General features: G+C 46.7%; 4 protein-coding genes across 7 annotated transcripts in view; 2 read left to right on the top strand and 2 right to left on the bottom strand.

Moving 5' to 3' along the window:
- Positions 1–125,983: 125,983 nt before the first annotated feature.
- Positions 125,984–142,023, bottom strand: UBIAD1 (UbiA prenyltransferase domain containing 1). The gene is made up of 2 exons (XM_007169990.2): positions 141,174–142,023; positions 125,984–128,464 (listed from the first exon to the last, which is right to left on the bottom strand). The coding sequence occupies exons 1-2, from the start codon at positions 141,700–141,702 to the stop codon at positions 127,977–127,979; spliced, it is 1,017 nt and encodes a 338-aa protein (XP_007170052.1). The 5' UTR covers positions 141,703–142,023; the 3' UTR covers positions 125,984–127,976.
- A 6,075-nt stretch (positions 142,024–148,098) lies between these two features.
- MTOR (mechanistic target of rapamycin kinase) lies at positions 148,099–276,452 on the top strand. Of its 4 annotated transcripts, none has more exons than XM_057545658.1 (59): positions 148,099–148,224; positions 150,075–150,364; positions 151,315–151,423; positions 152,124–152,356; positions 153,798–153,998; positions 154,729–154,863; positions 158,210–158,485; positions 158,570–158,678; positions 161,453–161,639; positions 162,604–162,732; positions 163,602–163,846; positions 165,499–165,714; positions 166,418–166,623; positions 169,547–169,669; positions 170,310–170,399; positions 170,521–170,613; positions 171,321–171,455; positions 171,688–171,817; positions 173,279–173,529; positions 188,015–188,101; positions 191,369–191,536; positions 192,038–192,150; positions 192,468–192,630; positions 193,736–193,828; positions 194,517–194,663; positions 199,104–199,246; positions 201,926–202,088; positions 202,226–202,371; positions 206,144–206,221; positions 229,737–229,812; positions 232,826–232,965; positions 243,213–243,313; positions 245,006–245,121; positions 246,358–246,435; positions 246,623–246,730; positions 249,932–250,057; positions 250,148–250,279; positions 253,872–253,987; positions 254,847–254,964; positions 257,597–257,842; positions 258,507–258,607; positions 259,302–259,398; positions 260,042–260,140; positions 260,439–260,561; positions 260,757–260,939; positions 261,363–261,497; positions 261,717–261,891; positions 263,237–263,372; positions 263,993–264,140; positions 264,773–264,895; positions 266,131–266,213; positions 267,422–267,494; positions 268,430–268,504; positions 268,914–269,049; positions 269,714–269,779; positions 272,049–272,129; positions 272,400–272,480; positions 274,691–274,796; positions 275,487–276,452. In XM_057545658.1, exons 2-59 carry the CDS (start codon positions 150,203–150,205, stop codon positions 275,500–275,502), a joined length of 7,725 nt encoding a protein of 2,574 aa, XP_057401641.1. In that variant the 5' UTR covers positions 148,099–148,224; positions 150,075–150,202; the 3' UTR covers positions 275,503–276,452. The 4 variants fall into 4 exon arrangements, with proteins under 4 accessions (XP_057401641.1, XP_057401651.1, XP_057401648.1 ...); XM_057545665.1 differs by having other exon boundaries at positions 148,118–148,224; positions 150,162–150,364; XM_057545660.1 differs by having other exon boundaries at positions 148,119–148,224; positions 150,189–150,364.
- ANGPTL7 (angiopoietin like 7) lies at positions 206,166–211,637 on the bottom strand. Its single transcript, XM_007169991.2, has 5 exons — positions 211,209–211,637; positions 208,470–208,570; positions 207,690–207,884; positions 206,836–207,034; positions 206,166–206,613 (listed from the first exon to the last, which is right to left on the bottom strand). Exons 1-5 carry the CDS (start codon positions 211,576–211,578, stop codon positions 206,444–206,446), a joined length of 1,035 nt encoding a protein of 344 aa, XP_007170053.1. The 5' UTR covers positions 211,579–211,637; the 3' UTR covers positions 206,166–206,443.
- A 3,592-nt stretch (positions 276,453–280,044) lies between the features above and the next one.
- The window catches only part of EXOSC10 (exosome component 10), a 20,920-nt gene continuing 12,606 nt past the window's right edge, over positions 280,045–288,358 (top strand). Inside the window, exons 1-10 of the mRNA XM_057550346.1 lie at positions 280,045–280,203; positions 282,381–282,517; positions 283,288–283,411; positions 284,459–284,563; positions 284,854–285,019; positions 285,169–285,283; positions 286,353–286,428; positions 286,946–287,056; positions 287,263–287,406; positions 287,915–288,105. Coding sequence (XP_057406329.1) covers positions 280,093–280,203; positions 282,381–282,517; positions 283,288–283,411; positions 284,459–284,563; positions 284,854–285,019; positions 285,169–285,283; positions 286,353–286,428; positions 286,946–287,056; positions 287,263–287,406; positions 287,915–288,105 — 1,280 coding nt within the window. The 5' untranslated portion in view covers positions 280,045–280,092. The remainder of the gene's footprint in view (positions 280,204–282,380; positions 282,518–283,287; positions 283,412–284,458; positions 284,564–284,853; positions 285,020–285,168; positions 285,284–286,352; positions 286,429–286,945; positions 287,057–287,262; positions 287,407–287,914; positions 288,106–288,358) is intronic.

Raw genomic sequence — 288,358 nt, 5'->3', positions numbered from 1 at the left:
GGAGACAGAACCTGAGCCTGGGGGTGTTTGGGAGGAAAGCGTTACGGGGACCCACTGCCCAGCTGGTCCCCAGAGGGGCACTGTGGTCCGGCTCTGGACCTCCGAGCCCAGTGCTTCAGGTGGCTGGGCCTGCCTCGGTCTTCCCCGGCGTCAGTGCTGGATGGGGGCCTGGGCGGGGATGGAGGAAGTGCCCTCGATGGGCAGCCGCAGGGAGCACCATTGTGCCGTCCCAGCCACTTGCTCTCTGCTCACTGGGGGCTGAAATAGGCTCTTCACACCTGCCTCCGTGAGCTGTAGGAGAAGATCCCCGGGGAGCAGATGCAGCCAGCAGTTGCAGGTGGCAGAGTGGGTGACAGATGACGTGGTCACGTGTGTGTCCCTGAGTGAGAGGTTGGACCCTTGGTGGGTGACACGCCCTTCAGTCTGCTGCTTCCGGCCCAGCAGTCATTAGCGGGGCATCCTCCCCCATACAGACAAGCTCCAAAGCTGCCAGGTGGGCCTCCCGGCAGGGGCAGTACTCACCAGCCAGCCAATGCAATGTGGACGGCAACCTCCGCGGTGGCGTGGGCAACTGGCCCTGGGGTCAGCCAAGCCTGAGGGTCTGGGCTGCTCGTGGGCCAGTTCCACCCCCAATGGGGGCATCAGCCAGTTCTCAGCGGGATTTGCTGCTGAGACACATTGACAGAGTCGCTGTCGGCGTCCCACTGCCCATCCTATACCTAGGGCAGACGGCTTGCTGTGGACCCCAGACCCCTCGCCCCGGGCACACTGGTTTTACAGGCCGAGGACTTGCATTCTGGGCCAATACTCCACCCTCCTGTTGATCGGCCCGCCCCATCGTGTAGTCTCAGGTCAGGGCAGAGATAAGCCATTCATTCACTTAGCAAGTCTCTGCCGAGAGCCTGAAGGGGCTGAGCACGAGGACACAGCAGAGCAAGACAAGGCAGCTGCCCCCTTGGGTCACATCTCGGTACCCGTGAGGACCCGGCTGCAGCTTCAGGGCCGGGCGATAGGAGGTGCCCCTGACTCCACAGCTAAAGAAGATGAAAATCCTTCTCTGCACCCTCAGCCCATGTATCTTCTTCACAGTTGACCCCCTTCTCCCGGGGAGAGGGGAGCAGAGCAAACATCGGTGGAGACACCGCCCCTCCCCGGATGGTGAGCTCCGAGGGCACGGGGCAGGGTGGGGGGCACGGGGCAGGGTGGGGGGCACGCTCGTTCTGTCCCCCTGGCGTCCCCAGCCCAGCCCAGTGCTTTGACCTTTCATTCATTTATCCCACAAACGGCTTTTGAGCGCCTACTGTGTGTTAGGGGCTATTTTAGACACTGGGGATAGATCAACACACATAACAGACGAAGTCCCTGTCCTCATGGGGGCCCATTCTCCCGGGGGGAGAGAAACAATCATTGAATAAATAAGTAAAATGATACATGTTTAAAGGCAACAAGTGCCCTGGAGAGAAATAAAACAGGAAAGAGTGCAGGAGTTGCAATAGGGCTTAAATACAGTGGCCAGGGAAGTCCTCCCTGAAAGGGTGACATCGAGCAGAGACTGGAAAGACATCCGAGCAGAGACTGGAAAGAAGTGAGGTAACCTCTGCCTTCCTACCTCCTGGGAGGTGGGAAGGCAGAGGTTACCTGAGGCAGGAATGTTTCGGGAACAGCATGCAGGCTCATGTGGCCAGAGAGAGCAAGTGAGCGAGGGGGAGATGGGGGAGGAGAGGGAAAGAATCTCTATCAGGGTGGGGTGGGTTCAATGGTCGCCCCCTGAAAACATATGTCCGCATCCCAACCCCCAGAACGTGTGACTGTTACCTTATTTGGACAAAGGGCCTTTGCATGTAGCTACATTAAGGATCCTGAGATGAGGAGATCCTCCTGGATTATCTGGGTGGGCCCTAAATCCAATGACAAATGTCCTTGCACGAGACAGGCAGAGAGACAGAACAGGACAGGACACAGACACAGAGGAGAAGGCGACGGGAAGCTGGGGAGAGGGATGCAGCCGCAAGCCAAGGAGTGCCGGCAGCCACCGGGAGCTGGAAGAGGCAAGTAAGGACTCGCCCCTATGGAGAGTGTAGCCTTGCCAACACCTTGATTTTGGATGTCTGGGGTTCAGAATTCTGAGAGAATAAATTTCTGTTGTTTAAAGCCACCACATTTGTGATAATATATCACTGTAGCCACAGGAAACAAGAATGGAAGCCACAGTAAGGACTCCAGCATTCACTGTGAAACGGGAACCAATGTGAAGGCTCTGAACATCAGGGAGATGTGAGCTGGTGTCTGCTTTACCAAACACAGATGATGGGAGGAAGGTTGGAAGGAGAGAGAAGGTTACGAGACCACAGCAATAATCCAGGAGGGCGGGACTTCCCTGGTGGTCCAGTGGCTACGACTCTGTGCTCCCAATGCAGGGGGCCGAGGTTCAATATCTGGTCAGGGAACTAGATCTCACATGCATGCCGCAACTAAGAAGTCTGTGTGCCACAACTAAAGATCCCATGTGTGCAACTAAGACCTGGCGCAGCCAAATAAATTAAATAAATAAATATTAAAAAAAAAAGTCCAGGAGGGCACTTGGTAAATATGCATTGAGTGTTGAGGGTGGGGCATGGGGGGGGGACACAAAATGCACCCAGGACCTGGTCCCTGCCCTCTCAGAGCTCACTGCCCAGGACACAGCAGGGAGAGTGAACTACAGCGACAAGTCTCTTTGTGTGGAGGACTCACAAGTGGCCAAACTCCGACCAGAGGGGCGAACGAACAGCGTAATGATAGCATCTGACATTTACTGAACACTCACCACGAGCCAGGCTCTTCGCTAAGCACTTTTCATGGGTGGTCTCGTTTCATCCTCATATGACCTATAGAAGGTAGGTGCTGTTATCCCCATTTTGCAGATGAAGAAACTGAGGCTTGCTCAAAATCATAGCGCTGGGGAGGCGCAGAGCTAGATTTTGAACCAGCTCTGTCTGGGGTCAAAGCTGAGATCCTCTTGTGTCTGGAGCAGCAGAGGGAGAGTGATGGGAACAGAAGGACAGGAATTCAGCCAAGGCCACCCAGGAAATTGGAGGCAGAGGCAAGACTCAAACTCAGGACCTCCATGGTTCACAAAGCACAAGGTGAATAAAAGCATCATGTGTATACAATGTCTTGGAACAACAGACACCTGTCAGAGCAGCAGAGCCCTGGGGAATTCAGAAGCAGGGGAACTGGCCAAGGGCGAGTGGAGGGTGTCCACGGGACTCAGCTCTTGAGGAGCCACATGGGAGAGGCTAGTCCTCCAGTCCAGCACGCCCTGCCAACTGCCCACCAGGGTCCTTGGCTGGTGGCCTGAGCCATCTCTGCCTCCACCAGGCCCGGGACCCAGGCCAGGGAGTAGCCGGGGGCTCTTGGATCAAGACCAGCAGCCAAGCCAGGAGCCAGCTGGTTCCTGATGATTTACATGGGCTCCGCCTCCCACCTTCCCTCCTTCCTCCGGATTAATATTATCCTCGCGGCCTGAGCAAAATTAGCCACATGCTGGCAGCTTATTTTTAATTGTTTCCAAATACGCATCCTAATCATTATGCAGTTCTAAATAGGAAGTGATGGCAGGAGGGGAGAATTTGCGTCGGAGACACGAGGAATGAGGGATTTACACGTTCTCAGCAGCTGCTCCAGGACCCTGGGCCCCACCTTCTCGCCTGGTGTTTTGTCTCTTCTTGTGGCTGTTCCTAATAACTACATTAGGCCAGAGAGTAGAGCGGGGTGCTGACACCTTCCATAAAACAACCGTGGAGATTGGGCCCTGGGGAGGTCCGGCTGATGGGCGGAAGAGAAATGAAACATGGCGTGGAAACGGGCACTGAGTGCAGCCCCTACATGTGGGAGCACACGCGGGTACCCAGCCCGGCCCTGCGGTGTCCACGGGCTGCCGGCATGGGAGGCCCGTCGATTGGGAACGTCGCGGGGGGGGGGGGGCAGGACAGGAAAATGGAGCGAGCAGACACCTGTCCCTCACCTCTATCCCAACTCACACACACACACACACACACACACACACACACACACGCACACAACCTCTCACACCTCCTAAGCCCATCTCCACCACCAGCCTTGTGAGTAACCATCCAATTAATGTCACATCGAACAGTGAACCTTAGTTTGGGGGGGTTAGACTCTTTTGAGAATCTGATAAAAAAAAAACATAGATTCTCTCCCCCCCAGAATGTACACACACACAATTTCAGGGGGTCACAGCCCCCCGAAGCCTATCCAGCTCCCCCTGATGAACTTTGAATCCATGATATGATGCAGTGGTAAAGAGCATGGGTTTGAGGGCAGTTCCTCTGGGTTGGAATGTTGATCCGTCACTGACTGACTACGAAGGATCTGAAGGCCAGTTCTGGAGCTTCTCCAGGCCTCAAGTAACGTGTTTGTAAGTGGGGAGGGGGATGATAATATTAATACTTTTCTTGAAGATCTTGTTGATAGGCTAGGTGAGCCCATGTGCCTTAGTGCTTAGACAGGTCCAGACAATTAAAAATGCACAATAAAGGTTGGGTATTACCAAAATGAGCGGGAAGGACTCTAGAGAGAAGTATTTTAGTCCTAGTTCTGCCACTAACCTGTTGTGTGTGACCTCAGGCAAGTTACCGCCCCTCTCTGACCTTCAGTTTTTCCCTCCATCTAGGACCTTCTTTGATTCTCCAATTTGTTGAAATCAGAGACCTAGGGCTATTCCTTCTGGGGATAAAGGGAGCAAGTGACCTGGTCCCCACCCTCCAGGAGCCCCTGCTGTCTCTGGCTCATTGCCCAACCATGTGGTAGGGACACCAGGAAGAAGAGTTGTGAGCTGCGTCAGTCAGGGAGGGCTTCCTGAGGAGGTGGGATTTAAAATGCAGGAAGACATCTTTGTCTGGTTTTGGTATCAGGGATATGGTGGCCTCGTAGAATGAGTTGGGGAGTGTTCCTCCCTCTGCAATATTTTGGAAGAGTTTGAGAAGGATAGGTGTTAGCTCTTCTCTAAATGTTTGATAGAATTCGCCTGTGAAGCCATCTGGTCCTGGGCTTTTGTTTGTTGGAAGATTTTTAATCACAGTTTCAAGTTCAGTGCTTGTGATTGGTCTGTTCATATTTTCTATTTCTTCCTGGTTCAGTCTCAGCAGGTTGTGCATTTCTAAGAATTTGTCCATTTCTTCCAGGTTGTCCATTTTATTGGAATAGAGTTGCTTGTAGTAATCTCTCATGATCGTTTGTATTTCTGCAGTGTCAGTGGTTACTTCTCCTTTTTCATTTCTAATCCTACTGATTTGAGTCTTCTCCCTTTTTCTCTTGATGAGTCTGGCTAATGGTTTATCAATTTTGTTTATCTTCTCAAAGAACCAGCTCTTAGTTTTATTGATCTTTGCTATTGTTTCCTTCATTTCTTTTTCATTTATTTCTGATCTGATCTTTATGATTTCTTTCCTTCTGCTATCTTTGGGGTTTTTTTGTTCTTCTTTCTCTAATTGCTTTAGGTGCAAGGTTAGGTTGTTTATTTGAGATGTTTCCTGTTTCTTGATGTAGGCTTGTATTGCTATAAACTTCCCTCTTAGAACTGCTTTTGCTGCATCCCATAGGTTTTGGGTCATCGTGTCTCCATTGTCATTTGTTTCTAGGTATTTTTTGATTTCCCCTTTGATTTCTTCAGTGATCACTTCGTTATTAAGTAGTGTATTGTGTAGCCTCCAGGCCAATATCACTGATGAACATAGATGCAAAAATCCTCAACAAAATACTAGCAAACAGAATCCAACAGCACATTAAAAGGATCATACACCATGATCAAGTGGGGTTTATTCCAGGAATGCAAGGATTCTTCAACATACGCAAATCAATCAATGTGATACACCATATTAACAAATTGAAGGAGAAAAACCATATGATCATCTCAATAGATGCAGAGAAAGCTTTCGACAAAATTCAACACCCATTTATGATAAAAGTCCTGCAGAAAGTAGGCATAGAGGGAACTTTCCTCAACATAATAAAGGCCATATATGACAAACCCACAGCCAACATCGTCCTCAATGGTGAAAAACTGAAACCATTTCCACTAAGATCAGGAACAAGACAAGGTTACCCACTCTCACCACTATTATTCAACATAGTTTTGGAAGTGTTAGCCACAGCAATCAGAGAAGAAAAAGAAATAAAAGGAATCCAAATCGGAAAAGAAGAAGTAAAGCTGTCACTGTTTGCAGGTGACATGATACTATACATAGAGAATCCTAAAGATGCTACCAGAAAACTACTAGAGCTAATCAATGAATTTGGTAAAGTAGCAGGATACAAAATTAATGCACAGAAATCTCTTGCATTCCTATACACTAATGATGAAAAATCTGAAAGTGAAATTAAGAAAACACTCCCGTTTACCATTACAACAAAAAGAATAAAATATCTAGGAATAAACCTACCTAAAGAGACAAAAGACCTGTATGCAGAAAATTATAAGACACTAATGAAAGAAATTAAAGATGATACAAATAGATGGAGAGATATACCATGTTCTTGGATTGGAAGAATCAACATTGTGAAAACGACTCTACTACCCAAAGCAATCTACAGATTCAATGCAATCCCTATCAAACTACCACTCGCATTTTTCACAGAACTAGAACAAAAAATTTCACAATTTGTATGGAAACACAAAAGACCCCGAATAGCCAAAGCAATCTTGAGAACAAAAAATGGAGCTGGAGGAATCAGGCTCCTGGACTTCAGACTATACTACAAAGCTACAGTAATCAAGACAGTTTGGTACTGGCACAAAAACAGAAACACAGATCAATGGAACAGGATAGAAAGCCCAAAGATAAACCCATGCACATATGGTCACCTTATCTTTGATAAAGGAGCCAAGCATATACAGTGGAGAAAAGACAGCCTCTTCAGTAAGTGGTGCTGGGAAAACTGGACAGGTACATGTAAAAGTATGAAATTAGAACACTCCTTAACACCATACACAAAAATAAACTCAAAATGGATTAAAGACCTAAATGTAAGACCAGACACTATCAAACTCTTAGAGGAAAACATAGGCAGAACACTCTATGACATAAATCACAGCAAGATCCTTTTTGACCCAGCTCCTAGAGAAATGGAAATAAAAACACAAATAAACAAATGGGACCTAATGAAACTTCAAAGCTTTTGCACAGCAAAGGAAACCATAAACAAGACCAAAAGACAAGCCTCAGAATGGGAGAAAATATTTGCCAATGAAGCAACTGACAAAGGATTAATCTCCAAGATTTACAAGCAGCTCATGCAGCTCAATAACAAAAAAACAAACAACCCAATCCAAAAATGGGCAGAAGACCTAAATAGACATTTCTCCAAAGAAGATATACAGATTGCCAACAAACACATGAAAGAATACTCAACATCATTAATCATTAGAGAAATGCAAATCAAAACTACAATGAGGTATCATCTCACACCGGTCAGAATGGCCATCATCAAAAAATCTAGAAACAATAAATGTTGGAGAGGGTGTGGAGAAAAGGGAACACTCTTGCACTGTTGGTGGGAATGTAAATTGATACAGCCACTATGGAGAACAGTATGGAGGTTCCTCAAAAAACTAAAAATAGAATTACCATATGACCCAGCAATCCCACCACTGGGCATATACCCTGAGAAAACCATAATTCAAAAAGAGTCATGGGGCTTCCCTGGTGGCGCAGTGGTTGAGAATCTGCCTGCTAATGCAGGGGACACGGGTTCGCGCCCTGGTCTGGGAAGATCCCACATGCCACGGAGCAACTAGGCCCGTGAGCCACAACTACTGAGCCTGCACGTCTGGAGCCTGTGTTCCGCAACAAGAGAGGCCACGATAGTGAGAGGCCCGTGCACCGCGATGAAGAGTGGCCCCCGCTTGCCGCAACTACAGAAAGCCCTAGCACAGAAACGAAGACCCAACATAGCAATCAATCAATAAATCTTTAAAAAAAAAAAAAAAAAAAAAAAAAGAGTCATGTACCAAAATGTTCATTGCAGCTCTATTTACAATAGCCAGGACATGGAAGCAACCTAAGTGTCCACTGACAGATGAATGGATAAAGAAGATGTGGCACATGTATACAATGGAATATTACTCAGCCATAAAAAGAAACGAAATTGAGTTATTTGTAGTGAGGTGGATGGACCTAGAGTCTGTCATACAGAGTGAAGTAAGTCAGAAAGAGAAAAACAAATACAGTATGCTAATACATATATATGGAATCTAAGAAAAAAAAAAGGTCATGAAGAACCTAGTGGCAAGACGGGAATAAAGACACAGACCTACTAGGGAATGGACTTGAGGCTATAGGGAGGGGGAAGGGTAAGATGTGACAGGGTGAGAGAGTGGCACAGACATATATACACTACCAAATGTAAAATAGATAGCTAGTGGGAAGCAGCCACATAGCACAGGGAGATCAGCTCTGTGCTTTGTGATCACCTAGAGGTGTGGGATAGGGAGGGTGGGAGGGAGGGGGACGCAAGAGGGAAGAGATATGGGAACATATGTGTATGTATAACTGATACACTTTGTTATAAAGCAGAAACTAACACACCATTGTAAAGCAATTATACTCCAATAAAGATGTTAAAAAAAAATAAAATGCAGGAAGACGGAATAAAGACACAGACCTACTAGAGAATGGACTTGAGGATATGGGGAGGGGAAAGGGTAAGATGTGACAAAGAGAGAGAGTGGCATGGACATATATACACTACCAAACGTATAATAGATAGCTAGTGGGAAGCAACCGCATAGCACAGGGAGATCAGCGCTGTGCTTTGTGATCACCTAGAAGTGTGGGATAGGGAGGGTGGGAGGGAGGGAGATGCAAGAGGGAAGAGATATGGGAACATATGTATATGTATAACTGATTCACTTTATTATAAAGCAGAAACTAACACACCATTGTAAAGCAATTATACTCCAATAAAGATGTTAAAATAAATAAATAAATAAAAATAAAATATAACAGCAAAAATAAATACATAAATAAATAAATAAATAAATAAAATGCAGGAAGAGTTTAAGTCAAGAGAGGCAGGGAGAGAACATGGAAACAGGATCAGGCCTGTGGGAGACCGGGATGGCGGGTGAGGGCAGGGGCAGGGAGGTCCTAACGCCCCTCCCAGTTCGCATAGCCCTGCTTTCTGCCTGGGGTGAGTGTGGGAGAAGGGGGGGGGCACGTCTTGCCGGGCACACAACAGGAGCTCAAAAAAATGCTTGCAGACACACCTGTGTTCCCAAGCCCCCAGCCCTGCCTCCCCCTGGCTCCCAGGCCAGGCTCTCCCCTCTCAGTCCCTCCCAAGCCGGAGGGAGCCAGTCAGCTGTGGGTGTGAAGGGCTGAGCTGAGAGTTATGACTTAAAAGCCAGTTAAGAAAACTGGGGCTAATTTACTTAATTCTGTGTAGACTCAGCATGAATGCTGTGGGTCGTGTGGGGCCAGGGGCCTGGGAGCCGAATGAAAAACCATTTATTCCACCCTATCCCCAGCTGGGGCTTCTGGAAGCTGGGGCCTCGGGGACTGGATCCCCAAAGGCAAAAGGTCTGAAGTTGGGTCACAGCCCGCACACCAGGAATGGGGGCCAAATGCCGGGAAAAACCTTACCTTTGTTCCAGCTGGAGGGTAAATCTAGACGAGCCTCGAGTCACCCACACAGTGGCTGGGTGGGTGGGGAGAGTCTCTTATGTGAGTTCCACGCCGGAGGTGCAGAGCAGGGACGGTAGTAGATACGGGGCCTCGACCAAGTCTCAGAGTCTCAGTCTTCCCATCTCTGAAATGGAGATAAGTCACCATAAGGACCAGAAATCATGTTCGGAACCTGGCATGTAGTAGCTGTTATTCCTGCCTCTCGGGCAGTGAGTCTGGGGCAGTGAGCGATTTACTCTAAATCCCATTGGATGAGTGGCGGCGGGGAGGGTGATGGGAGATGGGGAGATTCCCGCTATTGAAGCCTCACAACAACCCGAAGAAGGCCTGGCCATTCGGGTTATATTAGGGTCCTAACAGCCTCCTTTTGGAGTCCTCTCTCAATTCTTTATCTCAGCCCACGCAGTACTGTTTAGGAAAAACACATTAGTCTCAATCAAAGTGAGCTTGGGATACTTACAGAGTCTCCTGGCGGATCAACTTATAAAAAGCAGGAAGGTAAACTGACCCAAATGTATTCCCTGTTCCTGGGTGTGTGACCTCTGAACTGCGAGGACGAGGCTGTGAACTAGACCTTTATTAGTAGTGACCAACTTGGGTTGCTTTTCCTGGGACTGAAAGACCAAGGCAAGCCAGGACAGTCAGTCAACTTCCTACAGACCACTGACTGTGGTCACCCAGTGGATGAATGACAAAAATACCTTTCTTATTCTGAAGGGAACAGGCACCTGTAACTTTGGCTGAAATTTCAGTGACAGCGACACACAAGGCCTCAAAAGGTGCCAGGCCTCAGACACCCCAGAGGGACGAAGCAAAGTCTGCCTTCTGAAGGCCCCTGGGATCAGGGCTCTGACAACTCCCCAGTCCTGACGGGGGGCCCTGGAGAGGAGCTGAAGACCACTAATTTCATGAAATGCACTGAGTGGAAAAATCCACATTTCTGAATTAGCACACCTTATTTTAGATACGTGCTTTTAAATAGATGTATGGCACTAAACTAGTCAATTAAATATTATAAGTAGATCTTTAATCCCTTTTTCCAATGGCATAAGAAAATATAAATTCAATTTGGCCCAACAAAATTTTTTAATGTTCTCCTCGAGAAAGTGGAGAATCCCCTTATATTCAGGGCCCATGTGCTGTCTAGGGATACTCTTCTGCAACCTCACCCCACACCTGGGTGGCATGGATGCTGTGGTTAATTGGATCTATTCATGTTGGATGGGAGAGGAGATTCATTCACTCGTTCATTAAACAAATATATATCAAACACTGGGTACCAGAGACTTGGGGTGCAGCAGTTTTTTTAAAAAAGCACCGAAGTCCCTGCTCTCGTGAAGCTGATATTCCAGTGAGAGATACAATCAACACACAAATCAACAAAATGCCTGTTGGGTTAGTGATGAGTGCAAAGGAGAAAAAGTGAAGTGTGCAAAAGGGATAGGAGTAATGGTGGGGGTGGACATTTAGGAGGCCAGGGAAGGCTTCACTGAAGAGGATCATTTAGTAAAATACCGAAGGAAGGGAGGGAATGAGACCTGTGGATTTCTGGGAATGAGAACAGCAGGCATTGGGAGCAGCAAGTGCAAAGGTCCTGGGGCAGGAACATGCCTAGGCTGTTTGAGGAAAAGCAAGGAAGCAGGTCTGGAGCCATCAAGGGTCAAATGGGAGGAGATGAGGTCAGAGAGGAAAGGGGGGGTCCAGATCATGTGAAACCTCACAGGTCATAACAAAACTTTGGCTTTTATTCTGGGTGAGATGAGAAGCCATGGGAGGGGTTTTTAGAAGTTACATGATTTGATTTATGTTTCCACAGGACCCCCTCTGGTTGTTGGGTGGAGAATACAGTGAAGGGGGCAAGAGCAGAAGCAGAGAGACCAGTCAGGAAGCCACTGCAACAAACTAGGAGAAAGATGATGGGTGCTTGGAAGGTTGTAACCGTGAAGGTGGTAAGAAGGGACAGGATCCTGGACATATTTTGGAAGCAGGGCAGACAAGATTTGCTGATGGGCTGGATATGGAGGGTGAGGGAAAGAGAGGAGTCAAGAGTGACTCCAAGACTTTTGGCCTGGGCAACTGGAAAGATGCAGTTTACATCACCCGGGAGGGAGAGGAAGGAGATGGAGTAGGTTTGAGGGGAAGATCAGAAGCTCAGTTTTGTGTGTGTTACACGTTTGAGTGTCTTTGAGCATCTGAGCGAACATGTCGTGTGGGCAGTTGGATATGTGAGTCTGGAGTTCAGGGAGCATATTGGGGCTGGAAATAGACATTTGGGGGAGGGGAGTCTGGGGGGGAGTGGATACATGTATATGTATGGTTGAGTTGCTTTGCTGTGCACCTGAAACTATCACAACATTGTTAATAGGCTATACTCCAATATAAAAGAAAAAGTTTAAAAAAATAGACATTTGGGAATCATCAGCCTTTACATGGCATTTGATACTAGGAACTTGGATGAGAACATTTAGGGAGTGTGTGTAAATAGAGAGAAGTCTGAAGACCGAGTGCTGGGGCACTCAGGTCAGGCTGATGAGGAAGGACCAGCAAAAGGGGCAGAGAGGGAGCAACCAGGGTTAAATAGGAGGGGAGCTGGGAGAGGAGGTATCCTGGAAGCCAAGAGAACAGGTTCAAGGAGGAGGGAACTGCTGGGGTCAAAGGCAGCAAATAGGACAGGTACAAAGAGGATTAAGAATTGACCATTGACTTTAGCAACGAGGAGGTCACTGGTGACCGTAATGAGAGCAGTTTTGATGGAGTGATGGGGATGAGAGCCTGATGGGGTGGATTCAAGAGGCACTGGAGGAAAGGAAGTGAATACAGCAAGATAACTCTTTCAAGGGGTTTTACTATAAAGGGAAAGAGAAATAGGGAGGCAGGAAAGAGAAAGGTGTGGTGCAGAGAAGATTCTTCTCTTAAGATGGGAAAAATCATGGCATGCTTTATGGTGTCGGGAATGACCCAGTAGAGAGGGGAAATAGATGATGCAGGAGAGGGCGGGAGGGGAGAATCACTGGAGCACTGTCACTGAGTGGGGAGAGAGGATGGGTCACCAGGGCATTGGGTGGGTAGCAACTTTTCCCCAGGGACGTGGGGAACCCTGGGGCCGCTAGGCTTGGCCCCCTCAGCCTGTCTCCTGTTGTTCCCGAGCACCCAGCACGATGCCCAGCTTTCACTTGGTGGGTGAATGAATGGATACAAGGGGGCTCAATGGACAAACATTTTGCAAGAATTTTTAAAAAGCAAGCTCTGGACTCAGATAAACCTAGGTTCAAATCCTTGCTCCACCACCCAGCTGGGTGACCTTGAGCAAGTTTCTCAACTTCTCCAAGCTTCAGTTTTCCTTTCTAAAATGAGAAGAATAATAGAACTTGCTTTATAGGCTTGTGGGAGGATTAAGAAGATAATCGTGCACGCAGAGTTCTGAACGCAGTATCTGGGATGTGGGAAAGTGCTCCAGAGGGGTTAACTATACTCATTATAAGCAGTCCAATAATTCCCCCATCCGAGCTCATCCAGAGTTTAATAAAATCCAGCATGTAAAAGAAAATGGATGTAGCTATGAAATCTCAGTGCACACGCCCGACAATCACTCACAATTGCCCTGACGGTTTATGACCGTCAGGCTGCCACAGTGATGAGCAGCCCTGGGGGCCATGCTGTTCCCAGATATAATGCCTCTGCTCTCCTCCCCTCAAGGAAGCACATGGGATGAGTGACAGCGACCTCATTAGAGAGATAACATTAAATCTACTCCGTTTGATTTTTTTTTTAAAGCAAATTACTCACAGGGGTTGGTACTTCAATGGTTGTTAGTGACACATTGCTTGCGCGTACGCACAACCAAACTGCATACTGAGGTGGCAAACAGACTGTGGTGCTAGTTAGGGAAAACAAAAGAAATCAAAAACCTGAGATGAGCTTGGGCAGCCAAGGAGGGCTTCCTGTAAGAGGCAGCCCCTCAGGTGACCCTTGAAGACAGGAAGGCTTTGGACAGCTAGAGAGGAAGGACCATGTGGTTCTGTTTATTTCTTAGCAAATAGCTGAGCAGATGGATTTGATTGAATTTGCCCTGTTTTACCACCTGCTAAGCCAGCCAGAACCACCTTCCTCCTCCCCAGGGACCTAGCTGCTTCAGGGACCCACACTGCCAGCAGTTCCAGAGTTCTGACCTTCACCCTCCCCCAAACCATCACAGACTCTGTCACTGTCCCCTGCCCTATAGAGCCACCCAGAGGAAGGGGCTTGGGGCAGAGAGAGAATTCAATCAATCCACAGCTACCACTTTGGAAACATTTAATAATTCAGCTCCAGCAACGGCTCAAGCTCTCTCCACTTAACCTATGGAGTAACAACCAGAGGGAGGAAAAGGCACATGTGCAAGCTCTGGGCTGGCTCTGATGGGGGCACTTTGCATTACATTATCTCATTTAACGCTCACAAGAACATCTTCCAGGAGGGTACTATTATTGCCATTTCACAGATAAGAATAATGAGGTCAGAGAGGTTAGGTGACTTGTTCAACGTCACACAGATAAAAAGAGGCAGAGCCAGCCAGAACTGAACTCTGGCTGTGCCACACTTAACATCAAAGTCTAAGAGCTGGGGGAGGGAAGAGGCAGAGAGAGCCAAGAAGCCAATGACGCTGGAGGGAGCAGAGATTCTTTGTTGCTTTGCATAAGATGAACCAAAAACAAGGTTCCACCTCCTTCTAGTGTGGGTTTCTGAACTATAGAAGCCGTACAACCTAAACTGTATTTTCCAGACTCCCTTGCAGCTAGGGTTCTGGGGACAAATTAAGTTCTGCCAATCAAATGACTGATATTCAGACCATGTGACCCACCAACAAACTACCTTTGTGGGGTCAGCTCACCAGACTCCAGAAGCAGGGAGGGTCACACTTGTTTCCCAGGGGGCAGTTAACAGACCTGAGAAGACAGTTTCAGCCTGGCAGGTCTTGGGGAGTAAGGGGGAAAGCAAGGACATTTAGGGAGGACCAAGGGGAGGATGCGTGGTCAGAGACAGTGTGGTCTAATGAAGATGACAAGCACAGACTGTGTAGACAGACAACCTGGGCTTCAATCCTGACTCCCCCACCTGCTACAGTGTGACCTTGGGTAAACTAATCGCTCCATGCTTCAGTATCCTCATCTGTAAAATGGGGATAGTAGCACCTACTTTACAGTATCCTTAAAAGGATGGAATGAAATAATGGATGCAAAACAGAACACGACCTGGCACGGGTAAGCACTTAACAAATTTGAGAAATTATCGTCATCACATCACAACATCTGTTTGTTAAGCTCCAACTCTGAACAGGGCATTGCAGGCACGTCGTATGTCATCCATATAACCTCCCTGCAAGGTAGGTGATGTCACTCACATCCCTTGTACAAAGTGAGGCTCCGAGCGGTACATCTGGCAAGTGGTGTGGGGACGGGAGAGGATCCCAGACTCCATGGGCCCACGTTGCCTCTCTATGGGGCACGTGGTGGTCTCAGCAAGCCTTGTGGTGGAGGGAAGGGCTCCTCAGGCACCAGAGGTCCCCTGGCCCCATCTCTGCCCAAGCCAGCAGCAAATGGGGACCCCTGTCCTCTCTGCCTCCCCACCCCACAAATCCCCAGCTTGGAGTCAGGGTCTTGCCCCCAACCACTGGGTGAGTGTGGGTGGGTTATTTCACTTCTCCCAAACCCGGTCCAGCCTCTCGCCAGTGCACTGAGCAGGCCCTGCAGTCTGGAGCCTCCTCCAGTCTGGGACAGGGGGCCTGGCCCCCTCCTGAGAGGGAAGGCTGCACATGGCAAGGCCCTGCCCAGCAGGCCTAAGGAAACCAATTACATTTGCATTTCATCTGGACTTGAGACCGCTGCCGTGGGCTAATGACACGCCAACTGATTACCAGAAACATATGTGTGGAAAAGGAATCATTCATTAGGCAGGAACTGCAGTTCCTGTTCATCTAACTCAGATATCCAAGCAGCTGTGGGCAGTTCCACCCTCATCCTCAGCCTGTTGGAGTTTGGGAAGCTGCCAGGACATCTTTTCTTGGGAAAATGAGTCTCCAGGATGAGGCTGTGTCCCGGGTCTCACTCCCTTCTCAACCTCACTTTCTTCCTCTGTAAATGGGGATAATAGAACACACCTCATGGGACCAGCAAAGGTCACAAACAGTCAGTTAACAAACACTCAGTGAGCACCCACTCTGGGCAAGACGCTGTGTCTGAAGATATAGAAAGGAATAAGACACAGAACTGTAAGAAATTTGTGCTGTTTAATGCCACTTAATTTTTGGTGTTTTGTTACAGCAGCAATAGGAACCTAATACAGGGCCAAATCGGAGATGTTTAACACAAAGTCTAGGGGCAGCTTGTGATATTTGCTGGGGTGCTATCCTGCATGAGGACCCTAGCCCTGCCTTGTCCTCTAGAACTTTCTGCAATGATGGAAACGTTCTATATCTGTGTTGTCCATCATGCCCGCCATGGAGCATAATGGGGCTTGAAATGGGGCTGATGCAGCTGAGGAATGGAATTGTTCATTTTCTCTTATTTTAATTAATTTAGAGTTAAACAGCCACATATGGCTGGTGGCTACTGTCTTGGACAGTGTGAGACATTTCCATCACTACAGAAAGTTCTGTTAACAGCGCTGCCTAGAGACTTCAAACTACAGCTCAGGGGAGGAAAGTGGACCAGCAGGGGAGGGTCATGGGTCCCCATCCTTTGTTTACTTTGAAGAGCCCAGATCTCTGCAGAAAGGCTTCCCTTGGCTCCCTCCATTGGTCTGGCTGACTTCATGCAGACTGCCCTGTGTCCTTGTGGCCCCTGAAGACCCAGACAGGGCCCCGCTCCCCTCTGCTGTGTATCTTTCAGTTGGTATCGGTGGCTTTCATCAGATTTTCACCTTTTTATGACCCCCTCCCAAAAGAAAGGTTAAGAAACACTCTGCTTTCTGGTGAACTTGAAGAGACCTCGTCTCTCGCTTCCCCTCCCTTCTCCCAGCCTCTTATAAATAGCTACGTTGTGCCCCACTAGGACCATCCTTCTCTTCCTCCCCTCTCCTCCTCCCTCCTCCTCCCCCTGGGCCTCACCCTCCACACCCACACCCCCAGGAATCATCAATTCTAAAGGAAAAAGCCAGGCATCTGATGTACTTCTTGGGGGAGACAAAGCGGGATGAGAAGGCGGAGCGTGTACAAACAGACTGATCTCCAGAAGAGAGGAATTACGCGAATTACAATTGATTTTCCACCGTTAATGAAGCATGAACCCATGTGATTGCATCTTGAAAAGATTTATAATTATTCATTGAATCTTGGAAGATAATTAAACTTCATTAAACACAGACATGACAAGCCTGAAGAGCAAGCCGAGACCTCCGTGCAGGGTTCCAGATCAGAGCAGGCGATGCGAGGCTGGGACCCTGTAGGGGTGAAGGGCGGGAGGGCTGATGGGAAGGAGGAGGAGGGAGAAGGGAGAGGAGTGGAGACCTCCGGGAAGAAGTTTCCACTGAAAACGGGGACACTCTGGGGTCTTCTGATTTTTCTCCCTCCCCTTTTGGGATCCCCTCCTGGGGACCCCTCCCACACTCCCCAGCCTCCCCGGCCCCATCCCCTTCCTTCTGGCAGAGGAGGAGTGCTGAGAATGGGGGCAGCACCTGCGACCCTGTTCAGAGTCCCTGCCGAGCCCAGGACCTTGGAGGGGTTTGGAGAAAGCATGACCTAGCAACAGGAGGAGGCGGGAATGGGGGGAGGTGTCCTTCAAGATCTATGGGTGCCTCAGCAAAGGTGGGGTGGAGAGAACACACACGTGATGTGTGTGCATACGTGTGTGTGTGTGTGTGTGTGTGTGTGAGAGAGAGAGAACAAATTCATGCATTCTGGAAAACCATCTGGCAGGAGACACACCAAATTGCTATCAGTGGTTACCTTTGTGAGGGGAAGAAAAGGGGGTGGGATTTTACTTTTTCCCCATATTATGTTTCTTTAGTGCTTAAATCACACAATGAGCATTTATTCATATATAATATATGTAATTTTTTTTTTTAATTTAAATGCCTATCATCATGATCCATTCATCAGATATTTACAGTTGGGAACCAGGCTCTTAGCTAAGTGTGCTGGTGACAACGACATGACTCAGGAAGCTGGGTCCTTCCTTAGGGTGCACACAGTTGTGTGTGTGTGTGTGTGACATGCACACACATAGCACAGGACGGGTCAGGCTGGCCATAAAGAATATGCCCCTCCCCTAGAAGCCCAAAGAAGTCAGCCCCAGCTGGGAGGTGGCCCTGTTTCTGACCTCCTGGGGTGAGTACCCAGTCCCCCCAACCTTCATCTATTCCAGGCCATCACTCCCCATCCTTTGGGGACCCCCTCCTGAGGACATCCCCCATCCCTCCACCCAGCCTGACCCCTCTGCTGCGCTAAATGAGCTACCAGACCCTTCCTCTTGCCCAGTGCACAGCACTCCTCCCCCAGTATCACACTTCTTCCTGCCAAAATGACAGAAGGAAAGAATATTAATGAGACTGCCCTCACCATATCCTTTTTATAGAGCTGCTTCTTGGCAGGAAGGATGTCTTTCTAAGGACTGCCTGGGAGGGAGTCATGCCCTATCACATACCTGGCCCAGATTTCATGGCAGGACCAGGAAGTCACTGATGAGCCAGGTGGTTGAGGGGGGAGGCAAGGGGATGTCTTCAAGGCAGGAGGGTAGAAAGGTGGGGAACCATCCCTTAGCACAAAGGTTAAGATCCAGTTCCTAATCCAGACAGCCTGATTTCCAAGTATGGCTCTACTCTCTTGCAATGATGTGACCTCAGGAGAGTTAATTAACCTCTCTGAGCCTCAGTTTTCCCCATCACTGGGTTAACAATACTGCCTCCCCTAGGGGGTTGTCGAGAGCAGTCAATGAAACGATACACGTAGAGTACTTGGCACAGTGCCTGGACAGCCAAGGAGCTCCATAAATGGCAAAAGTTTTTGTATAATTTGAATTATTTCTCCAAACACGGCCCAATTACCTTTTCAAGGGCCTTTGCGTCACGGTGAGCTCCCAAGAGCAGGAAACATGCCTTATTGATCTCCATGTCCCCTTTGTCTAACCCAGGACTTGGCTGGGTGTTCAAGGAAATGTTTGTTGCATAAGTGAATGAATGAAGAATAAATAAAACTGGGCTGTATGGCTGACTTCTAATCTCAAGGTATCTTCCCAAAACAGGAAACTTAAAATTACTGGATGAAATATTTAAAATATTTTTAATGCATGGATGGATTTGTGGGAAAGTAAAGAAAACCTTCAGAGTTCAGAGAGGACAAGAAATGCAATTCCAGAGAAGCAAGTGAACGTTTCCGTGGGGGCATCTGGTCAACCCAAAGCCTGGACATTGACACACTGTGTTAGGGGGACAGGAGAGAAAGTGTGAGCCTGGGCAAGGCAAGCTGGGAATTCAATCTTCCCACCCCTGCATAAAGTGAGGTCTTCCCAACATGAACCAAGTAAAGCTTGCCTTGGCTCTGGTGGGAAGGGGAAAACACAGAGGAACAAATCTCTCTCTGTGAGAATTCTTACCCACAAGCTCACCCTAATTTGGGCTTGGGCCAGAATTCATTCTACTCACGTGGTCTAAAAAAAAACACAAGCAGAAAATTAACCCACCATTGGTAGTGGCACCTGGCAGCAGCATACACAAATCTTCTCTGAACAAACACCTCTAAACCCAGGCCTCAGAGAATTCCTATAGAAAACAAATTCTAAGAAATATGGGTGGACAATTTTTTAAAAAGTCAAAACACGCAAGGAAGTAGGCCACTATTAGCAAGGGTCAGCAAAAACAGCTACAAATCAGACCTGCAAAGACTGCAGATGTTGGAATAATCAGATATAGAATATAAAATAAATACATAAGTATGTTTAAAATGTAGAAGGGGACTTCCCTGGTGGCTTAGTGGTTAAGAATCTGCCTGCCAATGCAGGGGACACGGGTTCGAGCCCTGGTCCGGAAAGATCCCACATGCCGCACAGCAACTAAGCCTGCACAACTTACAACTACAACTACTGAGCCTGCACTCTAGAGCCTGCTAGCCACAACTACCGAAGCCTGCATTCCTAGAGCCCGTGCTCCGCAACAAGAGAAGCCACCGCAATGAGAAGCCCGCGCACCGCAACGAGGAGTAGCCTCTGCTCTCCGCAACTAGAAAAAGCCTGTGCGCAGCAACGAAGACCCAACACAGGCAAAAATAAATAAATTAATTTTTTAAAATGTAGAAGGAAATATCAAAAGTATGAAAACGGAAAATGAGATCATGAAAAACTACCAGGCTGATTTGAAAAAGAATCAAATAAAATCTCTAGAAATGAGAAGCATAATAATTGAAATTAGGAACTTGATTAATGGGTAAAACAGAAGATAAGACACAGCTGAAAAGAGAATTGGTAAACTGGAAAAAAGATAAGACTAACTTTCCCAGAAGGCAGCAGAGAGACAAAGAACTGGAAATCATTTTTAAAGAGATTAAGAAACATGAGGGGATAAAATGAGAAGATATAACATGTGTCTAATTAAAGTTCCAGAAGGAGATGTTAGAGAGAGTAGTGGAAAGTCAAATTCAGGGAGAAAATAGCTAAGAGTTTTCCAGAACTGTGAAAGACGCAAATCCTCAGATTCAGACAGCTCAGTGAACCCCAAGCAGCATAAATAGAGATCTCCACCTAACACACCTCAGGGAAACTATAGAATATCATAGACTAAGAGAAAACTTTAAAAGCAGCCTGAGATAAAAGAGATTACCCAAAAAGGAACATCAAATAGACTGATGACAGTGTTCTCAAAGAAACCCTGGAAGCCAGAAGACAGTAGAGTAACACCTTCCAAAAGGAGAGAAGGTAACTGTCATCTGAGAATTCTATAACCTCTGAAACTATTTTTCAAGAATGAGAACAAAATAAGGACATTTTCAGTCAAGAACCGTCAGAGTTTACAACCAAGGCCCTCACTAAGGGAAGTTCTAAAGAACAAACTTCAGGAACAAAGGAAAAGGAGCCCAGCAGGAAGGTCTGAGATGCAAGAAATAGTGGGCAAAAAAAAAAAAAAAAAAGAAATAGTGGGCAAAAAAGAAATGGCAAACATCTGGGTAAATTTAAATAAACATTGACGACTTAAGATGTTTAATTCGTGGGGTTAAAAGAAACAAAAAAGAGAGACTCAAAATACAGGGCAACCAGAGTTAAAGCTTTTTAAGGTCTTGGAATTGTGTGGGAAGAGAGTGAAGATAGGAATTATAGATGACAATTATAACCTAAACACACATGTTAAATTTTCTAGGGTAATTACAAGAGAATAGAAATAGCAATGTATTATAACTTCCAAATGAATAGGGAAAAAATGGAATGAGGGGGGGAAATATCTTCAATCAATTAAACTGAAAGAAAGAAGGAAGAAAGAAGAAGTAAGGGAGGGAAGGAAGCGGGGGGACATAAGCACAGCGACTTACCATATCGGCCCCCTCTGTGTGTAATTTATTTGATACTTACAATAACCCTATGAGGTAGATGATAGTAACATTCTTTTTTTTTTTTTTTAAATTTATTAATTTATTTATTTATTTTTGGCTGTGTTGGGTCTTCGTTTCTGTGCGAGGGCTTTCTCTAGTTGTGGCGAGCGGGGGCCACTCTTCATCGCGGTGCGCAGGCCTCTCACTATCGCGGCCTCTCTTGTTGCGGAGCACAGGCTCCAGACGCGCAGGCTCAGTAGTTGTGGCTCACGGGCCTAGTTGCTCCGCGGCATGTGGGATCTTCCCAGACCAGGGCTCGAACCCGTGACCCCTGCATTAGCAGGCAGATTCTCAACCACTGCGCCACCAGGGAAGCCCCCTAGATGATATTATTGTAACAATATCAAGTGCCTTGGTGTGATCGTGGATGGATGGTTATGCAGGAGGGTGGCCTTGTTCTTAGGAGACAGATGTAAAGTAGGTAGAGTGAAAGTGTCATGAGGTCGGCAACTTTCAAATATTTCCTGAAAAGAAGTATTAAAAAAACAATAGCGCAAATATGGCAAAATGTTAATAATAGGTAAATCCAGGTAAAGGATAAATGTTTGTTGTTATATCTGTTGTTGGTGTTAACAAACCATCCCCAAACTTAAAGCAATAGCTACTTATGATTTCTTGTAAGCCCACGGGTCATTGACCAGTCAATGCCACAGACCCAGCTGGGGGTGCTCAGGAGCCTGTCACCAGCTGGTGAGTGGGCTGGGGCCTGGCTGGTCGAGGGTTTGCACAGCTCAGCTCTCCCCCACAAGTCTCTGGTGTACTGCAGGCAGGCTGACCCACGAGTGTCCTCATGGCAGTGGCAGGAGTCCAAGAGAGGAAGGGAAAAAGGAACACACGCTTCCAAGCTGCTGCTCACATCAGTGGTACTGCTGGCCCATTGATCAAAGAAAGACACGTGGCCAAGCCCAGAGTCAGCACCGGAAGACAATTCCAAAAAGGGTGAAGTGGGGAGGTAAGCGTCATTAATGCAATCAATTCACCACAACTGTATTACCATCTTAACTTCTTAATAAATTTAAAATCTTTCCAAATAAAAAGTTAGAGGGATGTATTAGGGTACTCTAGAGAAGCAGAATCTATAGGAGATACACATATATCGAGAGAGACAGACAGACAGAGATAGAGAGAGAGGGAGATTATAAGGAATTGGCTCTCATAAAAAAGAAAGAAAGAATACCATTTGCAGCAACATGGATGGACCTAGAGATTATCATACTAAGTGAAGTAAGTCAAAGACAAATATCATATGCTACCGCTTATATGTGGAATCTAAAAAAAATGATACAAATGAACTTATTTACGAAACAGAAACAGACTCACAGACATAGAAAACAAACTTGTGGTTACCAAAGGGGAAAGGCAGGGGAGGGATAAACTAGGAGCTTGGGATTAACAGGTACACACTACTATGCATAAAATAGATAAACAACAAGGACCTACTGTATAGCACAGGGAACTATATTCAATATCTTGAAATAACCTATAATGGAAAAGAATCTGAAAAAGAATATGTATATATAACTGAATCACATTTCTGTACACCTGAAACTAACACAACATTGTAAATCAACTGCACCTCAATTTTTAAAAAAAACAGTTTTGAGGAAATAGCAAAGAAAAAAATAAGGAATTGACTCTCATGGTTAGAGAGGCTTGAAAGTCCCACGATCTGCAGTCAGGAAGCTGGAGACCCAGGAGAGATAATAGTGTAGCTCCAGTCCAAAAGCCAGCAGCCTCAAGACCCAGGAAAAGCCAATGCTTCAGTTCGAATCCAAAGGCAGGAAAGAACCAATGTCCCAACTCAAGGCAGTCAGGCAGAAGGGGTCCCCCTTACTTGCAGGGGGGTCAGTGGGTTTTGTTCTAGTCAGGCCTTCACCTGATTGGATGAGGTCCACCACCCTGGGGAGAGCAATCTGCTTTACTCAGTCTTCCAATTCAAATGTTAATTTCATCCAAAACACCCTCACAGGCACACCCAGAATCATGTTTAACCAAATATCTGGGCACCTCATGACCCAGTCAAGGTGACACATAAAATTAACCATCACAAGGGACAAAAGGAAAAACAGCCAATCCAATCATGTCACTCCTTTGCTCAGAATTTCCCTACATCCACTGAAACGCATGTACAAGAATGTTCACTGCTGCTTTACATAATCATTAGGAATAAATTGTGTTATATTCCTAATATGGAATAATAAACAGTGATAAAAAAGAATGAACTGCCACATACAATAACATGGATGAATCTTATTGATGAGTGAAAGAAGGGAAAACTCAAAAGCAGGGATGCTGTATGTCTCCAATTAAATGACATTCAAGAAGAGAGGAAATGCATCTACAGTGGTTCTCTTGGGAAACATTTATACAGAAGGGGCATGAGGAAACTTCCTGGGGTCTATAAACGTTCTCCATCTTGATCTGGGTGGTAATCACATGGATATGTCCATATGAAAAAATTTATTAAATTATACACTTAAGACTTGAGTGCTTTATAAGTTATATCTCAAAAAATGTAAACACACACACACAAACTCTTAAAACTTGGTTTCTTGGTGCCCTCTGCATAAGATCCAAACTCCTTAACACTCAGCTGACTTGAATTTATTTTTTATAAATAAATTTTATTGTTTATAAAATTTCATGTTTATTTTTCTCTCCAAAGTGCTGGGTACAGCAAGCAGGGCGGCTTTCTTAGCTCTTCCTGCCCAGTGAAGACACTTGATAAATGTTCATTGAATCCACATGGGGCCTCAAGGGATGAGGGCCTCGAGCATACCCAGGCATCAAGTGGGCTATGGGTGGCTTCCCTGGTCCCTGGCGTCCTTCCAGGCCACTTTGGTGACTGCATAATTGCTCCGTCTTGCAGGGGTGACACCCATCCCCCTCCTCCACCCAGGCCCCTGGCTGCCGACCCCACCCCTCACTGATGCACACTTTGCAGCCATTGTCAAACATAATGATTCTCACCCTGGAGAGAAATTGGGTTCCATTTTCTATTTTATTGCCTCAAAAAGGACATTTTTTACCTTCCCACAGCCTGTAGCCAGCAGGAACAGGATGATAAATTTCAGCAAATGTTTCCACTGAGATAGATGGTCCAGCAAGGAGACCACAGCGTTCCAGGCAGGGGAATAAACAAGCAGCTGTACCCGTTCCACCACCCCACCCTGGCGCCCTGTGCCCAGCACCACCTGGCAGCCTCGGGGCTGAACATGGAATGGGGGAGGGGCTGCAGCTTCAGACCCCAAAGGGAAAGCCAGTTGGCAGGAGGAGAACTCTTCTCGCCGCAAGAGAACACGGATCGTTTGTCAGGTGCTTCCCGTGTGCCGGCCATGTGCTTTATCGCATTTAGTCCTCAACAGCCCTATGCTGCAGATGTGTGTGTTATCCCATTTCGCAGAGGAGGGGTCTGAGGTTCATGGAGGTTAGGCACCCAGCTGGTAAGGAACGAGCTGGAATTTGGACATGGGTCTTTTGGGAACCCAATCAATGAGCTGTCCCAGGAAACCAGAGAGATTTGGGGGCAGATGGCAGCAGGAGGCCTGGGGTACTGCTGGGACAGCCTTTGCTCCAGCCTCTGTGGCTGAGGCCCCAGGAGCTCGCTCCGCCTGCATGGTGACTGCAGTCACTTCTCCTCCATAGCTGTGTGACTCAGACAGACCTCTCTGCATCCCCAGAGAGGCCGCTGTCTTGCACAGGGTCACACACTTAGTTAAAGACAAAATCAGGACCATAACTCAAGCCCCATGACTCCTGTCCTGGTCCAGGGTCTTTCTCCTATCCCCTGGCCCCCAATTTTTTTTTATTATGGTAAAATGCACGTAACATAAAATTTATCATCTTAACCTTTTTTTTTTTTAAAGAGAGTATATCATCTTTCCTTCTTTTTTTTTTTTAAATTTATTTATTATTTATTTTTGGCTGTGTTGGTTCTTCGTTGCTGCACGCAGGCTTTCTCTATCTGTGGTGAGTGGGGGCTACTGTTCGTTTTGTTGCGCGGGCCTCTCACTGTGGTGGCTTATCCTGCTGCGGAGCACAGGCTCCAGGCATATGGGCTTCAGTAGTTGTGGCTCGCGAGCTCTAGAGCGCAGGCTCAGTACCTGTGGCGCACGGGCTTAGTTGCTCTGCAGCATGCGGGATCCTCCCAGACCAGGGCTCGAACCTATGTACCCTGCATTGGCAGGTGGATTCTCAACCACTGCACCACCAGGGAAGCCCTTAACCATTTTTAAGTGTGCAGTTCAGTGGTGTTAAATACCTTCATGATGTTGTGCAACCGTCACCACCATTCACCTCCAGAACTCTTTCATCTTGTAAAACTGAAACCCTGCACCCATAAGGCAATAACTCCCCATGTCCCTCTCCCTCGGTACCTGGCAACCACCATTCTCCTTCCTGTCTCTATGAGTCTGACTACTCGAGGTGCCTCAGGTAACTGGGATCACACAGTATTTGTCTTTTTGTGACTGGCTTCTTTCACTCAGCATAATGTCCTCAAGGTTTATCCACATTATAGCGTATGTCAGAATGTCCTTCCTTTGTAACGCCAAATAATACTCCATTACATGGATTAACCACATTTTGCTTAACCATTCATCCATCAAAGGATGGGATGCTTCCATGTTTTAGCTATAGTGAATAATGCTGCTGTGAATATGGTGTACAAATATCTCTTCCAGACCCCGGGTCTCTCTTTTTACCTACCATTCTGCCTCACTGATTGTCTTCCAAATACTTACTATCATTCCTTTCTAATACATTTGAAAATGTGTAGTTCATCCATTCAACCAGTAATCTCACAAGATCATGGAGTAGTAAAAGCTAGCACGCACAAAATAAACCAGTCACAATACAATGTATGATATGATTCCGTTTATAGGAAACCTCCAGAATAGGCAAATCCATAGAGACAGAAAGCAGATTAATGGTTATGTGGGGAGGGATGGCTAGAGGGTGCTTTTTGCGGGGTGATGAAAATATTCTAAAAACGATCGGGGTGAGGATTACACAACTCTCTGAATATACTAAAAAAAAAATTGATGCGATCACTTTAATTCGGAGGATTTTATGGTATGTGAATTATATATCAATAAAGCTGTTAAAAAAGTGTCAGTCTCTCTCAGTTCTTTTCCTCACCTGTAAACTAGTGACTGTGAGGGGAGGAAACAGGCTGAGAGGAAAGCTTGGCACTTTCCTTCCGCCTTTCTGGAGGTCTTACAGGATTCTGACTCATCAGGAAACCTCGCAGCCACGGGCCAACACCCCTGGCCAGGTTTCACCCGGTGGCCGTCATTAACACATCTGGGCAGGGGCAGAGCCCCTCAGGCGCTCCGAAGCCCCCAAGCCTCCCTGAAGCTCTCTGTCAAGGGTAAAGGTCTGTTTTGTTGTGGTTGCTGCCCTGGGGTGTCCAGAGGCCCCACTGCCCTTATCAGGACCCCCAAGTCCACACCCCACACACACACCCCAGCGCTTGCCCAGACAGAAAGCAGGGAGCTGACAGAGAGGGGCTGGGGACTGGGGGCAATTTCAACTAGTCGGACACCTTAATGCACCGGGGCGGCCCTGTGGACAGGTCCCTCTGGCCTGGAGAGAGGCCAGGGAGCAGGCCTGGAGGCCCAGGAAGAGAGGATGCTGAGAAAGCAGCCCGGGCTGCTGGCTTCTGTGACGTGTCCACCACCTACAGAAGCCGAGCAGCAGCTTGGAGGACTTGGAGTGGGCGCTGTGCAGGGAAACAGAGGCCAGGGAGCCTGTGGGGTCCTGGTAGGTGGGCTGTGTCCTTGGGGAGCTGCGGACAAAGGGGATCGTGGCAACTGCCTTCTTTCTGTTGGAGAGAGGCCTGGATGGATGAGGCACGGTTGTCACAATGCCGTGTCCTGAGCAAGAGGCCCAGGGGCTGGAGGGAGAAGGAGGGGCGGCAGGCAGGTCATCTGCAGCAGGGGACACACAAGAGAGATAGGACATTGCCCTCCCCCGGAGCACGACAGCTATTAAATTGGGTTAATAGTACCCCAGAGCGCGACAGCTATTAAATTGGGTTAATAGTACACGCTTCCCAGAGTTGCTATAAGGATTGATCTAGTTTATGTGTGTGAAGTTCTTAGAACAGTGCTTGGCATTGTAAGTGCCCAGTTAACATTAGCTATTAGCATGATTAATATTATAAAGTTCTGGACATATTGCAATGGACGCATGGCGTGCCGTGACGCTGTCTATGGGGTGTGTGTGTGCGTGTGTGCGTGCGTGGTATTTGTGTTGCGTCTGTGCGTAGGGCAGAGAGGACGCGGCATAGCTGTGGCGTGCCTGGCTTTGGTGGGTGTATAGTATGGAGTGTGTGCAGATTGTGTGTTGCCTGTGCTGTGGTTTGTGTGTTGTGTGAGTTGTGTGGCATGTGGGTGGTGTAGGGAGCACGCTCTGCCCTTGAATTAGTTCAGCTTTCAGGAAAACCAGCCTCCAGGGCCCCCTCTGTTCAGGGTTCGGGTCAGACCCAGGATGTGGATGAGTCCTGAGCTGTCCACCTTTTTCTGCACGAGCCCTTTGGCAGCCAAAATGGCCAACTCAGTGGGCCAACCCAGGGGACCCAAGGACTTCTGATGACCGTGTCCCAGGGGAATGGCCCTGCCCTGGGGAAAGGGTCAGGGAAGGGAGGGGAGGGAGCTGAGGAGCTCTGGCTGTGCACAGCCCACCTGGCAGAGTTGCCCCGCAGGCCCCCCTCCTCCTACCAGCCCTTCGGACCTCCTGATCCAAGTCAGGCCACTCCCAGGCCTTCAGGACTGGAGCAGGCCCCAGAGACCCAATGGAAAATATGACCAGCTCCACTGGAGGGTTAACAAACAGGGAGAGAGACTGACCGTGATGGCTGGAAAGAGCTGAGCAGCCCTGAGGGGAGGGGTGAGCTGAGCTGAGTTATGCAGGGGGGGCGGCGCTCTCCGACCTCTGGGTCGTTTGGGGGTGAGCTAGACCTGGAGCCAAGGTTGGGCTGGAGGTCAGAGACCTGCTGGAGAAGGGCTGTGGTCAGGCCTCTCGCCTCCTCCCAACCTCCCTGGGCAAACCCGAACCACGTGAAACTGGGCAGAGGGAAGACGCCATTAGCATCTCAGCTAGTTCAGGCCTGCAGATCCTGGCCCCCTCTGCCTCGTGGCTTCCTGCACCCTCCTGCATCTTCTCCATGGCAGCCAGACCCAACCCCCCTGTGAACACTCTGTGCTCTGGCCTCGGGCCCTTGTACTGCGTCCCTCCCCTCCTCCTACCCCCACCATTATCTCCTGCTCATCCTTCAGGTCTCAGCTGAAAAACTGCCTGAGTTGGAACTTTTCCAAGACCCCTCTCACCCCCAGCTGGGGGAGATGCCCCTCCTGTGCTCCCACGGACCCCTGTCTTCTCCCCTCTCCTAGCACATATAACCACGTGTTGTAATTGCCCGTGTACCCGTGGGCTCCTTGAGAAAAGGAACCCTTTCTTATTGATTTCTTTATCTCCAATGCCTGGCAGAGTGCCTGGGACTTGGAGCCCTCAGTAAATGTTGGCTCAGTGAATGGATGGGTTTTGGGTGGACGGATGGATGGCTGAATAGGTAAAAAGTCCCAAGAGGTTGCAATGTGGAAAATACACTTTCAACTCACGCTGATGGCCTCCCCTCTGGTGCTTATATAATTCCCGAGGTTACATTACCAAAGTATGACATTGAACTTCTCTTCCCCACGTGCACCAGAGAAAGCAAGAGTCAAAAAGGCAGAGGGAAGGACTGGCACTCTGAAGCTAGGCAATTTGCAAGTCACAACTCGATGCCTTGAGCTTCAGGCAGGAGCAGCCAGAGCAGGAAAGGGAGCCGGGCAACGCAGCCTAAACTAGCCAGTCCACCGTGATGGGTGGGAGATTCTAGAAAGGAGCCGCCCACCCTGCCCACCACCATCCATAGACCTGGGACCTAAGACCAGGACCCTTCAAAGTCAGCAGGACTAACGTCTAACAACTCAGAACTTCAGAGATGGTAGGTCGGTGATGCAGGAAAGAAAGGAGGCCAGGCATCCCGTGCATCTAATCGGAGTTCAGAGTGGCTCTCAGGCAGAGGGACACATCTGAAACTTCCTCCGTGAGGTTGGAGGGTAAAGTCTAATCAACCATGCTATGACCTGCCTGTCATATGCAAAGAGTGTCCATCTGTGCTGTCCAGGAGAGAAGGAGGGACGCTGCCTGACAGCACGAGCATCCTGGTTCCTTAGGAGAGAGGTGGGCCCTGCTGTGGGCAGGAAGCGAGCCCCAGGTTCATCCTTGTCCACAATCAGACACCTCCCAGGGCATGACTCTGCCAGTTCTACACTCAGCTGAAACTTCTGGGGAATACTCAGTCCAGGTGTCCTAGATGGTGGGTGGGCAGGAGTCAGGGAGTCATTGGAAGGCCTTTTATTCGCTATAAACTGATCACTTGGTGCATCAGGTAGAAATAACATTCAGCCACAAGTATCAGATCACCGTGAACTAGTGGCTCAAAGACACAAAGATTTAAACTCTCATGCACGAAAGTTCAGATTTAAGCAGTACAAGACTGGTAGGGTCTTTCCCTGAAGTTGTCTGGGACCCAGGATCTTTCTCTGTTTCTTCAAGGCCACCTTGAAGTTCAAGATGGCTGCTGGTGCTCCATCCACCACAACTACATTCTAGGCAGCAGGAAGGAGGAAGGGAGAAAAGAGACCAAAGGGACAGCCCTGTCTTTTAAAGAGACTTCCTAGAAGTCCAATATATCACTTATGCTTACTTTTCATTGGCCAGAACTTAGTCATATGAACACATCTATCTCTGGGGACTTTGGTTGGTATAAGTTCCCTTGAGAGCCTTAGGTGAACTAAGAAAATGAAGCCCCTGAACCCGTAGATCTGAGAGCAGATCTGAGGCCCCAGGAGTCCCGGCCTTAGCCATCAGTGGGCCTCCATCTTTGCCACAATCACCCAGTTAATGAGTGAAAGAGTCAAGATTTAAAACCAGCACTGCCTATCTTTGCAACTCACGCTCTTAGTCGTTAGGCCACACTGTTTCCTTGAGTTCCAATGCTGCTTCACCTCCTTACTAGCTACGTGGCCCTCAGCAAGTTCTCAGAGCCTCCATTCCTATACCTATAAAATAGGAATAATAAAAGCACCCACCTCAAATGGCTGACTTATGGAGCAAGACAGCTAGTGTATGTATATAAAATATCAAGATCATGTATTATAGCAGATCAAGAAGTCAAGGATCTGAATCTGTTTATTTATTTATTTTTAAAAATATTTATTTATTTGGCTGCACCAGGTCTTAGCTGCAGCACGCAGGCTCTTAGCTGCAACATGCAGGATCTACTTCCCTGACCAGGGATCAAACCCAGGCCCCCTGCATTGGGAGCATGGAGTCTTACCCCCTGGACTGCCAGGGAAGTCCCTGAATCTGTTTAATGCTTGAGTTGAATTCACAAGAAAGGTGCTCGACCCTTTCTGGTGGAATAGTCCATTCTGCAGCAAGTGGGGAGAGAGAGCCAGGAGCCTCTGGAAAAGTCCATTCTGTATACAGGGAGGGGAGGTGTTGTCCAAAGTTCTCATCTCCAAGATATCCATGGAGGGTCTGGTGCTTCTCTTCTCCAAGATACTCATAGAGGGTCTGATGGAGCCCCCTCCCCATCCTCTGTCTTTAACCAAAGCCCTCGACCCTATGACGGTCAGCTGGTCCAGAGAGGGACAGACTGTAGAAGAAGGTTGCCCATTGCCATGGAAACCAAGGCCAGAGACCAGCACTCTGCAGCTCCCAGGCACATGGAGGATGTGATGCTTCTGGGTTCCAAGTCCCGAGACACCCCTCCCACCCAGTGCACAGGCACGCACGTGCACACACACACACACACATGCGTGCACTCGTGCACGCATATACACATTCCCAGCAACCGGCTGGCTGACCCAGTGGACCAGCAGCCATTCAACTGGCCCATCCCAGGAGACCAAGTTTCTCTAGCTGATGGAAGAGCAGATGTCTGGTCAGAAAAGCCAGTCCCTGTGGTCAAGGACAGCAAAGGGCAAGGCTCATAAAAAGGGGCTGAGACAGGCCACTGAGGCCAATCGTTGCCCGTCACATTCGTGAAGCCATCCACCCGGGCCAGTGCATGGACATAGCTCACGTGGCTCTGCATATAAGCCATGTGCCAGCAGAAGCTCTGGCCCTTCAAGAGGGAAATGAATTTTGCAACTCCAGCATCTGATCCAGGCAAGGATCGTCAGTGGATGCAGCAGTATATTCACACAGTCCCCCAATAAATCCACAGATTACTTATTCATCGCTAAGGGGAAAAGATACCTTTCCAATAGAGAAATCTGGCAGATAGCACTTTAACCAAGTGATCAAACGTTGGGTCACTGAAAATAGGACAAAGTGATATTAAGTGCCTTTTCGGGGCAGTGCAATAAAAAGTACATCTCCTATGTGGTATTCTCACCAAAAAATGTTTGAACTGAATCAAATCAGAAGGAAAAAAAGCAGACGTATTCAGATTGTGGGGCATTTTTACAAGACATCCGATAAAGACTGTTCAAAAATGTCAATTGCAAGAAAGACCAAAAGACTAGATTAAAGGAGATGAAAGAGACATGACAATTAAATGCAACGCATGATCTTTTGTGGATCCTGAATGAGGGGGAAACAGTTATAACTGACATTTTTAGAACAGTTGGGGAATCTGAATATGAACAGCATACGAGATAACATTATTGAGTCAGTGTTAAAGTCCTTGGGTGTGATAACTGTATCATTACGGTTATGCAGGAGAAGGTCTTTGTTCAAAGATATGTGCTGATGTATTTAGAGATGAAGAGTTGTAATGGCTGTAATTTACTCTCAAGTGATCAGAGGGAAAAAGAGAAAGTAAAGGCAGCCAATGTCAAGAGTTGGTGAATCCATGTGAAGGATATACAGACGTTCGAGGGACTGCTCTTTCAAGTTTTCTGTAGGTTTGAAAATTTCAAAATCTAAAAATAAACACGTAAGAGGAAAAGACTTTTAAAAAGGAGTCAAATGATTCCATATCCTTCCCAATTTTTCTGGGCATTTCTGTAACAGGGGATGGGGACCTCTTCTGTTTTGTTCTGGTCAACTTGGCTTGGAAGCTTCGTCTTCACCCAAATTAGTTCAGTTTGTAGCCCATCTTTCCATCCCATGTGGCTTTTCCTGTTTTGCACTTAGTCCCCCTCCTGGATTTCAACAGGGGAAAGTGAAACACTCCCACGGCACTTTACGGTGAGTAACAACTTTGTTGAGGGCTTGGGGGGCAGAGCAATTAGACATGGCAGGAAATTTAGTATTTGGCATACTCTTCTTAAAAACCTACCTAGGGAATTCCCTGGCAGTCAGTGGTTAGGACTTGGAGCTTTCACCACCATGGCCCAGGTTCAATCCCTGGTTGGGGAACTAAGATCCCACAAGCCACATGGCATGGCCCACCCTCTCCCCACCAAAAAAAAACCTATTTAACTCTCGTACACACTCACTTGCAGCCCTCCACCATGCAGCTTGACTATCTACTTGATTCCCTCCCCATTTCCTCTCGTCTCTTCTCTTCTGTCTCTTTCTTCTGTCCTGTGATTTCACTATCTCTTTGAAGTCTCCTTCTGGCCCAAACAAGGTAAACAAAGAAGTCTACTCCATAACTTTGGTACCAGAATTCCTCTTGGTGAAGCCAAGTTTAGTCTTCCAAACTTAAGGAAGGGTCAAGTCCCCCACTCCAATGTTAGTAATAACAATAGCTACCACTCAGCACAGACCATGATGTGAGCTGGACCCTGAACCAGGCACTTTGCATGCATCATCTCTAACCTTCCCAATAGCCCCATGAGGGGGGCACTAAGGAATGTAAGATTCGGGAAGATTGATGAACCAGCTACCAAGTGGAGATGCTGTCCAATCTGGGCCTTTCATGATGCTCTCCAACTCAAAGGGTGTTTCATAAGCAGAGGCTGCATGACTTGCCGAAGGTCGCACACCTGCTCAGGTAAACAGAGTGGGGCCTGGGACTCAGATGCTTATTCCCAGGCCTAGGTTCTCATTTACTGGCCCAAACTAGGCAGCATCCCTCCTGCAGAAGGAGGAAGTCCCGCCCTTGCAGATGATAGCTGGAGAGAAGGTCATGTGGAAGAGAAATCAAAGCAGACCCAAGTCTGGGGAGTCAGGAGTGGGGACTGGCATATGGCCACCCATTCACTCCAGTGATCTCAGGGTGCGGTGAGGGAGACTGTAGGCTGGGCTGGGCTGGCCAAGCCTTAGGCTGCAGGAAGTGTTTTAGGAACAAGGACTTGGGTAGAACCAGCAGATGAAGTTGGGAAAGGAACTAACAGGGATAGCTGTGGGTGGGCAGAGGTTGGAGAAAGAAGGTCCACAATGATGTCAGCACAGTGACCCCACCCTAGGACATGGATACAGGTCATCAGGAAGGAACTGGGTGCTGCCCCACAAAGTGGGAATGGCTGCTCTCCCCCGCCTCCCCATCAACTCCTGACTCTCCAGCCATCCCCAGAGATTCAGCCACCTCTGCTCCCTCCTGGTTCCAGGCAAGCCAGGAGACCCAGGGGAAATAACCTTGAAAAGAGACTGGAAATGTAATCAAAAATAGCAGCAATGAACTGTGCACTGGAAACCAGGGGGCAATTGATTTGCCGGCAACTGGTGAATAGCAGCAGAGGTTCTGAGGCCTGCGAACGGATGGAGAGCAGGAGAGGGCAGAGGTGAGGCGAGGGAGAGGAGAGGGGCTGGGTGAGGCCAGCTTAGCCCCGCAGCCGCCATAGGGGATGAGGCGGGTAGACCCAGAGACAGGGCAGCAGGGGAGGCAGAGGGAGGCAGGGGGACCAAGACCTCACCTGGAGCTCTGTTTAGTGGTCCTTTCACCAGCCCCACAAACTAGACTTTGGGCAGGGCCAGTACATGCCCAGAAGATGATGTGAGATGGATGCATCAGTAAAGGGAACACAGAAAGGCCACAACTTCCTGTGTGAGGTCCCCAAACAGCAGGACTCCCTCATTACTGCCATCCCTTCTGTTGGTGGCAACAGACTTGAGTTTGACACCCAATTTTGCTGCTTAGCGTGTGAACGTGACCCATCACTTAACCTCTCTGAGCTTCAGTTTCCCCTTGTTTAAGGTAGAGATGATGATAGTTCCATCTTCATAGGGTTCCCATGAGCCTTCATCAAGAGCATGGTGCCTGGAAACCATACCATCCATAAACCCACAACTATCATTTTATCATTCAAATATAGGGACTTCCCTGGTGACGCAATGGATAAGACTCCAAGCTCCCAATGCAGGGGGCCCAGGTTCGATCCCTGGTCAGGGAGCTAGATCCCACATGCACACCACAACTAAGAGTTCATATGCCACAACTAAGGAGCACATGTGTTGCAACTAAAGAGCCTGCCTGCTGCAACTAAGACCTGACACAACCAAATAAATAAATATTAAAAACAAAAACAAAAAAACCAACACCCCCCAAAAAATATATATATATAATATATATTATATATATATATATTAAATGCACAAGAAGCATCTTCTGTAAGTTAGTTCTAGGTGATTCTTTTTATAAACAAAATGAGCTTCCCTGAGTACCTGCTTTGTGAGCCTGAGTGCTCATATTTGGGGTGTAAATTTATGTGCTATCTAGTCATCCCTAACTTTCCCACCTGCCCATTTATGCTGTATTTTTCATCTTTGGCTCTTATACCTCCTCCCCTTCATGCCACAGAATTTCTGACCATTTCTGAATCCACAGAGGGAATGCAGGCAGTGGGAAACCCCAGAGCTGCCTGTTGACCTCTCGGGGCCTGGTATGGAAAGGGGGCAGCATCATGGCTTAACTCAGCCCTGTGTGGCTTCCCTGATGCTAAACCAATGGGTCGGGAACAAAAACAACCCCGGGCTTCATCATTGCAGTGGCTTAGGTCAGCTTCCCCAGGAAGCAAACTCTGAGGCAGAGATTTGCATGCAGGAGCTTTGTTGGAGAGAACCCTCCTTAACGGTGACTTTGAGAGGGTGAGGGAAGCAGGATTTGTCAGAGGGAGACCTTGAAGTGTGATGCAGCTGCAACAGAGGCCTCAGCTGAGCCCAGAGGGAGATCTGGAGCTAGGCTGGCCTTTAGAAGCTGTCTCAAATCAAAGCAAGGGGGTCAAAATTTGCACCCCTGAATTGACCTGTCATGGAATCAGGCTGCCCTTGGAGAAGGCGCATAATTTGGGTAAGACAACTCCCTTTGGCAGAGGGCAATTCTGAGGAAGGGACCATCGACAGCCAACATTCCCAGCAACTGGAGGATGAGTGCCTTGGTCCTCAAAGGGAGATCTGTGTGGGTCACTACAGCATCCACTACAGTTCGCTCCTTGTTCTGCTGGGACCCACTCACTCCATGTCGTAAGTCTGCCCATCTAGAGACAGTTCTTCTAGGATTACCCATCAAAACTTAAAGGAAGGGGAGACCTTCAAGTTGGCAGAGATCAAGTAAGATGTGGAGATCACCTTACTCCCCACAAATACATCAGAAATACATTTCCATGTGGAACAACTCCTACAGAACACCTACTGAACACTGGCAGAAGACCTCAGACTTCCCAAAAGATGCCCTCAGGAGACCTACACGCAGAGGTGGGGCCAAACCCAAAGCTGAACCCCAAGAGCTGTGCAGACAAAGAAGAGAAAGGGAAATTTCTCCCAGGGGCCTCAGGAGCAGCGGATTAAATCTCCACAATCAACTTGATGTACCTGCATCCCTGGAATACCTGAATAGACAATGAATCATCCCAAAATTGAGGCGGTGGACTTTGGGAGCAACCGTAGACTTGGGGTTTGCTTTCTGCATCTAATTTGTTTCTGGTTTTATGTTATCTTAGTTTAGTAATTAGAGTTTACTATCATTGGTAGATTTGTTTATTAATTTGGTTGCTCTCTTCCTTTTTTTTTTAATATATATATATATAGTTTTTTTTCCTTTTTCTCTTTTTGTGAGTGTGTATGTGTATGCTTCTTTGTGTGATTTTGTCTGTATAGCTTTGCTTTTACCATTTGTCCTTGGGTTCTGTCTGTCTGGGTTGTTTTTGTTTTGGTTTTGGGGTTTTTTTAGTATAGTTTTTAGTGCTTGTTATCATTGGTGGATTTGTTTTTTGGTTTTGTTGCTCTCTTCTTTCTTTCTTTCTTTCTTTTTTATTACTTTTTAATTTTTTTATGTTTAAAAATGTTTTTATTTTTTATTTTAATAACTTTATTTTATTTTATTTTTCTTTCTTTTTATCTCCCTTTTTTTCTGAGCTGTGTGGCTGACAGGGTCTTTGTGCTCCAGCCAGGTGTCAGGGCTGTGCCTCTGAGGTGGGAGAGCCTGGTTCAGGACATTGGTCCACCAGAGACCTCCCACCTCCACGAAATATCAAACAGCAAAAGCTCTCCCAAAGATCTCCATCTCAATGCTAAGACCCAGCTCCACTCAACGACCAGCAAGCTACAGTGCTGGACACCCTATGCCAAACAACTAGCAAGACAGAAACACAACCCCACCCATTACCAGAGAGACTGCCTAAAATCATAATAAGGTCACAGACACCCCAAAACACACCATTGGATGTGGCCCTGCCCACCAGAAAGACAAGACCCAGCCTCATCCACCAGAACACAGGCACCAGTCCCCTCCACCAGGAAGCCTACACAACCCACTGAACCAACCTTAGCCACTGGGGGAAGACACCAAAAACAACAGGGACCATGAACCTGCAGCCTGCGAAAAGGAGACCCCAAACACAGTAAGATAAGCAAAATGAGAAGACAAAAAACACACAGCAGATGAAGGAGCGAGGTAAAAACCCACCAGACCAAACAAATGAAGAGGAAATAGGCAGTCTACCTGAAAAAGAATTCAGAGTAATGATAGTAAAGATGATCCAAAGTATTGGAAATAGAATGGAGAAAATACAAGAAACGTTTAACAAGGACCTAGAAGAACTAAAGAGCAAACAAACAATGATGAACAATACAATAAATGAAGTTAAAAATTCTCTAGAAAGAATCAATAGCAGAATAACTGAGTCAGAAGAATGGATAAGTGATCTGGAAGATAAAATAGTGGAAATAACAACTGCAGAGCAGAATAAAGAAAAAAGAATGAAAAGAATTGAGGACAGTCTCAGAGACCTCTGGGACAACATTAAATGCAACAACATTTGAATTATAGGGGTCCCAGAAGAAGAAGAGAAAAAGTAATGGACTGAGAAAATATTTGAAGAGATTATAGTTGAAAACTTCCCTAATATGGGAAAGGAAATAGTCAATCAAGTCCAGGAAGTGCAGAGAGTCCCATACAGGATAAATCCAAGGAGAAACACGCCAAGACACATATTAATCAAACTATCAAAAGTTAAATACAAAGAAAAAATATTAAAAGCACCAAGGGAAAAACAACAAATAACATACAAGGGAATCCCCATAAGGTTAACAGCTGATCTTTCAGCAGAAACTCTACAAGCCAGATGGGAGTGGCAGAATATATTTAAAGTGATGAAAGGGAAAAACCTACAACAAAGATTACTCTACCCAGCAAGGATCTTGTTCATATTCGACGGAGAAATTAAAACCTTTACAGACAAGCAAAACCTAAGAGAATTCAGCACCACCAGACCAGCTTTACAACAAATGCTAAAGGAACTTCTCTAGGCAGGAAACACAAGAGAAGGAAAAGACCTACAATAACAAACCCAAAACATTTAAGAAAATGGTAATAGGAACATACAAATCAATAACTACCTTAAATGTAAATGGATTAAATTCTCCAACCAAAAGACATAGACTGGCTGAATGGATACAAAAACAAGACCCGTATATATGCTGTCTACAAGAGACCCACTTCAGACCTAGGGACACTTACAGACTGAAAGTGAGGGGATGGAAAAAGATATTCCATGCAAATGGAAATCAGAAGAAAGCTGGAGTAGCAATTCTCATATCAGACAAAATAGACTTTAAAATAAAGACTATTACAAGAGACAAAGAAGGACACTACATAATGATCAAGGGATCAATCCAAGAAGAACATATAACAATTGTAAATATTTATGCACCCAACATAGGAGCACCTCAATACATAAGGCAAATGCTAACAGCCATAAAAGGGGAAATCGACAGTAACACAATCATAGTATGGGACTTTAACACTCCACTTTCACCAATGGACAGATCACTCAAAATGTAAGTAAATAAGGAAACACAAGCTTTAAATGATACATTAAACAAGATGGACTTAATTGATATTTATAGGACATTCCATCCAAAAACAACAGAATACAGTTTCTTCTCAAGTGCTCATGGAACATTCTCCAGGATAGATCATATCTTGGGTCACAAATCAAGCCTTGGTAAATTTAAGAAAATTGAAATTGTATCAAGTATCTTTTCCAACCACAACGCTATGAGACTAGATATCAATTACAGGAAAAAAATCTGTAAAAAATACAAACACATGGAGGCTAAACAATACACTACTAAATAACAAAGAGATCACTGAGGAAATCAAAAAATACCTAGAAACAAGTGACAATGAAAACACAATGACCCAAAACCTATGGGATTCAGCAAAAGCAGTTCTAAGAGGGAAGTTTATAGCAATACAATCCTACCTCAAGAAACAAGAAACATCTCAAATAAACAACCAAACCTTACACCTAAAGCAATTAGAGAAAGAAGAACAAAAAAACCCCAAAGTTAGCAGAAGGAAAGAAATCATAAAGATCAGATCAGAAATAAATGAAAAAGAAATGAAGGAAACAATAGCAAAGATCAATAAAACTAAAAGCTGGTTCTTTGAGAAGATAAACAAAATTGATAAACCATTAGCCAGACTCATAAAGAAAAAAAGGGAGAAGACTCAAATCAATAGACATAGAAATGAAAAAGGAGAAGTGACAACTGACACAAGCTACAAGCAACTATATGCCAATAAAATGGATAACCTGGAAGAAATGGACAGATTCTTAGAAAAGCACAACCTTCCAAGACTGAACCAGGAAGAAATAGAAAATATAAACAGACCAATCACAAGCACTGAAATTGAGACTGTGATTAAAAATCTTCCAACAAACAAAAGCCCAGGACCAGATGGCTTCACAGGCAAATTGTATCAAACATTTAAAGAAGAGCTAACACCTATCCTTTTCAAACTCTTCCAAAATATAGCAGAGGGAGAAACACTCCCAAACTCATTCTATGAGGCCACCATCACCCTGATACCAAAACCAGACAAAGATGTCACAAAGAAAGAAAACTACAGGCCAACATCACTGATGAACATAGATGCAAAAATCCTCAACAAAATACTAGCAAACAGAATCCAATAGCACATTAAAAGGATCATACACCATGATCAATTGGGGTTTATCCCAAGAATTCAAGGATTCTTCATTATATGCAAATCAATCAATGTGATAAACCATATTAACAAACTGAAGAAGGAAAACCATATGATCATCTCAATAGATGCAGAAAAAGCTTTAGACAAAATTCAACACCCATTTATGATAAAAGTCCTGCAGAAAGTAGGCATAGAGAGAACTTATCTCAACATAATAAAGGCCATATATGAGAAACCCACAGCCAACATCGTTCTCAATGGTGAAAAACTGAAACCATTTCCACTAAGATCAGGAGCAAGACAAGGTTGTCCACTCTCACCACTATTATTCAACATAGTTTTGGAAGTCTTAACCATGGCAATCAGAGAAGAAAAAGAAATAAAAGGAATACAAAGTGGAAAAGAAGAAGTAAAACTGTCACTGTTTGCAGATGACATGATACTATACATAGAGAATCCTAAAGATGCCACCAGAAAACTACTAGAGCTAATCAATGAATTTGGTAAAGTTGCAGGATACAAAATTAATGCACAGAAATCTCCTGCATTCCTATACACTAATGATAAAAAATCTGAAAGAGAAATTAAGGAAACACTCCCATTTACCATTGCAACAAAAAGAATAAAATACCTAGGAATAAACCTACCTAGGGAGAGAAAAGACCTGTATGCAGAAAACTATAAGACACTGATGAAAGAAATTAAAGATGATACAGACACATGGAGAGAACATCTGTCTCTCATGTTCTTGGATTGGAAGAATCAACACTGTGAAAATGACTATACCACCCAAAGCAATCTACAGATTCAATGCAATCCCTATCAAACTACCAATGGCATTTTTCACAGAACTACAACAAAAAAAGTTCACAATTTGTGTGGAAACACAAAAGACCCTGAATAGCCAAAACAATCTTGAGAAAGAAAAACGGAGCTGGAGGAATCAGGCTCCTGGACTTCAGACTATTCTACAAAGCTACAGTAATCAAGACAGTATGGTACTGGCACAAAAACAGAAATATAGATCAATGGAACAGGATACAAAGCCCAGAGATAAACCCACGCACCTATGGTCACCTTATGTTTGATAAAGGAGGCAAAAATATACAATGGAGAAAAGACAGCCTCTTCAATAAGTGGTGCTGGGAAAACTGGACAGCTACATGTAAAAGAATGAAATTAGAACTCTCCCTAACACCATACACAAAAATAAACTCAAAATGGATTGAAGACTTAAATATAAGGCCAGACACTATAAAACTCTTAGAGGAAAACAGAAGCAGAACACTCTATGACATAAATCACAGCAAGATCCTTTTTGACCCACCTCCTAGAGAAATGGAAATAAAAACAAAAATAAACAAATGGGACCTAATGAAACTTAAAAGCTTTCGCACAGCAAAGGAAACCATAAACAAGACCAAAAGACAACCCTCAGAATGCGAGAAAATATTTTCAAATGAAGCAACTGACAAAGGATTAATCTCCAAAATTTACAAGCAGCTCATGCAGCTCAATATCAAAAAAAAACCAAACAACCCAATCCAAAAATTGGCAGAAAACCTAAATAGACATTTCTCCAAAGAAGATATACAGATTGCCAACAAACACATGAAAGAATGCTCAACATCCTTAATCATTAGAGAAATGCAAATCAAAACTACAATGAGGTATCACCTCACACCAGTCAGAATGGTCATCATCAAAAATCTACAAACAATAAATGCTGGAAAGGGTGTGGAGAAAAGGGAACCCTCGGGGCTTCCCTGGTGGCTCAGTGGTTAAGAATCTGCCTGCCAATGCAGGGGACATGGGTTCAAACCCTGGTCCAGGAAGATCCCACATGCCACAGAGCAGCTAAGCCCGTGTGCCACAACTACTGAGCCTGTGCTCTAGAGCCCACGAGCCACAACTACTGAGCCCGAGTGCCACAACTACTGAAGCCCGCACGCCTAGAGCCTGTGCTCTGCAACAAGAAAAGCCACCACAATGAGAAGCCCACGCACCGCAACAAAGAGTAGCCCCTGCTTGCCACAAGTAGAGAAAAGCCCACGCGCAGCAACGAAGACCCAACGCAGCCAAAAATAAAATAAATTAAAAAGAAAAAAAAAAAAAAGAAAAGGGAACCCTCTTGCACTGTTGGTGGGAATGTAAATTGATACAGGCACTATGGAGAACAGTATGGAGGTTCCTTAAAAAACTAAAAATAGAACTACCATATGACCCAGCAATCCCACTACTAGGCATATACCCTGAGAAAACCATAATTCAAAAAGAGTCATGTACCACAATGTTCATTGCAGCTCTATTTGCAATAGCCAGGACATGGAAGCAACCGAAGTGTCCACCGACAGATGAATGGATAAAGAAGATGTGGCACATATATACAATGGAATATTACTCAGCCATAAAAAGAAACGAAATGGAGGTATTTGTAGTGAAGTGGATGGACCTAGAGTCTCTCATACAGAGTGAAGTAAGTTAGAAAGAGAAAAACAAATACCGTACGCTAACACATATGTATGGAATCTTAAAAAAAAAAAAAAGGTTCTGAAGAACCTAGGGGCGGGACAGGAATAAAGACACAGACGTAGAGAATGGACTTGAGGACACGGGAAGAGGGAAGGGTAAGATCAGACGAAGTGAGAGAGTGGCATGGACATATATACACTACCAAATGTAAAATAGATAGCTAGTGGGAAGCAGCCGCATAGCACAGGGAGATCAGCTCGGTGCTTTGTGACCACCTAGAGGGGTGGGATAGGGAGGGTGGGAGGGAGGGAGACGCAAGAGAGAGGAGATATGGGGACATATGTATATGTATAACTGATTCACTTTGTTATACAGCAGAAACTAACACACCATTGTAAAGCAATTATACTCCAATAAAGATGTTTAAAAAATAAAAAGCACCTAAATTTGAAAGAAAAAAAACAACTTAAAGGAAGATAGTGGGTTGAACTACAGCTTCTCTGGCACTGCAGCTGGTCCTGATGCTGCAACTGGGACCCATCTTCTTCCTCCTCTGCTGCCCATTTTAGATCCCCCTCAACCAGAGCTAGCTCCTCTGCTGGTCTAGAGAGTTTACCTAGTGGATGACCCAGGATCATCTCTAACCAGTCTAGGACCCTGATCCCCGTGCCATTCTCAGTTCACGATTGCTGCACGTGTCCATTTACTGTCAAAAATGGACAAGAAATTACCAAGACACAACCTAATGGATCGCTTGGGTACCAAAATTGACCCTCTCCCTGCCCTCTTGTGCAATCCCACCTTCCGCCAGTTGATCGGGGTCAATTACTCCTGCCAGTTTGGTGGCTCTTTTCCTTGCCTACTGGCCTTTTGGTACAAGGAATCTGAAATGACCAGGTGGCAGATGTAGGCTAAAGTTTAACGGAACTCTTCTTCTGTATCTGGGTGAACATGTTCCCCATTAGGGAACCAGAACAGACCTTTAGACCCACAGAGCTTAACGCTGCAGGGACAGGACACATAAGTTTCCCGAGAGTGACAATAAGTGAAGCCACACCTGCTTTCGCCCCTTAGACTCCAGACTCGTGTATTCTACCTACTGGGGACATGGCAACAGATAATGGCCATTAATTTGGGATGTGTACAGTGTGCTAGAGGCTGACTGTCCACGCTCACAGGGTGTCATCTAAGCTGTCTCTGCCGGGCCGATCAGCTGCTCCAGCTCTCCCAGGACCCAGAAGCACACTAAAGCTATCTTTCGAACAGTGTATAATTTTCCACTGCAGATGGCTTGGCCTTGTTCCAGAGCTCTAGGGATCTATGTTGTTATTCTCCCATCGGGACTTGCCGTAAACTCCTCATAGTGTCTTTCCCCACCACAGATAATGTCTCTTATCAGGGTCTGCTGGGTCACATGACCCAAATAGCGGAACTGCTTGTATGGCAGTCTGTAGCTGCTGCAGACGAGACCCTTTCCTGCCTTGAGCCCTTCCAAAGCTGGCAGCTTTCCCTGTCACTTGGTGAAATGGGCTGGCAATATTTGTCAAGTGTGGAATATGTTGCTTAAGGAAGCTAAAAAGGCCGATCAGATGTTGTGCTTCCTTCTGATACGTGGGAGGTGCAAGGTACAACCATTTGTCCTTGCCTTTGGAGGGAATGTCCTGGCATGCCCCAAGCCACTGTGCCAGTGAAAAACTCACTGATATACAGTCCCCACCTTCTGAAGTGCATCTGTCTTATCAAGGCCTCCTAAGTACATGCCACTTCTTGCTCATCTGGGCTGATTAACATGATGTCATTGATACAACGAGCAGTGTGGTGTTCTATGGAATGATGGGGTGGGCCAGATCCCTTTAGTCCAAGCTTTCTCAACCTTGGCTCTAATCACATTTTGGACAAGATAATTCTTTGTTTGCGGGGTTGTCCTGTGCACTGGAGATGTTTAACAGCATCCCTGACCCTTCCCACTAGATGCTCACAGTGTCCCTAACCCCTACCCCTCCTCCAGTTTTGACAATCAGAAACATCTCCAGGCATTGCCAAATGTTTCCATTGAGACCCACTGTTTTGCGCCATATTATAACAGAGGGTGGCAAAGTTAGCATATGCACAAGACAGAACAGTCCATGTACGCTGTTATCTATCCCACACGAATGCAGATTGCTTCTGATCACCCTTCCTGATAGAAATGGGAGAAGAATGCATTCGCCAGATCAATGGCTGCATACCACATAGCAGAGGCTGTGTCGTTCTGCCCTAGCAGAGATAAAATAGAGCACAGCAGCTGCAATCAAGGCTACTGCTTTGTTGCATTTATGGAAATCTACTCTCATCTTCTAGAATTCTTTTTTTCTTCTTTTGCAGGGGCCAAACTATTGAGTTGAATAAAGTTAAGAGGATCACCACCCAGGCATCTAAGGTCTTTAAAGGCGACACTAATCTCGGGTGTGACACTGGGTTTTTTGGTTTGTTTGTTTTGTTTTTCACTTGGCCAGGATGATGGGCTGTTTCCAGCTTCCAGCTGGTCTTCCCCACTGCAATAGCTTTTAGCCCTCAGGCCAAGGAACATGTGGGAGTTCTGTCAACTATGTGTGTTCATCCCAATTACACATTCAGGAACCAGGGAACCGATGGGTCCATGGATTCAGTAGATCCACTAAGGCCAAAGCCTGGGCCAGAATTCTATTTATTTTCTGGCTCCTATCTGCCCTGTTCTTTTCTTTTTTTTTTTTTTTAAGATTTATTTTATTTATTTATTTATTTATTTATTTATTTATTTATTTATTTATTTTTTGGCTGCGTTGGGTCTTCGTTGCTGCATGTGGGCTTTCTCTAGTTGCGGCCAGCGGGGGTTACTCTTCATTGCAGTGCGAGGGCTTCTCATTGCGATGGCTTCTCTTGTTGCGGAGCACAGGCTCTAGCCAAGCAGGCTTCAGTTGTTGTGGCTTGCAGGCTTTAGAGCGCAGGCTCAGTAGTTGTGGCACACGGGCCTAGTTGCTCCGCAGCATGTGGGATCTTCCCGGACCAGGGCTTGAACCCATGTGCCCTGTGTTGGCAGGCGGATTCCTCACCACTGCACCACCAGGGAAGCCCCATATTTGCCCTATTCTAACAGGAGATCATGATGGTGCTTCAGATTCCTATGGGTCAATGTCATCTTGGACCCTGTATCCAACAGTCTTAGAAATATCTGGTTATTCCCATTCCCGGGGTACAGTTACCCAAGCATATGGCCGTCAGTCCCTTCGCAGAAGGACTGGGGTAGTCTTTACGATGGACACGTGCCATGTGTTGTAGGCTCCTTCTCGGAGATCCAGACTCTCCTTCATAGAATGGGTTCTGGGTCTGAGTGCTAGCTCAGGCCTAGGAATTGAGCAAGGGATCATGTGCTTTTATTGGGGCAGCTGCTTCAGCCTCCGGACATCCATCCTTGAATTCTTTCAGTGGAGTAAATTACATAACCCTCTTTTTGGCTGCCCACCTATCTTGCCCCCGGGACACTGTGTTCTGTTATGAACCACCCTTCTAACTCTGCAGGCTCCCTGCTTGCCGCTCCGAACTGATGCTCATTGCAGTCATTTTGCCCACCTTGCTTATGATGCTGAAGTTCCACCAGTGGACCTCTATGATTTCAGGATCCCATCATCCTGCTTTCTATCAGGGAGCCCAGTTCTGTCACAGCATCTCCGACAGTCAGCTCTGGCTTCCAGGGGACAGCCAGCATGCTGTCAGTCCTCTTACCAGTTCATTCCTTATCATTTTGACTGTCCTCTGGGCCTTTCCATGGAGCACAGTTACCAGGTAGGTTTTCTGGCTTCGCATAGGAGATCATACCAGCACCAACTCGCCCACTTCTCTGAGCCTTTTGCTATCTTCCCTCACCATCTGCCACAGCAGTTCTGGCATTTCCAGTTGACCTCACGTGAGCCCTTGCTTTTTCCAAGCTTCCAGGAGCCATCCTAACATCGGATTAGTAGCATCTCTTGGGGTCCTTACCAGGCTGTTAGATCCTGTATCCCGGGAGAGGGTTCCCATATGGATGAAGTCTCCCCATCCATTTTCATGTTCCATTGCCTCTCAAACCAGCACCCTCCTTATCTATCCCGTAGATACTCTTCTGATTTCTGCCAGTACACGCTGGCTAGATGCTGCAGGCTCTTTGGCCTATAGTCCCTTTCTCCCCTTAGCATAACTGGATTATACTGTAACTTGCTTCTAGTTACCAAGGTTTGGTGGCCGGATCAGGAGGTGGAGGTACCTACTGCCTTGCAAGCCAGAGGCCTCTGCATGATCTCAAGCAAGCGGGGAGTGCCTGCCTTTGACAGAGAGGATCGGGCAGGCTCTGCAGGGCCCAGAGGGTTTAGGAGAACTTAGGGATTCAAGATTTTCAGATGCATCAACCCAGATGTCCCCACCCTCACGTCAGATATCAGTGTCCCACTCTTTCTAATCAGGACACTGACCTCGGAGTAGCCGACTTGCCAGAGTTGAGAATTCAACCTCCTCTGTAGCTCCACTTATAATTAAGTGGGGCTGATCCTCAGCTTTTGCTGTCCTCGAGCTGTAGGAGAGGAGAGTCTCTTGACGTATGCTACCAAGGAAGCTCTCTGGATTTCACACTTCACTTAAATGTGTGATTAATCACCTTCAGCCCTTCCTGGTCTTTTCTCCAATACACTGGTAGCCACCCTCCCCCCACCCCACCCCATCCCCAGCAATAGTGATCTGACTCCATAGTCCTTATAATTATTACTTCCTCCAAACCTCTCAGATGCCTGAGATATTGCATTTCCTTCCACAGATTCTCCATCCCAGACCCCTACCAGTGACAGTTTTAGCAACTGCTAATTAAGTTGAGTAATACAACTCAAAAACCCTATTTTAAAGCCTGTTTCCTATAACCTCTTTCAATAGTAACTGTCTTCAATCAGAGCGCAGAGGTAGGGATTTCAGTAAAGGAGAACAGAATTGGGCAGAAAGAGAAGTTGAACTGTGGTGCAGTGACAGCAGAGGCCCCAGACAATACTCCAGGGAGCTCTGGGGCTCGGATGGCCCTTCACAGTTGTCTCAAATCAGAGAATATTCTTCGAGCCCACAAGGAAAGCACTATCATTATCCCCCATTTACAGGTGTAGAAACTGAGCTCAGAGAGGTAAGTGACTTGCCCAAGATCACACAGCTTCAAATGCGAAGTTAGGATTTCTACCCAGAAAAATCTCACTTTAACGGCTCCTTCCAGCTTGTCCCCCACCATCTCCCAGGGCCTTGGACTTCTCTGTTGGATCTTCTGCATCTCATCAGCGGAAGAGAAGAGAGAGAGAAAGGGATTGTCTGGGAGGTTCACAGGCATGGCCGTCACCACTTCTACCCATATTCCATTGTCCAGAACTCTGTCATGTGGCCCAGGGCCACTCTGATCACACAGGAGGCTGGGAAATAGAGTCTAGCTATGTGCCGGGAGCAAAGGAGAAACCGTTTAGGACAGTTTGGGCCGCAGTGAGGAAGCTGGGTCCCTGCTCCCAACAAGGAGCAGTGCTGAGAGCCTGCAGCAGACAGAGCCCATCTGTTTCACTTATTTGCTCTTTCTTCTTGGGCCGGGGGCCGAGGGCTGACCGCAGATGAAGTCCAGGAGCTCACCTGGACGGCAGCGATGGGGAGTGAGTCGGGAGGTTTCTGACAGCCCTGGTCCATCCAGCCCTGCCCCAGGGCATTGAAGGAGCATCCGCCTCAGACGAAGCCGTGTCCGGAATCCAGGTACACAGGTGTACAGAGGGACCTGGAAGGTGGAGCCGGCTATGTCCCCAGCAGAAGTGAGAGGCGAGGCCAGCGGGTGGGGCAGCACGATCCACCTGCACCGGGTGAGCTGTGAGCACCCCCAGCAGCCCTGGAGAGGGGGACACTCGCAGGTATCAGCCTGCCTTGTTCCAGGGGGTTCCTCGCCCCACTCACCCCACTGTAGGCTGCATCCAGATGGGGGACAGGGGCTTGGAGAGGAAGCCAATCCATGCTCCCCTGGTGGGCCGGGGTCTTCCACACGCTGGAGTGGAGATGAGGTGCTACTCCTTTCCCTTCCAGAGCCTCTGGGGTCCCGGGCTTCTTCCCATCCTTCCTCCCATGAAGAGACATGATACAGTTGGTTAAAGGCTATGCACCGTCCTGCAGACAAGACACTGGTTTCTCTTTGGTTTCCCCAGTATTTCCCAGCCTCATTTCAAAATTTCGAAATTGGAAAATATTATTAGAGTTAAAAGATAAAACCTAGCTATTCGTCTAAGTGGCCAATCCGGAAACTTGCAAGCTGCGGCGCCTTTGCCGATCTGAGCCCCCAGGAAATGGAGAGCATATGAGAATCTTCCTACCACATGGGACTAGCTGATTGATTGCACAGGGTGATGTGTGTCTGTCACTTAGTTGGTGGTTTAGAAAATGTAACTCCCCTGCCTCTTCCCCAAGGCTCTGTGTCCCGAGGAAGACCCCCAACTCACATCCACGTGATGTCATCAGAACTTTGCAACCTGCTACCTTTCCTGGGTCAGGAGGTTCAACTCGGCCATTTCTGCTGACAGCGGGAACCACCCGGAGCTCAGAGCCAAAGGTGGAGTTTTGCCCTCTCCCTCATTATCCAGAAGCCAGAAGCACAGCTGTCACTCAGCCCCCAGCCCCAAGCCCTGTGAACCGGTTCCCACTTCTGGCCTCTCACCCACCCCCAGCGGTGCGGGCAGGAAGCTTGATTTCCGTGGGTTCTCCTGGCTTGGTGCCCTGATTACAGTAGCCCCTGAAGAGGGCCTGCTGACAGTTTGATTACGGATGACCTTCGGAGTCGGCTGGGTTAGAAATATGATTTATAATCAAATTACAGGGAATTCTACTGCAGGAAGCCTGGAGAGCTGCAGCAGCCACCTTCCAAGGCAGTCCCCACGCCACCCACAGCTGGCTTCCCCAGCAGGGAAATGAGAGCGTTGAGGGAATTGGAAGAGTCCAGAGCGCCTAGGATTAAATCTGAGCTCTGGCTCTTACTGGCTGTGTGATCTTGGGCAAGGTACCTAACTCCTCTGGGCTCAGCTTTCCCATCTGTAAAATGGGAATGATAATAGTACTACCTCAGAGGGTTGGGTGGGGATTATATGAAATAGTATGTGTAAAGTGCTTGGCACAGTGCCTGGTGCAAATCAACGGGACACTCACTCAGTAAATGGAAGTCATTATTATTCGTAAGAGAAGCAGAAACCAGGGACAGTCCAGCGCCCCAGTGTCAAAGTTCCCTGGGGCTCAGGTCTACTCCTTCCTTGTCCTTCTGCAGATGATTATTTATGGGCCTTGTTGGGGGTGGGGGACAGAAAAGGTTGGGTAACCCTCAAGGGTGGAATCCATTCTGAGTGGTAGGTACCAGGCCAAATTGCTTGTGAATTCTTTTTAATATCAGCCCTGTCCTGACCCCAGGGGACAATGAGTCTTATAAACCTGGTAGTTAGTCCAGCCACCTAGGCAGTAGGTGTCCCCACCCCCTTACCCCCTTACAGAGGGGGATTTGCGCCCCTCACCCTGGGCACTTGAGTTCAGTCTTCCGTCCGGGGCTGAAATTGAACACACCTGGGCAGGTGCTGAAATGGGCGGGATCACCGTGACCCCAATAGCTGTCCTAAGCCAGGGATATAAAGTCTTCTTGAATAAGGGCGGCTCCAGGAGCCGAACAGGAAGGCAATCTCACCCAGCCCTGAGAACACCCTCGTGAACAGGACCCCACTTAGGGGCTCCGCGGCTGGGAATGGGCCAGGGTGGAGGAGGAGGCAGAGAGCGCAGGACGGGAAGATGCATCAAGGCCGCTGCTGGTGCGTCTTATGGCAGCCAAGCTGCTGCCGGGAGCAGCCCAGGCTGGAGGACGGGAAGGCAGGTGGGGTAGGGTGCCAGGCACACGCACAGAAACACACCCGCACACCCCTACATACCCATGTGCACCCTATCACACCTACAATACCCACACATTCCTCACACCCCACACATCCACGCACACACATTCACACACATACCCTATGCACCCCACACACACCCATCCTTACACACACTGACACACTACACCCTACACCATATATGCTCTTACACACACACTGACACATACACACATTCACACACACACACACACACACACACGGGGAGGAGCTGATTGGCCAAGGATACCTTGATAAGGTAACCAAGTTTTTTCCGGTTGGTGTGCGCAAATTAATGGAGATAACCCTGGGTCAGGTGCAGCTCAATAAATAACAGTTACCACGAAACATTAACTAAAGGAGCGTATCACACTCTACAAATTTACAACCTTTCCCCAAGTCCAAAAAGTATGGTGTTCATTATCTAATATCTAATCTGTCCTCTTTAAATTTTATATGGAACCGGTAGGGTACGTATAAATAAAGTAATATGCATATCCATCACAAATGTTGATTTCCTTTTGGAAACATCATTTCTGTACCATGAGTTCAATGGTGAAAGGCTGGCTTAGCAGTCCTTTTAAATCTCCAACCTGACCCTGCTACACCCAACAGCTGTTCCAGCCTCCTCTCCAGCCCCCTGCCTGCCCTCACAGGCAGCCAGTGACCTCCATTCCTGCCACACAATTCCTGCTTCCCGGAGGATGAGACCTCTGGCTCTCGCCCCAGATTTTATGCTGAGCCCAACCTCAGCTCATCAAATCAAAATAACAACCTCGCTGTGAGCAATCCTTTGGATCAGGCTTTTATTTCTCTCTCACCACCTTGTTCCTAGCCTTCCTCCTGATCCCAGGGAAGACGTGCTTCCTCCACCACCACTCCTCATCTGTTTCCTTTGCTAGCTCCTCTTTTGTCACCAATCCTCCCCCAGTAACTCGAGGCTTCCCACCAAGGCTGACCCCTCAGTCCTCCACACACACTCTCCTTTTTTCTCTTTCAGTGGGTCAGCCATTCTCCCTAGCTTTTTAAGCCTTGTAAAAAAAATTTTTAATCCTTATATTTTAAAGATATCAGGAAATAAATAATTCCAAAGAGTGGAAGTGGTTTAAGCAAAGGCACACAGCAAATTGATGGCAAACCATAGTTACCCAACAATTCCACTCCTAGGTGTAGACCCAAAAGAAGAAAACAGGGACTCAAAGAGATACTTGGATATTCACAGATGCATTATTCACAATAGCGAAAAGGGGGAAACAACCAAGTGTCTATCAACAGATGAACGGATAAACAAAATGTGATATCACCATACAATAGAATATTATTCAGCCATGAAAAAAATGACGTTCTGATACATGCTACAACATGAACAAACCTTGAAAACATTAAGGTAAGTGAAATAAGCCAGACACCTAGACACAAAATGACAAATATAGTGTGATTCCACCTATTTGAAATATCTAGAATAGGCAAATCCATAGAAAAAAAGTAGAAAAGAGGTCACCAGGGCCTGAGGGGGTGGGGGGAAGGAATGGGCAGTTATTGCTTAATGAGTACAGAGTTTCTATTGAAGGTGATGAAACAGTTCTGGAAATGAATAGTGATAATGGTTGCACAGCAATGTGAATGTACTTAATGCTACTAAGTTGTCCACTTAAGAATGATTAAAATGCTAATTTTTATGTTGCGTATATTTTACCATAATAAAAAAAAATTTTTAACAAAAAATTCGTTAGATGACCTGGATGCCTTTACTGTTCTGCCGTTAATTAGATCGCAGGTCACTGATTCCTGCATAAGAACTGTCAGTCACTGGCCACTGATTCCTGAATCCTCGTGTCCACACCTCAGCAGACACATTTCCCTTTGCATCAGCAGCAACTCCCAGGCTCAGCTCACTTGCCTTAAACTTGGACCTCAAGTTCCCTTCTGCTCTTTCAGTAGGTTCGTGTCACCGTTCTTTTAAATACCTGCCTTATTGGCCCCTTTCCTCTCATCATTGCCTCCCCCTTCCCTGGCTCACATAACTTCTGCTATAGCACCCAGTTCTTTCTCCACCCCTCTCTATACCTGCTATGGGCGCCATGGTCAGCCCAATCAGCAAATCTCAGAGCTGGACAGAATCTTTTCCTTGTTAACCTAAAACAATAAAATAGCCAGTAATTTTACCAGCAAAAAGATTTATTTGGGAGCAGCAAAGAATTGCAATTCAGGACAGGCAACTATGGTGGCCCATGTGCCAGCCCAGTTAGGCAATGGAGAAGAAACTCTTTTACAGAGGAGAAGGGGAAATTGGGAGGGGCTGTTTTAAACAAAAAGTCCATAGGAGGAAACTGGGAGTTCGAAGTATATAGTGTCTTTTCATTGGCTGAACTGTGACAGTCTCTCACTGGCTGAGCTTTTGCCAGGCAAGGGGAAAATTTTTCTTCCACCTGCTGGCACTAGTAAAGTAGAGTCACTTCCTGCCGGAGATGCAAAGTACTTTTCTTCCTTTGGGGATCTGTATTGACCTTGAATGGTACCTGCGTGATGGTACCCTTCTGGCCCCCTGATTGCATTTTAGTGAGGTTTCCCTTTATTACTTTTCATATTTCCCTCTTTTGATCAAGATATTTCTTCAAAAGCATCAATAATCAAGAGCCAAGTTTTTGTTTTGTTTTGTTACCAACATTCAGTGGCCTTTTGTCCCTCAATGCCAGGAAGGGTATTTCCTGGGTGTCATGTCCCATATTGGAGGGAAAAATACACAGATTAGAAACCTACTGTGGTCATGTTTGAGTAACAAGGAGGGATGGGAGGGAGATCTCTCAGGCATTTCCCATCTAAAGTCTATATTTTAGAATAGTGAATACTGCAAGGGCACACTTAAAAGTGAAGGAATTAAACAAGTGCTTTATGAAGACACAGTGCTGGAATAAACAAGAAGTAATTAAGCAGTTTGTTACCTCAAAAGAAACTGTTTAGAACCAAATGTTTTATCAATATTTGCAAATTCAGAGACTATGTATCTGGCTAGAAATCCAGAGTTAGTTTATAGTCTACATGAAAGAGAGAGACTTCTGTAAATTCTAAACCTTCTCACAGGCCTGGTCCAGACATCTTGGGAAACCTGTCTCATCAGATGTTGTCTGCTTCAGTTCTGGGAAATCCTTACCTTCGAGTCACCAGATGGTATACAGGTCCAGTCTCAGGGTCTGGTGCTTTCTTTAGATGTGTCGCATGCCTCCAGGAGTCTATTCCCTGCAGTTTGTCGGCACAAGGATAGGTTAGCAGTACCTGATAGGGACCTTTCCAGTGAGGTTAAAGAGAGTCCTTCTGGAGGTGTCTTTTCCAGTAGATAAAATCTCCAGATTGAAAAGTGTGATGCTAAGGTCCTCCTCTCCTGAGAGCACACGGTAAAAAGATTGCTCTATCAGAGCATGGTTATTTTGAATGGAAGCAATTAAGCCTTTACAATATTGAGTTTTATCTTCTTTTATCAGCTGCAGATCAAAAGAGGCAGGGGCCAAGAGCATTGGGTGACCTGTGGCTATCTCAAAAGGTGAGAGTTTATGAGTTCTGAAGGGCGTGGGTTTGAGATTGAGAAGGACCAATGGCAATACTTTGGGCCAGGGTATTTGGAGGATCTCTACAAATTTTGCCAATCGTGTCTTAATAGTGCCATTAGTAAGTTCGACTAACCCCGAGGATTGAAGATAGTAAGCGCAGTAAAAATTTTGTAAAACCAACCGAACAGCACAGACTTGTTGAAGCACCTGACCAGTAAAATGAGTTCTTTGATCAGTATAAAGTTCAAGAGGGTTTCCCTAGGTAGGGATAACCTTTTCTAACAAAATTGTAGCTACAGAAGAAGGAATGGTCTGTCTGCAAGGGAAGGCTTCCATCCAGTGAGAAAATATACAGACCATGACTAAAACATATTTATATCAATGAGATGCGGGCCGCTATATGAAATCCATCTGCCAAACTTCAAATGGCTCATTAACCAATTCAGAGTGTCTGGGAGGAGCGCAAACAGGTTTCTCTGGATTATGTTTTGGACGGGTGGGACAAGAAGGAAGGCACTCTTTGTGGCCTTATGAATATTTCCCCATCAGTACTGGTTCATGGATGCTATCATTTTACCAGTGTCAGGCAGTGGTGAGGGGTTTCGTCAGTGAAGGAGCGGAGAAGAGTACCAGAGTGGAGGTTAGTACAATGTGAAAGAGCTATGTGAGGAACAGTTAGCAAAAGGATTTCATAAGAGGTGAGGCAACTGACTGAAAAGGGTTGAGTGGATGAGAATTTAGGAGGGCTTCCACACCATGGGGTACAAAGATGGTTAAAGAGGATCCCATGATTATCTATTCGGTGGCCTTAACCAGAAGGGCAGTGACAGGAATGGCTCTGACACAAGGGGGATATCCCTGTGCCACAGGGTCCAGCTGTTGGCTACAATATCCTACGGGTCGTTGATGGTCCCCATGTTTTTGGGTGGGTGCTCTGAGGACATTCTCTGCCTTCTCACACACAAAGAGGAAAAAGGGAAGCTGATAATTAGGATGTCCAAAGGCAAGTGGTCTCATTAAGTTTTTCTTTAAGGCTTCAAAATCTGTGTCATCTTGATCTCCCCAATCAATGGGGTCAGATTTGCTGGGTTTTAATGAACCATATAAGGGTGACCATAAGAGTGAAATTTGGAATCCAATTCCAACAGTTGCCAGATAGCCTGAGACAACCTCATAATTGGCGCTTAGTTTTTGATTTTGGGAAGTTCAGGATGCCATGAAGCCTATCTGGATCCAAATGTAGTCCCTGTTCTGAGATCAGATGCCCTAAATAGTGAACCTGAATTTGAGAAAACTGAAATTTTTCTTTGGAGACTTTATGTCCCTTTAAGGCCAAATTTTTAGCAGATGGATGCTGTCTTCCTGTGAGGAGGTTTGAGAAGGACAGCATAGGCGCAAATCATCTATATAATGTAACAAAGCAGAACCTGCAGAAAACTTTACATCATCCAAATCACCTTTCAAGATTTGTGAAAAGGACTTTCTGTGAAACTCTGGGGCATTACTATCCATGTATATTGCTGTCTGTCCCAGGTGAAGGCAAAACGATATTGGCTAGCCTTATCAACTGGAATACTGAAAAATATACTGCATAGGTCAGTCCCAGTGAAAAATTTGCTTCCAGTGGGAACAGATGTCAGTAGCATGCAGTGGTTAGGAACAACTGGGTGTTGAGAGATAACAATGTTTATTGCTCAGCGGTCCTGGATAAACCTCCATCCTCAGCCCTTTGGTTTTCTCACAGGTATAATAGGTGTATTACAGGGACTAATGCAAGGGATAATGGGGCCCTGAGCCTTGAAATCTTCTTTTAGGGGTTTATACCTTGAAGGGCTTCTTTACTTATAGGGTATTGATTAATTCTGAAGAGAGTTTAGAGGGATCTATCTGAATCTTAATGGGAGGTACACTGTGAATTTCGCCAATATCAGTTAGAGATTTTTGCCTATAAGGAGGGTGGTAGCTGATTCAATAGGGACAAATGATCAGTGTTTCGAGAATCAGCCCCAGCAGTGCCGGAAACAGAACAAATAAAAGATGTCAAAGGGTCTTTTAATTTACCTGGTTGGCTATTTTGATGGCTACTGTCAAATTCTAGAATTATTTCCCCCTTTTGGGAGAAAGAAATTCTGGCATAATACTCTTCCAAGAAGTCTAGGCCTAATAAATGAATGGAGGCAGAGGAGCTAAGGAGAGAAAGTGTGTATCTCTCAAAGGGCCTAAACAAAAGGGAGAAGGTTCAGAGACAGGAACCTGCTGAGGATTATTAGAGATCCCCACTCTCGGAACTGTATTAGGGCTCTGCAGTGGGGCTGAGCACCGAGGGTGCGGCTCCGCTGTCAGTAAGGACAGAGAGAGATTCCTTCCCAATCTGGAGAGTTGTTTCTTCGAGCTGATTAACAGGGAGGATTGGGAAGAGCCCCTGTAGTTCCTCAGAGCCCCGTCATTGGGCATTAGGAGGACATTGGAAAGGCTGAGAGGGCTGAAAACTCCTGAAATGCTTAAATTTGTAACAGTCTTTTTTCTAATGCCCTGGCTTTTTGCAATAGCAGAAATTAGGTTTTTGGTTTTGTTTGGGGACCTTCATTTGCCGGAGTGGAAGATTAAGAATTTTAGTGGTCTTTATTTTTGGTGACTCATCTAGGTTGCAAATGAACCAAATTAACTAAATCTGAAGTGGATATAGTTTTCCATTCCATCCTGGTCCTTTTAACAAAACAAGAAAGATCCCAGTTCTGCCTGTTAACAAACATGGAGGTGACAGTTACCCTAGTGGACTCAACATCTGAAGGAAGACCAGAGTTTTCTTTAAAAATAACCTGCAGTCGGGGCTTCCCTGGTGGCGCAGTGGTTGAGAGTCTGTCTGCTAATGCGGGGGACACGGGTTCGAGCCCTGGTCTGGGAGGATCCCACATGCCGCGGAGCGACTGGGCCCGTGAGCCACAACTACTGAGCTTGCGCGTCTGGAGCCTGTGCTCCGCAACAAGAGAGGCCGCGATAGTGAGAGGCCAGTGCACCGCGATGAAGAGTGGCCCCCGCTTGCCACAACTGGAGAAGGCCCTCGCACAGAAACGAAGACCCAACACAGCCAAAAATAAATAAATAAATAAAATTAAAAAAAAAATAACCTTAAGTCGATTAGAATAGCCATGAACAGGTTCATCAGATTTTTGTATGCAAGGCTGACCTTTGTTCTGATCAACAGGCTTAGGAAAGGCTACTGAATTCCTCAGTGGAGGTTTTCAGTGAGCGTTCTAGCCTCTTGCCAAAAGTTAGGGGCTTGCTCTTCTAAATCCCCTCCAGAATGTTCCCATGGGCTAGTTTCATCCAGTGTTTGCTTGACTCTCACGAACAAGCACGTGGACTAACTGATATAAATCTGAGAAACTAGGCTGGTAGGTTTGAACAACTATGTTAAAATCTTCAGCAAACCTATGGGGGTCCTCAGTTACTTTAAGAAATGCTTTAACTACGGCTCACAATTCGTCCAGGGAACATGGGTAATCTGGGGTTTATTTGGATCCTCAGAAGATGTAACTTTAAAGGGTCAGGTTCTAATAGGTCCAGAGGAGGAAGATGGCACTGGGGGTGGAGCCTGAGACCAAGAAGAGGAGAGACGAATGAAGCCATTTTGTCTTTCTTTTTTTTTTTTAATTAATTAATTTATTTTATTTATTTATTTTTTGTTGCTTTGGGTCTGCGTTGCTGCACGCGGGCTTTCTCTAGTTGTGGCGAGTGGGGGCTACTCTTCACTGCGGTGCGTGGGCTTCTCATTGTCGTGGCTTCTCTTGTTGCAGAGCACCGGCTCTAAGTGCGCGGGCTTCAGTAGTTGTGGAGCGGGCTCAGTAGTTGTGGCTCGCGGGCTCTAGAGAGCAGGCTCAGTAGTTGTGGCGCACGGGCTTAGTTGCTCCACGGCATGTGGGATCTTCCCGGGCCAGAGCTCAAACCCGTGTCCCTTTTTGTCTTTTTTTTAATAATTTGTTTGCCTCAGTTAATTTAATTATTGTGTTTTTCAGAGAGGCCATTTTAGACTCCTGATGATGTTTGGAGGCCTCCAAATACCAATCAAAACAGGCGTCCAAGTTGATGAAGAAAAACCAAGTGTTCAGAGAGAGAGAGAGCTGTTATATCTTGTTCTTTTTTTAAAAGAACAAAAGAGGAATTTATAGGCTGAGTTTGGCAGGTAGGGGCACGGAGCAGGTCAAAAAACTAACAAAACAAAGCTAAGAAAAACAAATATCATATATTAATGCATATATGTGGTATCTAGAAAAATGGCACAGATGAACCGGTTTGCAAAGCAGAAATAGAGACACAGATGTAGAGAACAAATGTTTGGATACCAGGGCGGGGAAAGTGGGGGGAGAGGGGGAGGTGGTGGGATGAATTGGGAGATTGGGATTGACATATATACACTAATATGTATAAAATAGATAACTAATAAGAACCTGCTGTATAAAAATATAAAATAAAATAAAATTCAAAAGTTAAAAAAAAAAATAGGCGTCCAATTCTGTTTTGGTGATTTCAGAGCCACAGCTCTCTATTACAGTTTTGAGAAAGGTAAGTCTGGGGAGTTCAATAGTTCCTCATCGATTTTCTAAATTGCTTTTGGTTAGTCAGTCCATTTAGTTAGAAATGTGCAAGAGAGAGGACCATGGTTTTTAAACATAAAATCGCCCAGGTCCCTGAAAGGAGAGTGCCCTCAAAGCACTTAGATAACTGGATCCCATTTTTAAGAGGTTTTTCTTTAGAGCAAAAGAACCATTCTTAAACAGCCCACAGGTCAAATACCAGAAGAGTTCCAGCAGGAACAGTCTGACTTCAAGACTGAGGCCAAAGTGCCAACTGACTACTCACAGACAGAACAAAAAAGGACAAAGCCTTTAAACAGATCCCAAATAAAGCCTGGAGAGCTTCAAAATGCAAAAAGAGTGGAGCTTGGATCCAGGAGGAAAACTTACCCTCAAACTCCAGAGTGGGCTAGAAAGCAGTGAGCTCTGTGGGCTCTGTGGGTGCAATGACCTGTTTGCTCACCAACCTCAGAGTTGTCGGGGGTCTTCTCTACATCTCAATGGAACCTCTGTGTAATATTAACCTAAAACAACAGAACTGCCAGCTCTTTTACCAGCAGAGTGGGTTTATTTGGGAGCGGCAAAGAATTGCAACTCAGGACATGCAACTATGGTGAACCACTTGCAAGTCCTGTTAAGCAAAGGAGAGGGAACTCTTTGATAGAGGAGAAGGTAAAGTTGGGAGGTGCTGTTATAAACAAAAAGCACATTGGAGGGAACTGGGAGTTTGAAGTGTAGTGTCTTTTCTTTGGCTGAGTGGTTGCCAAGCATGGAGAAAAATCTTTCTTCCTCCTTTTGACTTCCTTCCTGCCAGAGACGCAAGATACACCTCTTCCTGTTGGGATCTGTATTGACGTTGATTGGTACGTGCGTGAGAGCTCCCACTCTGGCATCCCAACTCCATTTTAGTGAGGTTTCCCCTCATTAATTTTCACAGCCTTTGGCCTCTGCTGATTCATAAAAACTCTTTACACAATCTAAGAAAAGTGCCTGTAGTGTCAGCTCAGACACTTTCAGGATTGGGCAACTGACTACTCCCCATGACCTGCAGGTAGAGGCCAAGCTCCTTAGCTTGGCATTCGGGGATCAGACCACTGCCCCCTCCTCGAGCTGACCTCCCAGTAGTTCCCCTGTACACCTTGTGTTCCAGCCAACCTACATGACTTGCAAGATCCAACACCCACCATGCATCTAAACCTCCATGCCTTTTCCTTGGTCGTTCTCTCTGCTAGGAATTGCCTTCTCTCGTGAATCAGAGAATTTCCCCACTCATCCTTCAAGCCCCAATTGCTTATCTCCTCTGTGAAACCTCTGATGCATCCCCCTGACAGCAGAATAAGTGATCCTCTTTGTGCCACTGCCGTCTATACCTCACTCACACTTTAGCTACTTGCATCGCAATCTTGGTGTCTATCTCCTTAACCGACTAAGAACTCCCTGAGGGTGGGTAATATGCCTTATTTCTGTGTTCCCAAAACATAGCCAGGTCTGGCACTTAACAGTTAACTCATTTTTATTTAACAAGCATTTATTGACTGTTATTGACTGGTATACAGTGGGAACAAAAAAGATACAGTCCCTGTCCTCATAGAGCTTAAAGTCTAGCAAGAGAGACTTTAGAACAACCAGCATAGAAACAGATGTAGAAACAAACACTTATAAATGACAAATATTACTAACTGCTAAGGAGAAGATAGGGATATTAGGAGAGAAACTAATGGGGAAAGCTACTCTGTGTAAATGTTTGATGAATTCACAAGTCAAAGAATGAATTGATTAAATCACCCAATCAAAGAATGGTGGAGAACTCTGATCTTATAAGGACCAGTATATGTAGTGGTTATGAGCATGGACACTGGAGCCAGGCTGCCTGCGTTTATATCCTGGATCGGCCACAAACTAGCTGTGTGACCTTGAGCGAGTCATTAACTTCTCTGTGTTTCACTTCCCTCACTGATAAAATGTGGGATAACAATAGTATCTCAAATCATTGGTTATTAGTCAGTTTTGGCTGCGTAACAAACAATCTCAGAATCTCAGTGGCTTACAGTGTCTACATTCATTTTCTTTCTCACAGGTTTTTTGAGTCAGCTGAGGTTCTGCTGGGCTTAGTCATGGCCAGCAGGTCTTGGCTCCAGGCCATGGGTTGGGTTCAGGTTGCCTCTGTGTGTTTCCTCATTCTCCATGGACCAGCAGTTTTCTGGATCTGTCTCTCGCATAGGGAATCACAGGAGCATAGGAGGACAAGCCAAATCCACCAAGCACACTAAAACTACACTAAAGAGGCACACTGCTAACATATCATTGGCCAAGGCCAGTCACACAGCCAAGCCCACTATCAGTAGGGTTGTGTATTAGTCTGCTGGGGTTGCCATAACAAAACAGCACAAACTGGATGACTTAAATGACAGAAATTTATTTTCTCACGTCTGGAGGCTGGAAATTCAAGATCAAGTTGCTGGCAGGGTTGGTTTCTGGTGAAACTTCTCTTCCTGGCTTGCAGATGACCACTTTCTCACTGTGTCCTCACATGGCCTTTCCTCTGTGTGCCCCTGGTGTCTCTTCCTCTTCTTATAAGGACACCAGTTCTGTTGGATTAGGGCTCCACCCTTACGACCTCATTTAACCTTAATTACCTCCTTAAAGGCCCTATCTCCAAGTACAGTCACATTGGGGGTTACTGCTTCAACGTATAGATTTGGACAGACACAATTCAGTCCACACAGGTGGGAAATATATTCCCCTTATTCTAGAGGGAGGTCTTGTCACATCACATGGCAAAGGTTGTAGGGGCATACATCTTTATCAGGGAATAAAGAAATGGCAGTAGTAATCTGATCTCCCACAAACTGTTACAAGGGTTAAATATGTTTATTCACGTAGAGTGTATAGGATAATGTTTGGTACTTAGTAAACTCTAAATAAGTTTGGCTATTTGTTACTTTATGGTTCAGCTGAAACACCTACCGTGTGATGGTTTCACAGTGTACACATGTCAGACTTGTCAAGGAGTGTACTTTATATGCGTACAATTCACTGTATGTAAATTATACCTCAATAAATCTATAAATAGATAGCTAGATGATTGATAGATAGATGAGTTTATTTATTAAAAATCAAGGATTTGATCTTGGAACAGAAAAAGGACATTAGTGGGAAAACAGATGAAATCTGAACAAAGTCCAGAGATTAGTTAACAGACTATACCAAGGTTAATTTGTTAACTTTAATAAATGTACTGTAATTATGTAAGACTAACATTAGAGGAAACTGGGTGAAGGATGTACAGAACTCTCTGTATCATCTTTGTAACATTTCTGTAAAGCTAAAATGATCCCCCCAAAAAAGCTAAAAACAAACAACACCCCCCATGACTCCCTTCTGCCTACCAGAGAGGTGAGCAATTTCTGGCTTTGGGACCTAGCCTTCATTTCTTCAGACCGCTGGGCTAATTGCCAAGATCTGATCACAGATCCAAAGTAGGGAGCACATAACAGCATTTTAGTGCAAATGAGAAACTGTGCTGAAATGAAAAGACCAAAATCACCCAAACCTTTGCAGGTGGTAGGCTGCTTCCCTGCACTGGGTGGGGACTAAGAGCTGCAGTGCCCCAGCATGGTGACCACCAGCTACATATGGCTACTGAGCCCTTGAAATGTGGCTGGTCCGAATGGACATGTCCTGTGAGAGTAAAGACTTAGGAGGAAAACAGAATATAAACTATCTCATTAATAATTTTTTGCATCAATTACATGTTGAAATAATAATATTTTAGATATACTGGATTAAATAAAATACATTTGAATTAATTTAATCCATTTCTTTTTATTATTTTTTTAATGTGGCTGCTAGAAAATTTGAAATTGTCCACATGGCTCATATTATGTTGCTACTGGATAGCGCTGGTCTAGAGGGGGGAGGTGCTATAACACCAGAGGAGGGTCCTGCTGTGACATCTGGAGAGCAGGGTGAGGGTCAGGCTCAGGCCCAGCGGAGGAGAGGAATCCAGGAGCTGGATAGCCTGTGTTTCAACCAGGCCCCAACTTGTGATGTCAGAGGCGGGGAACGGTAACAGAAAAGCAGTGGGATTTACACAGGCCTCTTCATGCAAATCTAACCTTTGTACCTGCAAAGCAGTCAGGCTTTGTTTATGACAGCCCGGCTGCCTAAATTAGAACAGACAGCCAATCATGATGGCATAATGAAAAGGCCAGAGGAGGCTGCCCCAGTGGGGTCTCCCCACAGGAGGACAAGGCCCCGCCTAGGTCCATCCAGAAGTGACAAGCCACCAGACAGCTGGGGCTGCCCCAGGAGCTCATTCCCCTTTTACCCTCTCTCTGGGTGGCTACCTCACCTGGGAAGACACGGCCATTGGACCTCAGGAATCACCCTTCCTGTCCAAAGTCTGGGCTGAAAGGAGAGGCTTCTCTTTCTCCAAGTGTTCATGTGTCCCAGGAAAGGATTCTGATTGGCCCAGCTTGAGTCATGTGTCCATTCCTGAGCCAATCACTGTGGCTGTGGCTGGGTCACATGGTCACAGGGTAATGTGATTGGTAGTCCCTTTAGAAGCACATGGAGTGAGGAAGGAGTGAGGAGAGAGCGATTCTCCCAAAGGAGGGGGCATTGTCAGAATAAGGGGAGAAACAGGACAGAAAACACAAATTGCAGACAACCCCTCTACCCTTCCAGTGGTGCCTGCGCCCTTACAACCCCAAGGCCCGCTTGGGTTGCTTTTTCCCTGTGGGTCAAGATAAACTGAGTATTAGCCCTTCCAGAGACCATTATCCCAGAGCCAGAGAAGGGATCCAGGAACTACATCCTCAGGGGGCTTTCTGGGCATCCCTGGACTTGTCCATGTAGGTGAGCAGGAAGGAAACCATTCTAGGGTCAAGCCACTGCACATGTCCTGACCCCTGCCCCCTCCAAGGATTCGGTTTTCTCCACAACATATATTTCTTGAGGCCCATGTTGTACTCTGGGCAGGACACTGGAAACGCAGAAATGTAAAGTCAGGAACCCTGTTCTCAGGAGCTCGCAGCCTGTGGGAGGAGAATGGAGAGGGGAGAAAGGTGTCAGCGAGACTGGCATCAATCCAAGGAGTCCTGGATCCCAATCGTCCAAGGCTGTGCTCCACTCAGTACCACTTGGTAAGCAGGGCACAGCACCCTGTATGGCTTTGGTACCCAGCGCTGCATCCCCAGAACCCACCTCTGATGGTAGCTGCAGCTGCAAAGGACAGTTCCACGAGGACTCAGACGCCTCGGGCTGGCAGCCTTCCGCCCTGATGCTCTGCAGATCAAAGGCCTTCTCAGGCAAATGCTGCTCGGAAGTCAGGGGAGTTGGCACCCCCAGGGCAAGCCTCGGCTGATGGGGAAAGGAGCCACTGGATGAACTCTGGGACCTCCTGTCCCTCCGGTGAGCATTCTGGGAGACGTTCTGCTCTCCTCTGAAGTCCCCTGGAACCAGCACCTGTTGCCCACAGCAGGGACCTCCACGTGGCACCGTGTGTGGCTTTCTCTCCCTCCCTGACTCTCCTCACCACTTACCCCTGCATCCCAATTAAACCAGCTGCACCTGGGAATTCCCTGGTGGTCCAGTGGTTAGGACTCCGTGCTTTCACGGCCATGGGCCCGGGTTCAATCCCTGGTCAGGGAACTAAGATCCTGCAAGCTGCTTGGCGTGGCCAAAAATTAAAAAAAACAAAAACAAAAAAAACACCGGCACCCAAGACCTTGTCCCAGGCTCTGCTTCCGGCGGGGGCCAACCCCAACTAAGATATACAGGTACTCGCCAGCACCATGGGGATGCAGAGGTGAAATGGGCCATCATCCCTGCTCTTGACACAACTAAGTGTAATAACACGCAGAAAGATCCTGTGGCGCAGGGCAGCCAAGGCCACGTTAAGGGGCTTCCAGGGAGAGGCCAGGGGACAGCCCTCAGTCCCCTGAACCCTAAGCCCCCACCCCAGAGTGATTACCTACCCAAGGCCACACAGCCTGGCCCTCAGCACAGCCCGGCTGAAGCCCTGGGGAATGGTGGTAGCTCAGCTGCCAAGGCCAAACACACAGAGAGAAAGTAATTTCCTATTCTCGGCTAATTGCTTTCCACGTCTAGCCTGTCCTCCACCACCCCGCGGCCTCTCCTTCTCCTCCTCCCCTTCTCCTTTCTCCACCTTCCAAGGACAAGGACACAGAGATACAGCCCCCCTGGGCCCAGCTTGTCTCTCTCAAAATGAGTTTCTGAAATGTAATCCCAGAAGTGGCAGGTAGACTGTGGCTGGCACAGCCCCCAGGGGAGGGATGGCTCTGTGCAGGGACCTTGGGGCTCTGGCCTGGACTGAGAGGGCCCCCAGGCTGGGAAACAAGCGCTCACGCACACCCTCTACTCGCTCTTTTGTTCATTCACTCCTCACCTCATTCTCTTCTTCACTCGGATATTCTTTCCCTCCTTCCTTCACTCACTCAGTCACTGTGGCAGAGATGTTTGTAGAACCCACTAAAAGTCCACCTTCTCCACATTTACCCCCATGTGGTCAAGAAGGGCCGTGCAACTTGTTCTGGCCAAAAGGCTATAAAAGAAAGTAACATGATTCCCTTCCAGGCTGAAACATTTAAGAGCCAGTGTGTGATCTTCACTTCTCTTACCTCCTGCAGTGGCAACCATGGAGACCTCATTTCCAGATGTTGCACCCCCAAGATGTTGGCACCTCCATCAGCCTGGGTCCTTGAGTGACTGTGCTGAGCAGAGCATTCCCCCATCCCCTTTGAACCACACTGGATATATAATGTGAGAAGTAAACCTTTGCTGTGTTAAGCCTAAGGTTTGGGGGTTGATTTGTTACACAGCATAACCTGTACTGTGCTGACGAATACACTTGTTTACTTATGCATGCTCTTGCTCCTCTCCCTCCCCTCTATTCCCTCCCCCTGTACCTACCAGAGAGTGAAAGCCTGAACTCCTTCCCCAAAATGTGCTGAGTGGCCACAGTGGGATGATTGATGCAAATTGTTTCTGGAATACCTACAAGATACAGAGACTGAGGGCAGTGGCTGGACACACAGTGCAGACAGAGTAACCTTCCTGCAGCTTAATGATCTTATTAAAAGAACCTATTACTGATCCAGTGGTTGCCCTGAAGTAACAATTTCCCAGGATATCGTGGGTGGCCAAGGAGGAAAAACAGGACAGGGCATGCAGATTAGCTGACATCGCGCCAGGATGGAGTTGGGCTGCTACAGAAGGTCTTACTTCAGAGACCCTCCAGAGTCACCAAACGCCCCACCCCTGTTTCACAGATGAGGAAACTTTGGTCAGAGAGGTTTGTGGACTTAGCCAAGCTCCCATGCTTAAGACCCAGAACCCCAGATTTCCCACAGGAATGCCTGCCACCCGGGGTGTCCTGAGGACATTTTTGTGAAGCGTGAATGCCAAAGGTACATTTTCTGGAAACCCGAGTAGAACCTCATTTGACTACCAAGGTCCCATTTCTTAAGCACTTCCTATGTGCAGAGCCTAAAGTAGCTGTTTTAAAAAAATAAAAGGAATAGAAAACCCAGACACTGCTCAACCAGCCAGCTGCGGGGAACTGAGGATAAATACCCCGAAATAAGGGACAGAGATAAAAATAGACACGTTTTGTCATAACAAGTATAAAGGGTCAAATAGAAGTAGGTGCCTGGTGGTGGCATTTCCTTTCCTTCCCTCTTCCTGGCCTTGTCCCCTCTTTGCTGAAGCCCAGGGAAGCTGCCCCCACCTCCTTTATGTGACACAGGGCTCAGGGCCCCCGATCCACCACCAACAGCCTCCCCCCTCCATTCCCACGTGCTCTCAGGAGAGTTTCCGTGATACTCACACCCTGGAGTGGCAGCTGAGAAAACCATGTGCCAGGGACACCTTATTGCACTTTTACCCAGGCTTCACCTTTGGCTAAAAAATCCCCACCCCCGTCACCCCATCCCCTTTGCTAGGCAGGCTCCTCCTCAAGCTTCAACATCCAGCTGAGGAGCCACCTCCTCCAGGAAGCCTTCCCTGCCCTCCCCCTCCTCAAGGCTGGCCTTCAACAATGCTTGGTGGTCCTCAACAATGTTCCAGCACAGGCTTCATTCAGGCCTTGCTGTGCTTTGTTTGCCTGTTTGTGGGTCTTCTTCCTTCAGCCAAGAGTGAGTTTTGCAATGCTGAGCAGGAACTGGGTTTCATTCATTTCTGATCCTCCGTGCCTGGCCCAGGGTTTGGTACTTCAGAGTTGCTCAATAGGTGTTTGTTGAAAGCATTCGTGTACACACAGGGGCTTGAATGTATGAATAAATCATAGGCAAAGGAAAGAGTCTCTGATGGTGAAATTCCAGGTATCAGGAGCTAAGTAAGGAGTGGGGAGTGTGTGTATGTGGGGGGGGGGAGTTGTTGTTGCTGGGGGCCCATGTCATTCATTCCCTTTGGCCACGCGGGTACAACCCTCCACCTGCATGTTTACCATTTTCCTGGCACTCCCGATCTGTCCTATCGCCAAATCACGCACCAGACCGTGTGTTCTAGCTTGGGGTTCATAAACTCCAGTCCCTGGACTTGTAGGTAACTGAGCCTGCTCACAGCAATGGACCAAAGCCTTCAAAGCATTACGAAGCCAGGACATCGTGTAGGCGATAGAGAGAAGAGGGCAGTCTTTGGGGGGCCCCTCCCTCTCCTCATCAATCTTGAGCTGAGAAGACATCGGGAGGACCCGGTGCTTGCAGCACTCCGGCTGCCGCCAGGTGAGGTCCCGCTGCCCTGTGACCGTGAAAGGGGAAATGAGCAGCTCGCATAATAACCCTTGTTACCCAAGGGTTTCCTTGGAACGGGTGGAGTAGGAAGGCCAAGGAGCTGAGGCGGTCTTGGCCACACACTTTCCAGAAGGAAAGCCTTCCCAGCTCAGAGGAACCTCCCAACCCTCACTTTTTTTTTCAGAGTGTATATGTTTTATTTATTTTTTTAACTGAAGTATAGTTGATTTACAGTGTTGTGTTAGTTTCACACTAACAAGCAAAGTGATTCAGTTTAATATATATATATCGATATATTCTTTTTCAGATTCTTTTCCCTTATAGGTTATTACAAAATATCAAGTATAGTTTCCTACTGTATACAGTAGGTCCTTGTTTGTTATCTGTTTTATATATAGTAGTGTGTATATGTTCATCCCAAACTCCTAATTTATCCCTCCCCCCTTTCCCCTGTGGTAACCCTCATTTTGGGGTTCAGCTCTCTAGCCCCTGACCCTCCTCTGTAAGTAAAATTGGCCGGTCCGTTCTTGGACCACACCATCCCTTGTCACAGGCTCTGTTCTAACCTCTCTCACAGTCCTGCCATATTTGATTATGTGTCTGGGTGTCTGTCGCCCTCACTAGCTTGCAAAGCCCCTTGTTGCAGGAACTATTCCTTAATCACTTGTGTACTAGGTGTCTGGCAATCAAACTTTGATGGATTCATTGATTGATGGATGGATGGATGGACGGAGAGAGATCTGCCCAGGAGACACTCTGTGATAGTAGCTACCATTTTTTAGTTTTGTGCGGAGTCCTGTGCTAAGTCCTTTAGACATGCATTTTTCTCATTTAATTCTTACAGCAACCATATAAGTTGAGTAATCATAAGCCCATTTATGATAAGAAGACTGAGATTGAGGCTCTGTGTTCACGTGATGTCCCACAGCCAGAAAGTAGCAAGCTAAGCAGAGTGACTCCGGATTCTATACTCTTAACCCCTCTGGCTTACAGCCTCCTCATGGATATACTGCTTTTTCTCTGAGCCTTGGTTTATTCATCCATAAAATGGGGATGATAGTACCCACCTTGCAGTTTGCACACTTAAGGGTCGGACTGGGACCATTGTGGCTTCCATGTTCCTGGGGATTTGGGGTTTCTGAGTTCTCCAGCTTATGCCCATGAGGACCCCTATCCACAAAGTCCCTTTGTTGGTCACTCCCCTCCCCGACAGTGGCTCCTCAACTTTGTCCCCCATTGCCCTCGTCTTCTGCAATGATGCAGGTTAAGCGCATGTTATATTTTCTTTTCTTTTGCTGGGGAATGGGGACACTCCCTCATCTCCCCGGGGATGAAGCTTCCCTGTGTTTGCAGGGAACTGGTCAAAATGCTGCATTGAATCCTGGTCACCAAGCTTGCCAGGGACAGTTGGCGTCCCTTTCAGCACCCCTGCCTGACTGCCTTTTCTCTGCTCTCCACCTGTCCCCCTTTAATTCAGCAGGCTATAAATATGGAACGTATCAATCTCACTTTTCTGCAAGGAGCAGGAGAACCTTCTCACCCACTGTGGAAAGAGGACTGATAGCTCCACTCACCCACTTGAGTGCTCACAATGGCCTAGGTGCTATCAGAATCTGAAAGAGATCCAGGGTCAAGGCAAACCCCAAAGCCACCACCACTGGAGCCCGAATTCCACATTTCTTATGATTTGGGGGGATAGGTGGATTCTTCCAGTTTTTCTGGACGACAATCACTGAGGAGGTGGCTTCCTGGCAAGCTTGGTTGAATGGGAAGCAAATGAAAATTCTTCACTGGCCTAACCCAATTCTGTCAAGGTGGGCTTCTTGGAAGAGGAGGGATTCAAACTAATGTTGAAATGAGGGTGGGGAGGTGAGGAAGTCTGGCTGGGGGAGAAGCGGAGAAAATGAGGAATTCTACTGGAAGGGAAAGAAGGAGATGGTTAGAAAAGGAAGAGAGAAACCAGGTGTATCTTGTCAGCTGTGGAAGAGGGGCGGGGCCTGCAGGGGTCACCTGGATGCAGATGAGACGCAACAGGAACCAAAGGCAAGGATGGTAGGGTGCAGAGGGTGGGGATAGGGAGAAGGGACCTCAGGCAGTTGACTGTAGGGCCAGCCTCGTGCCCAGAGAATGGACTGGCACTCTCCAATCCCCAAAACGAAACAGCCAAGACCTGGGGAATGAATGGCCTTGCTAATTGGCCATTTTGTTTTTTATGCATTTTCATTAGCAAGATAAAATAACAACTAATCATGTAATTGTCTCCTCATCTGGGAAATAAACTCCCGTTAACCACCTGAATGTTCTTGGCTGCTGAACGAGCCACAGGTCCTCAGCCCAGGGCTCAGTGAGTGACGGGGACAGCGGGACAGGGGGCAAGGAGGTCGCCAGCCAGTCTCCTGACTCGTACCCCAGGCAAATGCCATGAGTGACACTTCTAGAAGAATCAAGAAGCAGTCGCCATAGTTCCACCTTCTTCTTTGGCCAGAAGAGTCTCAATTATTTCTCTCCTTACCCAGTAGACCCCTCATCCCTAGCTGGTCGAGGATCTTACCCAGAGACCCCTCCCAATAGCCATCTTGAGACAGGTGCTCCGGAAAGGGGCAGAGGGAGCAAAGCCAGGTCTCCATGGTGACCCTGTCCACTCACCCTCCCATCACGAATTGGGGGGAAGGGCTGAGGAGCTTTGGTTGGTGGGGAAGTGAGGCAAGGGAGCCTGGTTACCCAGGCAACTCCCTGGAGGTACCAGCCAAGGGCTCCGCTCCCACAGGTTGGGGCTGGCGTTGTCATGGAGACTCCCTGGCAGCATTGCCAAGGCTGGAGGCCTGGTTCCCCTCTCAAACCCTAGGGGCATGGGGCACAAGAGGCGAAAGGATCAGGAGCCTCTTAGAATAATGTGACTTTCAGAGTGGCAGCTTGCTGGAGAAGAAAGTTCCGGAAGACAGTGTGCTCTCCACTTTGCTTCTCCCTGCTGGCCCCCTGACCCCCTGACACACACACACACACACACACACACACACACACACACACACACTGCCCCTGTTCTCGACCTGCCTCTAGAAATTTGCTGGCACCCAGCTCTCACTCTGAGCACGTGGTCCTATCTCTCCCTCTCTTGGTCTTCTTTTTCAGTGATGCTGATCATTTCAGGCAGAGAGCCTACCCAAGGGTCGCCATGACGACTAACCAAGCCTTTGGTATCCATGGTGACAAGCCCTCAAAGTTATTTTTATTTATTTATTGGGAATTTCAAAGGATTTTCCACTCCCATGCCAAGACCTGGCATTTGGGAGACTGGGGTGGACCATCCCCTGGGCCTAGAAAAGGAGAATAAGCTTGAGGAATGTTGGGACTGACAGCTGAAATGTGGCTGGAAGGCAGCCAGTAAATACCTCCTCGAAGCTGCAGAGGAAAAGGGCTTGTGGGCTCCTCGCCATTCTGCCAGATGCCTGGGGAGGCTCTCAAGAGACACTTAACAGCCACTGTCCTCAGGGAGGTTCCAGTGCAGCTTCAGGGGATGGATGGGCTGATTGAGACACATCCTGCTTCACTCCAAAGAATAACTCACAGGATTTACAGAAATATACAGAGCCTAACAGAATAAAAACAAACAGATGAGGAACATGGAGTAAAGGGAAAGTAAGGTAATGCTGGCTAAGGGGAGAACACAATCATGCAAGGTCCTAACAATAAGTGAGGTGGGCCACAAATCCAACTCTGAGCTTCCTGATGGCCACAGCAAAGAAGATAATGAGATTTATACAGTCTATAAGGGGGAAAAAATGATGGTTCAGGAGAAGTGATGGAGGGAAAATTAGATAAGGCTACATTCCCAGCCCACCTAGAGTCCTCCCCACTAGCATCGGACCCCACCCTTTCACTTTTTTGCTTCTTGGCCCTGCCCTGTTAGTTTTCTCTTTCTCCAATAAAACTTATTCTTTAACCATGCCATGTAATGTTGTGTAATTTATCCCAAACCTGGTGCATGATGGAGAACCCAGATGGGACCCACCTACTGGCTAGAGACCTGTAAGGGGTCCCCCTTGCACGGTAGCTTGGCACCATCTAAAATCATAGCCATTGAGATGCTTTTGGTGGCAAATAACAACAGACCCAACGCAAAATGGCTCCACCAAATAGGGGATTTAATCTTTTCTCAGAACGGCACATTCTGAGGTAGGCTGGCTCCATTGGTGAATTCTGAGCTTCACCGGCATCCAGGACCCTGGTGCCTTTCACCTGTGAGCTGGGCCACCCTCAGGGTGTCAGTTTAGCTTCCTCCATGTGGCCATCAGGGCTCCAGCCTCACAGGCAGTGTGGCCAGTAAGGGAAGCGGATTCTGTTCTGTGTCCCATTTTAAGAAAACCATTTCTAGAAGCCCTCAATGGATATCCCATCGTGTGTCTTTGGCCACATCTGGGTCACCTTCTCCCTGTTAACCCACCCCAGAGCAAGGGAGAAAAGGTGAGCACAACCGGTCAGACTAACCAGTGTTCATACTGACTCACATGGAGGGAGGAAAGGACCCCGGAACAAAACTGAAGTTCGGCCCCACTGAGAAAGGAAGGGTTTCAGGTAGGTGTCTTAAGTGAGCGCCCCCAGAAGCCAACCTTGAGATGAAGATCTGTGTGCCGGTGATGTAAGGAAGTGCTCCTAGAAGAAACTGATAAGGGAGCAGGAAAGCAGGACAGAGAAGCTCTACGGGGAGCTCTGGAGCAGAAATTACATCTCAGGTGTTGTCCCAACTCCAGGCAAGGGGGTGGGACTTTCATTGTCCAACTCTCATCAGTCTTTGGCTAAGGGCCATCTCTGGGGAAACTGCTGGTTCTCTGCACACGTAGGCACGCCAGCTCAGGTGGCCCACGGGTAGGCTTCTGCAGAGAGTCGCAGGGGCGTTAGAAGCAAAGCACGCAGAAGCTGAGGGCTGCGAACACAGAAGTGGTCACGGGGATCCCAGGGGCATCTGGTCAACCAAGGGTGTCCGCCACAAAAATGACCTCTTCCCCTGCCAGCACCCTGAGGACAGGGAGCCTGTCTGTCTTGTCATTTGCTGTCTCCTCAGCCCCAGCACAATGCTTGCAGATGCCACACTCAGTAAATATGTGTTAAATAAATGAATGAATGCCCCAGGGTCTGGGGCTTAGAGAGAGCTGCCCCTGGGCCTTGGGGCGCGTCTTTCCAGCCTGAAGCCCCACTTGCCAGGAGGCAGCCCACATCCCCAGCCCACAGTGGCATTTTCCAGGGTAATTGATGTCTCCATAGAGCTGAGGGCAGCTCCTTGGAGAGCTCCCAGCAGACCAAGACCACCAGGTCTGAGCCTGAGCCTTGATCCAGAGGCACAGAGGGTGGCGGCCATGCTCAGGAACTGAATGTACCCATGACAAACAACTCAGCATTGTTACTATTTAAAAAGTGTAAATAAATTCATAGCAAAGGCTTCTACAGACATTACCTCACGTACATCTCACAACTACCCCGTGTGTCAGGTGTTACTGTGTCACCATCGTCACCCCCAAAGGAAGGAGGAAGAAACTGAGGCTCAGAGAAATGGATTCCCTTGCCCACAGTCAAAGAGCCCCAAGGGGTCACCCCTTGATGCCAGATCCCACATCACTCTGCCTCCCACGAGTTCCATGAAGACCTCTTGCCTGGCACTGAGCCCCCTGGATCACCATCGACTGTGCATCTGCCTCTTCCCCCTACCTCTTGCACTAGGCAGTGAGTTCACCCAGAGAAAAGACCACGCCCCTTTCTTTGTTATCTTCCAGGCCTGATACAGCACCTGTGAGATAGTCATCAAGGCATGTGGTAAGGTGACACTTTCCTACCCACTTAAGTTTCAATGTGGCCATGTGACTTGCTTTGGCCCATGAAACAGGAGAAGTGACATATGTCATTTCTGAAGCTTCAAGAGGAGGTATGTGTGACAGTAATGTTCAAGATGGTGGCTGTTCCACCATCCTGTTTCCCAAATTGAAGATCACATACAACAGAACCCAGGGGTGGCCTGTGACGACAAGTAACTTGCCTGAGAAATATGCCTGGTGATCTTATGCCACTGAAATTGGGAGGATGTTTGTTACTGCACCATACCCTTCCATTTCCTGACTGATAGGGCACATATTAGTAGAGACTTAATAAATGTTTATGGAAGGAAATAAAGAAGGGAGAGAAGAGGGAGGGAGGGAAAGGGGGGAGGAGGAAAGGAAGATGGGAGGGATGTGAACAAGGACCTGTGGTCCCCTCTGAGCAGTGATTGAGACAGATACATCCAGACCCCAGCCGTATCCTCCAGGAGAAGATTAAGCAGGTAAGCAGGTTCCTGCAGCTCAGACACCCTCCTCTGCCCTCCTCACTCCACTCCAGGACTCTGAGGTCCAGAGGTTGCCAAGGGGAACCTGGATCTTCCAGGCCTAGTATGGAGAGGGCACCCCAAAGCCAGAGAGGAGAGAGGCTATTTCCCCCTCCAACTGAAGACTTCCTCAGCCAAATGAATAATTTAGTGTAAATGACTTTGAGGTGAGTCAAGTCTCCAAGTTGCCACCCGATTATGTGTACCATAAAAGGCAACGACAGTAATTTATCTCCTTTCTCTCGAGGGGAGGGCCGTGAAGATGGGGAGGAAATGCTTGGTGCCTGGCATGGGGTTATGAATCATTCCTCCTAGCAGTTCAGCTGCAAGCTGCTGACACTTACTGATTTGGCATTAAATAATTCCAGCCTTGATCTGGAAACAGAGAGAGGGTCCGACTTCCCTTCCCAAGGGAGAGCCTAGGGGAGTGAAAGAATTAAGGCAAGGGGCCATCGTGTGGGGAGGAGGGCAGGGGTAGAGGGAGGGGGAAGGCTGTACGATTTGGCCTCATTAGTCCACCCTGAGGTTGTCTTTTCTCTAAGATACAGGGACAGAGGCTGGGGCCTGAGCTGCACGTGACAAGCTCACATCTGAGCAGTGTCCACCGTGTGGGCTGCAGAGGAGGACGGGCGGCAGTGGCCAGCTGCTCCCGGACGCTCTCAGCCTTTCCAGCTCACAGGCAGCCAAGAGGTGAAAGCTCATCACCCTCCCTCGGGTGAACTCAGGCCTCTGTGCTAGAGGAACCCCAAGAATCTCATAGCCACAATTGCTTTTTTCTATCTTAGAAAGCTACAGGAGTGAAATACAGTTCCCAGTTTGCAGATGGAGAAACTGAGTCCCTAGTGAGGCCATAATGGGAGAAAAGGTATAGTACAAAGAGAGAGAGTGGTGGGACACACATCTCCCGAAATCCAGACCAGAACATTCCCCCCAAACCCAGATTCCCTATTCATATAAAAAGAAGATAGAAGTAATCCTAGGGAATTCCCTGGCAGTCCGGTGGTTAGGACTCCGCGCTTTCACTGCCGAGGGTGCACGTTCAATCCCTGGTAGGGGAGATAAGATCCCATTTAAAAGAAGAAGAAGAAGAAGGAGAAGAAGAAGAAGAAGAAGTAATCCCAGAGAAATCTGAAGTGGCACACACAGTTTCACACCTTAGGCCCTACCCTAGACCCACCCTCTTCTGAGTCAGAACCTTCAAGAGAGAGGTCTGTTTGGCTGAGTTTTTTCAAAAGCTTCCCAATAACAGCTTTATCTGTAATATCCCCAAACTATAAACCACCCAGATATCCTTCAACGGGTGAATGTTTAAAAAAACCTGTGGTCCATCCATACCATGGAATATTGCCCAGCGAGAAAAAGGAATGAACTAGTGATATAGGCAACAACTAGGATGAATTTTCAGGAAATTAGGCTAAATGAAAAAAGCCAGTCGCCCAAAAGATTACATACTGTACAATTCTGTTTATATAATATTCTCAAAATGACAAAATTATAGAGGGGGAGAACACATCAGCGGCTGCCAGGGGTCAGAGATGTAGCTGGTGTGTGGAGGTGATGAGGCTGGGATGGATGTAGTTATACAAGGGTGACACGAGGGATCTCGTGCTGATGGAACTTTCTGAATCTTGACTAGATTCAGACATGCAAACCTACACATGTGATAAAATTGCATAAACACACACGCACAAACTAGTGCATATAAAACTGATGAAATCTGAATAAGACTGGTGGATTATATTAATGTTAATTTCCTGGCATGATATTATACTGTAGTTTTGAGAGATGTTAACACTTGGGAGAAACTGAGCGAAGAACACACAGGATCTGTCTGTCTTATTTCTTACGACTGCCTGTGAATCTACAATTACGTCAAATTCTACAATTTTATCAAAAGTTCGATTGAAACATTTTTTGAAAGCTCCCCCTAGTGATCCTGTTCAACCAGGGATGAGAACACTTGTCATATTTAGCTTTTTTTCATTCAATGTTTATTAAAAACAAAGCATTCACTGTCCCAATCAGTAGAGTCCACACACTTCCGCCTTTCAGTGGTCCAGGAGAAAACATGCACCCCTTCGGGATGTGGGTGCCCATCAAGGGTGGGCCCAACAGCCAGACAACAGACAATTTCTTAATTGCGCAGCAATGGAAAGAGGGGAATTTTGGACAGATCCAGCCTCTCCTACTCACAGCTCTGCAACTTCGGGCAAATTACTTACCCTCACTAAGCATCTTTGCAAAGTGGCACACTAATTACAACTACTATAAAAGGTGGCTGGAAGGTTGGAGATAGGGCAGTGAGGAAGCACGGAAAACGGAAGACGGTTGGTGGTCAAAGGTGTTGTCAAATGTCTGGGGGTTGGTTAGGAACTGGGTGTAGGTCTTCACTTCCACCCCGGGGGCCTCCACTCGGCCTGGGCACACCTGCGTTCCTGCCACAGCTCCACCCCCAAAGACATGGAAGCAGCCTGCATAGAACAGAGTCTAGGGGCCAAGGTTTATGGGAGGATTTGTCCGTCTCTGTAAAGAGTTGCCGTGTATTGAAAGGGGTAAAATGGGGAAGCACTTCATAAAACGGTTTCCCCTCCCGAAGCAGACACTGGGACATCGGTACCACAGCCCCAGAGAGGAGCTTGGAACTGAATTGAACCAGGATGTGTCTGATGTTTTCCTAGCTCATGTTTAATATAATGCAAGGCTTTTCTCTCTGTCGGTTGGAGGCTTCCCAGTAGAGTCTGCAGTGTAGACAACGCCAGCTGTCCAGCCCTGTGCGTGCAGACCCCTCCCTGGGTGTGCAAGTGAGTACACACGTACACACGTGTATACACACGCCTCCTTCCTATGTAGGACTTGGATTCTGACGTGAGAGGGGAGTTTGGGAATTCCACGGGGATGCCAATCTCCTGCAGAGCCGGCTTCTCCTCACCTGGGCCGGCAGAGGGAAGCGGAAGATGCAGCTGGGACGCAGGCACTTTCATTATTTATGAAGCGTTCGTTATTTCACGTATAAATAATCGATGACTGCAAAGCGCGGCGGGCACCGGCGTGGAATATTCATGAGCCTTGTTTGCGGGGATTTCAGCCGCCGCCGCCTCGGCCCCAGATGTTCACGCACTCACACACGCACACGCGCACACACGCCCCCAAATAAAAATCATCGTAATAAAGATTTCATCTGTCAGGCTGGGGGCCTCGTCTCCGGGAGACAGGCAGCCTGTGCGTGCTCGAACTCAGAGGTGTTCGAGAGCCCAGCGCCCAGCCGGTTCGGGAGGGAGGAGGTGTCGCCTGGCCGCCTGGGAACCCTGACACTCCACAGTCTGATCCACTTCTCACCCCAGCCTCGCGAGCCCCGGGGTTTAATCAGGACTCCCACTCAAAGATCAATAATCCTTTTCTCCATGTGTGCCCGCTGAGACCCCTGCTTGCCCGGCCCTCGAAGGGGCTGGTGCTGCAGACTCGGATTCCTGTGCATCGGGGAAATCGTCCGGCGCTTGAGTTTCCTCTCTGCCTGATCCGGAGAGCTGGACGATCTGACCTCCTCCCATCGTGGGATTCCACAGGGGGCGGGGCTGGAGGAGCCAAACAGAAACAGCAGGGCGCCCCCTGGAGGCTGGCCCTTACTTACCCCTCTGGATCCACTCTGCCTCCCATTCCAGGCCCCAGCTTCTTTCTGTCTTCATGACTTTTACTGTTCTCTCTGTCCTCCAGCCCTTTGCACCTGCTGTTTATGCTGTTGCCTTTGCTTGAAATGCTTTTCCGTTCCCCACCAATGCCTGGCTAGTGTCCACTCAACACTCAGGCCTCCAGTAGATGCCATCTCCTCTGGGTCATCTTCTCCAAATCCCTAAGCTGTGTTAGGCCGTTCCTCTGGCCTTCGGGGATATGGATGCCCCAGTTCTGGCATTTGTTCCACCCTGTTATGATGATAATTATTGTTAACGTCCCCTTCCCCCATGCACACACACTGGATTATAAACTATGTGAGGACGGCAGGCTCTGGCACTCAACAGACCTCAGCCGGAATCCACGCTCTGCCACTTACCAGCTGTGTGTCCTTAGGCAAGTTATTCAACCTCCCTGCCTGGATTTCTTCTCCTGTAAAGTTGGAACAATAAAAATAGAACCAACCTGGTAGGGTTTTTATGAGGATTTAATGTATTAATCAAGTGAAAGTGTTTGGCCCAATGCCTGCCCAGAGCTCAGAAAGGGGACAGTCCCCCATCCCCTCTCCACAATTGCAGCAGCCCCAAAGCTCTGAAAACCAAAAAGCTTTTTAAAACTCATTTGGCAGGGGCTTCCCTGGTGGCGCAGTGGTTGAGAATCCGCCTGCCAGTGCAGGGGACACGGGTTCAATCCCTGGTCTGTGAAGATCCCACCTGCCGCAGAGCAGCTAAGCCCGTGCACCACAACTACTGAGCCCACGTGCCACAACTACTGAAACCCGCACGCCTAGAGCCCGGGCTCTGCAACAAGAGAGGCCACCACAATGAGAAGCCCGCGCACCGCAACAAAGACCCAATGAAGCCAGAAGCAATAAATAAATAAAATAAAACAATAAAATAAAAAAATTTATAAAAAAAAGAAAACTCATTTGGCTGCAAAACCTGAACTGAACTGACTTTGGAGGTACTTATGGTCTTTATCCCACTTGCTGGCACTATTCATATGTATTTTGCTACATAGGAAATGAAATATGAATATGTTTGAGTCTTCCATAATTTATAGAACATTACATTTCTAAAATCTGGAAAAATTTCAGACTCGGAAGTGCATCTAGCCCCAAAGGTTTCTACAAGGAACCATGGATCAACAGCATTCTCGTGCTTTTTATGATCGATAGCGTGGTACTAGCAAGTGCCCACCAGCCAGCACCGTGCCTGGCACAGAGCTGCCCTACGTAAACACCCGGTGAAGGTTGGAAAAAGGATTGAAGTTAGCCCTGCTTCCCTGACCTTCTGGGAGACTGTATCCTGCCACCCACCCCCTTAGAGCCCCAAGCCCCAGACCCCGACTTCCCCGAGGTCACCCCTTGCTGTTGGTGACAAGCAGAGTTAAATTACAAACATCTCCTGGACTCTCTGAGGTTTTGCACAGGGAGCGAATTGCTTGTTCGAAATCACAGCTGAGGAGCAGGGAGCTGCCCCATGGTGATAAGTGGCCTTATTCTTCCAGGAAAGCAGCGGAATGCCCCCAGGCCCTCCCTGGCCCCTCCCCACCCTGGCACCAGAGGAAGAGCCTGGAAGGGAAGGACCCGTCAAATGAAATTAGAGTGAGTTCCAATCTGTGCTGGGCCCTAAGGCATACAGATGGTAGAGATGCTCGGCAGGATATAACATATAGATGCGGTAGAGGATATAGATGTAGATGTAGATGTAGATGTAGATACAGATGGCTGTAGAATATCCCAGCACTTTCTCCATCCTCACACCAAGCTCATGGGGTGGGTACTGTTAAGGTTTAACAGGTCCCAATAAATAAACTCACTGTCTCGACACCCGAGTTCAGATCCAATTGAGACAGAGAGACACTGGAACCCCACAGAGTCTAATTGCCAGCTTTAGCATTTGCCAAAAGCTCAGCTGCAGACTGTGACCGGGTGGGGAAAGGCTGGGAGCGTTACAACCCTCCTCATGAAGATATGAAGCCCATTTTGTAGATGAGGAGACTGAGGCAAGTGAGTGGAGGACAAGGATTTAAACCAAGGTCTGTCTGTCTCCCCACATTATTCTGCCTTGCTTGTTGCTCTCGACAGATCCCAGAAACAAGGGCCCAGGACCTCCAGGAGTCCATGATGAAATGAATCCAATGTGAAAAGACCTTAGGGGCTGGGGAGCCTGAGCAGAGCCCTGGGGTCTGACCAAAGGCTGGTCCACAGTTTCCCCCCTCCCCTCCTCCCTCCACTCTCCCCCCACCCTCATTCTTCTCTGTCAGATCATCATCACTCCTTTCCCTCTGGTTACCGTGCTTGGCGGTGAGGCAGCTCTCTTGGTTCCATATCTGATCCACACCTGAGCCAAGGGAAGGGCTTTCTTTCAGGACCTACCTCCATCTCCGGCTCATTTATCAGAAGGTACCCTTGTCTGGGTTCACCAGTCACAAGCCTGATCCATTTCTGGCAGCTGGAACAAATCCCATGAGGAATTCAAACAATTTCAGTCACTCTGAACACCTTTGGGAGGGCAGGAGACCCAGAGGTTGGAAAGCCAAGTATCAGGGCAGCACCCTCTGAGGTTGCCCCGATTCTGTCTCATATACTAGAGTTGTGGTCAGTTTATAAATCAGGCAGTAAAAGTTCCCAAGTCCAGAGATTAGGCCATGCTGTTCCCCACCCCCCAGGACAGCCTGCCCCTGCAGCAGAAATGGCAAATATGTTTCCTTTCAGGAACCAACCGCATGCGGGCTTTCCAGAATTCAGAGGCTACATCTGAGCTCAGCATGAAGGAGCCCTGTTATTGATTAGGGATGTCTGCCTTGGCTGCTGCCTGGGAGATGGTGGTGCTCAGGCCATGTGCTCACTTTCTCAGCATTTATGATACTTTTGGCAATAGATGGCCTTTAGGGGAAGGATCCTGTGATTGTGTCACTCTGGGCTTGGGGGTTCTCTATGTGTGTGCATGTCTGTAATTTCAAAAGATATACATTGACAAAGATGTTCATAAATCAATGGTCAATGAAATCCTTTTCTTCCACACCATATGGCTCATATGACCTTCAGCAAGCACAGAACCTTCCAGAGCCTCATTGCCACATTTACAAAACAAAGATGAAGCTGCCACTTGGGACAAGGCTGGATGCATTAAATTCTTCCCTCCACTTTGGCAAGAAAGATTTGTGTTTTTTAATGATTGTTAAAAAGCCCTACATTCTACAGACCAGAATCAGACCATGGTAAGCAAGGGATGGAGCCTCCAACTTGCTGGTCTCCAGGTCCTGAACGGGTAGGAGCAGCAGGAAGTTCAATTGCTCTAGGATGTGGCAACCAAAGGGCCTCCTGGTGCAGGTGAATTTCACTACTAAAATCCTGTAAGAGCATCACATTTCCTTGGGACAATAGATGAAACCCTTACGATGGGCTGTGTTTCCTCCCCAGTGGCCTCTCCTACTGCTCTCCCCTCCTTCACTCCACTCCTACCACACTCACCTCCTTGCTGTTCCTCAAACTCACCAAGCATACCCCTGCCCCAGGACATTTGCACTTGCTGTTCCCACTGCCTGCATGTTCCTACCCCAGATATCTTTGCAGCTCACTCCCTTGATCCCCATAGGTCTCTGTTTCAAATGTTGCCTTATCAGAGCTGTCTGTCCTGACCGATCACCTTATATAAAATAGCCTCTCCCACCCCCATCACTTAGACATCCTGTCTCATTTTCTCATAGTACATATATTTGTCTTTTGTCTGTCAACCCCCACCCCAATTAGAATGTGAGCTCCATGAGGTTAGGAATCCTGTCTGCTGTGTGAATGGTTGTATCTCCAGTGCCTGGAACAGAGCCTGGCACATAGCAGGGGTTCAGTGAATGTGTGTTGATGGGTGAGTGAGGGCTAGGCATCCAATTTTGTGGATGAAGAAACTGAGGCTTAGCAATGTGGAGTGACTTGCGCAGCAATTATAACTGTGCTTTCTGTGCCGAGCACTGTGCAGAGCCCTTCACATGCCTCATCCTTTAAACCTCACAACAACTCTACGAAATGGCACTATCCCCACATTACAGATGGAGACCAGCCAGGTTGAGGGACTTGCCCAAGAGCACACAGAGGGTCTGAGGGGCAGATAAGACCTGATGCCAGGCTGCATATCTCCTGGGTCCCCACTGTTTACTTCTTGGCTCTATCGCCTCCCAGAGCCTGGAATCAAGATCTTCTGACCCTCGGTGTCCCTCAAACAAAGTACAGGCTCTGTGTTGAGCGGATCATTTAGTCCATCCCCCTGTCTCCAGGCTCTCCAGGCAGCACTACATCTAAACCACCAGACAGAACCTCTCCGAAATTTATAGACTCCTTGCCAAGAGATATCACCTTTCCCCAAGTCTCTCCTTTCTAAGGATAATCCTCACCACAGTAAGTTCTTCTTTCAGTCTAACCTAAATCCCCCTTGCTTTGTATTCAACCTATTTCTTCTTGTCCACCTTCCATGGAGCTGGGCAAGGCTAAGCTTCCAACACAGGCACCATAACCAGGTTGCTTTGTTGAACTGAGAAAAGAGAGAAGCCACAGGTTCTGCGCCCCAGCAGTTCACCACAAACCTGAGAACCCCAACTCCCAAGGCTGGCGCTGTGTCAGCGCATGCTGCCCGCTCCTCTCCCCGGCCCTGCCTGCCACAGTGATTTATGGGCCCTGTCAGCTTGCAGGCTGAGCTGTGGAGACAGCTGGAAGAAGCGGGGATCAGGAGCAGCCATCCCTCAGGCCAAGCGGGGATGGGGGGGAGGGGGGACCCCAGAGAGGGATTGAGGGTTCATCAGGAGCATGGGGGTGGGGCTGGGACGAGGGGGGCAAGGAGGTGGGAGAGCCGGACACTCCAGATGACAGTACGACAAAGACCTGGACAGAGACCCCCGCATGGCAGGTCAGAGAGGCCCGTAGCTGGGGGACAAAGACACACAGAGCACAGAACGATGAAGCAAGAGGGCAGGAGGGAGGGAGGGAGAGCGAAAGTCAGCCATGTAGAAATCAACCTCGGGAGTTTCTAATTCTCTTTATTCTGAAGACAAAAGCGAATGAAGATGACAGTCGTGAGAGATGTTTAGCGGGGTTTGTTTTTCTGCAGACCCTCTGGAGGACCAGGTTGAAATCACAAATTCGCACGCCTCCCACCAGCATGTCAAAGCCCCGGCGGGCATCAGCATCAACTGCCCCACCAGCCCCACCGGGGGCAGCTTGGTCCCTCTGTCTCTCATCCTGGTTTATGCCTTTTCGTCCCTGCAGGGTTTCTGGCCTCCCTCGCCTTAGATTTCTCTTGCTCGGTACTTTGTGACCTGCCTCCTCTCTCTCTGCAGGTCTGACTCTCTCTCTCTGCAGGTCTGACTCTCTCTCTCTGCAGGTCTGACTCCCCCGGAGTTGCTCTCTCAGGTCAGCCTCTCTGCTCCTCTGTCCCATCTGTCTGGCTGCCCCTGGCACCTTCTATCCCTGCATGATGTCTCTCCCTACTTGCCTCCCTCCTGGTGTGTTCCCCCGGGTCTCACTCTCATGCTGTCCTTGGTCCCCCATCTTTCAACTGGCAATTGGCCTTGGTCTCTAATCTCTAAGGGCTGCAGGTGCCCCTGCCCTGACCCCGGGCAGTGGGTCCAGGTGGCCTCAGAATGGGAAAGTGGGGTCTCTCAGGCAGGAGTTGCTCCCACACCTATCTCCGCTACAGGCAGCTTGCCACAAGGCGAGGCGGTGGCCGTAGTTAGGGAAACCGAACAGGCAGCCAGCAGCTCCCTTCATCCAGCGTGGATTGGATATTCCAGGCCAGGCCCTGCTGAACGCCCAGGCGCTTGCACACACGCACGCACACGCGGAGACACAGAGCACAGTAAACGCCCACTGAGTAGCCTCAGATGGCCTCGCAACCGTGCTAGAAAATTCAGTCTCTCCACAGGCGTCCAGGAACCAGAGACGCCCAACTGCAGCCCCAAAGCACCCCAACACAGAGATGTACCTCCCCACACCCCCAGTGCACCGGGAGCCCTGCGGTGGGGAGGAAGGCACCTCTGGGCACGTCCACTGCCCGCAGGAGAAAGACAAGTGACCCAGACTTAAATCTACCTGCACCACAGAGACGCCAGCCTCTCCCCAGCGATGCGGCAGCAGGAGGAGGAACTGCGTTCTGGACCAGCTTCTCCTTCAGTCGGAAGAATGAAAAGAAGATTCGTTCCCAGCACACCACACCAGAACCCTGCCCCCTCCCCTCGGGCAGGAACTCAGGGCTACCCAAGCCCATCTGTTTCCTGGCTTCCATGATCTCTTTGTTTTCCTCTTTCTTTGTATCCCCCTTGATTTATGAAACTAGGGGAGATGATCTCTTCTTATTTAACTTACTTTGAAGCTGATTCAAGTTGTTTCAATAACAAATTAGTCTCAATAAAAAGCAAAGTTTCCACCTGCTTCCATGGGGTGTGATGGGCGGTTGCCCGCCTGATGGTTCCTGCAGGGCGGGTGGTGTACCCCCCCTAGGAGCCAGTGTGGAGAGGGCAGTGCCTGCCCCCCAGGGAACCAGGAGCTGGGAGTGGGGTGGGGAGCGTCACCATTGAGCACCATACGTGCACTAATCGTGTATACACCCTACATATGCACTACATGTACACCATGCACAGTATATATGCACCATATATACACAAGGTACAGTATACGTGCACTGCATGCACACAATACACGCATTACATATATTGATACACTATATGTATACTATGTGCTATAGACTGAATGTGTCCCTCCAACATTCACATGTTGAACTGAATCCCCAACGTGATGGTTTTAGGAGGTGGGCCCTTTGGGAGGTGATTAGGCCGTGAGGGAGGAGGTCAGAGTATCTGACCCCATAGACTGTTCCAGACTCAGCTGCTCTGCTTGCACCCCTCACCCAGGCTCTGCCACCTGGGAGTGCCCACACGGGGTCTTCCAATCAGATATGGGTCAACCTGAGCCCCAGGGACCCAGGCCAGGGCCACCCAGAGCTCCATCCCAATCATGGTTCTGCCAGTGTCTAGCTCTGTGACCTTAGGCAAGTGACTTGACATCTCTGATCGTTGTTTCCTGGACCAACAATGGGGATAATGTTAGTTCCCACCTTGGGAGTCACAAGGATTATTCCAGGATTGAGTGGAGGCGTGGGAGCTATTGGAGGGGCTCCGAGCAGAAATCTCAACTGATGGGAGAGCTAAAAATGATGCTTAAGGCCACACAGGGACACCCCTAGAAACACACATCCCCAACCCTGCAGAGGGAGGCAACAGAGAGAGGCAGCGGGAGGGAGCCCGGGGGCCGGGACATTTCATAGGTACATGTAGGGTCTCAGGCACCGCCCCAGGGAGCGAGCTGTAAGGAGCGTGATATTTCCCTGGCACAGTCCACAGCCTGTCTCGACAGCCAGGGACGCATGGCTCAGTTAGGAGCCTGCTAATGACATTCTCTGTCAGCTCAGGACCAAGTGAGCGGGCCTTCAGGCCTCCCTGCCAACTGCAGGCCACGCCCGAGAGCAGGGGGTCACGGCAAACAGTGGCGGGGGGAGGGGGAGGGCGGGGGACGGGCCTGTCCGGGCCACAGGACTCAGGATGGAGGATCAGGGCTCAGCGAGGGGTCAGGGCTGGGGAGGCAGGGGGACAGTGAAGGACACAGCCCCGGATGGCCCACACAGCAGGGCCCACGAGAGGGAGGGGCTGCATGTCAAGCCGGAGACCAAGCTGGGGTCACGGCCCAGTGAGGAGGGGGGTGGGTGGGGTCTCCAGACAGGCCGAGGACGGGGAACCAGGACAGCCGCAGAGCTGGGCCACTCAGGGGTCCTGCTGAGGCAGCCGGATGGAGGGGAGAAGCCAGACGCTCCACACGGAGGCAGGGCCGTCCGCAGCACCCCAGCTTGGCAGCTACTGAGAGCTACTGTCTGCCGGGGGCAGGAGGTCTCTCAGGAGGTGACAGAGTGCTGCGTTTCCCCTAAAAATAACAGAGAACAGCTCGACTCCGCTTCCGTCAGCAGCTCTGCTGGCTCCTCAAAGCCCCCGCACACTCCAGGGCTAAGCTGGGTGTCCGCTGGGGTCTGAATCAGGCCTTCCCGCCCTGGCCCTCCTGCCACCAAGAGGCCCGCACCCTTTCTGTCTCCCCCTCTCCTTCTCTTGCCTCCCACTCGGCTTTATTTTTGTCCCTCAGTTCCCACTCCGCCCTGACACCCCGCACAGCAGAAGTCCAGAGGAGTTTGGGCAGACTCCATCCTCCCCCGTCCCAGGGCCCAGATGTTCTCGCCTCAGCTGTGGCCTCTGTGGGAGCCAGGCCAGCCAAGGCCGGAGATGGGAAGGGGACGTCCCTCTGCCTCCCCCTGGCTGGCTTGCAGGTGCCACCCAGCCAGGGCAGAACTCCCATGGAGGGGCCGTCTGCAGGGAGGGCCCAGGATCAGTCACAAACCCATGTACAAGGCAGCCCTAATAAAAAGTGACGTTCCAGGAAATATGATGCCGTTTCCCCACTTGCTCGCGGTCCATCTTGGGGGGGAGGTGGGGGAGGGGTGTGGAGCAGCGGGGCCGCCGCCTCCCTCCCCACCACCTCCCGGCATGCGCTACGGCCCTTATTAATAAGGCGCTGGCTCCCCAGGTGGCCGTCTGCTGCAGGGGCCTCCGTCTCGGTGTCACTCGGGGTGCTCAGCACCCGCGAGGGTAGCGCTCAGGCTGGGAGCTCCGGGCCCACCCCCACTTCCCTCCCCCCGTCCCCCACTTCCCAGCATTGGCATGTCGAGGCCTGTGACAGGAGCGAGCTGAGCCTCCCAGCGGGGATCCCCAGGGGAGCCTCCCTCCAGAGGTGAAAGGTTCATTCAGTCATTCAACAAACATTTATTGAGCACCTACTATGAGGCTCTCAGTGGTCTAGGCCCCAGGTTCAGAGCAGTGAACAGACACGGTCCCCGCCCTCGTGGAGCTGACGGGGGGAGGGGGGTGCAGAGAGACATGAAAAGAACAAGCAATGAATGAATGAGTCCAGGCTAGATTTCAGACTTGCAGTGTTAAGTGAGATGCGGCAATGAAACAGGAAGAGCAGCTAGGGAATGCCTGGGATCCGGAGAGACCACTCACGGGAGGTGACATTCGTGCTGAGACCTGCACGATGAGAGGCGGTCAGCCTTGAGAGGATCTGAGGAAGGAGAGAACGGCAAGGGCAAAGGTGCGCAGCGGGGGCGGAGCTCCTGCGGGCCAGGGGCAGAGAGGGCCAGGATGGTGGGCTGGTGAGGAGGGGTCACGGATGAGAGGAAGCTGGGCAAGGGGGAAGGGGCTAGATCAGGCGGAGGGCACCAAGAGGACTTGGGATTTTTTGGTAAGTGGTATGGGACGCCATTGAGAGTTTTAATCAGGTGTGTCTTTTACGATCATTCTGGCTCCTGAGTGGAGAGTGGCCTGCAGGGGTCAGGTGGGAGGGGGAGGCTCCTTGGGTTGTACTGGGGCCAAGTGATGGGGAACTGAGCAGTGGGAGGGGTATGCAGCAGATGCAGGGGCATTTCACAGGTCTAGCCGGCCTCTCCTGCTGCCTCCTCTCACAGCAGGGAGAGGAATGTGCCCTTTATTTCCACAGCCAGCCATCCGGGGCTGTGTCCTTCACTGTCCCCCTGCCTCCCCTGCCTGAGGCTTATTCTCACTCCCAGCCGGGTTATAAATCCATGTCTTCGGTTAGCCAGAAGGAAGACGAGAAAGACCTCGCACCAGAAAGGTTGCCCAGCGGCCAGGCTCCAGCTCAAGGGAGAATCTGACTCTGCTCGCAGCACCACTGAGAAACTCAACCCATTTTGCAGGGGGGAATGTGAAGGCACTAGGGTTCGGGTTATTCTCGGCTTCTGTGTTGGGCCTGGGATTCAAGCTCCTCCCAGCACCACGGGGGAGCAAGTAAAAGCAAATAAGAGAGCTCAGATATGGCATCCACAACCTGGGTATGAATTCCAGATCCACCAGATCCAAGCTGTGTGACCCTGAGAAAATGACTTACCTCTCTGAACCTATTCACTTGATTAAGTCCTTCATTTATTCAACAAATATTTAGTGAGCACCGACTGTCTTATCGTGGATGCTGGGGATGCTGCAACGAGTGCGAGAATTTAGAGCCTCGGAGGGAAGACAGCAACGAGTCAACAGTTAATACTATGACTCGCGATTCGTGCTAAGAAGTGGAAAATAGGGATGCAATGGAAGATAATAATTAGGAGAAGGAGATCTATTCAGATAGGGTGAGGATGTAAGGAGATCATATGTGTGCATCCCTCAACGCAGAGCCTAGCACACGGGTACGTGCCAGTGCCCGCTAGCCACTACTGCTAGGGACACAGGAGGGAAGGTGAGGGCGTCAGAACTGGCCTTCAGCTCCAAGCCCAAGCCGGATGAAGGGGAGCCCGGGGCAGCCGGATCCTGCTTTCTCCCCGCTGCCACAGGTCGGAACTCGGGCCTGGACCCTCTTACGGGTGGGTGGGAATAGCCCAACTCCTGACTCTGGATGTTCACTCCACTTCCCGGCATGGGAGAAGAAGAGGGGACCCCCCAGGCCCCTCCTCCAATGACCTGTCCGCTGGGTCCAGATGGCAGGACACCACGGATGGCAGGTCCTCACAGCGCAGCTCATGGGGGATCCAGCCTTTTCAGGTTACAGATGGAATTTTCAAAACCTCTGCTGCCCCAGCCACCCAGGGCTAGAAATCCCTCTGAGATCCTTCCTGGGTGTGGCCGGAGGAAGACACAGGCCCCTCCCACAGTGGGCTTCAGCCCTGCCTCCTGCCTTTCTCCCCCTCCTCCAGCTCAGTCATCGAGATGGTTTATAACCCTCCCTGTGCGGAGGAAGTTCCCAGAGCTCCAGAGCTGGGCGCGGGCGCTGCCCTCTTCTCCCGGACCAGAAGGGAGGAGCTGGCATCTTTGGGGGGGTTCAGAGTTGGGGAGAAAGGGACAGCTGGTTATCAGTCTGAAATGGTCCTTCTCTGTGGGGACATCTGCCCACCGCCCAAGGAACAGACCATAGGGATGGGTCTAGTCTCCATTAAGAACCTCCCCTTGCTCCCTGGGGACACACAGTCCCAGCCCCACTCCTACCCTCCTCACCTCTCCCAGCGTCTGCTGCTCCCATCCCCTCCCACTCCTGGGGCAGGAGAGAGGCATACAGGCCCCTTGAAAGTCATCCCAGACCTCCAGGGGAACCCCCTGATCTTTTCTCGGCATCTCCATTTCCTGGGGTCTCCTTTGACTTTTTTAAAAAAAATTAACAGACTTTATTTTTAGAGCAGTTTGGGGTTTATGGAAATATTGAGGAGAAAGTACAGAGAGTTCCTATACACTCCCTTTTCCCCTGCACACAGTTTTCCCCGTTATTAATCTTGCATTGGTATGGTCCTTTACCTTTTCCCGTTCCCAATTTTGAGCACCAGTGTCCGCTCTGGTTCTGCTTCCCCCTCCCTGCTATCAAATCTAGGGCTCACCACATGACTGATGCGCCAGGTAACCAATGCACCAGGTAACCAATGCACTAGGCAACTAATGCACCAAGTAACCAATGCACCAAGTACCCAATGCACTAGGCAACTAATGCACCAAGTAACCAATGCACCAAGTACCCAATGCACTAGGCAACTAATGCACCAAGTAACCAATGCACCAAGTAACCAACGCACCAAGTAACCAATGCACTAGGTAACCAATGCACCAGGTAACCAATGCACTAGGCAACTAATGCACCAAGTAACCAATGCGCTAGGCAACTAATGCACCAAGTAACCAATGCACCAAGTAACCAATGCACCAAGTAACCAATGCACTAGGCAACTAATGCACCAAGTAACCAATGCACCAAGTAACCAATGCACTAGGCAACTAATGCACCAAGTAACCAATGCACCAAGTAACCAATGCACCAAGTAACCAATGCACTAGGTAACCAATGCACCAGGTAACCAATGCACTAGGCAACTAATGCACCAAGTAACCAATGCGCTAGGCAACTAATGCACCAAGTAACCAATGCACCAAGTAACCAATGCACTAGGTAACTAATGCACCAAGTAACCAATGCACCAAGTACCCAATGCACTGGGTAACTAATGCACCAAGTAACCAATGCACCAAGTACCCAATGCACTAGGTAACTAATGCACCAAGTAACCAATGCACCAAGTAACCAATGCACTAGGCAACTAATGCACCAAGTAACCAATGCACCAAGTAACCAATGCACCAAGTAACCAATGCACTAGGTAACCAATGCACCAAGTAACCAATGCACTAGGCAACTAATGCACCAAGTAACCAATGCACCAAGTACCCAATGCACTAGGCAACTAATGCACCAAGTAACCAATGCACCAAGTAACCAATGCACCAAGTAACCAATGCACTAGGTAACCAATGCACCAAGTAACCAATGCACCAAGTACCCAATGCACTAGGCAACTAATGCACCAAGTAACCAATGCGCTAGGCAACTAATGCACCAAGTAACCAATGCACCAAGTAACCAATGCACTAGGTAACTAATGCACCAAGTAACCAATGCACCAAGTAACCAATGCACTAGGTAACTAATGCACCAAGTAACCAATGCACCAAGTACCCAATGCACTAGGTAACTAATGCACCAAGTAACCAATGCACCAAGTACCCAATGCACTAGGTAACTAATGCACCAAGTAGCCAATGCACCAAGTACCCAATGCACTAGGCAACTAATGCACCAAGTAACCAATGCACCAAGTAACCAATGCACCAAGTAACCAATGCACTAGGTAACCAATGCACCAGGTAACCAATGCACTAGGCAACTAATGCACCAAGTAACCAATGCGCTAGGCAACTAATGCACCAAGTAACCAATGCACTAGGTAACCAATGCACCAAGTAACCAATGCACTAGGTAACCAATGCACTAGGCAACTAATGCACCAAGTAACCAATGCACCAAGTAACCAATGCACTAGGCAACTAATGCACCAAGTAACCAATGCACCAAGTAACCAATGCACTAGGCAACTAATGCACCAAGTAACCAATGCACTAGGTAACCAATGCACCAGGTAACCAATGCACTAGGCAACTAATGCACCAAGTAACCAATGCACTAGGTAACCAATGCACCAAGTAACCAATGCACTAGGTAACCAATGCACTAGGCAACTAATGCACCAAGTAACCAATGCACTAGGTAACCAATGCACCAAGTAACCAATGCACTAGGTAACCAATGCACTAGGCAACTAATGCACCAAGTAACCAATGCACCAAGTACCCAATGCACTAGGCAACTAATGCACCAAGTAACCAATGCACCAAGTAACCAACGCACCAAGTAACCAATGCACTAGGTAACCAATGCACCAGGTAACCAATGCACTAGGCAACTAATGCACCAAGTAACCAATGAGCTAGGCAACTAATGCACCAAGTAACCAATGCACCAAGTAACCAATGCACCAAGTAACCAATGCACTAGGCAACTAATGCACCAAGTAACCAATGCACCAAGTAACCAATGCACTAGGCAACTAATGCACCAAGTAACCAATGCACCAAGTAACCAATGCACCAAGTAACCAATGCACTAGGTAACCAATGCACCAGGTAACCAATGCACTAGGCAACTAATGCACCAAGTAACCAATGCGCTAGGCAACTAATGCACCAAGTAACCAATGCACCAAGTAACCAATGCACTAGGTAACTAATGCACCAAGTAACCAATGCACCAAGTACCCAATGCACTAGGTAACTAATGCACCAAGTAACCAATGCACCAAGTACCCAATGCACTAGGTAACTAATGCACCAAGTAACCAATGCACCAAGTAACCAATGCACTAGGCAACTAATGCACCAAGTAACCAATGCACCAAGTAACCAATGCACCAAGTAACCAATGCACTAGGTAACCAATGCACCAAGTAACCAATGCACTAGGCAACTAATGCACCAAGTAACCAATGCACCAAGTACCCAATGCACTAGGCAACTAATGCACCAAGTAACCAATGCACCAAGTAACCAATGCACCAAGTAACCAATGCACTAGGTAACCAATGCACCAAGTAACCAATGCACCAAGTACCCAATGCACTAGGCAACTAATGCACCAAGTAACCAATGCACCAAGTAACCAATGCACCAAGTAACCAATGCACTAGGTAACCAATGCACCAGGTAACCAATGCACTAGGCAACTAATGCACCAAGTAACCAATGCGCTAGGCAACTAATGCACCAAGTAACCAATGCACCAAGTAACCAATGCACTAGGTAACTAATGCACCAAGTAACCAATGCACCAAGTAACCAATGCACTAGGTAACTAATGCACCAAGTAACCAATGCACCAAGTACCCAATGCACTAGGTAACTAATGCACCAAGTAACCAATGCACCAAGTACCCAATGCACTAGGTAACTAATGCACCAAGTAGCCAATGCACCAAGTACCCAATGCACTAGGCAACTAATGCACCAAGTAACCAATGCACCAAGTAACCAATGCACCAAGTAACCAATGCACTAGGTAACCAATGCACCAGGTAACCAATGCACTAGGCAACTAATGCACCAAGTAACCAATGCGCTAGGCAACTAATGCACCAAGTAACCAATGCACTAGGTAACCAATGCACCAAGTAACCAATGCACTAGGTAACCAATGCACTAGGCAACTAATGCACCAAGTAACCAATGCAGCAAGTAACCAATGCACTAGGCAACTAATGCACCAAGTAACCAATGCACCAAGTAACCAATGCACTAGGCAACTAATGCACCAAGTAACCAATGCACTAGGTAACCAATGCACCAGGTAACCAATGCACTAGGCAACTAATGCACCAAGTAACCAATGCACTAGGTAACCAATGCACCAAGTAACCAATGCACTAGGTAACCAATGCACTAGGCAACTAATGCACCAAGTAACCAATGCACTAGGTAACCAATGCACCAAGTAACCAATGCACTAGGTAACCAATGCACTAGGCAACTAATGCACCAAGTAACCAATGCACTAGGTAACCAATGCACCAAGTAACCAATGCACTTGGTAACCAATGCACCAAGTAACCAATGCACTAGGTAACCAATGCACCAGGTAACCAATGCACTAGGCAACTAATGCACCAAGTAACCAATGCGCTAGGCAACTAATGCACCAAGTAACCAATGCACTAGGTAACCAATGCACCAAGTAACCAATGCACTAGGTAACCAATGCACTAGGCAACTAATGCACCAAGTAACCAATGCACCAAGTAACCAATGCACTAGGCAACTAATGCACCAAGTAACCAATGCACCAAGTAACCAATGCACTAGGCAACTAATGCACCAAGTAACCAATGCACTAGGTAACCAATGCACCAGGTAACCAATGCACTAGGCAACTAATGCACCAAGTAACCAATGCACTAGGTAACCAATGCACCAAGTAACCAATGCACTAGGTAACCAATGCACTAGGCAACTAATGCACCAAGTAACCAATGCACTAGGTAACCAATGCACCAAGTAACCAATGCACTAGGTAACCAATGCACTAGGCAACTAATGCACCAAGTAACCAATGCACTAGGTAACCAATGCACCAAGTAACCAATGCACTAGGTAACCAATGCACCAAGTAACCAATGCACTAGGTAACCAATGCACCAGGTAACCAATGCACTAGGCAACTAATGCACCAAGTAACCAATGCACCAAGTAACCAATGCACTAGGCAACTAATGCACCAAGTAACCAATGCACTAGGTAACCAATGCACCAGGTAACCAATGCACTAGGCAACTAATGCACCAAGTAACCAATGCACTAGGTAACCAATGCACCAAGTAACCAATGCACTAGGTAACCAATGCACTAGGCAACTAATGCACCAAGTAACCAATGCACTAGGTAACCAATGCACCAAGTAACCAATGCACTAGGTAACCAATGCACCAAGTAACCAATGCACTAGGTAACCAATGCACTAGGCAACTAATGCACCAAGTAACCAATGCACTAGGTAAGCAATGCACCAGGAAACCAATGCACTAGGCAACTAATGCACCAAGTAACCAATGCACTAGGTAACCAATGCACCAAGTAACCAATGCACTAGGTAACCAATGCACTAGGCAACTAATGCACCAAGTAACCAATGCACTAGGTAACCAATGCACCAAGTAACCAATGCACTAGGTAACCAATGCACCAAGTAACCAATGCACTAGGTAACCAATGCACTAGGCAACTAATGCACCAAGTAACCAATGCACCAAGTAACCAATGCACTAGGCAACTAATGCACCAAGTAACCAATGCACTAGGCAACTAATGCACCAAGTAACCAATGCACTAGGTAACCAATGCACCAGGTAACCAATGCACTAGGCAACTAATGCACCAAGTAACCAATGCACCAAGTAACCAATGCACTAGGTAACCAATGCACTAGGCAACTAATGCACCAAGTAACCAATGCACTAGGTAACCAATGCACCAAGTAACCAATGCACTAGGTAACCAATGCACTAGGCAACTAATTCACCAAGTAACCAATGCACCAAGCAACCAATGCACTAGGCAACTAATGCACCAAGTAACCAATGCACTAGGCAACTAATGCACCAAGTAACCATTGCACTAGGTAACCAATGCACCAAGTAACCAATGCACTAGGTAACCAATGCACCAAGTAACCAATGCACTAGGTAACCAATGCACCAGGTACCCAATGCACTAGGCAACTAATGCACCAAGTAACCAATGCACTAGGTAACCAATGCACCAAGTAACCAATGCACTAGGTAACCAATGCACTAGGCAACTAATGCACCAAGTAACCAATGCACTAGGTAACCAATGCACCAAGTAACCAATGCACTAGGTAACCAATGCACCAGGTAACCAATGCACTAGGCAACTAATGCACCAAGTAACCAATGCACCAAGTAACCAATGCACTAGGCAACTAATGCACCAAGTAACCAATGCATCAAGTAACCAATGCACTAGGCAACTAATGCACCAAGTAACCAATGCACTAGGCAACTAATGCACCAAGTAACCAATGCACTAGGTAACCAATACACCAAGTAACCAATGCACTAGGTAACCAATGCACCAAGTAACCAATGCACTAGGCAACTAATGCACCAAGTAACCAATGCACTAGGCAACTAATGAACCAAGTAACCAATGCACTAGGTAACCAATACACCAAGTAACCAATGCACTAGGTAACTAATGCACTAGGCAACTAATGCACCAAGTAACCAATGCACTAGGTATCCAATGCACCAAGTAACCAATGCACTAGGTAACCAATGCACCAGGTAACCAATGCACTAGGCAACTAATGCACCAAGTAACCAATGCACCAAGTAACCAATGCACTAGGCAACTAATGCACCAAGTAACCAATGCACTAGGCAACTAATGCACCAAGTAACCAATGCACTAGGCAACTAATGCACCAAGTAACCAATGCACTAGGTAACCAATACACCAAGTAACCAATGCACTAGGTAACCAATACACCAAGTAACCAATGCACTAGGTAACCAATGCACCAAGTAACCAATGCACTAGGCAACCAATGCACCAAGTAACCAATGCACTAGGTAACCAATGCACCAAGTAACCAATGCACTAGGTAACCAATGCACCAAGTAACCAATGCACTAGGTAACCAATGCACCAGGTAACCAATGCACTAGGCAACTAATGCACCAAGTAACCAATGCACTAGGTAACCAATGCACCAAGTAACCAATGCACTAGGTAACCAATGCACTAGGCAACTAATGCACCAAGTAACCAATGCACTAGGTAACCAATGCACCAAGTAACCAATGCACTAGGTAACCAATGCACCAGGTAACCAATGCACTAGGCAACTAATGCACCAAGTAACCAATGCACCAAGTAACCAATGCACTAGGCAACTAATGCACCAAGTAACCAATGCACCAAGTAACCAATGCACTAGGCAACTAATGCACCAAGTAACCAATGCACTAGGCAACTAATGCACCAAGTAACCAATGCACTAGGTAACCAATACACCAAGTAACCAATGCACTAGGTAACCAATGCACCAAGTAACCAATGCACTAGGTAACTAATGCACCAAGTAACCAATGCACTAGGCAACTAATGCACCAAGTAACCAATGCACTAGGTAACCAATGCACCAAGTAACCAATGCACTAGGCAACTAATGCACCAAGTAACCAATGCACTAGGTAACCAATGCACCAAGTAACCAATGCACTAGGTAACCAATGCACCAAGTAACCAATGCACTAGGCAACTAATGCACCAAGTAACCAATGTACTAGGTAACCAATGCACCAAGTAACCAATGCACTAGGTAACCAATGCACCAAGTAACCAATGCACTAGGCAACTAATGCACCAAGTAACCAATGCACTAGGTAACCAATGCACCAAGTAACCAATGCACTAGGTAACCAATGCACCAGGTAACCAATGCACTAGGCAACTAATGCACCAAGTAACCAATGCACTAGGTAACCAATGCACCAAGTAACCAATGCACTAGGTAACCAATGCACCAAGTAACCAATGCACTAGGTAACCAATGCACCAGGTAACCAATGCACTAGGCAACTAATGCACCAAGTAACCAATGCACCAAGTAACCAATGCACTAGGTAACTAATGCACCAAGTAACCAATGTACCGGTTAACTAATGCACTAGGCAACCAAAGTACCAGGTAACAGATGCACCAGGCAACTGATGTGGGTGCCACCCTTCCTGGCGCTTGCCCGTGCTCCCCCCATGCCCAGCTCACATCACCAGGTCTCCCAGGCTCTACCCACCCAGAAAGGTTGATTCATGAGAGAGAGGGAGGGGCATTGGGTGGGACACCTCAACATCCTTGATCTCCAAGGTCCCCAGCCACCTCCTCCTCTGAGGACCTCAGCCAGGTAAGGGACCCAGGTAAGCACCGGGACTGGGGGAAAAGAACAGAGGAAACACTGGCCTCCCTCTGGTCCCTCTGACTTCTCATAAGAAGTTAATAAAATTGCAGGCAAGGATGACCCAGAGGACATGATTTACTCAGGCTGGGGGAAAAACTTTCAATAAGGTCCCTCCATAAAAGGCCATTAAGGGAGTGGAATAACCACAGGCTAAGGGGCAAGTGTTATGGATTCCAGAGTGGTTTACGCAGAGGAATTAAAGAGGCATTCAGAGCCGAGAGATGTTATTAATAATCGCACTGGCTCTTGGAAAGGCTTTTCATCTCAGCGAGCTTCGCAGGCACTAACTCCTCAGTGCTCAGGTCTCCAATGGAGACGGAAGAAACAAGCAAGCAGGGTGATGGGCTCACCCCACTTTTAAGCAGGACAAGTGGATGGGATGGGCTGGGGTTTTAGAGCTTCAGGGGTCCCTGGAAGATGCTGGGTGACACACTTTCTAATGCTGAGAGATGAGACTCTGGAAGGCAGGGCCTGCCCTGAGGGGGAGGATGGGGGGTGAGGGCCACGTCCACTCTCCAATCTTACTGCCAGGGCTGAGGGGGCCATGTGACATTTACGGTATACAGGAGCAGAGATTCCACATTTCCCACCCACAGGCTCCAGGAGAGGGAGTTTTCCCCTGAGGAAGAAGAGGCTACTCCTCCAGTCTCCTTCAAGCTTGCTCATGGTCACCCTTCTAGAGCCTGGGCACAGGCCTGAAGAAGCCTGGATCTCACCTTGTCTGTGGGCACCCCATCCCACCTGGATCTCCTGGATCAAAAGTCCAATGTCCACAAGGTTTCACCCCTTCCTCCCAACCCATCTTTCAAGGCTCAGTTCCAGTGGCACCTCCTCCATGAAGCCTTCCCAGCCCTCACCCTGCCTTTGCCCCTCTGAGCCACACCTCTCCACTCCCTACTCTCCATAATACAGACAAGGGCCCCCACTGCCACGAGGTTCCAGAGCAGCAAGGCTCCGACCTAGGTCCAGGGTCACCCCATCCAACCCAGGTTCTGCTTTGGGTGTCCCTAGAGGCCTGAGCTCCTGGAAACAGGTGGGCACAGAGAGGCCCTCAGAGAACCTCCCTGTGGGGCTGAATTCTGATCAGACCTGCCTGGTACGTCCACCCCAGCCTCACCCCCAGCTCGGTCTTTCTTTGAAAGGTCCCCTTCCCAGAATTTATCTCTCCTGCTAAAATTAGCATTCGTTTTAAAAGTCTTCACACTCTCAAATCTTCCTTAAATGTGCATATTAACTGGGAAAATGACTCGCCTTAGCTACTTCACTCCCCCCACTACACATAACACGCCTGGTCCCCTCGGCTCAGCCTCATAAACTCAGGGTGACTCCAGAGCTGTCCCCCGTGCCCAAGGCTTACAGCTGCGGAGGGCCAATGCCACCTGGAGGGCACTGCCCTGCTGGCCTTGATGCCCATAGGCTGAGACCATTACGTTCTGGGTTCCTCACAGTACCAGCAGTTTCACTGGGGCCCGTGACCTCCTCATTTTAACTGAGGGGAAGCTGAGTGTGTGAGAAGCTGAGTCACTCACCCAAGTTGAAGCAGGATTTGAACTCTGGGCATCTGGCCTCCACGCCCTTGGCCACCACACTGCACTCCCCAAGAAGTAGCTTGCAGAAAGAAGGTGATGGGCAGGAGGTGGTCACACCATGTGGCTTGGCCACCTACTGACTGTGTGACCTGAGGCCAGGGCAGTTAGGAGATAAGAGCAGATTTTTATTTATAGCTCTTCATGTGTAATAATACATTTAATCCTCATCACAGCCCTATGAGGTAGATACCATTACTACAGTTACCACCATTCTATAGATAAGAATGTTGATGCACAGAAAGGTTAAATAACTCGCCTAAGGATGAACAGCTAATACATAGCAGAGTCAGGACTCAAAGCCGAGGAGCCTATCCTCTTAACCTCCGCGTTGTATTGTCCCCTCAGTAATGGCAGGGGAAGCCCACCATGACTCCACTCTTCCAGGTGGCCTCCCAACTATTAACAACTGGAAACTTCTCGTCCTGAGTCCAGTGTAACTTTCAGATCAGACCACATCTTTGGAGTCTGTACAGCCTCTCATTTGGCCCGAGCGAAGGTGTCAAAGAGCAGGGCTCCCACACCCTGGCTCTGCCCTGCATCTCACCGCGCCAGCCAGTACTTGGCGAGAGCCCCAGGGGGCGATGGCCTTCCAGCACCTGAGTGTATGTGGCTTCATCCTGATGATTCCTCATGAGAATTCTTTGGGCTTTTCCACCAGGATTGGAACTCGCCATTGGCAAGTCGGGACACCCTCTCTGACTCAGCCTATGTCTAGAAGGCAGGTCAGGCAGTGTCCAGGGGGTTCAGGTCCTGAGACTCTGTCCCTACCAGGAAGATGTCAACAGGACAGGTGACGCAGAAACACCCCTTCCCCCCCCAGGCCCCTCCACTGCTGGGCAAATGTTCAGAAGCCCCTACCATCAGGCTAGACTATAAGAGTGCCTCGGGCAGAGATCTGTCCTCCAGAATCTATAGACTGTTCCACCTTCTGCCCCTAATGAGGGTCCTCAGGTCAGTTTCAGGTGGCAGGGACATCAGATTCCTGAGTTTGCTACAGTCTCGGAGGGCAGGAGAGAGACGGGAGAGAGGTGGGCCGGCTGGTGTGTTGCCAGGTCAGGAACGGGGTCCTGGCTCCCTCGCTGGGACACAGCAGTCCCAGGGCCTCCCTGATGTGATTTACCAGACAACGACAACCTTTAACGTCCACTCTGCTATAATCTCCTTTATCTTAATACAATCTTTTCCTGTTGAACTCTCCAGACCCCAACTGCTATTTTCAATGGAGGGATTTTTTTTTTTTTCACGACTCGATACCGTGATTACTGTCGAACTCTCAGTCTTTGTGGAGGGGAAATTAATAAGTTTTTCTTAAGCGCTCTGCACAGGCACTGCATACTGATGAGGCTGGGCTGCCTCCCTCATGGCTGGAGTCAATTATCAATCTGGCCTCTCGCCTGCTGAGACCCAACGGCTCTCACTTCTGCAGGGAGCTGGTCATGAGGTGTCAGCACCTCCAGCAAGTGCTGGACATCCCGTGAGGGGTCAGGGGTCCACCCTGCTCCGTTCCTGGATGTGTCTTGGGGCAGGAATTATAGATGGGGAATCCCAGAACTAGAAGCGACCTTAGTTTTCAGCTCATACAGGCCTTTCTCTGCTGCGGTACAGATGGAGGAACTGAGGCCAAGCGAGATGTGACCTGCTCCAGTCACAGACAGCTACAGGTTAGGCTGAGGCTGTCACTCCTAGGATGACATTCTGGGATCTCTCCCTCACTTCCCTGCCAGGGAGATATGTTTTCTCTTTCCTTTCAGTCTGGCTGCAATCCCTCTTGCTGCATTGTTGCCTTTGTCCTGTTCTAACTGGGCTGAAGGATTGACAGGTGAGTTTCTTGTCCCTGCCGGGAGAGAAAATGGAAACACAGCCCTATCCCCACCGAACCCCGCACTCTCCCAGCACCAGTCGCAGTTGGTTTCCTCGAAGGAAGGGCTCCCTCGAGTATCCTGCCAGCCGGCTGCCTGCTCGGGCCAGCGTGGCAGTGAACGAACAAAACAAACAGCACCCCCTTCTGCCCTGCCTGTGGCCACCCACTCAGCCAAGCTTGTCACAGCTGCCCTGGGGAGGTGAAGGGCGGGGCGTGACTAAGCTGATGCCACAGCTCAAGGCTAGGGCAGGCTTGGCAACAAGATGGTCCCGGTGCCAGGAGGAACTAGGGGACCCTCTTGGTCTCAGGACTGGCCTGGAAAGTGGAAGAAAGTTCCCCTGAGAAGACAGCCCGACCCTTGCCACCCAGCTACGCTGATGAAGAGTAGTACTGGGGGCAAAGGGAGGGAGTCAGGTTAGACAGCAGGAGAAGACTGCCAATCACAAGGAAGTTTTGTCCCTCCCTGGAATCACCAGAAAAATGATTGCAGTCAAAGGAAGCTCTAGTTGGAGGCTTGAAACCACCCCCTAGAAATGGAGACCTGGGCTTCAAAGAAGGCACTGGTCCCGATGTCCTTGCTCCAGTGGACAATGGGTTCAGATCATCAGGCCTCAACTTCTGTTCAGCCTTGGCTGCATGATCTTGCATTTCTCAGGCTGCACAGTGAAGACACTGGGCCACCTGTCACCTATAGACATCACCTGGGAGGACTGCTGAGCAGGGACTGAGGGAAGAACAGCACCAGATCCGAAGTCATCTTGTTACAAGGACTGAGGCATGTGGGATGGGGCAGTAAGACCCTTATGTAGTCATTCATTCATTCAACAAACAGAGCACCTGAGAGGGTCCATGTCCTCAAGGGCACTCGTGCTCTGAAGCCGGAAGGTGGTCATGACACAGGAAACCACATAAAATGACTTCAGCTAGGGTGACTGCCACATAGGGATAAGTCAGAGAGAGCTGGGTGAGGGGGACAACTAGAGATCAGGGGGCTCTCTCTGCCACGTACAGAGGTGACATGGAGGGATGGAAAGGTCTACCTTCCCCAACTAGCTGTGGCCCCGTAGCCCTCTACAGTGGGGACAGGTAAGAATTCTCCCCTTGCCACCAGGGGGCAGCAGACAGGTTCCCAAGGTGACATAATGATGGGCAGGCATGTGTCTGGACTCAAGGGAGCCTGGGCCACCAGTGGGCAGGCTGCAAGATCCTGGGTGGGCACCTTTTGGGGAAGAAAGGAGGGAGCAGGCACTGGGGCTGAGCTCTGACAGCAGAATGACAGCACATTCCTCTTACTAAATAAATTAAAGCCATTAATCACTGTAGTTAGCAGAACTGCTCGGCAGGCCTTCAGCCAGGCTATTAACACATCGGCACAGGCTGCCCCCATGCACTGGGTGACCTCCGCACAGCTGACCGGTGCAGGCAGGCTTGGGGACCTGCTGCCAGGCTTGACAGGAAGAGGATGGAGAATGGGGCCCAGGGGACTCAGCAGGGGAGAGGCCACTGTCCCTTCCACATGTCTCCTTATGTCATCAAGTTTTCTTTGGATTCAATGAATGGCCACCTTCCACTAGCATGTAAGTGCCATGAGGTAGGGACTTTGTTTGCCTGGTTCACTGCTATAGCCAGCCCCAGCATCTAAAAGAGTGCCGGGCCCAGAGTAGATGCTGGAAAAGTATTGGTTGAATGAATGAATGAATGAATGCTCTCTCACTTCTGGGCATCACAAACTGATCACTCTGCTTGGAACGCTTTTCGTTTTGCTGAACTAACTCCTCAGATCCTTCAGGTCTCAGCTAAGATATCTCTCCCCTGAGAAGCCTTCTGTCTCCCAGGCAGAGGTTATGTACCTCCTTTTTGCACCTGGAGTCTCCTGTGCTTACACCTGTGCTAGAACTTAACACATAACATGACACTTGCTTGTTTATGCATCTCTCTCTCCCCACAAGACTGAACACTCCACGAGAGCAGGGGTTATCATGGTATCTCCAAGGCTTACCCCAGTGCTTGTACATAGTAGGTACCCACTAAATATTTGTTGAATGACGGAGTCACTGTCAATGAATGAGGAATGGGAAACCAGCTGCTGGGCTGCTCTAAGTCGCACATGCTCTCCTCTGATTTCGATTGGGCATGAGCATCAGGCGTGGGCAGGGCAGAGGAGGCAGAGCCTGAGCCCCCAGCCCTGGTTGCTGGGGCTCCTTTTCCAGCCATTTGCATCTCCCCAGACCCGCACTTTAATAAAGGAGATGCTCAGCCATAGAAAAGAGTGAAATAATGCCATTTGCAGCAACATGGTTGAACCTAGAGATTATCATACTAAGCGAAGTAAATCAGAAGGAAAAAGACATTAAATATCTTACCTTAGAGATTACTAAATCAGACAAAGACAAATATTATATTATCACTTATATGTGGAATCTAAAAAAATAATACAAACGAACTTGTTTACAAAGCAGAAACAGACTCACAGACATGGAAAATGAATTTATGGTTACCAAAGGGGAAAGTGGGGGAAGGGATAAATTAGGAGTATGGGATTGACAGATACACACCACCATATATAAAATGGATAGACAGCAAGGATTTGCTGTATAGCACAGGTAACTATGTTCAATATCTTGTAATAACCTATAATGGAAAAGAATTGGGAAAAAAAAGAAGATAGATAGATAGATAGAGATAGATAGGGAGCCAAATCACTTTGCTGTACATCTGAAACTAGCACAATATTGTAGATCAGTTGTACTTCAATAGAAAGAAAGAGAGAGAGAGAGAAGGGAGGGAGGGAGGGAGGAATGGAAGGAAGGAAAGAAGGAAGGAAAGAAGGAAGGAAGAAAGAAAGAAAGATGCTGTTCTCACAGACCAGAGCCTCCCGGTCTGCAGGTGGGGTCATCCCATCAGGACATCCTGTCTCCAGAAGACTGTTGGAAAGGCATCCCCAGGGCTGTTTTCTCTACCCAGGCCCCACCTCTCAGCACCCCATAAAGGCACAAGGCCACACTGGGAGCTTCCTCTAGTGGCAGGCAGGCCCCTTAACTCAGCTTGAGCTTGACCTTCCTGCTGAAATGAACAGGCAGGTGTCCTGGGACGATGTGGTGGCCTCAGCGCCCAGATAGATGTTCATCCTTTGAGAACACAGAAAGTGCTCAGGAAATTGGAAGATGCCACCCAGATGTGAGTGGGAGCAGGGGAGATGGTGCGAGATGAGGTTGCAGGAGGGTCTGCTTGCTCTCTAGGGGTGGGCGGGCTGGAGAATGGGAGGCCAGGGATCAGAAAATGAAATCGGGCCCACGCGAGGTTCTTCGTTGGGCCTGTGAGCGGTGGCTAGGGGATGCCTGTGCGGCCTCAGGGTCCTGTGGGCTCAGAGGAGGGCCTCTGGAGTCAGCACACCTGAGTGAGCATATTTCTCTTACTGAATTTCTCTGAGCCTCAGTTTCTTCACCAACAAAAGGTGATAACACCTACCTGGCAGGTGTGGAGCTTAAATAAGACAAAGCAGGGGAAGCTCCTGGCATATAACAAGTATTCAGTGTTTATGACACCCAGTGAAGCCCCCACCAACAATGGGACCAGGAGTCCCACTCGGTACCTGCTCCCTGACATGGACTCCCCTGACTCTCCCCTACACCCCATCATTTTTCTTTTTCCCCAAACTGAAAGACCGTATTGATCTTGGGTAAACAGTCCTGACCCCTGACCTTCCTGAACAGGACCAGAGGGAGTTTTCACCTGTGATAGGCCAGCGGCAGACACTTTAGGGACACCCTGACCCACTCCTCTCAGAGTATGGGCCCCAGGCACCTCCCACTGCAGATGGGAAGGTTATTGGTCAATGAAGAGAAGGACTATGATTTTCCTAGGATCCCACAGTTTGGTGGTTGTCAGTTATTTCTACAGACTAGTCCTCCTATGTCCTCTGAGAAACCATCCCTCCATCCAGGTGGTCCTGGTGAGGCTGTCAATCAATGCCCAAAGGGATGGACATCTGGCCCCGCTAGGCCAATCACAGTATCCACTCATTCCCTTGGGCAACAGTGATTGGTCCAGGTGTGGTCACATGACCCAAGCTAAGCCAATTGGATTCCTTACCAGAATATAAGCTGCAGAAGGGCAGGGAAGTACCTGTGTTCTATGATAGGGGTTCCATAAATATTCACTGAGTGGATGAATTTGATGGAGTTGCTAAGTTCGGGGATGGGGGTGTTGGTGTGAGGCTGGCCTCGGGCACCAGGAGACGGGCTCAGGATAATCTGTAACCTATAGAGCATCTTACATGTATTAGGAATAGGTGAGTCTCCCTAGTAGATGAAATGGGAAAAGTGCCCCTGTGGGCCAACACTGCCTTGTACCAGGGCACAGAGCTTGGCAAGCAGAGCTTTGGATGCATTTCAGCTCCCACTCAGCCCCATCGGTGGGAGCCTTTGAGCAGTGCCTAAACAGCCAACATACAAAGCCCCATCCTCCCTGCCCTGAGGACAGACGAGAGAACTGTTGGTGAATGAGGTCAAGAGAGAGTCAGACTGGCAGAGCCCTGATGACATCATTTGATCCCTAGATCCTCCCCTGGGGTCCCCTTTCAATGGCACAGATAAAGCCCCTTTATTTTAAACTACTTATATTGGGTTTCTATAGCTTGCCACTGAAATATCCTGATCACAACACACAGCCATGTCTTGGCCTTACAGTTCCTGGGATCCTTAGGTACCTGGGATAGTATCCCTCCAAAACCCATCCCTCCCATGGGCATGAAGGGCATCAAACCAAGAATAACCATGGCTTTTAGGAGCTGGGCATGAACCCGAAGAACTGGACCTGATTTCTAGCTCTTCCACGTGGTCCCTGGTGCCAGCTAGCCTAGATTTGATCCCAGCTCCATTACCTTCAACCCCTATAACCTGGGGCAGTTACCTAACCTCAGTGGGCCTCAGTTTCCTCAGCTGCAAAATGGGCATAATAGCTGTATCTACTTCATAGGGTTGTCAGAGAATTAAATGAGCTCACTGAGTACATGTGACACATGGCAAGTAAATGCAGTAAAGAAATGTCAGCTGGTAGTGTTATTACTAATTATGGACTCACCTTCCCCATCTGTAGAATGGGAATAAGAATCCCAAACTCAGAAGGTTGTTAGGAAGGCTAAATAGGATGGCGTGGGCAAAGTTATGGGCACAGGGCTTCCCACACGGTGCTCAGTAAACGCTCCTTGAATCTGAATCTTCGGCTGCTTCGCTGAAATCTTTGAGCCGAGTTCTCCTCCTGCCGGAACCTAGCGGAAACAAGCCTGCACTTCGGCGGGAAGCCCAGCAAGGAAGAAATAAATCCTCATGCAGATTATTCCTGAGTAAAAGTTCTCCTGGGACACTTTCTGCTAGGAGGCTTCTCGTTCCACAGCCAGACGCAGCAAACACTGCGGCAGTTCACCTCCGGCTGGGCGCTTGCTGGCTCATCCTCCAGGGGCAAGAGAAGGGGAGAGGGAAGGAAATTGAAGTCTTTGATTTGTTGAGCCTGCCGGCGCTGCACCGGAGAAGATCACTGAGACCGAGGCCCTGGCCTCCAAATCACCACCTTGTTTCTCTGTCAGTGCTTCTCTGCTATTTCTTGTAATTAGTCTGTCTGAGCATTTAGGGCAGCCCCGGGGCAGGGGGTGGTGCGGGGGCGTAGGGGATGGGCAGGAGCTCCCGAGCCTGGGGCTGCAGAGCAAAGCAGAAGAGAAGCAGCTGAGAGGACCCCTGCCCAGCAGTGGCGACACACGCCCTGACATCCTGTCTGGAGACACTGCCTTCCAGAGTGTTCGTCTGTGCTGGCTAAGCTGTCTGCTGGCCTTTGATACCACAGTAGAAGCTAGGACCTCCTTGCAGGCTGCCTAGGCATCTACCAGCTGTGTGAATGAACCTGGGAGGGAGAGGGCAGGGCTGAATTTCCTCATCTGTAAAATGAAAATAAGCAACATTTGCCAAGTCTCCCTGAGACATGGTAAAGACACCATGAAATCAAAGGTGTGGACATCGTCCTGAAAGCGACAGCTTCCCTGCCTTTTGAGGAAGTTTATCTTCCTCCAAAATCCCAGGCTTGATGCTCCTGGGTTGGCTCACCTCTCACTTCATGTCTGGAGCACAGGGTGGGCTGAAGTTGGTTCTCTATTTTAGAGATGAAGAAACTGTGGCTGGGAAAGGAGAAGGTGACATTGTCAAAGCCAAGCCCAAGAGAGGCTACCCCTGGGATGAGGAGTAGCTGTGCAGGGTGGGTTCAGGCCTGAGCCCTGCCACCTTTAGCTGTGTCATCTTAGGCAAGTCACAACTTCTCTAGGCCTCGGTTTTCTTATCTGTAAAATGGGAGGGTAACAATAATAAAACTTTTTGTTTTTTTGGCCACACCTTGTGGCATATGGAATCTTAGTTCCCCGACCAGGGATCAAACCTGTGCCCCCTGCAGTGGACCACTGGACCACCAGGGAAGTCCCAGTAAATCATTGATAAAGTACGCAGCACATAAGAAATGTTCAAAATAATAGCTAACACATACTGAGAATTGTCTGCGTGGCAGGCACTGTTCTAAGCGCTGTTGTCATCACTACTATTCTCGTTAGCAAGAAAAAGGCTCCGTCTTCTTTTCTTGTTTCTGGTGAGAGCTGGATTTTAAAGCTCCTCTGTCTGCCCTCCTACTGCTGCTTCAGTTTCTTTCTCTCACAGAAGCACCTTCCAAAGAGCTGTTTCCCTGAGCCCTCTGCAGGTAACTACACGGCCAGATACAACATTTGTAGCCTCCAGGCTTGGAGGTGCCCCAGGAAAGGGGAGGGCCGTTTGGTTCCCTTTCTAATCCCTTCTCGGAGCCTCTGACTGTGTTTTCCATCCAAGGACATGAGGCCAGAAATCCAACATCAGCTCAGAAAGGGAGTAAGAAAGCAAAGCTCCCCAAGTGAGCTGCTGCGAAATCCTATAAAAACCCTCCTTCCATTTCCCTAATTTTCAGAGATGATGATTTATGGAGACATCTGTCTTCCAGCTTAAATCTACTTCCTAGGACTTGAGCCGTCATCGATGTAAAACTAATGAAAGGTTTATGAATTACTGAGCTCCAGGTACTATTGATAAACTCCCTTTCATGCCCTTGTTATAGCTCATCGTCTGCACAGCTGCTGTGGGCCTTTGAAGCAGAGAGCAAACCTCAAAGGTGGATCATTTTAATCCTCCCCTCAGAAGAGGAAAGCCTGTTTTTGCTGCCGCCCGTTCCACCCCTGCCAGCAGGAGGGAGGGGGTCCAGGCTGGCAGGAGAACTGGGGGTCAGCAGAGACCTCAAGATGCCATGAAAAAGTTCTGGACATGGTTGATGATGATGGTTGTGCAACCTGTGAATGTGCTTAATGCCACTAACTGTACTCTTAAAAATGGTTAAAATGGGAAATTTTATGTTATGTATATTTTACCACCATTTTTTAAAATTAAAAAAAGAAAGGCCACAGCCCTTTGGCCCGGCTGCTGCCTGAGTGCTCATTGCAGTCTGGAAGACCCCATTTCCTGAACATACGCAGGGACAAAGCTGCTCTGAGGCCTCACAACTTGTGGCCTGGAGCGCCTTCCATGTGTCTGACCTCCATCTTTCTTGCTGTACTGTGAACTCCCATCTCTTTCTGATGAACTGTGGCTTCCTCATAAAAGAGAATGTTGCCTCACATCACAGATGCAATACATATAAGGTTAGCAGAGTGGGCTCTGCAGGCAGATTCTAGCTCTGCCCCTTAAGGACTGTGTGGCTTTGGGCAAGTTACTTACCCTCTCTGTGCCTCTGTTTCCCCACATATAAAATGGTGGGGGGGGGAGGGACCTACCCCATTGAGAGTCTGTAAGAAGTTAGCACTTTTACCATGCTTGATACGAACCTAACACATAGTAAGTACTCCATAAAAGTGGGCTGTTAATTGTTCCCAGTTTTCCCTATGCTCCAATCACTGCTGATAGCATCTTCTTTGGATATGAAAGATGTAGCAGCTGGGGGGGGGGGGGTGGGATGGCAGCAAGCATAGGGTAGAAATGGGTGGAGGGCACGGGATGGTGGCAGAGCTGGGAGTGGGTGTGCAGCAAGGGTTTGTCTTCCCAGACTGCAGTTGCTCATGTCATGCTTTCTGAAAAAGAGTCACAGGTACACTGATATCACAACTTTTAGGGACTGGCCACTCTGGAGGCAGACACAGCCACCCCAGAGACCCCCAGCAGCCACTCTATCAGCAGTGATCATCTGGAATGTAGGGGAAAGTGGGAAAAGTAACTGCCAGCCTTTATATGACTGTTTGTGACTTCTGAGGCCAGTTCATGAAAAAAAAACAAAAAAACAAAAAAACACGGCGGCTTCTGCCTTGTTCTCTTTTGTATCACTCACTCTGGGGAAGCCACCACCGTGTGGAGAGGAACTGAGGCCTCCCACCAGCAACCAGCACCATGGGAGTGAAGCATCTTGGAAGTAGGTCTTCCAGCCCCAGTCAAGGCTTCAGATGACCACAGCCCTGGCTGTCATCTTGACTGCAACCTCAAGAGAGACCCAGAGTGACCTTGCTCCCGAATTCCCGACCCACAGAAAATGGGAGAGATAATAGATATAGATGTTTATTATTATTTTAAGCTGCTAAGTTTTGGGGTAATTTGTTGTGAAGCACTGAGTAACTAATACAGGTGAGGAAAGAGATGGGTGGGCAGGGCCAGGGGTATCTCCCCGGGGGTGTGGAACTGATGGAAGGGAAGACATTCCCATGTATCTCCCCTTCACTTCCACCCTGTTTTTAGCCAAGTGAAATCCACTTCTATGTTTTGCTGCTTCCCAAACACACCCTGCCCTTCCCACCTCTGTGCCCGAAAATGCTGCTTTCTCGATGACTTAAGGCTGGGGTCAGGGGCTCGGCCCTTCTCACTGCAGAACTGGCGGCCAGCTGGCTGTCTAATAGAAAGATCTCAGCGCTGCTTGCAGGAGAGGCTCTGCAGAGCACGGGAAGCCCTGTAGATTTTAATCCTTTCCCTCTTTAATCTTTCTTCCACCTCCTTTGGTTCATAGGTTTCCACATGCACTGCAGTTTCAGAAGATAAGCCCCCCTACCAGACATGGCAAACCACCTCCTCTGCTCCAGCGGGAGTGGAATTCGGTCAAGCAGGAAACCACAGGATCTCCGATTGCCTTCTGGGAGCTGGAGGAGTCCATGGGTGTCAGGGACCCAGGAACCTCCACCCCAGGCTGTCATTTCCTTCAGCCTCTGGCTTAGTCCTACTGAAAACGCGCAAGGCCCCTGGATGGTCTGGGAGCTGGGAGGGGAGGGGGCTGCGTGACCCCTGGAGTGGCTGTGCTAGGCTGAGACAGTGTGACCTAACGGTCAAGAGCAGGGGTCTTTGAAGTCAGACAGGCCTGGGAGCAAATCTCAGCTCTGCCACTTCCTGCCTTGGGACCTCCGACAAATGACTTCTTTCTCTGGGACTTGATTTTGCTGGGCACTCAATAAATAGGCGTGGCCAGCAGTAGGACCAGAGTCTGCAGGTGACCCCTCCCTGACCTCAGTCCCCCTCAGCCTTCCTCTCAGTAAACTGGCAAGCAAGGCAATTCTCCCACCTCTGACCACCAGCCAGGCTGGGATACCATGTGACATAAGGATATTAAGCAATCCTTCAGGCCAAAGAATCCCCACATAACAAATTCATTCTGTGCAATAAAGAACTTGGCTGCACCTCTGCTTGGGTGTTTGAGATCCGAATTGCTGCCTTGGCACTTCAGAGACAGAGAAAGGAGAAGCGAGCTCAGGGGCTCTGGGAAAAGACCTTTAGACTTGTTTTAGAAATCAGATTTGTCTGGCCGCCTCTCACCTGCCCTCCAGGTTTGGATGAAGGGAAGGTGAACTCTGGAGGGCTGCCTGTTGGGCATGGAAAACAGAGAGCGGGGAAGGGCAGGGATCAGGAAAGGGGTTTGATGGGGACACACAGACACAGGGGCCTCCCAAGCGATGCCCCTTTCCCTGACCCAGGGAAGCTCTGGGGGCGGCCAGAGGAAAGAGCTCTCTCATTGGTGTTAGGATGAGCAGACCTGAAACTTACAGACACAGACCCATAACCAGCCTGCACCACTTCTTTTTACACAGGCCAAGCTCTGCCCTCTCCCCGCTCTGCAGACTTCATGTGGACACTTTCTTCCTCCCCAAGATGGCCTTGGATGTTGCTCATTCATTCATTTATTCATTCAACACCCTTGTATTGAACATCCCCTGGATGCCAGTGAACATGGAAGGAGGGCAGAGTTGATTAATGAAATTCAAGTTCTAAACCCCAGCCAGAGCTCATGGAACCAATCATTATAGCTCAATCCACTCAGGTATCCATTAAAAAGTAGGGTATCACGGGGGGTGACAAAGAAGGTGACAAAAACTGCCCAAGAGAGACTGGAAAGGCCTTTCCAGAGGAGGGCACATCTGAGCTGGGTCTTAAAGCCTGGGTAGGAGGAGTTCATCTCAGGAGGAAAAAGAGAAAGTGGAGAAGAGGTAGAGGAGGGGGAGCAAAAAGGGCATTCTAGGCAAAGAAAGTAGCATATTCAGGCACAGAGGTGGGAAAGGCAAGGTGTTTGGGGGAAGCAGCAAAACAGAAGAGGATTTCTCTTGAATTGTGTAGAGAAGTTACAAGGGGTGTCTTCCATCAGCTCCACACCCCACGCAAGATATCCCTGGCCCTGCCCACCCATCTCCTTCCCCATCTGTATTAGTTATCCAGTGCTGCATAACAAATTACCCCAAAACCTAGCAACTTAAAACAATAATAAACCTCTATATCATTATCTCTAGCAGTTTCTATGGGCCAGGAATTTGGGAGCAAGCTCACTCTGGGTCTCTCTTGAGGTTGCAGTCAAGATGTCATCCAGGGCTGTGGTCATCTGAAGCCTTGACCAGGGCTAGAGGACCTACTTCCAAGATGCTTCATTCCCATGGGGCTGGTTGTTGGCGGGAGGCCTCAGTTCCTCCCCACATGGGCCTCCCCACGTGATGGTGGCTTCCGCAGAGTGAGTGATGCAAGAGAGAACAACACAGAAGTTGCCTTTATAAAAAAAAAAAATATATATATATATTATATATATATACACACACATACACATATGAATGTATATATATATAAACTGGCCTCAGAAGTCACAGTAATTTCTTTAATATCTTATTGGACCCTCAGATCAGCTCTATTCAATATGAAAGAAGACCACACAAGGGTGTGAATATCAGGAGTTGTTGATTCTTGGGGATGCCTCCCTGATAGCCCTAGTCGGGACAAGCTCTGCTCTATAGAATTTCAGGAAAGCAAACAGACTCTGAGGAAGTCTTTTCCATCAGTTTCCATGAGGCTTTTCAAGATGCCTTCCAATAGTGACTGGTCAGTGGGTGTGGTACGGACAGTTTCCCTGGGGGAACGGGCCTGGGGGCCAGGAGGACCATCTGTGTCTCTCATAGCATGCCAACACATAAGACAGAACCCGTCCCTCATCATTGTTCAACGGCCCACATGGCTTCTGGCATGGTTATCCTTGAAGCAGGCTCACAGATATGCCCTCCAGCACATTCCTGAGACACTGCCAGTTGGATAGCCCACACCAGGCAGGGGCCAGCCATGCCAGTGAGACCCACTCGGGGGCCTGGGACCCATTCGTAGGTTAGCTGGTAGTTGGGTCACCTCAGTAAGTCTCTACGTGCCCGGCCCAGGTCCTGGACAGCTCAGATCTGCCAGCCCCTCAGGCTGTGCAGGCCTTATATAATTGGAATGCCAGGCAGCACCTACAGACAAGTTTATCACACTCTGTATAATGTGTAAATACCATTAAGTTGGACAGATTTTCTCATTAATTCTCGGTCCCAGTGACAGACCAGGAATTAACACAATTGATTTTCCAGTCCCTACTCATTATCAATCATCCCCCAGAACTTAGTCACATTTCGTCTGTTCCACCTGGGCCCCAGCATCTATTTGGAGGCTTCAACATATATTAAACTAATAAAGAGCAATGGGCACTGCCGTATCTGCCCTGGAAACTGGTGGGGATGTGCGAAGAAAGAAATCTTGGGCAAAAAGTTATTTCTGGGGCTTATGGATGGAAGAATGGACAGCATTCGAGGGCACAATCCTGTCCCCTGGGACGCTGGCATCGGCCAGCAGGTGCTCAGGCAAGGGTGTTAGCAACTGCTTCTGTTATGAATTGCTGTGGCTTGGAACAACAACAGAGGTATTTGCTCGTGATTCTGTGGGTAGACTACTTGGGCTGGTCTCTCCTGGGCTCGCTCGTGTGCAGTCAGCTGGTGGCTGGGAGGTCCAGAGGGTCTAAAACTGGCCTCATGAACATGCCTGGTGGTTGGTACAGGCTGCCGCCGGGTGGGTGGTCTGGGAACCTCAGCTTAGATGGCTCATCTCTGCTTCGTGTGGCTTCTCATCCTTCAGGAGGCCAGACCCAACTCCTTCACCTGGCAGTCTCTGGAGAGCCCCAGGTGGAGGAGAGCAGAAGCTGCAAGGCCTACTGAGGTCTGGGCGGGGACGTCGTAAGGCATCACTTCCGTCATCCTCTATTGGTCAAAGTAAGTCAAAGATCAACCCAGATTCAAGGGATTGGGAAGGAGACTCTGCCTCTTGATGAGAAGAATTGGGCAAAGGCACACTGCAAGGCGGGCCTGCCACAGGGAGGGGCTCGTTGCAAACAGGGTGTCACAGTCACCAATCTGGGATCAGGCTCTGAGACCCTCCTGCTGTGGGCAGTTTCTTCCCGATCCTTCATGCCAAGAGGAGGTGGCTCTCATTCAAGAGCTGACTTTGGTACCCACCAAAGCAGGAGAGAAATGTGGACTGCAGTGACCTGAACGGTGACCACGCCCAGCACTGAGGCAGGGGATGGCAGGTGGAGCACGTCAAAGTCCGTCCTGCCTCCATCTGACTTTGCAGCTACCGGGATGCTTCTGGACCACACAGGGCCGAGTGGTATGTATTCAGAAATTGCAGTTAATTTTACGCATATATGTGGAACCTAGAAAAATGGTACAGATGAACCGGTTTGCAGGGCAGAAATAGAGACACAGATGTAGAGAACAAACGTATGGACACCAAGGGGGGAAAGTGGCAGGGGGGGTGGTGGTGGTGGTGTGATGAATTGGGAGATGGGGATTGACATGTACACACTAATATGTATAAAATGGATAACTAATAAGAACCTGCTGTATAAAAACTAAATAAAATAAAATTCAAAAATTCAAAAAGAAAAAAAGAAATTGCAGTTAATTTTAATAGCAGCAAGAGCATGCACACTTACAGAAGCAAATCCTTTGCAAACAAGTGCATGTTGTATGTGAGGCACTCATTCCAAGTCCAAAATAATTGTGGATTATCCACTGCTTTTGACTGCCTGTTCCATCCCACCCTCACAGAGATTATTTCGATTATTTTATTTTAATGATATAATTATGGTAGTATTAACAATCTCTACTTGACAAAGGGCTTTTGGGGGTAAATATTTTCTTGAGGTGTAACATTCATTCAGAAGAATTCACAAATTTTCCCAAAGTGAATGCACCTGTGTAATCTGCACCAGGAAGACCCCCCCTCGGACCCACCCACCCCAATAAAGGGCAACCACTCTCCTGACTTTTTCTTTTTTTTTTTGGCCGCGCCTTTTTGCGGCTTGCGGGATCTTAGTTCCCTGACCAGGGATTGAACCCAGGCCCTGGCAGTGAAAGTGCCAACTCCTAACCACTGGACTGCCAAGGAATTCCCTCTCCTGACTTTTGACACCATAGATTAGTTTTCAAATGTTGTGTATTTGTTTTGAAATGTTGTGTATTCGTAGAGAACACGCTTTTAGGAGACCCATCTGCCCAGCTGAGGTCCCAGACCTGGGAGATGACTAAGGCATCGTCACCGCCTTCAGGGCTGTTGGATCAGGAATCCCTGCTTGGGGCAAGGAGACGGTTTTCCAACTCCTCAGGGCTCCTCTCCATCCTAAGTCTTGAGTGTCGTCCTTAAGGCAAAGCACCTCTTTTGCCGCACCAGATCCGAGCATGGGAACAGGAGTGGTGGGAGCAGGGGTGGGCAGAAGAGTGAGGGGAGGGAAGAGGGAGTGACGAGAGGTGAGTAAGCCTTTGAGGGCTCTGGCCAGTTTCCTTCCATCTTCTCCCAGACACCGGTCCTCATCCAACCCCTTGTCACTCGGGAGTACGCAGCAAGCTGTTGGATGGTGTGGAAGGCAGGTGAGCTGGCAGGGGTGAAGTGAGGAGGGGAGGGTGGGAGGGCCTTAGGAAACATTCAGCAGACTCTTCCTGAGTGCTTCCTAGAACAGGACAAAGTGGTGGGGCCCCAGGGGGAGGGGGCAAGCCCTCCCTCAGCTCTCATATTCAGAGCTCACCTAGAACCATCACTAGGCAATAATACACGTCTTTATGGAAACAATTTCGGGTGAATTCTTTTTTTTTTTTAATTTTATTTATTTTTGGCTGCATTGGGCCTTCGTTGCTGTGCGCAGGTTTTCTCTAGTTGTGGCGAGCGGGGGCTACTCTGCGTTGCTGTGTGCAGGCTTCTCATTGCGGTGGCTTCTCTTGTTGCGGAGTACGGGCTCTAGACACATGGGCTTCAGTAGTTGTGGCACGTGGCCTCAGTAGTTGTGGCTCGCGGGCTCTACAGCACAGGCTTAGTAATTGTGGCGCACGGGCTTTGTTGCTCCGTGGCATGTGGGAACTTCCGGGACCAGGGCTCGAACCCGTGTCCCCTGCATTGGCAGGCAGATTCTTAACCACTGCGACACCAGGGAAGCCCCTGGATGAATTCTAATGTGCTTTATTATGTGACTTTTTTAGAAGTTCTGCTACAGGGCGATGAAATAGGTTCTGAATATTAAGTAGTAAGAGGTTACAAAGTGCATCTCTGCCTGGTGGGCACCTCCCTGGTTAATCAGCTCCCTAATACCCATCAGGTAAGGGGGGATGGCAGAACAGGGTCTCCCCGCCCCCACTCAAGGATTAGCTTCTCTCTTCTCTCATCGAAGTTGTCCGGGTGGACCATGGCACTCTCTGCTAGGGCCTGAGCTCACCTGCAATCAGCCCATAGGCCCCAGCTAGGGGAGGAGACAGGTGCAGAGCAGGGTGTGGATTGAGGGGGGGCCACAGGGGCCTGAGAGATGGATGGGACACTGGGGCCTCCATCCACCCCATCTCTGCCCCTTATACCCCATTTAGATGTGGATGAGGCACCTGTGGGGACAGAGGTGGCCCCATCTCCGAGCCTCCAGGGTTTGCGGGTCAGCAGAGCATTAAAAGTTTTCCCCACATTCCAGACAGGGGCAGAAGGGCTGGGATAGTTCTTTAGTCTTACACCATCAGTCTCAAATCAGAATGGGGCATCCAGTGATGTGTGGAACAAGGTCCCTCTGAGAACTGCTCCCCCTAAATCCGTCTCTCATCCAGCCCCTTAGGCCCTCCCCTCCAGGGCAGTAGCCCATGGGCTGGACATTTCTCTTCTCATCTGTCTCCCATCAAAACTTACCCATCTTGCGTGGCATTCATTTTGGGCCCCATCCTCTGTTTGCCGTGATGACAGGCAGTTTATTGTTTTTTGGTTTTTGCCCTCTGTGAGCCCTCCTCAGTTATACACTTATATTTTAGCAAGGACCTTTGGGAGATATAATGCTTTCATTCACAGGACTGACTGATGATGGAATTTGAGGCACCAGGCAGGTTGCTGCAGAGCTATTTAGGTGCAGGAGAGCCTCTGAGCTCCCATTAAATCATAGTCACGGTGACCTGATATAAGAAGATATACTGCTCTTCCCATGAAAAGTTTTCACCTGCAAACCAGCATGCTGCTGTCAAGTGCAGAGTTCGGCCTTTAAGAATGTGCTCAGGGCTTCCCTGGTGGCGCAGTGGTTGAGAATCTGCCTGCCAATGCAGGGGACACGGGTTCGAGCCCTGGTCTGGGAAGATCCCACATGCCGTGGAGCAACTAGGCCCGTGAGCCACAACTACTGAGCCTGCGCGTCTGGAGCCTGTGCTCCGCAACAAGAGAGGCCACAATAGTGAGAGGCCCACGCACCGCGATGAAGAGTGGCCCCCGCTTGCCGCAACTAGAGAAAGCCCTCACAGAAACGAAGACCCAACACAGCCAAAAATAAATTAATTAATTAATTAATTAAAAGAAAAGACTTTATTAAAAAAAAAAAAGAATGTGCTCAGCAGCAGATCACTGAATGAATGAATGAATGAATGAATCCCAAACAAAAATGCAACCCAAGACTTTGATCTCATCAGCCCTTGACCTCATCCAGCCTACCAAATTCTGAGAGTCAAGGCAGAAGGCCGGAGGTCCCCATCATCCCTTCTCCTGACATCAAGTCATCCAGTCCAAGTGGTGGACCTAGGAGAGAAGGAAGGCACTCCCTTCCAGAACCAGTCCTCAGCACCCACTGGCCTGGACGATGGGCCACCAGGCAACTCCTCCCCAAGGCTGGCCCAGGACCACTCAGGGCAAGGGAGGAGGTCCTTCCCCGCACCCATTCTATCCCAAACTCCAAGTTCCATAGAAGTGCAACCTTCCGGAAAGAGCCTGAAATAGACACACAATTCTGTCGCAGTTTCTCCATTCCCCCTCCTGCACTAAATGCCTATTAGGGACAAAGGGACGGGAACAGAGGACAATAACATCTGTTTTTCCAGCAAGCCGGTGACAATGCGGATCTGGAGGCGGAGCTCACATCAGCACCGGGGCCCAGATGCAGCCCCACGGCTGCAGAAGCAACTGGCGCTCCATTATTTCTCAGAGATTATCTCCCAGTCGGCGGCGCCTGCTTGCTTGCTTTATCCTTACCCGGGGAGCTATCGCTGCTCTCCGCAGGATCAGCCCTGCCTCTCTGCTTGCTTTTCATCTCTGTCACGGACTGGGCCCCTGCCTCAAGAGGAATCTGGAAGCCACGAGTCCTCCAGTCTCGGTGCTGCCTTCTCAAGGCTGGGACCAAGGTCAGGATGCGGGCCCACACCACAGAGCCTGGTGGAAAGAGCACTGGGTGAGGAGTAAAGGACCTGGCTTCTAATCCCAGCTTGGCCACTGGCTCTGTGACCTCGCGAGGATGAATCTGTCTGGGGACCTTGAGAGCAAGGTGTTCAACCTTGCTGCAGGAGCCTCAATTTCCTCATCTATAAGATGGGCATCATATAATCATAACTCCATCCTAGAATTGTGATGAGTCTCAAAAGTGATGCACACGTATGTGAACCTAATTCAGCCCAGACAGCAGAACTGAGGAAAAGGGCCATGAGACCCTGCAGCGTGGGTTTCTGTAGGCGATTTTGTCTGAGGCTGTTCACACTCAAAGGTGATATCTACCAAATTTGCAGGAGCCATGCTTCTACTCCAGGTCAGAGGGATGACTGAGATGACTCTGGGGGTCAGACTGCACAAAGCAAATAGAATCATCCATCCCCCTCTCAAACAGTGGGAACCCCAAGACCCTCTCTCTGATGGGTCCCTCAACCCTACCTCTTCTACCTCTCCTTCAACAAACACCCAGGGCAACCAGCGTGAGAAGCCCCCATGTGCAGGGGGAACTCAGCGGGGGCCGGGAGAAGGGTGAGGGAGGGAAGCGGGAGGAGAGACAGGAAAGAAAATGGGAGAGGAAGACAATGATGAGAGAAGCAGCTGTGGTTCTTTCAATATTTTAAAGGAGATTTAAATTGAAAATGAGATTTATAAAAAAAAGAGAAAGAAATCACACTTTCCACCACCCTGTCTTCGTAAAGAGAAGCATTGAAAATGAAAAAGATTTTTAACCAAACGAGTGCTGCATCTAGAGTCGGAGAAGAGCCGATTCAGGTCGAGGGCCTGCCATTCTGTGGCCCTGCGACCTTGAGCAAGTCACCTGCCCAGCAAGCAGAACTCTCAAAGCCGTGGGGAGGCGGGGCAGAGACCCGCGAGGAGAGGGTGTGGGAACTCGGAGGATGGAGACTCTGTAAGCCTGGGCGGTGTGGACGGACGGTTCCACTCCCACGGCTTAGACTCCAGGGGGTGAACGTGAGGACGCCCTCCTCCCAGCAGCCCAGGCCACTTCCAGGAGCGGGTCATCAGACCCTCCAGGAGGGACTGGAGAACGGGACTACGGATCTCCCCGGCCAGCAGTGGGGTTTCTGGGGCGGGGCCTGGCCTCTCCCAGGAGACGGGGCCCCACCTGGAGAAGCAGGTCTTCTTCCAGCTCTCAGGCAAAGCAAGATTAGCTGCACCCGATGGCCCGGGGCACGGATTACACAGCACTCTTCCCCACCTGACTCGGTTATCTTTGTTTGACACCGTCCCCCTCGCTGTCCCTTCTTGAAAAAGGAATGGCTCTTCTCGAGACAGCAGCCCGCCCCCGTGCCCCACCTCTGTTCTGAGCTCCATCTCCCTGCCTCTGCCCGAGCGGCTCGGGGCTATCATATGCTCACAGCCCCCGTGGTTCCCTGGTTTCCGTTTATCCTCTCTGCAATTGCATGGAGATTGGTAACCTGGTAATTGAGATTGTTTTACAAGGTGTCGCTCATTGCACTGAGTTTCATTAATTTTCAGCTCATCTGAACACCCAGAGTAATAACTGCCCTGTTGGTGAGGAAGCAGAGGAGTGGGTGTCCCACACGTACACAAGTGCACACATGTGCAAGTGGGCAAATTTCTTAACATAATGACAACCCTGGTAAAACAGACTTCAGACGTTTTCTGGATGTCCTTCCCCGGTTGAACTCTGACAGGAGCCCAAGGAGATGATGTTACCCGTCCCCATAGCACATTTGGGAAATAGGACCCCCTGAAAATTCCTTTAACCTAGAGATTTTTTTTTTTTTTTTTTTTTTTTTTTTTTTGGCTGTGTTGGGTCTTTGTTGCTGCACGCAGGCTTTCTCTAGTTGCGGCAAGCGGGGGCTATTCTTCATTGCACTGTGCGGGCTTCTCATTGCGGTGGCTTCTCTTGTTGCAGAGCACAGGTTCTAGGCGCGCGGGCTCAGTAGTTGTGGCTCGCGGGCTCTAGAGTGCAGGCTCAGTAGTTGTGGCGCACAGGCTTAGCTGCTCCACGGCATGTGGGATCTTCCTGGACCAGGGCTCGAACCCGTGTCCCCTGCATTGGCAGGCAGATTCTTAACCACTGCGCCACCAGGGAAGCGCCTAACGTAGAGACTCTTGAAGCCCCTTTGAATGACAGGCCATTCACAACCATACCTGTCTTTCCATCCAACTCTCTCTTAGCACCTGCTCAAAGGTCAGGCTCCCAGGGCCGTAGGGCATTCAAATAGGAAGCCACCTTGACAGTGTCGAGCCCCAAGGCCAGAACCTCAGGGATACCGGGCTCTGGTGGGGGGAGGGGCAACTTTCCCATGGTCACCCCACTGGGATTCCAGTCTCCCTGAAAGGCTACAAATGGGTCCTGCCTCGGTTTCCTCATAGAACCTCGTGTGGGTGCCCGAGCAGAGCCCCTCAGGAAATCACCAAAGGGATACCCCCCCCAAACACACACACACACACACACACACACACACACACACACACAGACATTCACAATGAGTAGTTTCTTTTCTTTTCTGTCTCCCTCACTATTTTATAAGTTCTGTGAGGGCAGGGACCTGGTCTTGTTCACCTTCTATTTTTAGTGTTTAACACAGTGTTTAATACGTATCAGGTGCTCAATGAATGTTTGCTGAGTGAAATGACCGTACTGGGCATTGTGCCAGCACTGTGAAGAACACCATCACGTCAGCCAGGGATCCTCTGCCCTTTAGTGCGGAAGCCTGATATTATACAGAAACGACCACATTCTGAAATATTCATCAGTAAGAGAGGAAAGGGGACTCATTTTATGAGGTGCCTGTTACATCCCAGGCACCGTGCTAAGTACTCTCTGAACAATAGTTCATCTAAACTCAAAACTACCCTACGAGGCAAATACTTTCATCCTCCTTTGTAGAGAAGGAACTGGAAGCTCATAGGGGTTACATAGCTTGGCTGAGCACAGCCAGAGGGCGAGTGATACAGCCTGGACTTAACTAAACCCAGTGCTGTCAGACTCCATGAGTGTTTCACTAGTTAAGCTCCATGAGTGATGTCAGGAGTGCCTGTTTGTCTGTCTTTCCTCTGGGACTGTAAGATTCCTGAGGATAGGGACCAGGTCTCATTCACCATTATACCTCAGAGCCTAGCCAAGTGCTGGAACATAATACTTGCTCATTTAACTGTGAATGACTAACTGGTCTCACAGCCACCTGTAGGTGGCACCAGAGGAGCAGAGGCGAGACAGAGGTCTTTGTCATAAGCAGTGAATGGATGTGGGTCTGTGACAGTGGGGCGGGGAGAAATTAATCTCTGCTGCCCTCCTTCTCCCACAGCACTTTGTGCCTCTGTTATGACACTTGAGATGGCATAAGAATAACTTATGTATGTGTGCTCTCTTCCCCAGCTTACTATGAGCTCTTAAAAGGCAAGGGCAAGCTTATTCATTTTGAGTCCTAGGACAGAGTGGGCTCTCAGTGAGGGTCTCTGGCCCTGGAAGCATCGCTAGAAGGCTCTTATTGGTGACCTCTGACCCCCTCAGCACGTCCCCTGCATCTGTGCTCCTCCTCGCCTTCCATTCCCCGGTCTCAATGCAGCCCGGAGGGAGGCGGTCTTCCCATTCCCCTAACATGATGCCTTCCCTGGACCTCGTCTCTCAAGGCCATTCATCTTGATTAGGTATTGGCAGCCTTGGCTGATTAAATGCCCCACCATCCCCTCCTGTTTGTTTCTCAGCAAGGAGGTGTCCGGGTTTTTCATTCTCCAGGCTTTGACCTTGGCAGTGGTGCGATGGCCCTTAGCACACCTGCCTCGATGCTGCAGTCTTGTCTGGCCGTGCTGCCAAGGAGGTTGATTAAGGAAAACTTCGCCCACGCTCTCAGGCGGCAACCGAGGGACTTTCTCCAGCCAGGTGAATTGGGGACAGCTGCCCACCAGCACCTCAGCTTCTGAGGAAACCATCACCCTCATGGCCACCTCCTCCTGGAAGCCTTGATCGCAACTCCTCATCACCTCCTCCTGGAAGCCTTCCTGATTAGCTCCATCCGGCACCCCCACCCCTACCCTCAATGCACTGTGGTCGTCAGGGTTTATTCAACAGTTGGCAGGCGTCAGCCGCCTCTCACCGAACCCAGAGAGTAAGTCTTCTGTGTCCCAAACACGTGTAACTCTCAGCTCAGGTGCTGCTCACCCTGAAGGTAGGGAGGGGCTCTTTCGGTCTCCCCGCAGCCACGTGCCCAGGAAGCAGAGTCACCATTCCTGATGTGGGCACTCTGTCTCAGTGGCTGGGTGAGGACTGCAAGAAGGAGAGAAAATGAAGGCAGGCAGATGGGGGAACAGGAGGAGAAATTTAACCTGAGGACGCACCTTGCTGTGTTGTGGGCGGACAGGAGCCACTCTCCGTTATTCAGGGATGGGCAGATTTGACCCAAAACCTTAGTCCACCCAGCCGGAGCAAGTCAGACAAGTGGGCTTAATTATTATCTCCATAGAGCCGGCCTCCTGGGAGCACAGGGCAGAGGGTTTGAGGGGGCCTCACCTGGCAGACTAGAGGGCAGCAGCCCAGTGCCAAGGCCAAGGGCAGTGCCCAGCCCATGGCACCTCCTCTACCTCCAATTGCTTGTCTGTCTCTTCTCCCAGGTCGCAGGCTCTCTGCTTCCTGCATGAGAGCGCCACCAGCAAGGAGGTGGCTGTCCCACCCGGATGGGGACCACATCCCCAGCCCTGAGCCACCGCTGTGGGCCTGCATTAGCCCGGTCACTCGCATATTCTTGAGAGCAACCCCAGGAGACCCTGCCTAAGAGTGTTGGTGGGACCAAGGAAGTTGTGAAGGCTGTGTCACTTTTGACGCTTCTGACACCCCCTTCTCAGGCACACACCACCACCAGCCGTACTTCCCCTTCTTCACCACCCTCCCACTCCCAGGGGCGGACCAATTGACTGAGTGCCCAGTGTACAAGGTGCTGCAGGACATACAAAGACAGAGAAGAGGAGCAGAACTTGCACTGAAATAGTTCAAAGTTAGAATCATGGCTCCATCACTTACTAGCTGGGTGACCCTGGGCAAACATAAGACTCTCCCTCAACTTCAGTTTCCTCTCTCATGAAAAAAAGATCTTAATACACCATTCATGGGGTTGTTCTGAGGCTTAAAAGAATGTTTTTAAGCTTTGAGAACAATGCCTGGCACACAGTGATGGTTTTATTACTGTCATTCACTCAGTCATTCAGCAAACATTTATTTAGAGTCTTCCAAGTACCAGGAAGATGAGCTGGATCTTAAAAGATCTTAAGAGTTACTGCCAAGTTTCCCTTCCTCTCCCAGCCCCTTACCGCTCAGGGGCAGCAGATGTGATGCAGAGGTCCAAACTCTAACACCTGTCGGTCAGCCCTACAAGTCTTGCCGCCCTCAGAGGTGACCCAGTCCTTCAGCACCTGCTCTGAGTCCCAAGCCCTGTGCTCGAGATGACTTAGGATGGTGAGTAAAGCACCCTAGTCCTCCCACCTCCTGGGGGCGGGTGACAATAGACATTTGACCAACTAACAGATGCGTAACACCCACACCATGCCTGGGCCTGCCCTGCTACACCCACTGTGACCCTAATGCGGACAATTCTAAGGCAGGCTGGGGGAGAGAGGCACAAGGTTATGGCAGGAGCGCGGGAGGGTGGACTTGGGGCGCTCCTAGAGTAACAGCATGCAGAGGGCCGCCTCTCTGGCATCGCAGGAGGGCCCCAGGCCAACTTCCCTTCACCCTCGAAACCTGGTTGAAATCATGTGATCAAGACCCTCACCGTCCCTCTCAAGATGCTCAGGACCCTCCCAGAACTCCTGCATCTTGAGGTGGGTCAGGGGCACTGAAGGGGGTTTGCCCTGCAATTATAGCCTTTCCCCCACCCCAGGAAGCTGTCTGCAGGCCCTCCTGAAGAGCCAGGCTCAGCCCTTGTCACCTCTTCAAGCAGGGGACCTGACTCAGTTTATACCACTGTTTGGCATCCTGGCTTCGTCAGTCATGGTGGGAGGCCTGTCCCAATTGGAAAAAGGGCAAATCACAAATGTCAACTGGCTGAGACCCAAGTGCCAGGTTCTCGCCAGAGGCACCACTTTTACACCAGCCTGCACGGTCTGGAGCCTGTAATGAAAGAGGCTGACAGTCCATTAGCAGCAGAGTAGTCCGCGGGGCTTGGAGGAAAGGAGCTGTCATCCACCTCCCTTCAAGGGCTTTCAAGGGGGAAATCAACTGTGTGTGCGTGTGCATGCGTGTATGTGGGTGTATAATCTTAAAAAAAAAAAAAAAGAAAGTAATATCAATCACAGCCGTGTCCCTTAAAGTCGGCAGACAGACAACGATCTGACATCACAGAGAACTGTCAACATGTTTTTTGTACTCTGTCCTCCCAACCCCTGGGGGCAGGTCTGAGAGATGATCCCATAATAACAGAACACCCATATCACAGGATGGGAAGACCCTTAAGGTCTTCTCATACACCCCCTTCTGATGTCCAACTCTTCACTGCAATGTTCCTGACAAGGAATCATCCTTTCGCTTGAATGCCTCTAGTCACAGGGACCTCACTGCCCACTGGGACGTTTCAAACATCTCACTTGCCAATTCCTCTAATGTTTAAAAAGTTCTTCCTGACCTCAGAGCTTAAATTTGGGATCAAATAACTTCCACCCGTTGGTCCTAGCTTTGCCTTTGAAGTCTCACACACACACAAACACACACACACACACACACCCTCCCACCCCAATCCCTTTTCCCCATGACAGCCCTCTCCTTTCTATGCTGACATGGTTTTAAGTGCCCTCACCAGTCTGCCTACTGCTTTCTGGACAAGATCCAGTTGGTGAATAACACGTCTTCAGAATGTGGTGCCACACTGAGAGACGTAAAACCTCTGCCGCAGCTGTTACCAGTGTGAAGACACACGTGTGTGTGCAGGTAGAAATGAAATTCCTGGAGCTGTATTTTCACGCATTCCACATTTCATCCCATATTGTTGAACGCCTTGCTGAAATCCCAGTGTCTTACATCCAAGGCATGCTCTTCTTGATTTATCATCACATTTGCTCTATCAAAAAAGGAACTAAGAGGGACTTCCCTGGTGGCTCAGTGGTTAAAAATCCGCCTGCCATCACAGAGGACACAGGTTCAAGCCCTGGTCCGGGAAGATCCCACATGCCGTGAAGCAGCAAAGCCCATGCGCCACAACCACTGAGCCTGCACTCTAGAGCCTGTGAGCCACAACTACTGAGCCCACGCATCTAGAGCCCATGCTCCGCAACAAGAGAAGCCACCACAATGAGAAGCCCGCGCGCCGCAACGAAGAGTAGCCCCTGCTCACCACAACTACAGAAAGCCCATGTGCAGCAACAAAGACCCCATGCAACCAAAAATAAATAAATAAATACATAAATAAAAAAGGAACTAAGAGGACTTCCCTGGTGGCGCAGTGGTTAAGAATCCACCTGCCAATACAGGGGACACGGGTTCGAGCCCTGGTCCGGGAAGATCCCACATGCCGCAGAGCAACTAAGCCCATGCACCGCAACTACTGAGCCCTAGTGCTGCAACTATTGAAGCCCACACGCCTAGAGCCCGTGCTCTGCAATAAGAGAAGCCACTGCAATGAGAAGCCCGTGCGCCACAACGAAGACCCGATACAGCCAAAAAAATAATAAATTTTTTAAAAAAGGAACTAAGAAAGAAAGAAAAATGCCCAGGAATGGGCCCAGCCCACCACGTGTGGTTGACAGCACAGGGATGGGCAGGACCTGCGCCTTCCTTGTTCTGGACACTAACCTATTAATTCCACCTCGGGTCACATTAACCAACATGGAAGCCAAAGCTCATCACTGACTCAAACTGTGCTTTGGGCCAGGTCACAGGCTCAGATTTTGGCTTAAATAAAGGAGTAACAGAGGAGTTGGTAAGATAACATATGATGTATTTCGCCACTCCACTCCGGAAGAGGTCAGCATTGAGCTTCTAAAGGCCCCTGGGTGGGATTTTGTGCAAAGGTCCTGCAAGGGGTGAGGAAGGAGGGAAATGCTCTGAGTAGGTCAGGTGGATGAGGTAGTTCACAGAGAAAGTGGGAGCCTCCCCCAAGACTGGGCAGAAATGGGGATGGAGTGACAGGGACAAGGGCTTTCCAGGCCCACGGTACTCGGCAAGGAAGGCTGCTGTCAGGGGCATTTTGAACCCTTCTAGAGCAGAGTATCCAAGAAACAAGGGTAGATTCCAGGGCCGAGCCCCAGCATGAAGGAGCGAGGAAGCAACCTTACAGACAGTGAGCCGACGGAGCAAGGACCCAGCCAGTATCTCTGGCTTCTGGCCCCACAGAGGCCCAGGGGTCCTGGGTGGTCCCAGGGAGATAGAAGTAGGCCCAAGAGGTGAGTACAGCTGAATATCCAGCCACCCCCATTGGGGAGCAGAATAAGTCTGACTCACAGGAATAAAGGCATGTGATGCTCTCCTGCGGAGTCATCAACACCCACCGTATCTGCGGCTCTCACACCACAGATCTTCCCCTTCTGATGTTCTATTGGGTTGGCCAAAAAGTTCGTTCGGGTTTTTCCAGCTTACAGACAAACCTGAACGAACTTTTTGGCCAACCCAATATATCTGGTTTGGGGGACCCAAGTATATTGCTTATATAGTAAGCCCCCTACACACGAACCTTCAAGCTGCGAACTTTCAAAGATGCAAACGTGTGTCCAATCACGTAAGTTAGTTCATATGTCTGGCGTACACTGTCGCGTGCATGCATCCTCTACAGGTGGTTGTGCTTTTGTGTACTTGATTGTACAGTACTGTATAGAGTACAGTAGTACAGTATCTTTATTTCAAGCCCAGGATGTCCAGAAGCAAGCGTAAAAGCAGTGGTGATGTAGCTGGTACTACTGTACTTTTCAAGGTACTGTACTGTAAGATTAAAAATGTTTTTAATTTTTTTGTGTTTGGTATGTACTATTTGTGTGAAAAGTATTATAAACCTATTACAGTACAGTACTGTACAGCCGATCATGTTAGTTGGGTACCTAAGCTAACTCTGTTGGATTTAGGAACAAATTGGACTTACGAACGTACTCTCGGAACAGAACTTGTTCGTATGTAGGGGATTTACTGTATTTACTCATGGTAAAGTTTTCCTTTCACACATCAAAGCAGCCTTTTCAGTCTCCCAGAAATTCACCTAACTAGACTATTATCCATTCCACGTATCTCTGCTGTGTTCATGAGGACATATCGTCAAATGCCCAGCAGAAACCCAAATGTCCCCTATCTGCTGCACGTTCCCAATCTATCAGCGGTGACCTGCTCAAGAAAAATGAAAGTAGGAAACGACAGAAGGAAACAAGGTTAATCTGACCTGCCTGGCTCTTGGCAAATCCATACTGGCTCAGAGGGGTCCCTACTGTCTTTCCTAAGGGCTCATCAAATCTGGTCAAACTCACCGCCAAAGATCAGGCACCCCACCCCCTCCCCACTACATGTGCCTGCGCTGGTTTCCTGAGGTTTATGAATCAGAGTTCACAAGCAGACGATGAGGCAAGCAGCAGGAGGAGAGCACAGGGAAATGAGAAGCCAGACCACTGATAAACATTTTCCTTTTTTTAATTAAAAAAATTTGTTTATTAACAAGTCTAAAGAAAACCTTCATTGAATCAGGGGATGTAATACAAATTATAGTGACCTGCATATAAAACCTGGCATCAAATTTGGCCTTTTAGAAAGATTTATATATAAAAATATGCATTAATACCTGCGCCAGAACACAGTGCAGAGGTTAACTGACACCCCCGAAGGGAGGGCTTACCAAGGTGGTCTGGTCTGTGGACGCAGGGAGCTCTCGGTCCGACAGCCTCAGGGGTGAGCCTTATGTGACAATGGCCTGCTGGGAAGGAGCCCGAAAAGCTTGTCTCTTTGAAGGCAGGACTCCTGTGAGCACCAAAATGCCACTAGCCTGGCATAAAACAAAAATGGTGCTGGGAGAAGACAGACAGGAGAGACGGCTGTCCTCCTTTTCCTCATTACTGGGCTCGGACCACTATTTGAAGATTCTGGAACTCTGCAGACAAACCACCTTTAACTTTAGAGGAACTTTTGCAATTTCCAAATTCGTTTTTTCCAAGTAAGCTACCCAATTCTAACTCAAGGAGCCAAATCATAATTGGCCTGATTTTAAGGATTAAGAGCTAGTTCTGATGTCATTTTCTACAGGCCAAGACCCTGAAATACCTATCAGAATGGCTATAATCACAACAGAAAAGCATGATGACGATGGTCTCAATCTATTTTGGTCTTGGACCCAATGCAACCAAGCAATTCTAGCCCAGAAGTTATACTTCACAGACACTGAAACAAGAAGCAGCTTTGATCAACACTGGAATTCCCCCATCCTGGGTACAAACTATCTCTGCACAAGTCAACCGAAGCCTTTGGGAAAAGCCAGGTCAGAATTGTATATCTGTCCTCAAGGAGGGGGATGCAGTTTCTTCACTGTTGAGCCTGTCACTTTGGCTGAACAGGGTCAGGACTGTCTGGCCATTGGCTTCTTCACTCACGGAGGAGCCGCTGTCCCTGGGCTGCTCGTCCTATGGTTCTGTGGACAGGGGCAACCATCCCTGACTCAGCTGCTAAGCTGCTGCCCAAACAGCAGGCCTCCACGGATGGGAGACACACAAGTGGGGACCTGAAAGAAATGGAGGGCGGGCGTAGGGGAGTGCGAGGAAACGCGATGGGGCAGGAGAAGAAGCGGCCTCATGGGCCTTCAGTAGTCGGCAAGGACCGCCAGGGCCTCTACAACTTCAGAGTGCTGCTGGTTACTGAAAGGGCTGGGAGTCCTTCCCGTCATGCCAGGGGGCTCTACAAGGGGAAACCAGCCGCCCTACCAGTTTCTATCCAAAAGCAGAGTGATTTTCTCAGCCGCCTCCAAGGTGATGTTGTTTTGTTTTGTTTTTCCTTCCAAGCTCTCAGCTCCATTGCCCTGCTGCGGGGTGATCTGATGCTTTTCCTCAACTGTGGCAATAAGTGAAGTGAGGACAAAAGGGTCTGAATCACAATTTAGGCAAAAAGCCTAGAGCCCCGTCGGGCTGTTAATGAGGGACTCTCTCTCTCAAGGCAGTGTATTTCAGGACCCAAGTGCTCAGGGTAAGAGACAGGTGCTCCTTGTCACTGGGGATCATCAACGTATCCTGCCAGACCAAAATAGCAGAGGACACTTGGCCCAGTTACTATGGCTCTTTCAGGACAGGAGGCCAACCTGGGCGGTTCCTTCACCAAGTCTTAGGGCACTGTAGTCCACTAAAAGTGACCTGACAACACCCTCTAGTGGAAATTATAAATAAAACAAGGGCCACGCGTCCAATTTACCTTGTTCTGACACCAGAGTGGTTTCAAGACTCCCCATAAAACGGAATAAAATAACAAAAACAAAACATTCTCTTTAAGAATGTAATAATAAAAAAAGGTGGGCGTTCACAAGCCATCCTTAAGCCCCTCGCTGCCAAATCACCTTCCCTCCTCAGACACTCTGCCTTCAACACATTCTGAGAAAGGGGGACGTGTTGTGGGGTGCGGCTGCTGGCCCCCTTAGAGTTTGGGCAGACTGCCTGCTGGTGCCAGAACGATGCTGGAAACGTAGAAGAGGCCCAGCAGAAGGTTGAGTTTGGCAGTCCTCTGGGGCAGTTTGTTGAAAGTCTGGCTTCGGAACTGTCTCTCGAGGGAAAAGGCCATGGGAATGGTGAGCAGGGGCAGTGCCAGGCTGATGCTGCAGTGCACAGCCAGGATGCTGAAGATCAGGTAGGGCAGGAAGAGCAGCGTGTTGTAGAGCATGTAGGAGAGAGTGGGGCCGATGAGGATGGCGAGCGTGACGATGCCAGCCTCCCGGTCGGACTCCATGTCCCTGGTGTTGTTGGAATGGAGGATGGCCTCGGTGCTAAGGGCGAGGGGGATGGCGTAGACCAGCGGGAAGACCGCCAGGGACCCCACCTGGACGGCGTAGGCGAACATCACAGCCAGCGGGCCGAAAGTGATGAGGATGATGAGGTCTCCCAGAGCCAGGTACTTGAATCCAATTCCTAGGCCAGGAAATACAGAGAGCTGGTGTGAGATCAGGGGCCGGAAACCGCCGCAGTCAAAAGGCAGGCTTCTGTGGCTGCACGGGGCACGTTCTTAGGCTGTGAAGCGGGGCGGTGGTTGCACTCCCCTCCCCTCCAGAGCAAAATCTGATTTTTTTCTCCAGCGGCACAGAGGGACAGAGAAGACTAATCGTTTAGCACCCAGTTCAGTCTCAGAGTCATCCCCGAGTTTTCCTTCCTGCTGTCCCCCAACAAAGCCCTGCCACAAAGAGCGGGGGCTTCCCAAACTAGTGGCTACCAGTGGGGAAGAGGGTAGAGGGGCAAAACAGGGGTGGGGAGTGGGAGGTACAAACTACTGGGTGTAAGATGGGCTCAAGGATGTATTGTACAACACGGGGAATACAGCCAATATTTTGTAGTCACTGTGAGTGGAAGGTAACCTTTAAAAACTGTATAAAAGGGCTTCCCTGGTGGCGCAGTGGTTGAGAATCTGCCTGCCAATGCCGGGGACACGGGTTCGAGCCCTGGTCTGGGAAGATCCCACATGCCGCGGAGCAACTGGGCCCGTGAGCCACAATTACTGAGCCTGCGCGTCTGGAGCCTGTGCTCCGCAACAAGAGAGGCCGCGATAGTGAGAGGCCCGCGCACTGCGATGAAGAGTGGCCCCCGCTTGCCACAACTAGAGAAAGCCCTCGCACAGAAACGAAGACCCAACACAGCCATAAATAAATAAATAAATAAATAAAAGAAATGACTCTATACCTTAAAAAAAAAAAAAAGACTGTATAAAAAATTGAAAAAAGTTGAAAAAAAGAAAAAAGAGCAGGGGGTTCCGAGTCACACACAGTTCAACGGGAGAGCCCGTGAAGGATCTCACAGGTCTTACGGTCCAGGGCTTGCGCCCTCCACCAACCCCTGCAAGACACTGCTTCTGTCAGGAATGCCCTGAGATCAGCCCCTCACAGAGTATCCACCCCAGCCTCCTACTTTTCAGCCACAACCTCTGGAAGCATCTTCTGGTTTTGAAAATCTCCAGTTAATCGCAGCGGAAGTTCAGGGTTCCCAAACTCCACACAGAGCAACTTTCACCCACATAATGAGTAAAACAGCTAAGACAGGGAACTTATAACACTGCTTCCCCTCTCTGGTTCCCATGAAGTTAAAACACTAAATAATCCCTAACTTTTCCTCCCGTACTGCTAATCTACTTCACATCCTGTCTAATCCCCATCTTTCAAACTGGCCCAGTTGCTCCATCCCCAAATCCAAGTCACAGTCATCTTATGCCTGGAATACTGCGACACCCTCCCAACTGATGCCTCAGCTTCTGTTCTCATAACCACCTCCCCCTCCCCATCCCTAATCGAATCTCCACAATGCAGCCAGAATGATCCTCTCAAAATACCAAGCTAGTCATGCCCCTCCCCCAACATACACCTGAAAACCCTTATCAACAAGTTGTCCTCCGGATAAAAAAGCCCCAGATCTTCCACCTAGCTCACCTCTGGCCCTGCCCTGCCTCCCTTCTGCCTGACTTTGAGCCCTCCTCCCCTCCCCACACATACTTCTTTCAGTTCCTCAGGGCCTTCAGACACTCCCCCAACCCCGGCCCCTTGCCTGGCTAACTTCTACTCATCCTTCAAGACTTTAAAGACCATTCCTCAAGGCAGCCTTCCTCAGCCCTAGACCACATTTGGTCCCCTTGCAATATGCTCCACAGCACCCCGACTTCCACTTTCATAAACTCCATCACACTTCTAGTTTTTTTTTTTTTTTTTTGACTGCACCGTGTGGCATGTGGGATCTTGGTTCCCCGAACAGGGATGGAACCCATGCCCCCTGCAGTGGAAGCTCAGAGTCCTAACCGCTGGACCACCAGGGAATTCCCACACTTCTAATTCTTAATCTCTGTCTCTCCCACTAACCTGCAGGTTTCAATGAGGGCAGGGCCTTGCGTCTGGCCAGTTAACAGCTGGCTCCTCAGTGCTTGACACAAAGGCTGAACTGAACACAGAGCTACAGTAACAAGCACCTGAAATTTGGAACCAAGGTCATGAAAAATGTCCCACTTGGATTGAAACAGGCAAAGCAGCATGGAAAGGGTGAGAGACACCCACTCAAAGAGGTGATCCACACATATATTGCTACAGAAGCTTGGGAAACCTCTGATCTAATCAACCTACCAAGGCATGCCCTCAGGATCAGAAAATTTAAAAAAAAAACTATTGGGTCATCAATTGCATTTTAAACAGCCTAAAATGGTAAGAGACAATGATCTGTAAAAGATCTAAAAGCATGGTAGCCAAAGAACAAGATGCAGCCCAAGTTTACCTCCACACCTAGTGGCTGGGATTCTTTAGTGCTAAATGACCACCCTTGATTCTTTGGAATGAAGCATCTCCAGGAAAGGGTATAACAGGCATGGCCCCTGATACACCCAACACACAGCAAACTAATTCTGTACTCCCTAGGCAGTGTTTTGATAAATAATTTGGTTGTCTGAGGACATGCCCTCCAGGAGGAAGGTCTCTCAAGCAGCACCTCGGCTCCAATTCTAAATTAGGAAATTGATGTCTTGTGCGGTATCTCACACATTTAGGCAACTACCCCTGCCCAAGGAAGATGCCAAGCAGGAATGCTCCCAGCACCAATCTAGCAAATTTCTCCACCACCTGTCTGCTCTTCTGCATTTTTTTCTCAGCTCTCCAAGCAGACTTCAAGGCTCTTGACCTCTGGCAAGAGTACCCAAGAACACAACCTTAGATTGCCTGGCAAAAAAACAACGTGAGCAAAGCTTCTTGAGGTTATCTGACACCAGAAAATGACAAAGCCCTTGAGCAGAAAGCCCTGTTTCCTGAGTGTCCGACCCAAGGCTCATGTGCTCCACCTGATTCAGAGATGTGGCCCACCTGGCAGTTTCCTTTTAGGCATTCCCCTCCTCCCAACACCATTTTCCACATGAGCCAGCACAGTGAAACACTGGGCCAGTTCTCCACACAGCAGCCAGAATGAATTTGTTAAAACATAGATCAAAATGTTGGCATCAGGGCTTCCCTGGTGGCGCAGTGGTTGAGAATCTGCCTGCCAATGCAGGGGACACGCGTTCGAGCCCTGGTCTGGGAAGATCCCACATGCCATGGAGCAACTAGGCCCGTGAGCCACAATTGCTGAGCCTGCGCGTCTGGAGCCTGTGCTCCACAACAAGAGAGGCCGCGATAGTGAGAGGCCCGCGCACCGCGATGAAGAGTGGCCCCCGCTTGCCACAACTAGAGAAAGCCCTCGCATAGAAACGAAGACCCAACACAGCCAAAAATAAATAAATAAATTTTAAAAAAAAAAGTAAAAGACTTAAAAAAAAAATGTTGGCATCAAAAGGATGTGGAGTAACTGGAACTCTCATGCCTCACTGGTGGGAAGGTAAAAGCAGTAGAACCACTTCAGAAAACACTTTGGCAGCTTCTCATAAAGTTAAGCGTCATCTACCCTATGACCCAGTAATTCGATTCCTAGGCATTTACCCAAGAAAAATGAAAACAAATATCCACAAAAGACTTTAATACGAATGTTCAGTCATAATAGCCAAAATGCGGAAATAATCCAAAAGTCGCTGAACAGGATAATGGATAAACAAATTGTGGTATGTCCATACAATGGCTACGTCTCAGTGATACAAAGGAACTACTGATACACATGACAACACAACGAAACTCAAAAACAGGCACAAGAATTCATACTGATTGATTCCATTTACATGATGCTCTAGACCACGCAACAGTGGTTGCCTCTAGATGGGGTGGGAAGAGTGGGGTTGACAGGGAAAAAGCACAAGGAAGCTTTTGGGGGTGACAGAAATGTTCTGTATTATGGTAGGGGTATGGGTTATACAGCTGTAGGTATTTGTCAAAATTCATCAAACTATAACGCTTAAGATCCACGCATTTCACCATACGTCAACTATGTATCGATAAAAGTCAACGTTAAAAAAAAACACATAAATCAGATTATGTCATTACCCTGCTCAATACATTTCAATGTCTCCCCATTTGTTCATTCAATAAATATTAAGTACTGACTACTTGCCAGGCACTGTTCTGGGCACCATGAAGAGAACAAAGAGACTAAAATCCATACCCCCAGGGACTTTACAGTCTAAGGGGGAAGATAATTAACAAAATAAGTACTTTATGTGGTTAGAATGTAATATGTGCTATGAAGAAAAAGCAGAGGAGAGCAATAGGGAAGGCACTGTAGGGGAAACACAGGGTGTGTGTGTGATTTTATTTTATTTTTTTCAGCTGCTGCAGAAAAAAATTGTTATTGTTTTGTAATTTTAAATAGGGTAGAAGCTGACATCAGAGCAAATGGGTGGCAGTTAGAAAGCAAATTATACACACAGATGGGGGAAAAGCGTGCTAAACAGAGGAAACAGCATCTCAAAGGACCTGAGGCAGGAGCATGCCTGGTGTGTTCCAGAAACAGCTAGCAGGGCAGTGTGGCTGGAGCATGGTGAAGAGGAGAGCAGGTCAGAGCGTTGGGGGAGGTGGGGGTGGAGCAGATAATGTCAGGCCCTGGGGGTCATTGTAAAGACCCTGGCCTTTACTCTAATGAGGTGGGAGCCACTTGAGAGTTTTGAGCAGACGACTGACATAGCTGCAGGATTACTCTGGCTGCTGATCTGGGAGCACCGGGAAAGGGACAAGGGTGCATGCACAGAGACGGGTAAAGAATCAGCAGAAATAATCGAGGGAGATGACAGTGGTAGTGGTGGGAAGTGACGAGAAGTGGTCCGGTCCCAAATGCATTTTAGAAGTGGAATCGCTACAATCCTGCAGCCTGTGGAACAAAATCCACATTCACAAAAAGATAGACAAGATGAAAAGGCAGAGGGCTACGTACCAGATGAAGGAACAAGATAAAACCCCAGAAAAACAACTAAACAAAGTGGAGACAGGCAACCTTCCAGAAAAAGAATTCAGAATAATGATAGTCAAGATGATCCAGGACCTTGGAAAAAGAATGGAGGCAAAGATCAAGAAGATGCAAGAAATATTTAACAAAGACCTAGAAGAATTAAAGAACAAACAAACAGAGATGAACAATACAATAACTGAAATGAAAAATACACTAGAAGGAATCAATAGCAGATAACTGAGGCAGAAGAACGGATAAGGGACCTGGAAGACAGAATGGTGGAATTCACTGCTGCGCAACAGAATACAGAAAAAAGAATGAAAAGAAATTAAGACAGCCTAAGGGACCTCTGGGACAACATTAAACGCAAGAACATTCACATTATAGGGGTCCCAGAAGGAGAAGACAGACAGAAAGGACCCGAGAAAATATTTGAAGAGATTATAGTCGAAAACTTCCCTAACTTGGGAAAGGAAATAGCCACCCAAGTCCAGGAAGCGCAGAGAGCTGCATACAGGATAAACCCAAGGAGAAACACACTGAGGCACATAGTAATCAAATTGGCAAAAATTAAAGACAAAGAAAAATTATTGAAAGCAGCAAGGGAAAAACGACAAATAACATACAAGGGAACTCCCATAAGGTTAACAGCTGATTTCTCAGCAAAAACTCTACAAGCCAGAAGGCAGTGGCATGACATATTTACAGTGATGAAAGGGAAGAACCTACAACCAAGATTACTCTACATAGCAAGGATCTCATTCAGAAATCAAAAGCTTTACAGACAAGCAAAAGCTAAAAGAATTCAGCACCACCAAACCAGCTCTACAACAAATGCTAAAGGAACTTCTCTAAGTGGGAAACACAAGAGAAGAAAAGGACCTACAAAAACAAACCCAAGACAATTAAGAAAATGGTCATAGGAACGTACATATGGATAATTACCTTAAACGTGAATGGATTAAATGCTCCAACCAAAAGACACAGGCTTGCTGAATGGATACAAAAACAAGACCCATATATATGCTGTCTACAAGAGAACCACTTCAGACTTAGGGACACATACAGACTGAGGGATGGAAAAAGATATTCCATGCAAATGGAAATCAAAAGAAAGCTGCAGTAGCAATACTCATATCAGATAAAATAGACTTTAAAATAAAGAATGTTGAAAGAGACAAGGAAGGACACTACATAATGATCAAGGGATCAATCCAAGAAGAAGATATAACAATTATAAATATATATGCACCCAACATAGGAGCACCTCAATACATAAGGCAACTGCTAACAGCTATAAAAGAGGAACTCGACAGTAACACAATAATAGTGGGGGACTTTAACACCTCACTTACACCAATGGACAGATCATCCAAACAGAAAATTAATAAGGAAACACAAGCTTTAAATGACACAATAGACCAGATAGATTTAACTGATATTTATAGGACATTCCATCCAAAAACAGCAGATTACACTTTCTTCTCAAGTGTGCACAGAACATTCTCCAGGATAGATCACATCTTGGGTCACAGATCAAGTCTCAGTAAATTTAAGAAAAGTGAAATCATATCAAGCATCTTTTCTGACCACAACGCTATGAGATTAGAAATCAATTACAGGAAAAAAATCTGTAAAAAATACAAACACATGGAGGCTAAACAATACACTACTAAATAACAAAGAGATCACTGAAGAAATCAAAGAGGAAATCAAAAAATACCTAGAAACAAGTGACAATGAAAACACGATGACCCAAAACCTATGGGATGCAGCAAAAGCAGTTCTAAGAGGGAAGTTTATAGCAATACAATCCTACCTCAAGAAACAACAAACATCTCAAATTAACAATCTAACCTCACATCTAAAGGAACTAGAGAAAGAAGAACAAACAAAACCCAAAGTTAGTAGAAGGAAATAAATCATAAAGATCAGAGCAGAAATAAATGAAATAGAAACTAAGAAAACAATTGCAAAGATCAATAAAACTAAGAGCTGGTTCTTTGAGAAGATAAACAAAATTGATAAACCATTAGCCAGACTCATCAAGAAAAAGAGGGCGAGGACTCAAATCAATAAAACTAGAAATGAAAAAGGAGAAGTTACAACAGACACCGCAGAAATACAAAAGCATGTAAGAGACTACCACTCTCTTAGTAGAAAGACTAAGCAACTCTATGCCAATAAAATGGACAACCTGGAAGAAATGGAGAAATTCTTAGAAAGGTATAACCTTCCAAGACTGAACCAGGAAGAAGTAGAAAATATGAACAGACCAACCACAAGTAATGAAATTGAAACTGTGATTAAAAATCTTCCAACAAACAAAAGTCCAGGACCAGATGGCTTCACAGGTGAATACTATCAAACATTTAGAGAAGAGCTAACACCCATCCTTCTCAAACTCTTCCCAAAAAATTGCAGAAGAAGGAACACTCCCAAACTCCTTCTATGAGGCCACCATCACCCTGATACCAAAACCAGACAAAGATAACTACAAAAAAAGAAACTTACAGACCAATATCACTGATGAATATAGATGCAAAAATCCTCAACAAAATACTAGCAAACAGAATCCAACAACACATTAAAAGGATCATACACCATGATCAAGTGGGATTTATCCCAGGGATGCAAGGATTCTTCAATATACGCAAATCAATCAATGTGATACACCATATTAACAAATTGAAGAAGAAAAACCATATGATCATCTCAATAGATGCAGAAAAAGCTTTTGATGAAATTCAACACCCATTTATGATAAAAACTCTCCAGAAAGCGGGCATAGAGGAAACCTACCTCAACATAATAAAGGCCATATATGACAAACACACAGCAAACATCATTCTCAATGGTGAAAAACTGAAAGCATTTCCTCTAAGATCAGGAACAAGACAAGGATGTCCACTCTCACCACTATTATTCAACATAGTTTTGGAAGTCCTAGCCATGGCAATCAGAGAAGAAAAAGAAATAAAAAGAATACAAATTGTAAAAGAAGAAGTAAAACTGTCACTGTTTGCAGATGACATGATACTATACATAGAGAATCCTAGAGATGCCACCAGAAAACTACTAGAGCTAATGAATGAATCTGGTAAAGTTGCAGGATACAAAATTAATGCACAGAAATCTCTTGCATTCCTATACACTACTGATGAAAAATCTGAAAGAGAAATTAAGGAAACACTCCCATTTACCATTGCAACAAAAATAATAAAATACCTAGGAATAAACCTACCTAGGGAGAGAAAAGACCTATGTGCAGAAAACTATAAGACACTGATGAAAGAAATTAAAGATGATAGAAACAGATGGAGATCTATACCATGTTCTTGGATTGGAAGAATCAACATTGTGAAAATGACTATACTACTCAAAGCAATCTACAGATTCAATGCAATCCCTATCAAATTACCAATGGCATTTTTTACAGAACTGGAACAAAAAATCTCAAAATTTGTATGGAGACACAAAAGACCCCAAATAGCCAAAGCTGTCTTGAGGGAAAAAAACGGAGCTGGAGGAATCAGACTCCCTGACTTCAGACTATACTACAAAGCTACAGTAATCAAGACAATATGGTACTGGCACAAAAACAGAAACATAGGTCAATGGAACAGGATAGAAAGCCCAGAGATAAACCCACGCACCTGTGGTTTAACTAATCTATGACAAAGGAGGCAAGGATATACAATGGAGAAAAGACAGTCTCTTCTGTAAGTGGTGCTGGGAAAACTGGACAGCTACATGTAAAAGAATGAAATTAGAACACTCCCTAATACCATACACGAAAATAAACTCAAAATGGATTAGAGACCTAAATGTAAGACCAGACACTATAAAACTCTTAGAGGAAAACATAGGAAGAACACTCTTTGACATAAATCACAGCAAGATCTTTTTTGATCCACCTCCTAGAGCAATGGAAATAAAAACAAAAATAAACAAATGGGACCTAATGAAACTTAAAAGCTTTTGCACAGCAAAGGAAACTACAAACAAGACAAAAAGACGACCCTCAGAATGGGAGAAAATTTTTGCAAACGAGTCAACAGACAAAGGATTAATCTCCAAAATATATAAACAGCTCATGCAGCTCAATATTAAAGAAACAAACAACCCAATCCAAAAATGGGCAGAAGACCTAAATAGACATTTCTCCAAAGAAGACATACAGATGGCCAGGAAGCACATGAAAAGCTGCTCAACATCACTAATTATTAGAGAAATGCAAATCAAAACTACAATGAGGTATCACCTCACACCAGTTAGAATGGGCATCATCAGAAAATCTACAAACAACAAATGCTGGAGATGGTGTGGAGAAAAGGGAACCCTCTGGCACTGTTGGTAGAAATGTAAATTGATACAGCCACTATGAAGAACAGTATGGAGGTTCCTTAAAAAACTAAAATTAGAATTACCATATAACCCAGCAATCCCACTACTGGGCATATACCCAGAGGAAACCATAATTCAAAAAGACACATGGGGCTTCCCTGGTGGCGCAGCGGTTGAGAATCTGCCTGCCAATGCAGGGGACACGGGTTCGAGCCCTGGTCTGGGAAGATCCCACATGCCGCGGAGCAACTAGGCCCGTGAGCCACAATTACTGAGCCTGCGCGTCTGGAGCTTGTGCTCCGCAACAAGAGAGGCCACGACAGTGAGAGGCCCGCGCACCGCGATGAAGAGTGGCCCCCGCTTGCCGCAACTAGAGAAAGCCCTCGCACAGAAACGAAGACCCAACACAGCCAAAAATAAATATAAAATAAAATTAAAAAAAAAAAAAAAAGACACATGCACCCTAATGTTCATTGCAGCACTATTTACAGTAGCCAGGACATGGAAGCAACCTAAATGCCCATCAACAGACAAATGGATAAAGAAGATGTGGTACATATATACAATGGAATATTACTCAGCCATAAAAAGGAATTAAATTGGGTCATTTGTAGAGACATGGATGGATCTAGAGGCTGTCATACAGAGTGAAGTAAGTCAGAAAGAGAAGAACAAATATTGTATATTAATGCATATATGTGGAACCTAGGAAAATTGTACAGATGAACCGGTTTGCAGGGCAGAAACTGAGACACAGAAGTAGAGAACAAACGTATGTACACCAAGGGGAGAAAGTGGCGGGGGGGTGGGGGGGGCATGTGATGAATTGGGAGATTGGGATTGACATGTAGACACTAATATGTATTAAATGGATAACTAATAAGAACCTGCTGTATAAAAAAATAAAATTCAAAAATTCAAAAATAAAATTCTTTAAGAAAAAAAAAAAAGTGGAGTCAACGGGACTTGCTGATGGTCTGGATGCAAGATGTGAGAAAGAAGAGTCAAGGATGATGCCCATGATCTTCAGCCTGAAGAACGAGAAGGATGGAGTTACCATCGAGTGATATGGGGAAAGCTGAGGGTAGAGCAGATTTCTTTGGGGAGCAGATGAGGAATTTGGTCTCAGATGTGTCAAGCTTGAGATGCCTGTAACCTCTCAGAGAAGTTACTGAGTAAGAAGTTGGATTTGAGTTTGGAGTTTAGTGGAAAGATCTGGTCTGGAGGTAGAAATTTGTCACCAGCTTAATAGATGGCAATAGAAGACACGAGACTGGCTAAAATCCCTAAGGGAGTAAATGGAGCTAAAGAAGAGAGGTCCAAGGACTAGGCTTGGAGGTTGGGAGTGAGGAGGAACCGGCAGAGATTGAGGCCCTATGAGACAGCACGATCTAGCCCCTGCCTGCCCCGACAGCTGCATCTCAGTCTTCCTCTTGATCATGCTGGCCTTTCAGCAGATCCTAAAAGATGCCAAGTCTTCCCCTACTCCAGGACATTTGCATGTGCTGTTCCTTCATCCCTGAAGGACCCAAATCAGACCCCAAATCTGCCCATGGCTGGCTCCTTATCTGTCAAGTCTTAGTTTAAGCATCACCTTCACAGAGAGGACCTTTTCCATCCACCACTACCTGATACATTCATTCTATTTCAGCACCCTGCTGATTTCCCTCATTGAACTTTTTACAATTGGCTGCCAGGACACCAGTCTCTTGCTTTTTTTCTTTCTCCTCCAGATGCTCCACTGCAGTTCCCTTTGTCTTCCTTCTCTTCTCCCCACCTCTTAATGTTGGAGTGCCCCGGGGCTCACCCTCAGGTCTATCAACACTGCCCCGCTCCGGGATCTCCCCCAGTCGTACAACTTTATCTATGTGCAAGACTCCCAAATGTCTCTATCTCCAGCTCAGACCTCTTCTCCGAACTCAGACTCATATCCAACTATCAGTTTGACACCCCCTTGAAGATCTAATACATTAAGATGTCCAAAGTCAATTTCTCAACTTTCTCTCCTCAGACCTATCTTCAACCTTCTCTCTCTCACTAGACATCAACACCATTATTCCAGTTACTCAGGACAAAACCTTAGAGTTATGTTTAATTTCTCTGTTTCTCTACTGCCTCACATCCCAACTATCAGCAAACCCTGTTTACCTTCAAAATAAATTCAGAATCTGACTACTTCCCTCTCCACTACTCCCACCCTGATTCAAGCCACCAGACATCTCTTGCCTGGTTTACTCAACAGCCTCCTTCTGGGTGCTCCTGCTGCTACCGTTACCCCTCTTTATCCATTCTCAGTACATTAGCCGGAGTGATTCTTTTAAAACATTAAGGCTTACAGCATTTTTGTGCCACCCTGCCCACCCTCCGCCAACAAACTTCTCTTACATTTCCTCCTTTTACTCTCTCCCTCATTCACACCCTGGACTCCACGCTATTCCTCCAACTCTTCAGGGACACTCCTGCCTTTGGCAACTGCTGTTCCAAGATACTCTTCCTCCAGATATCTGCTCAGGCAACTCCCTCACCTGTCACCTCTTACAATCTTTGTTCACATGTTACCTTTTTTACGAGGCCTACCCTGATCAAACTAGTTAAAGCAGTCAGCTGTGTCCTCCTTCCTTGCTCTCCTTCTTTTCCCTATAGCACTTATCTTCTTTTCCCTATAGCACTTATCTTCTTTTCAGGTACTGTAACCAAGATACAAATTCATCCTGGCTTACCAGGAACTCTCCTGGTTTCCAAAGCCCCACATCTTAGGAACACTCAGTGCTGAGCAAACCAGGATGTTGATCATCCTACCCATAATTTACTATTTTTATTTTCTGTCTCTCCTCATGATATATAAAATTACTTCCACAAGGGCAGGGACTTGACTGCTGTGTTCACATAGAACAGAGCCTGGCACATAATAGGTGCTCAATAAATAGGGCTTAACCACCAGCCCATCACTACCTTAATCAGCCTGCTGCAAGGGATCACCTAGCAAACTAGCTGAAAATAATTAGGTGTATAATTTGAGCTTTTCAAATTTAATTACACTAAAATTTGAAACTGTGGCATTATAAGGTATGACCAACCAGTGGAAACTAGACACAAAAAATTTCCATATATAAGTTATTCCTAACATCCATAAGCCAAGCCAGGAATGCTATCCCCCAAATCCACATGACCCAAACATTATAGATTTCACATAAAGTGGCCTAATTCAGAAAATAACCTTTGAGGACTTCCCTGGTGGTCTAATGGTTAAGACTCCAGCTTCCACTCCCAGAGGGCGCCGGTTGGATCCCGAGTGGGGGAAGTTCCACAGGCCGCGCGGTGCGGCCAAAGGAAAAAAAAAAAAGAAAATAACCTTTGACACCTCTCCACTAACCCTATAATTCCTATGCAAACCGCAGTTTCCAATACCTGCAACTAAGACCTGCAGCATAGCAAACAGGCCAATTCTTACCTCCTGTGTAGAGAAAGGAGCCAGACAGGCCTCCGAAGTAGATGAGAGCTAAGTGCTCCAGTTTCAGAGGGGACAGGTAGTAGAGGCAAGCAGCACAGACACAGCCCAAGGTGTAGAGGAAGACTCCAAACCGGACGACATCCTGGGGCTCCAAGATTCGGTCCACCAGGGTCCTGTCATCACTCTTTTTGTGGTCAATGCCCTTGGAAAAGTCGTAGTAAGTGTTGACCAAATTGCCAGCCCCGTGCACAGCGAGGACAGCTACGGCACAACCCACCAATAGCCTGGGATCCAGGACGCCCTGGGATCTGTAGGCCAGGGCACTGCCCAGGGCCACCGGGGTGAGTGAGGCACTGAAGCTCCAGGGCCGCAGGGCCAGAACATAGGAGGCGCACTTCTGCCTCCACGAGCGCTGCGGTGGTCTGTCCTGCTCGGGACAGCCGTTCCCCAGCAGGTCCCTGTCCCCGACCTTGGCCGTCTCTCCTGCCTGGATGTTAATCTTCTCCCCCGGGACCTGCGAGGCCGCCATGGAGAATGCACTGGGGTGAAGTCAATGTTAAACAGTGAGCCACCCACACACAGCGTCCGCCCTGAGGCGAGGACGGGCGGGGCGGCGGACCTGACCTTCTTCGGTTCCACCCGGGGGCAGGGATAGGGAGGCGGCGGGGCCCGGGGACTGCAGCGAGCGGGCCTGGCACCCCACGAGGCCCGGCGGCACCTCCCCGACCTCCTGTCACCTGGGCGAGGCCTGCTTCTAGACGCCCGCCTCGCCCTAAAGCCCGAGACTGAGCCGCGGCCGCCTCTACGGAGCTGCCGGGGCGACCATCTTGAGCGCCCGCCACTCTAGGCCCGCCGGGAAACAGGGACCGGCTGCGCGGGCCTGGGCCGGGGCGGGGTTGAGGGCGGGGCCAGGCTGAGGGCGGGGCCGGGGCTTGGGGGCGGGGCCGGGGCAGGGCAGCGACCCAGCGATCCAGCCCTTCCTCTCCCCGAGGGTCCGCGAGCGGCAATTGCTCCCGGACTTGCTGGAAATAGCCTCACTTAGTATCTCAAGAAGGGCCACGAATGCGTGTCGCTTTACGACTTACCAAGAGCTTTCACTCACGGAAATAAGACTCATTCATTTTTCTTCATTCAACACGCATTTATTGAGCGCCTACTGTGTGCAACAAGATTTACTGAACACCTACTATTGCACGCAGCAGTGAATAAAACGGACAAAAATCAGGGAGCACATTGAGGGTGATAAGAAAGGTGTACTAAACTTCCTTTTCAAATGGGAAAACCGAAGCTCTGAAATGGGAAATGACGTCTAGGAAATTATTAGCTTAGCCAAGACATTGGAGCAACCTAAAGGTCCATCAACAGATGAATGGATAAAGATATATATAAAATGGAATATTACTCAGCCATAAAAAGAATGAAATACTGCCATTTGCAGCAACATGGATGGACCTAGAGGTTATCATACGAAGTGAAGTCAGACAGAGAAAGACAAATATTATATGATATCACATATGGGGAATCTTAAAAATAATGCAAATGAACTTTTTTATAAAACAGAAACAGACTCACAGAAACAAAACAAACATGGCTACCAAGGAGAAAGGGGGGGAGGGGTAAATTAGGAGTATGGGATTAAAAGATACACACTACTATATATAAAATAGATAAACAACAAGGATTTACTGTACAGCACAGGGAACTATATTCAATATCTTGTAATAACCTATAATGGAAAAGAATCTGAAAAAGAACATATACATATGTATCTGAATCACTTTGCTGTACACCTGAAACTAACACAATATTGTAAATCAACTATAGCTCAATTTAAAAAAACTAAACTAAAATTTAAAAAAAGAAATTATTACCTCTGGTAATAATCACAACAGAAATAATTCCCACTTTTTATTATGCATATTCCGTATACTGCCCTGACTGCCTTTTTATCTTTCTTCTAGTTTATGTACTTATTCATGCACAGAACTGCCCTCCTCCCCACCCACCAGTTGGCCAGCTTTGTGTCTCCATTTCCTGCCTTCTGGGAGCTTATGGTCCATATCTGTAGCTTGTTCTGGCTGGAGAGAGCCAATTGTTAAATTTTTAGGAATTTTGTGAGCAGTCATTAAGCAAAGCCATTATTAAAAATTAACTTATACAAACTTACAAGTAGATCCATTATATTAAAAGCCAAGGTAACAAATACTCAAAACTCATTACTTCTTAATTCTTTCACTACACTTTACCATTTATGCTCTTCAGGTTATTTATGTCTATTTTATCTGCATTGTGGAAATACTACATAATGATGTGCTGCCGCTTATCTCTTCCTACCTGTTCATTCAGTGATATCCGCTGGTGGTTTGAAATCTGCCATGATGGGAGTATTCATACCACACAAATCAGCAAATGCTTCATAATTGTTTTGTACATCATCTGGAATTAAGAAAGTGATGGAGAAAAGTTAATAATGCAGATTAAATTTTAAGAGTGTGTCAACTCTGTAGCTGTTTCGTTTTGAGTAGCAGCAAAAATTTGAGGAAATATACTTCCAGTATTAGAATATTATCCAATTCAGCAAAGAATCCATTCGTGTCATTGATGGACTAGTGAAGTTCAGTATATCTCGATTGTTTCACTTTCCACCTACTCCTTAACGTAAAAGATAATACTGGGACTTCCCTGGTGGTCCAGTGGGTAAGACTCTGCGCTCCCAATGCAGGGGACCCGGGTTTGACCCCTGTTCAGGGAACTAGATCCTGCATGCATGCTGCAACTAAGGGTTCTCATGCCGTAACTAAAGATCCCACATGCCACAACGAGGATCCCACGAGCCGCAACTAAGACCCAGCACAACCTAAATAAATATTTTAAAATATATATATATATATATATTTTTTTTTTTTAGAAAAGATAATATCAACCAACAGTCATGTTGGAACTACACTCATTGGTCAATGCAACCATAGGGAGGCTACACAATATCAAAAAAAGCATACTGGGGCTTCCCTGGTGGCGCAGTGGTTGAGAATCTGCCTGCTAATGCAGGGGACACGGGTTCGAGCCCTGGTCTGGGAAGATCCCATATGCCACGGAGCAGCTGGGCCCGTGAGCCACAATTGCTGAGCCTGCGCGTCTGGAGCCTGTGCCCCGCAACGGGAGGGGCCGCGATGGAGAAAGGCCCGCGCACCGCGATGAAGAGCGGTCCCCGCACCGCGATGAAGAGTGGCCCCCGCTTGCCGCAACTGGAGAAAGCCCTCGCACGAACCGAAGACCCAATACAGACAAAAATAAATAAATTAATTAATTAAAAAAAAAAAAAAAAAAAAAAAAAAAAAAGCATACTGTTAGAATCAACTGGCTATATGGAATTTATAATAAAGAGTATTGTGTATTTTATTATTATTTGTAAGTTTTGTGCTACACATTCTTCGTATTAGTGAACGTTATAATATACATATAACATATATGGACACAGGACTGACTACATGATTTTGGTGCCCAGTGCAAAATAAAAATGCAGGACCTCTTGTTCAAAAATCATTAAGAATTTCAAGACAGAGCATTCTGACCTCACAGGTCACACATCATGAAGGAAGCCCAGTATATATATACATGCCGCCCTCCCTTCCCAGCTAGTTGTTAAACATTTACAACTCCACCACCCAGCACATACTTGCAATGCTGGCCAAACCTGAATATCCAATGCTGTCGAATCAGACAAGAGGAAGAAGCAGATATGTTCAAATCCTGGCTCTACCACTTACCAACTGTATGACCCAATTCCTCTGGACATCAGATTACTCCTATACAAAGTGGGAACAATATGAACTGCCTCATTCATAGAGATGTTCAGGAACAGCAGTGACAGCATTTACTGACTGTTCATATGTGTCATACAGTGTTTTGGGTACTTTACATGTATTAGCATTTAACCCAGACAATACCACCTACCGAAGTAGGTACATTGTAATCCTTCTAGTTTTTTTTTTGTTTGTTTTTTTTTATTTTTGGCTGTGTTGGGTCTTTGCTTCTGTGCGAGGGCTTTCTCTAGTTGCGGCAAGTGGGGGCCACTCTTCATCGCGGTGCGCGGGCCTCACACTATCGCGGCCTCTTGTTGCGGAGGACAGGCTCCAGACGCGCAGGCTCAGTAGTTGTGGCTCACGGGCCTAGCTGCTCCACGGCATGTGGGATCTTCCCAGACCAGGGCTCGAACCCGTGTTCCCTGCATTGGCAGGCAGATTCTCAACCACTGCACCACCAGGGAAGCCCCACCTTCTAGTTTTGTAAATAAGGAAATAGGTACATAAGTGCTTTCTCATATAGTCAGTAAATGTTGGAGCTAAGTTTCAGATTCGGTTAGTTTTGACTCCAAGATGCTTTTAACCACTACTCTATAATGTCCGCCAAAACGCCTGATAGCTTGTAAGTGCTCAATAAATATTAGTTATTATTTTAACATAATGGACAAGAAAGCTCTTTGTAAACTGCAAAGAGACCTATAAATGCACTGATTACTATTGCTATAAAACCATCTTCGATTGTTAATTAGAAAACAGGGCCATACCACGTCTTAGGGAGACAAAAACCTCATATATTGCTGGTGGAAATGAAAATTGATACCTCCCTTACAGAGATGAATTTGACAATATCCATCGAATTACACATTCATTTACCCTCTGACCCTATAATCACATTGCTGGTACTATTTTGTATAGCTGCCAGGGAATAAAATTATATATCTACAAAGGCATTCATTGCAGCATCATTAGTAATAGCATGAATTTGAAAATAATACGTGTCCATCAACAGAGAAATGGAAATATAAATTATGATATATGCATGTGATGGAACACTATGCAGCTATAAGAATAACAAAAGAACAAGGAAGCCTTCTATACACTAAGAAAGATCTCTAAGATATCCTAGAATTTTTTTTTAATAAATTTATTTATTTAATTTATTTCTTTTGGCTGCATTGGGTCTTCGTTGCTGCGCGCGGGCTTATTCTAGTTGCGGCGAGCGTGGGCTTCTCATTGCGGTGGCTTCTCTTGCTGCGGAGCACAGGCTCTAGGCACGTGGGCTTCAGTAGTTGCAGCACGCGGGCTTCAGTAGCTGTGGCTCGCGGGCTCTAGAGCGCAGGCTCAGTAGCTGTGGCGCTCGGGCTTAGTTGCCCCGCGGCATGTAGGGTTTTTCCCGGACCAGGGCTTGAACCCATATCCCCTGCGTTGGCAGGCGGATTCTTAACCACTGCGCCACCAGGGAAGCCAAGGTATCCTAGAATTTTAAAAAGTACAGAACAGTGTATATAGCGTAACAAAAGAGGGAAATAAGAATATATATTTATATTTGTCTTTTATTTACATAGAAATGTAAAAAATGTAAAATCTAGGGATACATAAGAATTAAGAAAATAAGTAGTGAAGGGGCAGGGGTGGAGCAAGACTTACAATGATACGCATAATTTTTAATTATTTTGAGATTTGAACAGTGAGTGTATTACATATTCAAAAATGTTTAACGACTAAATATAGAGATGTTGAAAACAAGTGAAAACTGTGAAATTCAGAGGAACAATTATTTCACAGAAGAATCAATGTAAAGATTCTAAATCTAAAGAAGTAGTCATGGGACTTCCCTGGCGGTCCAGTGGTTAAGGCTTCACCCTCCAATGCAGGGGGTGTGGGTTTGATCCCCTCAGGGAGCTAAGATCTCACATGCCTCATGACCAAAAAAAACAAAACATAAAACAGAAGCAATATTGTAACAAATTCAATAAAGACTTTAAAAATGGTCCACATCAAAAAAAAAAAAAAATGTAGTCACAACTTCTTTTTCTCTTAAATCTGCCAAAGCGTTTTTTAGTCACAGAATATTACCAAACCTCTTTTATTTGGTAATTTAGTACTTCTGGAAACTTACACCTCTTCAACAAACACTTTTTATTTAATTAAAGTAAAAAAGTAAATGATGGTAATGTGTAAAGGAAAAATATGCCTTCCCCAAATTCCATTACACCTTAGTTGTATATTTTCCCCATGTGAACATAGACACGTAAGAAACATATAAATTTTTAATAGGTTATATTATACTTACATGGTATAATTGTGAACCCTTTTCCTTCTTAGCAAATATTCATCTACATTACGATTATTAATGGCTACCTACATTTTCCTTAATATAAATTACTATATTTTATTTAATCGGACTCCTATTGTGAGGTATTTAGGAATTTTCAATGCTTACTATAATAAACAGACCGTGATTTTTTAAAAAAGAAATGTAGTCAAATTCCATTTTTGCCATTGATTTTCGAAAGGATGTTTTTTAAATGATACTACTTTGAAATTATTTGTTTACGAGCAGCTTATTTAGCTAAAACTTGTCTACGGTTTCTCGCGAATGATCTTGTGAGCTAGATAATTTTGGAAAAGTGGGGAAATCTAAAAACGCTTTCAAATGCGTATTCCATTTCACAAAAGAGAAATCACGGATGCACAAGTAGCGCTAGTCCGAAAATTCCACTTCTTTTGCTCCAGTAATTACAAGGCGCTGGCATCGCTCACACTCTGGTCTCGAAAATTAAACCCGGCGGGGTCGCGAACCTCCGCTTACCGCCTAGCGGTTCCATTCCACGGTACCCAGACAGCGGAATGCACACCTCCACAACCCAGGTGCAGAGGGGACTTATAGTAGCGATGCACCGGATGTGTGCGTGGAAGTGACTGAGGTCAACTCACGACCGATTGGTTCTCCCGAGTGGACCTAAGCCTCCTTTCGCCTGCCACTGGCCACGGGGTTTGTCTATTTGAACAGTCCCCGCCCCCTTGAGAAGCCGGGTCCCGAAGCCTCACTTCTCCTTAATGACTATTGGCCGGTGTTCCAGTCCATCTTCTTCTTACTCCCGTCGATTGGTCCTTAGGGCTGGGAGCCCGCCTTCCCTCCCGCCCGGCTTAGAGGACAGCGGGGAAGGCGGGTGGTGGGGTCGGGGTCCTGAAGCGGTGGTACCGGCGCTGGCGGCGGCAGCTGAGGCCTTGGCCGAAGCCGCGCGGTGAGTCTGGGACCTGGCACCGACCCCTCCAAGGCGGCGGAATTTCCAGACCCACGGTCAACCTGGTCCGTGGGGGGACCCCGGGAAGTCGTCCGTCTGGGACGTGAGGTCCCCTCAGTACTGGCCCCCACGGAGTTGGGCGCCGCCTGAGCCCTGGACCCGCACCCCCGAGGCAACGCCCACCTCCTCCCGGACCCGCAGGAAACCCCCGAGCCCTTTAGCCTGCTGTGCGTCTCTGGCGCCACGAAGGCCGGCCCATCAGCTCCTGTATTGCTGGGGCACCTTTGGGTCTCCTTGCCCATCAGTCGCCCCTTCTTCAGAGCCCCCTACAAATTGTCCTCAAAGAGGACCAACGTCAGTGTCAGCCCCTTGCGGTCCACCGTGGAGGCCTCTCAAGGACCCATTCCCCGGAGCTGAGCTCGGTTCCATCCCAGAGTTTCATCCTCTCTGCTTCCCCCGCCCCCATCCCTAGTTTCGGCCACCTGACTTTAACTTCTGTAAGCCCTCGCCAAGACCCTTCGGATATTTAACTTCTAGTATTTTAATTGAATTCTCCCTGGAGCAGATGGCCTGTGGGCCTTAGACCTTATAAAGATCTGCTGGTTCGTTCCTGAGACTGGAAATTCCTTGCTAGCCTCCCTCCCCCAGACGAGCGCACACACCCTGTGGTTTTCTCATCTGGAGTCCTTGGGTTTCCTCTCCCCTGAACGCTGACACTTCCTTCTGCACTCTTCTCGGCACCGGAGTATCTAAAAGCTTTTCAGAACCAATTATTCCCTGTTTTTTTTTTTTCCCTCTGCATTTCACAAATTCTTTGAAAAATAAGAAATTTTGAAAATTTGATTTTCTAATATAATCTGGACATACCTAGGATAGGTGCATATGTTACTGACATAGCAGTCTGCCAGAGCGCTATCATGGCCACTTTATTGTGGTCGCCTGATTATTTGTATTTCCCCCTAGACTGTAAGCTTATTGAGGGAAGGGACAGGGCATAACTGAAGAATGAATGAGTGATCTCAGGAACGAATCAGTCTCTTATAGAGCACATTCCAAGTCCTAATGTTCTATAGAACTGCGCTGTGCTATACAATAACCATCAGCCACATGTGGCTTAGAGCACTTGAAATGTGATTGGTCCAAGTTGAGATTACCCTAAGTGTAAAATACACAGTAGATTTTGGAGACTCAGTACAAAAAAGAGAATAGAAAAATATATCAATAGTTTTTATATTGATTACATGTTGAAATTATATTTGGGATGTATTGGATTAAATAAAATGTATTAATTTTGCCTGTTTCTTTTTACCTTCTCGATATGGCTACAAGGAAATTTAAAGTTATTTTACATTTGTGGCTTGTATTTCTATTGGGCACTGCTGCTACAGAATAATAATCAATTTCCCTCTTTAAATTGAACTGCTGGAGGAAAAAGACAGTCTTAGGCATGCTTTATTTTCTCTCTACCTCGCCACCTCTAGTACCTCACTCTGTGCCACGTACATAGTAGTCATAATGATAATCATAGTTAACAACTATTAAGAACTCACTGTGTGCCTGGCACTATTTTAAGCACTTTTTAACTGTTTAGTGTGTTAACTCATTTAATCCTTACATCAATCCTATGAGTTAGGTACTGTTATCCTCTTATTACAGTTTAGGAAACTAAGACATTTAAAGTATCTTTCCTCAAGGTATATAATTTTGGACTGGATTCACACCCAGGTAGCCTGGCAGCACAGCCCATAATTTGACCCTCTCTCCTATGCTGCCTCTTTTAAACGTCAGTCATTGTTGAATGAATCGAGGCTCTCTGCATGTTTTTCAGTGAGGTGTCCCAACCTTTTTAGGATCCCCAGCCTGACGTGGATAGGGTGAAGATCTGTGTTGAGGAGCTGGGGCCATAAATGAGTTCATCGCCATGGTTTGTTATTCAGAATATTAAAGGAAGCTTCTCTCCGAAGAACCTCAGGGCAAGATGCTTGGAACCGGCCCTGCCGCCGCTGCCGCAGCTACCACGGCATCCAGCAATGTGAGCGTCCTGCAGCAGTTTGCCAGCGGCCTGAAGAGCCGGAATGAGGAGACCAGGGCCAAAGCCGCCAAGGAGCTCCAGCACTATGTCACCATGGAGCTCCGAGAGGTTGGGATTGCTGTGGTTCGGGGCCGTTCATCATGGAGTGTTGGGGTTACATATACCACCCCTGGTTTAGATGCCTCTTGACAGCTAAGTGAGGATTCGGAAAATGCAGAGATTCCATTTTAGAAAGGCACCGATTTCTCATGTCTGTAGAATGGGCAGGTTCCTTTGCAGTTACACATTTCTGTGGCATTTCCTGTGTTGTGATATTTTAGGAGTCGGCTGCTTTTCATTTTTTTTTCTTTTTCATGCCTCATTCCAGACCTTTCACTCTTTCTGCCTGATAACAGTGGTTGGGATGGGTTTGACGAGTTGGTTGCTTGGGGCTTTCTTTCTTTTTTTTTTTTTTTCCCCCTTTAATTTTTATTTATTTATTTATTTTTATTTTTGGCTGTGTTGTGTCTTCATTGCTGTGTGCGGGCTTTCTCTAGTTGCGTTGAGCGGGGGCTGCTCTTCCTTGCGGCGTGCGGGCTTCTCATTGCCTTGGCTTCTCTTGTTGCGGAGCTCGGGGTCTAGGCATGCAGGCTCAGTAGTTGTGGCTCACGGGCTTAGTTGCTGCGTGGCATGTGGGATCTTCCCGGACCAGGGCTGGAACCCATGTCCCCTGCATTGGCAGGCGGATTCTTAACCACTGTGCCACCAGGGAAGTCCTGGGGCTTTCTAAATAGAGACCAGACTTGAGGGCAGGGACAATGTCTTGTTTATTCTTATACCCTTGGTACTAGGTAGAATCTAGGACGGGACGTGGCCTTCAGAGGAGTAGATACTCGATAAGTATTTGTTAAATACACCGATGAATTGTTCTTCAGTTTAAAACTATAGAAATAGGCAGTGGCCGTGTCATCTTTGGCTGGAACTGTACCTCCTGGCTACCTCTCAGGTCCTAGTCTTTGGAAGCCACCCCACCACCAGGGAGACATTAGAAACTGTTCTGAGTACATCTTCTTTTGTAGATGAGTCAAGAAGAGTCTACTCGCTTCTATGATCAGCTGAACCATCACATTTTTGAACTGGTTTCCAGCTCAGATGCCAATGAGAGGAAAGGTGGCATCTTGGCCATAGGTAAGGACAGAGTTTCTGGTAAGGTGAGAACTGGGAATAAAGGACTCTTCAGCTTTGTGTCTACTGCACCCTGGGTCTGCTTCTTACTGGGCACTTAGTTCACATTTGTTTAATGAATTTTAAGGAGCCTTGTGGCTTTCAGTATACTTATCCAGCTATTAATTCTAGCAATAGTCCTGGGACGTCGACAAAGCAGGTTTTTTCAGATATGGAATCTCAGAACTGTTAAGCGAGTTTTCTAGGGCCAGTGTGCCTGAACTGAAACTAGAAGCCTGCCTTCTTTCCACTGCAAAAATGCAGGCTCTGGTTTCTCTGTAGAGCAAAGTTTGGCATAGTGAGGCTTACGAATAGAAAAGTAGAGTTGGGGTGCAGTGAATGAAAGGCAGGTAATTTTCAACCTCCAGGGACTGGTCTTCCATCCTGTGAACTATTATTCAGTCCCAGTTTGTTTTCCTTTTTTTCTTGGGAAAACAAATTATGTATACTAAAGTGAGGTTATTTTGCTTTATATAAGTAGTTCTGGCACAAATATGAAATCTGTTGGTTAAAATGAAAATTATTTGCATCCTTACTGTCTGGAAATTGCAGTCTGTACTTAAAGTAAAAGGAAGGGGTCACTGGCTAACTTTCCTCTGAAGGCAGCATACTTTCCTGGACAGCATGTGCCCTTCCTCACCTTTTGCTTTCCTCTCTTTTCCAGCCAGCCTCATAGGAGTGGAAGGTGGGAACGCCACCCGAATCGGAAGATTTGCTAACTACCTTCGGAACCTCCTCCCCTCCAATGACCCAGTTGTCATGGAAATGGCATCCAAGGCCATCGGTCGCCTCGCCATGGCAGGGGACACTTTTACCGCGGAGTATGTGGAGTTTGAGGTGAAGCGAGCCTTGGAATGGCTGGGTGCTGACCGCAACGAGGGCCGGAGACATGCGGCTGTGAGTGCGTGGCGAGTGGTGGCTGCACGTCGGGGTCCTTCACACGACGTGCTCAGGTCCCTGAAAGGGGGTCATTTACACGACGTGCTCAGGTCCCTGAAAGGGGGTCCTGCACGCGATGTGCTCAGGTCCCTGAAAGGGGGTCATTTACACGACGTGCTCAGGTCCCTGAAAGGGGGTCCTTCACGCGATGTGCTCAGGTCCCTGAAAGGGGGTCCTTCACGCGACGTGCTCAGGTCCCTGAAAGGCAGAGAATGAGGGGGGTGCTCCAGGCAAAGGCACTGGGCTTCTTGGTGGCCTTCGGTTCTGTCCTGAATCCCTTTCTCTCTTCACCCTGAGCTCCGTACCTGAAGAGGAGGCTTAATGTTCTCTTTTGTTGCTTGAGAGGCAGCCCTATGTGCAGTGCTTATCCTGACCTCCAGTTTTCCAGAATCAAAAATGCCTCCCAAGCAGAAGGCATCCCCTCAGCCGTAGGCAAGAGAAGAAGCCACAAGCCAAGAGGCTTACAAAGCCCCAGACAACCGTGCTATCTGCAGGATCCCTCTGTCAAGGTCCCTCCATATCCCGTGGGAAAATGGGAGTACTGGGCTGAAGAGAGGAGCAGAGAGGGACTCACTCTCCATCCTGGGAGAGTTGGCCTGCCTTCTCCCAGGCCTTTCCAGTTTATTTTTTAGTCATTTATTGATCGGTCGGTACGTAGTCCAGACTTCCTCTTTCCCGTTGGCTGTTCTTCACTTGAGGAAGTGGTGGCTTCTTATCCTCTTCTTCTAGACGCACATACTCATTGCTTTCTGAGGCTCATCCCTGAAACAGGCTGGTTTGATGGGCTAGGAATCCAGGCTGTGAGATGGGGGAGGGTCTATCCTTAAGAGAGAGAATCTAGGAATGAATGTGATGGAGATCAGAAGCTTCAGTTGGATCCTTTCCAGTCGGTTCCCTCTTTCGGGGACAGCACCACACGGAGGGAGCCTGCCTGGGTGAGGGGCCCACACATGGACCCTGGTGCTACTTCCTAACTCTGTAACTTGGGGCAGCCTCCGAACCTTCAGTTTTTCCAGGGTCAGATGAAAATAATAGCAAGATTACATATTAAACAGGATTATTCATTCTTTCAATACAATGTTTATTGAATGCCTGCTGTATTTCGGGCACGTTCTAGGCTATCTGTAGAGCAGTGTACAAAGCATTAAACACGTCTGCCCTTTCAGAACTTGTGTTCTAACATTACAAGCATTCTGCTTCTAAACACCCTAGGATAATGAACACTGAGATGTTTGATCAATTTCACTCTCCTTCCTAGGTCCCCAGAATTTCTGAGCTAGAAGAGTGGGCAAGTGTGCTCTTTTCCTAGTGTATGTAGGCTCTAGGATGACAGGAGGCTGTGTCCCTGAGAGAACAAGGCTCTGACCCAGATGAAAGTTCTCTGTGCCTTTTCTCCCAGGTCCTGGTTCTTCGTGAGCTGGCCATCAGCGTTCCCACCTTCTTCTTCCAGCAAGTGCAGCCCTTCTTTGACAATATTTTTGTGGCCGTGTGGGACCCCAAACAGGCCATCCGTGAGGGAGCTGTTGCCGCCCTTCGTGCCTGTCTGATCCTCACCACCCAGCGGGAGCCGAAGGAGATGCAGAAGCCACAGTGGTACAGGGTGAGGAGATGGTTCCATCCCCACCTCCAGCAGAGCACGTTTGCGTAGAGTATCACTGGGCCTACAGGGCAGCAGCAGGCCCCTTGCCGTAGAGCAAGTAGCCTGTCTGCTTTGGTCTCCCATGGTTTTTTAAGCTCAGTATGAATCAGTAGTTATTTTATTGTTTTTCACAAAAGCAAAGATTGATCGATAGCCACACCATTGTTTTCTGTACCACTAAGAGTGAGACTATAGTGCCAGTTAAACTCACTGCCTTCTTATCAACAATTACAAGACATCTTTTTTCAGAGATGTTAATGTATAGAAATATGGGTGTCTCTGGAGAGATGCCAGTGCTTCTCTAGTATCATAAGTCCTGTGCTGACTGCCGCTGCCAAGTGAACCTGCTAAGGAGCCTTGTCCTGCAAAAAGAGCCCTGAACATGGGAACTGGGATTGGAGACCTGGGTTCTCGTCTTGGCCGCTCTGTGACCTTGGACAAGTCACTTAGCTTCTTTGAGCCTCTTGTTTTTTCTCTATTAAATAGGGGTGGTAGTGGTATCTCCCTCATGGTATTGTTGTGAGAGTTGAAGCTAAATGAAACGAGAGAGCTCAATGAGTTAGGATTGTTGGTGACACCGGCACGAGGCCCTCAGCAGGCATGGTAACCTCAGAGCCCCCCATGTAGATGGGTGGGGCTGCTTTCTAACTCTGGACGTTGGGTAGTTTAGGCATTCTGTATCTCTCCGTAGCACACGTTTGAGGAAGCAGAGAAAGGGTTTGACGAGACCTTGGCCAAGGAGAAGGGCATGAATCGCGATGATCGGATCCACGGAGCCTTACTAATCCTCAACGAGCTGGTTCGCATCAGCAGCATGGAGGGGGAGGTGAGAAGCGCGTTTCACGGTGTCCAGTCTTCTCGCGTGCCATTCTGGGAGCGAGACAAGGCGAGATCCCTGTCCTCAAAGAGCTGACGTTTTGTGGGGGGAGCAGGCAATAGACAAACAAATAGGAACATTTCAGGTAGTGGCAAGTTCTGTGAGGAAATGGGGCGGTGGGTAACGGGGGTGCGGGTGACCCCCTCCCTGAGGTTGGTGCCGTTTGAGCTGAGACCACATGACGTGGAGGAGCCAGCCTTGCAGCGGGCAGGGAGGTGGTGCTCCAGGCAGAGACTTTGAGGTGGAAGAGAGTTTGATGAGTTCAGGCGAGAAGGGAAGTGTGGCTGGTGCACCGTGAGCAAGGGAGAGGGCGGGAGGGGCCGCACCGGGGGCCTCACAGCTCGTGGCCCCGACTGGCGCCCATTCTCCTCACAGGGCTGTGTCCACAGGATGACGTGATGGCATCCATCTTTAACAGTCATTGGCTACTTGTGGGGAAGAGCTTGTGGAGAGGCAGGAAGGGAAGCAAGGAGGTGAGTTAGGTGTGCTGGCTTAAAAAGCAGCTGCAAAGTTGGGTTTAAAAGTGCAAGGACTGTATTAGGGAAATAAACTTTGAGAGAAAATGGGGAGGGAGCTGGGAGAGGCTGGGAGAACCATCAGGCCTCAGTGCGTATCTGACCCTGAGAGAACAAGAGCGGGAAGAAAAGTTGGATGGAAGCACCCTAGTCTGCTGTGCGGAGCCATCACAGGGTCCTCAGGCCAGAGCTGGCCGTCAAGAGGAGGCCCACCGTAGCCTTCCTACCGTGTTCGTCGTCGGCTAGAAGCAGCTCGTGGAAAGTGTGGCCTTGGCGCAGACGTGGCCATGGATTTCAGAGTAGCAGCTGGGGCCCTGGGTCGGTTACACTCCTTGTAGCTGGAGGTCCTGTTCTCACGGCCGCCCCAGGAGGCGATTGCAGTCACCTGGGTGAGCAGTGGTGGTGGCTTCAACTGGCACTGGCAGTGTAGACACAAAAGTAGATTCAGGGTCAATCCACTGACACCAGATTCAGGGTATATCTGGCAGGTAGAGCCCCACCTGTGTGTCTTCCTGTGGGGAGCCGGTTGGTGTGGACTTTCACCCCCGGGCTTCCTGCTTTCGTAGACCCAGCGATCATTTGGTGATGGCTGTGCCCTAGATGTGGGAGCAGTGTGTGCTGCAGTATGTGTAGAAGCACAGCGAGTCTGGCTTTGGATCCCCGCTCCTCTCTATACTGTGTGACTTGGGTAAATTACTTTCCCTCCTTATTTTGCTCAGTTTTAATGGGGATCTTATCCACCTCATTGGGCTCCTGTGAGGTTTCTAAATATATGTGAGGTGCTTAGCACAACACCTGATGCCTAGTGGGCATTCCATAAATGGTCACTCTCAGAGTTTTCCCCACCCAAGTATAATGTGGTACTTTCCACTGTACCCCACACAGCTCTGGGATCTTTGTTTTCTTCCAGTAAAACAGGGCAATATCACCTAACTGATAGGTGTAAATGAAATAGTACTTGTGATGGTGCTTTGTAAATTATAAACAACTATCCAAATGTAAGGTGTTATAATTTCATAACTTTTTCATTCATTCAACAAATACTAATTGAGCACCTACTATGGGCCAGCTATACCGTGTCCTAAGAGCTAGAAGAATAAGGCAGCAGTGAATAAAACAGTACATTGTAGCAAGGGAGGCAGACAATACACAAGTAAGTAAAAATACATAGTGTGGCATATGGTGATAAATGCTGTGGAGAAAAGTAGGGCGGGAGAAGGAATAGGGGACGCCAGCATGGGTCAGGGATGACATTTTAAAATATGATGATGTTTGAGCACAGCCATGAAGGAGGTAAGAAAAAAGCCATACAAACATCTGGGGGTGAGCTTTCTTCCAGACCGCTGGTCCTGGAAGCATGAGGCCCCGTGTCAGGAGCGTGCTGCTTTATGAAGGAAGCACGATTGCCGTTGCGACTGAGCTGAGTGAGAGGAGCTGGGAGATGGGGTTGGGGGAATACCTGGGGCAGGGAGGGGGCTCGTCACCTAGGGTCTCAGACGCCCCTGTACAGACTGTGCTGGGAATGGATTACGGGAGGGGCCTGGGCTGAGGCCAGGAGTCTAGTCGGGGGGGAACTGCAGCATCTCAGCAGTAGTGGGAGCTGTCGGGGTACAAGGAGGAGCTGAATTCTGAATTTGGGATTTGGAGGTCGATAGGAGAAAAAGAAGGGTCAAGGTTTGGTACCTGAGCAACTAGAAGGGTAGAGTTGCCATCTACTGAGATGGGAGCAACAGGTCTGGGGTAGAAGGTCAGGAGTTTGCTTTTGAACGTGTTAAGTTTAAGATGCGTGTTGGGCATCTGAGCGGAGTTATTGAGTAGCTTTGGGGAGAGATCTGAGCAAGAGAGACAGATTGGGGAGGTCGTTGGCATATAGATGTTATTTCCAGTCGTGAGAATGGATGAGGACCCCCGGGGAACTAGGATAGTTGGAAGAGAGATGGGGGCTGAGAACCTGAGGTCGGGAGATGAGGAAGAACCAAGGGAGACCAAGAAGGAGCAGCAGCAGGGGTGGGGGTGGGGTGCCAGCAAAGCTCAGGGTCCAAGGAGCCAAGGGAAGAAAGGGTTTCAAGGAGGAGGAAACACTAAGTTGGATCAGATGCTGCAGACCATCCGATTTAGCAGCCTAAGAGTGCTGGTGACCTTGACAGGAATAGTGGATAAGATTTTCTGAAAAATGAAAATGTCTGTGGAAAGAGTTTAGAAGTTTGGAAATTAATTGGTTTATATCTTTCTCAATTTGGAAAGCTGGAGAGTGAGTTATTAAGCAGCCCTTTGAATAGGTAAGAGATGGGGGTTCTCAGCCAGTCAGTGTACTCCATGCCTCGTATGGAATTCCTAGGACTCTGAGAAAATTAACTTGCCTGAGTTGTCTCTACCTGGGTTTCTGGTGAGAAGAGGGAGAGCAGAACGTCCTTAGCAGGATGCTGGCTTGGGGCTGCCCCTCACCCTCGCAGGAGGCTCCGTTGCTAGATCCTAGGTCTGTTGTCACAGCCCTCCGCAAGTCAGCTTTCCCAAACCAAGGGTGGGGTAGGGGGTTCTTGGGGGCCAGACCCCTGCTGCTTCTTCATTGTTCAGTAGGTGGTGCTCTTCTGCCTGAATTAGAACAGATTCAGGCCCCCTGCAAGGTTCTGGGGAAATCGAATCCTAGAGATGAAGAGTGGCCGCCGCCCACTGTGGGAAGAGTTGCATTTCAGGGTTGGGCTCGTGTTGTCGGCAGACTCCCTGGTGCCTAGGCAAATGCCACTTGTAAGTAAAGGTGACTTTTCCCCCCATGTATATAGCGCCTGAGAGAAGAAATGGAAGAAATCACACAGCAGCAGTTGGTACATGACAAGTACTGCAAGGATCTCATGGGCTTCGGAACGAAACCTCGTCACATCACCCCCTTCACCAGTTTCCAGGCCATGCAACCCCAGCAGTCAAACGCCTTGGTGGGACTGCTGGGGTACAGCTCTCACCAAGGCCTTATGGGCTTCGGGGCTTCCCCCAGCCCAGCGAAGTCCACCCTGGTGGAGAGTCGCTGCTGCAGAGACTTGATGGAGGAGAAATTTGATCAGGTCAGTGGCAGGAGGTCCACTCCCTCTTCTCCCAAGCTCCACGCCTCCCTTTCCTTTGCCAACCCTGTGTCCTTCCTGTCTCAGGTGTGCCAGTGGGTGCTGAAGTGCAGGAATAGCAAGAACTCGCTGATCCAAATGACAATCCTGAATTTGTTGCCCCGCTTGGCTGCCTTCCGACCTTCTGCCTTCACAGGTGAGGATGTCCATGGACGTGTCATGTCATTACCCATTCAAGGGTAATTAAACAGAGAAGACGAGATGCCAGAAAGTTATGTCTGCTTCTCATTTGAAGCAGTGCCTGCCGAGGGGCTAGTCTCTGGTCTCTTGCCTCTCTCCAGCTTCAGTGGCATCTAGTTCAGGTTTTCTGTAAATGTCTGAGGCAGCAGACACAGGAACAATGCGAATGTGCAGGCAGAGAGGCACTTCTAGAGCCAGGCAAGTTCTCGTGTGTGGAAGCCAACACATTCATGAGTGGACTTCTGAGAGACCACAGGAAGGGCAGTATCGGTTTCGGTGGTGTGCAGCCTCCAGTCTGTGGGGCAGGGAGGATCCGGTGACAGGCCTGTGTCTGCTCCTGAGGTGGGCACCGGGTTGCCGCCCCCTCACAGGGAGGAAGGACTGGACGCTTCAGAGGCTGGTTTCACGGGTAATAGACTGTGGGTTCCTGAATTCCTGAATTCTTGCCCTGTTCCCACTGGATGGTGTGAATTCCTGGCTCCTGAAGCTGGCCCAGCTCAGACACTGGCTTCTCCCTGAGGCCTTGCTGGGTCACTCTAGCTAGAAACGTGCTTTTCCTCTTGCGTTACAACCCCCAGCTGTGGAAAGGCTTTGGCGTCATCAGACCTGGGGTGAATCTTGCCTCTGTTCTTAACTGTGAGGTTTGGGGCAGGTTATTTGACCTTCCTGGGCCTCCACTTCCTGACTTGTCAAATTAGAATGACAGTCCTTGCCTCACGAGGTGAGCTGCTTTAATGTCTAGCACCTCTCTAAGTGCCTGACAGAGTAAGCGCCAAGAACTAGAAACCATTATTGTTGCTGCTTCCCCTAGCTATTTCGAAGCCATTTGAGAAACAAGCTAAAGGTAAAAATTATAATAATACTCCAGTTGCCTGTTCATACTTAGTGTCCTTGTCTCACCTCCCTCCTAGCTGAGTGTAGAGAGCCCGGCCCTACATCTCTTTCCTCTTCACTATGGTGCATGCTTAATAAGCGTTCAGGACCCAGTGAGAGGCAGGATGGGAAATGAAAGGCCAGCCTGACCCTCAGCAGATGCCGTTCCCTAGCACAGACTCATTTCACACCACCCAGCTCAGATGAAAGCAGAGAAATACGGCCGGTGAGGTGTTGAATGTGCTGGGTGTGAGAATAGGACGTGTTGAGCGAGGATGAGACAATTAGCCACATAAAATCACCGAACCAGAGAGAAGGGATATAATGAGAATCACCCATATTTTGTCAGTTTTCCGTTCTTCTCACCTGGTACCCAGCAGCTTTTCTCTTTTTAATGAACAGACATGCCCCTATTCAGTAGAGCTTTAAATGATCTTGGTTTGAAAGTCTGTGGCTCAAAAGAGAATAATAACTAGGCCAAATTTGATCAAAGTCTGGCATGTTGTAGAAGCAGTTACCTTAGTAAGTTCAAAAGACGGCCTAGCAGCAGGATACAAAGGCTCAGAGGGGCCCCTAGGTTTGTTCTTTTGATGTGAGTTTTTGTTGTTTTATTAAATAATATACTAAAATATGTTCTGGAAATTCAGCCTGGGCAGCCTCCATAAGTACAGTCTCATTGGGAATGTGCCACTTTTTTAAAGCTTGCAGTTTGGAAGTCATTGCTTGCACTTCCTGATGATGCAAGCTTTGGGAATATCAAAAATACTTCCCCTAGGATTGAGCTGGAATCTCTAGCAATGTCAGATTCCTAATCTCTTGGGGTGCTAAGTCTGGAAAAGGAAATTACCTTCTTGATTTAAGCTCATTTCCTGCCGAAACGCTGTCCTGCTCTGCAAAGGTCCCATTTTTCTCGTTGGTGCACTCTGATTTGAGAGTTGTATCACCCTGGTCTCTTGACTGTTTTCAAGCTCCAGCATGCTTCAACAGCATTTGACCGTGAGCTGTGAGAGAAGACATTTCTCGATAGCATAAATGCAGTGATGTATGTGTGCTGTTTGGGAGTCTAGTTCACCGTCTCCTAAATGTGGTCCTGGTGGCCTTGAACACCCCTCACTTTCCACTGGATGCGTGGTCTTGCTTGTATGTGCTGCTGGTGCACAGACTTGAGGCCAGAAAGATGGAAGAGAAGAAATGGAAGAAGGGCAAGAGGCAGGAAATACCAGCCTTCTGAGGAGTCGTAGCACTTTAGCTTAAACTGCCCAAGAATCGCCTACCCATGCACACTGGCTTATGTAAACTTAATGAAAACACATATGTGGCTTTCCAAATTACGGACTAAATCTTGTTCTATTAAATATAACTGTAACAGAAGTCTTTAGGTGATAGCAAAGTGATTTCTAGGCCTAAGCTGAATGGAATAGCCTGTTTATTGCAAACAGTTTTCAATATTACTTTAAATTTCCAGATAATATAAAATAGCTTAGATGATCCTCTCTTTGTTTTTAACCAAGGTTTAACATATATTTCTTAAACAAAAGCATGTAATCTTTCCCTCAAAATATAATGCTGATGGGGATAATTAATGCAATATTGTTTTGGAGACACTTTTAAGTTTGTTTTTTTTTTTTAATTAAAGGAAAAACAGCTTATATTTCTAATATTTCTAAAAGCTGTATCAGAGGAGTGATTATCAAGCAAAGAGTTTGGTTAGTGCATTCTCTAAATTCTTCTTAATATCTTTCCAACAGGCTTTCTTAATTTATTCTTAAATTTAAGTGTTTTATAGGAACTTTGACCTTTCATATGTAGACCACCCCTCACCTTGAGCCATATACACTTTGTCGTTTCTGTGCTCAGATACCCAGTACCTCCAAGATACCATGAACCATGTCCTAAGCTGTGTCAAGAAGGAGAAGGAACGGACAGCAGCCTTCCAAGCCCTGGGGCTACTTTCTGTGGCTGTGAGGTCTGAGTTTAAGGTCTATTTACCTCGTGTGCTGGACATCATCCGAGCAGCCCTGCCTCCTAAGGACTTTGCCCATAAGTAAGCATCTCTATTATGATTTCACCTTCCACCCCCTTTGGTTGGAGAGGGAGGATGCTGCATCCCAGTTTCCATGGAGCTGAAGCCTGTTCTCTGTGTCATTAACCAGCAGATCATATGATGAATAGCCCTTCCTCAGTGGAGTTCCAGCCTTTCCCAAATGAAGTGACATGGATGTAAATATTTGGGGAGGTTGAATACCTGTGAACATGTTAGATACCAGTGCTGTTCTCAATATTATTTACTGGGAATCTCCTAGTTTTGTTCTTTTCTCTGGCTTTCGAAGGTCTGACTTTGATAACAACTAAAGCGAGGGTTCCTAGACTGGAACTGAGGGGACCTAACGGTCACCTTTTTCTTTATCATTGAAGTTGGATACATTATCCTACCTCTTGAAACGTCCCAGTGAATAAAGTATGAGAAAGACCTTCAGCACCCTGCAAGGTGGCGAGGCTAGGGTATCTTCTCTAAGTCTTAGGGGGTCAGTGTTAATTAGAATTGTGTCTTCATAGTTCCCTGTGTTAGTAGCGAGGATTGTGCTGGTGAATTAATAAGCCTCGCCCGTTTCAAGCCCAGCATTCTCCTCATAGGGAGAAGAATTTCTTCTCATATGATGGCTGTGCCCTGCACTCGTGGTCCCTGATGTGCACGTTGTTCAGTTTGCTTCCTAAATAGGGACCTTGGCCAGCACCACACTAACCCACATGATGCCTTTTGTGTGAATTCTGAAGTGGGGCCCCTTCCTCAAGAGACTTTACTGCCATCTGCTGGCATTTGTTTTAAATATACAAGTCTGCAGTGACTACAGTGTGATGGGCCCCTAGACTGTGCAGTAGGTAACCTGCACACCCACATGGGGTGGCCCCGCCTGGGTAACCTGCCCTCCTTGCCCCAAGGTAATTTTGAGGTAGGGTATCACAAAATGGCGTTATGTCTAAACTAGCCACTCTTTGGTTCTCTGCAGGAGACAGAAGGCAATGCAGGTGGATGCCACAGTGTTCACCTGCATCAGCATGCTGGCCCGAGCGATGGGGCCGGGCATCCAGCAGGACATCAAGGAGCTGCTGGAGCCCATGCTGGCGGTGGGACTGAGGTGGGTGTCGGGAACCTGAGCTGTCCCCGGCTCGGGTAGTATGAGGCTTGAGCCACAGTCCTGGGTCTGTGTTGAAAGAGCGAGGCATGGCTATTTACATGTTAAATTGGATAGGTAGAATAGCTCACAGTAAACTCATAGGCTAGTTTCAAATCCAGCTTTCATCACTATCTAGCTGGGTGATCGTAAATAAATTATTTAACTTCTCTGAGCCTCAGCTTTCTAGTCTGAAAAGTGGGTACAGTAGCAGTTCCTATGGTCTAGGTTTGTCGTGGGGATTAAGTGAAAGAGTTCACGAAATAGCCACTCTTAGTACAGTGCAGTGTGTATAAAAAATGCACCACTGGGGATTTCTTGGCGGTTCGGTAGTTAGGGCTCAGTGCTCTCACTGCCCGGATCCGGGTTTGATTCAATCCCTGGTTGGGGAACTAAGATCCCACAAGACATGTGGCGTGGCCAAAAAAAAAAAAAAAAAGTGCTCCATTAATGTTTGCAGCTATCATTTATATTATGATGGGCAAATTGCTTAAGCTCCCTACACTTTTGTTCTCTTCATCTATAAAATAAGGACCATACTCTCAATCTGCTTCCCAGATTGTTTATTGAGACTTGGTTTTCCATAGTGACTGAATTACAGTAAACAAGTTCTCTCAAGGCAAAACCCAGAAAATCATAGATTGTTTTGAAATATGGGATCAGGCCAAGAGAGTTTAAGATATATATTCTATTTCATTGTATCCTTTCTGCTTTAAAGACTAAGCAGAGATGGGGCCCGATCCCCTTGCTGGACAAGAAGGGCTGTTTCTTCCCAAGAACAGACCAAATGTCATATATCCAGCCCCTTATGTGACTGGTTTCCTCTCCCCCAGCCCTGCCCTCACAGCTGTGCTCTACGACCTGAGCCGTCAGATTCCACAGCTGAAAAAGGACATCCAAGATGGACTCCTGAAGATGCTGTCCCTGGTCCTTATGCACAAACCCCTCCGGCACCCAGGCATGCCCAAGGGCCTGGCCCATCAGCTGGCTTCCCCTGGCCTCACGACCCTCCCTGAGGCCAGCGATGTGGGCAGCATTACCCTTGCCCTCCGAACTCTTGGCAGTTTTGAATTTGAAGGTAAGAAATTGAGATGGTACAGATGAACCGGTTTGCAGGGCAGAAATAGAGACACAGATTTAGAGAACAAACGTATGGACACCAAGGGGGGAAAGTGGCGGGGGGGGGATGTGTGTGGTGGGATGAACTGGGAGATTGGGATTGACATGTACACACTGATGTGTATAAAATAGATGACTAATAAGAACCTGCTGTATAAAAAAATAAATTAAATTTAAAAATTTTTTTAAAAAACCAAGAAATTGCGGTGGCTCTTGCCAAGATAGTCAGTGATACTGGGAACCTCAAGAAAAGAATGAGGGTGCCTAGAATTCCTGGATCTTGCTAGGGGTCCTGGAGACAGGGTAGCTGATTCTACAGCAGCTCGTCCTTTTATAGTCTTTCCGTATATTGTTAATTCCTACTGTTTGTTTCTTTGTCCCATACAAAGACAAAGGAAAAGGGGGTGGGGGCAGATGGTGTTGAGGAGAAGTATGCATTGATCCAAGGAGCTAATGCTGCAGAGATGGATCCCCCTCACCTTGTCACCTCCCTTTGGCTGAGATGGTATTGAATTCTTTAAAATGTATAAGCAGGGCTTGGGGGTATTTTCATTACAATGGCGGTGTGATTTCCAAGACTGCTGTACTGTGTAGTTCAGTCTGGAATTCTAAGCTACAGATAAACCCACATTAATGCCTTAGGGAGATACATTTCAGGAGAGAAAAATGGACACTTTTGAAATTTAAGATTGTGTAGGTGGTATTGGTTAAGGCTACAGGGAAACAAACAAGTACAAAAAGCGTAGACATGCTGTCTGAATACTTACAGCATCGGTAGTTTCCCTGTTGCAGTTCCTCCATTTACACTGATTAACACCCAGGATAATCTATTTCTTTTCTTTTCTTTTTTTTTTTAACATCTTTATTGGAGTATAATTGCTTTACAATGGTGTGTTAGTTTCTGCTGTATAACGAAGTGAATCAGCTATACATATACATATATCCCCATATCTCCTCCCGATCTATTTCTAAATTTTATTTATTTATTCATTTATTCATTTATTTATGGTTGCGGAGCACAGGCTCCAGACGCGCAGGCTCAGTAATTGTGGCTCACAGGCCTAGTTGCTCCACGGCATGTGGGATCTTCCCAGACCGGGGCTCGAACCCGTGTCCCCTGCGTTGGCAGGCAGATTCTCAACCACTGCGCCACCAGGGAAGCCCCCGATCTATTTCTAAGGAATAGAAAGTAGCTATATTTAAACCCAGCCTATATCAAACTCTCTTTTTGGTATTTAAATCTGGGAACTAAAATAGATGAGGTAAATTTGATCAAAAATTGTTTTACTCTCTGAGAATATAAAGGGCTGGGTCCGAATAAAACAAAATAATTCACTTTTTGAAGGAAATAAAGGATTGGGATGGAGGCAGGGAGGAAATGCCTTTTTTATGTCTCCCAGCTCCTTTTCCAGCTCCCTTCTGCCTTTCTGCTCATTGGAAGATCATTTGTTACTTTTTTAAGAGAAGAGCTTGGGGTCAATATCTTGCTGCTCAGTATCTTGTTGAAAATTAAATTAGTAGCCATGGAATGGAAAATGCAGCTAGTGAGTTGCAGACCTGCTGTCCAAAGCAGCAGTGTTTATTCTGTCTTCTCTCTGCCTTTGTATCCAGGCCACTCTCTGACCCAGTTTGTCCGCCACTGTGCGGATCACTTCCTGAACAGCGAGCACAAGGAGATCCGCATGGAAGCCGCCCGCACCTGCTCCCGCCTGCTTACGCCTTCCGTCCACCTCATCAGTGGCCACGCTCACGTGGTTAGCCAGACCGCAGTGCAAGTGGTGGCGGATGTGCTCAGCAAACTGCTCGTGGTTGGGATAACAGATCCTGGTAAAGTTTGAGACGGAGGCAGTCTAGGGAAGTGTAGGTGCCTGGGGCAGTTGGAAGTAGCCAGTTTCCTTTCATGGCCTCAACAAGCTGATGTCCAGCATTTTCTCTGGCAAAGCCTTAGGCTTGGCTACGCCAGCCTATTGCTGTAAGATAATCGGCCTTAAATTCTATTATCTTGGACTTCCCCGGTGGCGCAGTGGTTAAGAATCCGCCTGCCAATGCAGGGGGCATGGGATCGATCTCTGGTCCGGGAGGATACCACATGCCGCGGAGCAGCTGGGCCCGTGCGCTACAGCTGCTGAGCCTGCTCTCTAGAGCCTGCGAGCCACAGCTGCTGAGCCCGTGTGCCACAACTACTGAGGCCCATGAGCCTAGAGCCCATGCTTTGCAACAAGAGAAGCCACCGCAGTGAGAAGCCCACGCACTGCAACGAAGAGCAGCCCCCGCTCACCAAAACTGGAGAAAGCCTGCATGCAGCAACGAAGACCCAACGCAGCCAAAAATAAATAAATAAATTAATTAATTATTTTTTAAAATTCTATTATCTTTGCTCCTGTGAGTAGAGAAAAAAATGACAGGTTTGGTGAGAGAAGGGTATCTGGAATCCTCCCACTAGGCTGATGGCAGTGGAAGCAGAAACTGGGAAAGGACTGGAGGGAGGAGAGGAGTGGAGAGGCACTGAAAGGCTCCATTGCTCTTGCAGACCCCGACATCCGCTACTGTGTCTTGGCATCCCTGGATGAGCGCTTTGACGCACACCTGGCCCAGGCAGAGAATCTGCAGGCCCTGTTTGTGGCCCTGAATGACCAGGTGTTTGAGATCCGGGAGCTGGCCATCTGCACCGTGGGCCGGCTCAGCAGCATGAACCCAGCCTTCGTCATGCCCTTCCTGCGCAAGATGCTCATCCAGGTAAGGATGTGACGGTCACACCTCACGGTAGCGGGGAAGGCACGTTCATCGTGAGTGCTCTTTGGGGAATGAGAGTTGAGGAGGAGGAAGGGAGAGAAAGAGTGAGATGGCTGGTAGAAGCCACATTTGGCTCCAAGAGCCCACGTGTTTTCCTGGCTTGGTAATTGCGGTTCTAGTGCTTATCACCTCATAAGCCTCTTGTCAGCGTGACTCGCAAGCTCACCTCTCACGTGGCTCTTCCTTTTTCCTGGGAAGTCACCAGCGAGTCCGTTTCTTGCCCCTCTTCACTGCCTCTGCCGCAGATGGTGTCAGTCTGTGCAGCACCTCTCAGTCCTTCTGGCCCTGCTTCTGCTGATGCCAGGCCAAGCACAGAGACCGAATACGGGGATGGTTCCAGTGCTGTTTGTCGTCATCCTTGCCCCTGGTCTGTGGTCCCTGGCTGTCGTTCCTAAATAATGTGAGATGCCAAGCTAAGCTGCTTGGACTAGAGCCTCGGGTAGATGCAGGTTGGCATTGCTGCTAGAGCTGGTAGGATTTCCATTTCCTGCTGAAGCCTGTCTTCTGGTTCTTGTCTTCACCCGGCCGAGTAAGTTCTCTGGCTGCCTTGTGAACGATGCATGGAGTCCAGTCCTTCCCGCCGCGAGTTATTTCCGCCCACCTCTTCTGGGTCTCAGTGTGGCTCACCCGGTCGTCTACTGTCCCCCGACCCCATCCTGTCCCCACCACACCCTCTGCTTCGTGATCCTCCCTGTGGTTTCTTTTGAAATAAAGACTTTTCATAACATATAAAGAACTTAAACCTAGAAAATTATTAATATAACTTCTACCCTAAAGAAATGTCATTTATTCATAGTCTATCATAATTAAAGTGACTGTGAGTTATATCATCAGTGAACAAATTAAAAGATTATACTTATGTTGGCACTTGTGTTTTTAGCCTAATGGTTCATTCCTTAACTGCTGGCCCGTGTTAGGAGTGCCTATCCTTTTAAGTCTTTTTGAAATAGCTAAAGTTTGGGGAAGGAAAAGAAATCATTGTTGAGCCTGCCTGCTCAAACCATGCTAAATAAGCTTGATAGAGAAATATCTCCTAATGAGAATATCAGAACATTCATTCAGACAACAGATGTTTTGAGCACCTTCTGTGTTCCAAATACTGCTGGGTTTTGGAAGCATGCCAGTGAACAAGGCAGGCATGGGCTGTGTCCTCAAGAAGCTTATAGTAAGCTATCAGCCTATTCGTTTTTCTGATACTGGAAAATGGGAAGCATCATTAAATGAATTTACTATGTACTGAACTTAGCCCTTGAAACTCCAGAATTTTATTTTATTTTATCTTTTCTGTTTTAACAGAAGGCAGCAAATCTACAAACACTTCATTAGCAAAAGGAATGAATAAAACAAGTACAGCTTGGGAAAAAATTTTTAATAATTTTTCTTGTTTTTAAACTTTGATACAGATTTCCCCAAGTTGAATTGTACATTTTCATGCCTTGGTAAGGGACCTTGCCTAAATGTGCTTTGGCCTTTTCTTGGTGTCTTGCTCATCAAGGTGGGCATTGGGTATTGTTATTAGGGTGCAGCGGCGCTCTTTGGCTCTGGAGTAAATTGGGGGCTGTTTGATCTGGCCCTGCGCTGTCCCGGAGAGTTGTGCTCTCCTCACTGGTACCCATTTCCCCGCAGACAGCCATCTCTTGCAGTTATGCTTCTGTTCTTAGTATCCCTCTCCATCCCCTCTCACTGCTGTATGCTGTGACCAGGTGAAGACAGACTGCCAAGGGGGTCCAGGAAATCAGGATTATTAAATCAATAATGTGAGACAAAACATAACATTAAATTGGAGACGACTCCTTTGGGTAGCTGAGTTAACACGAGCTTTGTTTCTCACTTTTCCCACTGTGCAGAGATTTCCTTCTGGCAACTTCAGCTCTCCAGAAGTCTGTCTATATTAAGTTGTTTATGTCTGTGTCACCAGGAGCATAACGTGCTGACATGCTGGTGTTTTCAGCGTGTCGGTTGGATCGCACATGTTGTCTCTGTTCATTAAAGTCCAAGGGGATTCTATTGATGTGATCCCTAACTGTTTGGGTTTATCTAGAGGTGCCCGAAACCACAACTGAGTTATCAATATTTCTTTCCACATCACAGCTGTTCTGACTAGTCTTTGATTCCATTGTCATTATTTATAGGCACTCTGATTTGCTGTCTGTACAGATATTTTTCTTGCAGAGAGCCCTTCCTTCATTCTTTTTTTTTTTCAATTAATAATTTATTTTATTTTTTGGCTGAGTTGGGTCTTCATTGCTGCACGCGGGCTTTCTCTAGTTGCAGCGAGCGGGGGCTACTCTTCGTTGCGGTGCACGGGCTTCTCATTGCGGTGGCTTCTCTTGCTGCAGAGCACTGGCTCTAGACACGTGGGCTTCAGTAGTTGTGGCATGCAGGCTCAGTAGTTGTGGCTCACGGGCTTAGTTGCTCCGCGGCATGTGGGATCTTCCCAGACCAGGGCTCGAACCCGTGTCCCCTGCATTGGCAGGCGGATTCTTAACCACTGCACCACCAGGGAAGCACCCCCCTTCATTCTTTATTTTTGCAAAACCCTGCTCACGGCGAGGCCTGTTGGTTTTCTCCGTCTTCTATGACTGTCTACACCGTTAAAAGCTATGCTTTGCAGAGGGCTGAGAGACCTTGGAGTACTGTGACAGAAGGAGAAAGGGCCGGTTTCAAACAGTTTTTCCTCCGGTCACTGCTGTATCCAGGACTGTTCTGTGGCCTGCAGAGATGGCCTTGTTTGTGGAGTATCTAGCAGCTCCTTGATCCGCAGTGGAGTTCTGGTTCCTTCCTCTAGTTCTGCGCCTCATTCTCGCTTCAAACACACAGTCCCTCTCGAATTTCCTCTGCCATAGTAAGCCTTTCTTCCCTACAGATTTTGACAGAGCTGGAGCACAGTGGCATTGGAAGAATCAAGGAACAGAGTGCCCGCATGCTGGGGCACCTGGTCTCCAATGCCCCCCGACTCATCCGCCCCTACATGGAGCCTATTCTGAAGGTAACTTGCAACAGACAGAGACTGGTACTTTCTCTCCAGGATGTCTTGGGATGATGGGAGTGTTTCGGTGCTCACTGGTACACTGAACAAAGTAGATAATTTCTTTGGTCCCAGGCTCGCAGACAAGGGCCACATCAAGCACCCTCAGTTCAAGAATACCAAGAATCTCACCAGTTGCAGGAAAGGGCTCTCCTTCTAAGAGATAAGATATGATGTTTCAAGCACCTCATCCATTGTGCTTGGAGAGGAGGAGTAAGATAGTGGCATAAAGTAGCTCCCCCAAAATGAAGAAAAAGTGAGCTTTAAAATCTGAGTCAACCTTCAAGTCTATGTTAGACTCATGTGAAGTCTTTCACAACTTATGTGAATCTGGGTACATGATCACACAGATACAGTTTAGAGAAGACATGGGAAATGTTTGTGGATCATGGCACTTCCCAGCTCCCTCATACGTCAGACTTGTGTGCAGTATGGAGAAAGGCTTAAGAATCCACATTCCAGAGGAATCCTGGATTCATAAAGCCTTAGAAGTAATTTATCTATGACTGAGATGGTCTCTTGGGTGAATTTTACTTATGTGAAGAAAAGTTTTCTAGTAGACTCTAACCAGCATTCGTTTTCTCATACCTTCTTTCCATAGGCTTTAATTTTGAAACTGAAAGATCCAGACCCTGATCCAAACCCAGGTGTGATCAATAATGTCTTGGCTACAATAGGAGAGTTGGCTCAGGTAAGGGGACAACTGCTTTTCCCATAGGATGGGAAGAATTATTTCACCTCTAATGAAGTCAAAATACTTCTTAATGCCATAATTTCTAATGCTATCTACCACTTCCTTTTTCATTTTGTAGGTTAGTGGCCTAGAAATGAGGAAATGGGTTGATGAACTTTTTATTATCATCATGGACATGCTCCAGGACTCCTCTCTGTTGGCCAAAAGGCAGGTGAGCACCACTACTTCGTGTTTGAGCAGGATAGGCCCCATGAGGCCAGGGACCTCGTCTCTCTCAGTCACCTTAGTGTGCCCAGCCAGTAATGCCTAGCACGAGTAGGTACTCAGAAATATTTGTTGACTGCGTAAAAAGAAGAAAGACTTGGAGCTAGAATTAGCTGTCATCCTGACCCAGAGTCACTGTCAGTATCAGGGCTGACCAGTGCCATTTCCTCTAGACAGAAAAAAAAAAAAAAAAAATGCAGGTCATCTATCAGAGCCCCGGCCCCTAAAGGGAAACAGAAAGTCTTGGCCTCTGGTTGTGGAGGGAAGTGGAGCTTCAGCTCACCCTCCCCCGGCCCTGGCTTCGCTTTGGTCATCGAGGTCATTAGGTGACTAGACTGAAAGTAAGAACAACCTTAATTTCCTTTTGAGTGCGGTTTCTCCTGTCAATCACCCAGGGTATAGAAGAACTATATACTTTCTGAGAAAGGCGGGACTGTTCTTTACCTTTGATCCAGCGATTGTTGTGTTGGTTTGTAGCCTTGTTTTTATGTCCCAGCTCTCAGGATTTTGGTTTATGGTTAGTGCCTTTACTGGGCATTCTTTTCTTGTAATAGCCTCTAACACTTTGTTATAACCATTAAATGAAGAGTACGGAGTATGCTTTCTTTTCTCTCTTACTGGTGCTACAAACCATGTGATCTTTTGCCTGTCCAGGTGGCTCTGTGGACCCTGGGACAGTTGGTGGCCAGCACTGGCTACGTGGTGGAGCCCTACAGGAAGTACCCCACATTGCTTGAGGTGCTGCTGAATTTCCTGAAGACTGAGCAGAACCAGGGTACACGGCGAGAGGTAGGAAACACAGCAAACTTGGTGTTTAAAGACTTTGCTGGGAGAATGGAGAGACGTTTGTGGCATTCACACGCTCTGACAGTACTGATGGGACTTCCTGTTCCTCTCCGTTTTGTCCCTGTAGCTGGTCGTGGGATGTGAATTGGGCATCATGGAACACGAGTATCCAGAGAGCTGTGGTAGTCAGGTGCTGTGATGAGTGTCTTCTCTTCCCCTCCCCTCTCCCACGCAGGCTATCCGTGTGTTAGGGCTCTTGGGGGCCTTGGATCCCTACAAGCACAAAGTGAACATTGGCATGATCGACCAGTCCCGGGATGCTTCTGCTGTCAGCCTGTCAGAATCCAAGTCAAGTCAGGATTCCTGTAAGTTGAGGAGAACCGTGAGTGGCTTGCCAAGTTCTTGCCTCACAAAGCCCTCACTGTCTGTGTTTAGAAAGAGCCTTGGGTTGGATAACTGTGAAATTATTGCATATTGACTCACCTTGTGACTTTTGAATGGAACGTCAGTAGTTTCCTCTTGAGTCACAGCAGGGGCGCTGCTTCCCAGTGTGTCCAGTCTTCCCGTTTGTCCAGGTTCTTTGTTAAAGGTCAACAGGCTATGTCTGTAGTCACTCTTTGGTGCTGATGAGAGAGACGTGAATTATCACCCCGTCACACTCATTCATCTGTCATTCTTTGTTAGTGCATCTTTGATGTTTTCTATTCCCATGGCACCCAAGGAGGAAGAGGGTAAAATTTATTCTCCCTGTTTTAATTGATAGGGAGATCTGATGCTAAGGCTCGGAGGGCGTGGAAAAACTAGTAGCAATCAGGATCCAGGGCTCTTTCTTCCATCAGGTGGTCTAGCCGTAGAGTTCCTTTGTCTTTAGATAAGTAGCCTAACAGATTGGGTAGGGCGTGGGGATGCAGGCGAGTTTTCTAGACTTAACCCAGTGTCCATCAGGGCAGGCGTATTTCTGAAAGTGTGAAAGTTCAGCAGTGGTTCTCCCATCTAGTTCAGCAAAATGTTATTTTCCCCAAATAAAATAATTCGTTTCTGAACTCTGTGGATGGGATCATACTGCTTCCAGTTTGTTCTTCTGTATATGAGAGGAGTGCGCCTGCAGTGTTAATCCTGTCAGACCCACAGCTGTTGAGCAGAGCCTGAGCCACATCCTCCAGAGTTTACTCCGTCCTCAGAAGTGGCAGTCATCCAGTCTCTTGGATGTTCTGGTTCTTAGGGTCCTTATTGTGCTGTTAAACCCCCACCCACCCCCATACCCTCCCCCACCCCTCCCCCACCCTCCATACCCTCCCCCGCCCCTCCCCCACCCTCCATACCCTCCTCCACCCCTCCCCCACCCTCCACCCCCCACCTTCCATACCCTCCTCCACCCCCAGTCCTTAAGATCCTTGTTGTTCAGGTCAGGTAGTATTTGTTGTTAACGTCTCTGAATTCCCTAGGGGGACCAAGCAGCTGCTGAACAGATGTTTGCCTAATTTAATCCCCTTTACTTTCATTTGGCTGAGTAACTTTTTATTGATGGTTTCAGCTACTGAAGTTGTGAACTGGCGTGGTAAGAAGCTAAATTAAACGTAGCAATTTAAAGAAAAGCCCTCATGTACTGTGTTAGGCTTTTGTAGTTTAGATAATAGACAAGCCAAAAACTGTTTGTCCTTCATGGTGAGAGCCTACTCACTGGCTCCTAATATACCTGGTATTCCCAATGGTGTTAGAGTATAGCAGGGAGAGAGATATGAATGCTAGTGACCGTCAGGAGGTTGTGCTTTGTCCAAAGTCAGAGTCATGTATAGCTCATGATCCTCACCTTTGTTTGGTCCTAGCTGACTACAGCACCAGTGAGATGCTGGTCAACATGGGAAACCTGCCTCTGGACGAGTTCTACCCAGCCGTGTCCATGGTGGCCCTGATGCGCATCTTCCGAGACCAGTCCCTCTCTCACCATCACACCATGGTCGTCCAGGCCATCACCTTCATCTTCAAGTCCCTGGGGCTCAAGTGTGTGCAGTTCCTGCCCCAGGTCATGCCCACATTCCTGAATGTCATTCGGGTTTGTGACGGAGCCATCCGGGAAGTAAGTGGGTAAACCCCCAACCCTTGCTCCTCCCTGCTCCGTGCCATGCCTGCATGGAAAGTCCATCTGTGCCTCAGCTTCCTAATAATGTACTCTGCTTGCCGTTATGCCTAATGCCTTTCCTCCCCCTGAACTTCTAACACCTAAGTGTACAGGTATAATCAGTTCAGCTCAACTTCCTGTTTTATACCTCAAAATGGCTAAAAGATGCGTGGCTGGAGGGGAGGTGGGGGGACAGCATTGTTATTCTCCGTAATCTACTGTTCAGTCCAATAATCTGATGGAATATCCCACAGTGGATTTCTGGTTGCTTCGGCATGGTTAGATTTATGTCAAACGCTTAGTGGGATTACTACAGAGGTGCAGTTACAATGCTTCATAATGTCAGTTTGTCCAATTATTGTTGGTCCTAAGTTTGTGCACATGGTAAGGTTGGTATGTGTCAGATCTCTCCATTGTAAAGTTACCTTTCTTCCTTAGTCATTAAGTAATGTGTGGGGTGATACTTTGAGACTGTGTGACTGTCCTATTCCCCAGCTACCTTTTACCCAATGATTTTAGCCACCATTGATGATCCTTGCTGGAATCAATTATCACGTTGGTTGCAAAGTAATGACTTTTATTTTTTTTAAATTTATTTTTGGCTGAGTTGGGTCTTCGTTGCTGCACGGGGGCTTTCTCTAGTTGCGGTGAGCGGGGGCTACTCTTTGTTGCGGTGCATGGGCTTCTCATTGCAGTGGCTTCTCTTGTTGAGGAGCACGCGCTCTAGGGGCACAGGCTTCAGTAGTTGTGGCACACGGGCTTCAGTAGTTGTGGCTCACGGGCTATAGAGCGGAGGCTCAGTAGTTGTGGCGCGTGGGCTTAGTTGCTCTGCGGCATATGGGATCTTCCCGGACTAGGGCTCGAACCCGTGTCCCCTGCATTGGCAGGCGGATTCTTAACCACTGCGCCACCAGGGAAGCCTGCAAAGTAATAACTTTTTAGTTCTATCATTCCTTCTACTTTTTTTTTTTTAATAAATTTATTTATTTTATTTATTTATTTTTGGCTGAGTTGGGTTTTTGTTGCTGCACGGGGGCTTTCTCTAGTTGCGGTGAGCGGGGGCTACTCTTTGTTGCGGTGCACGGGCTTCTCATTGCGGTGGCTTCTCTTGTTGAGGAGCACGCGCTCTAGGCGTGCGGGCCTCATTAGTTGCGGTATGCAGGCTCAGTAGTTGTGGCTCACAGGCTCTAGAGCACAGGCTCAGTAGTTGTGGCACACGGGCTTAGTTGCTCTGCGGCATGTGTGATCTTCCCCGACCAGGGATCGAACCCGTGTCCCCTGCATTGGCAGGTAGATTCTCAACCCTTGCGCCACCAGGGAAGCCCCTCCTTCTACTTTTAATAGCTGGCATTTTTCTGTAAAGAAGAATTTCCCCCTTTCCCTCCCTCTTTCTCTCTCTTGCTCTTTCTCTTTTTTTTTTTTTTCCTCTGAACCATAGAGCACGCACAGTGGTTCTGTGATTACCATACCTGTACCACTACCAACAGCGATCCTACCGAATACAGTTCAGGGTGGCTTTGCAGTTCCTACTGTTCTTAGAAAGTATTCCACAAGGTGTATGGTCAGAGTACTGCGTTTTAAAGATCCTGGAATTAATTATTTTTTCTTCTGTGATTACATATTCAATTTGATGTACATTCAGAGGAAATAGTATTTTTTTTAGAAAGTATATTTTCTAATTTTCTGCGTGGAATATACAAGTGCAGTTTATTTTTACGTAATCAACCTCATTGAATTCTTACTAATTCTAATAATTTACCTGTAAATTTTCCCAGGTTTTCACTCTAGCTAATCATATAGTCTGCAGAAAATAAAAAACAGTTTTGGCTTTTGTGTTTTGGTCGGTAAAGCAGTTGTTACTTTTCCTTACTGCTTTCCTAGGACCTTCACTGCAGTGTTGACTAGACTCTGTGATAGTGGAAATCTTTAATCTTGTTCCTGATTTTAATGGGACTAGTGTTAAGATTTCATCACTAAGTATAATGTTTGCTGTAGGTTTTTTTTTTTTTTTAATCTTTTTTGGAGTAGAGTTGCTTTACAATATTGTATTAGTTTCTACTGTACAGCAAAGTGAATCAGCTATATATATACATATATCCCCTCTATTTTGGATTTCCTTCGCATTTAGGTCACCAGAGAGCACTGAGTAGAGTTCCCTGTGCTATACAGTAGGTTCTCATTAGTTATCTATTTTATACATAGTATCAATAGTGTATATATGTCAATCCCAGTCTCCCAATACATCCCACCCCACCCCCCCTTCCCCCTTGGTATCTATACGTTTGTTCTCTACTAACATCTTTTTTTTTTTTAATTTTTTATTTATCATTTATTTATTATGTTTACTTTTGGCTGTGTTGGGTCTTCGTTTCTGTGTGAGGGCTTTCTCCAGTTGCGGCGAGTGGGGCCACTCTTCATCGCGGTGTGCAGGCCTCTCACTATCGCGACCTCTCTTGTTGCGGAGCAGAGGCTCCAGACGCTCAGGCTCAGTAGTTGTGGCTCACGGGCCCAGTTGCTCCACGGCACGTGGGATCTTCCCAGACCAGGGCTCGAACTCGTGTCCCCTGCATTGGCAGGCAGATTCTCAACCACTGCGCCACCAGGGAAGCCCCTCTACTAACATCTTTATTGGAGTATAATTGCTTTACAATGTTGTGTTAGTTTCTGCTGTATAACAAAGTGAATCAGCTATATGTATACATATATCCCCATATCCCCTGTCTTTTGCATCTCCCTCGCACCCTCCCTATCCCACCCCTCTAGGTAGTCACAAAGCACCGAGCTGATCTCCCTGTGCTATGCAGCTGCTTCCCACTAGCTATCTATTTTACATTTGGTAGTGTATGTATGTCAGTGCTACTCTCTCACTTCATCCCAGCTTACCCTTCCCCCTCCCCGTGTCCTCAAGTCCATTCTCTACGTCTGCGTCTTTATTCCTGTCCTGCCCCTAGGTTCATCAGAACCATTTTATTTTATTTTTTAGATTCCATATATATGTGTTAGCATACGGTATATTTTTTTTTTCTGTTTCTGACTTACTTCACTCTGCATAACAAGACTGTAGGTCCATGAGGGTTATAAACGTTCCCTTACAGTCTTATTTGCTAGAGTTTCTATCATGAATGGGTATTAGATTTATCAAATGCCTTTTCTTTTTTTCAAATGCCTTTTCTTTATCTCTTGTGATGATCATTTGGTTTTTCTCTTTTAACATGTTAATATATTGAATTACATTGATATATGTTTTAATGCTGAAGCATCCTTGATATCTTGTATCAGAACCATTTTGGTTATACTTTTTTAATACATTGATTTTATATCTAATATTTAATTTAGAATTGTTGCATCTGTGTTCCTGAGTGGAATTGACCTGTAATTTTTTTTTTTTTAAAAACTATAGGTTCAAAGATCTGTTTAGCTTTTCTGTTTCTTCTTGAGACAGTTTCAGTCACATGTTTCTAAGAAATTATTCGTTTTATCTAAGTAATAAACCTATTGGCATGAACTTGTTCACTATTCTTTTACATTTTAATTTCTTGCTAGAGATTTGTCATATTTTTCTTTTTCAAAGAACCAACTTTTGCCTTTGTTTCTCTTATCTCATATCTTGTTTCTATGTCATTAATCTGTTCTTTACTATTACTTTCCTCCTATTTTCTTTTTTCTGCTTTTTTAAAAAAATTACCGTTTGAATATTAGCTCATCAGTGGGGGATCTTTCTTCTTGCCTAAATGTAATCTGCTAAGGCTGTAAATTTAACTCCAAGTATTGTTTAACTGCATTTCAAAACTTTATTGAGATGAAATTTACATACCATAAAATTTACCCTTCTTAAGTAAAATTCAGTGATTTTTAGTATATTTACAGAGTTGCAACCATCACTACAATCTAATTTTAGAAAATTCCCATCACCCCAACAGAAACCTCCTACCCATTTGCAGTCATTTTCCATTCCTATCCCAACCCTAGGCAACCACTAATCTACTTTCTGTCTCTATAGATTTGCCTTTTCTGGGCATTTCGTAGAATTGGAAGCATACGTAGTTTTTTGTGTCTGGCTTCTTTCACTTTTGAGATTCGTCCATGCTGTAACATGTGTCAGTAGTTCATTCCTTTTTTATTGATGAATAGTAATGTAGTATTTTCATTACTGTTCAGAAATAAGTATTTTCCAATCTTTGTTATGATTTCTTTCATCATTGAGTTACTTAGAAGTGGATATTTTAATTTGCAAACATGGGATTTTAAATTTCTTTCTTGGATATCGGTTTCTAACTTAATTGCCTTGGGTTTATGATTCTTTGATGTGTGCTGAAACTGCCTTAATAGTCTAATGCTTGATTGTTTTTGGTTAATATTTCCTTTATGCTTGGGAATAGGGTGTGTTTGCTAACGTTTTAAACAAGATTTTACATATGTTATTAGATTTGAACTTGCTGTGTTCAAATATTTTGTATTGTTAGTATTTGTTTGCTTAATCTATCAAGTACTGAGAGAAGTGAGATAAAAATCTTTTATAATGATGGATTTATTAATTTCTCATAGTGTAGTCAATTCTGTTTTCTATATTTTGGGGGTTATATTTTTAGGTGCATACACATTTTAAATTATCGTATCTTCCTGGTAAACTGAATCTTTTATCATTTTACAATGACCCTTTCTATCTTTAATAATACCTTAAAATTTATTTTGCCTTATGTTAATTTAGCTATACCAGCTGTTTTTGGAGATGTATGTCTTTTCTTATCCTTTCACTTTTTTTAAAAAAATTTATTTATTTATTTATTTATTTTTGGCTGTGTTGGGTCTTTTTTTTTTTTTTTTAAACATCTTTATTGAAGTATAATTGCCTTACAATGGTGTGTTAGCTTCTGCTTTATAACAAAGTGAATCAGTTATACATATACAATATGTTCCCATTTCTCTTCCCTCTTGCATCTCCCTCCCTCCCACCCTCCCCATCCCACCCCTCTAGGTGGTCACAAAGCACTGAGCTGATCTCCCTGTGCTATGCGGCTGCTTCCCACTAGTTATCTATTTTACATTTGGTAGTGTATATATGTCCATGACACTCTCTTACCCTGTCACATCTCACCCCACCCCCTCCCCATATCCTCAAGTCCATTCTCTAGTAGGTCTGTGTCTTTATTCCCGTCTTGCCACTAGGTTCTTCATGGCCTTTTTTTTTTTTTTCCTTAGATTCCGTATATATGTGTTATCATACTGTATTTATTTTTCTCTTTCTGACTTACTTCACTCTGTATGACAGACTCTTAACTCCATCCACCTCATCACAAATACCTCCATTTCGTTTCTTTTTATGGCTGAGTAATATTCCATTGTATATATGTGCCACATCTTCTTTATCCATTCATCTGTCGATGGACACTTAGGTTGCTTCCATGTCCTGGCTATTGTAAATAGAGCTGCAATGAACATTTTGGTACATGACTCTTTTTGACCTATGGTTTTCTCAGGGTATATGCCCAGTAGTGGGATTGCTGGGTCGTATGGTAGTTCTATTTGTAGTTTTTTAAGGAACCTCCATACTGTTCTCCATAGTGGCTGTATCAATTTACATTCCCACCAACAGTGCAAGAGTGTTCCCTTTCCTCCACACCCTCTCCAGCATTTATTGTTTCTAGATTTTTTGATGATGGCCATTCTGACCGGTGTGAGATGATATCTCATTGTAGTTTTGATTTGCATTTCTCTAATGATTAATGATGTTGAGCATTCTTTCATGTGTCTGTAGGCCATCTGTACATCTTCTTTGGAGAAATGTCTATTTAGGTCTTCTGCCCATTTTTGGATTGGGTTGTTCGTTTTTTTGTTATTGAGCTGCATGAGCTGCTTGTAAATCTTGGAGATTAATCCTTTGTCAGTTGCTTCATTTGCAAATATTTTCTCCCATTCTGATGGTTGTCTTTTGGTCTTGTTTATGGTTTCCTTTGCTGTGCAAAAGCTTTTAAGTTTCATTAGGTCCCATTTGTTTATTTGTGTTCTTATTTCCATTTCTCTGGGAGCTGGGTCAAAAAGAATCTTGCTGTGATGTATGTCATAGAGTGTTCTGCCTATGTTTTCCTCTAAGAGTTTGATAGTGTCTGCCCTTACACTTAGGTCTTTAATCCATATTGAGTTTATTTTAGTGCATGGTGTCAGGGAGTGTTCTAATTTCATACTTTTACATGTACCTGTCCAGTTTTCCCAGCACCACTTATTGAAGAGGCTGTCTTTTCTCCACTGTATATGCTTGCCTCCTTTATCAAAGATAAGGTGACCATATGTGTGTGGGTTTATCTCTGGGCTTTCTATCCCGTTCCAGTGATCTATATTTCTGTTTTTGTGCCAGTACCAAACTGTCTTGATTACTGAAGCTTTGTAATATAGTCTGAAGTCAGGGAGCCTGTTTCCCCCAGCTCCATTTTTCGTTCTCAAGATTGCTTTGGCTATTCGGGGTCTTTTGTGTTTCCATACAAATTGTGAAATTTTTTGTTCTAGTTCTGTGAAAAATGCCAGTGGTAGTTTGATAGGGATTGCATTGAATCTGTAGATTGCTTTGGGTAGTAGAGTCATTTTCACAATGTTGATTCTTCCAATCCAGGAACATGGTATATATCTCTCCATCTATTTGTATCATCTTTAATTTCTTTCATCAGTGTCTTATAATTTTCTGCATACAGGTCTTTTGTCTCCTTAGGTAGGTTTATTCCTAGATATTTTATTCTTTTTGTTGCAATGGTAAACGGGAGTGTTTTCTTAATTTCACTTTCAGATTTTTCGTCATTAGTGTATAGAAATGCAAGAGATTTCTGTGCATTAATTTTGTATCCTGCTACTTTACCAAATTCATTGATTAGCTCTAGGAGTTTTCTGGTAGCATCTTTAGGATTCTCTATGTACAGTATCATGTCATCTGCAAATAGTGACAGCTTTACTTCTTCTTTTCCGATTTGGATTCCTTTTATTTCTTTGTCTTCTCTGATTGCTGTGGCTAACGCTTCCAAAACTATGTTGAATAATAGTGGTGAGAGTGGGCAACCTTGTCTTGTTCCTGATCTTAGTGGAAATGGTTTCAGTTTTTCACCATTGAGGACAATGTTGGCTGTGGGTTTGTCATATATGGCCTTTATTATGTTGAGGAAAGTTCCCTCTATGCCTACTTTCTGCAGGGCTTTTATCATAAATGGGTGTTGAATTTTGTCGAAAGCTTTCTCTGCATCTATTCAGATGATCATATGGTTTTTCTCCTTCAATTTGTTAATATGGTGTATCACATTGATTGATTTGCGTATGTTGAAGAATCCTTGCATTCCTGGGATAAACCCCACTTGATCATGGTGTATGATCCTTTTAATGTGCTGTTGGATTCTGTTTGCTAGTATTTTGTTGAGGATTTTTACATCTATGTTCATCAGTGATATTGGCCTGTAGTTTTCTTTCTTTGTGACATCTTTGTCTGGTTTTGGTATCAGGGTGATGGTGGCCTCGTAGAATGAGTTTGGGAGTGTTCCTCCCTCTGCAGTATTTTGGAAGAGTTTGAGAAGGATAGGTGTTAGCTCTTCTCTAAATGTTTGATAGAATTCGCCTGTGATGTGTTGGGTCTTCGTTTCTGTGCGAGGGCTTTCTCTAGTTGCGGCAAGTGGGGGCCACTCTTCATCGCGGTGCGTGGGCCTCTCACTATCGCGGCCTCTCTTGTTGCGGAGCACAGGCTCCAGACGCGCAGGCTCAGTAATTGTGGCTCACAGGCCTAGTTGCTCCGTGGCATGTGGGATCTTCCCAGACCAGGGCTCGAACCTGTGTGCCCTGCATTGGCAGGCAGATTCTCAACCACTGCGCCACCAGAGAAGCCCTGTCCTTTCACTTTTGACTGTCTTATGACTTTTTGCTTTAGATGGGTATTTCATAATAATATATATAATAATATAGCTAGATTATCTTTTTAATCTAATTTGAAAATCTTTGTCTTTCAATCAGTGCATTCAATCCAGTTACATTTATTGTGATTGCTGATAAATTTAGGTTGAGTTCCATCATCTTACATCATGCTTTATTTTTGTCCTACTTTGTGTATTTATTTTCTTTCTTTTCTGTCTTTTTTGGGCTTGATTGAGCTTTCATTTTCTTATCTTTTGCCCTCTACTCTTTGGCCACCTTTAATTTCATTAAACATTTTGTAATGGAATATTTTAACCATAAACAGAAAGACAATTTATATCAAATTCTCATACTCATCAACAATTATTTTATCAATTTGGTTTCATCTTGTTACCCCCTACCCCCAACACACACACACACACACACACTTTCTTTCTGGGGTATTTTAAAGCAAATTCCAGATAACATATTATTTCACCATTCAATTTTTTTTTCCCTATATAACCACAATTATGACACCTACAAAATTAATGAAAATTCTTTAATATAATCTAATACCAGTCCTTCTTCAGATATCCTTGTTTGTCTTAAAAATTTCTTTTTACATTGAATTATTCAGATCAGAATCCAAATAACATGGCATTTGGTTGACATGTCTAATTCTCTTTCTATATCTTCTCCCTTTTCCCTCACTGTTTTTCTTTCCGTGCCATGTGTTTGTGGAAGAAACCAGGTCATTTGTCCTACATAATCTTCCATTCTGGATTTGGCTGATTGTACCTTCAAGATGTCTTCTAAGTTTTTTTTGTAAACCGGTTAGATTTAGAGGCGTGATTAGATTCAGGTTCTATTCTTTCAGCAAGAAATACTTCATAGGTGGTACCATATACTTCCTATTTCAACATTTAATAAGCAGATATTTTCTAAATGATCCACTTCTAGTAACGTGAAGGTTAACCAGAGGATTCAGGTGCTGTGATTCTGCGTTCACCATCAGCCTTTCTCCCAATCATTTTATCGTTTATTGATGATTGTTTCCTAGAACCATTATTTGAATAGCAACTGCAAAATGGCGGTTTTCTAATTCTGTTATTCCTTCTGGATTTATAAACTAGAAATCACCTATAAAGAATGCTATGTCATCAACTATTTAGTTAATTTGATGGATAGTTCGTGCAGGAAAGGCAGAATAAATACATGATTCTTTCCTTTTATTCATCAGTTTTTCAGAATAATGAATCAAGTCCCTTGCACCCTCTTAAAAGTGACCCAGGCACCCCCCTCGACCCCCTGCCATTTTTTGAAGTATCATTAACAACTCATGGATATCTGTCCATCTATCTAGTGTTTCTATTCATTGAAGACAGTCTTCTTTCAATGATCTAATCATCCCACTCAACCTGGCTTTGTGTTCTTTTAACATTGCCCAGTAATCTTAGTCTGTGATCACTTTCTTTCTTTCTGGCAAAAAAAAGCTATTTCAGACTTATCAAGTATACTTCACTCAAGCCTAGACATAGCCACTTCCAAGGAGCTATGGTTTCTTCAAGTGAGAGATGGAACTTAGAGACTGCAGTTTGTGTGCTAGGGTGCTCATTGCTGCTGGTGTGTTATTGTTTCTAGGTCTTCTCAGTGAACAGAACTAGAAATATGTAATGATTTTTAAAAAGGAAAAAGTAATACATAACTTAATACTGATATTTCCAATTCAGATTTAAGATTAAAGAGTTTTTACTTCTTTGATTTTATACTTGTATCTTTTTTCTGTTACACTGAAAAACTTGATTCCTTGGTTCTGACATCTTCGTAATTTCTTGCTTTATCTTGCAAAGTATATGTATTTTTGTATACATATAAATAGTATATGACCAGTATTAGTATTAACAATATGATTACTGAATGCAGTTCAAGGTCTTTTGCAATTTGTTATTGTTTTTAGGATGTGTCTTTTTGGGGATATACACCAAAATACTGTGTTCAAAGTCACTTGAAATAATTTTTCCTTCCTCTATCATTTACTATTGCTGCTATAACAAATCACCACCAATTTAGTAACTTGAAACAATACAAATTGATTATCTTACAGCTCTTTAGGTCATAAGTCTGGCATAGATCATACTGAACTACAGTCAGGGTGCCATTAAGGCTGTGTTCCTTTCTGGAGGCTCTAGGGGGAACCCCTTTCCTTGCTTTTTCTAGCTTCTAGAGGCTGCCTGCATTCTTTGGCCTCCTTCCTCCATCTTCAAAGTCAGCAACATTGTATCTCTTTGACTCTCCTTTTTCCCTCAAATCTTTCTCTCTGAATATAACCAGGAAAGGTTCTCTGCTTTTAAGGACTCCTGTGATTAGATTGGGCCCACCGGGATAATCTCCCCATCTCAGCATCCTGCTCCCTAATCACATCTTCGGAAGTCCCCTTTGTCATGTAAAGTAATTTATTCACAGGTTCTAGGGATTAGGACATGGACGTTTTTTGGGGTACCGAAATTCTGCCTACCACACTTCCCCCTAAGCTAACCAGTTTTATCAGTTTTTAAATTTATCTTTTCAGTGTTTATTTTTGAAAATATAAGGAAATATATGTCCCCCACCTTCCTTACTCAGAAGAATAACATAATATAAACTTTCTGAATCTTACTTTTTTCCACTTTCACAGCAGCATATCCTGGAGTTCATGCCATAGCAGTATAGTGAGAATGTCTTCATTCCTTTAGAGGCAACTGGTACTTCATTGTGTGAACATGCCATAGCTATTTGACCAGTCCCTGTTGATGACTGTGTTTTTCCAGTCTTTGATATTTAAAATAATCCTGCAATGAAAAGTTTTGTGTATACATCATTTTCACCTCTGTTTCTTCTTGTACTTAAATGGCTTCACCTTTTACATTTAGATCTTTGAGCTCTTTGGAATATGTCCCAGTGTACAGTATGAGGAATGCATCCAATTTTATCTTTTTCACCCATAAAATTTGACTTGCATACCTTATTTAACAAAGTCTAAAATTAGTCATTGTCTCCATCCTTTCCCTGAACAATATACAAAACTTAGAATGACTGATCAAAGTATTATATCTCCCTTCCCTCTTATGTTATTATCTTGTATCACTTTTTTTTAACTCCAAATTAAACGTTACTGTTATTTTATGCAGACAGTGTTTATATTTATCCCTTTTGCCACTTCATTTCTGTCTCCCGTCTCAGAGCTTCCTCCTAGGACCATTTTCCTTCTCTCTAAGGCAAATTCTTCTGAGCATCCATCAAAGTAAATGCTCTGTTTTTGTTTATCTGAAAAAAATCTTTATTTCATCCTCTTGTAAAATCTTTATTTAGCTGAGAATACAATTCTGGGTTCTCCTTCAGCTGTACATATTATCCCACTGTTTTCTGACTTCTTTTGTTGCTGTTGAGAAATTATGATTCCTTTTTATGTAATCTCCCTTTTCTCTATGGCTGTTTCAGATCTTCTCATTTTTTTTTTGTTGTCCTGAAGTTTCACTATTGTAAATCTAGATATGCATTTCTCTTTCTTATCCTGATGGGGATTTGTGGGCTTTCTGAATATGATGATTCCACCCTTCTATTTTTTCCTTCCAGAATTAGATTCAACATTTAGAGCTTCTTACTCTGTCCTTAATGTCTCTTAGTTTCTTATCTGTGTTGTTCATCTTTGTCTCTCAGAGATGTATGCTGGATATGTCTTCACATCCATTTTCTATTCACTGATTCTTTAGCTATGTCTTTTTGACCTGTCATTGAGTTTTTAGTTCCTACTACATTTTATAATTTCTAAAGTTATACTAGATTCTTTCAAACATGCCTAGTATTTTTGATAGTATCTTGTTCCTTACTCATATTTTTTTTTATTCTCTTATTCCTTTAAGCATTTTAAACAGGTTTACTTTATATTTTCTATCCAATAATTCCAATATACATAAGGTTTTTGATGAGTCTAATTCTGTTGTTTATTGTTTCTGCTGAGTCATACTCGCAGCAAGTCTGTAAGTCTGTCCTTATGTGTTTTACAATTTTGGATCATGCATCATATTCAGCTGGACTTCCCCTGGAGCGGTTAATACTGGAATATCTGCTCTGAAGTTGCATCTCTCCAGAGAGGGCTTGCATTTGCTTCTACCAGGTGGTCTAGGAGAACTTTTAGTTAGTTTCTTGGCTTAGAGTTTCTCAGGCCACACAGGGTAAAATAACCCCCTAAACTCATATGAGAGTGGCCTGAAATTACAAACTCTTAGGAAGGCTTTTTTTTCCTACCTAGACCTCCCATCAAGACTCACAGATTACTTTGTCTCCTTTGCCAGTGGACAGATTTGGGGGTAGGAGGTTTCACCATTTTTTTTGATATGTAGCTTTTTGAAGGTCTGGCTTTATGTGAAAGGTTTCAGTTCTGATGATCTAATAACAACGTTTATCTTTTATGCATTACTTTTAAGCTTTTCATAGCAAGGGGATTTAGGAGGGGATCTAACCCACCATATTTTCAGGAACAAAACTACGTGTTCTTTTGAAATACTAATGTTCAGGAGGGAAAAGAGAAAAAAGCTTGTGAAAGAATCTAAGGGAGAAGAAATGAGGTGGCTACTCGGGCCCCCCTCCCTGGGGATGAGGCACCTGCCTGGGGGTATCCGTTGATCCTTATGAATCAGCCACCGGAGAGGCTGCCCCATGGACACCTCATATGAAGTGACAGCAAGGATCAGGAGGCTTTTGTCCTTTCGTCTCAGGGTTTCCCCTGACCTGCCATCCCCGATGCCCTGCTTTTCCTCCAGTTTAGATTTTCTACCTTCTTTCAGGTTCTGCATAACAAAAGTTTAACTAAAAAACCATTGTATTTTAGAGTCTCCTGTCCCTTGATCTCTGTAATATACTTTCGTAGGGACCATTTCACAAAAACTGTCAGCAGTGATTCTATGAGGAGGTGCCCGGGAGATAGGTAGGGATGGCTCTACCGAGTTGAACCTGTGTGCCATGTGAGACCAGGTTCTAACCCCCTTAGAATCCACTGGTGTCCCTGTCCTTAGAAATTAGTCCAAACTCTCTTTGAGCCCAGTTCTGTGTGTCCTATCAATCTCACCTCTTCAGGTAATGAGTTCTGTAAGTCCATTACTCACTATTTGAAACATACTTTTTATTTTTCCCCAACTTACCCAAGTTTTAACATGTGGATAAGGGTGAAAATACATATGTATGAAATTATTCTTGTTAATGGAGGGCAGCAAAGGCATAGAGAGCTATAAAAATTGGGGGGGGTGGGGAAGGGAGGTTTACACTACGATTTGCGACTTGATATTGACATGTAGCACTATCTGAGGATCATAACAAAATAAAAACTACACCCTGAAGACATCTTTAACCTGGAAAGTAGTTGGGATTTCTCTTACCTAAGCCGTCTTTATTCCCAACTTTATTTCGTGAATGGCATCTCTTAACAGTTGCAAGATACCAACCTAAATAGAATCTCCTTATCCCAGCCCTCCCTCAGTTTGCTTGCTGTTTTGGTTCACAGTTTCTTTCTTTCTTTTTTTTTTTTAATTAATTTATTTTATTTATTATTTATTTTTGGCTGCACTGGGTCTTCGTTGCTGCACACGGGCTCTCTCTAGTTGCAGCGAGCGGGGGCTCCTCTTCGTTGCGGTGTGCGTGCTTCTCATTGTGGTGGCTTCTCTTGTTGCGGAGCATGGGCTCTAGGCGCACGGGCTTCAGTAGTTGTGGCACACGGGCTCAGTAGTTCTGGCTTACAGGCTCTAGAGCCCAGGCTCAGTAGTTGTGGTGCACGGGCTTAGTTGCTCCGCAGCATGTGGGATCTTCCTGGACCAGGGCTCGAACCCGTGTCCCCTGCATTGGCAGGCAGATGCTTAACCACTGTGCCGCCAGGGAAGTCCCCACAGTTTCTTAGAGACACAGTTAACTAATTAATTAAGACCTAATTAATTGAGTTAATTACTATAAGTGAACCACAATACCCATAATAGTTAGCTGTATTTATTTTAGAAAGTAAGTGGTAGTGAATTAAGACTGAATAAACAAAAGATACATCTGCAGTTAATTAAAAATTTCATGTCCATTTTTAAGTTTTCAGTGACTCCAGAAATCCTTCAATGATAGATGATGTTCATTGGGCATTTAACAGTATTTGTGTCCCTGTTCTAGTGCTTTCCAGGTATTAGCCCAGTTAACTCTTACCACAAGCCTATGAGACAAGAATTGTTATCTCCCATCTTCCCACAGAAGAGGCTGAGTGCAGAGAGATTAAATGAAGGTCACAAAGCTAGTAGGTAACAGAAACAGTTCAGAACAGCTAGTCTGGCCCCGAAGCCCCTGCTAAGCAGAAACTGCCTCACCTGGTGAGTAAAGCCACTGACATATTTTTCAGCCCTCACCACCATTACCACCGATGGTTTTAAATCTCATTCTTTGAGGCTTATTCTCAGAAGAAAGAGTGGTGCAGAAACCGATTCCATAGTTGTCTTTATTCATTAGCGTGCACTTGGGGTAAGCCTGGGAGTTCTACATCCTCCGTGGTGCCAACTTGCTGACCTCTTCTCTGTTTCAGTTTCTGTTCCAGCAGCTGGGAATGTTGGTGTCCTTTGTGAAGAGCCACATCAGGCCTTACATGGATGAAATAGTCACACTCATGAGAGTGAGTAGAAGTTATTGCTTTGGCCTGTTCCTCAGTGCTTGGGTCCAGGAGCATTCAGCAGCAGGTTTGGATGATGTGGACATTTTTTTCATGGGTCATCATAGAGCCGTTATAACCTGAGGATAAAAAGTGGAGCAAGGTATCCCACTGGATTATGAAAGGGGGTGGAGGGGCTCTCGCTACAGGCTCCCTGGTACAAGAGTTCAAGGTATAAAGTCTGAGGAGAAATCCTGAAGGAATTGTTCTGCCAGAAATAAACTCGAGTTCTTTGCCTCACACACAGCAAAGCAATTTCACTTTAACATCACAATAGTGCTTTACTATTCTCACAAAAGCCCTCTCTCTTCCTTACTGCCTGTAAAACCATGGCTTTAAGAGAGGATTGGGGATTGGATTTTCCTGGGGCCATTAAATATGATGGACTCCTGTCAGGCTCTGAGGAAGAAGGTGATGCTTTTCCCTGCTACCTTCAAAAGCATAAATGCCACCTTCTGACTGCAATAGTGTTGTGGTTTTTTTTAATACATAAATTTATTTATTTTTGGCTGCGTTGGGTCTTTGTTGCTGCTGCGCAAGCTCTCTCTAGTTGCAGCGAGCAGGGGCTACTCTTCATTGTGAAGCGCGGGCTTCTCATTGCGGTGGCTTCTCTTGTTGCGGAGCACGGGCTCTAGGCACGACAGCTTCAGTAGTTGAGGCACGCGGGCTCAGTAGTTGTGGCTTGCGGGCTCTAGCGCTCAGGCTCAGTAGTTGTGGCACATGGGCTTAGTTGCTCCATGGCATGTGGGATCTTCCCGGACCAGGGCTCGAACCCATGTCCCCTGCATTGGCAGGCGGATTCTTAACCACTGCACCACCAGGGAAGTCCCTGCAACAGTGTTTGAGAAGAGGCTCTCATCGCAAATTTTATAACATGCTTTAAGTAGGTGCAAAGGACTCCCCATTGATGGCAGTATCGTTTTTCTGTATTGGGGGTGGGAGGCTGCTTCCTACTGTTCTCTGTAATTTCAGTGTCTCTGCTGGGGAGATTGCTTTGCAGAGATGGCTGTGTCCTCAAAGAACTGGAAGACAATTATTCCAGTGATTTCTGTTCTTCTACACCAGACCTTTGTAGTTAGCTTGGAAGAAGCAGCAGGACTAAAATGAAAGTGGCTGGCTTCAAAAATGGAACTTCCCCGAAAATGAGTCTCAGAACTGAAAAACTCCTATTTGTATAAATAAGTAAAAGCTGCTCTGTTCCCTGCCTCCTGCCACAAGGGCCTCTGTACAGGAAGAGTTAGGCAGGATGCTAAAGAGCCTGCGGGTGGTGTTAAGGGAGTTGGGGGTGGGGCGGGGAGGGAGGAAGCAGTGCCCTCGGGGGTTGAAGCTGAAGTAATCTGTGACTTATTCCCCAAAAATGACTTACGACAAAACATATAGGAGTTTGAGGCTGGGAGCCTTACACCTGCAAAATACAGCTTTCATTTCCTCCAAGATAGAGAAGGTACCAACAGGGCTCTTCTTTGGCTGTTGATCATGGGCATTTTAGTGAGCTCCTCCGAGCCCAGGAAGAGCTCGGGGCTTTGTGAACAGTGATCCAGCCGACATCCCTGGGGAGGCTGCCTGTTGTGTTTGACTTAGAGAAAACCCCTTGTGAGGAGCCCCGATGACCCTGCAGGGGAAAGGTAGGGGGGCTTTCTCTAAAGAAGGCAGAGTGTGGTCCCAGTGAATGAACATCAGACAAACCATGGAGGCCATAAAATTTGTAGTGTTTCTTTGTCGAAGCTTTTTATCTAGAGAAAATAGCTTTTTCAAAGAGAATACCTCTCTCCAAGCAGAGAGAAAGAAAGTTTTACCAGCACCTTTTAGTATAGATTTTTTTAGAAATGTTTTTACTTTCTAAACTACTATGATTTAAGAACAATTTTTTCTAAATAAAAATACCTTAGGCTTCTTTTAAAGCCTTCCATCTGAGGAGTTATCTTTTTTTTTTTCCACTGACTTCTACTCTGAATTAAATGGGGGCCCAAGAGTATTAATAAGCATATGTTGCCATCATTAAGTCTCCTACTCTGGAGGTTTTATTTATTTTATTTATTTTTGGCTGCATTGGGTCTTCGTTGCTACGCACAGGCTTTCTCTAATTGCGGTGAGCAGGCTTCCCATTGTGGTGGCTTCTCCTGTTGCGGAGCACGGGCTCTCGGCATGCAGGCATCAGCAGTTGTGGCTCACGGGCTCTAGAGCGCAGGCTCAGTAGTTATTGTGCACGGGCTTAGTTGCTCCGCGGCATGTGGGATCCTCCCAGAGCAGGGCTCGAACCCGTGTCCTCTGCATTAGCAGGCGGATTCTTAACCACTGCGCCACCAGGGAAGCCCTGGAGGTTTTAAAGAAGGCAGTAGGCCACTGTCTTTCTGAATTGATTTGAAATGACAGCTTTTCCTGGAGTGAGAGACTTGGACCAATTTGCCTTGCAGTACCGAGACAGGATCTGGAGCCAGTTGGCCAAGTTTTTATTTTAGTAATTTATGTGGAATATAATTAGATGAATGTAGAAAAATGCTCCTCTTGTGGCACTCTCCAGGCCTGAAAATGGTTTGGGACAGATGTCAGATGCTGTCGAGCAAAGTCTAAATCCAAAAGGGCAGGAAATCTTGTTAACACTGAAGTCACCCTCTGGCAGAGCCCATGTGCTACCCAAAGTGGGACCACCCCTAGACGGCTGGAGAGCTCCTAGAGTGATGCAGGCCTGGTCGTTCGTTCATTCTGCCAGATGGGTTTGGGTGGCTGGAATATGCCAGGTGCTCTGCTAGATTCAGGGAGACAGAGATGGATCGGAGGGTTTCTTGCCCTTAACCAGCCTACAGTCGAGTAGAGGGAAGGCGGCAAAGAAAATTAAGTATTACAGGTGCTAGAAGAGAGCAGAGCAGAGGGACCCACAGTGGATAATGGAAGGAGATAGGAACGCCTTCTTAGGCGAAGTGAGGCTTGAGCCAGGTCTGGAAAGACAGATGGGCTTAGCTGAGCAAGAGGTGGGATTCTAAGCCAAGAGCAGCATAACCAAAGCACAGAGGAGCCATGTAGCCTGGTGCTTTTGGGGAAATGCAGTTTAGTTGCTCACTGTGACTGACGTAGGATACAGGGAGGCCTGGGGAGAGGAGGATAAGGAAGGAGTCCCATGGCACAGACCATGCTCACTGCATTTGCGCTTCGTTTTGGCTGTCTCAGTTCCTTGGTTCATATTTCAGCAGAAGGGCCCCCGACTTTGCTCCTCTGTCTCTTCCCTCTTTATAGGAATTCTGGGTCATGAACACCTCCATCCAGAGCACGATCATTCTTCTCATTGAGCAGATTGTGGTAGCTCTTGGGGGTGAATTTAAGCTCTACCTGCCCCAGCTGATCCCACACATGCTACGAGTCTTCATGCATGACAATAGCCCAGGCCGCATCGTCTCCATCAAGGTGAGTAACCCGGGACATCCTCTGGAGAGATTCCCAGAGTCCATCAGAGTCCCTGGATGGTCATCTAAGAGACCCTGTTCTGAGTGACAGGGGGATGCTCGGTCCATAACACTGACTCTAAAGAATACTGTAGTACCTGATGCGTGCAGTGTACAGTTTACAGGATGTTTCTAATCCTCTCTTGATTATCCTTATGTTTTGTCTCTTTTAATGGATTATTCTTGGTAAATATTTTATTTAGCATACCAGTTTTCTCTATTATCCAGCAACTGATTCCTTACCAGCTGAAATAAGTTCAGAGAAAGCAAAGTAACATGTAAGTGAAATAAAATGACGGGGAAAAGTGCTACCAAGAGAATGTAATTCAGAGCCATTTAATAAAGGCTTTTCAGAGTCCCCAAAGAATTTTGAATTATCCATACCACTGCCGCCCTTCAGGTGCTTAGATACTTGATACCTGACTGTATTTGTTCATCGCCGTGCCTTTACTCCTTTTTGCAGTTGCTTGCTGCAATCCAGCTGTTTGGCGCCAACCTGGATGACTATCTGCATTTGTTGTTGCCCCCTATCGTGAAGTTGTTTGATGCCCCTGAAGTTCCATTGCCATCTCGAAAGTGAGCACCTGCCCTTTAGGACTAACAGTTATCAAGCTTTTAATGTTTTGTTGAAAATGCCCTTTTCTTAAGTCCCCAGGCCATCTTTCTGTTTTTTTGTTATTTCAACTCTCATTAGTTTAGTCCAGATATGTACCAGGTTTATGGAAATCTTCACTGTCCGCATCCCACAGGAATATGTGTTAGATCTCTGTACCCAAAATAATGTCAGAAGCCATTCCTTCCCGTTGGGTGCTGATTGTTAAGGTAGCCCTCAGCCACTTTTCTTACTCTTGGGCTGTGTGTTAGCAATTACTGTATGTCAGCGATTGTTGTAGGGCAGCGTTAGAGACAGTGGACCGCCTGACGGAGTCCCTGGATTTCACTGACTATGCCTCTCGGATCATTCACCCGATTGTGCGAACGCTGGACCAGAGCCCAGAACTCCGTCCCACAGCCATGGACACGTTGTCCTCACTCGTTTTTCAGCTGGGGAAGAAGGTGAGGCAGGAGTCCTCGACACTCGCGCTCTTCTGCCTTTGCAGACTCCTCCACTTGTTAGTCTGTAGGCCTCAATCACTGACAAAGAGCTAGGAATTGTTTGTGCCTTTTTTTCCTTCTTTATTCAGCAAGTATTTATTGAGCCACCTATGTGGGCTGAGTGCTGTTCTGGGGATAACGCTGTAAACAGAATGATGTCCTTGTTCTCACAGAGCTTACATTCCAATGAAGCAAAGCTACGAGACATAATTTATCTCATAAGAGGAATGGGAGGGAGTAGGGAGAGATGCTGTTTCTTTAGAGGCAGACCTCTCTGATAAGGTAACATTTCAGCAGAGACCTAAATAAAGGAAAGGCCCAACGCCAGGGAACTGGCTGCAGGCAGAAGGATTAGCAAAGGCAAAGGTGCGAGATGGCAGTGTGCTTGAAGGGTGGGGGCAGCAGGAGAGCCGTGACTTCAGGGGAGGGAGCCAGGGGGAAAGTACTTGGAAAAGGTCATAGAGAGAACCTTGTAAAGGCTGTGCTGGCGGTAGGCATGGAAGCTAGGTATTGTGGCCAGTGGTTCTCAGATTGTGATCCCCGGACAAGCAGCATTAGCATCTACTTAGCTGGGCGCTCCTTAGAACTGCAGATTTTCATGCCTCACCCCAGACCTACCAAGCCAGCAATTCTGACTGTGGAGCCCAGCAATCTCTGGTTTCATATGCCTTCCAGGTGGTTCTGATGCCCACTAAAATTTGCACATCGCTGTTGTAGGCCATTATAGTTGGCTTTCAGTCTGAGCAAGACTAGAATTCTTTGGAGATTTTGAGCACAGGAATACTGTGATCTGACCTAACATTTTTCAGTGATCATTCTCAGTGCTGTGTGGAAGAATAGACTGGGCCAAGAGGGGAAGCAGAGAGACCATTAAAATAAGAGGCTGTTGCAGTGACGCAGATGGAAGGTGATGGGGATGAGGATCATAGCACAAGGGGTAAAAAGTACCGCAGAGCTAGTCCCAAACCCAGAAGTAGTAGCTGCAATGTGGTAGGGGTAATATTCTTTTTTCTATTTCCCACTCTCCAAAGTAATGGTTTCTGATCTGCTTCCTCTCTTGTTATAGTACCAAATTTTCATTCCAATGGTAAATAAAGTTCTGGTGCGACACCGAATCAACCATCAGCGCTACGATGTCCTCATCTGCAGGATTGTCAAGGTGAGCTGTGCTTTGTTTCTATTTCCAAGTCCCGCATTGTCTTTCTCAATTGGTATTCTTGTAATCTTAGCAGTGGGGGTATATCTAGCTTTTTAGCTCTGAACTAGAGATTGGCAAACTTTTTCTGTCAAGATAGTAAATTTTTCAGCTTTGTAGGCTATGTGGTCTCTGATGAAACTACTCAGCTCTGCCACTGCAGCCTGTAAGCAGCCATATGCATATGTAAACGAATGAGCCTGATTGCGTTGCAGTAAAACTTCATTTATGGACACCAGAATATGATTCTCTAATAATTTTCACGTGTTGCAGAATATCAATCTTCTTTCAATTTTTTTTCAATCATTAAAAAATGCAAAAACCATCCTTGGCTCTCAGGTCCTACAAAAACAGGCAGCAGCTCCTTGCCGGCCCAGCTGTTTGTCACGTTTATGGCTCACGGTTGTCTCACATTTGCCAGTTGCACGCTCGTACTACTAAGTCAGTGCTTGCCAGTGGCCAGGAGTGACCAACACAGACTGGTCTCAGTGCGGAATACAGCCCACCTGTGATTCGTTCTGTCCCTATGTGGAATCTTCACCTAAATCCTGGCTCTTCCAGAAGGTGTGACCCTCCCAAGGTTTAAGGATGTTTTCTAAACTGGGAGCGGCTTGTGGAGTTGCAGGGTGGTTCTCTAAATCTCTGGTTGCAGGGATACACCCTTGCTGATGAAGAAGAGGACCCTTTGATTTACCAGCATCGAATGCTGCGGAGTGGCCAAGGGGATGCCTTGGCTAGCGGACCAGTGGAAACGGGACCCATGAAGAAACTGCACGTCAGCACCATCAACCTCCAAAAGGCAGGTCCATCGTTTCCAGGGGGGGCTTGGAAAGGAGAGCCCCTGCTCTTCTCTCTTGTTCAAAACTTTCAGCTCTTGCTGTCTTCTGTTTAAAACAACCAAAAACCAAGCATCTTTCTGAAAATCTAGATACCACGAACTTAGGTCATTTTGTTTTTTTCTCCAAGTATCTGAATTATACAATTTTTTAATAGAAGGAAAATACAGAACAAGGTGTCCTTTTGTGTTCCCTTGGAGCTTTGACAGTGGAATGCATTGTTGCAAATAGCGTTCTCATTTTTAATATGAACAGAACACAACCAGTGAGCCTCCTAGTTAGCACTGAGCCTGATGCAGGCTCTTTAAAGCAGTGCTTCTCAAACTTCTCAGACTCATTGGGCTTACCACATGCTGGGGAGCTTATTGTTAAAATGCTTGTTCTGATTCAGGCCCAAGCTCAGGCCTTGATAGTCTCCATTTCTGACAAGCTCCCAAGTAATGCCGATGCCAGTGGTCCACGGACCACACTTTGAGTAGCAAGGTTTTAGATCTCTGCAGATCAGTACTGGATTCTCTATGCTGACCAAAGCCTGGGATATAACCAGCTTCTCATCATGTATGCCACCAGCTATGCACTTAAAAACAGGCAGTTTCAAAGCATCTCTAATGGATGGATCTAAACAGAGTAATCATATACTTCACTGACTTTTAAATAAATATACCAGGTTGCTTATTTTCCACATTTTGCATTAGTCTTTAGTACTTCTAGTGACTGTAAGCAGCTCCCAGTTTGAATTTCAATGTGGTAGTTTTCTTTATTAGCAGCTGATGCAACACAGCTGCATTTCATGTGTAGCAGCAGATAGAGGTAAAGAACTGGGCAGGGCTGGGTCCTAGTTGACTTGGTGTCTTCTTTTGGCCAAGCCCATAACGATTTGCACACAGAGCTGTGTGCGTGTGCTCACCCACAGCTTTGAAACACTGGCCTGTACTCCTGACATCAGTCTTCACCCACACAGACAGCTGCAAAGTGACCACTACTGAGAAACGTTTGATGATTTAAGATGAAAGTGGTAAAATAACCCCTGGGTCATGAGTGATGCTGCTCTACCTCTGTGTGTTTTGTAACTGCTAGTCCAAGACTTCAGGAGGAGAAAGGGCATCGACACCTGGCATCCCCAAGCAGTTGCTGATGCCACCGTGCCAACACCTCACATTTGAGGGAGGGGCCAGACAAGGAGGCCAGGTGCACGTTCCCACCCAGATGTTTTCAGCCTGCCTAGGTTCAGAATGTCCTTCCAACCAGGCAGCTGTCCACTCAGCTTTAGGGCTTTGTTCTCTCTATTTTAGGAAATTCCCCAGCGGTCTAGTTTGCTTCCAGAAAGTTTTGCTTTCTACCCAGGACTTGGAAAAATAAGCATAACCTTTGCCAAACAGAAAAAAGAATCTCAGTCTGTCTCACCTGAGAGAACAGATCAAGTTAAAAAACCCTAAGCAAAGCTCTCCACAGCTGACTCTCAGATCCATTTCATCGAAAAGTAAATTGTGCTTCTACATATTCATGTGATGATAATTAGGGATTGGTATATTTGTCAGTTTTAACCAGCTTTCAGAATAATAATTTGCCACCTCAGTCACCTTTCTGTTGGCTATGCTAATAGAGGATTTACGTAGTACAGAAAACATACAAACCATTTATGTGTACCTCTAGGATGCCTTCCAAGATTCTCAGCAGCTTTCCCGTCTCATGATAATCTATTCGGGCTTACCTTCTAAATGAATAAGCTGGCGTTCCATCAGCATGCACCAGTGTAACCAGATGAGGCAGTCAGTGGCGGGTGGGTGAGGAGAGGAAACTGGCTGGAGTTTCAACAGTTACTGTAGAACCCAGAGAATTGAGAGTTGATTATGTTTTAAATTACAGAGCAGTGGGGAAAGGCCCAGGTGAGGGACATATCCTGTTTGATAGATTGTGCAGTTGTTCCTTAAGCTGAAATTTTTTGAAGAGCCTTTTGCTACCATTTATCAAATGGTACCAATGTTAATGATAGCACTAACCACCACCAACATTTGTTGAGCGCTTCCCATGTGTCAGGCACTGTTGTGAGCACTTTACATGTATTGACGCATTTAATCTTCACAGTAACCCTATAAGTTTGACGCTGTCATTAGTGTCCCCCTTTTATGGATGTGGACATTGAGGCACTGAAAGGTTAAGTAATTTGCCCAATGTCAACCAGTAGATGGTGGAGCCAGGATCTGACCCAGGTATGACTCCAGAGACCAGTCTCTTAACCGCTGTGTTGCATTGCCTTTGCCTTACCCAAGCTCAACCTCATATCATTAGAGGGCAAAAGACATTAGTAATGCTTCCTTGTATGTGTCTGACTTCTAAATGCCTTGTAATACAGAGCCGGTATCCAGAGACTCGCTGTGTAGGAAGGAAACCAGAAATCTGTGGATCGAAAAGGACTTGATGTTCCCATTTCGTTCAACAGAACAAGGTCTAAAAGTCTTTGGTATCTTCTTCTAGTTCAGGGGTTCTCATTGTATGGTGAGTGAGAATCCGTCACATAAATTTTTAATTTGTCTCTCGTAGTATCTCTACTTCAATTTTTGACAAAAAATATTAGTTTATGTAATGTTACTCCTTGGTAACTCATCAAAAGCTATAGCAAATCTCCATTTATCCCAGGGAGGTGATGGGTTGAGTCATTGATGGTCAGGTGGTGTAGCACATAGGGTGTCTCTTTCACACCCTGGACTACTTCACTTGAGAACTTCTGCTTTAACTTATCTGATTTCCCTATTTAGGGAGGATTGACATGTCTGTTCTGCCAGAAAAATCTTTTAAGAATATATTTTAAAAGTTAGGGACTTAGTAGTTAGGGCTAAGCCAATTCAGCGAGGTGTCATTTTGATAATACGAGCCACCATGTTTTGCTCGTCTGCTCCAGCTAGGCCCTTTAGCTGCATTATCCCTAAATGAGGAAGATTAAGACTCAGGCAGCAGTGTACAAGTAATTTGCCCAGAGTCGCTACAGCAGGTGAGTGGCAGGGCCAGGGTTCCAGCCAGGTGTTTCTAACTTCAGAGTAGCAGGCACTCAGCGTAAAGCACTGACTTGTGCTGAGAGCACTGTGCTAAATCCGTTACACATATTAACTTAGTTAATCTTTTTTTTTTTTAAATCTTGGCCATGCTGTGTGGCATGCGGGATCTTAGTTCCCTGACCAGGGATTGAACCTGCGCCCCATGCAGTGGAAGCATGGAGCCTTAACCACCGGACTGCCAGGGAAGTCTCTAACTTAGTTAATTAATCCTTAAAACACCCTCTGGGGGCTTCCCTGGTGGTGCAGTGGTTAAGAATCCGCCTGCCAATGTAGGGACACAGGTTCGAGCCCTGGTCCAAGAAGATCCCACATGCCGCGGAGCAACTAAGCCCATGCGCCACAACTATTGAACCTGCGCTCTAGAGCCCGCAAGCCACAGCTCCTGAAGCCCACACGCCTAGAGCCTGTGCTCCGCAACAAGAGAAGCTACCGCAATGAGAAGCCCGCACACCACAGCGAAGAGTAGCCCCCGCTCACCGCAACTAGAGAAAGCCCGTGCGCAGCAACAAAGACCCAACTCAGCCATAAATTAACTAATTAATTTAAAAAAGAACACCCTCTGATGTGGGGACTATTATCCACACTTTACAGATGAGGAAACTGAGGCACAGGGAAGTTAAGTAACTTGCCCAAGATCAGACACCCAATACGTTACATACCTGGGATTTGAACTCCAGCCACTGAGCTCCACAGAGTGTGGCTGCTGACCACTCCCCTTTACTGCCCAGCTCCAGGGCCTGAATCTTTCCATCCACCTCCCTAAGCTGCCCCTGCTAGGACCTCTTGGTGCCTGGAGAGCTCAGAGTTGTGAGGAAAGTTGGAGGGGATAAACTGCAAAGTAAAAATTCCATCTGTTCAACTCCTTTTGTCTCATTCCACCATACTGCCGTGTACTCTGGGCTCAGTGCTCACCTGATGGTCACACTATTGAGGATGGTGTCAACCTGAGCATTTCCCCCCTCCCTGTGTGACTCTGCTGTAAGATGAGCCAGTGTCCCACTGCAGGGTGTCCCGGGCCCCTCACACACTGCTGGAGGCCATTCGGCTTTGTTGGATGCATTCTGAGTGTGACGGTCCCCATCCACTCTGGGGCTGTAGAGGTCTCTCTGCTTTGCAGATAGAGTCCAGCGCAAATGAGGTGTAAAACAGGCTTTCTTTATATTATGAGAGTTTGCTGCTTTTGTTTTATGGCTTTAAATATTACTCTTTTGTATTTGTGCTCGGGGAATTTTATCATGAGAGGTATAATTTTATAAATCAAATAAGTGGAATAATCATTAGATAGTCAAGGGCTCTTTACAATTGGCCCTTACAGTTGATGGTTTTCCTTTGTTGCCTGTGGCATGATAGGCCTGGGGAGCTGCCAGAAGGGTCTCCAAAGATGACTGGTTGGAATGGCTGAGGCGGCTGAGCCTGGAGCTGCTGAAGGACTCCTCATCACCCTCCCTGCGCTCCTGCTGGGCCCTGGCACAGGCCTACAACCCGATGGCCAGGTATGGTGTGTCAGGGCTCCCTTCCTCCCAGCTTCAGGTTGGGATCAAGAGGATCAGCACATAGAAAATGTTGTATAAGAATTAGTTTTTATTAGCAGTAATAGTAAAAGGGTTTTTTAATTTTGTTAACCTCTGGGGGAAAAGATAAAAAGGCAAATGGAACAAGCTCTTATTATAGGAAAAACATCCATCTTAACCTTGCTAGTATACCTTTCCTTAGTAGATCTAGGTCCAAAACTTTAATTACAAAGTCATTTATATATAACTCTGAAAACAACTATGTAATAGCTTAACATAACCTGTTTTCCAATAATAGTGATACTCCAGTTATTTATTGCTGCATTACAAATACCCCAAGACTTAGTGGTCTAAAACAACAGCAGTCTAAAATTACTTATTTTACTCACAAATCTGCAATTTGGGCAGGACTTGTGGGAACAGCTTGTCTCTGCCCCACACAGTGTCAGGGGTATTTGTCCAGGGGCTAGAAGATCCACTTCCAAGATGGCTCATCCATATGTCTGGTAAGTTGGGGCTGACTATTGGCTGGAAGTTCAGCCCTGGCCAGGGGCCCTGGTTCCTCTCCACGTGGCTTGCCCTATGGATTGCTCAGGCTTCCTCACGGGATACTGGCTGGGTTCAAGAGTGAGTGTCCCCAGGGGAACGAGGCAGAAGTGCATGGTGCTTGTATGACCTAGTCTTGGAGGTCACATAGTGTTACTTCTGTCCCACTGCGTTGTTGAAGGCAGTCACAAAGGCCTACTCGGGCTCAAGGGGAGGAGACGTGGATGCCACCTTTTTATAGGGGAGTGGAAAGATCCTAGAAGAGCATATGGAACAGGAGCTAGTGCTGCAGCCATCTTCGGAAAATAGAATTTGCCATAAAAAATACTATAAACCTGTAACAGTGAATCTTAGTCATTGAAAATTTGGTTTATAAAAAGTTTTAATGCATGTAAAAGATTCATAGTATGATGTAAGTGCATAAAATGGAATACAAAATGGTATAAATGTGTGATTTCAACTATTAAAAGTATATGTACATAGGAAAAAGATCAGAAAGTAATACAATAATGATTATCTCTAAGGAGGATTTAAGGAGCAGTTCTTTTCTTTTTTATTCTTTTCCTTATTTTCTAAATTTTTCTACAATGGACAGTTCTTATTTATAATGAGGCATTAAAAGGTGATTTAATTAACAATCCTTTTCATTAGCAAGAAGCAAAAAATGAGGTGTTCCATTTCACTTTCATCAGCACAGCTGGTTTGCTATTTGGAGTGTATTTAGCAAGAATAGCGATGGTCCCTGAGGCTGTTGCTTGGATGCCATGATTTAGTTCATCTGATTTCTTTCAAATATTTTATAATGCTTAAAAATCATTCCTAGGACTTCTCTGTTTCCATAGTGTGCAGATTTCACACGCTCGGCTACTGTAGCGTACCTCTCATCTGCTCCAAGTCCCTCTTGGGCACACTGTCATCCAAAAGAGGCTTGTGATAAAAATACACATATGTGTCTATCTCCTTAGTGCCAAGTATGTTCATTTGGGAGCCAGCGTGGCCTTGGACCTAGATCAGAAAGCTTACTTCTTAATTTACACAGGGTTTCTTTCGGTCTTCATGTTATCCTTTGAATTTCAAATTTTGTTTTCTTCCATCAGATTCCAAAATTATATATACATCGATCTGACGTAACCTTTTAAAATATGTAATGAAAAGTAGATGTATAAGCATCAGATGCTTTACCCCATACATTATCCAGGCATATCCTGTAGTTTCCAACTCCCCTCTCCACACATTCACCAAAAGAAGAGGGGGGTAGGATTAAAATTCAGATGTCAGGGGTAGCAAATATATTCACCCAAGTGGTGCTGTAGTGATTTTAAATAGTTGTAGTGATCCTAGAAATGATACCTGTGCTTCCAGGTCTTCCCAAGGCCCCAGCTGTTAGAGGTTTGGCTAAGAGAATCTTTTAAGACTTATGGATTTGGATTCTATTTTCTAATACTGCTAGTTTCTTAAGTTCTGTTGTCATTTTGTTTATGACCATTCCTACTAAAGGTTCTGCTTGTATTTTGAAAAGCAATAGCAGATGCTGCCTTTGCCACTTCTGATCTTAGGACTTTGGACATTGCCTGAGAAGAAACATCCCAAGAATCATTTGAAGATTATTGTTTTCTGAATCTGTTATGTCAACTGCTATGTTAGAAGTCCCTTTCTGTTCATGCCCTCCAATGAAGAGAAGTGATGCAACCACTGTGGAGACAAGTTGCTTTTCTCTGCTCTTCTTTCTCCCCACGCACCCCGCCCCGCCCCCTCCCCCAGTCCCCTGTACCCCCCACGCACCCCGCCCCTCCCCCTCCCCCAGTCCCCTGTACCTGCGCTGTAAAATATAAGTCACTAGCCACGTGTGCTTCTTTTAACTTAATTAAAATTAACTAAAACTTAAAATGCAGTTCCTTAGTCACACTGATCAAAGTTCAAGTGTTCATTGACCAATGGCTACCATATTGGACAGGGAAGATATAGACCATTTCCAGCAAGTTCTTTTGGACAGCTCTGGCCTGTATAACCATAATCAGTGATGCCGGGAGTAGATTGATAGGTGTGACTCTGTGGCAGCAGGCAGAGGCAGGAGAGGCATTTCCAACATTTGTCTCCACTCCTGTCTGCCTTCAGGGATCTCTTTAACGCTGCGTTTGTGTCCTGCTGGTCTGAGCTGAATGAAGACCAGCAGGATGAGCTCATCAGAAGCATCGAGCTGGCCCTCACCTCCCAGGACATCGCTGAAGTCACACAAACCCTCTTAAACTTGGCTGAATTCATGGAACACAGTGACAAGGTGAGACTTTGCCTAGTTGTCCAGATGGAGCCTGACAGGGAACCAGGTGGTGAGAGGGGAGAAGCGCCCGCACAGCCCACTCTTGCTTGTGCCCCGTCTGCCGTTTTCCTATGCTGTGGGGTTCTGCTTTTCTCCAGGGCCCCCTGCCATTGAGAGATGACAATGGCATTGTTCTGCTGGGTGAGAGGGCTGCCAAGTGCCGAGCATATGCCAAAGCGCTACACTACAAAGAACTGGAGTTCCAGAAAGGTCCCACCCCTGCCATCCTAGAATCTCTCATCAGGTAGGCCATAAACCCTTTTTAATTGCTGCCTTCATCTAAAATGACCTCTCTTCTCCCACTGCCTGGTGACAGTTCACTGGAGGCACTTGGAGACCTCTGCTCTGTGAAGTCTGCCATCAGGCCTGGCCAGCACGTTTAAATGAGATGTGGTTGCAGATGGCTCTCCCCAGTATTCTAGCCAGAAGTGTCATTTCTGTTGACCCTTAGCACTGGGCTTCTGTTGTTTTCCAACCTGTGCTTGCTTGTCCCAATGAAATTAGCCTAGAAGCAGTTCTGTGGACAGAGCAGCCTAGGAAAGATAGATTTTACGTCTGGGTTAGATTGCGATCTCTGGCTTGGGACTAGGAGCTGGATTCTGTGCCTCAAAGACCACCCAAGGGCAGGGTGGGTTTTTATTGGCTAAATATGTTGGTGCCTGAGTCTTCCTCCTTGGAGTTCTATGAATGTAAAAGACAGAGTCTGAAATTCAGTGGTCTTTTCCCCTCATTTGCTTATGTTCTCTCATAAGATGGTTTTGAGTCTTCTGGGTATGGAAAAAAATAGGTTGTTTAATAAATTTTTTGCTGTTATGAAATCACAAGCAGCCTTAAATGTTAGCTCCACAGCTCCTAGAGAACTGTTCACTTCCCCTAATGATCATCAGAGAATATTAACTTCAGGATCTAATTATCTTCATGTAAATGCTAACATGGTTGATTATTTCACTACAGATAGTTTAGGAAAAATCACCCAGCTAATAAGTACCTCCACTGTGGCTGAAACAGCCTGGTGTGTGTGGTGCTTCCTTCATTTGAAAGGATAATCAAATAACCAAGTTCTCTGCTAGCTCTGCTTTTGAGTAGATGCTAAAAAGTGTTCCTTTAAACACTTTAAAAAGTGACCAAAAAGATAGAACTAGAATCATGTTTTTGCCCAAATAAATTGGACTTTGAATGTCGATTTCTAAAATACCACATATGGTGACATTTTTTTTTTGACATTAACCTTGTCACAAAAAGTTTATACTTCAGTTATTCAATTGTGTATCTATAAAAGTATGAGTAAATTTCAGCAACTATAGGTTTTGATTAATGTAATACAGGTGTTTTGTCCCCCCCAACTTTATTGAGGAGCAATTGACAAATATAATTGTATATATTTAAAATGTACAGCATGATGATTTGATATGCATTATGGAATGATTACTGAGATCAAGGTATTTAACACATCCATCACCTCACATGGTTAACTTTTTTTGTGTGTGTGTGGTAAGAATGCTTAAGATCTACTCGCAGCAAATTTCAAATATACAAAACTATATTATTAGCTATAGTTGCTATGCTGTGCATTAGATACTCATCTTACAACTGAAAGTTTATACCCTTTCACCTACATCTCCCTGCTTCCCCATTCTCCCATCCCCTGACAACCACCATTCTATTCTGTTTTTATGAAATCAGCTTTTTAAAAAATTATTCCACATATAAGTGATACTATACAGTATTTGTCTTTCTGTCTTACTTTACTTAGCATAATGCCCTCTAGATTCATCCATGTTGTCACAAATGGTAGAATTTCCTTCTTTATGGCTGAATAATATTCCATTATGTGTATATTATATGTGTGTGTATGTACATATATATATACACATAATATATATATATACATAAACTATATTTCACATTTTCTTTATCCATTCATCTTTTGAAGGACATTTTAGGTTGTTTCCATATCTTGGCTATTGTGAATAATACTGCAATGAACACGGGAGTACAGATATCTCTCTGAGATAGTGATTTTGTTTCCTTTCAATATATATCCAGAAATGGAATTGCTGGCTCACATGGTACTTCTGTTTTCAATGTCTTGAGGAACCACCAGACTGGTATAGTGGTGTAGTAGCTGTACCACTTTACATTCCCACCAACAGTGCACAAGGGCTCCCTTTTCTCCACTTCCTTGCCAACCCTTATTATGTCTTGTCTTTTTAATAATCGTCATCCTACCAGGTGTGAGGTGATATCTCACTGTGGCTGTGCTTTGCGTTTCCCTGAGGATTAGTGGTGTTGGGCACCCGGTCATGTACCCATTGGCCAGTTGGGTGTCTTCTTCAGAAAAATGGACTGTTTAGGTCCTTGGCCCATTTTTGAATTGGATTATTTGCTTTTTTGCTCTTCAGTTGTGTAAGTTCTTTATATATTTTAGATACTAACCCTGGGTTATGGTTTACAGATATTTTTCTCCCATTCTGTAGATCGTCTTTTCAATTTATTGATCGTTTTCCTTTGCTGTGCAGAAGCTTTTTAGTTTGAGGTAGTCCCACTTAATTTATTTTAGCTTTTGTTGCCTAGAGGCTCAATTTTCTTTAGTTGTGGGGTGTATAGCTGATGAGAGAAAATTATTAGCTACTTCTGCCCTAGGCATCTTGTGCTCTTCCTTCTCTTCATCTCCTAACCCCCAATCTTTTTCTCCTCTCTCCAAGCCGTACTATGCTGGCCCATGAGCATCTCAGATCCCCTGCCTGCCTTAGGAAGTTTCTGTCTGACTGCCTGTCCCATGGGAAGCCCTACTCCAGTGTACTTCTCCTCTACTCACTTTACTTCTTTGAAAATCCTGAGGGTCTTGTTTTTAAGGTTAAGTAGGTTCCCAACAATTAAAGGACTATAGGTACAGTAGAAAATAGTGAGTTTGAGAATTATGCTTACCTTGCACTGCCTAGTTCAAGTGAATGGTTCTTTTTGACAAGGAAAAATTGCTTCCTGAAGGTCAAAATTATTTGACATCTGTTATGACTAAAGATGTTTCTTTTCCCTCTGCGTATATGTAAGTTTGCTCAAGTAGAAAGTAGGAGTGTTGGTTTGCAAAGTGTTTTGAAGCCAGGTGGTGGCGCTGGCCTCTGTGGCGGTTGGGTGGAGGTCAGACAGAGTCTGACCTCTTCCAGTGGATGCTGCTGCCCTTTTTGTCCCTCGCTTTTTCATCTTTGGCTTCCTGCTCCTCCCTTGGTTTCCCTGAAGACTGCAACACACTCAGAGTCTCTTTCTCACGGCTCACTCTCTGATTTTTCACTTAAAACCTTCCACCATGCTCTCAGTGGTAATAGTAATAATTTTAAAAGGAACGAGGTTTAAAAGAGTTTATTGTAGAAGGAAGAAAAAACTTCGAATGTTTAAAACAAACTACAATATTGTATTTCTACAAAGCAAAATGCTTATATACAGCATGAATTATTTCTTAACCATAGTGCCATTTACCTTCCTGCTTCAGCCATTTTTTATAGATGAGATAAAAGAGGAAGCTCTTTGAGCCCTTTTCTTACAAAGTAAATAAAAATAGACATTATCTGTATTGACTGTGAATATTTTAAGGCAGTTTTTTGCAGGCGTCCACAGGGACTTATCTTCCCCTCCCGCTGGAGCTCCTGCCACCTCTGGACCCACTTCCTGCCTCTCAGTGCTGGGCCCTGATCGAGGCCGAGCAGGGGAGGTGCTCAGAGGCCAATTGCAAGGCCCAGAGCCCTGGAGTTTCCTCCGGTCAATTCCAGCCTGGGTCCGTTCACCTCCAGCAGAAAAATGTTTGTCTTTAAAAAAAAAATTGTGTAGACTGAAGATAATTTCATTGGATTTAAAAGCAGAAACTCCTCTCCTCCACCACCCTCTTCACTCCTTTCTCTAACACCCAAGAGAATCAAAATAATCTGGTCCTTTTTAGCAAAGGGATTTATTTTCTGCCCTCACATAAGCTAGGCCTTAAGGAAAATGGTTAAAGTGAGCTCACAATTATTTTTCTTTCACAGAAAAATCCTGTGGAAAAGAAGCTGCTGCTATGTCAGGGATCACAGGCAGACAGCCCACTCAGGCCAGCCCCCTGAGAAGTATGTGTCTGGACCCATTGTGTTTAAATACTTCCTCCCATTTACTGTAACGTCCTCAGTACGTAGTTTTTTTTGTTCTCCTAAGAGACTTACTCTCTCACTGAAGATGATAGGCCATTTTCTGTCCCTGCCCTTTCTATACTCCCTTCCTCTCCTCCTCTGCCTTTTCCCAGCCTCCGTCTGTCTCCGTTTCTCCAGCCCTGCTCCAGAGCAGGCTTCTTTTCACGGCTGAAAGTCTTCTGGGCGGATTTTCATCTCCACTCGTTTGAGGGAGTAGCTAGAGCCGTGCCAGCCGTACCAGGTGATGCCGTCCAGGTGCTTGTTGTGCTCCCCGAGGCGGTAGTAAACGCCGTTGAGGTTGGAGTCTGTGCAGCAGTTGTACCAGTACCCACCTGGGACAGGAGACAGGTCAGTGCTGGTCTGTCCTTGGAAATAGCTGATAGACTAGGCAGCAGGGATTTGTGATGTTTTTTAAACTACACGTAAGCCATTAGGGTCAGTGTCAAACGAGTACCAAAGCCAGAATACCAACTGCAGTTACAAATTCACTGTTTCTCCTCCAGTGGGACTATGGCCTTGTACCTGAACTCCCACCTCCCAACCCCAGCTCTCACCTTTCCGGAGCTGGGCGCACTTGTCTAAGCAGTTGTCATTGTCCTTGTCCTTGGTGCTGAAGGCTGTGTTGTTGTGATAGACCAGGGCATCGTTCCCCACGTTGCCGCTGTAGTTCCCCAGGAAGAGGCGGTAGCTGTTCCGTTCATTGCCCAAAACAAAGTGGCTGTACTCAGCGTAGCGCATGTTGCCCTCCCAGTCCTGTCCGGGGGGCAGAGCCTTAGAAAACTGCAGCGGGGCCTCCTTTCCTACCATCCTGCACCTCTTCCCTCTCCCCAGCTGCAGCCATACACCTTTTTACTACTTTTTACTTCTTTATTACTTGTCTACCTCTAGTTTAACACACTAACCTGGGAATCAGAAAACAAGGGTCCTAGATCAGACTTCTCTCCTGGGTCACCTTATGGCCCTGGTTAGTCTCTCGTTCTCTTCCCCTTTACATCCCTGTCTGTAAGGCGTACATGTGTGTGTGTTTTGCTGTATCCCACTCTGAGATGTCGTAAGAGTAACTTGAGAACATAGTGACGCTTCAGGGCCTTTGATGAGGGTCACCAACCGATACCAGTCAGGTTTGCATGTAGAGGACCTCATGCCCCAGGCCAGGGCAGGGACCACAGTGTTTCAGCCCAGCTGACTGTTGGATTCCTCTGCTCTGGCCTGAGTCTGGCCTCTTCCTTGTACCTGCAGCCTCGTTTTTGTGAAAAATAGGAAAAGAAAAACCCTATTCTTCCTCAACTGTACTGCAACCTGCAGGAAAACCGTCATAACAGGTACCCCAGCCGATGGTGAACAGGAGTAGGAATGACGCCCAGGAGCTGCGCGCAGCGGGGCGTGGCGGGCCTGGTCTCGTGCTCACCTCCATCTCCACGCGTAGCCGGGTTGGCCGCCTGGAGAGCCGGTGGATGTGGTCGTTGCCCAGCCAGAAGTCCCCGTGGATGCTGCCGAAGCCCTGCTGGTACTGCTTCCAGTCCCGGAAGAAGGAGACGAGGCCGCTCTTTCTCCTCTGAATGGTGGTCCAGCCACCGCCTGAAGTCTCCATGTCACAGAACACCTGAAGCAGAGGGGGTGCCGTCCCCGGTCAGGACGTGCCCAGGCAGGCAGCGCGAGCCTGAGCGTGGCTTCCCACCCTTCTCCCACCCCGCAGAGCCAGGGGACGTGTGCCCTTCCACAGCCATGCTGGCTCACTAGGCAACGATTCTGCCCCAGGGTTGGCAAGCTGGGCAGGCTGGTGGTTTGCTGAGATCAAAATGGAGGATAAGAGCAAGTGCACGGAGAGTCTGAAGGGAAAAAGTCCAGGTCCTTCTGACACACTCCCTATATGTTCTCTTTTCTCCTCCCCAAAGAGTCACCGCCGTAGGATGCGGCAAGGGATCGCAGCTAGTTAGGTGGTGGTTATAGCATTATCTAACTATGTTAGAAGGTTTAGTGTTTGGTTGCTAATGATTTGAAGGAGCAAAGCAGATGCCTGGATTTTTTTCCCCCATGAATTGAGTGTTTAGATAGCTCTCTGGTATTGTGTGTTTGCTTCTCTGTCTTGAGTTTCCCTCTCTTTAGACTGTGTGTGACTAGCCCTGTTGTCCCCCGCCTTTGAGGGGGTGGAGGATAGATGGTAGTACATGGGCTGTGATGACCTCACCTCCAGCTCAGGGCTGCCCAGGAAGTCATCGGGAGGAAGCTTGTACACTCCAGAGATGCGGTAGTTCTTCTGGTAGAGAGACGAGCAGTCATAGATGGCATCTACAGAAGGAGGAAACCACAGCATGAGCATCCAAACCCAGGGGCTCTGTGGCTAGCCGGCATCCCTGCTGCATCTAAATTGAAAGTTTAGGAAGGGAGACTTCATTTCTACCACAAAATTCACAGGAGTGTTCATTGCTGGGCAGTGTCTGGACTTGGGAGAGGTGGGCATCAGGAGGCCAGGAACGGATGTGTTTTGGCCTCACTGGTGGTAAGGCTGAGGGCTAGGGAAACCCTTCACCTGGATAGCAGAACGGTACAAACAGGTGACTTCAGGTCTGTGCTGAAATAAATGATCCTCCTGTAGTTCTAGGGCATGAATTCTGGAAACGTTACAGTGTGTGAGGGCCACTCACAGATCCTCCTGTTTAATAGATGCAGCTTCTGGGACAGCCAGCCTCTATTCCTAAATAAGTCATGAAGATCTCATAGGGTCTGGTTTTATTGTTTCTCGGTTTGTTTTTCTTGTTTTTCAGAGGTAATGGCTACTGCCTACTAGGTCCCTTATTAGCAGAGATTTATAATTTTATCTTTCCCTCCTTAATCCAACACTGCTAGACAAATGAAAATGCAAACACCCTAAGGAACCCTTGGAGGCCTTCCCCTGACACCATTATTAAAACAAGGAAATGAGAGCTTTGGGCAAGCAGGCTTTCACTCTGAGGTTGATTTTAATGTTTCCTCAGCTGCCCTGGGGGCTAGTGCTTTATGAAAGATTTTGTCTCCTTGTTGTTCTAAATATCAAAGAGCATTGTGGAAGGGACAGCCTTTCCAGATAGGATTCAGAGAGCAGGAACTCTCGCCTGTCTAGGAGATGCCTCCTGCCCACTGTATCTTGGGATTCTTTTCTTGATGACCGCTACACTGGACCTTCAAGAAGAAGGCAGTTTCCCGCTGTGGGAATTGTTCAAGGCAGAGCACTTTGGGGAGGGGAAATGGGAGACCCTTGTCTTCCCTATCAGAGGTCATCACTTCCTCTTACTGATGAAAGCATCAACTTACTGCTTTCTCCAAGGGGCTAGCTACTTACAAAGTATAAAAGCGACCCCGCACCTGGTAGCAGAAAAGAAAAGTAAGGAATGATGGCCTGGGCAGGAAGAGTAAGAGGCCCGGCAAGACAGCTGCATTTGACTCCCAAGAAACTCCTTGCTGGGAGATGAGAAAATCCCGTTTGGAGGAGCAGGACGTGACATTGGTCAGATTCCTCTGTCTCGCCTGGTCTCCTGTGTGTCTGGTTTCATCACACAGACCAAATCAGGACTCACTTGTCTGGAAAATGGCCTGAGAAGACCTTTCTAGTCCCAAACTGAGAGTCAGGAAGTACATGCTTAGAAAGTGATTTACACACACAAAAATTTTTTTATTGGAGTATAATTGCTTTACAATGTTGTGTTAAGTTTCTGCTCTACAGTGAAGTGAATCAGCTATATATATACATATATCCCCTCCCTCGTGGACCTCCCTCCCCCCATCCCCTATACCACCCATCTAGGTCATCACAGAGCACCAAGCTGAGCTCCCTGTGCTATACAGCAGGTTCCCACTAGCTATCCATTTTATACGTGGTAGTGTATTTATGTCAAACCTAATCTCCCAGTTCATCCCACACAAAATTTTTAAGCTTAATTTCATGTTAAAGCTTTTTCTTCATTTGAGTTGAGGATAACCAGTAAGACTTACTCTGCTCTTTATTCTTGGCTTGGTTTATAATATGACCAAAAAGATTTTCTTTTAAGTTTTTATATCAGCAAGAAATGACATATCTATAGACTATGCTCCTTGTAACTAATAATTTCCTGATAATTTCAGCAAACCAAATTTCTGTCTGAACAATAAATTCACCTTGGCCTGTCTAAGCCTAGCTAAGTAGAAACTGAATATTGTTTTGGAAAAGAAAACAGTAAACGTATCTTATTTTCGGCCTACTAAAAATGTAAATTTCAACATTGCATTTTCCTGTATAACTGGGGAGAATTTTATTTGCAATTTTGGGAAAAAATAGAAATACCAGAATTGAGGAACCTTGAGGAGCCAGTCCTTTTTGAACATGAAGGAATCCTTCAGATGGCTCTGGGAGGTGTCTGTGCACTTAATTCTGAGCCAGTGAGAATTTGGTTGGCAGACAGGACACCGAAGTCCATTAATGCCCATTCCACTAAATCCCAGGGACCCGAGAGAACTGTTTTTGGCAAAACTTTGCTTCTAGAGACGTTATGATTTTGGTGTTCATTCCTGCTTCCTTGGGACTGAGGGTACAGCCGGTCAGCTCTGGGTAAGGAAGTAGACTAATCAGGAAAACTTGAACCCAGTTTCTAAGATTTGCTTTGTGACTTTGAGCAAACCGCATGATCTCTCTGTGTTCCAAGATGGTAATTCATACCTTCAATAGGCCGAAACATTGCAGGGATAAAAAAAAGCTGGGTAAACGTACAGAACCTTAGAAATCAAAAGAAATACTTCGTAAGCCTTTGCTAAAGAGAAAATAGAGCTGGTGGCACGTACCCAAGAAAGTAAGTTCCATAAGAACCCCCAGGATCGTTCTCACGACCACGTCACCTAGAAGCAATGCTGCAGACGGGAGGCGCTCGACTATGTGAGGGGGAAGGTGGTGAGTAGCGTGAGGACACGTCCTCCTTACCTGCCAAGGTCTGGGTGACAGTCTGCGCTGCCTGCAGCTGCATGATGCCGATCTGATTGTTCATCTCGGAGTACTTGCTCTCGGCCTCTGTGAGCCGCGACTCCATGCGCTTGGAATTGCTCTCCAGCTCCATCACCTGCATGACCACGTTGACCCAGTCCCTTTCCTGCTTCCTGCTCAGGTCGCTCAGCAGGCTGCTTAGGTTGGCAATTTGGGCCTTGAGCTCCTTCGCCTCCTCACAGCAGCCGGCCACGGTGAGCTCTGCAGGTGTCTTGCGCTTAGGGGGCTTCTGTGGCCACACTGGGTGGCTGACAAAGGCCACAGTGAAAATGCAGAGCCAGGCCACGGCCGAGAGAGTCTCTTTCAGCATCTTTCGTGGGCCTGGTTGAGGAAGGCTCTTCCTCTGGGGAAATCTGGCTGTGCCCAGCTGAGGTATGCAAAGCTGCGGCAAATTAGAACCTAGCCCTTTTGCTCTTGGTGGACTTACCACTTTGTTGTTCCTCTCTCCTTGCTCTTTCTTAGCCTTTCTCAAAACTTGAGTTTCTGAAAGCGCAGCTTAATTGGGTATCCTATAGCTTTCCTTCCCAAGACTGAATGCTCGACAAACTCAGCATCTTAAATATTGTTTGCTGCCTGCACCTCCACCCCTACCATGGCCGTGCATAGCGCTTTAGCCCCTCCCAGCTCATCTGGGAGGGTCAGGTGCCTGTTGGGTGAAGTCAGCGTAAACTTAGGCCAGAGGAGGGGAGGAGAGAGACAGGGGCAGTCTTTCTTTCCTTGCCTGCACAGTCTCTGGGCTAAGACAAGAGGACTGAATTCGTGTGTTTCCAGTTTTGCCTATTAGATTGTACCCCTGCCAGCCACTGGCTCTGCTCTATCAGCAAACAGGGCAGGGTCAGAAGAATTTCCAGATTCCATTCTAAAGGTTATATAACCATGGGGTGAGCATAGGGTAGGCAAAGAGAGTTGGGAATAAGACTCTCCACTCACAGGGAGACCTGTTAATGCAATCCATGCTGTTTATACGAGGCTCTAGTCTATTTTGGCATCCTTCTGAATGTGCTTTTAACAAGGCTCGTTATTCCCTTCTCTGATCATCATTCAGTGTTTTACAAAACCCTCTTTTGGCCTGGATCTAACGCTATCTCACATTTGAAAATTTCCAAGTTAGAAAAGCTTTAGAAATAGAAGGATAGAGGAAATCTCTTAAGAAGCAAAAAAAGACTTTGTAGCTTGTACCCACAGGATTTACCCAGTTGTCTTTCTTTTTACGTACTTTCTCCTTCAATAAAGAATGGGCCAGTGTTTGCCTCTCACACTTGACATTTGGCATGGAAGTGGCAGCGATGGCAGCAGGGGTGAAAACGCAGGACTTGGTCCCGGGATGGGCACCTGCACGCCCATCAGTGTTCAGGCAGAACAGAGAACAGGCACGGCCACGGCCCATGGTTCCAAACCTAGAAAGTATGTTAAAACGTAGAGAAAAGCATCCCCATTGCCTAATAATCCATGTCTAGAGTCTCATTTCCCTTTTCCTATGGAATATGGTTTGCAGATTTATTCTCTATATATGATATATATATCCCTGACAATAGGGATATTGTAATTTTTCATGTACTGTATTTAAAGGAGATTCCTCCTTTGAAAACAAATGGGGAAAACTGGGTTTTCAGCAAATCTTAAATCCTTAAAGTGAGCTTTTCACTAAGAAGGTAAACAAAGTTCCCTCTGTCCATGCACGGTAACTGTCTTCGGAACATACTCTCGCTGTTTCCGGGTGCAGTGCTTATACTGTTGCTATTCCGTATGGGCCCTTCACACACAAGCCTGAGGCCGGGCAGCCCTTCCCGCCGTGACCCCCAGAGCCTTTTTCCAGTCAGGGCTTCTGTTTCTCAGGAAGTCATTTCTGTTCAGGCAGCTGGAGTTACCAAACACTTTTTTTTTTCCTGTAAATCAAAAAGCAGGAGTGGATCAGGTGGATCAGGGTTTGTTTGCTCACCTCCTCATCTCCTTTGCCTGCTTAGGAGCGAGGACGTCGCTGGAGTCCTATAGCAGCTTGTCATTCTGCTCAAAGGGGTCTTTCTAGAATTGGCACCATCAGCCAGTCCCTGCTCTCTCTTTGTACATGTCTAGTCCCGCCGGGCACTGCAGCCTTAGCTCATGGAGCTCACTTCACTAAGGTGAACCTGGCCCCGACCGCCAGCATCCAACAGGGTCGTTTAGCGGGGTCTACTAAACTCCATGAGGATCTTCAAGATGACCTCCTAGCCAGCTTAACCGACACTGAGCCCTGCGCTTAAACCGTGCGGCACACGACTGTATGTAGCATGACACACGATGCTGCTGCCTTGGTAGAGAACATCACGGAACAATGGCGCTTTATGGATTCCTGGCCGGCTTTTTGTTTGTTCTTTCCAGTAACCATTTCCTCTGCCCAAACAGAAAAATCTTGTTATGAATAGATTTTCATATCTGGGCAGAAAATGAATCGATCATTCATATTTGCAACCCATGTAGCAGTCCTTTCCAGGAAAGGTAGGAAGGGGTTCCTAAGTTTGGATCAGAAGCATCTAGCTTTTAGCATGAGTGCCTACTCTCTGACATTTGTTTTCTGGAAACTTATTTCTAACATAAGGCTTAAGTTGGAGACAGAAGCTTTTTTTATTTGAAAATTTTCTTAAATTGTCTAAGCTGCCCAAATCTTCAACACCCCCCCCGCCCCATTTTGAGAAAAATAGCTAATTAAGAGTATATCCCACGCCAGAAGATTATCTGTCCTCCAAAACATCTACAACCCTAGGGTGTCCTAGATTCTGAATTTCTGAAAGAAGGAAAAATAAGTCCTTGTTTTGAGTACAGCTAAGCCAGTAGAGAAAACCAGGACAAATGTGGCAGACTAGAGCAGTTTTCCCTTCTCTGAGAGGCTTTTAATCCCTTCTCTGCCCTTCGGTGAACAATGTGACCATAAAAAATGGGAATTAATTGAGAAAATATGGAAAACCTGTGTTGGATACCTTACAGTTTTTCCTTTTCTCCATTTTGCTGGTGGTGAAAGAGGGCCAGCTTGGAGCTCCTGAGAAAGATGTTTATGAGAATAAAGCTTATGTTCTTTTGGGAAAAGTCAGTGAGCTTTTACCTCACAGTCTGGGCTGTGCTGCCTTAGGCTGGCACCAAGGATTGGAGGTGTCTGAGCAGCCTGGGAATTCCAGAGCTGAGAAGGGCCTAGAGCTGGTCTTTCCTTCTCCCCCAATAGGGACGTCATGTCTCATTTTCTTGAAAATGTTCTTGTTGGAGAGACTCCTCTTTTTCCAGTGTATTCATGCCCCTGCCTACTCTTACACCATCCTGCCAAACTGGTGAGGGAGGAACAGCTGCCCTCAGTGCCAGGCTCTGTTGAATGAATACATCTCAGAAGAATCTGCCTTGTTGTTAGTTTAGCTGTGTGTTTGTGGTCATATTTTTTTTTTTTAAGGGAACGCTATTTATTTATTTATTTATCTGTGGCTGTGTTGGGTCTTTGTTTCTGTGCAAGGGCTTTCTCTAGTTGTGGCAAGCGGGGACCACTCTTCATCGCGGTGCACGGGCCTCTCACTGTCGCGGCCCCTCTTGTTGCGGAGCACAGGCTCCAGACGCGCAGGCTCAGTAGTTGTGGCTCACGAGCCTAGTTGCTCCGCAGTATGTGGGATCTTCCCAGACCAGGGCTCGAACGCGTGTCCCCTGCATTGGCAGGCAGATTCTCAACCACTGTGCCACCAGGGAAGCCCTGTGGTCATATTTTACTTCCGAAGTCTTCTAATGAGCCACAGCTGCCTTACTACACATGGCCATTTAATCCCTGACCCTTCAACCGCTCAGTCCTACTTCCATCTCAGCCCAAAGTCCAGGTCCATCGCAGAAGGTATTTGCACCTCTTCCCTAAGCCTTCTAGTTTGCCACTTCTCCCAAAGAGTGTGTCCTGCGCTTATTAGAAACCATTTCTTTCAGGCCTCCTCTTAGCGTCTACTGTTTAATTATAGCACCTAGCAAAAAAGTCTGTCTCTGAACCCTCTTAGGAATTTGTAGCTTCAGGTGCCTCGCAGGCTAGGTGGAGAGACAGACAGCTGAACTCCAGGGCAATGTGACATGCTGGGGTGGGGGACACAGCAGAGGGGGAGTGCCCAACCCAGATGAGGTTCTGGAAGGTCTCCCGAGGGAAGTGATATCCAGGGTTGTTGTTTTTGTGGGGTTTTTTGTTTTTTTGTTTTTTTTAAAGGAAGAAGTAGCCAGAAGTGGGAGAGGTATTCTGAGCCAAGGTGCAGCTGTATGAAAAGCCTGGGCTTATAGAACCTAAGTAGTCAAGTGTGGCGTTAAGGGGCAAGAAGGAAGAGGAGTGGTGGCAGGAATTAAAGCTGGAGGAGTGGAGGCGTGTCAGGCCTGAGGGCCCTTGTGCATCCCAGCAAGGCTGTAAGTGTTACTTGGGAGACAGGGGGCTGTGGGAGGAAGCCAGGAAGCTTTTACTTCTTGCTTTGTTTTTTTTTTTTTGAGTCTCACCAGGACAGTGGCTCTTTGTAGTTACCAAACAAGATTTTTAACTGGAAGTGGGTGGCTTAGAACATGAGAATTTCTTAAAATTGTAATGCATTCATATTAAATGCCCTGAAGGGCTCATCTGGCTTGAGGATTAACTGAGGTGGTATCTGAGGGACTTAAAGTAATTAGGTCTAGAATCAGATAAATCTGGGTTCTAATCCCTTCCCATCACTTGATAGTTATATGACCCTGGGCAAATTAATTAACTTCTCGGAGTTGACCAATCTGTGAAATGAGGATAAAAATTTTAACTACTCCTGGACTTCCCTGGCCGTCCAGTGGTTTGGACTCTGTGCTTCCACTGCAGGGGGCACGGGTTTGATCCCTGGTTGGGGAACTAGGATCCCACATGCTGTGCAGCACAGCCAAAAAAAAAAAAAAAATTATAACTATTTCACAGGATTTTTGTGAGGACTAAGTTAAATATAGCAAAAGATTAAAAATAGCTAAGGCATTTTTGAAGAAGAAAAATAAATTTGGAGGAATTACCTTATTAGAAATCAAGATTTATCTTAAAGCTACAGTAAGTAATTAGGGCAATGTAGTATTGGCACAAGGATAGACAAATAGATAAATGGAGCAGATTTGAATGTCCAGAAACAGACCCACACATATATGAACCCTTGATTTATGACAAGGTACCACTACAGAACAGTGAGTTCCTCTGGGTAGGCTAGATAGCCTTATGGGGGGATAAAGGTTCTTGACCCTTACGCCATACCGCACCCAAAACCTCAAGTCCAGGAGATTTAAATTCTAAATCGGAAAACAGTAGGTCTTCTAGAAGATAACATAGGAGATTATCTTCAGCATCTTGGGATAAGCAAAGATTTCTTAAACAAGATTTGAAAAACACTAACCATAAAGGAAAGCATCATTAAATGCAGTAAAAGGAGTCATTTCTTTTCACTGGAAAACACCATGAAGAAAGTGAAAAGGCAAGAAGGTATCTCCAGTACATACTTCTGTGTATACTGTACCCAGAGTATATATAGAACTCCTAACAAACAAACAAAAGGTAGCCAATGAAAAGATTGGCAAGAGATGTGAATAGGCACTTATTTCACAAAAGATTATGCCCAAAAGGCCAGTCAACACATGAAAAATTGCTCAGGCTCATTAGTCATTATGGAAACTCAAATTTAAACTATATGGTGCAGGACTTCCCTGGTGGCGCAGTGGTTAAGAATCCGCCTGCCAGTGCAAGGGACACGGGTTCGAGCCCTGGTCTGGGAAGATCCCACATGCTGCGGAGCAACTAAGCCCGTGCGCCACAACTACTGAGCCCGCGAGCCACAACTACTGAAGCCCGCGTGCCTAGAGCCCGTGCTCTGCAACAAGAGAAGCCACCGCAGTGAGAAAACTGCCACACCACAACAAAGAGTAGCCCCTGCTCCCCGCAACTAGAGAAAGCCCACGCATGGCAACGAAGATCCAACGCAACCAAAAATAAATAAATAAAAATAAAATTTTTTAAAAAAAATAAACCAGAAGGTGCAACTTACACACCAATCAAAATGGCTGAAATGGAAAACACTAAATTCCAAGTGTTGACAAAGATGTGGAGCAACTGGGATTTCCATACCCTTCTGGTCGAAATGTTAAGTGGCAGTTTGTCAGTATCTTCTGAGATTGGAACATGCCCCTGTAAGCGAGCAATTCTACTGCGAGATTTGTTCCCACCAGAAATGCGAGCACACACGCACCAAAGACACATATAGGAATGTTTGTCTGGACTTCCCTGGTGGTCCAGTGGTTAAGACTCCGCCCTTTCAATGCAGGGGGCGTGGGATCGATCCCTGGTTAGGGAACTAAGATCCCACATGCCGCGTGGTGCGGCCAAAAAAAAAAGGAATGTAGTAACGTGACTTATCATAGCCCCAAACTGAAAACAGCATAAACCCCCATCGACAGTAAGACAGATAAATTGTGGTATGTTCATACAGTGACATACTATTCAGCAGTAAAAAGACAAAACTACTGTGGCATGCAACGACATGGACGTATCTCGTAAACATAATGTTGAGTATTTATATAGAGTTCAAAACCTGGTGAAACTAACCAATTGTATCAGAAGTGAGATAGTTGTTACCTCTTATGAGTTGTTACCTCTGGGGATGAGAAGGGAAGCCGTGATTGGGAGAAGGCTTGGGTGCTTCTGGGATGCTGGCAGTGTGTTGTGTTCTGTTTTTTGGTCTGGGTGGTAGTTATAAGGGTATCTTCACTTTGTGATAATTTATCAAGCTGTACAATTAGGTGTATACTTTCCTGTGTATATATGTTGTACTTCAGCCAGGAAGCTTATTTAAAAATAGATAATGCACATAAAACACTTTTTTTTATATTTTATTGAAGTATAGTTGATTTACAACATTGTGTTAATTTCTGCTGTACAGCAAAGTGACTCAGTTATACACATATATATATATTTTTTCACATTCTTTTCCATTACGGTTTATCACAGGATATTGAATATAGTTCCCTGTGCTATACAGTAGGACATTGTTGTTTATCCATCCTGTAAATAATAATTTGCATCTGCTAATCCCAATCTCCCAGTCTTTCCCTCCCCCCACCGCACCCCCACTTAGCAACCACAGATCTATTCTCTATGTCTGTGAGTCTGTTTCTGTTTGGTAGATATGTTCATTTGTGTCGTGTTTTAGATTCCACATATGAGCAATATCATATGGTATTTGTGTTTCTCTTTCTTACTTCCATTAGTGTGATAGTCTCTAGGTCCATCCATGTTGCTGCAAATGACATTATTTCATTCCTTTTTATGGTTGAGTAATATTCCATTGTATGTATATATACCACATCTTCTTTATCCATTCATCTCTCAGTGGACATTTAGGTTGTTTCCATGTCTTGGCTATTGTAAATAGTGCTGCTGTGAACATAGGGGTGCGTGTATCTTTTCAAATTATAGTTTCGTCTGGATATATGCCCAGGAGTGGGATTGCTGGATCAAATGGCAACTCTATTTTTAGTCTTTTGAGGAACCTCCGTACTGTTTTCCATAGTGGCTGCATCAGTTTACATTCCCATCAACAGTGTAGGAGGGTTCCCTTTTCTCCACACCCTCTCCAGCTTTTATTATTTGTAGACTTTTTTTTTTTGAACACTAGTCCTTTGGGGGTTTTTTTAGTATTTTTTTAAATTAATTAATTAAGTTAATTTTGGTTGCGTTGGGTCTTCGTTGCTGTGTGCAGGCTTTCCCTAGTTGCGTCGAGCAGGGGCTACTCTTTGTTGCAGTGCATGGGCTTCTCATTGTGGTGTCTTCTCTTGTTGTGGAGCATGGGCTCTAGGTGCATGGGCTTCAGTAGTTGTGGCATGCAGGCTCAGTAGTTATGGCTCGTGGACTCTAGAGCATAGGCTCAGTAGTTGTGGCGCATGGGCTTAGTTGCTCCGCGGCATGTGGGATCTTCCCGGACCAGGGATCGAACCTGTGTCCCCTGCATTGGCAGGCAGATTCTTAACCACTGCGCCACCGGGGAAGTCCCTTACTTGTAGACTTTTTAGTGATGGTCATTCTGACCAGTGTGAGGTGGTACCTCATTGTAGTTTTGATTTACATTTCTCTAATAATTAGCAATGATGAGCATCTTCTCATGTGCCTATTGGCCATCTGTATGTCTTCTTTGGGGAAATGTCTATTTAGGTCTTCTACCCATTTTTCGATTGGGTTGTTTGTTTTTTTGTTATTGAGTTGTATGAGCTGTAAGACACTTTGAATTGTGTCTGACACATAGTCTATATCTAGCAAATATTAAGTAGTATTGATATTTAGGTAATCCATTATCATTTCATCAGAAAAACCTCCCTGCCCACCGGAAACTAGAATAAGTCCCCTGTGCCATTCTCCATCTCTGTGCTCTGTTTTCTTCATGGTGTTTACCTCCACAGCACTTATTACCATTTGTGTTTTGTATATCTACTTCACTGACCTATAAGCTCTGTGAAAGCAAAGACCATACCTGTCTTATCTACCATAGTAGCTCTAGCAACCAGCACTTAGCACAAAGCCTGAGACAGAAGAGATACTGCATTGGGACTTGTCAAATGAAAGAATGAATTCCCAGCAGAAGGTTCTTTTCTCCTAAATAAACATCTGACATGGAGACTTAGAGTCTCTCTCCATGGTCATTGCCAGTATTTTATCATGGTGAGTTCTTCATTGCAGGGGATTGCCTTCTCTCCTGCTTTAACATTTTCTTCCATAGATTTTAGTCATAGAATCAAAGAAAGTGAGAACTGGAAGAGTTGAGATCATTTGGTTCAGTCTTCTTTTTTTTAACCAGTAACTTGAGGTAGCATCCTGATTGTATGATCACTTTGTATCCCTGGAAACCATCGATTTGCATTTCACCCCTGTTTCTTTACATATGAAGATGAGTGAGAGGGCCATAGAGCATTGTGGTAGGGTTTTGTACCCCTCAGCCCCCCACCCCCACCATTGATTCTGGAGGCCTGTATGAATGGCATATCCGGTAACTTGACCCTGCATCGACCTGTTGGTTAACCCTCATCACGGCCTGAGGGGCCACATGCAGCAGCTCATGTTGAAGACAGAACACAGAAAGTAACATGTCATATCTCTGGGCAGCTGTATTCCCTGTAATTAATCCAGGAACCCAACAAATCTTGTCTGTCTCCAAAGGGAAATCAAACACCCATTACATTGCAATTGCAAAAAATCACTCTTAGCCAAAGACGGATTCCTGCCAGGGTGCAGGACAAGATTTCAAGGCCATGTGCAGTTGCCCTGGGACTGAGGAGCTTCCCTTCAGCCTGGGTCTTAGCCTCCCTGACGTAGGCAGCACTAATGGGAAATGGCCTGTAACTCTTGGAGAATGTTAAAGAAATTGAACCAGTTTGTGCCTGAGCAACCAATTAACAGCGAGGGTGACTGGGCTTTACAGCCTCCAGGCAAGGGGCTAGATGGACGAACAAACCCACTCTGTGTCTGAATTCTAAACACACGTTCCCAAGGTGTCTCTGTTGTGTTGCTTGGAAGTATGAGCCCAGCTTTTACAGTTGTTTCCAGGCTTCCAGAAAAGGTACACAGTCTTGTTCTTTTCCCGCACCTCTGCTGGAAGAGAAAATGCTCTGTCCAGAGGGGAAGGATTTGCTCAAAGCTTCGCACTTCTCAGTAAAAACACATTCCAAACGTCTGGACTCATGCTGCCTTCAAAAGTGCCAGTGTGCCTCGAGGAATCCGTACCCCTGTAGAAAAGCTCCAAACAGCAAAGAGTGGGCAGATGGAGGAAACCCCTGTGTAGCCCGAGCACAGGCACAGATTATATCTTTCTTTTTAGCCCCATCTTTTTCTTTAATGCCCTCTTACATCCAGCCATTACCCAAGAGGCCAGGTCCCTCACCAGTCATCAGTAGAGCTTAAATTTATTTCTGGCTGCTCTAAAGACTTCTTACAGGTTCAGTTTACAACAGCTTGCCTCTATAGAGCATCTTACAAACTCCAAGGAAAGCTGCTTTTCAGTGCAGAAAGCTGACCATGAGTGAGGAGTTGTACAAAGGGAAGAGTCCTGGGGTTTCTCCTAAAGCTGACCAAAAGGACAGAGGGTCTTTCATTGTAACCCAAGACCATTCTAAAGGGTGCCGCTTGCTGTCAGTCAGTAGTTAACCTCTGCTCCTCCACTGCATCTAGCTCACCCTCAGGAATGGCGGGAGATTTAGTGAGACCACTCTTACGGTGAGTTAGCAAAGCTGCTTCTGATTTTCATGTACCACTGCGAGGGGGAACAAACTGCTGGCAATTAAACTGGGTCACAGCACTCTGAAACCTTGAATTATAAGCTGTATCATGGTTTCAGAGCTGTTAAAGTGTACCTCTTAGAATTGATGAAATACAGTAGGTGCCCCATGGCCACCTCTGACACAGTCTGTCCCAGTGACAATGAAATGTATCCGTGGTGACACCATTGATCTCTCCAGATTCTTTTGGACATCTCATTGGCTATGAATCTTGGTGCTTCAGTTACAGTATGTTATGGTCCTCGTCTGTCAGCTTTTCCTTACTAAAAAGGTAGGCATATTTTTTTCCTTTTCCAGATCCCAGAATGGGCATCAGTATTTCTACAATGTGGCCTAACTCCGTACTGGAGTACAAGGCCAGTGCACATCTGCTCGCACAATTATAAGTGTGGAGAGTTCAAAGCTGCCAAGTCACTGGATGCCAGGTCATTTAATTTTTGTTTCCCAACTTCATCCACATAATAGACTGAGTCAGAGCTCTTGGACACGCAGAAGCCAAGAAATCAGGATTTTACCCAAAATTTCAACTCTATTTTGAGTCAAGGTAGTTGAAAATAAGCTTTGGGCTTCAGTCTGTCAGCCCTCCCCGCTTTGTTGTTTCCTGACAGCTGCTTCTTCCTGACCGTCTCTCTCAGAGCTCTTCATTTCACTCTGGATATGAAGAAGCGGAAAGGAGGAGAAAAACCTCCAGGCATCACCAGAAAAGGAGCAGCGCTCATTGTCGTAGAATAAAAAGATAATGGCCAATTTGTCAGGAAGTGTTGACAAGGAAGATAAAGTTGGCAGTGATTAACCGGCTGACACGCTGGGGGTGACGCGCCTGCCAGTGGCTGCCTAAATCAGCCGGAGCCTTGGACGTGCGACAGCCATTCGTCGTTTTTACAGCACGCCTCTGACAGGCCCCTGGACTGGAAGCCCGGCCAGCACAAATCGTGTGCTTTGACACTCCGGGCCTCTGCGACCTCTCGGTGCCCGACGCTGGCTGTGCTGGGGAAGCCGGGCCCCGCATCCAGCCAGGAGGGGCCTGGAGGTGACGGGTGAACTGGGACCGCCTGCCCTGCTTGTTGCTGAGCGCTGTGCTCATCCTCAGGGGGGCCGCTCTGACTCCCAGGGCCGACCCTGCAGACGTCTACCGGACAGATCACCTGGGAGCAGAGAGTGTGGGCTCCTGCCGCGCTCCTGGCGCCCCGGTGGCTTAACTAGTGCTGCTCTCACCCAGCCACCAGGCTGCGCCCACGAGACGGGTTCGTATGTGCGATCCAGCAGCAGGGTGACATTCTTATGCAGCTGTTAAAAATAATTATGAAGACTCTGGATAAAGTAGGAAATCCCTGTGATACGTGAAAGAGCAGAATCCAAAACTGTATGATCACTCTAGCTAGCACTGTGTATAAAATATGTATTTATACAGAATATGCATGGGCAAAAGTAACATTCTCATATCGTGGTGAACTGCCCTCCCCCGAATTTTTCTTAATTAAAAAAAAAAAACGATATACTTCCCCCTACCAGTCTCGAAAAGATAGTTTTTGTTTCTCCTTTCCCTAATCTACACAGTTGTTAGCATTCTATCTTTTTTATTCTTAAGGCCCCACTTTCTCACCTACAGATCTGGCAAGTCTTCTAGATATCATGACAGACGTGTCATTTACACTGTGAGCAGACAAAGGAAAGGGTGAAGACAAAGTAAGAGCTTATTATCCTTAAGCCACTGTGGTCTGAGACGTCAGGAACCCATTTGATTGTCCAAGGCAGTCCACCCACCTCCCTTGCACCAAATTTTTTTTGTCTTGGTGCCTTAGGTCCGTGAGGGTGCCAAGGACACCAAATGTCCCAGCTTTGAAACTGTCTAATGAGGCCAGCCTCCTTTTCTTAATATGTAGAAAAGGAGTAAATTTACTCTTCCTAAGTTTCTGAAGCAAGAAAAGAAAGTTTGACCTGCCAGACCCTGGGGTGCTATCTTCATGCCCTGACTGTGGCTTTAAGGGGGGGACCCTATGGCCTGCCAGTCCCCTTCGCTCTCCCTACCCACCTGCATTTGTATTGCCTCTCACCGCCTTTCTCCGCTGCACATTTTGGATGTTCTCACGTTGCCTTCTGTCTTCACTGCTGTCCTGCTCGAAAAGAGACTGTCACACCCTTGAGCTCCCCAGAGTCCCAGGGGAACTGCCTGACGAAAAGACATCAGGGGACTTCCCTTGTGGCGCAGTGGTTAAGAGTCTGCCTGCCAATGCAGGGGACACGGGTTCGGGCCCTGGTCTGGGAGGATCCCACATGCCGCGGAGCAACTAAGCCCGTGCGCCACAACTGCTGAAGCCCGTGCTCCTGGAGCCCATGCTCGCTGCAACTAGAGAAGAGCCCACGTGCAGCAATGAAGACCCAATGCAGCCCCCAAAAATAATAATAATAATAATAAATAAAATTAAAAAAAAAAAAAAGACATCAGGGCCCCACCAATCCTGGATCTTCCTGGCTCTGTACAGGAATCAAGATGTTTTGTTTTTAATCATCCGTTGGACACAGAGCTAAGTCTTGCTGCTGGAAGAAGTGACAGGGATGGACAGAAGCAGCGACTGCTCTATAAGAGAAATAAGAAAGACTGCTTGGGGGACTTCCCTGGTGGCACAGTGATTAAGAGTCCGCCTGCCAATGCAGGAGACACGGGTTCAAGCCCTCATCCGGGAAGATCCCGCATGCCGCGGAACAACTCAGCCCGTGCGCCACAACTGCTGAGCCCGCGTGCCACAACTACTGAAGCCCGCACGCCTAGAGCCCACGCTCAGTAACAAGAGAAGCCACCGCAATGTGAAGCCCACGCACCGCAACAAAGAGTAGCCCCTACTCACCGCAACTATAGAAAGCCCGCGTGCAGCAATGAAGACCCAACGCAGCCAAAAATAAATAAATTAATTAATTTTTTTAAAGTGCATTAATTAAAAAAAAAAAGATAAAGCATCAGAAAAAATTCATAAAAAAAAAAAAAGACTGCTTGATACAGTGGTGAGGACCCAAAGTAGGGTCCATTTGGGCCTCGACTTGGCTGTTCAGGAGCTCCTCAGCCAGACCCGCCCAGGTCCGCTGTCAGCTGTGTTGCATGTGTCACCAGCCCAGCACTGAGGGAATTCAGAGAATTCTTACTTGACAGAGAACCAAATAAAATGTAGACTACAGTCTGCACTAGAAATAGGAGAGAGAAGGCCCAGAGCCATTTGGGAGGCAAGTGCATGACGTTCTCATAAATTCCTGATGGGAGCACTAGGAAAGCCTGAGTAGTCCCCCAGATGTGACTGCAGATGCTCCTCGTGTGACCGGCTTTCCAATGGGCTCCAGCGCATGTTGAGTGATCCTGCATCACTCTGCTCTTAGTAGCCAAAGGTCATCAAGGCACCAAGGCTAAGAGATGAGGTCGATAACCAAGTGAGCCGTACCAGGAGGAATTACCAGGCCAGATGACATGGGATTTGACATCTGTCCAGAAGCCCATGGAGCAATGACTTAGGAAACAACACAGTTCCTCAGGTTTCCCTTCAGGTGGTAGGAGTGGCATTTGGATGCCGAGCCAGAGACCCTCCTATTGGTTTGCTAATGGGTCAGCGTTAGTTAGGATGTGGAGCAGTTAATGACCCACCGTTTCTTCAGTCTCATCCTCAGTGAGACTGGTCACCACTTGCCTGTGAAAAGCACTGAGGAAAAGATTGAAGGGGCGAGTCATGGGGAAGTAAACAGTCCCCACTCCCAGCACTAGCTTCTCAGCCATCACTCTTGGACGAGGAACCCACCAAGGCAATGAGAAGCTCCTTCACGTCTGAGTCCCTTACTCAGCTTACACACTTTCCCTACGCCTGGAAAGAGAGTTTTGGATATTGGAGAAAAGATGCCTGGTGTAATCTGTTTGGTGTAGGAGGCATTGAGGCCATGTCTTATTCTTATTTGTTAATTCGACTCATCTCTAAAAAGTGTTTCCCTCAATTGCCAAGAATTTACCAGTTTCAAGCTCTTCAACTCAGCTTCCTTTAATAAAAATTAAATCTTGGAGTGAGGGAGGGGAGGTGGGGAATGAATGAGTGAATATGTCTGAATAACTGCCTTTTCCCCTCTTGATATCCTAATTCATTGTGTTTTCCTGTCTGTCTCTCTTCATTGTATTTCTAACACCAGGTTTATTTGTGGGCTCTGCGTTTTATTCTGTGGGTAGGCAGCTTCTGTTTGCTCTGTCGACTCGCAACTATACAAGAGCTCAACTGGATGTTCTCACTGCGCAATGAAGTAGGATACAAATCTGCCCCGACACCCATGCCAAGACAGCACTGGGACGGGATCCACTAGCCTAGAAATTCTTGCGCCGCAGCCGTCTTTTCCTTCCGGCCTTGGTGAGCGTGGAGAGGAGACAGGCTATCTGGTTGACCTGCCATCCTGTGCACTGTTGTCGTGGGCACGTTGCTGCCTAAGCCTCCATCTCTCTACACGTGTTCGTTAGCGTCAGTGAGGTCTGGTTTGTGTTGTTAAGCTCTCCTCTGCTGTTGGGCTGAGCTTTGAACAGTCTGCCCTTTATAAGCCTCCAGCATTAATAGGGAAAGACTCCGGGGCACACAAGGGAGCGTTTATTGAACGGGCTGTAGAAAACTCCCAGCTGCCCCATAAAACGAGAGCTCCTCATTAGGGGGCCTTTGGAGCAAAGGTGGTTTCTGCACATGAGCCACACGTACAGTCTCTCCCTTCAGTCTCATAAAACCACATCTGAGTTTAAAAAGGGAGTATTTGAACAGACAGTCTTGTGTCACCCAAGCAAGCAGGAGACTTGGGCCTTAGTAGCTGGGAACTACTGAGTTTCCACAGAGGCTTATTCATCCCCGACTTTGCAGCCTGGGCTCTGTCTGTAAGCCTGGCAGCCTCGAACAAGCTGCCTCGGAAAAGCCCACTGTGGCCGCATGCTGACTGTCCTGCTGGGAGGTGTGGAGGCGTCGGCAGTGGCTTCTGAAAGGAAATAAAAAATAGGAAACGGGAGCTTAGGGGTCAGAGCAGGGTGTTAGCCATGGTATGGGCGAGGAAGCTAAAGTGAAGGTGCATTACAGCTCCTTTTTCCCGTACAGCAGATTATATACAGGGTTAGCTCATGGAAACGTCCCATGCCGTGCTTTCAGTCACTTATTTTACACGTATTTGCTCAGGCCCAGTGATGCCGAGAGTAGACAGCTGACACGCTTCTCTCCCACTGCAGAGCTGTACCCTTAGTTATTACTTCAGATCCTTTTAATGGTACAATTTCGAAGGGAAAGGATGACCGGCTGGGCCACGGTTTCTTTATACGTAAAACGGGAGTGTTAATAATGTCCACCTCGTAGGGTTCAGATGACACGTATCAGCAGTAATCAGCATGGTGCCCGGCACCTACAGTGAGCTCTCAGTAAATTTAGGTATCTTTTTGTTGTTATTATAATCCATTGCCTCCCGTGATGGAGTGCCAGAAGCCGTGGAGGAGGGAGAAAAAGTTAAGGTCCCAAACAAGATGGTAGACTCTCCTGAGCACCAGGAGAACCTCCAGAGCCTCGGCCCCTGCAGCTGCGTTCTCCAGCAGCCTTGTAGGCACACACGGGAGACCCCACGGAAGGAAGGAAGAGGGAAATGCATTTAGGGAGAAAGTTCTATAGGAAAGAAGAATGCAAACAGGGAGGAGGAAAGAATAAACAGGATGAGAACAGCTGGTTAACTTGAAATCTCTCCTCTCTGAACAGTCGAAAGTAGGTGCGTACAATCTCCTTTACTTTCAGGTCCTCAAACCAGAACTTAATTTATCAAAGGGACCCTTTCTCTCTGCTCCCACTCATTTTTCATGGGTTTGTTTTAGTCCATTTAGTCAAAGTTGTCATTTTTCAGTGACTGTCCTTACTGCTGGACAAGAGCTTGTCATGCATCTCAAGGTGCACCCCCGGTTTTCCTGGCCATTGATCGAGGCCTGGTCAGTGTGGGTCCGCAGTGAGCCCAGCCCCTCTTTCCTTCCCACGGGGCTCTGTCTGCATCCTCACCTGCTTGCACACATATTCAAGCGGGAAGTTCTATGCAGGTGACTCATGTGGACTTTCTCTTAAAGGAGTTGGGGCCATGTGGTGAGTTTTCTTTTTAAGTTTGCAAAGCTGTGTTGGTCTGTCCTTAGAGGAGGTATATCAAAGCCATAGCAACATTAAGGTAAAATTTGTATTTCTCCTCTGAGGTCTCTAGTCACAACTTCCTGATTTTGATCAGTTTCTTGTAAAATTCTCCTGTTTATGTATAACAAACGGGAGAGTGGAGGGGGGGAGTGATTTTGCTTGCTTTTGTTTTTGTGTTGCTTTATTCCCCAGAGTGAGGCAAGTTTTGGTAATGTTTATAATTCATTCTTGAAAATTAGAGTATGTTCCAGAACATAACATTGGAAGACAGCTATTAGAACTCCTGGACTTTTATGTCTGATTCTTAGAGTTAACTTCTTTTGGTTCAGGCAAGGATCACTTTCCTTATCTTCCTCATCAGAACACTTTACATTCCTACCAGGGCCATCCCAATAGTCCACATTAGGACTAAAAATAATACATAGACTATATCATTATATATAGTTACATATGATATATTACATATTTGAGTATAATATAATATATAGAATATATACTGGCTTTCTTTTTTCCAGCCTTCTTATGCTTCCAAAATCTTTATTTGGGCTCAAGGAACTAGATTATCACAAATCTGTACCCAGTAATATTAATTATTAATACAGTTTACCCAGCCCCACGTGAGTGAGCAACAAAGCTGAGAACCTGACTTAGAGGCCAAGAGGAATGGGAAACTGCTTCACAATGAGCATGCAGTGGAATTAGTCCCTTTGGACTTGGCTTTTCATTCTCAGCTTAGAAAAACTCTCATAGGGCTTCCTAAAGGAAACCATGATGTTACAGCTTCACTTTGAAATGAAAAATATTTCTGAATCCTGCAGCAGAAAACTTACGGAGAACATTTGGGCTCATTGCTTTGCTTGGGACCCACACAGAAGCACCAAACAGTCCGCCCAGTAGATCCCACACAAGGTTGCCCATCTACTCCTGTAAATAAAGGAGAGGGATGTCTGTGCAGTTACTTTCGCCTCTGGTTGCAGAGCCTGGAGCCTTGAGCTTGGACGCCCAGTCTAGACTGCCAAGTTGGTCTGTCACATTTTGCTCCCTGCCTATGAACAGATGTCGTCGTCGTTGTCCTATGGTTTTCTCAAGCCTGCTCCCTCCCTCTCTTCCTTCCTTCCTTCCATAACTCAAGCTTATGTTTAGTGTTGGGTTAGTTGCTGCTTACCCTCTTACATAGGTCCCTATTGGAACAAGGGTCTGAGCCTTGCAGCTCCCCTACTTTCAGGACCTCTTCACAGCCTCTCTGATGAACCAACTTCAGGCAGCAAGCCTTCCAGCTTTCCCGCCCAGTTGCCCCAATACACTTAACAGTTCTCCAGCCCCAACTGGCCATATGCTGCCCACAGATGACATCAGCAAAGTTGTGTGTTGTTATGAAAAGCATCTCTCCGCCAGAGAGACCAGGCAAGTGACTTGGGATGCGGTCCCTTCACAGCCTGCTGCAGAGGGAGGGCATGGTCTTTGAAAAGGGACTAGGGAAGTGTCTGAATTTCAAAGAGATGGGCCCCGTCAGGGGAGCAGTCAAGACTGTGGCTGGGTTCTCTGTCATTGATGTGGATGACCCAGCCTCAGTGCCACTTCTTTGTCACCCGCAGAGCCTGATGATTTTTACTCATTTTGGTTATTCTTATCACCAAGGGCAACTGATGAGAAAAAGTAAGAGTTAAAAGTTCAGAGGTACTTCATCTAGTTGTGTTCTACAACAGGAACGGTTCTGGAGCCAGGGTTTCTAGTTAAAAAACAGACATGTGCTGCCTGACGTATGATATCTGAGAGGAAACCAGTCCGCTGCTTGGAGGAAGGGCCCCAGAGCAGGCAAGGCCTCCTGTCCACCAAATGTGGCCCCTTCAAAATTAGGAGTATGAGATCAAGATGAAATCATTCAGGCCAAGCTTTCTGGGTGGTAATAGATAATTGATTCTACATCTGTAAGACATTGTCCCCAGCATGCTGGTGAGCCATCTGCCCACAAATGACCCTGCACCTCCCACCCTCTGACATGCTGAGTAACCACCTCTTCCTTTTGTTTTCCCAGCATTAATAATAAGCTACAGCAGCCAGAGGCAGCTGCCGGGGTATTAGAATATGCCATGAAACACTTCGGAGAGCTGGTAAGTTGCCTCATTCCTTTTAGAAGAGCAAGAGGTAGCCACCTGGCTAGGGAGGCACTAAGCCACGACCTTGAGAAAGTTACTTTCCTTTTCTGTTTTTTTGCCAATTGTTAAAAATCTGATGCTGACTTACCTATATCTTGAGGTTGAAGGAGGCAGTGGCTGTATGGAGTGTATTCAAGCTGAACAGAGATCGTGAGGGCAGAATCTAAAAAACAGTAATAACTTGTATTTATCAAACTCTGAGCATGCGCCTAGCCCTTTGCTGTGTGCTTTATGTACTTCATCTAATTCAGTCCTCACAGCAACCCTTTGAATGTGTACTATTGTTATCGCGTTTTACAGATGAGGAGACTATGGTCCCAGCAGGATAACAACCTTACCTGAGCTGACAGAGTGAATAAGTGGCAGAGCCAGGACTTGAACCCCGGGCAGTCTGGTGTCAGAGCCCAGGTGTTTAACCCTGACCAGAGTTGTCTTTGTGTCATCTGTGACAGCCAGCATTGCCACTGGCCCATAGTTAAGGCTCAGTACCTACTTCAGAGGAAACCATGGGTAATTCTCCAGAAAAAATATGCCATAATTTATACCTGATATTGAGGGATTGTTCCATTCCATTATTGCTTATATAGCTTCTTGCCTCCTGCCATCTTTGCCCAACCGATATTAAAATGATTCCGTTACTCTCTGTAGCCCTGGGAGAGTGCTTTGGTTACTCCCAACCATATATAAGGCATCGACTTAATCAACTTAACATTGACTTCCTGGAAGGTCAGGAAGTTCTGGGTCCATATATTTGATGAGGAGCCTTTTATTAGTCAAGTAGGTCACTTACTCCGGTCTGCCTTAATCAAGAGCCCAGTGTGAAGAAACGTGACTACTTCACGGGCTTTTGTCTTCTACAAGGGCTGGTCAATTGGACTGAAACCTTTCAGGGAATATTTTGCCATCTTGAGCACGTATCTGTGACTAGACTAAGAAAGCATCTCCAGATGACAAAGCAGAAGGGACTGTGTCTCGTCTGTCTTTGCCACAATCCTTGTTTGCAGAGGGAAGAAGGTCAGCAAAGAGGGCGCTTCATGTACTCCACCCAGAGATGTCCTCTCCTGTGATATCCTTAGCGCTTAGACCGCAGTAATTGAAACAAGGATTCCACAAACATCTGGTATTCAGGCGATTTTATACCCCGGTGGCTCAGAGTGCCAACCTTAAATGAAGAGTTCCCCCGTCTCCAGGTTCTAAAGGTGGCCATTGCTCCAGGATGACTGCTAAACCTGTGGTAGATTTTCTGTTATATTTAGGTGGCTGAGTCACATTAAGCTCGACAGTGGTTGCTTTTTCTTGGCAGGGCCTGCGCTTTCTCAGCGCAGTTTAGGTAGCAGCAATCTCATTAGGATTTTGTGTGATTCATTGCTTAAACCTTATAGTTTCTGCGATCTGTTGCAATTCAAAATATCCTGCCCCCTACGTGACCCGCTCCTTACGCCGCTCCCCCTACTTTCTGCTTGTTCATGCTGAGTGTGTACCATACATGAGTCGTGAGCCTTTGTTTCTCTTCCGCCCAGCACAGAAATTCAAAATGGGAGATGTACCAGTGTTACTTTTTAATGTCAGAGTTTTTAATTGTACGGCCTCTGCGGTCACTGTTTTCTCTGTGAGTTTTTGCTTTCATATTTAGGCGTAGTAGAGCGGCATGATTCTAGACGAGCTTGGGAAATGGAGCTTAGGTGGTTTTACCCTGCACAGAGTCCATTTTGGCAAACCTCATTGTACACGGACATCGGGGAAAGGGCTGTTGTGGCCGCAGAATTAGGCCAGGGGAAGCAGAGGGGGCTGGCTCTGCTGAAGACACACGAGGGGAAGCAGGCACAAGTTAGCTACCTAAAACAGAAATGACCTCCTCACAGAGGTTCAAGAAGAAAAGATTCTGTCAGAGAGCTTAGCACAGTAGCTGTTAGTGTACGTGCTGCTCAAATAAGAGTTTCATTTAGAAAGGAGAGGAAGGTAATGGGGGAAGCAAGTGTGGGCCCTGCATTGTATCATACAAATTCCACTGCAGGATCGTACTGTTGTTAAATAAATCCCTGGAGAGCCACTCCCCTGGCCCAGTAGAGAAATGGTCGTTTACCAAGCTGGTGACGAAGGAGCCCAGAAGACAGACGGAGGTGGAGGCAGATGGAGCGCAGACAGAGACATAAAACAGCCCCCGGGCCATTCAGAGAGCCGTAGTCTGCAGCTTCTAGACGGCAGCAGCGCTCATTCACGTGGCCGACACTGAACTGCAGCGTGGCGCGCCATCTGCCGGGTAACGGGACCCGTCCTTTGGCCCCTGCCGCTGGTAAAGCTGCCAAGTGCTAAGCAGGAGGGAACATTGGATGGGGGACTCTAGAAGAAGGGAGGAAGGTTTTTCCAAAGAATTTTAAGTGGCAGTATTATATTGTATTTTAAATTATTATTTCCTGAAAGTTTTAAAATGCATTAAGAAACGCAGAGAATCGAGAGCTTTTAAAAAGCGAGTGGTTTTCCTCCAGCAAATATGCAGATGTGGCCTGGTCTTTCTGGCCTCATCAGGAAAGCAGCTGCCATCCCTGCCATGTGGCCCACTGTCAGCATTCCAGCAGATCGAGGCCTTGGCATCCTTATAGGAGCCCTGCTCGGGGCTTCCTGCCGTCCTAAATGATTTCCCCTGTCCTCATATCCCCACATGCTGGAGTTCTGCTGACTCCTGTGTCTGGGCTGGAAGTGATGGGGGGAAAGCATGGCCTGACATCTGCTCTCAGATTATCCCAGGGTTGTTCCATCACTGTGCCAAGGAACCAGCATTCCCACCGTCACCAAACATACCTCCGGATATTCTGAAGTTCTTTTCAGGCAAAGCCAAGGCACACTGTGATGGGTGAAGTGTCACACATACAGCACGGCACACTCGGGAAAGAGAGTCTGTGGATTAAAAGAAATGCACCCCTGTGTTCTCTGTGCCTCCCAACAGTCCTCTTTCTTTGCCACTTGGCAGGAGATCCAGGCTACCTGGTATGAGAAACTGCATGAGTGGGAGGATGCTCTTGTGGCCTATGATAAGAAAATGGACACCAACAAGGATGACCCGGAGCTGATGCTGGGCCGCATGCGCTGCCTCGAGGCCCTGGGGGAATGGTAAGCTGTAGCGGGATGTTGGCCGAGTTGCATTTGAAATGCTTCTCCCAACCAGAGTTCTCATCTAAGACTCTCATTTTTGTTTCACTTGGTTATTTTCCCAGGAATCATCTATCACTTTGGAGTGTTTCTCTCTCTGTTCTGTCTCAGTGCTAAATAGAAAGACTTTTTTTCTTTCTTTCTTTCTTTCTTTTTTAACTTAAGCTTTGTAATGCTCTGGGACAGGACAGGTGTGGGTGTGCTCCTGAGATCTACACATATTTTCTGTCTGCCTCTTGACCTTGACTGACTGATGAAGACTTCATATTCTTACTCTGCAACCTTGATTTTTTTTCTTTTCTTTATTACCTCTTGCTAATGATTTTAGGAAAGAAGAACAGATGACTGCTTTCTTCAGGTGCTTCACCTTTATTGAATGCTTACTACGGGCTCAGCACTATGCCAGGCTCCAGAGATTTAAAAAAAAAAAAAAAAAACACACACACAAAAAAACAAGGCCTCCTCCTTTGTGAGGCTGCTGAGACAAGCACGTTGCAGGCAGTTACTAGAGCCTGAGAGCCCAGGGACAATGAATGGTCTGAGCACACAGCTCTGAAAGACCAAAGTGAGGAACGGGGTGATCTTGCAATTCTCCCTGGAGGAAGGCCTACGGTTGGGAGACAGGCGAAGGAGAATGGGGAGAGGGAAAGGGTATGCCAGGTAGAAGTGACAGTAATGCTTGATTTAGAACACTTGCCTGCATCTTGGCCTGGGGAGCTGTTAGGGGATGTTAAAGGAAAAATGGTTCCTGTTCCGTTTTCCAGCATCAAGTGCAGGTTTTTAAAATAGCTAAAACAAAATGCCATCCTGCACTCATGAACTAGTTTAACTACAGTTTTTGTTTTGTTTTGTTTTGTTTTTAATCAGTCATCAATTTTATATACATCACTTTATACATGTCAATCCCAATCGCCCAATTCAGCACACCACCATCCCCACCCCACCGCAGTTTTCCCCCCTTGGTGTCCATACGTTTGTTCTCTACATCTGTGTCTCAACTTCTGCCCTGCAGCCTGGTTCATCTGTACCATTTTTCTAGGTTCCACATACATGCGTTAATATACGATATTTGTTTTTCTCTTTCTGACTTACTTCACTCTGTATGACAGTCTCTAGATCCATCCACGTCTCAACAAATGACTCAATTTCATTCCTTTTTATGGCTGAGTAATATTCCATTGTATATATGTACCACAACTTCTTTATCCCTTTGTCTGTTGATGGGCATTTGGGTTGCTTCCGTGACCTGGCTATTGTAAATAGTGCTGCAATGAACATTAGGGTGCATGTGTCTTTTTGAATTATGGTTTCCTCTGGGTATATGCCCAGTAGTGGGATTGCTGGGTTATATGGTAATTCTAATTTTAGTTTTTTAAGGAACCTCCATACTGTTCTTCATAGTGGTTGTATCAATTTACATTTCTACCAACAGTGCCAGAGGGTTCCCTTTTCTCCACACCATCTCCAGCATTTGTTGTTTGTAGATTTTCTGATGATGCCCATTCTAACTGGTGTGAGGTGATACCTCATTGTAGTTTTGATTTGCATTTCTCTAATAATTAGTGATGTTGAGCAGCTTTTCATGTGCTTCCTGGCCATCTGTATGTCTTCTTTGGAGAAATGTCTATTTAGGTCTTCTGCCCATTTTTGGATTGGGGTGTTTGTTTCTTTAATATTGAGCTGAATGAGCTGTTTATATATTTTGGAGATTAATCCTTTGTCCGTTGATTTGTTTGCAAATATTTTCTCCCATTCTGAGGGTTGTCTTTTTGTCTTGTTTATGGTTTCCTTTGCTGTGCAAAAGCTTTAAAGTTTCATTAGGTCCCATTTGTTTATTTTTGTTTTTATTTCCATTACTCTAGGAGGTGGATCAAAAAAGATCTTGCTGGGATTTATGTCAAAGAGTGTTCTTCCTATGTTTTCCTCTAAGACTTTTATAGTGTCTGGTCTTACATTTAGGTCTCTAATCCATTTTGAGTTTATTTTCGTGTATGGTGTTAAGGAGTATTCTAATTTCATTCTTTTACATGTAGCTGTCCAGTTTTCCCAGCACCACTTATTGAAGAGACTGTCTTTTCTCCATTGTATATCTTTGCCTCCTTTGTCATAGATTAGTTGACCATAGGTGCGTGGGTTTATCTCTGGGCTTTCTACCTTGTTCCACTGATCTATGTTTCTGTTTCTGTGCCAGTACCATATTGTCTTGATTACTGTAGCTTTGTAGTATAGTCTGAAATCAGGGAGTCTGATTCCTCCAGCTCCGTTTTTTTCCCTCAAGACTGCTTTGGCTATTCGGGGTCTTTTGTGTCTCCATACAAATTTTAAGATGATTTGTTCTAGCTCCTTAAAAAATGCCATTGGTAATTTGATAGGGATTGCATTGAATCTGTAGATTGCTTTGGGTAGTATAGTCATTTTCACAATGTTGATTCTTCCAATCCAAGAACATGGTATATCTCTCCATCTGTTGGTATCATCTTTAATTTCTTTCATCAGTGTCTTATAGTTTTCTGCATACAGGTCTTTTCTCTCCCTAGGTAGGTTTATTCCTAGGTATTTTATTCTTTTTGTTGCAATGGTAAATGGGAGTGTTTCCATAATTTCTCTTTCAGATTTTTCATCATTAGTGTATAGGAATGCAAGAGATTTCTGTGCATTAATTTTGTATCCTGCAACTTTACCAAGTTCATTCATTAGCTCTAGTAGTTTTCTGGTGGCATCTTTCGGATTCTCTATGTATAATATCATGTCATCTGCAAACAGTGACAGTTTTACTTCTTCTTTTCCACTTTGTATTCCTTTTATTTCTTTTTCTTCTCTGACTGCCATGGCTAGGACTTCCAAAACTATGTTGAATAATAGTGGTGAGAGTGGACAACCTTGTCTTGCTCCTGATCTTAGTGGAAATGGTTTCAGTTTTTCACCATTGAGAACAATGTTGGCTGTGGGTTTGTCATATATGGCCTTTATTATGTTGAGGTAAGTTCTCTCTATGCCTACTTTCTGGAGGGTTTTTATCATAAATGGGTGTTGAATTTTGTCTAAAGCTTTTTCTGCATCTATTGAGATGATCATATGGTTTTCCTTCTTCAGTTTGTTAATATGGTTTATCACATTGATTGATTTGCATATAATGAAGAATCCTTGAATTCTTGGGATAAACCCCAGTTGATCATGGTGTATGATCCTTTTAATGTGCTATTGGATTCTGTTTGTTAGTATTTTGTTGAGAATTTTTGCATCTATGTTCATCAGTGATATTGGCCTGTAGTTTTCTTTCTTTGTGACATCTTTGTCTGGTTTTGGTATCAGGGTGATGGTGGCCTCATAGAATGACTTTGGGAGTGTTTCTCCCTCTGCTATATTTTGGAAGAGTTTCAGAAGGATAGGTGTTAGCTCTTCTTTAAATGTTTGATACAATTCGCCTGTGAAGCCGTCTGGCCCTGGGCTTTTGTTTGTTGGAGGATTTTTTATCACAGTTTCAATTTCATTACTTGTGATTGGTCTGTTCATATTTTCTGTTTCCTCCTGGCTCAGTCTTGGAAGGTTATACCTTTCTAAGAATTTGTCCATTTCTTCCAGGTTGTCCGTTTTATTGGCATAGAGTTGCTTGTAGTAGTCTCTTAGGATGCTTTGTATTTCTGCAGTGTCTGTTGTAACTTCTCCTTTTTCATTTCTGATTTTATTGATTTGAGTCCTCTCCCTCTTTTTCTTGATGAGTCTGGCTAATGGCTTATCAATTTTGTTTATCTTCTCAAAGAACCAGCTTTTAGTTTTATTGATCTTTGCTATTGTTTTCTTTGTTTCTATTTCATTTATTTTCACTCTGATCTTTATGATTTCTTTCCTTCTGCTAACTTTGGGTTTTGTTTGTTCTTCCTTCTCTAGTTTCTTTAGGTGTAAGGTTAGATTGTTTACTTGAGATTTTTCTTGTTTCTTTAGGTAGGCTTGTATAGCTATAAACTTCCCTCTTAGAACTGCTTTTGCTGCATCCCATAGGTTTTGGGTCGTCGTGTTTTCATTGTCATTTGTCTCTAGGTATTTTTTGATTTCCTCTTTGATTTATTCAGCGATCTCTTGGTTATTTAGTAACGTATTGTTTAGCCTCCATATGTTTGTGTTTTTTACATTTTTTTCCCTGTAACTCATTTCTAATCTCATAGCGTTGTGGTCAGAAAAGATGCTTGATATGATTTCAATTTTCTTAAATTTACTGAGGCTTGATTTGTGACCCAAGATGTGATCTATCCTGGAGAATGTTCCGTGCGCACTTGAGAAGAAAGTGTAATCTGCTGTTTTTGGATAGAATGTCCTATAAATATCAATTAAATCTATCTGGTCTATTGTGTCATTTAAAGCTTCTGTTTCCTTATTTATTTCCATTTTGGATGATCTGTCCATTGGTGTAAGTGAGGTGTTAAAGTCCCCCACTATTATTGTGTTACTGTCAATTTCCTCTTTTATAGCTGTTAGCAGTTGCTTTATGTATTGAGGTGCTCCTGTGTTGGGTGCATATATATTTGTAATTGTTATATCTTCTTCTTGGATTGATCCCTTGATCATTATGTAGTGTCCTTCCTTGTCTCTTGTAACATTCTTTATTTTAAAGTCTATTTTATCTGATATGAGTATAGCTACTCCAGCTTTCTTTTGATTTCCATTTGCATGGAATATCTTTTTCCATCCCCTCACTTTCAGTCTGTATGTGTCCCTAGGTCTAAAGTGGGTCTCTTGTAGACAGCATATATATGGGTCTTGTTTTTGTATCCATTCAGCAAACCTGTGTCTTTTGGTTGGAGCATTTAATCCATTCACGTTTAAGGTAGTTATCGATATGTATGTTCCTATGACCATTTTCTTAATTGTTTTGGGTTTGTTTTTGTAGGTCCTTTTCTTCTCTTGTGTTTCGCACTTAGAGAAGTTCCTGTAGCATTTGTTGTAGAGCTGGTTTGGTGGTGCTGAATTCTCTTAGCTTTTGCTTGTCTGTAAAGCTTTTGATTTCTCCATCAAATCTAAATGAGATCCTTGCCAGGTAGAGTAATCTTGGCTGCAGGTTCTTCCCTTTCATCACTTTAAGTATATCATGCCACTCCCTTCTGGCTTGTAGAGTTTCTGCTGAGAAATCAGCTGTTAACCTTATGGGAGTTCCCTTGTATGTTATTTGTCATTTTTCCCTTGCTGCTTTCAATAATTTTTCTTTGTCTTTAATTTTTGCCACTTTGATTACTATGTGTCTTGGCATGTTTCTCCTTGGGTTTATCCTGTATGGGACTCTCTGCGCTTCCTGGACTTGGGTGGCTATTTCCTTTCCCATGTTAGGGCAGTTTTCGACTATAATCTCTTCAAATATTTTCTCTGGTCCTTTCTCTCTCTCTTCTCCTCCTGGGACCCCTATAATGCAAATGTTGTTGCATTTAATGTTGTCCCAGAGGTCTCTTAGGCTGTCTTCATTTCTTTTCATTCTTTTTTCTTTAGTCTGTTCCACAGCAGTGAATTCCACCATTCTGTCTTCCAGGTCACTTATCCGTTCTTCTGCCTCAGTTATTCTGGTATTGATTCCTTCTAGTGTAGTTTTCATTTCAATTATTGTATTGGTCATCTCTGTTTGTTTGTTCTTTAATTCTTCTAGGTCTTTGTTAATCATTTCTTGCATCTTCTCAATCTTTGCCTCCATTCTTATTCCGAGGTCCTGGATCATCTTCACTATCATTATTCTGAATTCTTTTTCTGGAAGGTTGCCTATCTCCACTTCATTTAGTTGTTTTTCTGGGGTTTTTTCTTGTTCCTTCATCTGGTATATAGCCCCTCTGCCTTTTCATCTTGTCTATCTTTCTGTAAATGTGGTTTTTGTTCCACAGGCTGCAGGATTGTAGTTTTTCTTGCTTCTGCTGTCTGCCCTCTGGTGGTTGAGGCTATCTAAGAGGCTTGATGGGAGGCTCTGGTGGTGGGTAGAGCTGACTGTTGCTGTGGCAGTCAGAGCTCCGTAAAACTTTAATCCACTTGACTGTTAATGGGTGGGGCTGGGTTCCCTCCCTGTTGGTTGTTTTGCCTGAGGCAACCCAACACTGGAGCCTACCTGGGCTCTTTGGTGGGGCTAATGGCAGACTCTGAGAGGGCTCACGCCAAGGAGTACTTCCCAGAACCTCCGCTGCCAGTGTCCTTGTCCCCACAGTGAAACAGAGCCAGCCCCCGCCTCTGCAGGAGACCCCCCAACACCAGGAGGTACGTCTGGTTCAGTCTCCCCCAGGGTCACTGCTCCTTCCCCTGGGTCCCGATGCACACATTACTTTGTGTGTGCCCTCCAAGAGTGGGGTCTCTGTTTCCCCCAGTCCTGTCACAGTCCTGCAATCAATTCCCACTAGACTTCAAAGTCTGATTCTCTAGGAATTCCTCCTCCCTTTGCCGGACCCCCAGGTTGGGAAGCCTGAGGTGGGGCTCAGAACCTTCACTCCAGTGGGTGGACTTCTGTGGTATAAGTGTTCGCCAGTCTGTGAGTCACCCACCCAGCAGTTATGGGATTTGATTTTACTCTGATTGCGCCCCTTCTACCGTCTCACTGTGGCTTCTCCTCTGTCCTTGGACATGGGGTATCCTCCTTGGTGAAGTCCAGTGTCTTCCTGTCGATGATTGTCCAGCAGCCAGTTGTGATTCTGGTGTTCTCACAAGAGGGAGTGAGAGCACATCCTTCTACTCCGCCATCTTGGTTAATCTCCATCTACAGTTTTAAATAACAAACAGAATGCCGTACTGCCTCCCCATGAGCAAATTATCTCAACTTCCTCTTGCATATGGGACTGAGTGCCCCATTCATTCATTCAGCCAGTCGTACTGAGCGCTTACTCATTGCCAGTGTCTGTGCTAGGCCCTGAGGACACAGCATGAACAAGAGGGACACAGCCCCTGCCTTCCCAGAGCTTACAGGGCAGACGACCGGGCTGCTGTAGCACAGAGTGAATACAGTTATAAAGGAGAGGAGAAGCCCAGGGGCTGTGGGATATCAGAAGGGGCCCTAATCCTAGCTTGGAAGGTTCTGGAAGGCTTCCAGGAAGAAGTGATACCTAACTCGGACCCAGACAGTGAGGAGGAGCGAGCACATTATTATGTTTAGGGTTCTGAAAGTTCAGTAAGGCTGTGGGGTCGAGTGTGATGCGGAAAAGAGGTAAGAGGTGAGGCAGGAGAGCTAGGCAGGGGCCAGATCAAGTGGGGCTTATGGTCCACGTTAAGAGTTTGAACTTTAACCAAAGGGCTATTGGTCGGCCATTCTCCAAACCCCACAGAATTTTTTTTCTTTGCGTTCTTTCATTCAGTGCCCTGAATTGCTCACCTCCTCTTCTCCTTTTTCTACTTTTTGAAATTCTCCCCATCTTTCAAGGTCCACCTGAACTGTTTCTCCCTCCTTGAAACCTTTCCTGCCCTCCCTGCCTTTCATAATTAGAGACAACCACTGTCCTTAGGTGGGTTAAGTAGGGTTGGCTTGGATGCGTTAGAAGAGACTTTATATGCGATTTTGTTTAATCTCCTTGTGTGACCGTTGGGAAACTGAGGCTCATAGAAGTCGACATAGCCTGCCCGAGGTCCCCCGAGGGCAGAGTCATCCAGGTCTCCTGACGTTGCACTACCCAGTGCCATCTACCTCTGAGCCCTTGAATTCGTTCCAGTTTTATAATTACCTGTAAAGTATAAGTGGCTAGTGATGCTGACCAAGGGGTTTAAGAATGCAGTAGGCTGAAAGAGATTTTACAAAGAGATGAAAGAAGTAGAATTCTTTTCCTGATCATATTCAGGTTTTTTATATGGTTTATTCAGTCAGTTCTATTTAGAGTGCAACTTTTAGATTGCTTTTGCTTTGAGTATGTATCCTGAACATGCCCGAGGCAGGTGTTCACCGGAGGCGGCCCTCAGGAATGATCCAGGGTTACCAGTGAGCTAAGACCGCCTCCCCGTGCTCATCAGCCTCCGGGAGCTGAGCACAAGAGACAGCCCCCCCTGCCCCAGCTCCGCAGCCACACCTGCAGCCACTGGAACCTAAGTAAACCTCCTGCCCGCACTGTTCCTTTCCTGGCCTCTGGGTCCTTGAGGACAGACCCCTCAGGAATGACATCATAGACAGCCAAGTACTTAGGCGTTGCAAATTGAAGACCGCTCCTTACACTTTTTGCTGCTGCACTAGGTAGGAAAGTCAGAGTCTTGGAGGGCCTTTTACCCAGTCCTCCCTGGTGTCAGCGAGAGGTGCCAGAGAGCCTCCTAGTGGTTGCCCCACAGACAGTCGCATACTTTTTATTTATTTGATTTTGTTCGCCCCCGTGCCTTTGAGAGTTAGGACTCAGTATATTCTGCATCCTTATTTGTAACAAATGTTTGTGGGAGAGGAGCCCCGCCTCTGTGTACACCGACCAGGTTCTGACAACTGTTGACACAGCCTCAGCGTGAAGTCGGTGCCTGTGTCCCCTGGCGGGGCTGCCTTTCAGGGTGCTGCTCCTGCACTGCTCCCTGCTTTGTCTCTGGAGTTAACAGTTTGTGGCGTTTCGCACTGAACTCGCTCCCTGCCTCGAGACGAAGAGGAAAGCTAAATCCCAGACCTGTGACACAGAAATGGGGGGTCCTGACGAAACAGCAGAGGGAGGCTGAATTGCCTGTGGCTACCAGCTCTACAGATTTGAATTCTAGGGTTGGAAGGAGCATTCAGAGATCATGTCGCTCTTCTTTACCTCCAGACAGGACCCCAGCAAAAATGTGCTGCCCAGAGGGGCTGTTCTGTGCTCTGAGCCAGTGGTTCTCAAACTGTGGCCCCTGGAGCACAGCATCAGTATCACCCAGTTCAGACCTCCCGGATCAGAAACTCAAGGGATGGCACCCAACAATCTATGTAAGGAGCCCTCCATGGGTTATGATGCACATAGCAATCTGAGAGCTGCTGCTCTAAGATAACCTCCAGCAGGACCCAGAGTGAAGGTTTCTCAGTTTAGACGGCAGGAAAACAACACTGAGGTTCATCCAGCTGCTGTCTCTGAGCTTCAGTAAGTGCACAGGGCAGGATGGCTGCCCACTTCCTCTTCCTCTTTTTTATCTTGGCTGTGTACTGAGCTAGAATGCTTGCGTCCCTGGCTCTCTTGACCTTGTGCCGGAGAGACAGTGAAAGGTAATGACTGCCAGGCCATGATGCTGGACATAATGGCCCCGAGCAGTTCTCCTAGATGTGGTCACCAGTCAGCTTCTCGGTGAGCTCAGCCCAGATCCCTTCAGCATCTTTATCTCCTCCCCCCTCCCTGTCCCCCATGTCACCTTATAGTGCAGTGTAGCTCGTGTCCTACGAGGCTTCTGAGCTGGGCCACTTGGAACTTGTACCTTTTCTCTTGACTCCACTCCCAATACCAAGTTAAAACATCCTGCAGCATCTCTTTCAGAAAGCAGGAAAGATTAAGGAGTCTCCTAGCTGAGTCTTGAAGCTCACATGAAAGCAGGAGCTCGTATCTGCCCAGTAGCAGAGTTTTATTTCCTTTCCTTCAGAAGTGCAACATGGGAGGGCAGCAGTTTTAACAGCCAACAGGACATCTCTTCTTGAGGGCTTCTGCTCTCTCTGTGTATCAGAGTCTGCTGAGCACCATACGTATCTCAGTGTCTCCTAGTCATACCCACACTCACGGTAGTTGTGCGCAATTCTGAGAGTAAGCAACATCTGGATTTCTGGTAGATGTGACCGTTGTAGCGCCTTCTTCCTTCTGTGCAGATTGATTTCATTTGCGTTTCATTTCAGACTGCAACCATTGGTATAATACTTTTAAAAGCCAATTCTCCCTATAGCTTGGAGCCCAAAAGAATGTCCAGATGTGCCTCTTCCGATTGCTTTCTCTGTAGGCCTGCCAAAGGGAAAGAGCCCAGAGTTCATTGGCATAGGAGAAAAGTTATTTAATATTTATGAAGGGGGCCAGATGTTCACATTTTCACATCACACCTAGTTAGACACGGTCCCTATCTTAAGATAAACTCGCTCTCAGACAAATTATGAGCCACCAGGCCATAGAAACAACAAATGGCCAGTCACTTCTCAATTATATCACACAGTCAAAAGTACTTTTTCTTTAAAGGCTCCCGGTTCAAGGCAGGCCCCTATCATCCAGTTCCTCCGCAGCCTCCAGCTAACCTAAGGGGCTAGAGGGAAAGATGGAGGTGATATCTGTTAACCCGACTGTATAATTCTTTTCCTTCAGGGGGCAGCTCCACCAGCAGTGCTGTGAAAAGTGGACCCTGGTTAATGATGAGACCCAAGCCAAGATGGCCCGGATGGCTGCTGCAGCCGCATGGGGTTTAGGTAAGGCTCCCCTCCCAGGCACCCAGTCAAGGTGAGGACAGTGAGGCTGGGGGCTCGCATCGGAAAAGTATGGCACTGAGGCTGCAGGCAGAGACGTCAGGTCTATAGAAGCATAAAACTGTTCATGTCCACTTCTCCCTCCTCCATCTGTCCTTTCTGCCTCATGACTTTGACTAACTTTGTTAGATGTGTCTAATAATGGCTGTTCACAGGGAGGCCAAGGAAAACAGTGAGCAAGCATCAAAACTGAGATATTTAGTGAAGTTTGTTTGTATTCTGGCTCCATCATCATTAGCCTTTTTCCATATTTCTGCTTTGCATGGGGTCGCCACCTCATGATCCAGTATGGTTGCTGGAGCTCCACCAACATGTCTTTATCCTACAGGAATAATGAGAGAAGTCAGCTGTCTTATCTCCTTTTATTTCTTAACTTTTATTATAGAATTTTCCCAACAAATATAAAAGTGACTAGTATAATGAACCCCTATATGCTGTTCACCTTCTCCAACAGTTATAAACATTCTGGCAATTTGGTTTTCTCTGTTCTCCTCCTTGCTGCCCAACACTCAGCCACCTTCCTCCCACTCCCTGAGTGTTTTCAAGCAGTGATTTCCTTTTAATCCCCACAGACAAGTGTCACTTTCTGACATCAGACCCCAGCAGAGAGGATTCCCAGTGTCTGTTCCAGGGATGTTCTCAGTAAGAGGGGAAAGGGCCCATGGATGTCCCAGGTGGAAGCGGCACCTGTGGAGTCCAGAGCAAGGTTACATAACATCCACCTCCATTCTCACCCTCTGAGTCACAGAGCTTATATCCTTTCCTTTCATGAGCTCTGAGCTGGATCCAGAACGTGTTTCAAAACCAAACTGCTTCCTGAGGAGTCATCATTTGTTATTTGCTTTTGCCCAGAGGCATAGAGAATGGATGCACCAGTGGTCTGGAGTGAAAGGCAGGAAAAGGCCTCGTAAAATCAGCAGCCCTGCAGTCTGCGGCTAATGAAGCTGGTATCTTTCCTGCAGATGGTTTTGGAAATCCTGGCATTTGATACATGCTCACCCCACCAGGGGAAGTGACTATGTCTTTCCAGATGCCACCATTTCCCCAGTCTGCCCTGATATGACACTACTGTGCTATGACCTAGCCCATCTTTCTGTTGTAACAGAGCCTCTTAAAATATTTATCTCCTCCCTCTGAGGCAAAGGTACTGCCAGAGTGAGACAAGCAAACTGTTTGTCTCATCCTGTCCCCTGTCCGGATAACGGCCATATCAGTTGTTTAGGGGGAAATGTAATGTCCAAGGTACTATTGAACTGTGAGATCCTCCGTTGGTTGGGAAGAAAGCTCTTCCGTCTCACCTAGAGGAAGCGGGGCGAGTTCTCTAGGTTAATGAGGTCCTGCGTGGCACCCTTCTGACCTGTGCTTATGCGGCTCCTTCCATCTTTCATGGAACTCCCTGGGGCAGCAGTGGAGCCCTGTGTTTGGAAGACAGATGTGGCCTTGTTACGCTGGCTCTCCGCCTCACAGAGTGTAGAGGCTCTCTGCGGGACTCGGATACAGCAGGCTCAAGTGTGTCCTATTTGAACCCCAAGCTAAATTCAAGTAACAGTGACAAGGCCTATTTGAGATGCTGCCTTTAGCCCAGCAAGCTGACCACCCTAATGCTTTTCTGTGTGTGCGTGTGCGTGCGTGTAGGTCAGTGGGACAGCATGGAGGAGTACACCTGCATGATCCCTCGGGATACCCACGACGGGGCATTTTACAGAGCCGTGCTGGCACTGCATCAGGACCTCTTCTCCTTGGCGCAGCAGGTACAAACCTCCACGTACCCAGACCACCTCCAAAGGGAAGGTAATCACGTGCGCCCCGTCCGCGCCTAGCACGTGGTGCCTGTGTACTTCAGCTCTGGCCTTTGGCTCTGTGGCCTCGTTAGAATGGCTTTGGAGCGCAAGGCTTAGTAAGAAGATGACTCCCAGCATATCAGCCAGGGCCACTTCCTGCTCTGAGAGAGGGACACGTGTTCTGGAAGTTACCATTTAGATTGCTTTTGGAGTTGGCTTCTTGGGTCATCGTTGCATCCTTTTTACCATGTTGCTTTAGCATTGCTTGTGGTAGAGAGAAACTGTTTTACCAAAGGAGAATTCAGAGAGCAGCACGCCCCCCTCTGCAGCAGAAATCAGTCACAAGGTTCTTCTGGCTCTGCAGGCGTGTCACACACTGGTTACCTTCTAGGAAAGTTAGCACTTGATTTGGAAATCCTGTGCTGACTTGCAGAATAAAATAACGAGGTAATCACATCCAGCCTGTCAAGACACCCGACTGTCTTGGGTGAGGTGCTTGGGTAAATGACCCGAGCGCTACCGGACGGGGACATAGTCATATTAACCTTAACCATTCAAAAAAGGAAAAGCTCCACGTGCAGGGGTTTTAATTGATGAAACAGAGAAGACTCAAACTGCAGTCCTATGGCATACCACCCCCCCCCCCCAAGCTCTGATTTACACAATGAGAACTGAGACCTGGGTCATTCGAGTCACAGGCACAAAAACTCCCATTTACATGGAGAGGATTGGCATTCTTCTGCCAATTTCAGAGGCACTCCCTCAGGAGGACAAGGTGCTTAAAAGCCAGAGACAACCAGCTGGGCCATTTGAGTGCTTGCACAGTCTGTTCTTACCAACATGCCCAGCATGGAGAAGTTGAAAGAAGGTAGATCCACAAGTTGTCCTCTTGAGATGCAAGAAAACGGTGATTCTGTTTCTAAGCATGAATTTCCCTACCTTTGTTACCCAGGATCTAAGATGTTAAGCTTTTGGCTGCCATACGTTTCTTTCTTTTCTGAGAAATCAGATAATGCGCTTCTCTAGGCTTTCAAATCTGGTAAAAGGTTTCTTCCCTCCTTCAGTGAACTTTTCTCTTCGTCACTAGGATTTCAGTGAGACAGGTAACTTCTGCAGCTAGTTGGGAAGCCTGAAAATCACAGCCCTCCCTCCCCTCAGCTCCCAAGTCCACAGCTCAATTCCAGGGCTTCTCTTTTTCTGTTCCAGTGCATCGACAAAGCCCGGGACCTGCTGGACGCCGAGTTAACTGCGATGGCAGGAGAGAGCTACAGCCGGGCGTATGGGGTGAGTGTGGACCATCTGCATGGTGCAGGGTTGGAAGCACATTTCAGTTCTTTTTGCAGGGTGGGCTCGTGAGGACACACAGGCTGCTGAGAGCGTGCCTGTGGGACCAAAAGGAATGACTGAAATGAAGCCTGGCTTTCGGATTGTTCATGCTGTATTAAGTTGGAATGCGATTTGCTTCCGTCAGGCCATGGTTTCTTGCCACATGCTCTCCGAGCTGGAGGAGGTCATCCAGTACAAACTTGTCCCCGAGCGCCGGGAGATCATCCGCCAGATCTGGTGGGAGAGACTGCAGGTGAGCCTGGTAGAAAGCCCCGCTTAGCCTGCCCCCTCCTCCCCTGCTCAGCATAAGCTTCCTGCTTCGTCACAGAGGTTCCGTTTGCATTCAGAGCAGAACACCCACAGGCTTCTCACCTAATAAGCCTCTAGCTGCGAGAGGATGACCTCTTTTCCGACCTCCTTTTACCCTGCTCTAGGAAGAAAAGAAAATATCTTTTTTTTTTTTTTTTCTTTTTTGGCTGCACTGCACAGCTTGTGGGATCTTAGTTCCCCGACCAGAGATCGAACCCGTGCCCCCTGCAGTGGAAGCGCAGAGTCCTAACCACTGGACCACCAGGGAATTCCCAAAAGAAAATTTAATAAGTGACATTATGGCCAGCCAGTTGAGAATCTTGACCTCAAAATCAGTGGTTCTCAACTTTAGCCACACAATAGAATGACCTGGAGAGCTTTTTTTTTCTGCCTTTTTTTAAAAATAAATTTATTTATTTTATTTATTTATTTTTGGCTGTGTTGGGTCTTTGTTGCTGCGCACGGGCTTTCTCTGTTTGCGGCGAGCGGGGGCTACTCTTCATTGTGGTGCCCGGGCTTCTCATTGTGGTGGCTTCTCTTATTGCAGAGCATGGGCTCTAGGTTCGTGGGCTTCAGTAGTTGTGGCTCGCGGGCTCTAGAGCGCAGGCTCAGTAGTTGTGGCACACGGGCTTAGTTGCTCCGCGGCACGTGGGATCTTCTCGGACCAGGGCTCGAACCCGTGTCCCCTGTTTTGGCAGGCAGATTCTCAACCACTGCGCCACCAGGGAAGCCCCCTGGAGAGCTTTTAAAAATCTGGGTACCCAGACCACTTCCCAGACCAAATAAACAAAATTTCTGGGGATAGACCCAGGATCAGTATCTTTTCAGCCTTCCCAGATAATTCCAGGATGTGACTGACGCTGAGAACCACTGCTCTAAATCCACTTGCTGGCCATCTGCATCCAGCCCTTTAAGTGCGGTGGCCTGATGTGTTCATTTACTAACCCCTGCCGTTTACGGTTCCTCAGGTCATAGTCATCCCATACGCTCTGTGCAGACTTTTTCCCACCGAAGTTTCCCCTCATCGAGAAACTTTTCCAAGTCCTCCATCAGTATTTTCGTTGTACATTCTGATCGTTTTAGCTTGAGGAGCTGTCAGTTCCAGATCTGGGAGTCAGGAGTCTTCAGTGTCCTTGGAAAGGACAGGTCTCCCATTCCTTGAGTAGGGAGGAGGAGGAGGAGTTTGTCGGCAAAGCCTTCACTGCTCCAGAAGCCACTTGTCCCCCTGCTTGTCATAGTCAACCTTCCTCGATTTTAAGCTGTTTCCTCTTGACCCAATCCACACTTAATTCCAAATTCTGTCCCCAGACAAGTTGAGGTTTGTGCTTCCAACTTTTCAGTAGGCTGTGGCAGGGCCTTTCGACTCCAAGTTGCATTCCTGTCCACAAAGTTCCGGGCACATTCCACTGGAAAGGAAAAGAGCGGGGCAAAGGATTGCCTATGAATACAGTCGTTTATGCTCTGAAGTGAGCACATGCAGTTCTTTCACATGTTTTATTAGCAATTATGAAGTGCCCAGTGAATGTTTTGATGGAAAATTGTCCATTGAACCCCAGAAAGGAATTCCACAAAGCCAGAATTTCCCACTTGACTTGTACACACCCTGGTGTTTTTAAGTGCCTGTAATGAGGTGAAGAGTTTCCAAATCAGAGATCTGATGAATCTTCTGCCATTCTAACAAGTGGGCAAAATAGAGACTTGGAAGCGGGGTAGGTTAAATGAGTCTCAGAGAGGAGGGACCCGTGTTTGACTTTACTGTGTCCAAGATACCATCATCATCTTAGGCCTTCATGACTTCCCTACCTTAAGACAGGAAGATGCTTTTTGGTTTCCAGGGGCCAAGTGATTTCAGCATCTGGGAGAAACTAGCAGATGATGAGAAGTCACCAAAACAGTCACTCAGTGTACTTTTTTCTGTTTTTCTATCTTTCCAAATTACTGTTGTTACACATAACAGGACAGAAAATTATGGTCCAAGGCCTAAAAATACAGCGTTAACTTTGTGGTAGGAATTTGGCTCTTGTGGATGGCTTACTGTCAGAACACTCAACCAACTGCCTAGGCTGGAAGAGTGCCGTTTTGCGATCAATTAAACTGAACTCCCCAGCCACTGGCTCCCGCGGGGCAGTTTGAGAGGTCAACCTTAACTTGTGTTGGGTCTTTTCTTGCCTTGGGTTCTTTATTCAGGCTCAGATTGTGTCCTGTCATGTTTAAAAGCCTACAACCATTGTCACTAGACTTTTTAGACTTACCTCCATGGAGGACAGCTCGTTGTTTGGTTTCATGGAACTCTCTGATGAAGTGATAGATCTCAAACCCATCTCCCCTGGTGTTCGTCTCTGAATCTGACTTATTCTCAGGAAGGTGGAGGAGGAGAGGCTCGCGCTCGCTCTATTCTCAACAGTCTTTTGATATCAAATTAGCTTAGCCCCTTTGATAATGATTAATTCACTTTGTTTCTTCTTAATTTAAAAGAATTTATATGTGTGAATGAATGAGTCCCTTTCCCTTCTATGTGCAGTTTTTGATCTGAGACGAATAAAAATGTAGAGGAAAGACAAGGTCAAGATCTGAGTGCAAGTTTAGGCTCTGATAACTTCAGAAATATAAACACCACCAACTTTCAAACAACATCAATTGAAAATTTAATTATTTCAATTTTTTTACACTTAATTAGTTTTTAAAATTTTGAATGATACATTTTAAATTTAATTTCTTTGTCAGTGATAGGCATCTTCAACCAGAGAGACTGAAGCAAAAAATTAAAGCTAAAAATACATTATTTACAATTCAGAAAAGAAATTTAAATAATTTAGTTCATTTAAGCCTCACCATGGCCCCATGAAGTTGGTACCGTTTTTATCCCATTTTACAGATCAGTCACAGAGAGGTTAAGTAATTTGTCCCAAGTCACATAGGTAGTACAGTGGACAGGCCAGGATTCAGGTTCCAGAGTCCTTGCTGTACTGCTTCTCGAATTTTGAGAAGTTCCTGAGAGGTGTTTCACTCACAATACCCTTCACTTGAGAAAGATGAGATTATAAAAATGAATCTCTTTTTTGTTTCGGGGTGGGTTTCACTGTTGCTTGTGAGGGGTTAAGTTATAGCAGAGCACGTGTCTCATCCTCACTTCTGGACGTTCCAGGGCTGCCAGCGTATTGTGGAGGACTGGCAGAAAATCCTCATGGTGCGGTCGCTAGTGGTCAGCCCTCACGAGGACATGAGGACCTGGCTCAAGTATGCAAGCCTGTGTGGCAAGAGTGGCAGGCTGGTGAGTGTCCCCACCGTGGGGGTAGGGCGGGAGTCTGAGGGGGTGCTCCTGGCCCAGTTCTGTGTATAACCCCAACCTCTTGTTTTGAAGGCTCTTGCTCATAAAACCTTAGTGCTGCTCCTGGGAGTTGATCCGTCTCGGCAACTTGACCACCCTCTGCCAACAGTTCACCCCCAGGTGACCTACGCCTACATGAAAAATATGTGGAAGAGCGCTCGCAAGGTCTGTGCCGCAATCCCGCAGGAGACCACATTTCTCCAAAATGCTCGCCTAATCTGCTTCTCACTGCCTCCTCCAGGCCCGAAAGGAAACAGCGTCCAAACCACCATGCCAGGGAGTTCACTCCTGCCAGGAGGCTATTTGGCCTGATTTCAAAAAGTGAATCATATTCGAGGAGATGCACATATACCATTGATCAAACCAACGAGTGCAGTCACAGTTCTATTTATTAGCAGCTAGAATGTGCTAAAACATAGAAAAAATTTCTGGGTTGTGTTGTTTTTCCCCCTAAGAGAAGTACCCAAAAAAGCAGCATGTTTGTGAAAACACAGACTGAAACTTTCGTAAGACCAACTTGGTTTTTCAGACTTCTTGTCTCCTCTTCTGTCATCAGTTTGGGATTCAAAAGCAGCAACACCCAGAGTGTGATGCTGAAACCAGTGGGGAAAGTCGCCTTGAAGCCAATGTAGAATTCCTCTGACTTTATTTACAGACAGGTCCTTGGGAAATAGATGTGGCTTCTTTTTTGTTTTTATTTTTTAAAACAATCTCCCTGGACGATGGTGACGATTAACAAAAAGTAGGCCCTGGAGGCAAAATCAGCACCTGCTTTGGCTCCCCCATCATCGTCCTTATGAAACAGAGGAGGGAGTCCCAGCTCTCCTCTCCCTGTTGTCCCCACAGTGTCCCTGAGATGAGAAAGGAATGCAGAGCAGCCACTGGAGCTGTGGCTGTGGGAGATGTGATAAAATAGCAGTGGAGTCTTGGCTGAAGGCTTACTTGGGAGATCCCTGGACTGTGTCAGAAGCTGATTTCTTTTGTGGGTGCTGGACTCTGTGACTCTGAACGCCACCCAGAGTGGAAGCCACAGCCCTGCACCACACACTGGGTCTTTGATTGGGGCATACTTCAGGTATCATGGCCCAAGTGTCCTTCTCCAAATGTGCAGTTTGGGGTTTTTTCTTTTGTTGTTGTTTGAGAGGGGGTTGTTTAGTTTAGTCTCTGTGAGCCTCCCAGGCCAGAGCACTTCTGATTCAAAGCCTGACCTTCCTCCAGGCAAATGAGAAAAACAGAAGGTGCTGGATCTGAATACAGTCTGGTTTCCTTCCTATATGTAGCCTCCAAGTCTTTGAATGTCTTGCCGAAGGCAGGCGGAAGGAGTGTTTTGGCTAATATTTCAACCAAGGAGTGGCTTCTTTCAACATAGGACCACAGCCCAACTTCTCCACCGATTATGGCCTTTTCTTAGGAACCCAGATTCTGGAGGGAGACCATAAAACCACATGGATTAAAGATTTAGAAATCTATTTAAAATTAGGTGCTTGAACTTCAAGCCCGGAGCTAGAGATGCCACATCTTCGTAAGAGTTCAGGAGCTACTCCAAGAAAGCTGACTACTTAATAATAACTGTGCTGTTGAGCAGGTTGCTTTCCTTCTCTGAGTGCTGTGCTCTTCCTCCATAAGTAAGGGCTGTGCCCTCTGCTTTGCCTGAGGCGGACGGAAATGGGGATCCTGTTCTGCAGGAAGGCATCAGGCAGTAGGCGTATGCCCACTGCTTTTCTAGGCAAGACAGTTCACGGAATCTGGAGACAGGCTGGTTCCTTCTGTGAAATTTCACTAAGCCGAGAACATAGTTCTTGCCCACAAACCACGCAGGCAGTCAAGAGCCAGAATAGTCTGCCCAGCTTACACTCTGGGCCTGAGAGAAACCCCTTCCTCCAAGCGAGCAGTCCATCATCTGTAAGAGAGAAAGAATCATTTTTCCCCCTCCTCACTTCCTGGGGATGGAGAAAAGAAGGAGTTTTTAGTAGAACATTTTCAATTCCTTGGAAATAAGTTGCCTCCATGCCACAGAGTAGAAAGATACTAGAGTCTCCCATGCTGGGTAAACTGACTAAACCTAACATTGGGCTTCAAATCCAAACTAATACCCAGCCTTCCCAGTTTTGGCAGTTTTTGTTTTGTTCTTGTGGAGTCTCCCGAAGAGAATTTAAACTCTCTCTGGACAGTCAGTGACACGTAACCTGTGGGCTCTGAAAAGCACCTGGCATCCGAGTTCCTAGTTCAGTTCTTACCTGCTTGATGTACACACTAACCACCCTGAGTTATCTTCCACCTTTTTCATGAGGGATCATTTAAGGACTCCCTCCCAATTCTTTTTTCTCTTCCTAATCAGATTTAAGTCTAGCCAGTGTAGTTCCCATAGAAGAAAAACTAAAGGAACACTTATCACTTCCCACGTGGGAGATGCTAATATAGCTCATTTTTCAAAGCCACTGGTGAGGAGTGGAACTCTGAAGGCAGATGTCTGAGGGAGACAGGTGTCTTGGTAACTGTTAGAACATCTCTGTGTCTGCCCTGCCCTCGTGCGTGGATTAGCTGCCTGGTAAATCGTTGTCACATCATTCTGCCTCTGGGTTAAGCCCTCTCGATGCCAATTAATTAATTCCTTATATATTAAAAGTATCTGAGGTTGGTCCTGGCCCCCAAGCCAGGGAGTTTCAATTTTCCTTCAGGGCCATCGTTACTGACATGTTTCTATTCAAAAAAAGAAAAAGAAAAAGATTCTTACGTGATTCACAGTAAGGAGATCATTCTGACATTTATTTGAAGTGTTGGGTTTTTTTCTCTCCTTTTCTGTAGCAAAGAACACATATTCTCTTTTTCACATTTATCACGATGCTGGTATGTGTGGGCATGGCAGGCTTATACAAATGGCTTGTAGCTGACTCTCAGATCTCTGACTCTGTCTCTGCTCTTCCCTAGTTCCGCTATCTGCTACTAACCCAGATGGCTTCTGCTCACTTCGTATAAAATCACGTCGTGTAAAGAGATGTGACTGCTGGAGGACGCTCTGCAGATTTTGCTCCTAAGCCACCCTATTCAACTAAATGTTTGCTTGGCTAGTGTCCCCCCCATGCCACTTGGATGTATGAGGGGCCTCACCCCATCTCTGTTCTATTTGGGTACTGAGGGTTCTGTCAGATTTTTAAAAATATTTTATTGAAATATAGTTGATTTACAATGTTTTCTGCTGTACAGCAAAGTGATTCAGTTATACATATATATACATTCTTTTTCATATTCTTTTCCATTATGGTTTATCACGGGATCTGTCACATTTTTTTAAACTGTAATTTTTGCTATGCTAGTATCCAGGGTACCACAGTGTTTTAAACACATGCTAAAGTTTTACTAGCCTGAAACAATTCCCCATAAGCCCCAGGGCAATATATTGATAGTGAAGTAAGCAGTGGTTTGAGATTACTTCATATGAATTGTTTTTTGGGGTAGTCAGGCGAGTAGTTTGTTTTTTGGGGTAGTCAGGCGAGTAGTTTTTCTAAGGCTTATTAGACTTGTAATTACAGTTGGCCAAGGAGAGCTAAGACTTGAGTTGAAAAAATATGAATCTTCTTGAAAAGCCCAGCCATCTCTCAGCATCACACCCCGGTCCTCCATCCTACGGGGTCCTCACCCCGTGTTCTAGGGTGTTCCGTCGGGAGAGGGTTGGCCCAGGTGCCTGTGAACAGCGGTTCCTGTCCCCTGAGGTTGGGCCCCATGCCGAGTGGCTCCCTGTGCCTTTGTCCCGCTGCAGATCGATGCCTTCCAGCACATGCAGCACTTTGTTCAAACCATGCAGCAGCAAGCCCAGCACGCCATCGCCAGCGAGGACCAGCAGCACAAGCAGGAGCTGCACAAGCTTATGGCCCGGTGAGCACCCCGCGGCCCGGCCCGTCGCACCAGCCCGGCCCCGCCGGCAGCCTCTGCTGCCAGGGCCGTGTTCAGGGCTCCCGGGGCAGCCGCTTGCCAACGTCTCCCTCACCTCTTCCAGTAGGGGTCCCAGGCAGCCATCGAATCACGCCACTCCAAAATCTCTGCCACTTACTTTCCCAGGATCCAGCAGCCCAGGAGCACCTGCGTGCTGTTCTCCTGGTGTCTGGCTTTCGAGTTTGATATGCTGCTACTGCCAGATATGCTGCTAATTTGATGTGTGACTTTAGATAAGTTACTTAACCTCTCTGTGCCTCGGTTTCCTCGTGATGTGCAAAGGGGATAGTGAGAGTGCCTTTTTCCTAGGGTGGAATAAAATGGTGTGAGGATTAATGGAAAGAATACGTCAAGCCTTCAGCACAGAACCTGGAATAACGTAGCAATCAGTAAAACGTTAGCTGTTAATTTTATCATATCAAAAATGGAGGAGAAGGAAAAAGTAAGGGAGCAGCCATATAGCAATCAAAAGAAAAATTGCTCTCAGCAGCTACCACCCACCGTAATGAATTTGGGGGAGGTAGGTCCATTCAGACCTCCGTGTGCCAGGTACCTGGTTTATGCTAGCATTGAAAGACAGAGGGCAAGAAGAAGAGACCATCCCTTAAAAGAATTGATTCCCAAAGCCCGTCTTTTTCCTTCCACGTGGCTTAAGAATTCTGACGGTTCCCTCATGTTGCTTCCCGAGAGGAGGAATAAATATCAGGGAGGCTTTTGTGCTCCCGCGACGTAACTCATTGTTCTCCTTGGAAGGGCTCTTCTGAGGAGGGAGCAACCTGGGGGCTTGTTTCTCTGTTTTCAGCTGTTTCCTGAAACTCGGGGAGTGGCAGCTGAACCTGCAGGGCATCAACGAGAGCACGATCCCCAAAGTCCTGCAATATTATAGCGCCGCCACGGAGCACGACCGCAGCTGGTACAAGGTAACCAGAGACGGGCACCTCCCGCTGCCTCCTCCAGACGCCTGCCTGTGCACCCCAGTGGCTCGTGCTTTACAGCAAGGCCTTGGTGGCCTGGTCTGATACCGCGAATTGGCTTCTTTGAGTGCTGGGAGCCAGTTTGTTAGAGGCCCTTTCCACGTCTAATTGATAGATTCTTTGACTTGAAAAAGACTTATTATACCGTGAGTGTGTGCGTGGCTCTGGGGATGCTGTTGTCTTACAGACTCTTAGCGGCTTGTTTTCCTAGAGCATCTGGACACATGGTTAGTCTCTGGAACTTTTATCTTCCCTTGGGTCATCTGTTCCTTCCCAGCTTCTTTCTGATTCCCATCCCTTTCTGCTCCTCATCTAAGAACTGAACTTTCTGTTTTTATTGGAAAGCTCTGGGTAACATCCTGTTATATCATAGGAAATTTTTCAAGAAGATAAACAGAATTAGAAAATGTATAAAAGATGTGATTGACTGGGAGAGGACTGAGTCTTGGGCGTATACGTCTTTGGTGAGAGCACACATTCTCATGTTTTTCTCTCTTCTCTGAGGGGCCTCCTGGTAAGAGCTACGTGGTGTGGCAGGTGTCCTCCATTTCTCTCCGGTGTCTCCTTAACCGGCTGATAGTGTGAATTAATCCCTCTGGGATCCAAACCTGCATCTAGAGACGACAGAAACATCTACGACGAAATTCTTATGCTGCTTTCAGCATGCTTCAGTCTGATCTGAAAAATGCTCATTTTGTGAAAGCAGCAGTAGTTATTCTCTCTAGGACAGCTTCAGTCTGAGGCTGGAAGAATATGTCCAGTGAACCCTTGGTTAGTTGGAACCTTACTAATTAGAACTGTGTCCTAACCAGATTACTTTTCTTCATTCAGCTTTTCAGAAAGAAACAAATCACAAGTAAAAAACTGGCTCCGGGACTTTTAGTTTTAGTTTTTTCCTAGCATGGGCCCTTTTGGGTCTATACTGTCTTCTACCATCAGTGGTGTATGTTAGTCCCATGTGCGTGCAGAACTCTTTCTGTCTTGTTCAGCGGGACCCCCAGCTCATAGTACATATATAAGAGGTATTTGTCGAATAAACAAAAGTATGGGAAAACTGAACCTGGGTCATTGTAGGATTCTTATTCATCAAATAGAGGTTGATTATGATCAATCTACTCTGCTTAGCTGGGGAAATGGACACTTCCATGTTAAAGAAAGGTTTTTAGCAAGGGATGCAAAGGAATTTACTGATTATCCAGAAAGTCCAACTATGAGTAGATTTTTTTTTTTTTTTGGCTGTGATGGGTCTTTGTTGCTGCACGCAGGCTTTCTCTAGTTGCAGTGAGCGGAGGCCACTCTTCGTTGCGGTGCGTGGACTTCTCATTGCGGTGGCTTCTCTTGTTGCGGAGCACGGGCTCTAGAGCGCAGGCTCAGTAGTTGTGGCTCACGGGCTCAGTAGTTGTGGTGCATGGGCTTAGCTGCTCCGCAGCATGTGGGATCTTCCTGGACCAGGGCTCGAACCCATGTCCCCTGCACTGGCAGAGGATTCTTAACCACTGCACCACCAGGGAGGCCCAATGAGTGGATTATTTAATATCCTCCTATCACTGCAAACTTACCAGGTCCCAAATCAAACTCTCCCTCATGCTCTGTACACCAGGCAATGCTCTTCCATAGCGTCACTGCAGCTCAAAGCCTCTGAGGTGTGAATGGTTAGCACCAGAGGCTTCTTCTGGCAAGCAGTCGCTGAGCACTGGCTCTGACAGGCCCCGAGCCAGGTGCGAGGGACGAACGATGACCAAGAGTCACCCTCCGTGGTGGTCCTGTGCTCTCAGTGTGTCCCCTTCCCCACTGTCCTCTGGCCTGGTTAAGACCTTCACCCTCACCCCCTGAACCTCTGCACTCTTAAATAATCTGTTTGATATCTGCTGCCAAAGGAATGTTTGAAGCCCAGCTTTTAACTCAGCTTTAAAAACTCCATTTCCTACAGAATGAGATGGGACGTCCGTGGTCTCACATGCCAGCCGCTCCGTGGTCTGAGCCTGCTGCTTTGCTGGGCTCCCCCTCACTGCTCTCCTGTGTGTGCCCTAAGCTTCAGTCACATCTGTCTGCTTGTTTCCTGTGAACTGTGCCGTGCTTGCCCAGCCTGCATCTCTGTCCCTGTTCCTCCTCTGCCAGGACGCCCTCCCTGCCGCCCTCTTGTGCCGTCCTTGCCCATCTAAGGCTGCTCAAGACCCACCCCAGTCTCTCCTCTGTGACGCCTTGCCCGCCCGTCCCTGGCATTCCCGTTGTCTGTCTCTCGTTGCCCCAGTCATGTTCTGCCTGTCTTTAGGTTTTTGAGTGACCTACCCTACTAGATTAACAGGTCCCTGAGGTAAGGCCCATAGCTTATTCCTCCTCATGTGCCCCCCACCCTGCCCACGGCACTCACCACAGCCCCCAATACAGCAGATGCACCACAAAATGAATGAATTTAGTAAAATGCCCCATTCCCCAGTGTTCCTTAAGGTGAGGATTTGCTCTACTGACCACTGAGAAGAAAGGGCGGCCCGCACTCTTCCTCAGCCCTTGATGCCTGAGCTTCCTGCCCCTGCTGATGTCACAGCCCCGATGTCTGTCCTCTCGTCCCCGCCCCCAGGCCTGGCACGCGTGGGCTGTGATGAACTTCGAGGCTGTGCTCCACTACAAACATCAGAACCAAGCCCGCGATGAGAAGAAGAAACTGCGTCACGCCAGCGGGGCCAACATCACCAACGTGGCCACTGCCGCCACCACGGCGGCCACGGCCACTGCCACCAGCACCGAGGGTAGTAACAGCGAGAGCGAGGCTGAGAGCGCTGAGAACAGCCCTACCCCATCTCCTCTGCAGAAGAAGGTCACTGAGGTACCCTTCCTTCCTCCCCCATCAAGGACTGGCCCAGGCGCCAGGCGCTCTGAGGGATGGAGGCTGATAGGAGCCCAAGGCCCTGCTCTGAAGCTCTGGTTGAAGCCAGAAAACATGGTTTGCCATCGGCATTGTTTGAGACAGTACTTTTGTTTATATATTTGGGTTTGGGGAACTGACGTAGCCCCTGTGCTGAAGAATGAGGTCCTCGTCATACTTCCCATGTGACTGAGCTCATCTCCTAATGCTCTGCACCGGTGTGAAGGCAGCCTGCACATCTTCGGGCCCACTCTGAGCACAGAGCCCGGCAGAGTCCATCCCCTGTCTTTTTCTCTCCCCTTCCACCTCCCCTGAGGCTGTCAGTTCAGGGCCTGGGGCAGCTGACCAGCCCAGAGATCAGCATGTTCAGGGCCTTAGCCCCACCTCCTCTGCCACCCTGTTCAGGAAGCCACCGTTAGCCCAAGATAGTAACAGTTACAGCACCATTGCCATTACTGAGTGCTTGCTCTGTGCCAGGTGCTGATCTAAAGGCTTTCTGTGTATTAGCTGATTTAATCCTCATAACCACTCTTTGAAGTGGATACTATTTAGTATGCTGTTATGCCCATTTTACAGATGAGAAGGCTGAGGCAAGAGTGTCACTAATATACGTGTGTTCCAACAGGATTTGTCCAAAACCCTCTTGATGTACACCGTCCCTGCTGTCCAGGGCTTCTTCCGATCCATCTCTTTGTCACGAGGCAACAACCTCCAGGACACGCTCAGGTATCACGGAAAGGAAGGGAAGCCCTGGTGGGCCATGTGGATGGCAGGTCACAGAAGTCACACATAAAGTCCTCTTTCCCTACCCACCCCCATGAGCACGTCCCAGAGTCGCAGCTGACCAGGCCCCACCTGTGCGGGTGAAATCTGCAAAGAGGAGGGAGCAGTGGCCCAAGGACTGCCCGTGTGTGGCTTATTAAGTAGGAAGAAGAAACCCAGCTGTTTCTCACAATATCGCTGAAATTCCTTCAGCTTTTGGAGGCAACTCTGAGAGGCCTAAACAAATGGCACAGGCCAGCCAGTCCAGAGGCTCTAGGTGACCAGCCCTCCTACGTTTGGGGGGTCTCCACCGGCTATGTGCCAGGTTTCCAAGTTGCTGCTATGCTACAGGCGACTCTTTCTGCACATGCAAAGCTTATGCATGGGCTCGTCTATTAGAGTTATGAGCTGATGCCATGGTGACCCCTCTGTGTTACCTGGAATGAAATAGTCATTCACTTGGAATGATCTTCCTGTGTTTGGCCGAGCACCTCTGGCCCTCCCCACCCACCCACCCCCAAGCAGTCCCAAGACCAAACACATTGGAGAGCCACTGATTTGGAATTCTGCCAGTTCTCTTCCCAAGAGTCTTGAAGATGCAAAAACAGACAAAAGCTGGTAAATTAAATTTTCTATGACTTTCATTTTTCTTTTCCAGAGTCCTCACCTTATGGTTTGATTATGGTCACTGGCCAGATGTAAACGAAGCCTTAGTGGAAGGGGTGAAAGCGATCCAGATTGACACTTGGTTACAGGTGAGGACACTTGGTTACAGGTGAGGATACTTGGTTACAGGTGAGGGTACTTGGTTACAGGTGATGACACTTGGTTACAGGTGAGGGTACTTGGTTACAGGTGATGACACTTGGTTACAGGTGAGGGTACTTGGTTACAGGTGATGACACTTGGTTACAGGTGAGGCTACTTGGTTATAGGTGAGGACAGTTGGTCATGGGTAAGGGTACTTGGTTACAGGAGAGGATACTTGGTTACAGGTGAGGGTACTTGGTTACAGGTAGGGATACTTGGTTACAGGTGAGGTACTTGGTTACAGGTGAGGTACTTGGTTACAGGTGAGGACACTTGGTTACAGGAGAGGACACTTGGTTACGGATGGGGATGGGTCAGATCTTGCTCCTCGTCTGTCTCCTCTTAGAATCATACACTGTAGAGAGTAGCAAGGAAGCATGTGCTCTACAGTGGTGAGGAAGTAGGGATCGACCCCAAGGTCAAGACTCCATATTTTCTTCAGTTCCTTTTAGAGAACTGAAGAGAATGAACCATTTCCAAGCCCGACAGCATCTACCAAACAAGTCATAACAGCTGTTCGTGGCTCAGAAGAATAACTGGAGTTGTTTCCACATCTCATGCTGCACACTGTGTCTTTCTGAATATCAGGTCATACCTCAGCTCATTGCGAGAATTGATACGCCGAGGCCCTTGGTGGGACGTCTCATTCACCAGCTTCTCACAGACATTGGTCGGTACCACCCCCAGGTACGTGGAGACCCGGGGCAGTTTCTCGTCTAACTGCTGACCTTCTGATTTGGTGGTCAGCCTTTCCTAAAGCTGCTCCAGAGATACGAGTGCAACTGGGAGCTAAGCGTCCTGTCCTGCCCCCGGGAGGGCCTGCCCAGCTGGCAGGCTCTGGGACCCAGGGGCCTTCCGGGAAAGAAAGAACCCCCGCCAAGATGGTATAGCCCCTGCCTGGTAGACTCCGACGCATGTCGGTATCATATTCTTGTCATCCTCCTTTCACACGAGTTTGCAAACGTTCCTTCTGTATTTGCTTCAGGCCCTCATCTACCCGCTGACGGTGGCTTCTAAGTCTACCACCACGGCCCGTCACAATGCGGCCAACAAGATTCTGAAGAACATGTGCGAGCACAGTAACACCTTGGTGCAACAGGCCATGATGGTGAGTCAGGGCCGGGGCAGATTTCTCGGCCTCTGGTCACCGAGCAGAGGTCTTGAGTGGGATTGTCTTTCTTCCTCATGACAGGGCTGTGTGCTCCCTCTGGCTGCCAGAAAGAGTACCTTCTGTTTCTCCGAGACAGGCCTTCCTGAGCTTAGCTTATCCTTGGTGCTTCCCTCCTTCCCCTTTCTGATCCAGGTGAGTGAGGAGCTGATCCGAGTGGCCATTCTGTGGCATGAGATGTGGCACGAAGGCCTGGAAGAGGCTTCTCGCTTGTACTTTGGGGAGAGGAACGTGAAAGGCATGTTCGAGGTGCTGGAGCCCCTGCATGCTATGATGGAGCGGGGACCGCAGACTCTGAAGGAAACATCCTTTAACCAGGTATGGGATGAAAAGGTGTCAACTGGCGGGACTCCAGAGGCTTTTGCAGACGCCTTTCCCTCTAACCTCTTTACTGACTTGAAGAAAATGTATTCTGATGGAGGGAGGTCATAGGATATAAAACACCAGAAATTTATTTGTCACTAAGTTACAAGAACCCTCCCGAAACTTTAATTGGAAAACTATGGGATTCCTCACGAGGCCATCTTGTCTCTCTTCCAAACTTACTTTACCTGAGAAGCCATCCTGAGGTTGGGACTTTGGGGCTGGAATACTGCCGAGCTTCCCTGCTGAGCGATCCAGGCCAGTGCCTTCTGGCCAGGGTGCGCTCCCGAGGAGTTCTGCTGTCTGCTTGGGAACTCAGCCTCGTGGCTTAGTCAACACAAATGACAACTTGCAGATTTCCCCTGCATTCCCTCTCAGGCGTATGGTCGAGATTTAATGGAGGCCCAGGAGTGGTGCAGGAAGTACATGAAATCAGGGAATGTCAAGGACCTCACCCAAGCCTGGGACCTCTATTACCACGTGTTCAGACGAATCTCAAAGCAGCTGCCTCAGGTAGGATCTTGAGGCTCCAGCAGGGTTAACGGTCATTATAGTCCTTTCTGTTTTGTTGTCTGTGAACATTCTAACACTAACCCCCCAGCACCTGGTTCCACGTCTACCTGCAGACTTCGGGACAAGTCATCGCTATTGGCAACCCATTGAAAAATACTTAAATGGCATTTAAATTCCTCCCTGAGGCAGAAGACTAAACCCTGTGGTAATTATTCACAGCTCACATCCCTAGAGCTGCAATACGTGTCCCCAAAGCTTCTGATGTGCCGGGACCTGGAATTGGCTGTGCCGGGAACGTACGACCCCAACCAGCCGGTCGTTCGCATTCAGTCCATTGCACCGTCTCTACAAGTCATCACATCCAAGCAGAGGCCCCGGAAGCTGACGCTTATGGGTAAGGACCGCCGTGCGGACCTGAGACTCGGGTAAGGACCCAAGTCTCCCTCCCCCCCTGGCGGACCCCTCCCCCTCCTGAAACGACTGCTTGCTGTCCGCACGACTAATCTTTCTCCCGTTCATTGAGAGCCTTCATTGAGAGCCGAGTAGGGAAAAGTGGGTTTCTCCTTACTGCCTCCTCCCTGGGGCCCCTCGTTGATTCATACAGCTGTGCTTACTTAAGTGAAGCGTAACACTCCCGCCCGCCCCCGGAACAGGTGGAAGGGAGCTGTGAAGGCCTGCGATGTGGAGGATGGGTGGGTGGGCAGCTGTCAGGGAGCTGATGAGGCAAGAAGGAGGCCCCGGATGCAAGCACGGCAGGTGACAGGCCACGTCGAAGGAAGGGCACCGGGCTTGAGTGTCCTTGTTTACTCTCACGTTCTGTCTTTGTGGGAAATGCTGTGTAAAGTGAACAGACTGAAGTAGAAATCAGTTCTAACAGTGAGGTCTGTTACCTAGCGGGGTGGTTTCGGGAGGCCTGAGTGCTCTGCTGGCACTCTCGGCTCTCTTGCCTTTAACAGTGCTCGTGTTTTTTAAACAGTGATTATTCACCGGCAGCAGCGAATGGTGGTCCACGGGTTATTGTCTGTCTGTGGGCTGGCCTTTTCTAATACTAAAACACGTGTTGGTCAGCTTTCAGCAGCGTCTAATTAAAGAGACTTTACCGAAGGACTGTTTTTGGAGGTGTGGCTGAGTTAAGAGAGCCGGTAGTGTGAATTTAGTACTCACCCCCAACCTCCAGCCTGAAGAGGGCACAGAGCCCGGCAAGGGCTGCAACCTGGAAAGAGAGGCCGTCCCCTAGAAGCCGTGGCTCAGACAGTGGGAGGGAGCTATTTCCAGAACCGTAGCCTGGCCAGTTGTCAGGGGCAAGGACCCTGACCTCTCCCTCTTCCCACCCTCTGGCCTCCTGCCACTGCCCCCATTGGCCAAGCACACAGGGGAGCCCAGGGGATGTGGTCTCTAGGGGTCAGGCTTCTCGGGTCAGCGCAGGACAGAGAAGGACAGAAAGTGGGTTGGGGAGGGGACATGTAGAGTGACCATCTTAGTGCAGACTTGTTCCTGGCCCTCAAAGACAGAGTTTTTAAAAAATTTTACTTATGTTGATTTGAACAACATTTCATTGGGGGACCATTAACAGGAGGGCCATTCTTTTCATCCGTTCTAGGGAGTGTTTCTTCTGTTTGTAGGGACAGTATGACTGGGTAAGTTATGTGTCCACAGACTTGTGAATGCAGTGGTGGTCCACCAGCCAGTGGGATTGAGACCCTCTGATCCTCGCTGACTGCTCCCCCCATTCTTTACAGGCAGCAACGGGCACGAGTTTGTCTTCCTCCTGAAGGGCCATGAAGATCTGCGGCAGGACGAGCGAGTGATGCAGCTCTTCGGCCTGGTCAACACCCTTCTGGCCAATGACCCAACATCTCTTCGGAAAAACCTCAGGTATTCAGGATGCCGTGAAAATGGCACTGATTTGAGAAATCTTCTAGTTATTTCTTAACATCTCTCCAGGTAGTCATGTACCTTTGCCAAATAAATAATTACATACCTGACAGGAAGTCATCAATAGCCAAGGTGTCAAAGAGAAAAATTCTCCAGGGTTTTAGAGTACTCTCATGGGAAATGCGTTTGATAACCTCCAGAGGATTCAGAAAGGAACACTTTGTGGCCTTTAGACTGGAGATTCCACAAATTCAGTGTGTTCTACCCTTACAGGATGACAGCCCTGCCGAGCCCTTCCTGTCCTCAGTCTTCTCTTACTCCTCTTTCTGTTAAGAACATAGATATTAAGTGGGGAGGTTATTTTAGGCTTAGAAATAATCACAGGATTGTTCCCCCAAAGGAGTGAGTTTGTTAGACAGCTTGGGAAGGCTGATGGTGCCTTCACACCATCAGCCCCCTGACTCTGTGTGATGCTTTATCCTTCACACAACGTCCCTCATCACACACCCCACAATAGCCGTGTGCCGGCGGGTTCATTAAAACCAGTTTGCATGTGCTGTGAGTGGATCAAAGTTCTACTCTGTTTTCTGCTCAATGACCCTGCTTCCCGTGGGTTTTAGCATCCAGAGATATGCTGTCATTCCCTTATCAACCAATTCGGGCCTCATCGGCTGGGTCCCCCACTGTGACACGCTGCACGCCCTCATCCGGGACTACAGGGAGAAAAAGAAGATCCTTCTCAACATCGAGCATCGCATCATGCTGCGAGTACGTGATGAGTCTGCCAGGCCCAACCCTTTAATGTCTCGGAGGCAAAACTCACAAGTCAGGGAATCTGTACAAAGCTGCTTTTCTCGTTCTCCTATACGTGTCCATCACTGAAAAATCTGTTTGAGGGAATTAGCTGTTGACGAAGGATTAATGATGTGAGTCCTAAAGCAGATAACCTTCTCTAAGAAACAGAAGGACCCTAAAGCCCAGAAATTAGGTTTCCATCACCCTCTGTGAGACTGGACAGCATTATTTATCAGGCAACATGTATCTACTGAATACTAATAATGTATACAGAGCACTGACTGGCCACATGGGGAAATAATGCTTAGTAGGTGTGTGAGCGAGGAGAACGAGAATCATTTGTTACCCAAAACCTTGAACCTTCCAGTGTTCTCGTTCATACCGGTAGGCTGGTACTGAGGCAAGGCCCGTTTTACCCTTACGCCCTGGCACTTCCTGTGGTCATTGGGTTAGAGTGGCCACTGCTTTTCCTTGTTTCCCTTCTCCTTTTGGCGGTGGTGGGGAAATCAGAACCCAGCCCTGCCTGGCCGCGGAGGCTTGTTTCTTCCTGGGTGTGAGCTGCCTGTCGCAGGCCGCTCCCTCACGACCCTTGTGTCCTGGTGCAGATGGCTCCGGACTACGACCACCTGACTCTGATGCAGAAGGTTGAGGTGTTCGAGCACGCCGTCAACAACACGGCTGGGGACGACCTGGCCAAGCTGCTGTGGCTGAAGAGCCCCAGCTCCGAGGTACGGCACCCCCCCCACCCCACCCCAACTCGTGCCGCTGCCCTTTGGTGCACCCCCTCTGGTCAGGAATGGTTTTCTTGTTTGTTCCTGTGCACCTGGTGGACGAGTCTCTGTAATGATTAGCTGTGGACGATGGGCAGTCTTTGAGAGCAGAAATTGAATGGGCGAGCCACACAGTCTAGCAGTAGTTAGTAGTTTCAAGTTTCAACCATTGCTTTACAATAGTATTTTATTAAGGCTGTTAAATCTTTTTCGTATGTATTATAAATTTCCTATTTATTTGGTTTTTCAATTTTGTTAACAGTATGTTTCTCGGTTTGAAATTTTTGTTTTGTTTTGGTTTTGATGTGCATTTTTAAATGTTAGAAGTTAATAGATTTTTAATCCTTTTCTTTAAAGTCTACCTTTGGCTTTATATTTAGAAAGTCTCCTCCTCAAGATTACATATCTTTTCTTGCACTAATTATAAGATTTGTGATGTGATATGATACTGCTGTATGATAAGTATAAAAGATGTTAAGAGAGTAAATTATATAAGTTCTTATCACAAGGAAAAAAAAAAAAAGATTTGTGTTTACATTTAAATCCTTAACCCAAGTTGGAATTTAAAGTTAGGGCATAAATTTTATTTTTTTAAGATGATTAAGCAATATTTTAGTATTACCAAATCATCCATCCTTTCACCACTGTTTAAAAGAGTCAATTTTTATTATATACTAAATTCTTATATGCCTTTGGATTTCTTTCTAGAATTTCTATTTCATTGATCTTTCTGCCTGTTTCTCCTCAAGTATCCCACTGTTAATACAAGTCTCTTCTCATTGGCTATTTACATATAATTTTTTTCCAGATAAATTTTGGGATCATTTTGTCAAGGTCCCCCAAAAACGTGCCAATGAATTTTTATTGAAATTACATTAAGTGTATTAAATAATCTGGGAGGATATTACATCTTTTCAATCTTTAGTGGATATCCTTAAATGGATATTTTCATTTACTCAAGTCTTTGTATTTCTAAGCAAAGTTTAATTTATTTATTCATCTAAGTTCTGTACATTTCTAATTAAGTTTATTCTGAGCATAGTTTATCTTTGTAATTATGAATGTGATTTTGGTTCCCTTATATGTTCTAACTGGTTATTGATGGACGATAAGCAAACAACTGATTGGGGTATAATTATGTTGAAACAAGTTAGTTTCCAGAGCCTTGGTTCATGTGTGCTCCTGTGTTCTAGGTGTGGTTTGATCGAAGAACCAATTACACCCGCTCTTTAGCGGTCATGTCCATGGTTGGGTATATTTTGGGCCTGGGTGATAGGTGAGTGAATTTGTTTCTTTGAGTCTTGTTTCTTGAATGGCTTCATTTTGTAGCCATTGTAGTTTTCTTGAATGGCTTCATTTTGTTTTCCAGTGAGATTTATGACCATTTGGTAAATATTTGTATTTTGTACTTTAGGCGCTTTTTGGGGCATCTACCTTAGTCCCCTATTTATTGTCCATGCCAACAGAACAACACATCAAACTAAAGAGAAGAAAAACCATAGTTCAAGGGTACTACTTTCTCCATAGGTTGGTTTAATGTATTAAAACCCATATTAAATCCAGTTGATTTTATTGATTCAATAAACATTTATCAATCACCACCATGCTAAGATAAATAATTCTATTTCCTTAATTGAAACCAACCAAAGTAGATCCTTCTGATATTCCTACATAATAAATTTCATCCTAGTGTACTGACTGAAAAAGTAGTTTAGCAATGTTCAGAAATTCAAAACAAAAAAAAACTAGTATTCCGACGTCTACTGTTCTTCTCCTGAGATCATGTTTCATGCAATTATTTGAGAGTGAAAAAAATTTTATCCCACAGAAATAATAAATTCCTGTTTTTAAAAAACTCAGAGGGACTTCCCTGGTGGTCCACTGGTTAAGACTCCGTGCTCCCAATGCAGGGGGCATGGTTCAATCCGTGGTCAGGGAACTAAGATCCAAAAAAAAAAAACTTAGTAAAACACCTGTTGAATTGGCTCAGGGGCTCAGGGAGATGAGACCCTATGATAGGTGCTGAGTAGCGAAGATAGAGCCTTGTCACTCTGAGATGCCAGCACTGCCAGAAACCATTTATTCTGTGACCAAAGACCTTGGGAAAGCAAATTGTCTCGGTATCATGGGGCAGCTTGTGATTCACACAGATAAATTCTCATTTGAGCCCTAGGGCAGGGGTCGGCAAACTTTTTCTGTAAAGGGCCAGATAATAAATATTTTAGGCTTCGCTGGCCATACGATCTCCGTCACAACTACTCATCTCTGCTGCTGTAGCATAAAAGCAGCCTGAAACAATATATAAACAAATGAGTGTGGCTGTGTTCCAGTAAAACTTTACTTACAAAAGTTCGATGGGTGCTGCTAGATTTTGCCTGAGTGCTGTAGTTTGCCAGCCCCTGGCCTAGAGTCTCACAGACTTGGGGATTTGTTCATCTGTGCTGCTCTCTTGACCTCCCCCGGTCTCTCTTCTGTTTCTCAAAGACACCCATCCAACCTGATGCTGGACCGGCTGAGCGGGAAGATCCTGCACATTGACTTTGGGGACTGCTTTGAGGTGAACACGCGTTCCAGAACACCACGTAACCTCACCTTCCCGGATGACCACTTTCCACCCCCCTCCAACCATTTAGGCAAACTTAAGCCCAAAGTGCAGTATCCTCACCCCTGCCTCTCCTACCAAAGTGACAGAAAATCAATCTAACAAATGAAATCCGTGCTCTTTGATACTTGCCATAATTGGACTCAGAAAAGGTGGGTGGGGGGCACGGTTCACAACCCTCCTTTGTTTGTTTTTTTCTTTTCGGCCGCTCCACGCGGCATGTGGGATCTTGGTTCGCCAACCAGGGAATCAAACCCACGCCCCCTGCATTGGAAGCGTGGAATCTTAACCACTGGACCACCAGGGAAGTCCTTTTTAATTTTTTTTTTTAAGTTTTTTTTTTTTTTTTTTTTTGATGTGGACCATTTTTAAAGTCTTTGTTGAATTTGTTACAATATTGCTTCTGGGTTTTTTTTTTTTGATGTTTTGGTTTTTTGGCCGCAAGGCATGTGGGATTTAGTTCCCTACCAGGGATCAAACCCGTACCCCCTGCACTGGAAGGCGAAGTCTTAGCCACTTAGCCAGGATGTCCCCACACACCCTCTTTAAGTGGAGGAATCCCTTATCCTCGACGTGGCCTGCTGGTCAAAGGCCTGGGCATGATGCACACTTGTCTTTTTCTTTTTTTCTCTCTTTTTCTCCCTCTCTCTTTCCTCTCCCTCTCTCTCCCCACCCTCCCTCTCCCCCTCTCCCCCACCCTCTCTTTTTTATTTTTAGTTGTCTATTCGATCCCAGTGACAAGACCCGTCACTAAACTCAAGCTGCCTCCTTTCTGTGCTCTAATGAAGTCGGTGCTGGTGATGCAAAGGAAAGCCACCTGCCTGCCCCTGGCTTCAGCTGAGGAAAACAGTCTAACCAGTGGACTTGGTTTTTCCCTTTATTATCCTTAGGTTGCTATGACCAGAGAGAAATTCCCAGAGAAGATTCCATTTAGACTAACAAGAATGTTGACCAATGCTATGGAGGTGAGTGGATATTGGTAACGAGCTGATTTGAAGTGGGACCAATACAGTTCCAGCCCTCTCTGAGGACAGACTTCCTTCCTTGTTGGATCTCCAGTTCCCCAAATGCCCAGGTTATTCTGTAGTCGTTTCCTGGTATTTTCCGTTGTGTTAGAAATGATCAGTCTTTGAAAGCCTTACCAACCTTTGCTCCAGACCTTGTTTCATATGAATCACAGTCCTGACCTGACCCTTTGCTCTGAAGACATTCCCAGCCTGGCCCGTCAGTCATGGGCTAAGTCGTCTTCCTGCGTGGAGGTGACACGCCCTCTTGACTGCCTGACTTGCGGTTGTAAGGCCTTCAGGGGCCAGTGTTGGTGACCTCTGTGGTCACTGGTGACCTCTGTGGTGAATGGCTCTGGCCCACCTGCAGGTCACGGGCCTGGATGGCAACTACAGAATCACATGCCACACGGTGATGGAAGTGCTTCGGGAGCACAAGGACAGCGTCATGGCCGTGCTGGAAGCCTTCGTCTATGACCCCTTGCTGAACTGGAGGCTGATGGACAGTGAGTCTTAGCGAGTGCCCGGGAACTGGGGTCCGCGCCCTCCCAGAGTGGGGGCATCTAACGCGTTCCACTTCACGGTCCCGTCCCCCTTCAAGCGCGGGGCCCAGGACACATTACTAGGCTGCTGCGTTACATTTTCACAAAGCAGCTCTGGTGGCTGGAAATGAATTTCAGGTGTTTTTATTAACTAAGACAGAAAACTCCAGTCATCAGTTTAGATACTAACTGAAACCTTTTTCAGGGTAAATTAAGTACTCTCATGATTTTTGTTTAGGTTTCATGTTGAGTAGCAGATGGAATTTTGACAGGAGATGCAAGCAGTGTGGTATCTCAGCAATATCTCAGTCTATTCTGTTTTCCTACCTCCTTAGAAGGTGTTTACTAATAAGAGGCGTCTTTTCCACTGTGCTTGTCATACTTTCACCTTGTTGTCTGGTTTACATAGTCTGAATCCAGCTCAACCATATAAAGTGTCCCTCAGGATGGGATAGCTGTGCTAACACCTACCCGTTTTCTCCCGAGCAGTACGTCTTTGGTTCTCTCTTAGGGGTTATAGCTTTTGGGAAAATTATATTTTTATGATTATAAGAAAATATATCAATCAAGTTTTTTTCAAGTCAAAGTTCGAAGCACTTTTTAATCCTCCCTTTATTTCTTTCCCTAGCAAATACCAAAGGCAACAAGCGATCACGAACGAGGACAGATTCCTACTCTGCTGGCCAGTCAGTAGGTGGGCGCATCCCCTGAGGGGTTGCAGATTCTGTCCTTTTCTGTCCCTAGTGTTTCTAGAAGAGGGTGAGCTTTGTCACTGCCTTTAGGAAGCATGACTTGAAGTAGTAAGCACCTAACGTGTGTTTTATTTAATGCCTCTCAGGAAGGAGTGGGTAGCTAAAGCTCAGAAATTTTGATCAAACTATCCAATCTTAATCTGTCTGTAAAAACATAATTAAAAGTATGTCTGAATATTAGCCTGTATTTAGCCTGCCCTTTAATGGTGCCTGGGTTGTGATAATTACTAGCTATAATACCTTAATCCTAAAGCTTTGTTAATAGCTCAGAAATAGGAAGATGGAAGCAGCAGAAATGTACTCACACTGCTGCCTGAGGAGCTGGGAAACCACATGAAACATTATTTCCAAGAATGTGGTCCACAGAACAGGGTTCCAAGAAGATAATGTCCTTCCAAGAGCCAGAACAGGGTCAGCGTATTAAATGCTCTGAGACATCTCAAAGTAAAGCTGTTTAACTTTGTTTACCCTTGCCCTTTGCTCCCTACCCTCAGCCCAACCCTTTGACCCCCACATCTAACAACATCCTACACAGTCATCCTTTGGGAAGTACTGTCAGGGTGTATAACAGTAAAATATTCTCTACAAATACTTACGGAACATTTGCAACTAGTTACTTAGCTAAGCCAAATAGTGTTTAGAGGTGCAAAAAGAATGTGAGATAACCGAGAATGCCCTGAAGAAGCACACAATCCCATTATGGAATTGACCAGAGTATATATGAAATAATAAAGAGAACAGTGCACTGCACAGGTACCACATGATTTGGTTGGTAACAGAGGGATGGTGGGCCTTAGAAAGGAGATACCGCTCTGAACTGCAGTGGTTTAGGGAGATCGTGGGCTGGTGGAATTTAAGCTGAGCCTTACTGGATGGATGGAATCTGGATGTGTAGAAAGGAAGAGAGTGTTCTCGGTAGGAAATTGGGATCCTGGATTGGTATCATCTGTGAATAACTTGGACTCTACACTGGATACCGTAAATACCTGAATCACCCACGGTGTCTGGGGGCCTCATACAGATGACTGGCCTCACCCAAATTACGTGATACTTACTGGTTTAACTCTGAGGGTCCACCTCCTTAATACATTATTGCAGAGGGGAATTAGGACAGCCTGTTCTGGTGGCACCAGGTGCTGGTGGACCTGGTTGTTTTCACGTGGCTTCAAAGTTAAGTTCCAGGGACTTCCCTGGGGGCACAGTGGTTAAGAATCCGCCTGCCAATGCAGGGGACACGGATTCAAGCCCTGGTCCGGGAAGATCCCACATGCCGCGGAGCAACTAAGCCCGTGCACTACAACTGCTGAGCCTGTGCTCTAGAGCCCGTGAGCCACAACCGCTGAGCCCGCGTGCCCCAACTACTGAAGCCCGCGCGCCTAGAGCCCGTGCTCCCCAACACAGAGGAGCCACCGCAATGAGAAGCCCGCACACCGCAACAAAGAGTAGCCCCCACTCGCCGCAACTAGAGAAAGCCTGCGTGCAGCAACGAAGACCCAACACAGCCATAAATAAATAAATAAATAAATTTTTTTTTTTTAAAAAATGAAGTTCCAGGGACTCATTAATAAAAGTATTATTATTACTAGCTTCAGTTTGAAGGCCTGTGATGTCCAAGGACAATGTGTAAATAACTTCATAGTTCTGATTCTAGACTGCTCTCCTGAAGGCCACGATCATTGGAGGGTGACCCTAAAGCTTGTGGACTTTTTCTCCCCAGAATTGATGTATAAATTCCTCCAAGGAATAACATTCCAGTCATGTGTGTGACCCATTGAAAGCTGGTTTTCTTTATGTCATTACCAGTTTTTGTCCAACCAAATTTTGTTACCGGATCTTTGACTCGTGATCCTATTCTGTATGTCAGAACATTGTATTAGTGCTGTATGTTTGCAAATTCATGCTTTGCAGATTTTAAAACTTTTTTTTTTTGGCTGCGCCATGCAGCTTGTGGGCTCTCAGGTCCCTGACCAAGGACTGAACCCGGGCCGCAGCAGTGAAGGCGCCAAATCCTAAACACTAGACCACCCAGGAACTCACTAAGAACTTTTAAATACATAAAGAGTAACATAACCCTTCCTCTCTCCTTTCCCCTCTGAGATAGGTAGGGCAGGTGTTAAAGGGAATATAGTACATGAAGAATTAGAGCTAATACCTTGAAACAGTGGCTTCTTGGTGTTTGAATTTTCTGCTAACTGATTTTTTTCCTCCTAGAAATTTTGGATGGTGTGGAACTTGGGGAACCAGCCCATAAGAAAACGGGGACCACAGTGCCAGAATCTATTCATTCTTTCAGTAAGTCCAACCTCTGAGGAATTGCACCAGTGACTAGCTCATTAAGAAAATAGCAGCTGTGTGCACCATGATGAGGGTCAGTAAGAGGAAGCAACAAAACTGCCTTTGAGCAGAAAAGATCCTGTGAATTTCTCATTATATTCTGAGGACAAAGATAGACAAAGAATTACTCAACATTTACAAAGTGAATATTTGAGAAAAACAGGGGCATCCATTGAACCTGTTGTGATGATCCAATCTTACTGTTATTTCTACTTTTGTATATTCCAGTTGGAGACGGTTTGGTGAAACCAGAGGCCCTAAATAAGAAAGCTATTCAAATTATTAACAGAGTTCGAGATAAGCTCACTGGTGAGTGTGTGTATGTGTTTACTTGAAAGGGACATAAAATCTCCTTTAGTGGGTGGTTGGCCCAGTTTCCAGTGGTGTTGGTGCCTGAACTTTGACCCTATGCCGCTAACTGGAGTGTCTCTGAGGCCATCAGTTAAGGACCCTCTCTGATTCTCTAATGACCAATAACTTTCTTTAAGTAATGCTGTTAACCTTGTTTTAACAGTGAAGTTTAACAGTAAAGTTCTGTTGGGTCCAGAGTCAGCCAAATTCAGGAAAAACTTTTTTTATTATCATGGCTTGATATTAGAGCAGATCTGACCACTTGATTCATTGCCCATCTGTACTCAGGTAGCTGTTATGGAGTGGAGAACATGGAAGGGGAGAAACACATACTTTTGAACAGGAGACATGTCACATTAACCAGATGGTGTGACTTGGGGTGGGAGGCGGGGAGGAGGGACTGAGACCTGGGAGGCCCAGCACTGAGCCTAGGGCCTGGCACATAAGCTTTGTCGTCAAGGCACGTTGGTTTATTGAGCACCCACAAGTGCTAGATGCTGAAGAAACGGTGTTGGTAAAAACAGGCAGCTTCCCTGCCTTCGTGGGGCTTAGAATCTAAAGAGGAATACTGTTGTGAGTGGAAGAGAGAGACTGGGGTTATGATGCCAATAACAGGGAATTTAAGTTCAGGAGTTCAGGACAAGCTTTCCTCAGCAAACTACCCATGAGCTTAAAATCTGAAAAAGGAGTTGATTAGGGCAGATTGTTCCAGGTAAAGGAAACAGCGTGTGCAAAGGCCCTGGGGTAGGAGGGAGTATAGCAAGAAAAAAGGTCCGAAAGCCTGCCGGTCTTAACTGCCCCAGAGAAAGGTGGGAGGAGCACAATGCAAAATGTTTTGACTCTGGGTAGGCCAGGGCCAGATCATACAGGACCTTATATTTTTATCCTATGTCTTATGGGCAGTGGGAAACCACTGAAAGGTTTTAAGGGGTTGGAGGGCCTGGGCAGGTTTGCATTGTGAAATCCTGCCTGCTCTGGCTACGGGAGGAGCAGGGGCTAAGGGGAGGAAGCAGTTGCCACAGTCATGCAGGCTGGACAGTTGATTAGATAAGGGCGGCAGCGGAGGTGGATTCAAGAGCCGGTGGATTCAAGAGCCCTTTAGAAGGTAAAAGCCAAAGGATTGATGATGGGGCATGAGGGGCGGGGCGGGATCAAGTGTGCCTCCAAGTCTCTGGTGACCTTCTGAGAGCTGGGATGAGCCTGACAGCCAGACTAAAGCAACTGAGGAGAATATGAAGTGAGAGGGAGAAGCGAGGGAGCGGAGACAAGTGTGAAAACTCTTGAGAAGTTTGGCTGTGCAGGGAGGAGAGAGGATGAAGCTGGAGAAGGAGCAGTTGGAGAGGCTTTTTTTTCCTTCAGTAGGAGAGGAACGTGTTTACAAAAAAAGCGAGAACGTGAGGGGGAGAGTTTGACGATATGAGTGAGAGGCAGGAGAGTCGATGTAAGGCTCCTAAGAAAGCAGCAGGCGGTGGAGCAAAGTGCAGGTGATCTCGGCCTTAAAGGGGAGGAGGGACAGCTCTGTGGGGTAACAGGAAGGAAGGAGAGGAAGCCAGCACCTTGAACACTGCCCGACACACTGTGCATGCAGCGAGTCCATTACATCGTAGAGGGGGAGATGAGGGCACTGACGAGGGTGAGGAGCCAGAGGAGAGGTGTGGACGTTCAGGAGAGTAGAGGGCTTGGAGTGGCCCTTGTGGAGATGGGAAGGCACGTTGCCCGAGAAGCAGCACAAGCCGGCCAGGCAGCGCCGAGTGCCCGAGTGAGGCGGGAGAGTATGAATGTGTGGTGAAAGCAGGCGGCCCTGCGGGAGGAAAGACTCGAAGGGGAGGCTAGAAGGATCGAAAAGAACCGGGTTCCTCGGCCACTTGCCCAACTCAGGGATGATTATGGCCTAGAGGAAGGAGTCTTCATAAGCCCATCGGCCAGATCTTCGCCACTCCTGAACTCAGCCGACCGTAGCACTTTACCCTCCAGGACCGAGTGTGTATTAAGAGGAGACTGGTGTTTATCCAAGTCACGTGGAGGAGAATTTAAAATCCAACTGTTGTCTAGCCTTTGTATTCATGTATGAGGAGGAACTGATTTGGGCTGCAAGGACAGTTAAGCCAAACAGGGGGCAAGGAGGGATAACCGGGTGCAGACTGGATGCTTTGTTTCTCCTGTCCTAGGTCGGGACTTCTCTCACGATGAAACGCTGGATGTCCCAACACAAGTTGAGCTGCTCATCAAACAGGCAACATCCCATGAAAACCTCTGCCAGTGCTACATCGGCTGGTGAGTGGCCTGTCAAAGCACCTGTTCAGATAAGCAGTCAGGACCCCACCCTGTGCCCCAAACCCAGAGTCACAGAAGAAGTTCGGGTGGGGGGGGCAGTATCCATAAAGGGAAATAGTGTTTCAAATCTCTTTTAAAAAAGTTTGTATTTGCTGTGTGTGCTCATTGTTCCAAAAAGGAGAAAATGGAGAAATGCGGATGTGTATTTGGAAGGCAAACACCAAAATAGATTAAAATTACATTTTATAGTGGTTTAGAAGAATAGGTAAGGCCCCCTAATTTGGGGGGGGGGAGGTTCTTTGGGGATTTTTGCTGTCAATTCAGAGATACTGGAAGGGCAGGAGAAGAAGCCAAAGCAGAGACAGAGAGAAGGAGATGAAAAGACAAATTTATCATCCAGGATTGTAACCTCAAGGACCACTCTGGGGTCTGCTTTGATTAATCGCCCGAGGCATGCTTGAAGGTAGAAACTTGCGAGAGAGGGTGGCGGGGAGGCGTCCTTCTGGGACCGCAGCAGGCGTCCGCCCTGGACTGGAAATGACGAACGTGTCCTGCACAATGAGTTGTGAAAGGTCTCAGGGAACGCCCCAGGGGCTGTCAGACCTTGCTCTTCCCATGTTCAGTGTATCCATGTAAAGCTTTGAAGAAGCCCAAATTATTAAAATACTCCTTTTCTCTCTGTCTTCTTAGGTGTCCTTTCTGGTAACTGGAGGCCCAGACATGCCCACAGCATTTCTCTTGAGGCTTTTGTACTTTGGTATATGCTTCCACTAAACTGAAGCCATGGTCAGAAAGTTCAGCTCTGTTAAATATTTTGAAATGTAAATGAAAAGAACTACTGTATATTAAAAGTTGGTTTGAACCAACTTTCTAGCTGCTGTTGAATATATTGAAGAATATATTGTCAGAAACACAAGGCTTGATTTGGTTCCCAGGACAGTAAACGCAGTAATACTACAGAAATCAAGCCATTGATTTTGGGGAACAGAAGATTTCATAACTTTAGAAATACGGGTTTTGACTTAACTCACAGAAGAACTCATAAGCGTTTGCTGACAGGAGAATGGCCTAGTCGATCCTCTCAACATGGACACAGCAAACTCAGCACAGTCATGAAGCCTCAGGTCCTGGAGGACACGGATTAGGGTTCTGAACTGTAAGGAAGGAGGAGAAGCTGACTTTGTCACCTGCGCCCATCTCATTACCTCACTGGTCCGTGGACGGCAGCAACAACCTTTGCAAGATGGGCCGAAATGGGTGGGAAAGGTCTGTCTCCTGCCTCGCCCGTGATGCTGCACCGTACACACTTCAAGACCGGAGCCACTCGCAGGGGAGTTTCTTCAGATCGCCGGGCGGCCTCGGCTGAGCAGGTACACGGAGCGGAGCACAGAGCAGTAGCAGGCCCACACTGGCCTCCCCCAGCATGGTTCTGGGATGTTTTCCGTGAGGTCTGAACGCTCTGTGTTTAGAGCAAGGCCTTGGAATACAGGAATGCTGTCACGGAGGTGCTGACACAGAGAGGGAAGGTCTAGTACATGTTGGGAATTAGGAGCAAAAGAAATATTAAACTAAATGCACAAAATATAAAGTGTAGCCATGTCTAGACACCATGTTGTATCTGAATAATTTTTGTGCCAATAAATGACATCAGAATTTTAAAAACATGTATATGAGTGGCTTTTTATTCCTACTTATTAGTTCATAAAGGAAGCAGTTACTCCTTCAACATTCATTAACACTGAGTACTGGGGCTGTGCAGGACAAGGGTCTACATGACGTTGGCTCCATCCTTGGCTTGTTCACGGGCCAGACGAGGCGGAGCCGGCATCTCAGGAGCGGACTGATAAAGCCACCCGGCTGCGTGGTGAGGAGAGCCACGTGCAGGGCGCTAGCCTTGGGTAGGGCCACTGATTCCACTGGGCGAACCAGGAAAGCCTCACAGAAAGGCGGGACACTTGCCAAGGGTCTTAAGGGAGGAGTGGGGGTTTGTCAGATGAAGCAAGTGAAGGCGTTCTCAGCAGAAGTATGAAAGCACAGTATCGTGCAGGAATGGCAAGTGTTAACTTGAACCATGTTAGATTGTAGATATTCGGCCATTTTTATACGTGAAACAGCAGTTTCACACACTTGGACCTCATGGTTCAGCATGTCTGGCTCAGTGGTCAGTGGGAAATAAAAGGAATAATAGGAAAAAGAATAATAGGAACTAAAAGGAGGCTAGAAAGTAGAACCAGGCCAGACTGGCCTGCCTCACGGTTCAGCGGCAAGGAGTTTGAACCTGATGCTGTGGACAGCAGGGAGGGAACCACGTGAAGTTTTAAAACAGAGAAATAGGACCTGAGTAGTGTTTTTAAGAGAAACTGGTATCAAACAGGTGGAAAGAAAATTAAAAGCTGTAAGGCCTAGTAAAACTGTTGGAATAATGGCGAGGAGGGAACTTGAATATGGAACTGGCAAGTACTAGATACAGGTTCCTCTGAAGAGAAAGCATGCCTACAGAGTTCTTCCAAAGAATATTGTTTTTAGTTGTTGAACTAAATTTCTTGTTCTAAATTCCTGTGGGCCATAGCTACGCAGTAAGAAATACTGAATCATACAAGCTATTGAAGGAACTTGTAAAATGGACCTAGAGATTATCATACTAAGTGAAGTAAGTCAGAAAGAGACAAATACCATACGATATTACTTAGATGTGGAATCTAAAGTACAACACAGGGACTTCCCTGGTGGTCCAGTGGGTAAGACTCCGAGCTCCCAATGCAGGGGGCCCAGGTTCCATGCCTGGTCGGGGAACTAGATCCCGCATGCATGCCGCAACTGAGTCCGCACGCCGCAATGAAGATCCCAAGTGCCACAACTAAGACCCGGCACAGCCAAAAATAAATAAATAAATATTTAAAAAATAAAATACAACACAAATGAACATATCTACAAAACTGACACAGACTCACAGACTCACTCTGTTCATAGAGAAAAGACTTGTTTGCCAAGGGAGAGGAGAGGTGGGAGAGGGAAGGATTGGGAGTTTGGGATTAACAGATGCAAACTATTATATATAGAATGGATAAACAACAAGGTCCTACTGTATAGCATGGGGAACTATATTCAATAACCTGTGATAAACCATAATGGAAAAGAATATTAAAATATATATATGTATGTATAAATCACTGCTGTACAGCAGAAGTTAACACATTGTAAATCAACTCTACTTCAATAAAATTTTTTTTTTAAATTTGTAATAGGGGGAGCAAGAGAATTATAAAGCCAGGAACCATATCTTGTGGGAATTCGTATCCCCAAAATCTGCCAGAAGATCAGGCCCACGGTAGTGCTCCATCAACATTTGTTGGAGGACTCCTCTACTAAAAACGAAGATGGAATTCCCTGGTGGTCCAGTGGTTAGGACTCTGCCCTTCCACTGCAGGGGGCACAGGTTCAATCCCTGATCAGGGAACTAAGATCCTGCATGCCACATCGAGGCCAAAAACAAACAAAAGATGGATTTAAATCTCAACAGTGATAAAACAGTTTTAACCCTCACAGCTAGAAAGCCTCATACCTTCAGATTTTCTGTAACTATCCTAAGCTATGTATCAACTATTTTGCTCCTGAAAATATGATCAGATTCTATATGAAATAACTATCAATGACTACAGCGATACCATTCACAAAAGATAAAGGCCATGGGAAAGAACAGACTCAGGAAAATGGTGGCCATCAGTGGTAAAGACATACTCCTTAGGACATGAGAGTCCTTGGGATTAAGATGTTTGGTGAATCCGGTGGGGTTTTTTTGTTGTGTTTTGTTTTTTCTTTTTGGCCACACAACTTGCAGGATCTTAGTTCCCCGACCAGGGATTGAACCCATTCCCCCTGCAGTGGAGGTGCAGAGTCCTAACCGCTGGACTGCCAGGGAATCCCTCCAATGGGTTTTAAGTTATACCTAAGGAAAACCTCTGACTTTGCTGAAATGAGTTACCAGAGGAAGGTGAGGTGCTAAACGAGGCCTTAAAAGACAGTCTAATTCCCCTATCAATCCAGGATAGTTTCATGTAAGCTGTTTGAAGGGAGGGCCTTAAATCTCTTGGAGGCAGGTAAAGCAGTAAGAGTCAAGGCTGTGGTATCAAATTACCTAGTTTCAAATCTCAACTCCATCTCATCCTATCTGTGTGACTTCGGATAAATTACCTAATCTCTGTGTTTATTTCCTCCGTTGAAAATGTGGCTCTACCCCAGAAGGTTGTTTTGAGGATGAGCTAATCCATATAAAGCACTCAGCACAGCCTAGGTTGAACTATATGAATTAAGCGCTCAAAATATTAGTTGTAAAAATGAACTAGGCTAGCCTAGGCCTTTGTTCGGCCAGGGTACCTGTGTACCCTGAGGTACACAAATGGGGGGCAGGGAGAATGAAAAACAAGCATTCTGTTAATAAGATATTCTGATTAACAGCTAACATGGGAATTCCCTGCAGTCAAGTGGTTAGGATTCTAGCACTTTCACTGCTGGGGCCTGGGTTCAATCCCTGGTTGGGGAACTAAGATCCTGTGAGCCGAGAGGTGCAGCCAAAACAAAAGATAAGAGCTAACATTTACTAAGCCAAACAAATTGTATTAAGGGCGTGTCACTCCTGATCTTAGGAAAGAGGACACACCCTGCCGGGTTTCCCAAATCCACCCCTGAGCTGCCTAATACTGCCAACTTCCTAACAAGAGCTCTTCCAGGCATTCATGTAACAAATGTTTGAGTTCACACTAAGTGCCTTAAGACGTAGATGGGGAGGAACCTTTGATTGGAGTTCCAGAGAACTGGAGGTAACTACAGTAGGAACATATAGACACCTTTTCTAGAAGTTTACCTATAAAGGGCAAGAGGAATGTTACGGTAGCTGGAAGGAGGTGTGGGGTGGAGTGTTGTTTTCTGTCTTGTCTTTTATTTGGGAGAGATGCCAGCATACTTGTAGTTTGTTAGGGAGCAGCGAGGGAAAAGACAGATGACGCCAGAGAGGCGATAACTGCGGGAGTCAAATCAAGTGAGTAAGGGGGCCACGGAACCAGAGCCTGGGAGGAGCAGGCTTTAAATATAAGAATAATTGGGTCCTCCAGGTCTTACCGTAAATCACTGGGTTGCTGGCATGAAATAATATGAGATTAAGGGAAAAGGTCAAGTTCCCTGGGTGGGGTACTCAGAGCTGATACCGCCCCAACTCAAGAATAGCCTTCGCACATGCGCAGTGCGTGCACGTCGCGTTGGCTGAGGCACTCTCGCGAGAAAAGCCGTGCAAGCTGGAAAAATGGCGCCTCCCGGTCCCCGAGAGTCCAAGGCCCAGTCGGCGACGAGCGCGACCAAGTCTGACGGGGAGATGGTGCTGCCCGGCTTCCCCGATGCAGACAGCTTCGTAAAGGTGAGTTCGTGAGGCCTCGGGGGCACAGGGAGCCGCCCGCGGCTGACCGGAAGCAGGCGCGGACCCTTTTGGAGGCCGCCTACGCGGCCGCGTGCAAGCTGCAGCCGAGCCCCGGGCGGGGGTCTAGGGGCCGCTGCCCGCTCCGGGCACAGTCTTCATCCTCCGGGGATGGGGCCTCGCACGCTGACACTGGGGGACGCCACACTCCCCAGGGTCCTTGATCTCCCGTTTGAGCCCATGCAGTGCCGAGTATGGAGAGCCGTCTCCGCCCCGTGGGGAGGGCTTCCTGGTCACCCTGATGTCCCCAGCCCTCGCGACCCCGACCCCGCCCAGGCCTGAGCCACTCGACCAACTCTCCGGAGAGACTTGGCTGCTTTACGCGTCCCGCGGCCGGGATGGCCCTTCTTCCCTCTCCTGAGGTCCAATCCTGCATAATCCCAAACCCTGGGTTTAATGTCACCTGTTACAGCTGCCACCGAGTGTCCCTCCTGGAGGCGCCATAGAACATTTATCAGTGCCTCCTCGAAGGAACATAGAGTTCATTTAGATTATTTGTCTAATGGTGCTTAAATATGAACAAACAAACCTGATTAAACACCTCATGCATAGCTCTCACAAGACCATGAAACTAAAATGGTTTGTAAGTTAGCACTACAGATCCTCCAAAACGCCACTCACATTATATCTAATTTATCATTAGCAGATGTTGTTATTAATTCATTTATTTGGTTCTGAATAGTTCCTGGGCCACTAGCCATGGTCCTGATTAGGTGGCTCAGCGCTACCATGTACCCCACCATGATTCAAGTTCCCATCTTTCTCTCTCTCTCTCTTTTTTTTTTCTTGGAAAACATTTATTACACAACTCACAGTAATGTCAGCTGGCCTTGATATGACCAACCGTCATTGACCTATGACAGCCACTTCAGGTTTTTTCTCATTATCACACAACAATTAAAATAGAGACCTACTTGGCACTAACTGAGCCATAAACACTAGTCCAGTTGTGGACAGTAGCCATTCTAAATTGCTCATCCAAAAGATCTAGAATATTCTTATATTGTCTTTTTTTTTTTTTGCCGCACCATATGGCTCATGCCGCACCACGTGGCTCATGCCCCTTGCAGTGGAAGCGTAGAGTCTTAAGCACTGGACCGCCAGGGAAGTCCCTTATACTTTTTTTTTTTTTAATTTTTATTTATTTATTTATTATTTTTGTCTGCTTTGGGTCTTCATTGCTGCACGTGGGCTTTCTCTAGTTGCGGTGAGCGCAGGCTGCTCTTGGTTGCGGTACACGGGCTTCTCGTTGCAGTGGCTTCTCTTGTGGAGCATGGGCTCTGGGCGCAGGGGCTTCAGTGGTTGTGGCACGCAGGGTCAGTAGTTGTGGCTCACGGGCTTAGTTGCTCCGTGGCATGTGGGATCTTCCCGGACCAGGGCTCGAATCCGTGTCCCCTGCATTGACGGGCGGATTCTTTTTTTTTTTTAATAGTGAGAGATTACATCTATTTATGTATTTATTTTTTTGGCTGCCTTGGGTTTTCGTTGCTGCGCGTGGGCTTTCTCTAGTTGCGGTGAGCGGGGGCTACTCTTTGTTGTGGTGCATGGGCTTCTCATTGCAGTGGCTTCTCTTGTTGCGGAGCATGGGCTCTAGGCACACAGGCTTCAGTAGTTGTGGCACGCGGGCTCGGTAGTTGTGGCACACAGGCTTAGTTGCTCCGCGGCATGTGAGATCTTCCCGGACCAGGGCTCGAACCCGTGTCCCCTGCATTGGCAGGCAGATGCTTAACCACTGTGCCACCAGTCCCCCTTATGCCTATTTTTCAAAGGCGGAAACTGAGGTTCAAATAAATAAAATAACTTGCCCAAGGTCACAGTCAATAGGTAGTAGAGCCAAGACTCAAACCCAGGCTGTTTTGAATATTAGTCATATTATATATGTATTTGTTCTTTCTCTCCCCACTCTCCCAAGAATGTAAGCTCCAAAACTTGGTTTCATGTTCACTGTTGTATCATAAGAGCTTGGTGTAAAATCGGCAGTAAATGAATATTTGTTGGATGCATGAAGGTCTTCATCATCTAGCACAATTCATTATATATAGTAGATCTTGAAAAAAATGAGTTGCTGAATGAATGGTGATCCGTGTCTAAAACATGCTTGTTTTTCTGGTTTTTGACAGTTTGCTCTTGGGGCAGTGGTGGCAGTCACCAAGGCATCTGGGGGCCTACCACAGTTTGGTGATGAGTATGATTTTTACCGAAGTTTTCCTGGCTTCCTGGCATTTTGTGAAACACAGGGAGACAGGTTGCTTCAGTGGTAAGTACTATATATTGGTTTCTCATGTTGAAAGAAAAGACTATAAAGAAGTAGATGATTTTTCCTGAAATTTGTTTTTTTCTTACCATAATTTTCTGTGCTTTAGAGCTATAAAATGTAAAAACGAGACAGTGGGAAATGTTAATTAGGGAAATGTTACTTGGTAAATTTTGAGTTTTACTTTTAAAATATATATATTGACTATTGCAGCTATAGACAATGAATCTTTTTTAATTAATATGGGACTTGAAAACCTAGATCCAAGATTCTCTCACACAACTTGGAAAGTCATAAGTATTAGCTTTCTTTTTCTTTTTTTTAATCTATTTTCTTTTTTTTTTTTTTCTTTTCTTTTTTAGTAATAGCTTTCTAATAAGTGTATTAGGACAGGCATTACACAAACATTGATTTTGTTTAACTGTTGCATGACAGAATTAGAGAATCTGTTTTAGATTTCATGTTAAAACAATGAATGCAGAGTACATTATTTACATAGTGTTATACATATTTTTTTAGAATTTAAAGGAAACTTTGGGATAGTTTCTTCCACCCCCTCAAATAACAGATGAGAAAAATAAGTCTTCGTGAGATTTAGTGAATTGCCCAGTGCCATTCAACTAGCAATGTTGTTTGCTAAAGGGTGCAGGTTTTATTAGTTTGATCAAAAAGTATTGGGAATAGTCTGAGCCAAGCCTTGGGAGCTTTCTCCTAGATTGTAAACAAATGAATAAAAGTATACAAACTGATTTTGGTTTTCCTGTCCTTTCTAGCATGAGTAGGGTAATGCAGTACCATGGGTGTCGAAGCAACATTAAGGGTCAGAATAAAGTGACTGAGCTGGAGGACAAGTTTGATTTGCTAGTTGATACCAATGATGTTATTCTGGAAAGAGTGGTGAGTATTTCACATTACTCTTCAGGTTACTAACAAATGAAGAGCTTTCGTATTATTAAATATGAAAAGAAACCCAATCACCTTAGGAAATGAAAAGAAAGGAAGTTTAGCATTTCTGGCCTGTAATGACATTCCCTCCCTCTGCTAGTTGGCTTCTTTTTCCCAAAAATAACACACTTGTCTTCAGATATATCACTTCAGAGTATCTCTGCCCCAGGGGAAGGCTATTTTTAAAGTGCCATATTAGTAATCTACCTTCCAGATTTGCAAATCCCATTTTGTTGCAAGAGAAGAGGCCTCTGGATACAGATCCCAACCAAAATTTAGTCTATTTTTACTATTATCCACAGTCTGCTAAACACCCTGACTTGCATAATTGGAGGGAGATGTGAATCATTTGATCTAGCTGACTGTCTACTTACACCTAATACTACAGCATAACATTCTTTACAGAAATACACAGAGATTGTCCAAAACACATCTAACCCTCAGCCATGTGACAGTCCTGCAGATATTTAAATCATGCTCTCCTGTCCCTTGAAGTCATCTCTTCCATGGTCTAAATGCCCACAGGTCTTTCAGTGGTTTCTCATACTTTATGATTTCAAGGCCTGGCATTTATCAACTGGGTGCACCTCTGTTAATGGTGCCCAAACTGAGATTCCACATCTTTACAAAGTAGATCAGGACACGCTTCATTCTCACTCTAAATACCGTACCTCTATGTTTAATACAGTCTAGGGTCTTTTTAATTATTTTAGTGGGCCACGTCATACTGTTGAATCACTTTTGAATTTTCAGCCCAATTCAGAACTGTAAAGAGACTTGATCAAGGGTAGGGAGTGCCTGATTACTGCCCTGTCGTGGGAGCAAATAATGCTTCAGTTATTTGCGATGACTCTCTAATCACCTCTCCTACAGTGATCCACCCTTATAAGTGTGTACTCTCGCACATAATTCTCTGAACATATTTCGTAAAAATTTTAGGTAATTAGCTCTGTTAACCCTGAAAGGAAGATACTAAATTAATGTCTCTTTTGCTCTTAGGGCATTTTACTGGATGAAGCATCAGGTGTAAATAAGAATCAACAGCCTGTCCTCCCTGCAGGATTGCAGGTCCCTAAAACCATAGTGTCCAGCTGGAACCGGAAGGTGAGGGCTGCTTTCCAGGTGAACTAGAGCTTTCAGTGTCAGCTTTGCAGTAGGGCCCTTGTGCATTCTGATTTGCATTTCTGTTTCAACTTATTGGACACAGAACTGGCCACTGCCTAACTTGTTCTCATAAACGGACACAAGCTAATTACACCCTCTTGTCTAACCCCCCAGTCTCACACACACGTGCATTCTTAAATGAGTGGTCCTTGGAAGGCATAAATTGGAATTTAGTTTTCTAATTCATCAAGTTGCTGTGTTATAAAAATATTTATATTTGTTGATCATAGGCAGGAGAATATAGCAAAAAAACAAAATCTGAAACATTCCGGCTGCTTCATGCAAAAAACATCATCCGACCTCAGCTTAAATTCCGAGAGAAGATTGACAATTCCAACACGCCATTTCTTCCTAAAATCTTCATCAAGCCCAATGCTCAGAAACCCCTCCCTCAGGGTAAGTAGTGCCAACTCTGCCCAACAAAACCAAATCAAGGGGAAAAGGTATCCCTCCCACCTTCCTTTCTTCAAATTCAGAGGGAGCCAGTTAACCCTCCATAACGAGACAAGATGTGAATGTGTCTTTGTCGCTGCTTGGGTCTCCAGCACTCTCTAAAGAAAGGCGGGAGCGCCCGCAGGACCGACCTGAGGACTTGGATGTCCCCCCAGCCCTGGCGGATTTCATCCATCAGCAGAGAACCCAGCAGGTGGAGCAGGACATGTAAGTGTTTGCCCGTCTGAACGTCTCGCTGTGGGTCCTGGTCCTCGTGCCGCGTTTTCACTCTGTGTTACTTTTGGAAAATGTGTGAACGAGAACAGAATCTGAGGAGTGGGTGACTTTCTTCACCTTATCCTGACGTGCATCTTACCGATTAAACCTCCTGCTTGTGTTCGCAGAGGGCCTCGCACAAGCACCGTCTCACGCAGCCCTGAGAGCTGCCAGTTGCTCTCGTCCCCGTTGGGCAGATGAGAAAACAAAATTAGGGGTGCTAACTTCCCACAGAACTAGAACGTTAAGCCCAGGTTTTCTTAAAATTGTCCTTCCTTTGTACCACTCTACCTTTCTTGTTAGGTGTGGACTCAAGCAAGAAGGTAATGCTCACCAATAAATTCAGTACAGAAAAGACATTTCTCACTGGCAGGATAAGCATCTTGGAAAAACTTTGCTTAAAACAGACCAGAGGCCTTTGATATCAGTTTAAAGAAAAACGGTGATGAAAACTTCGTCAGTGTTGGACTTTTTCCCACACGCAGCCAGAGTGTCTGAGCGTTTGTGCCTCAGCCCCAGCTCTGCACTGTGAGGCCACTAGCTGAGTGCTAGAGAAATAAAGGTAATGAAAGGCAGCCCTGCCCTCAAGGAACTCAGAGACTTAGGATTTTTATGCAAGTATCTGATAGAGGAACTGAAAAAAATACATCATTTGGTATGTGACCAACTGAGATATTGACCACCCTCTCTCACCTCACAGATTCGTTATTCCAAACCACAAGGAAATTACATGTTTCACCTTTCTGTATCATCCACAACAGCAACCGTAGTGTTTGGCCAATTAGTGCTCAAATCTTTATAAATGAATCGATTTTGAATTATCATACTTTAAGGGTGAACAAGTTTCACCCAGTTTTTTTTTTTTGATGCACTTGAATCGTCGTTGAAACAATGATGCTTTTTAAAATATTTTCACAATGGTCTTTTCTTGTTTGTTTTTACGAATTGGATTAAAGCAGTTGTTCTTCCTTGAATCATGGAATTAATCAAAAAGATTTTTCTTTTTGTTTTATTGATGCAGGTTTGCACATCCTTATCAGTACGAACTAGATCACTTCACTCCACCAGACTCAGTCCTTCAAAAGCCAGAGCCTCAGGTAAGTGCCCAACCTTAGCTGGTGGATGGTACCCAGGTAGCCCAGGAAGAATCAAATACATAGATGAGTGGATGTAATTTTGGCTTTCCTTAAATATTTTTAAAGTAGAAGGTTATGACTTTGGACTATTTCGTGAACTCGTAATTTTGGTACTTTCATGAAAGATGATTCTTTTTTTTTTTAATTTATTTTATTTATTTATGGCTGTGTTGGGTCCTCGTTTCTGTGCGAGGGCTTTCTCTAGTTGCGGCAAGCGGGGGCCACTCCTCATCGTGGTGCGCGGGCCTCTCACTATCGCAGCCTCTCTTGTTGCGGAGCACAGGCTCCAGACGCGCAGGCTCAGTAATTGTGGCTCAGGGGCCCAGATGCTCCGCGGCATGTGGGATCTTCCCAGACCAGGGCTCGAACCCGCGTCCCCTGCATTGGCAGGCGGATTCTCAACCACTGCGCCACCAGGGAAGCCCCGAAAGATGATTCTTAACAGCCTTCTCTTTCTGCCCGTACTTCTGTGATGCAGTTATACAGACCTGTAGCAGAGACACCCTGCCACTTCGTATCCTCGCTGGATGAACTAGTGGAACTCAATGAAAAGCTCCTGAAGTGTCAAGAATTTGCTGTAGACTTGGAGGTAACTTGTTAATGACCTGGAATGAAATTTTTACATTCCCTGTGAGTTCACCTACTCAAGAAATATAAAATTAATACTAATTTAAATCTACTTTTTGGTAAAAATTAATTATATTACTCTGCTTTATAACTGACTTCAAAATCGGTAGAGGTAAGCCTGGTAAAATCTTTTTTTCTCCTGTTCTCCCTTCTTTCTGTGTGTTTTAGCACCACTCTTACCGGAGCTTCCTAGGGCTCACCTGCCTGATGCAGATTTCCACCCGGACAGAAGACTTCATCGTTGACACCCTGGAGCTTCGCAGTGACATGTACATTCTCAATGAGAGCCTCACAGACCCAGCTATTGTTAAGGTCAGCCAGCCTTTTCCCACTCTTGCATGTGAGTGCAAGATTTAGGTGCTTTTCAGTTGACTGTTTTCATCATTTCAACGTAGACCCAATAAAGTTGAGAGAAATAACAGTAACTTCACACTAGGATACCACATGCTCAACTGCTTTTGTTTCTAAACCCCTGTTAGAAGAGCTAAGACTTAGCTCGTTACCGCGCAGGAAAATGTTAAATCACTTGGATGAGTGCTGCAGTGAGCCCGTGCTCTCAGGATTGTTTGGATGTAATGACTCTGCCCTGGAAGCTGGCAGAGCAGCTTTCTTAGAGTCGTCAGCTGTTAGCGGTTACGAGTGCGCGATTAGGAGTGCAGGAGGCTGTGGCCCAAATTAAAAGAGGCATTTAAAACTGAACCCATCTTCATCTTTATCCTGGCTTCTAATTCCAGTGTTCTAATAACCTAGGGGCAGAGTTCATTTCAGAGTATAAGTGGCCTTGGGCCGCTGTACTGCATGACTGTGGTTTTGTTTTCAGGTCTTCCACGGTGCCGATTCAGACATAGAATGGCTACAGAAGGACTTTGGGTTGTACGTGGTAAACATGTTTGATACCCATCAGGCAGCACGCCTTCTTAACCTGGGCAGGCACTCCCTCGACCATCTGCTGAAGCTCTACTGCAATGTGGAATCGAACAAGCAATATCAGCTGGCCGACTGGAGAATACGGTTAGTTTGTTCTTGACCAGGAAATGGGGACGGCGGAAGAAGGCCTGGGCGTTCATTAACTCCCACTCCTGGAGACCTTTGTGCAGGCTCTAACACCATTTGAATCTTCGGTTGAATGTCCTTGGGCTTTTCTCCAGTTGTTTTCGGTGGAATAAAGACAACTGGAAGTTTTAGAATAACAGTGAAGCTTATGTTGGGCTGGTTACGTTACATAGAGGGGAATGCTGGTAAGTGTCAGTTGAGTTCTGTAATG

This window comes from Balaenoptera acutorostrata, chromosome 1 (assembly GCF_949987535.1).
Source record: "Balaenoptera acutorostrata chromosome 1, mBalAcu1.1, whole genome shotgun sequence".
Classification (NCBI taxonomy): domain Eukaryota; kingdom Metazoa; phylum Chordata; class Mammalia; order Artiodactyla; family Balaenopteridae; genus Balaenoptera; species Balaenoptera acutorostrata.
This window is presented reverse-complemented; position numbering and strand designations above follow the sequence as displayed.

Bases quoted from the DNA above. Each gene is read 5' to 3' on its own strand.
- ANGPTL7 (XM_007169991.2), bottom strand. From the start codon at position 211,578: ATGCTGAAAGAGACTCTCTCGGCCGTGGCCTGGCTCTGCATTTTCACT. The intron at 207,885-208,469 runs GTGAGGTCATCA...CCTCTGCTTCAG, and splicing joins TGGGCAGCCCTGAGCTGGAG to GTGTTCTGTGACATGGAGAC. The intron at 207,035-207,689 runs GTGAGCACGAGA...CCCCCCGGACAG, and splicing joins GGCTACGCGTGGAGATGGAG to GACTGGGAGGGCAACATGCG.
- MTOR (XM_057545658.1), top strand. From the start codon at position 150,203: ATGCTTGGAACCGGCCCTGCCGCCGCTGCCGCAGCTACCACGGCATCC. The intron at 192,151-192,467 runs GTGAGCACCTGC...CGATTGTTGTAG, and splicing joins GTTCCATTGCCATCTCGAAA to GGCAGCGTTAGAGACAGTGG. The intron at 229,813-232,825 runs GTAAGTTGCCTC...GCCACTTGGCAG, and splicing joins TGAAACACTTCGGAGAGCTG to GAGATCCAGGCTACCTGGTA.
- UBIAD1 (XM_007169990.2), bottom strand. From the start codon at position 141,702: ATGGCGGCCTCGCAGGTCCCGGGGGAGAAGATTAACATCCAGGCAGGA. The intron at 128,465-141,173 runs GTAAGAATTGGC...TTCCTGGCCTAG, and splicing joins CTCCTTTCTCTACACAGGAG to GAATTGGATTCAAGTACCTG.